General features: G+C 41.8%; 14 protein-coding genes and 2 pseudogenes across 20 annotated transcripts; 5 read left to right on the forward strand and 11 right to left on the reverse strand.

The window, feature by feature from the left end:
- Nucleotides 1-9758: 9758 nt before the first annotated feature.
- Nucleotides 9759-13834, reverse strand: ponzr2 (plac8 onzin related protein 2). Its single transcript, XM_058626894.1, has 4 exons — nt 13070-13834; nt 11952-12065; nt 11326-11480; nt 9759-10370 (listed from the first exon to the last, which is right to left on the reverse strand). Exons 2-4 carry the CDS (start codon nt 12055-12057, stop codon nt 10248-10250), a joined length of 384 nt encoding a protein of 127 aa, XP_058482877.1. The 5' UTR covers nt 12058-12065; nt 13070-13834; the 3' UTR covers nt 9759-10247.
- Nucleotides 13835-15906: 2072 nt separating this feature from the next.
- Nucleotides 15907-17634, forward strand: LOC131458133 (tripartite motif-containing protein 16-like; annotated as a pseudogene).
- Nucleotides 17635-23156: 5522 nt separating this feature from the next.
- LOC131458134 (heterogeneous nuclear ribonucleoprotein A/B-like) lies at nt 23157-30893 on the reverse strand. 2 transcript variants are annotated; one of them, XM_058626892.1, is made up of 9 exons: nt 30736-30893; nt 29065-29255; nt 27951-28119; nt 27100-27255; nt 26560-26691; nt 26139-26247; nt 25342-25497; nt 24703-24823; nt 23157-23520 (listed from the first exon to the last, which is right to left on the reverse strand). In XM_058626892.1, the coding sequence occupies exons 2-8, from the start codon at nt 29229-29231 to the stop codon at nt 24744-24746; spliced, it is 969 nt and encodes a 322-aa protein (XP_058482875.1). In that variant the 5' UTR covers nt 29232-29255; nt 30736-30893; the 3' UTR covers nt 23157-23520; nt 24703-24743. The 2 variants fall into 2 exon arrangements, with proteins under 2 accessions (XP_058482875.1, XP_058482876.1); XM_058626893.1 differs by lacking the exon at nt 23157-23520 and adding an exon at nt 24040-24363.
- A 3103-nt stretch (nt 30894-33996) lies between these two features.
- btg4 (B-cell translocation gene 4) lies at nt 33997-38352 on the reverse strand. The gene is made up of 4 exons (XM_058627337.1): nt 37856-38352; nt 36784-36921; nt 35834-36131; nt 33997-34702 (listed from the first exon to the last, which is right to left on the reverse strand). The coding sequence occupies exons 1-4, from the start codon at nt 38026-38028 to the stop codon at nt 34451-34453; spliced, it is 861 nt and encodes a 286-aa protein (XP_058483320.1). The 5' UTR covers nt 38029-38352; the 3' UTR covers nt 33997-34450.
- Nucleotides 38353-47417: 9065 nt separating this feature from the next.
- Nucleotides 47418-53510, reverse strand: slc25a14 (solute carrier family 25 member 14). Of its 3 annotated transcripts, XM_058627334.1 has the most exons (9): nt 53313-53510; nt 52616-52720; nt 51836-51974; nt 51400-51494; nt 50420-50505; nt 49637-49732; nt 49129-49253; nt 48827-49040; nt 47418-47689 (listed from the first exon to the last, which is right to left on the reverse strand). In XM_058627334.1, the coding sequence occupies exons 2-9, from the start codon at nt 52677-52679 to the stop codon at nt 47648-47650; spliced, it is 861 nt and encodes a 286-aa protein (XP_058483317.1). In that variant the 5' UTR covers nt 52680-52720; nt 53313-53510; the 3' UTR covers nt 47418-47647. The 3 variants fall into 3 exon arrangements, with proteins under 3 accessions (XP_058483317.1, XP_058483316.1, XP_058483318.1); XM_058627333.1 differs by having other exon boundaries at nt 52616-53510; XM_058627335.1 differs by lacking the exons at nt 52616-52720; nt 53313-53510 and adding an exon at nt 52281-52568.
- Nucleotides 53511-55099: 1589 nt separating this feature from the next.
- LOC131459008 (glucose-dependent insulinotropic receptor) lies at nt 55100-59775 on the forward strand. The gene is made up of 2 exons (XM_058628428.1): nt 55100-56480; nt 56985-59775. Exons 1-2 carry the CDS (start codon nt 55913-55915, stop codon nt 57662-57664), a joined length of 1248 nt encoding a protein of 415 aa, XP_058484411.1. The 5' UTR covers nt 55100-55912; the 3' UTR covers nt 57665-59775.
- An 8-nt stretch (nt 59776-59783) lies between these two features.
- On the reverse strand, nt 59784-69460 carry LOC131459007 (dual specificity protein kinase CLK2-like). Of its 2 annotated transcripts, none has more exons than XM_058628426.1 (14): nt 68318-69460; nt 64388-64475; nt 63585-63696; nt 63329-63426; nt 62990-63194; nt 62850-62916; nt 62614-62727; nt 62178-62344; nt 61960-62030; nt 61746-61866; nt 61588-61670; nt 61423-61502; nt 61095-61185; nt 59784-60990 (listed from the first exon to the last, which is right to left on the reverse strand). In XM_058628426.1, exons 1-14 carry the CDS (start codon nt 68527-68529, stop codon nt 60832-60834), a joined length of 1668 nt encoding a protein of 555 aa, XP_058484409.1. In that variant the 5' UTR covers nt 68530-69460; the 3' UTR covers nt 59784-60831. The 2 variants fall into 2 exon arrangements, with proteins under 2 accessions (XP_058484409.1, XP_058484410.1); XM_058628427.1 differs by having other exon boundaries at nt 63020-63194; nt 68318-69456.
- A 16849-nt stretch (nt 69461-86309) lies between these two features.
- Nucleotides 86310-92127, forward strand: LOC131459005 (rho GTPase-activating protein 22-like). The gene is made up of 9 exons (XM_058628423.1): nt 86310-86408; nt 86655-86768; nt 86930-87137; nt 87230-87362; nt 87463-87536; nt 87627-87748; nt 88968-89202; nt 89653-90570; nt 91101-92127. Exons 1-9 carry the CDS (start codon nt 86357-86359, stop codon nt 91330-91332), a joined length of 2088 nt encoding a protein of 695 aa, XP_058484406.1. The 5' UTR covers nt 86310-86356; the 3' UTR covers nt 91333-92127.
- A 261-nt stretch (nt 92128-92388) lies between these two features.
- LOC131459009 (putative monooxygenase p33MONOX) lies at nt 92389-98721 on the reverse strand. Of its 3 annotated transcripts, none has more exons than XM_058628430.1 (9): nt 98560-98721; nt 96822-96936; nt 96571-96638; nt 95968-96143; nt 95759-95873; nt 95425-95552; nt 95224-95327; nt 94944-95119; nt 92389-93950 (listed from the first exon to the last, which is right to left on the reverse strand). In XM_058628430.1, the coding sequence occupies exons 3-9, from the start codon at nt 96593-96595 to the stop codon at nt 93736-93738; spliced, it is 939 nt and encodes a 312-aa protein (XP_058484413.1). In that variant the 5' UTR covers nt 96596-96638; nt 96822-96936; nt 98560-98721; the 3' UTR covers nt 92389-93735. The 3 variants fall into 3 exon arrangements, with proteins under 3 accessions (XP_058484413.1, XP_058484414.1, XP_058484412.1); XM_058628431.1 differs by having other exon boundaries at nt 92389-93947; nt 96808-96936; XM_058628429.1 differs by having other exon boundaries at nt 96808-96936.
- A 105-nt stretch (nt 98722-98826) lies between these two features.
- LOC131459006 (tripartite motif-containing protein 16-like) lies at nt 98827-101200 on the reverse strand. Its single transcript, XM_058628424.1, has one exon. The coding sequence runs from the start codon at nt 100823-100825 to the stop codon at nt 99131-99133; it is 1695 nt and encodes a 564-aa protein (XP_058484407.1). The 5' UTR covers nt 100826-101200; the 3' UTR covers nt 98827-99130.
- A 198-nt stretch (nt 101201-101398) lies between these two features.
- Nucleotides 101399-103725, reverse strand: LOC131458527 (tripartite motif-containing protein 16-like; annotated as a pseudogene).
- A 235-nt stretch (nt 103726-103960) lies between these two features.
- LOC131458524 (tripartite motif-containing protein 16-like) lies at nt 103961-106198 on the reverse strand. Its single transcript, XM_058627686.1, has one exon. The coding sequence runs from the start codon at nt 106098-106100 to the stop codon at nt 104421-104423; it is 1680 nt and encodes a 559-aa protein (XP_058483669.1). The 5' UTR covers nt 106101-106198; the 3' UTR covers nt 103961-104420.
- A 1454-nt stretch (nt 106199-107652) lies between these two features.
- pof1b (POF1B actin binding protein) lies at nt 107653-132171 on the forward strand. The gene is made up of 13 exons (XM_058627687.1): nt 107653-108195; nt 112870-112941; nt 122898-123160; nt 124477-124510; nt 124781-124861; nt 125146-125238; nt 126953-127066; nt 127252-127404; nt 127511-127630; nt 127718-127870; nt 128782-128861; nt 129103-129226; nt 129547-132171. The coding sequence occupies exons 1-12, from the start codon at nt 107866-107868 to the stop codon at nt 129224-129226; spliced, it is 1617 nt and encodes a 538-aa protein (XP_058483670.1). The 5' UTR covers nt 107653-107865; the 3' UTR covers nt 129547-132171.
- A 5657-nt stretch (nt 132172-137828) lies between these two features.
- On the reverse strand, nt 137829-140267 carry LOC131458636 (piggyBac transposable element-derived protein 2-like). The gene is made up of 2 exons (XM_058627831.1): nt 140003-140267; nt 137829-139586 (listed from the first exon to the last, which is right to left on the reverse strand). The coding sequence occupies exons 1-2, from the start codon at nt 140003-140005 to the stop codon at nt 137829-137831; spliced, it is 1761 nt and encodes a 586-aa protein (XP_058483814.1). The 5' UTR covers nt 140006-140267.
- A 4115-nt stretch (nt 140268-144382) lies between these two features.
- Nucleotides 144383-157968, forward strand: LOC131458528 (protein sprouty homolog 3). The gene is made up of 2 exons (XM_058627688.1): nt 144383-145200; nt 156869-157968. Exon 2 carries the CDS (start codon nt 156955-156957, stop codon nt 157873-157875), a length of 921 nt encoding a protein of 306 aa, XP_058483671.1. The 5' UTR covers nt 144383-145200; nt 156869-156954; the 3' UTR covers nt 157876-157968.
- Nucleotides 157969-248393: 90425 nt separating this feature from the next.
- Nucleotides 248394-251401, reverse strand: pou4f4 (POU class 4 homeobox 4). The gene is made up of 2 exons (XM_058627467.1): nt 251017-251401; nt 248394-249584 (listed from the first exon to the last, which is right to left on the reverse strand). Exons 1-2 carry the CDS (start codon nt 251134-251136, stop codon nt 248652-248654), a joined length of 1053 nt encoding a protein of 350 aa, XP_058483450.1. The 5' UTR covers nt 251137-251401; the 3' UTR covers nt 248394-248651.
- Between the last annotated feature and the right edge of the window lie 36957 nt (nt 251402-288358).

Here is a 288358-nt window from a genome sequence, read left to right on the forward strand (position 1 = left end):
TGTGAAGAATGAGTATCTAGTCTGGCCAGTAGCAGGTTAGCTGCTGCTAATGTGACGTCACTGCTCCACAGCAAACACACGGACGTGTGTGTTTTAAAAAAAAAATTGACTTGGTGTCAAATATATTATTAGATTGTATGACGTCATACTGTCAACATCTGTCCATAATGTCATTCGTATAATATGTCAACAGAAAGTTAAAATATAAACTGTCAAATGTCCAAATATTGTATGTCAACAAAAAAATGTCACTAGACCATTGCAACTATTAAGAATGAGTATCTAGTCTGGCCAGCAGGGGGCAGGTTAAGTAAAAAAACTGTTCAGGAGCAGTGGTTTAGTAGAATTTCAAAATAAAAGTGTCTGTGTTGATATGGATCAATATATAGTTCACAATAATAAAAAGGTTTTCATGTGTTTTCCTCACATTTCTTCACTCATTTACTGCAGTGAGCACATTTGAACACTTTAAAGTGGACACTGCTTTGTCTCATCATGTCCTCTGACTGAAGACCTGCAAACAGCTGCCGTTAAAGGCACAGTTCATGTGTTTTCAAGTGATTCCATTCACAGTCGTCACTAAATACATCAGAATCCTCTGTTAAATATTGAGATTTTACAAATGTTTTCAGGATTTTTAAAGTCTTTGTAACTGATCTACAGCTTTGTTTGGAGCAGGGCTGAGCTGCCGGACCAGGAGCCAGGACCAGGACCAGGAGCCAGGACCAGGACCAGGACCAGGAGGAGCTGGAGGAGGACGAGGAGCAGCGGGGACAGGTGTGTGGTAGCTGCTGCTTAAAAATGATGCACACATTTCTTAGATGTTCTGTTGACGCTCTGTTCACACCTGCTGTTAACATCCGACCTGAGGGATCCGATCACAGGTGTTCAGATTACACCTGCTAATGCTAACACTAATGTGACGTCACTGCTCCACATGTAAACACACACACCTTTCATTTCATTTCTCTTCACATACAAATTATGTTGTTTTCTGTTTGTTACAGAAAGACAAAGAATCCAGGAAATGTTTATTTATTTATTTTTTATCCACAAGCCAAAAATGATTCAGTTTTAATTATTTCTTTGTTATAATAATAATAATAATAATAATAATACTAAGCTCATATATCAGAGTGCAGTCATTAGTCATATATATTATATATCCCATAATACTTTTCAAAGCCAATATCTGCCCATAACGATAATATCGTGCATCCCGACACATTTCCATGTCAGGTGTAAACTAACAACATCGTTTGTTTTTTAAAGAACAAAATCATTTTTGTGATTTGTGATTTTACAGCTTCTTAAATGGCAACATTTTCTGTTTTCAACAACACGTTTGACAACATCATCATTTCCACCCTTAAAAAACACTCATCAACATTTTAGCACATTTTCTGGAGCAAACCATCACTCTTTCACCTGTGATTTCATCCCCTCACACGGACGTTAACAGCACTTGTCAACAGAGCCTCTGTTTAATGTGTTCACATCATTTTTACATTGTTAACAGGTGAAAACTGTGGACGAGTCAAAGTGACAACATTCAATCAATAAATACACCATTAAATAATGACTCACATGTGTCTCACATTCATTCATTCACATTGGAGTTTAATACAGAAATGTCTCATTGTTAAATGTGTCATTCATTCATTCAAATACCAAATTCATTTGATGTAATAAAAACAAAAAACATAGAATTACTTAAAGACTATTTAATGAATTATTTCATGACTTACTGCAACACAGGACCATGAATTAATTCATTAAATAGTGAAGAAGTTTTGTATGTTTTTTACATCAAATGAATTTGGTATTTGAATGAATGAATGACACATTTAATAATGAGACATGTGTGTATTTAATTCCAATGTGAATGAATGAATGTGAGACACATGTGAGTCATTTTTTAATGGTGTATTTATTGATTGAATGTTGTCACTTTGACTCCACCACAGTTTTCACTTGTTCACAATGTAAAAAAGTGAACGCATTAATCACACAGAATTCTTATTCATGTGCTCATCATTTTTAAGCAGCAGTTACTGGACACCTGGACCCAACGGTGTGGTCAACAGTCCAGGGAGTGAACCCCTATCATATTTTTTTTGGTTTTTTTGTCTTTTTATGGCCTTTTTTTTGGGAATTTTTTTGGGAATTTTTTTGGGCCAAAAATGTGAAATAAAATGTTATAACCCCCTGCTGTCATCTGTGCGGGGGGCCGGGGGAGCACAGCCCAGCCCCGGCCCCAGTTTGGCCCCGGCGCCGGGGCCAAGTGTTCGGAGCATGCTGGATTTGAACCAGCCACAGCCGGACTGGCACAACCTCCTCGCGGTTGCGAACCAACCCACCACGCCACGAACCCTTTGGAGGTTTGGGACGGAGCTCCGGGCGTTTTTGACTCTTCACTTTGGCTGTGGAACCTTAAACCTTGACGTATAAAGGAATTGAACCGTCAACATCAGGACTGAAAGGCTGCTCTCTATCCAGCTGAGCTAACTGTCCACACTCTCTCTCAGGTTTTGTCACACCTATTCACTCTCTGTGTAGAATATTGGGCTTAAAAAGTTGCTTCATCTAAGATTTGAACCTCTGACCCCAGGAACTCCAGTCTTTGTCTGAACCACGTGAGCTATTTGTCCTCACACACTTCTTCTTCAACGTTGGACAACTTTCAATAACAGATGAGCACAAACATGACTTCAAAAAAACCTCCGACTGATGAAGTATTTAAGGATACATGTCCTCCATAATGGGCCAAACAGTTGGTGTAGTGGTTAGTGCTCTTGCCTTTGACACAAGAAGACCTGGGTTCGAGACCCAGTTGGAACAAGGATCTTCGTGGAGTTTTTCATGTTCTCCCCTTGTGTGTGTGGCTTTTCCCCAGGTTCTCTGGCTTCCTCCCACAGTCCATCAATCATCTACCACTTTGTCCTCCACTGGAGGGTGGAGGGGGGTCCTGTGCCAAGCTCAGTTGTCATAGGGTGATAGGCGGAGTTCATCCTGCACTGTTCGCCAGTCCATTCAAAACATGCAATTCACTGATGAGGTAAATTTCAGCCTAAACATTCACTTCATGTAAGATTCGAACCCCTGACCATAGGAACGCCAGTCCAGGTCTGAACCATGTGAGCTATTTGTCTTCGTATGCTTTTTAGCACAATTTGGAAGTCTTTCAATGATAGAACCCATGATTCCAAAAAACGTCAGACTGGTGAAATATTTAAGAACGTCAGCCCCCCAAAATGTACAACATGGTTGGCGTAGTGGTTAGTGCTCTTGACTTTGACACAAGATGACCTGGGTTCGAGACCCATTTGGAACAAGGATCTTTGTGCAGTTTTTCATGTTCTCCCTGTGTGTGCGTGGCTTTTCTCTGGGTTCTCTGGCTTCCTCCCACAGTCCATCAATCATCTACCACTTTGTCATCCACTGGAGGGTTGCGGGGGGTCCTGTGCCAAGCTCAGCTGTCATAGGGTGATAGGTGGAGCTCATCCTCGACTGTTCGCCAGTCCATTCAAAACATGCAATTCACTGATGAGGTAAATTTCAGCCTAAACATTCACTTCATGTAAGATTCGAACCCCTGACCATAGGAACGCCAGTCCAGGTCTGAACCATGTGAGCTATTTGTCTTCGTATGCTTTTTAGCACAATTTGGAAGTCTTTCAATGATAGAACCCATGATTCCAAAAAAACGTCAGACTGGTGAAATATTTAAGAATGTCAGCCCCCCAAAATGTACAACATGGTTGGCGTAGTGGTTAGTGCTCTTGACTTTGACACAAGATGACCTGGGTTCGAGACCCATTTGGAACAAGGATCTTTGTGCAGTTTTTCATGTTCTCCCTGTGTGTGCGTGGCTTTTCTCTGGGTTCTCTGGCTTCCTCCCACAGTCCAAGAACATGCAATATGGGTATTAGGTTAATTGGTCTCTCTAAATTGACCAACTGAGGCTGAGGTCTGTGAAGTCATGGGTAATCTACTAATGAAACGTATCAGAGTAAGTGTGTTGAAAGGTAGTTTGTCTCTAAAACTCCATGCACAAAGATTCTGGTTCCAAGCAGGGCTTGAACCCGGATGCTCGCGCTGCAAAGGTAAGAGCACTAACCACTACACCAACCATGTTGTACATTTTGGGGGGCTGACGTTCTTAAATATTTCACCAGTCTGACGTTTTTTTTGAAGTTATGGGTTCTATCATTGAAAGACTTCCAAATTGTGCTTAAAAAGCATACAAAGACAAATAGCTCACATGGTTCAGACCTGGACTGGCATTCCTATGGTCAGGGGTTCAAATCTTACATGAAGTGAATGTTTAGGCTGAAATTTACCTCATCAGTGAATTGCATGTTTTGAATGGACTGGCGAACAGTGCAGGATGAACTCGGCCTATCACTTGGCACAGGACCCCCCGCAACCCTCCAGTGGATGACAAAGTGGTAGATGATTGATGGACTGTGTGAGGAAGCTATAGAACCCAGAGAAAAGCCACGCACACACAGGGAGAACATGAAAAACTGCACAAAGATCCTTGTTCCAAATGGGTCTCGAACCCAGGTCTTAATGTGTCAAAGTCAAGAGCACTAACCACTACACCAACCATGTCGTACATTTCAGGGGGGCTGACGTTCTTAAATATTTCACCAGTCTGACGTTTTTTTGGAATCATGGGTTCTATCATTGAAAGACTTCCAAATTGTGCTAAAAAGCATATGGAGACAAATAGCTCACATGGTTCATACCTAGACTGGCGTTCCTATGGTCAGGGGTTCGAATCTTACATGAAGTGAATGTTTAGGCTGAAATTTACCTAATCAGTAAATTGCATGTTTTGAATGGACTGGCGAACAGTGCAGGATGAACTCCGCCTATCACCCTGTGACAACTGAGCTTGGCACAGGACCCCCCTCCACCCTCCAGTGGAGGACAAAGTGGTAGATGATTGATGGACTGTGGGAGGAAGCCAGAGAACCCAGAGAAAAGCCACGCACACACAGGGAGAACATGAAAAACTCCGCAAAGATCCTTGTTCCAAATGGGTCTCGAACCCAGGTCTTCTTGTTTCAAAGGCAAGAGCACTAACCACTACACCAACTGTTTGGCCCATTATGGAGGACATGTATCCTTAAATACTTCATCAGTCCGAGGTTTTTTTGAAGTCATGTTTGTGCTCATCTGTTATTGAAAGTTGTCCAACGTTGAAGAAGAAGTGTGTGAGGACAAATAGCTCACATGGTTCAGACAAAGACTGGAGTTCCTGGGGTCAGAGGTTCAAATCTTAGATGAAGCAACTTTTTAAGCCCAATATTCTACACAGAGACTGAATAGGTGTGACAAAACCTGAGCAAGAGTGTGGACAGTTAGCTCAGCTGGTTAGAGAGCAGCCTTTCAGTCCTGATGTTGACGGTTCAATTCCTTTATACGTCAAGGTTTAAGGTTCCACAGCCAAAGTGAAGACTCAAAAACGCCCGGAGCTCCGTCCCAAACCTCCAAAGGGTTCGTGGCGTGGTGGGTTGGTTCGCAACCGCGAGGAGGTTGTGCCAGTCCGGCTGTGGCTGGTTCAAATCCAGCATGCTCCGAACACTTGGCCCCGGCGCCGGGGCCAAACTGGGGCCGGGGCTGGGCTGTGCTCCCCCGGCCCCCCGCACAGATGACAGCAGGGGGTTATAACATTTTATTTCACTTTTTGGCCCAAAAGATTCCAAAAAAAAGACATAAAAAAATGATAGGGGTTCACTCCCTGGACTGCTGACCACACCGTTGGGTCCAGGTGTCCAGTAACTGCTGCTTAAAAATGATGAGCACATGAATAAGAATTCTGTGTGATTAATGTGTTCACTTTTTTACATTGTGAACAAGTGAAAACTGTGGACGAGTCAAAGTGACAACATTCAATCAATAAATACACCATTAAATAATGACTCACATGTGTCTCACATTCATTCATTCACATTGGAATTAAATACACACATGTCTCATTATTAAATGTGTCATTCATTCATTCAAATACCAAATTCATTTGATGTAAAAAACATACATAACTTCTTCACTATTTAATGAATTAATTCATGGTCCTGTGTTGCAGTAAGTCATGAAATAATTCATTAAATAGTCTTTAAGTAATTCTATGTTTTTTGTTTTTATTACATCAAATGAATTTGGTATTTGAATGAATGAATGACACATTTAACAATGAGACATTTCTGTATTTAATTCCAATGTGAATGAATGAATGTGAGACACATGTGAGTCATTATTTAATGGTGTATTTATTGATTGAATGTTGTCACTTTGACTCGTCCACAGTTTTCACTTGTTAACAATGTAAAAATGATGTGAACACATTAAACAGAGGCTCTGTTGACAAGTGCTGTTAACGTCCGTGTGAGGGGATGAAATCACAGGTGAAAGAGTGATGGTTTGCTCCAGAAAATGTGCTAAAATGTTGATGAGTGTTTTTTAAAGGTGGAAATGATGATGTTGTCAAACGTGTTGTTGAAAACAGAAAATGTTGCCATTTAAGAAGCTGTAAAATCACAAATCACAAAAATGATTTTGTTCTTTAAAAAACAAACGATGTTGTTAGTTTACACCTGACATGGAAATGTGTCGGGATGCACGATATAGGCTTTGAAAAGTATTATGGGATATATAATATATATGACTAATGACTGCACTCTGATATATGAGCTTAGTATTATTATTATTATTATTATTATTATAACAAAGAAATCATTAAAACTGAATCATTTTTGGCTTGTGGATAAAAAATAAATAAATAAACATTTCCTGGATTCTTTGTCTTTCTGTAACAAACAGAAAACAACATAATTTGTATGTGAAGAGAAATGAAATGAAAGGTGTGTGTGTTTACATGTGGAGCAGTGACGTCACATTAGCGTTAGCATTAGCAGGTGTAATCTGAACACCTGTGATCGGATCCCTCAGGTCGGATGTTAACAGCAGGTGTGAACAGAGCGTCAACAGAACATCTAATACATGTGCGGATCATTTTTAAGCAGCAGCTACCACACACCTGTCCCCGCTGCTCCTCGTCCTCCTCCAGCTCCTCCTGGTCCTGGTCCTGGTCCTGGCTCCTGGTCCTGGCTCCTGGTCCGGCAGCTCAGCCCTGCTCCAAACAAAGCTGTAGATCAGTTACAAAGACTTTAAAAATCCTGAAAACATTTGTAAAATCTCAATATTTAACAGAGGATTCTGATGTATTTAGTGACGACTGTGAATGGAATCACTTGAAAACACATGAACTGTGCCTTTAACGGCAGCTGTTTGCAGGTCTTCAGTCAGAGGACATGATGAGACAAAGCAGTGTCCACTTTAAAGTGTTCAAATGTGTTCACTGCAGTAAATGAGTGAGGAAATGTGAGGAAAACACATGAAAACCTTTTTATTATTGTGAACTATATATTGATCCATATCAACACAGACACTTTTATTTTGAAATTCTACTAAACCACTGCTCCTCAACAGTTTTTTTACTTAACCTGCCCCCTACTGGCCAGACTAGATACTCATTCTTAACAGTTGCAATGGTCGAGTGACATTTTTTTGTTGACATACAATATTTGGACATTTGACAGTTTATATTTTAACTTTTTGTTGACATATTATACGAATGACATTATGGACAGATGTTGACAGTATGACGTCATACAATCTAATAACATATTTGACACCAAGTCAATTTTCTTTTTAAAACACACACGTCCGTGTGTTTGCTGTGGAGCAGTGACGTCACATTAGCAGCAGCTAACCTGCTACTGGCCAGACTAGATACTCATTCTTCACAGTTTTAATGATATATTGACAGTTTTTGTTGAGGACATTCTTTGACATATGTGGACAATTTATATGTTAACGTTTTTGATGACATACTAAACTAGGAAAGTTCATCTTTGGACAGTTTTTACGACATACTATCACATGGACAACACTGTCAACAAGTGTGTTTGCTGCGGAGCAGTGACGTCACGTTAGCGGTAGCAGGTGTAATCTGTGTTCAGATCTCTCAGGTCGGGTGTGAACAGAGCGTCAACAGAGAATCGAAGTGAGCAGCATTTACCACACGACTGTCCACACGTTTGTCCACATGTTTGTCCGCGATTCTTCTCGTCCTCCTCTCGTTTCTGTCTGTGCGTAGATGAAACTCCGCCTCCGACAAAGGAAGTGGAACATTCCAAATAGATCGACTCAGAGGGGAGGAGTGGAATGTACCAAGTCACTGATTTAAAAGCCTTGCCGTGACTTAATGTACCAAGTCACGGAAAGTACACAAAGGCTTTTAAATCAGTGTGTCTTTGTGCAGGAGCAGCTCCACCTGTAATTAATCAACGTTCATGTCCTCGCTGGAAAAATAAAAGAAAAATGGCAGCTGAAATTGTTGTTATTAAAAAACATTTTTGCTAAAACAGGGAAAAAAAACCCACCACCTGTTGACAGTTTACAATTTTTGTCGACGTATTATACTAGCCTACTATAGTATGTCTTCAAAAACTGTCCAAATATAAATTGTCAAAAGTGTCCTAGTATTACTCAGACACTTTTGACAGTTTATGCTTAGACAGTTTGTCTCGACATACTATACTGGGACAATTTTATTTGACTTTTTTGACATTGTATATTTGGTCAGTTATTGACATAAGAGTACATTTTAACAGTTTATTTTTGGACATTTTTTGTCCAGGGTGTCCCCCGCCTATCGCCCTATGTCAGTTCACATTTGTCCAGTTTCTGACGAAATAGTATACTAGGGCTTTTTTTTGGACATGTTTGACAGTTTATATTTGGACAGTTTGGTTGTGTTCAAATAATTGTTACACTCATGACGTTAAGTGCAAAAAATGTCACATTGAAATCCATTCAAACTGCAATTTTTCCTTTGAAGCATAATGCATTTTATTATATCATGGATGGACGGGTGTCAGTCTGCGCTTTTACCTCAGAAGTGATCATTTTTACTACTCTCCACCAGATGGCAGTGTTTTTGGACTTATTTAGGGGAAAAACTTGCTTTTTCCACTAGATGACAGTGTCAACATACTGTACTAAGACATTTTTGACATTTTATATTTGGATAGTTTTAGTCGACGAGCGACCTGCTCCTACACTTCTTGAGGTTCTCTTAGAGCTTTTGACTGTTTACTTTGAACATTGCACCCTAACAGTTCACCATAAGACTTAAACTCACAACCTCAGACATACAAGTCTTATTCTTCCAGCACAAGCTATGTTTACTGACTTGCAGAACAACACGTTGCTGGTATTTTTAAATTCTTATTTTGGTCTTTTATTCTTATTTATCAGAGTCTTTCAAACATTTTGAAGAATCCCTTAAACGAGCAGATCGACCTCATCACAATGTGAAGTTGTGTTGTTCAAGTGCTCGAGGTGTCAGACTCAGTTCCTCAACTGTGAGGATGGTCGAGTCCAATGCCTTGCAGACTGCAGATCAGAGCACAGTCATGGAACCGAACATGCCGCCTTGTGGACTGAACCAAGCCACCACTCTGAAGCCATCCTGGTGCACTTGGGACTGTTGGTCTCTTTTCAATCTTCACTTTGGATGTTGAACTTTAAAAAGATCCTGGTCCTCACAAGAACTGAACCTACAACTTGCGAACTTCACAGCAGTTTTCTTGTCCACCACATCGGTGGCTGACTGGAGTGCACTTAAGTGTTTCTGCAAATTTCTGTGCTCGTTAGAAAACAATAACAACTCATACAACGTAAAATGTACAAACGTGGATTCAAAATGGACATATCTGTATTTTGAATGCGTGACAATAATGATAAACTCTTATGACGTCTATAGAAAAAACAGTTTTTGCCTGTGGGTTATGGTGGATTTTAGTCTCTGCTCATATTAAAAAAACATATTTGTTCCAACTTTCCAATTGCATGCTTTTTACAGTGGGGCATAAGTCATATTTCTATCTTTGACACTTGACATCAGTCATTTTTTTGTATTTTACAGCTATAAAAGAAGCAGATACAGCCATATCACATTGATTGTCTACTTCTGTAGCCCTTTACAACACCGACAATGTAGCCACAGTGTTTTTACTGAACATCGAATGATCATAAAACATACAATAAAATGAGGAAAATGTACAGAAGGAGAGTGTCACAGTGCTGCCAGGATTTTTTTTAAAAAGCCTTTCTAAATAAATGATTTTAAAAGGCGACATGTAAAATAAACGCGCGCGGTGGTCCGTTGATCATGTTCTTTTGGCGCCGACCAGAGTGACCTGGATGTTTCTTCTCCTCATCTCTCTGGACATCTGACACCAGGTGCAGGACGTGCAGAAGCTGGCGTAGATGCAGTCCGTGCAAAGGTTACCCTGCGGACGACAAGTGTTAGCAGAGTCCCATCCGGTAAAGGCCGCTCAACACAATCTAAGGGATTGTGAACTGCATATATGTGTGTATATATACTGTATATATCATTTAAAAATTTGTTTTATGTAATATTACAATATTTCATAAAAATGATGACCCTCATGTGGAGAATAAAGGAGTGGTCAATAAATGAAGAGTTGTCAGTACAGTAACATAACTTTATTTTTCAGTAAGATCAGTAAGTGTTTATAATGTTAACATTTTTTTCTGATAATTTAAGTAATTCTTTCAACATATTTGCTCACCCTCACCCTAAATAATTGCTAGAATTGTAAATAGTGGGAGACAATGAATGGTAGACAAGTAGTAGAGTGAATTAATTTGTAATTTGTGAGGTAATTTGTTTTACAACATGTTTTTCTTGTAGTACAACAGAAGTTGACATTTTTTTGGACGGGTAAAGTCGTAATTCTTTACATCTTATAACAAAGCATTTTAACGTTCTTTGGGAAAGCATGGATTTTTTGTAGCATATATGTTACAAAATTGTAGCATATTTTGTATCATTTTCTGAAATGTTTTTAGGTAAAGTACTTTTTTGACATCACTTACACACTAATATTATCAAAAGGAATTTGGGTAAAGTCATCCTTCATTACATCATTTAATTTTCTTTCTTTTTTTTACATTGTTTTGTGTCAGTTACATCAATAATTGCTTAAATATAAATAAATATATAAATAAAAATATACTTTTTTGAAGCTTTTATTCAAATGTTTTCATCCCGTAAGTCACATTTTGTGACATTTAAAAAAAAAACTGTTAAAATTAGTCAAGTTTTGTGACAGTATTTTGTGTAACTTCACTAACGTGATTACAATATTTGACAAATAATTTGTTTATACAAGTATTTCTGTCAAAGAGCGAGTGAAAAGTAAAAAAGAAAAGGGTTCTTACGGCGATGCCATAACGGTGACGCATGGCCACCCTCATGGCCAAGGTGGCAGGCGGTACCATACCGAAAATGTCCAGCAGGGGAAGGCATAGAGCTTCTCCATAGGTGTCGGTGACTTTGCAGGCAAAGCAGGGACAACACCAGAAAGCACAACAGCCTTGACATCGGAAAGGAAAACACAGTTTGAATAAAAGTAATAGAACACACACTGTAAAAGTGTTAAAACGGCAAAACAGCAAAAACAAATCTGTCTTTTCACTTAACAAACGGCCCGTTTAAATGTGAAGGATGGTCTCTTCCCCCCCCGACACCAAATCCCATAGAGAAAATTTGCGCTTTTTTTTCATCCACTGCTGCCTCCATCCACTGCTGCCTCCATCTTTGCTTCTTCACTTAAATCGCTGCTTTTCTCAGTGGACTTTGGTGTGGGAGAGTGAAATGACACGAGTTTGCAGTCGCACTGTTGGACAAAGCTCAGCAGACTTCACCTGGCACAGATTTGCCTCTTGTGAAGTGGCTGGAGTCAGTTTTTGCTGATGACCCCATGAAACAAAACTGAAAACCCTTACTCAACAATAATAATAATAGTAATGATGATAATCACAATAAACACAGAGCACACACTTACACTCTGGCACATCTTGGCAGCAGTCACATATCCCAGACCCCCACTCATCAGAGTCTTGGATCACCATCACAGGCTGAGGCTGCCTGATGATCATCGAGTTGGACATGATGGCGTCTGAAGAATATGATATTATATTAGATTTTTTATAATATTTTATCACACTTTATGATTTGATGATGATTTTGACTTGTCAGGTGCATTTATTGTATCATTACATTTTAAAACATGTTTTTGGTCAACTTTTCATCATTTTTGGTAACTTTATAACATTTTATAACACATTTTCTGCAGATCTGTGATCATCATTGCATTGTATTATTTGTAGGGTTAAATTATGCTTAAATTTGAACTGTTTCATTTCCGTGTGTACTTTATTTGCTTCTGTTGCAGATTCATTGAAATTGTCTTTGAGTCATTTTGTTCAAATTGCTGTAGAAATAAAAATGTGCTAAATTAGATACAATACAACACAGTCAGTTTAAAAAGCCTTTTAACAACAACAGCAACATATATATAACAGCAGGGGGTGATTATACTAAAAATACACACAGAGAGAACGTTGGTTTCAGGAAACCGTCCCATGAACAAAATCGTCTTTGTGTGCCAAGTGTTTCCACTGACTGTATGAATTGTGATTCACGCCCATCAGAAACAAAGGACGGATTATTACGGTAAAGAACCGTGACGTGTGGTGCTGAATCATCACCGCACCCGTTTTATTTTTATCTTTTGCTTTCTGTTTCAAAACAACACTCACAAGTTTACACAACCACCATCTCCACATCGGACTCAAAGATAAGATAAAGTCATACAAATCAGAATAAACTATTTTAATAAAGTCTTTCACATCAAGGGCTGCTCTTATCCACCCGACCATAAACCATTTATATATTTAAAAACACAAAATATATACCATTCGTATGCTTGTAATTATGTTTTTGTGAGTGAAAAGTTCTGTGTTTTGAAATAAATCAAATAAATAAATACGATGTGCAACGCAAAAAGAACCAGATTACAGCATGACAAGTGAAAACGAATATATTGGACGACTCTGTAAAGAAACCAGACGAGTCATTTTGTCGTCTTATTTCACTATTCTGATCAGTATAGCGTCTTACCTCTGTGTGATGAGGCAGCGCCGCTCAGTCCTCCGAGCTCTCACAGTCTCTCGTCTTCACTGAGACGATGTCATTTCTCAGTGTCCTCTAAAATACCTGAACACCAGAACCAGTTTGTCCAGCAACCTGGACAAACGGGTTAGTTTATTCCTCCAACAAAAAGCTTTGCCTCTTCACGAGCAGTGCTGCAAGGTGAAGGTGGGGCCATGACATACTGCATAAATATAAGAAGACATTGTCCTCCGTGAAACAAAAGGTTCTGTGGCTTTAAATGAGAAGAATTGGTGGCGAGCGTCCGCCAACCCGCTGGTCAATCTGACTCAATCTCAAAAGCTCACCTGTTGTCACCCAAAGTCGGCACCTTAGCACTGGTGTCCCCCGTCAGTCACCTGCCAAGCTTGAGGCCTGTCGAGGACATTTATGCGATTAACAGACAAACATCTCTTGTTCCGTTCTGTTACGTTGTCTTCCACTTATCCAGGTACGGGTTGCGGGGTAAGCAGCCTTAGCAAGGAAGCCCAGACTGCCCTCTCCCTAGCCACTTCTACCAGCTCCTCTGGGGGGATCCCAGATTTAATCCCTCCAGCGTGTCATTCCAGAAGGACATCCACCTCAGTTGGCTCCTCTCAACATGGAGGAGCACTGGTTCTACTCTGAGCTCCTCACCCTGGCCCTGGTATACTCACGTGTCAGGATCCTGTATTACACTTCACCATCGGGTGGCGATAAAAGTCTAGACACAGGGAGTAGGAAGCATTCTTACCAAAGAAGAAGAGAACAATGCTACAGCTGTCTGGTTCATCGGTTCACAGCTGAAAGGTCCGTCGGGCTCGGATGACTATACTTGGCGACTACTTCTTCTGCTGTTAAAATGTTTTTTCTGCTTGGTGATCCCTTTTCTGCCGCTTTATCCTCCACATGAACGTCACTGTGGGGGTGCTGTGCCAATCTCAGCTGACATAGGGCGATGGGCGGGGTCACACCCTGGACAGATCGCCAGTCCATCGCGGGGACACATATACAAACAAACAACCATCCACTCTCACACCTATGGTTAATTTAGAGTGTCCAATTTGCCTAATCCCCAAATGTGGGAGGAAACCGGAGAACCTGGAGAAAACCCACGCACACATATCGGGCATGGATCCTATCGGGCCTGGTGCTGTCCAGCTCTTCATCTTTAACACTCTTTCTTGGATGTCCGCCATTGAGATGGTTACTGTTTCTTGTTCTGGGAGGTTACTGTGGTCATTGGGCATCTGGGTTGTGTGATGCCTCTTTTTCCCATATGGCCTTCCAGTATTCTTCCACCTCAGCTCTTGGTGGGTCTGACCTGTTGTTATTTCCTCCCTGCCACTGAGAGTACACCTAGGCTGGTTCAGTGGATAACAGCTTGTTTATTCTCCTGGCCTCTGCCTCCTTGGTGTATCTCTTCAACCGGGTGGCCAATGCTGTTAGTGTCTGTTTGGCAGTTTCAAGTGCTTCAGGTATGGAGAGCTTGGTGTACTTCCCTTTATTCACCATGTTGCCTTTCTGTAGCTCTGCTAGCTGGCTAACTTCTCTCCGTGTTGCCCTAATCTTGGCCTTTAACCGTATTCTCCATGGTGGATGCTGTCTGTTATGGTTTGAGCCCATCTTGTAACCAAGCATTTCTAGGACTACTGTTGCTGTACCGTGTATCAGCTGGTCTCAGTGATGGTTCCCGTAGGGACTGATGTTAGTTCAGCATTCACATCCACTAGCAGATCTTCTGAAGGTACTTTACAAGTCAGTTTTGGTTTTCGTCGGGGGTTCCAGGTTTCTAATTGTGCCATGATCTTCCTTCTCAGGTCAGCAGCTCTTGGACTGAGGCTGTTGGTATTTGTTGGGGCTTGGTACCCAATCTCTGATTGTGGGATTGATGGTGGCATCCCCCCGCTGACCTGTGGTCCTGGCGCCCCCTTGCCGTAGCATTGTTGTTGTATCTCATCGATCTCTAGTTGTGATAGAAGTTTTTTGCGGATGTTAGCCTTGATCGTGGGTTTCGAAGTAACCATTGGTCGCACATTCGCAGCATGTATCCCTTCTCTCTGGGGTTGCTCATATAGTAGCATTCCAACAGTTCCATGTTTTCCGCCCTTGTCCATCTATGTCTCGTTCCAGTAGCCCATTTTCTCATCAGTTGCCCTGGTTCCCTGGCACCTGATGCGGACCTTACATCACCTCACTGTCACAAAGCAGTGACAGGAAGAACTGGAAGTACCTGAAAACATTGTGTTTGCTCCGCTCGACCAATCACTGCCCCGCTTATGTTTCCGCTTCACAGGCTCTCGGAGAAACAGCAGCATGAAGCACGAACCATGCAACACCACATATTTGAGGTTTTTATCACTCAAAGAGGAAACGGAACAAACTTTTCTCTTAAATGGACAAATATCTAACCCAGAGGAACCCATTTAATTATGGGTTTAAGTGTTTTAGTGTTTTTTTTATGATTATTTTTTAAATAAATGTTAATCAAATTGACTTTTTTGCAGCTGTGTAAAGTCAACCGCTAATTAATTGCATTAAAGCTGACACTGGTACAAATAAGTCATAAAAAAACACAGCAAACAAACGTGAGCCAAGTCACAATTTGCAAATTTGCGCCCTATGAGGCTTCTAATTTACAGCCACATTTGTAAATCTTTTTTTCTTTAGCAGCTGATTGATTATGGCAAATTTCCCTCCTGGTTCCCTCCTCCTCACATCTGCAGTTTGACAATGGGAGGAGGAGCCGACAGGTGGAGAAGAGCAGGAGCTGACAGGCTCTGCCCACTGCTCTGTAACGTGTTGAGTTCAGAGCTCAAACTGGTTCCATGTCTGAGGACGGGGAACTCAGACGGTCGTCGTGATTCAGAGGTGAAATGGCGCAGGCAGGAGTTCAGCTGCAGAGAGAAAACATCTCTTGTACCATCTGTTTGGATCTACTGAAGGATCCGGTGACTCTTACCTGTGGACACAGCTTCTGTATGAACTGTATTAAAGACCACTGGGACACAGAGGACGAGAAGAGGATCTACAGCTGCCCTCAGTGTAGAGAGGTCTTCACACCGAGGCCTAAACTGAAGAAAAACACCATGTTAGCAGATTTAGTGGAGGAGCTGAAGAAGACTGGACTCCAAGCTGCTCCTGCTGATCACTGCTATGCTGGAGCTGAAGATGTGGCCTGTGATGTCTGCACTGGCAGGAAACTGAAAGCTCTCAAGTCCTGTTTGGTTTGTTTGGCCTCTTACTGTGAGGAACATCTCCAGCCTCATCATCAATCACCTCCATTAAAGAAACACGAGCTGGTGGAGCCGTCCAAGAACCTCCAGGAGAACATCTGCCCTCATCACAATGAGGTGATGAAGATGTTCTGCCGCACTGATCAGCAGTGTATCTGTCATCTCTGCCCTGTGGACGAACATAAAGACCATGACACAGTCACAGCTGCAGTAGAAAGGAAGCAGAAGCAGAGAGAGCTGGATCTGAGTCGAGAAGAAATCCAGCAGACAGTCCAGGACATAGCCAGAGACGTGAAGGCGCTTCAACAGGAGAGGAAGACTCTCAGTCTCTCTGCTGACAAAGCAGTGGAGGACACTGACAAGACCTTCACTGAGATGATGCGTCTCCTGCAGAAAAGAAGCTCTGATGTGAAGCAGCAGATCAGATCCCAGGAGGAAACTGAAGTGAGTCGAGTCAAAGACGTTGAGAAGAAGCTTCAGCAGGAGCTCACTGAGCTGAAGAAGAGAGAAGCTGAACTGAAGCAGCTCTCACTCACACACGACCACAACCAGTTTCTCCTCAACTACCGCTCACTGTCAGCTCTCAGTCCATCCACACACTCGTCCACCATCAACGTCCGTCCTCTGAGACACTTTCAGGACGTGACGGCGGCTGTGGCAAAGGTCAGAGGTCAACTGCAGGACGTCCTGACCGAGACATGGACAAACATCTTGGTGGCTGTGGCTCGAGTAGATGTTTTACTGCCAGAACCAGAACCAAAGACCAGAGCTGAATTCTTCAGATATTCACAGGAAATCAAACTGGATCCAAACACAGCAAACACACAGCTGTTATTATCTGAGGGAAACAGAAAAGTGACATTAATGAAGGAAGATCTGTTTTATTCTAGTCACACAGACAGATTCACTGTGTGGTATCAGGTCCTGAGTAAAGAGAGTCTGACTGGACGTTGTTACTGGGAGGTGGAGTGGAGAGGAGGAGGAGTTTCTGTAGCAGTAACGTACAAGAACATCAGCAGATCAGGGAGTTCATATGAATGTGTTTTTGGATACAATGACAAATCTTGGGCTTTAGTTTGTAAACAAAACAGTTGTAATTTTCGTCACAATAGAATCGGGACTAAAGACTGTGATGGTTTGTCCTCAAGAGTAGGAGTTTACCTGGATCACAGAGCAGGTCTTCTGTCCTTCTACAGAGTCTCTGACACCATGACTCTGCTCCACAGAGTCCAGACCACGTTCACTCAGAATCTCTATGCTGGAGTTGAGTTTTTTCTTCCTTCACCTGGATCCACAGCTGAGTTCTGTAAACTCAAATAGACTCAAGTTCTTTCAGTTAAACTCTGTGTTTAAATCTTTAACTTCTCTGATCTCGTCGCTCTGATCACCTGTCAATCAAACCGTGTGGGCGGGTCCATGTGATCACCGATGTTTTTCTTGTCACTCAAAAACACAAAACAGAAATCTATAATCACATTTAACATGTGTCTCTTTGAATGAACTCATTGTACTCACTGTACTGTACTAATAAGAATAAAATGTGTTTATTCATATATTTATCAAGATATAATTACATTTTTACCATCACTTACTTTAATTGCTGTGTTTAATATTTATCTATCTACAATAATATTAATACAATTTATTCCAATATTTTTAACATGCAATCCCTTGTATTTGGAGGAGGAAGAATAAGAGAAAGAGGAGGAACAGGAGGAGTCTAAGATCTCAGAAAGAGGACAATAGAGCAGGAGCTTGGTCGCCACCTGGAGTCGACCTTTAGAAAAAGCTTAGTTTGATGTAACGTTCCCATGACCTTTGACCTGGATCGTTGACTTCCATGAGTCAATGCCTCACTTCTTTTCTTTTTTTTTCTTGTGAACTTAGATCCAGAGAGTTCAGCTCAGAGTGGTCACATGATCACGTGATCAGTCCTTGAATTTTGGGAATAGTTGGGGGTAAAGTGAGTTCACGCATGTGTCACACCGCAGAATTCTGAGATTTTAGACAGAATTCTGATTTCTATTTTTGACAAATCATAAATCATCATAAAACTGCCCTTTTTTGTGCTTGAATCCCACAATTCTGAGGGGGGGAAAGTCAAAATTCTGGCTTTAATCTCAGATATCTGAGTGGAAAAAAAGTCAGGCTTTGGTCTAAATATACGGAAGTCTGACTTCCCCTTCTGAACTGAAAACGCATTTTTTTGGCTTTTTTTAAAAATAATCCTGAATGTTTCGAATCCTAATCACAAAACGGAAAAAGGAAAAAAAATAACCTCTTGTGACCCACCTGCAGTACCTGTAGGGCCCGCCAGGGGGCCGTCAAATCTACACAGTTCACAGTGGGGGGATCAATTGGATCAAGTGTGCACAAATTCAGGCTGGTTTGAATAAGTGTCCACTGGTGTGTCCACTCCTGTGTCCACAGCAGATAAACCTGCTGAACTCAGCGACACAGCAAACAGACTGAGGTACAAGTTCAGCAGTGAGTCCTCAGTCCAACCTGTGCAGGGGACACTGGATGATTAAAGACACGGATTTAAAGCTGCAGTGCATCGTTTAAGTCGAGATCTTGCATCGCCCCGGCGTCATTCCCGCGCTGCACACAGGAAGTGAACTGCTTTATACCAGGACCGCAACATCGAGCGAGAGGAAAGAAAGAGTTTGACAAAGGCCGCGAGTGAGTTCTAGTGCTCAAAAAAAAAAACGGGATAAAAATGATCATTCTCGTCTCCGCCCACCCAGGCTCTGCTGCCGTATACACACAAGCGCTCCCCAAAGTTAAACAGAGAATAAATACTTGTGGCAAGTCATATGTTGGTCTTTTTTTACACTCAAGTGCAAGATATCTTAATATTAACATTGGCTGCTCACTCTCCCCCACCAAACTCCATTGAGAATATCTGCATTTTCCCCTCACACAGGAGCTGCTGGTCTACTGCTGCCTCCTGTGGCAGGTTTGTGTCACTGCGGTAAATCTGAACCACGGACCTCAAACGGCGAAGACCCCAAAAGGCACGTTTGAACCCAGTGACGGAGGCAGCAGTGGATCAAAGACTCCTGTGTGCCAGCGATGTGAAATCACTGATTTTCTTTATGGACTTTGGCAGAAGAGTCAATAAAAGTGTTGAACTGAGAACTAAGTGTAAGTTTTATGAGATCAACTTAAATTATATACGTCTTCCAGACACCGAGCGACATTTGAATCGTGCAGTCGAGACAAAAGAATCGGGATTTTCAGGTCTTACTGTACATGCGCCGTTATGTTGTATTTCATGCTGCAGCATTTTTGTGTACATAAATGTTATCATTGTAAAGGCATTATTAAGGGGTTTTTTGCCCACTGGAAACAACAGCTGCTGCTGAAGAAACTGTGGATTAACACAGAACAGCTGCTTTTCACGTGTGAGCATGTGTGTGTGTGTGTGTGTGTGTGTGTGAGGTCCTTAAAAAACATATAAACCTACCTTCTGAGGACATTTTGTCTGGGCCCCACAACTTTAAAGGGCTTTTTCAGGGTTAAGACCTGGTTTTAGGATTAGTGCTAGAATTGGGTTTAGGTCAGGTAAGGTTAAAGGTTAAAGGTTAGGCACTTAGTTGTGATGGTTAAGGTTAGGGTAAGGGGTTAGGGAATGCATTATGCCAATGGTGTGTGTCTATGTGTGCGCGTGTGAAATTTGTCATGGCAGTTTCCATGAAAGCCGTTGGCCACGTGTTTAACTGGACTGAACTTTGTCCCAGTTTTTAGCAGATGTACTGTACATGGAGGCCGGGGGGGTGTGACGCGGGTGATGGTGGGCGGGGTGGGAGTGGGTATGAATAAGAGGTCAGAGAGAAACGGGGTCACAGAGCGCAGTCAGTCATTTGTGGGATGAGGAAGAGGAGAGAAGAAAAAGAAGAGGAGAAGGACTGAAATCTGGTAGAACCTTAAACTCTGTGCTTTCTGCATGACTTTCTGGAATCTTTGTATAAACCTGAATATCCATGTGTCTCATTTTTTTATTAAAGTGGTTTAATAGATTTTTTTTCCCCACTTTTACATATAAATATGTTTGGCGTTAAAAGTGAAGATGTGATTGATTTACAATTGACAAAATCCTCGTCTGTAAATGAGTCGCTACATTGTGCACAGTCACATCATAACAGCAGAAACAGTTCCTAATCTGAGATCACAGAGGGAGTTTAATCTGCTCTGAGGTTGTGAGTTTACCAAAGTTATATCTGATTCCACAATAAAAAAAAAACACTCTTTTGACACCTCTGTGACCTCTGACCTTCTGTGACATATCGGTGATGAAGGTTTGTGAAGGTAATCTGACCTAATTCCACCTTAATCCCATTTCTCCCGTCTAATTTGCAGATGTTTGGAGCTGAATTGAGATTTGCTGAATCGAACCAGCTCTTACTGTCGGTCACAGAGGTGGAGACGTGCTGTGGACATGGAGGTCAGGTGCAGCGGTAGTCCAGGAACCGTGGCGCCGGGTCTGTGGAGGAAGTGGCTCCAAGAGGCCCCGGAGAAGCCGGCGCACAGCAACGTGGACTCTTTCCTTACTGCAGCTCGGCTGCTCCGCGGGGGAGGACGTGTGGAGGAGGAGGGGAAGACGGTGGGGTGGCAGTCGCCTCGTCGGTCAAACCAAACCCACGAGACCAGGCCGGACGGGAACCAGGGGCCGAAACACGCCATGGTGTTCCTGAAGGATCTGCGGAGCAGGCGGGTCCATCTCACAGAGAGCAGGAGAGAGGACAGAGAGCCCGGCTGCGAAAAGACAAACACGGGTGAAGTGAAAGACACGGACGAAGGGCCATTCTCGGGTCACGGACAGACAGAGAGACAGAAAGACATCGTCGTGTGCATCTGGAGGTCGGGATGTCGCGTCAAATGCAGACAGTCCAAGAGGTTCAAGGCCCCGGTTCTGCCCGCCATCGCCGAGATTTAGAGCTTCACGACAAAGACTTACAGTGTGTTGACTTTTGCGAAAAATCGCGCTGACGCAACGACGCGACAGCCAATCAGCGATATGGACACGCGCAGATCGGATCTGATCACGTGCGATGGTTGAGGAAGGAGAAAGATCAGATTCTGATGTTTAGAAATCACGATTTTGGGCCGCGGTCTCAACAAGGACTTAAACACCTGCTTCTTCTTAGTTTTCGATGAAAGCGACAGAATCTCACGCTGCGACAGAAGCTTGATTCTTTTCATCATGATACAGCAGTAATTTCATAATAAAAGCATTTGTGTTGTATGTGCGACGATACATATAGTTTACAATAAAATGTATTTGTGATGCAAAATGAATCTCAATAAAATAAGTGGCGGGCCAAAAGAAATCAATTGAGGCCCACATGTGGCCCACAGGCCGCAAGTTAAGGACCTCTGATGTATAGTGTTTGCCAACATTAAAATTCAATTCTACGTGCAAAAGGTTTCTTTTCCTATTGATTCACACACAAAAAAGGCAATACACAAAAAGTGGAGGATTTGGTGACATCTAGTGGTGAAATTGCAGATTACAACCAACAGGTTGTATTGGCAGGGAGGGCAGTATAATCTGCACTGGTGTAAAATAAAGGGACACAACATTTTCTAATTTCCAGGTGAGGACAAACATAAACATAACAAGAAAAAAAATGTATTAGTTTTTTTGGGAGTGGTTTGACGTGGACTATAATTAGAGTCAAGTTTTATACATATAAAAAGGTCGAGAGGGAAAAAACGTTATTGATTATTCTTAATTTGAGTCTAATTAGACGGGGGGAAAACAAACATTACAACAGGATTGTGGGTAGTGTAGTGTCATACTTACTTTTTTAAAATACAGACTTGATACGCTAAAAAAAAACTTTTAAAGCGAGAAAATTGTATTTTTTACAGTTTCGAACGGTTTCAAATATCAAACGGAGGTGACGCGTTTTACTTCCGGGGTCGTAGCTTGTTGGGGACATTTGAAGGGAGAGATCAAAGTTACAGCGCCACTCCAGCGTGTTGTGGTCAGAGAGAGTATTACACTCTGAGCCCCAATTTCTTTAGTCGATAGATAGTAATAGAACTATTCATTACATGACGTAATATTTCATCAACATTTCATATCCAGGTCAAACGAAAAGCACTCATAATCCTCCAAATTATTACAAATCTCAAAATATCAGCCCTCCAAATGCACCCCAAAGCAAAAGAAGCACATTTTAAAAGAACATAAAGCCCTGCTATAAATTCTTAAGAAAAAGTTATAACTTCCACACTTGTAATACTAGAAAAGTACTTCACAATTGAATGTCTTCCATTCAGATTAGAGTTTTGAATTATTATATATTACTGTAACAAAACATTGCAAACACGAAGTGTGGAAAAAGAGCCCCCTCTAGTGGTGACTGTGTCCATCTGCTGAATCCTCCTCCTGCTGGTTTGCACTTTACTTCAGGTCAGTTGTCGCCAAAGGGAAACTTTTAAGCCTTTTAATGGTAACATTAGCAAATAAAACTCGTGACATAGTTCAGATATGTTTACGTGACTTTGAGTAGTGACTCTGCCATCAGTGGCCGACAGCTCGTTTATTTTCAAATAGGAACAGAACGCTCAGAAAGTCCACTCAGGTCACCTTGAGGACGCATCTTGGTTTTGAAGAAAATCTATGTGGAGCATAAAAGTATTACTGATTCTGTTACCACAAAACGACAAAAAAACAAAACAAATAAAATCCAAGTCAAAAAGTATGTAGATATTTTAGTTTAATTCTAAACCTAGTCAACATCCTGTTGATTATCCACCAAAAAAGGTGGACGCATCAGGAGACAAAGGAAAAAAAACAAAAAAGAGAACTGGGGGAAGAAAAAAAAAAATACTGAAAACTGCTTTTATTTTGTCAAAAAAGCTTTTACAGTGCCATGATATTTCAACCTGTAAAGCCAGCAAACATGTAAAATACAACCCTTACAATACATTAGAATCAAAACAGGTACCAAAAAGTACAGTAAAAATTACACTTCCATGGTTGGAAATGTGGAAAGACGGGAGAAAAAAAAAACAAAACAAAAAAAAACACCAAAGGGAAAAGTAAAACCTAAAATTATAGGATTAAAAAAAAAAAACATGGAAAAGTTACATTTCAGATGTTTTCTGTACAAATGGTCTTCTGTCATAAAAGAGGCGGAGTTAGGCCCAGTGTGTCCGTTCAGCAGTTGGTCTCACTGGATGGTTGAAGTCCTGGGAAGTGAAACACAGAGGCTCGGTCACATGGTCTACCATCATCAACGCTTCACACACAAGAAATAAAAACATTATTCTTATCGTTTGTTTTATTTCAGAGACGATACTTTAATCAGAGCAAGGACTCAAACACTCAAAAATGTGCCGTTTTTGCACCAAACTCCATAGAGAAAATCAGCGATTCTACGTCACGGCACAAAGCAGTTGTTGATCCAGCGCTGCCTTAAAACGCCAAGTTAAAATGTCTTATTTTGTGACCTCAGTGGTTGAAATCCTTCGTTGCGACTTACCCATGTAATGCAAATGTACTAAATTAGGCAGAAAGAGACAAACAACTCCTCAGTGAGCTTAAAAAAAAAGGGCAATTTCTGTATGGACTTTGGTGTTCGGAGTGTTGACAAATTTGAGTTTCCGGTTAGAAAAGTCTGTCCAATGACATCAATATGAACCATAGCACCTACTGTTATGGATCACTGCAGGTTGTGTCTACAATGAAGGCTCCAAACTACCCAAAAATATACACAATATGACTTTATTTTCAATTTTAAGCACATAAAATGTTTCCAAAGTTTGCTGTGTATTACAATAGAGTACAAGCGAGAGCCATGGCTGGACTGAAAACTACAAACATAACATTCAAGAAACCTTTTCAAGTCGGAGACAGCGTGACAAAAGTTAACACAAGGCTCAATAACTTTCCAGGGGAGGAATCGTCAATGCAAAACTGAATATTCTCACAGCAGAGCAGTTCAGGAACACAAGGAAAAGAAAGTTGATGAGGGCTGCAACTCATCCAGTACTTGTTTAATCCAGAGAAACGTTGATCGGTGTTTACCAAATCTGGAAATAACAATTTAACATTTAAGAAGCTGAAAAATCAGAAAGCTTGCTCTATTTATATATAAAAAAAACAACAACACTCAAACTGAATCATAGATTATCAAAATAGTTGACGGTTAATTTAGCGGTCGATTAACCGCAGCCCAATGTTGATTTAAGAGAGGGATAATAAATACAAGTTTCTCATAAACTAGGATGAGACGTGTGAACGCGTTTTCTCTCCAGGTTCAGGTGAAGAACTCTGTCAGCCCCAAATCTAAAAAAACTCTGACTTTGTGCAGACGGGATTTCTGTACATGATACATGAATGGACGGTAGTTATAGCCGCGGCATGTCTACCTTGCAATACCATGTCGTTGTCAGCATCATCATCGTCATCATCAGTATGGCTTGTAGCCAGGCTGGTGAGCCCCCCGCCTGGGGGTTTTACCGTAGTTGGCACTGCCCTGGTCTGTAGCACCTAAATGTGGAAAAAAGAGGAGCTTTAAAATGTAGACAGAAGTACTTTAAACTGTAGTTGAACAACTTCTACGATGGGAAATCGTTATTGGTAATCCATCATAATGCCACACACCATTTAAAAGTAAAATGGCTTGTTTTGAAATATTGTTTACAACAAAAAGTTCATAGTACTTGTATAAACGTGTAAAAAGAAGAGAAGTCACAGAGTCATGTAGCTCTGTGTTGCACTGAAGGTCCAGCATTCACTGAATCTGACCTCTGACCTCCAATGACATGATCATACATGGAAGGAAACACCTTTGTCGTAAAATGTGAGTTTGATTTTGAGGAAGTTTTGCTCCAAATGACAGAAGAGTTGTCCGTGTTAACGGAGTTGTTGTCCTGTGCTTTGCTACACGCTCATTTAGATGGATACAGCTAATAAACAATGCATTTGCTCTTTATTAATGGAGGCGTTGTGTGCATGTGTGAACTACAATTAGGCAACGGCGGAGAAAAGTGTCAGGCTGCGCTTACTGTAATCATATCCAGGACCGTATCCATAGTAACCAGAAGAGTAGTCGTAGTTGCCGTATCCACTACCGTAGCCATAGCCTTGGTTACCGTAGCCTTGGTTCCAGTAGTTTCCGCCGTAGCCCTGGTTCCAGTTCTGGTTCCAGCCCTGGTTTGGACCTGGGACACATGAGAACAGTAACACATTTTTTTTTTAAACTACCATTTAAAAACTCAATCTAGCTTTTTATATTATATAAAAAAGGGTGTAAACTTGATAAAAACAAAACTGGCCAGTTCATTAAATCATCATATCTTTATATCTTAATATTCCCTCAAGTTTGATGACCCTTTCAGGTATTTAATAGTTATTTATGCATTTTTTTTTTATTGAAAAGACAATGTAAAATACATTGTAAGAGAGACAGATCAGTCTTGTCTAATACTTGTTTGAGGAATAATAATAATAAAAAAAGTCTTTTTTGATAACCAAAACAGAATCTTTAATTTTCCGCTTCTAAAAGGTGAATAATTTCCGGGTTATTTGCTCCATATAAAACAAAGAAATCGTTCAAACGTATTACTTTTAGTTTGTGACATGTGAGAACATCATTTTGAGGTTTGGGAAATATAAAATTCAGCTGTTAAATGTTAACTAGGTATTATTTTGTAAGATGGAGGAAAAAAGAAAATCAACTAAACGCATGGGCCAAATAAAGGGAATCACTTGTTGGCCAGTGAAAAACAGTCAACCTAACCCTTGTCGGATTAATAAAGTTACGTTAAGCTACCTTAAGGAAAATAAGTGTTTTCACGCTCACCTCCACGTCCTCTGCCCCCTCCACGTCCTCCTCCGTAACCACCTCCGCGTCCTCCTCCGTACTGCTGCTGCTGATATACCTCCTTCGGCTGGGCGATCTTCAGCTCACACTGGGGAGGAAACACCAACAGTCACTTCACATCCTAAACTTCCCTGCCAAGCACCCAAAATCCTTAGTACAGAGAGAAACTGATTCCAAAACTGAGGCCGGTCAGCTCATTTATGGCCGACTTAAGTTCAGACGACCACACAAGTTCCTCACTGAACTCCAGAGATTCTTCAGAGGAGGTTTGAGCGGGAATCACCTGCTTCCTCAAGCAAAGTTCAACACCTTGACCTGGATTCATACTTCAGAGAGCCCAAACATACTCCAGGAAAAAGTGATGGAACATACGAGGTAAAACACGTGTGTATGTACGTACCCTGCCACCCTGGATGGTGTGGTATTTCTTCTCCAGGCACTTGCGGACGCTCCCTTCTTCTTTGAAGGTGATGAAGATAAAACCTCTCCTCTTCTTCAACTTGGGGTCGACGGGAAGCTCAATGGTTTCAATCTGGGGAGGAGAGGACGTTGGAGGAAACGGTTACCATTTGGTCAGAGTGGAGGCACGTCTCTACCGTCCATTTCACTGAGCGGTGAGAATTTGTTTTAGGAGAATGTTTTTTCTAACCATGAGTTTAAAGAGGGACAATGGTGGAGAAAGCTACGTCCATCCACGTTCAAGACATAGATTTTATGACCTTTGTTCTCCATGTTGTGAATAAACAGAAATCCTGCACTTCACTTTTCACAGACATGACTGACATCGTCATGGGTACTGGAGTTTATGACAAGTATCGGAGACAGATATAACAGATACCGATACTCTAGTAAACATCAACGCCACCCATACCAAGAATACAGTGCTGTCTGAAGGTTGTGTTTTTGAGCGTTATGGTGCAATATTTCTTTAAAAACTGACCTCGCCAAAGGCCCCAAAATATTCCCTGATGGCGTCCTCCGTTGCCTCTGGGTTCAAACCGCCGACAAAGATCTTGACGGGCTCCTTCTTCATCGCCATCGCCCTCTTGGGGTCGATCTTGCGTCCGTCCAGTTTGTGTTCCCCATGCTCCAGCACCTGCAAACAACAACTCACTTAACCAGAGATGGGAGCAGAGACGTGGAAAACGTGCCTCTTTCTGTTCTCTCTGGCACACAACATGATACGACATCACGATATTTAAGACACAACACGACATTGTGTATTGCGATATACCCGCACAACAGCTCTAATGAGAACTTGGCACCATCTAGTGGACTTCAACGTCAATTGATAAAAAAAAAAAAACAAAGCTATAGCACAAAGGGTTTAATGTTTATTTGTTTGCGCAATATCGGAATATTTCCGTGCATCCGTTTTCCCTTGTACCTTATGATTATAGCACAAACTAGGGCCGGGCAATATATCAATATCATACCTATATTGTGACATAGATTGGATACCGTAACATTGTGAGAAGGTTTTAAAAGGCCTTTTCTCCTCTTGTTGAATAAATTAGTGAAATACACTAAATATGTATCGATTACAAAAACACTTAATTCCAAGCCAAATTAGGGCCGGAGCACAAATACCAGGGGCCAAAACATGGAACCTATAATTTGATCATATTTAAAGTCAATTTCGTCAATTTCTAACACACATAAATAAAAAGTAACAGCTGTATTTCAAGCATGTGATGCAGATTACAAACACGAGTCCAGAGAAACGACCTGTGTACAGCTTTACATGCGCACACACAGAGTCACCGTAGGGAAGATGCAAAGGCGGCTCACCTTGTCCACGCTGGAGGACTCTTTAAAAAGAACAAAGCCGAAGCCTCGTGATCGGCCGGACTGGGAGTCCATCTTGATGGTGCAGTCCGACACCTCGCCAAACTTACTGAAGTAATCCTTCAGGTCCTTTTTACTCGTGTCCCAGCTGAGACCGCCCACGAACATTTTACTGCAAACAGCAAAGGGGGCGACATGAAAACTCACATTTTGGTCTGTAGCAGAGGTCTCAAACACGCAGCCCCATGCATTTACAGATATTTTTTTTTTAATTAATCAATCTGCCGATTGCTTTCTTGAGTACATATATGGTAGGTGCTTATGAGACGGCAGCATTTTAAATTTGTTGTAAAAAATAACATTTCAAACATATGTATGAACATATTAGGCCTGCAACAATTATCGATTACTAAAATATTGTCAATTAATTTGAGTGGTTCTTCTAAAAAAAAATGAATTTACACTAATTCGAATGGTTTACCATTAAACTAAATTTTTTTTTTAGGATTTTAAAATTATCCTGATTAAAATAATTGCGATTACGATTTTATTGCAACGACTGAAAATGTTTTGATTGCCTTCTGCCTGCACTTGCAGTGATCAGAAATACTGCAGACAAGATACATACATTTATATAATAGTATAGTTACAATAATAGTACAACAGGTGTATAACGTTATAGGTTAAAAAAAGAAATCACAAGGATTTTATGATGTGAGCCAGACTGGATTTTCAAGTCACTTAGGTCAATTATTGATGTTTATCTCCATTCCTGACAATTGTGACGACAGAAATTCACCACGATTAACTCGTTGTACATGGTTCCTTCAATGGGTGTTAATATAATAATGCAATATGTCCCATCACTATTGTGGACAAAATAAGAAATTTGAGACCCTCATTCCCAGGTTTGGGAAAGGCAGATAAACATTTTCTTGACAGTTTGTGGACAAAACTAATATTATATTAGTCCAGAAAATAAATCGACTACAAAAGTGATTTCCTGGTGTTCACTCGTGGATCTGCAACAGACATGTTTTCATCAGCTAAACTGGGTTTTCTTACCATAAGAAAACTCGCCTGCTGATTTTGGTGCAACAGAGTAACAACCACTCACCCAGCGTCCTCCTCTCCTTTGCTGGCATCAATCTTGCCTCCGTCGGTGCCATTGTCCTGTCCCTCGTCTCCATCCATCAGCTGCTGCTCGGTCGAGTACTGGAACTCTTCTCCCTCGTTGCCGTTCTGCTCGCACGTCTCCATGAGTGGATTCTCAGTGTCTGACATTGTGACGGTGGGTTGATTCAGAAACTGACAGAAAAGAGAAAACGTCAAAAACAGAACAAATAAACAAACGAGAGCGACAAGGCAAGTGTCAAATTACAGAGCAGCACAAAGCGAAATTTAAGACTGGAAAAAAAATCAAATATTTTATTGTTTACAACAACTAAACAGTTATTTATCAATTACTAAACAATCAGAAACTACTTTGTTGATTAGTCGGAGTGAGTGTTCTTCTTGTAAACAATAAAAACAAGTTTTCAGCTGCTAAAATGTGAATATTTTTGTATTTTTTGCTCCAAATAAACAACCCATAAAAACTGAAAACACCAATAAACATGACATTTTATAGACCAAATGACTACGACTAACGATTATTTTCATGACCCATTATTTCGAATTAGTTGTTTGGTCCATAAAATGTTGACCACGTTTCCCAAACCTGGAAGTGAGGTTTCCAAACGTTTCGTATTGTTCACAAACTGAGATTGATCAGATATACACTTTGTTATAATAAATAATTTAGTTGGTTTGATCATTTAAAAAACAATTAATTTAATAACCTGCAAACACTTAAATCACTAAAATATAGCGCAATTAACCAGTTAAGAAAACATGCGGTTGCAGCCTTACAACTTTTAATTTGTGCATCTCTTAAATGTTAGCAGATAAAATGTTGGTATTGATTCTTAAAGTATAGCTCAACATTCAGTCAACGTTTACAGGAGCAAAACTGGTCCAAGCAAGACAAAAACAACACAATTAATATGCAATATTGAATAATATCGGTATATATAGGTCTAATATGCATTAAAAATAAATTAAACAAGCCTAAATCTGTTGTGTCTTTATTTTCTTGTTACCCAGTTTGATTAGCACCAAAAAAAGATTAATTTAACGTCGATTAAAACAAACAATTGTCCTCATTACGTAGAGGAGCACAATGTGCCCGTATTGTTAATATTACACACTCATTTTATACTTAGGGTTGACTTTAAGAATCATATTCGTGATTTTAAGTTTATTAACTACAAGTGTTCAGATTTTTGTTGGTGTATTTTGCTCCGTAACGGTGAAAATAAGCAGCGGCGTCAAAATCTCCATCACGTTAACCGTTCAAGCGGAGCGCGCTTTACTCCGTTACCGCTCGGGACGCAGTGCAGGCCCGGCTAATCGCTGGACAAACACTCGTGAATTACACAACAGTTAAAACGTCAATTAAAACACAATTTGACACGTAAACAACAAGTTACCGCTTCGACTGTGCTATATTCACCGGGGGAGTCTTTAGAATGCAGCCTAATAACGGCGTTTTTGTGCTATATTAGCACCGTTGCGACTACGGGTCAGCTAGCTAGTTCCAGTGCTAACAAGAGAAAACAGCGCGAGGATGGAAGAAGGCGCTGCGAGGAAGGAAAAAAAAGAGGCGGGCCGCCATTTTGTGCCGCGCGTCCTCGCTGCTCCTTTATCTCACAAATAAGTAAGAATGAGAAGAAAACGTAAAGCTTACTTTGTACGAAAACACCAGAGACGCCGACTCTCACTGTTCGAAATTGACACTCTCCGAATTCGCCGCTAACTCGTGGCAGAATATATACGACCGGATGTGACCAAGCGTCGGGACCCGCGGCAATAAGGAGCTCTGTGATTGGACGCGAGGGCCAGTTTGTCGAATGACGGCGCCGTGTCATTGGCTGACGGAGAGGAGCGAAAACAAAGCATCCATATGTCCTTCCTGCTTCCTGTCTCCCCTCTCCGCTACTCAATGGGAGTGTGTTTAACGTTATATGGCGTCGAATAATCTGTCCTTTCACGCCTTTTTTAAGTCAAGGAATATGACATTTAAAAAAAATGGCATTTTATATTGATTTATTCGTGTAAAGCATAGCTGATCTGATCACGGACATAGCCAAGTTAAAGGGATGGTTCAGGAGTTGTTTTTTTAGTTTTTGCCCTGATAAAACAGTGCCTTAGTTTAAGTCTGCAGCATCTTAGGCATATGCTTACTGCTTTATGTCACCATTGGACAACCTATTCCAGTTTGAAGCCTGGAACTGTCTTGAATAAATGTATAACTTGACAGAACTGTAATATGTCTCTCTCTCTTCTCTCTCTACCTCACCTCCTTGTCCTTTCTTTCCCCTTCCTCTCCTCTGTCCCCCATTTTTCCTCCCCTAAGAGGCTGGTGCTATTCCTAATGAAAACACAAACAATACGTACCATAACGTACCAAACCAAACTGTTCCACTTGGTGTAAACACGGCTTTAGGCATAACCAAGAGAAAGATTTCAAATGGTAAACAGAGCGATTTACAAATTGACAAAAACTTGTCAATGTTTGAGTTATAAAAGACTTCCTAATGGCAAGATAAACCAGTGAACATATCTTTACGATATCATAGACTACTGTCTGTAAAGTGGCCAAGATCTGTTTTTCAGCCATGTTTTCAGTGGGGTCAAACACCCACGTCACGGACACTGCAAAGTGTGCTGACGGGGCGTCAGTGCCTCACACAGTGAAGGAACCTGAACTGTTTGGACTAAAGATGCAAGAGAGGATGGATCGGCGGAAATGCAACATCTTGCGACAAATCTGCCCCATCTCTCGCACAAGGCTCCGCCATCAAACTCCTGCCTATCAAAGGCAAGAGTCCTTTGATGACTTTAGACAAAGAAAAGTAGTGAAACAAAGTTTGTCCATCCATTCGTCTATCCAGTTTCTACCCCTTTATCCTCCGCACGAGGTTCATGGTATGGGAGGGGGCTGGAGCCAATCACAGCCAGCAAAGGGGCGAAAGGCACAGGTCGTATGTATGTATGTAAGTATGTTTGTATGGGAGTTTAATCACTTTAAAACAAATGTTGCTTGCTTTTCCTTGCCTTAAAATTAGCCTATTACATGTATCCCATGTTATGGCAGCCCATGGCCAGCCAAGTGGAAAGGAAACCTGGCTTGTAACTGGAGGGTTGCCTGTTCCGAGTTCCGAGTCAAAAAAGGGCTGGGGTACCCCTGAGCAAGGTACCCAACCCCCATTGCTCCCCAGGCTGCTCGCTGCTGCAAAAAGCCCATGATGCTTCATTATTTAATGTTCATTTTATATAAAACCAAATATTGTGGAGCAAGAAAGAAATATAAATAAAACCTAGGGGCGTGTGTGGTGTTCTGAAATGTAAGAAAAGTGGCAAATCCTGGGATTCATTGTTGTGCTGCTTCACCCCGGCAACATTAACTATACCTGCCCGTCAGGGGCAAGTCGCACACACACACACTGAGGAAAGTGTAGCTGTGGAAACGGTTGTGTTTCGCCGTCAGCGGTCACTTGTGAACAGAGCAGAGAGAACTGCTGGTAAGAACATTTATGTACAACTTTTATCCATCATATACACAATTTACACAATATTGGATTATTATTTTAAGGCTTTAGGACATTTTATCATTTCTTAACAACCAGTCAGATTCCAGCTCCATAAGTGCCTCCCAACGCGATAAAGCTCCACAAATGGTGCCATAAAATGGGACCCGTAAAGTTGTGTAAGGAATTGGTAAGTTTTGAGCACAACAGCACCTGCCCACAGACAGGTACAATCAACGTCATGTAAGCAATATGGACAGAGGAAAACTTTTCCTGACACAAAATAGAACATATAATACATATTGACTTACCATTCACTGACAACCAAAGTTCTAACGCCTCCACTGCTTTGAGAGCATGAGAAGAAACCATCACAACTCCTGAACTCGGCTGTTTGAATAATAATATAAAAAAAGGCAGCGTGCCAGAGGAATCGGGATCTTGCAGCTGCAACAATTGAAAAAAGTGGGTTCAGATAAAAATCGCACAATACAGATGTCGCCAGCACACGGATCAAAGGCAATGAGTCCCATCATTGGCCTGTGATGTGTGTGCACATTGGAGTTTGAACTGGGAACTTTTGAAATGTGGGTAACGGTTTGGAATGGTAAAGTCAGGCGTGCAGTTTGACTGAGAACAGTAACTTTTATTTGTTAGGCGCAGTGTGGCCACGTCAGCAAGATGCGTAGCGTGACATCTACTGTGGTTCCGGAGATTCCTGGCGGTGACAGCGATCGGGGTTGCTGTGCAGGCAGTGTTGTTATGTGATTGATCTTGTACAACACAATCACTGTCGACACTACCAGTACAACCACCACCACCACCACACCAGAGCTGCTCAGGGAGCAGAATCTAACAATCTCATGTTTTCTTGTCTGGGAGGATTTAAAGAACCAGTGTGTAAGATTGCAAATTGCAACTACAGCATGTGACTATGGTGACCTTCAGTGTTGGGTAAAGCCCGCCCCACACTTGTGTGGTAATTGGCTGCATTTCAGTCCCAATCTGAACCTTCTGACAATCGTGGAGGCCTTCCAATTTGAGGCTGTGAATGTGAAGGCCGTCTCCCGATCCTGGTGGACAGTAGAGAAAGAGGACAAACTTGTGGATTCATGGGAACGAACTGTCCGCCTCCATGTCTGTTACATTCTGAAGTCACATGAGGTCATGCAAAGTTTCCGTTAGAGCCCTAATCCCCCATGAATCTCCTCCCTGACATCGTTTGATGAAAAGTGTGTGGTCCTGCGTCTTGACCGCATCCTCTCGTCTTTCTCAGGAATAAAACAATAAAAAAATTGAGCGATGAAGCTTGTGTTTTTGTGGTCCAAGTTCCTTTTTTTTTTTTTTTTTTTTTTTAAATCTATCTTTTGTAAACGTTTTATACCTTTGATTTGCACGTCAAGAGAAAGTTATTAATTCAAATGAAAAATTCAGAAAAGCTAGAGATAGTTATAGCGCTAATATTCATTTTAATACATAATACAATTAATAAGTGAATTTAAAAAAAAAAAAAAAAAATCAGTTAAAGATTCAAGATTTGTTGTGCCTTTGGGGAAAAGACACTTAACCAGCAGAGCTGACAGACACTTTTATTTCTTTTCAATGACAGTTCAATGTTACTTTATTCACACTTACTTTAATTTTAAAAACACATTTGGGAGGGGGGGGGGGGGGGTTGGTTAAAACACACAGACATGTCAACATTTAAAAACCTGCTCAAACAGCATTACTTTAAACCATTATTATTTTAAACCATGTATGAATAATTACCACTTAAACTGTCCTCACATCTTTTTTTTTTCTCCCTGAACATGCCGCTTCGAGTCGATCCTGAGCAGCAGCAACCCAGTCCTGGTTCTGTGCTGCACGGCCCTAGGATCTGGATTTGCTGACCCAGTGGTACTTGTCGACGCGTGGCCCGGCAAAGGTGAACGTGGCCCTGTACGACTTGAAGCCTTTCTGGGTGGAGAACGTCAGACCTGCAGCTGGAGGAGGGTGAGGAGGGTGAGGAGCGCGAGGAGGGTGAGGAGCGTGAGGAGGGTGAGGAGCGAACGCATCCCCAGCATAGGCATTCCGCTTCTCCCTGTGCCAGGTCTGAGGGGCACCAGGAGAAAACTCGCTGAACTGAGGAGGAGGAGGAGACGAGGAGAGGGTAAAATTAGTGGTGGGAAAAAAAGCCAGAGACTTGTCCTCAAATAAGGAACAACACATTTGACCTTACTGATGATGGAGGCAGCAGTGGATAAACAACCCCTGTGTGCCTTCATGTAAAAAAAAAAAAAAAAAAAAAAAGAAAAAGTAAAATAGACCATCAAGATTGGGAGGTTTTAGGGAGTGGCTATGGTGCAGGTGTATGTGGACAATTGCTACAACACACCAAGCGTTAATACTCGGCTACTTCTATTAAAATAAAATATAAATATTAAATAAGCCAGCTCCTTGACTTTCCGTCAGTTGTCGTTAGGGGGAAAATTGGACTTTAAAAAGGTAAAGTTAGCATTTAAAACATGCCGCAAAAAAAAAGGTTGAAAATGTTTAAATTGTCTTTTAGTAGTTTCGTACTTAGCCCTGAGGGATGCAGTATGGCATAAAATGAAAATCCCTGTGCGCAGCCTCCACTAATTTCTATAATGGGTCACTAAATACTCTGCAAACATCAAATCAAACAAACCCACAAAACTCTGCATTGCTGACTGACAGCTTAGTGTAAATAGTCGTGCTGGCTTATATCCAAACCTGACAGACTCAATAAACCTGAACCCCGGCGTGCTTTTTACAAGTTTGTTAACATTATTCCAGAGCTGCATTATCCTCACATCTTCAATAACTGTCAACCTTAACCTTCATATTTACTCCAGAGAATCAAGAGTCTGGAGGGAAACAAATAGATGCAATCTGGCTTTGTGACAAACATTCAGCTCTGGAGTCTAAACCAGCTAAAGGTAGAGTTTTTGTCACTGGAAGGGCAAGTGTCATGTTAGCGTAACGTAGTGTAAACGCCTCTTGGATGAGGCTAAACATCTACAACCCAACTCAAGCAAAGTCCAGTCGCCCACAGGTAACTACTGAAGAAGTAACCGGGCAGTGATAACGTTGCTGTGCAGACTAACTCTTGGTAAATCAGGGAATCTGACTAGATTTACCAAGAGGTCACGACAAAATCTGTAGCTTGCGCTTTCAACACCTGTCGGGTTCACCCCGACTCGTCACATGTGGTTACTTCTCTCTACCAACGTGACAGAACTTCGGACCTACCCTGTAGACGCTGTTGGGGTTGCTGACAGTTGGGATGGTCTTGGGTTCAGGGTTGGTGGTTGCGACTGGAGCTGACAAACTGCTACTTCCGCTGCAGCTGCTGCTACTGCTGCTGCTGCTGCTGCTGCTGCTGCTGCTCATGCTGTTGTCTCCACCTCCCTCCTCATCTGAGGAACTTCCAGAGAGGACGTCGAGGCTCGCCCGCTCCACTGCGTCATGTACGCGGCGGGAAAACTCCCCGTCTCGTCGGCAACCGTCCACCACAGAGATGCAGAATGGAGTGCTGCGTTCGCCGTACCTGTGGGGGGGGGGAATAAATAAATCAGGTCTGTGGATTTATGCAGCTCATGACTACACTTTTACACAAGAGAACGAGTTTAGGAGAATCCGCAAAATTTAGTATACAACCAATTTACATCTCTGGAAAATTGAATTTAGAGAGTTCTGTATGCAAAGGCTCGATGCACATGCTCCATGTCGTTTTGGGTGCATTTCTGTGGCAGCATTATAGTGCCACTTACAGGCATTTATTTCACAATGCCATGTTTACGGAAACGCTTCAAGAACGAAAAAGAACGCATAAGGAAAGTTCCATGTGGATAAGGCCTAAGACTCATGCACAATCAACAAGAGGAATGGTTTTTTTTATTAATCCTTAAATTTTACTAGGAAACCGCGTCAAAATTAATATGTACTTAATAAATGCACAAACAACCACATTTTCATGTTGTCTTCCCATCATGTTATTATTATTATTATTATTATTATTATTATTATTATTATTATTATTATTATTATTATTATATATGGACGTGGAACGGACACAGACGCATGAAGGAAACAAATACCAGAAGTCAAAAGGTCTACAGGACCAGTGAAGAGCCACAGCGTTCAGATTCACCACTCTCTGGGCTCCCGACTTGTGAGCTTGTATTATATGAAGGTCTCACCTGCAGGACACCTCTCCAGGGTCAACCCACACCGTCACCTCATGAGGAAGGCCCAGATCCGCGTACCGCACTGCGCCGCGCTCGCAGGCCTGCTGCAGCACCGGGTCCTTCACCTGCACACGGTTCATACGCAGGCACCTAAAAAAAAAAAAACCACAACACTTGTTCGGTGGTGTGCACTATATTTTGTTCCCTTGGAAACAGTATATGCTTCTTTTATCTTAAAGTGAAAGTTCAGGGTTTTGGAAGGAAACCAGAATATGCAAACCATCCAGAAAGACCCTCAGTCATACCAGGCCCAAACCCGTGTGTTTTTGCTGTAAGGCAACAGTGCCAGTCACTACTCCACTATAGTTTATTATATTTATTTGTTTTAAGGACATTGCACAAAATGCACTGACCTCGTCGAGCGTACAGATGACTTAAAACAATGCTATTGGACATTGTTTTGAGTGCGCAGAGTCACACTTAAAGTACACTACACCAGTACCTAAAGTGCATCATGTTGAAGAAAACCATCATGTGCTTAAAAAGCACCTGGTGTCAACTATCAAACTCTGAAACAAGTACTTTGTTCGTACATTACATGTGCGGTCTTAAAATTCAATTAAGTCCAACAGATATTTATAAAAAAAACTATAGGAACATGCAACATATAGGAACTTAATCTCAAGAAAGTCAGAATTATAAGATTTTAGTTCATTTTGACATCCATCGGAACATGGAGTCAGAGTTCATTTGGTAAAACATTATATAGTGGATAAAATACAAAAGCAACATGTCCACAGACAAAGACAGTCATTTTTTCCACCTCTTCAACTAAGACAAAAGTGCCCAGAATTCAGAGCAGCCATCTTGGAATGATGATGATGCTGGAATGAAGTTTGGCCATCAGGGCTTTAAATGAGTTTACTACTGAATGAGAAACTACCAAGAATAACAGTTTTTTTTTATGTATTTTGAATATAGAAACTCTTAACTAGTATCTGTTGTATGTTATGTTCATTTGTGGCATTTCCATGTGCAGCATCGGTCAAGGACAAACAGGGACAAAGATCTTGTGTTTACTGACCTGTAGGCCTGTCCTTTGGTGGGTGCACCCGGGTGCCAGTGGTTCTTGTAGTTCTCAAAAAGAACAGACGTGAGGGCGGCAGCAAATCGCTCCCTGCCGTCATTGTCCAGACAACCATATCTCTTCACCAGCCGAGCAACGAAGAACACGGCGGCGGCGATTTCTTCCTTCATGGCCACACACGAAAACAAAAACTCTAAAGTGCTAAATTTGACAAACCCAACCAGACTCAAGGATCTGGCACTGTTAAAAAAAAAAGAAAAAAAAAAAACCCTCGTCAGACAATAAAACACGCGTAGGGTGATCCTACTTGTTCAAGAAGAGCAAAAGTCCAAGGATAAAACTAACAGAGACAAACTCAAGCAAACATATTTGCTGCTGGAGCTCTGGAGAGAACTCAGCTTTGATTTCTGATGCTTCTACAGCCTCACAACATCACACACATCAGATACTAGAGGAGTCACTTCCTGCTCATGAGGTTTAATCAAACACATGATTCAGCTGTGATGAGCTCAAACACCTGAAGCTGGTTGACTTGATGACCCTGCGATGTGATGACTTTGGCTTTGGAAGTCATACACCAACGGACACACACTCTCATGCACTTCAGTGTCCAGATTACAGACTAATGTGGACCACATGAGAATATTTTTGTTTTAAAACCAAGAAATTTGGAGAGAAAAAACACTTTTGGACTTTTATTCCCTTCCCCAAGTCAGAATCTCAGAATTCTGAGAATAAATGCACTCCCTAAAAATTGCAGTTTTTAGGGAGTGTACATTTTTGGACTTAAGGTGAGGAAAGTTATGTTTTGGGCTCCATGATGGTTAATAATTGCTGCCCTTTGTGAGTTCAAGTGCATGGAGAAAAAAATAGTAGCTAAGCTGAACATGAAGAACAAACAAATAAATGATGTCACACCTACATCAAGACCCCCGACTTCGATCCAAATGACAAGCGTCTGCATTTAGGTCCTTCTAGGAACCAGTTGCTTGCCAAAGACATCTCGACAAGAGTGAACTCCAACACTCGATCTTACGAGTGTGACTGCATTATATATGAAAATCTTACTGCGATGATTGAGGTCATTTATAGCACTTTGAAGGCAGCACTGAAGCACTGAAAACAATTCTGTACTTTTAAAAAATCTCACTCTCTCAAAATCTCCCTTTGAGGAATTAAAAAAAAATCTGAATTCTCAGATTCAAGTAAATTAGCTCTCAGCATTCTTATTTTTCCCTGAAAAAAGGAGGTGCAACATTGCGCTCCTCAATTCAGAAGTTCTTAAGTACAGTTCACAGTTCAAATTTATTCTCGGCCATTGTGATTTTACTGTCATTTAAGGTTAAAAAATAAACAACACAACTTTAATTTTATATTAGTATCAATAATAGTCAAGCACCAACTAATCCAAGGTGGTGGGAGGGGGAGGGCCCCAAATCTAATTCAGGTAAGGGCCCCATAAAGGCTGAGGCCAGCCCTGTATAGATATTACAAGACGACAAAAAAAGCTTCATATAATCACATGCATTAAAGAATAGAATGTTTCATTTGTTTTAGTTTAAGCGAATGAAAACAGCCTGATAACAGTCCCAAATGTGTAAATGTAATATTTTTGAATAACACTTAAAGGTGACGCGACACAAAAAAATCCAGCAAAAAGAAAATCACTGTTGTTGGTAATTAATGACATATTCCAGACTGTTATCTCTTCATAGTAAATCAATGTGATATATTAAAAACAACAACAACAACAACATCCAAATTCAACCCATAAAATCTTTCTTTAAATTGCAGTTTTTAGGGAGTGTACATTTTTGGACTTAAGGTGAAGGAAGTTATGTTTTGGGTTACATGATGGTTAATAATTGGTGCCGTTTGTCAGTTCAAGTGCATGGAGGAAAAAATTGCTAAGCTAAGCTGGTTCTTACAAACATGAGGAACACACAAATAAATGATGTCACACTTACATCATGACCCCTTGACTTTGATCCAGATGACAAGTATCTGCCTTTAGGTCCTTCTAGGATCCTTCAAGGGTCTGCAGGATCCAGAACGAGATCCCTCGAGATTGGACACTTGTTTTTGACAGAAAACCAACCCAGAAACAACAGAAAATGGACCCATCTGAGCTTAAATTGATGGCTCAAGTGAAATTCCCACCACCGTATCCCATGGCCGTGTTCCCCCCATTCATCTACAGATCAATCCGCAATCATTCGTCAAGGGCGGTGTTTGACAAACACATGCTGATGTGTTTATTCACAACCATTATCCGTCACATCACGAGGTACATCTCTGAATGTCTACATCCTGTCGTTGCAGAGTGGGTCATCAAACTGCCGCGGATATACTTCGTTGTCGAGGGCGACCAGTGTTTCTTTGGCATTGATGAGAGCTATGTCCTGTTTAGCGTGAAGAGGATCCTTTTATGGTGTTTCTTTCAGTTGTTAAAAAGTGAATTGTTTGAGTGCGAGAGCTTCAACCAGTTGAACCAGTTGGTCGCTAAAGAGATCGCGGCAAGAGTGAACTACAACATAGCCAAACAAATGAACTCCAACACGAGGCATTTAGTTGGCAGATCTTATGAGTGTGACTGCATTATATATGAAAATCTTACCGCGATGATTGCACTAGCGAGCAAAATAACAGAATGCATATGTACTATCTGCCGGTGTGTGCCGCAACCAGTGGAAGCAAGCTGCACCGCCCCCCTACAGGACTACCGACAAAGAAAAACACCTTATCGGAGCATATGGAAGGGTCGCATTGAGGTCATTTATAGCACTTCGGAGGCAGCACTGATGGCAATCCTGTCAGAGGGCATTTATCCCCAGAACGATGATTACATGGATATGGACAGCTGTTCTGAGACCAGGGGTGAAATATACGTTGTAAACCTAAACCGAAATGCCATCATGGAAGATTTTGAAGAGAACGAAGAAGACATTGAAGAGGGTGGCGATGATCTTGAAGATTTTGAAAATGTTGATGACAGTGAAGATTTAGACGTGGGGGACAATGTTGCGGGAGACTTCGGAGCGGGTGACAATGACATCGAAGAGGGTGACGAAGTTGAGAGTTTTGAAGAAGATGACGACGGTGAAGATTTCGAGGAGGGTGATGATAATGGTGAAGAAGGTGATGATATTGTTGAAGACGTCGAAGATGACGAAGAGTATGGCGAGGAAAATGAAGGTTTCGAAGAGGATGACGTCGAGGATTTCGAAGAGGATGAAAATGACGTTGAAGATTTCGAAGACAGTTACAATGACGGTGAAGATTTCGAAGACAGTTACAATGACATTGAAGATTTCGAAGACAGTTACAATGACATTGATGATTTCGAAGAGGACGACGGCGGTGAAGAATTCGAAGAGGGTGACATTAATATTGAAGATTTTGAAGAGGATGACGAGGAGGGTTACAATGACATGGAAGATTTCGAAGAGGAGGACGGTGAAGGTTTCGGAGAAGGTGGTGATGACAGTGAAGATTTCGAAGAGTATGATGATGAGGACATTGTGGATTTTGAAGAGGAACACAATGACGCTGAAGATTTAGAAGAGGCTCACAACGAGGTTGAAGACGTAGAATATGGTGATGACATGGAAGACTTTGTGGAGATTCAGCCATACCCTGAAGCAGATTTTCAGCTCAGCATGCAACCTCCTCCTGCTGAGGATCAGCTACAGCAAAACACAGATTTTCAGCATCCTTTGCTACCCCCACATCGATGTGAAGATGCAACTCATTCTTGTGATTCAAATCATTTTGAGTCAGCAAAAATGTCAGAACATGAAGTTAGAAAGTACACACTGGTTCTCTGGGTGGTTACGGGGCTCCTAATGCATACCATGAAGAAGGCCCAAGCATCAATGTGTCAGGTGGATTTCAACAGGATTGTCCTTGATTTGTCACACAAGGTACTGCAACAGATGAAGTTCAGGGACATCACTGTGACCATGAAGGAGGGTAAAAATGTTTACAAGGCTCTGTTCAGTGAGCTTTCCCAAATATTTGACCCAGCAACAGTGCTTCTAAAAGAATTACAGCATGGTAACAATATTTTTATAGACGCCTTGAAGAGGCACCTGACAGCGCAGATTAAGAAGAAGCACACCGTCACCATGTTCATTTCAACTGTGAGCAGATATGTTTCAAAGTCATTACAATCCCTCTTCAGTCTTGGCTGCTTCTACTGATGGGTGCATTCCAAATGACTACTCTCAGGCTACATAGGATATGATTTGAGATGCGTTTCTGCAACAGTTATTTTCAAAAGTAACTTCTCAATCTTCCGTAGCCATGCCAAGACTGCTTGGTTAATGAAAGCGATAACTTCAGTATTTCTTGAGAAGAATGATACCATTCCTGATACCGTGTTGGACTTGTATAGGTCTTCCGGGCAAGAACTGTAGTCTTATTAGACCTGCAGTGAAGCAAACAGGTGAGCGAGAACTACATGGACCGACATCACATGCATACCGAATGCCGACGTGCAAAGGCATTGCCCATATCAAGACACAAGAAAAGGCGACAACCAAGACAACCTACACGTCAAGGAATATGAGAAATATGAGAAATCTCTTGGCAAATCTTCAACCCAAAAAGATTTGGGAAGATGCAAGGAAATAAAATCAACCATAACCAAAAGACTCTGAAGGTGTGAAAGAGCCCACTTTACCCAAAACATTTTGGGAGCTCAACAGATCAAAAGAAATACTGGCGAATAAACATCCAAACATGCTGGAACCAAAGTCTTTATTGTTTCCGGGAGGACATTTGGTTTGCAACGACGGTACTCCGTTCACCAGTTAATAAATAAAGCAACATAAATGCATGTACATACATACCTCAGTGTCAACAACAGTAGAACACTGAGAAGTCCATCACCTCGCATACAATCTTCACATTGCGTGGTCTAAAAATCCAACTACTGAGGGAACAAATGTCTTTTCTGTCAGAGTTAGTTAAAAGTAGTCATCATCCATGACTGTATCCTTCGCTTCTGCTGTTTGACATTTAGTTAGCGAGCTAGTTAGCCGTCTCATTGACTGACAGTAGACATCCATGATATTGCATACCTATGAATTCAACCATCCATGACTACTTAACCTAACCTTCTGTTCGTAAGATAGTTGGTCAGTTCATTAGTTGTTGAATGATAGTTACCATCCTTAATGTTGTGTAATCATCCATAAATATTTCTCCTTTTTTGTTGTTAGCTGGCTAGCTAGTTAGTTGACTTACATTAAATATCAGTTGACATCTGGACTGTTGCATTCCTATGGATTCAATCATCCTTTCTGCTCTGTTAGTTAGCTGGGTAGTTAGTTAGGTCTTGTTGAATGACAGCGATGTTGAAATCCTATTAATTCAATCTTCCACGACTACTTAATCTTCCTGTTAGTTGGTTAGTTAGTTGTTGAAAGGCAGTTATACATCCAGTATGATGCATTCCTATAGTCATTCATTCATAAATATTCTTCCTCATTTTGTCAACAGAAAATGTCAGTTGGCATCCCCATGACTACTTTCCCCTGTGTGCATGTATACACATGTATATATATATATCTGCTTATTTACTGTTAGTTAGCTAGTAAGTTGTCTTGTCAACTATCAGTCTGCATCCATGTTACTTTTCCTTCCTTTGTTGTTTGTTTACTAGTTAATTAGAATTGCATCTTCTACTACTCATTCCTTTTTGCTGTTAGTTAGTTTACGGTGTCAATGAAAGTTGGAATCCACTGCTTTCTAAATGATTTCCTTGGTTCTTAAGTCTTCACTTCTCTTGCAGTGTGGAAGATCCGTGGCGCGGCCTTAAATCTGTGGTGACGTGCAGATCAAAGTCAGATGAGATTCCATGATAACTCCCCCACAGCTCAAAGGCAGGTAAGACACAAATTCATGTCCATTTTATCGCAGAAAATGGCAGGAAAAAGGACTTGTTTTTATTTTAAAAATATACATATTGCTAGCGCATGCTACCAAAATGATCATTTGTTGACCACGTCGTCCCCATGACAACACCAGCATGCGGCTGAAAGACCAGGTCACAGAACCGAAATAAAATTGTTCAGTCTGTATTTTTGTCATGTTATCATGAATATCACTCACTCACTCATCTTCTACATGAGAGTTGCTGTGAGGCAACAATGCCAACCACTGTGAGAATCACTGTCATGACTATCACTACTGCAATTTTCCCGATATTGGATTTCTAAGCTTACAGATGTCCTGGACAAGCCACATGCCTTGATATCAGAATTGTTTTAATTATTAGCGGAAGAACAACTACAAAAAAAGCATATTTCCTGCAGACAATGCATCTGGGAATGGGGAGTACTTGCACCGTTGTAGATCTAAATTGCAGAACACGTACAAATATATTGTAAAACCATAAATCTGAACGGGCAGAACATCTTGATATAAGATTGTCCATTGTCAAAGGACAGAAGTACTTCTTTTGTACTTCTTTATGATGTTGCACTACTGCCATCTCCTGGATTTAAAAGTCAACACAACTCAGATCCGATCAAAGGCCAGTGAGTACAATCAGGAAAAGAAATACACGGATGCAGAAACAATCACAGCATTTCTTTCCTTTTTTTTAATTTGAGGGAACATTATGTTTTTTTTATAAACTCATTCTGTCAGAGAAAACAAAAGTGATCAATACCTCCACCTTAGAAATTCAAGTTACACAAGCAAAATAAAAAGGTGATTGACAGTCATGTTAAGCTGAGCAGACACAAAAGTGCAAATAATTCATGGAGGAGATAACAAAATAATCCTTCAGTAATCCACCATAAAAAGTATATATTTTTAAAAAAATCAAACACTGGATCAGCACTTTCATGATGGTGGGACACAAAAAGAAGAAAAAGCTACATGAATTTTTCAGTTTAAGTCGCTCAACTTTGGCCTTTAAACATTTAAAAAAAGAAAACAAATCAGTCTTCAGGGTTTCACTGCATTTCTCTGCCCTGATCAGGATCAATAACCTTCCACAAGTTAATACTTACGACCTGTGTTAATCACAAGCAGAGAAACACACTGAAAGGGAAAGGATGATGTTAAAGGTAGAGGTGTTTCTTTCCTTCTTTTTTTTTAACACCATTGCCTGAAACTAGACGTTGGACATCCTTTCTCAAACTGGAAACTGAAGTTTGTAAACTCCTCGCTCTCCCACACCAAAGCACATAGAGAAAATCGTCGACTCTACATCACGGCACAAAATAGCTGTTAATCAGTAAGTTCAAATGTGTCGCTTTGTGACGCTGGCGTTTGAAATTATTTGTTCTGATTTACCCAAGTGACACCAACTTGCTGAACGAGGCAGCAGTGGAGCAGAAGCTTCAGTTTCCCCGCGGGCTAAAAACCACTGTTTTTTTCAGTGGACTTCGGTGTGGGGAGAGGAAGCAGTTTAGAAACCTCTAAACAGTCAGAGACGGACGCTCAGCAAAGTCAACACTGACTTCAAAAACACACTTTCACTTTAAAAAGGGGTGAGTGTTCAAGGGTGTGAAAGTCAGAGGTAAAACAGTAGAAAAGCACCAAATAATCACCACTATAACACACACACACACACACGTGAGAATATCTTCATTTCCATCAACCGGTCTCTCTAATTAACGCAAATCACAGCACAATAGATCCATTCATAGGGAAACAAATAAGGTTCTTCCTGCTGTTGTATTAAATTAAATCTTTCAGGAAGCTTATCCACTATTTGTAATGGGGCTTATTCACAGCAACGTTCATTTATTTTTAAGTTTCATTTCATTTTATCGCAGTCGGTTCAATTGACCGTGGGAGGCTCGGTTTGATCGCGGAAAGGAAAATGAAGGGAGTGTGTCAAGAAAGCAGCATCAGCCGACGTGGATTCACTGCGACAGAAACGCAAATCGTTGACATAGAGACGTTCCAAAACCGCCTTCTTCTTCTTCATATCGTAACTTTGGACATCGGCTGATGTCATTAAAAAAGGTCCATGGTGTAACGTTGAGTTTTATCGGCGGAAAATGTAATATACGACTCGTAAAATACCTTTGTGGAAGTGTATAATCAATTTAAAGTCTTTTTATATGCCCCGACACGCGACTGCGTACAGCGAATTAACTCATTTTAACATAAACATTCACAGCCATGACAGAACAAATAAATAAATCGATGACTCAACAACAATCACTTCCTTTAAGTAGCAGTCGAAGCACAACAGCAGTTTATAAAATTGAATTGTTGACTCTCTGCTCTGGTTTATTGTCGCGCGACTGCCTTTTTTAAAAATCTGTAGAAGAGGCAACGTTATGTGGGAAACTAATAAACTTTAACCCCGTCTTTCCTATACTGTAGCAGAACATCTCTACTCTGCAGACTTTAGTTGGAATGCTGCCCCTTGCTGTACAGGCCTGATGTTTTTACATGAACAAGTGTATTTACCCAACACAAAACAGAGTTTTCAAGGCTTTTACACTAAATTCAACATTTTACCCTGTGTCTTAAAACAGAGGGACAAAATTGAAGTATGATTTTGCTGGTAACATGTTTTCAGCATGTCCAAAAAGGAAATGAAATGGACAGAAATAAACAATCGTACACAGCAGAGCATGTGACGCTTTCTCATGCAGACAATAAATAAGACAAAACTGAAAGAGGCTGTGTTTTGGTTTTCCCGCGACTCTTACTGGTAAAAACAGAACAGAAGTAAAATAGAAGTAAAAAGCTATATAAATAATAAATAAATATGCTCGCGAATGAGTATGACGGGAGAAAAAAAAGAGGCTTTGGTTCTGACGTCTGACAAAACGACAACAACAACACAGAAGCAATAAATACGGGGGGAAAAAATAACAACCGAGTGAACAATTAAAACTGCTCTGTATCGTCACAGAGGCTTTGTGACAACGCTCATATCGTGTGTTTGTAATATGAACGTGTGGAGCGCTGCTGCTGCTGCTGCTGCTGCTGCTGCTGCATGAGCACAACTGGAGCTTTTCCATAATACAATCTCGCACTTCTCAGGTTTACTCGGCTCTAAATAAAACACAGAATCATTGTTGGCCTCGATTCTTGTGTCGGACATCGCACTCACGACTCGTCCAGTGACGACACTCTCGAGTGTTGACGTCACATTTTAGTATGTTTAGTAGTAACTTCGCCAGAGCAGGTATTAAAAAAAGCACGCACTATCACTGATGGTAAACAGTAAAGTCGAGCAGAGTCGTGCTCGAACTGTATAATGGAAGAAGCTGCAAATTTCTCAACGTGAAGCAGAAAACTTCGGGTTCATACGCAAGGTTCAGTTTCAAATTTTGCGTTCTTTTCTGTCACCGCGCTCAGTGTCTTGGCCTACGAACAAGTACATTTCCAAACAATCACAATCATCATCCACAAGTCCTTTTCTTTTGTAACCGTAGGCTCCACTCACCCAATCCACAGACGTGACTTCCATCCCTCGCGTCTGCCTGAGGAGATAAACTCCTTCCAAGTCCGTCAAACTCTGAGACCTCAGCAAGAAGCAAACACTTAGCTGCCTGGGGGGGCGGGGGACGGGGGGCGGGGGGCGGGGGGCGGGGGACCAGTGACAATAAATAAAACCTTAGAAAAGCAGAAATGAAGCGTAAGGTTTAGATGAGCTCGGGCAAATGACTGATACTGTGCTGTAGGGAGTGTGTGGATCTCGCGAGGGCGAGTGTGAAAATACTGGTGTCAAGACTCCAGGTGGCGCCGTGCTCACACTCCACTTGTCCCTGACACAGTCGAGCGCAGTCCCACGTCCTGCTCGCTTTAAAACGGGAGTTTCTTCAGCTGCTCGAAGGTGATGAAGAACTGATGAAGAGGCGTGTTGAGGAAAAACGGCAGGGTTCTATTTCCAGCCACAATGTGGAATTCCTGAGATCACTTGAGGGTCGAGGTTCCCCTCACTCAGGAACACCCCTGAACTCAGATCAAAGATATTTTGATGTACTACACTATTCTTATTTAAAATATGTACTTCTATAGTAGTGCAAAGATAACATCCAGACTGGAGGGAGAGACAAATAAAAGTTAAAATAAAAGCAATTTATAGCAGACTCAAATACTAAGAACTGGTCTTAGGAAATAAATAAAATATTTTCTGTTAAGACACTGATGTTTCTGTTGTACTTTTGTTTACATCATTAAAACAATGGCACAGTTTTTAAGGGGGACATATTATGCTAAATCAACTTTTTAATCATTTTAACACTTATATTTGGGACTCTGGAGGCCCTACCAGTCGCCAAAGTGTGGAAAAAGAATACTCAGTCCTTTTTTCGTGGTCCCCCTTAGTGTAAATATAGGTGATAAAACACGCGATGTTGAATTCCCTGCGCCTTATGACGGCAGCATGCGCATTTCACCGCTAATGTTACCACCCACCAGTAAGTTTACCTCAAGAGCTCCACCTTAGCTCCACCTTATCCCTATAAAATGCCAGAGTTCAGGCGAGGGAGGAAGAGCGGTATTATGTCAACACAGAGGGACAAGTGTGCTGTTGGTGGCTGCACAGTGGAGCACAGTGTTTTACACAAACTTCCAGCCTCAAGAGGATTTTATATATGAAGCTAATGTGCCGGATAAAGTCAGCACCACTGTGTTCGCACCACTTTGCATCAGACTGCGGCCAGCGGTCGCCGTATTTAGTCAGCGACCGTATTTCACCGACGTACAAACACACACATTTTTAAGAAAAGGGTCAAATAGAGCTCATAACTGACCATTCTGACACGTCCTAATTAAAAATATTTGTTCAGTACGTCCTCCATGACGGAGCACAGACTCAGTCTGATACAGTCACATACAGCGGCAGTTTATGCAGCTCACTGATCGCCTGTCTCTAAGTCCCTAAGTAAAGTAGCTTTCTGAGCTTCACACAGATTTACCATGTGAAAGTCGGCTTAAAACGATTGGAAGAATCGGATTTGTGCAGGTTCTGAAGGATACGATGATGTTCCAGGGCCCCAGTCGCAGCCAGTTTGGCCAGAAACCCTTGTAGAGGGCAAAGAAGCCCTCGTTCCTCCACGTCTGCATCAATCCATCCAGCGTCCCTTTGTACATGGGGCCTCCAGACAGAACCCGCTGGTTCATCATGCGGGTCCGGACCACGTCGACGGGGTTGGAGGCCAGCGCCCCTGCCAGGCCGCACGTGAAACTGGAACTGTGCACACAGCGACATCAAACCAGTGCAGTTAAAAGACACCGTTTCACCACCACTGACGAGGCTTAACACTCAAATGAAAACATACATGAAATGGGTCAAGATGGTGTCGCCCATGGCGCCAGAGTGAAGCAGGTGCTTTTTGGTGATGTCATAGACGGGAAGTTCCACCCCGACCACAATGGCGGCTCGCTGTGCTGTGGGAATGACACCCTAAAGGGGAGGAGGGGGGAGAAAAGAAGTGTGACTCTTGACAGAACAGTGTTACAGTTCGAGTTCAGCCGATTGGCAGAGACTGAGACTCTCGATCAGGGTTCCCCGCACATTTTTACCATGTCAATTTCACAACCGTTTCCACAATATTTTACCCGACTTCTCTGTCTTTTGAGCCACATTTTATATTTAAAACGTACTTCCTTCCCAGGAAGGACTTCATGACTGTGGGAACCCTGCTGCTGATATAAAGCGAGTTAAGACGAGCAGAAAACTGAACTCCTCGCGCCACAAGGTGTCGCCAGATGACCGGGTTTAGCACCCGGTGAGCAGCTGCATTCATTCCTGTAAATCCACAAGTGGAGCACAGACACAGCACTCACTCTCCACAGCCCTCTGGTGCCTTCTGTCTGGTAGATGTTCATGAAGTTGGACATCATGCTGCCCTGCAGCAAACTGCCCTGTGCCTGCATTCTGATCTGAAACACACAGAGACACAGTCATAAAAGAAAGTTCAACCCCTGACTCTGTAAAAAAAGAGTCTAACGGTGACTTGACCGGCACCATGTTTATGAAACCACAAGTTCACAGTCCACTCTTAAGTGATGTGCTTGATTGTCTACTTGCGTTTTTCCACTGCACAGCTTGACTCAGCACGTTTTTTTGTATTTTCTTTTTCATTTGGGATAGTACCTGGTACCTGGTGCTTTTTTGGTACCTGCTCTGACGAGGTTCCAATACGATACTAAAATGTGACGTCAACAGGCTGCCGGCCACTGATCGGTCAGTGTCCGAACTGTAGATCAGTTATAAAGACTTTAAAAATGCTTAGACATAGCATTTCGGTGTGAAAGATTCTGTGAACAAATCTTTTTAATCAACTGCTTTACAAGTCACTAGTTTGTGTGTTTGTGTCACGTAGAAAACATCACGACACATGGAGCTGTAGTGGGAACCCACCATATGTTCCTCTCAATGGGAATCTACTAAATTAACAGTCGGTTCTTTTAAAGAAAAGCTGAAACTAGTGAAATTTCCAACTTCCAAACAGAAGACGGCTTCCCGTTAATAACACTTCTGTCGCATTTGTCCCACAGTCCTGTTTAATTCATCTCAAAACACTATATAATATAAACAATATATAGATACACATTTCTTTTCATCACCTTGAGGACGTCAGTGGGGTTGGCCAGTGAGGAGGACAGGACTCCGGACACGACACCACAGAAGACATTGATGACCATGGTCTCATCTGGCACAAAAGAAGAAGAAATGATGGTCAATGTCTGACACAAAATTTGTAAACGTCATCATTTCGAGGTTTTGGAAACGCAGATCTGCTTCCACCCGTTTAGAAAATAAAGCACATGAATCAGACAGGAAAAGTGGAGGGCAAATCAGCTCAACTACAGCTGTGGTGTGACTGTAACCAGATTCTTCTTCCTCTCTCTTCCCTTCTCCTGCGTCATCCCTTCCTCTCCTGCTGGAAGCTCTTTTCCTCTTATTTGGCTTGCAAATTAGTGGCTCTGCTTCCACACAGGTCAAAACACGCTGTGATGTCTAATTCTTGCAAATTGTTGTTTTTTTCTAGAGTGCAGCCTGCTGCAACTGCATATCTGCACTGTAAACAGAAGCAACCCACCGCAAGAGCCTTGGTTACGTATTGCACCACACACAGCTATATGGCCCTGGTGCTCTGCAGTTTATATTTATTCCAATTAAGATAAACTCCTGTAACCTGTTCATTCAATCAATTCATTGTTGCAGCCCTAATCTCTTGCAGTTCTTGCACGAGTCACCTGCCGAGTTTGCAGCCTGTGAATGAAGATGTAAAGGCGTTAAATCAAGCACGAGCAATAACAATATGGATCTTAATGAATATATATCAATCGAATCACCTGCCGTAGTTCACTGCCAAGCTCAACTGACTGCCTGTGCGAATGTGTTTTCCAGACTCGCATGTTGTCGCAGAGGTTTCAGGTGACTTTCGATGACACCAAGTAACTGAAGCCTGTAAATCAAAAGCCCCGAGTCTCCTCCGCTGCAGGCGGATGCTATATTTAAACCATTACAATGTTATGAGTTTATAAGAGAGAGAGAGTGGCAAGTGAAAGGGAGGAAGAGGCAGAAATGGCGAGCAGCAAACCTTCAGGATGAGTGACAAACAGCCTCTTCAGAGAGTTGTACGTCCCGATCTTGATCGTCCCGTACGAGGCTTGTCTCAGCAGAGCAGGGGAAATCCTGACAGGAGACAAACATCATGTTTAGTAACCCTTCACACTGTGGGTTTGACCTGAACGCACATGCAGCAGAGACAGGGTGGGCTGTTTATATTTGACTTTCCTCATGTCCAACTCTTTGTCGTTGTGTAAAGGCTGGTGACATATGGCTCTTTTAGTGATTTTTATTAGGACTGAACAATATGTATTGGAAAAAGTGCTTCCTCGTTCTAGACTCTAGAAAACAAAGGAGGCTCCTCCAACTGGCTGTGCAGTTTAACAGCTGTGTGAACACATTTTTTGTCAAAAGAAGTTGTAAACATGCTGCCCAGAGGTTCTGAAGTGACTGAAGTTGTTCCATACCCAGAATACAACGCCCGGATTCCCTCCTCTTTGCCGATCTTGAAGAGGGCGTGGAACATGCCTCTGTAGCGCACCTCGGTGTACTGGGACTGACCCTGCACCTGAAGCCGGGTCTTTGTCAAGTCAATGGGAAATGTCCCTGTGGGAATGGAAAATAATATAATGTCAGGAGAATACAAAGAAAGACAAGATGTGAACTATTATTGATTATGTCCAAACAATTTGGACACAATTTGGATATAATATATAAAATTGACATGTTTGTTAAAATTATTACACACTGGTCTTTTAATATTTCAATAGCTTCATCTGCTGAGGTTCCATCTATAATACTCTATATAGACCTGAAACGTGACTTCAGAATAATGTATAAGGAAAAAATAAAAATAAATAAAAGTAATTCCTACACCAAAGTCCATAGATAAATTTAGCATTTTTAGCTCACCTGGACCCAGGAGCTGCTGCCTCATGTGGTCAGTTTGTGTCACTGAGGGAAATCTGAGCGAAGCATTTCATACCCCGAAGTCACATAATAGGACATTTTAACATACTGACGGAGGCAGCAGAGGATCGACAACTGCTGCGTGGTGTGATGTTAAAATCGCCGATTTTCTCTATGGACTTTGGTGCGGCAGAGTGAAAACGCAAATCACGGCCGCCCAAGAGACGGATCCGTCTTTTTTTTTAATAGCCAAATATTATATCAGCAAATAAAACCCTGTCATGCGGTATAAATACACGCGATGATCCGTGTCTGCATTGCCGTGGCGCATCACGTACCGAATTCTGCGACAATCGAGGCCATGCCTCCGTAGATGAAGGGCTTCCAGTTGAGGGTAGTCATGTCCGCGGCGGCTGCTGCGGCTTCCACCTGCTGCAGCCCCGCTAGAAACAAAAGCAGTCCGCCCACACACAGGTCAACCCAGTGATGCAAGCGCACACTACACAACATGTCGACAAACATCTGAGATCTGAGTGACGGTGATGCTACAGTTCAGCGGTGCTGGTCCTCCCTAAGCAACAGCAGCATCCCCAGCAGTCTGCGCCGGAAAGAGACGCCCGCTGTGCCGCAGAGAGAGCCAGCGGAGCCGTTGCTGGCCTGCTATTGGCTGTGGGGGCTGTCAATCAAACTTGTTCAACGACTGGATAGGCTGCGGTCTTGGAAGGAGGCGGGGGGACAGAGCATGAGTGACAGTGACAGCAACACAGCGTCACGAAGGGTGGGAGTTATTCCCCTCTCTCTTAACGTAAACAGTCAATAAATAAACAAGTCACAGAATAAATACACTTTAAATAACTACTCGCCATCAGGTCCCATCAAACATACAAGTTAAATCATTTTCATGACAACAAAAAACGAGTAAGCAAACGGGTAGATAGCTCGCGCTAGGCTAGCGGATACAAGGCTAACACTTGGGTTAAGTAATAAGTACCCGCACCAGACCGGGAGGTGACCGGTTAGCAGTTGGTTAGTTACCGTTACATTCAGCGCAGACGTGGCGTGTCCGCGGTGTCGGTGTCGCGAGCTGCTGCTACTTCACTCCGGTCGTCATGACCGCACGAGTGTTCGCGGCTCGTCTTTTTAAAAGTACGAGCGGTGAACTTCTGTCGCCTCCGTTGTTAGCTTTCTGTCAGCTAATGTGACGTCAAGAGCACCACACGCAACACAAACAGGATTTCCGCTGAGACCTTCAGAATAAAATGCTCAGGTCGCGAAGAAAATTTATGTAACATCATGTTATGTAAATTTACATTTTCTTCTTACTTATATGAGAAACAATGGATTGGAAAATAATACCATAAATGTAACTTTTTAAAGAATGAAATATTCTTTGACTAAAAAAGCATTCAATAAAAAACAAATCACAGTTTTTGTCTTACTAAAATGTGATTATTATTTTTTTATCTTGTAACTGAAAGTTTGTTTCTGCCTTTGAATGGCTTAATTATATTTTTCTGTCTGAATTACCTGGAATAGCTGGGATTTTTCAATCCCAGATAAAGCCGTTGAAAAAGGCAATTAACCCCATTCTCAATTGTGAATGTGAGGCCGTGCTATACACAAAATGTTGAGGGAACAAAAAATGTGAGTCAGTGCCCTCCAAAGGTGGCAACAGTCACTACATGTGAGTTTGAGAACCTGGTGTGATGCCATATGATGTTTTCCGAGTGTGTGTGTGCGTGCAGTGAGCGAGTGTCATTAGCCAGATGTATTTGTGTGTGTGTGTGAATCCTGGTGGAAAATGGTCTCATCATGCCAGATGTCGTCTGAGTAGGAACGTCAGCCAGCAGCCGAGTTAGAGTTTAACTCAACCCACTCATGTCTGTGCAGCACACAAACACCAGCTGCAGCTTACTGTAGAGAATGGAATATCTTTTATTGTCATTTATTGCCAAATACGCATAAAAACATGTGGTTAACAAGATCACTCAGAAAGCATAGACCTGCACCAAGGCTTCAACACTTTTCACCTGCGTTTTAAATATCGGCGCCTGAAATTTTTATATTCTAGCCAGGTTTCCACTGAGTGGAATGGCTCGGTTTGGTGGAGTTCATTAGGAATAGGACCAAGATTACCAGCCTCAACCGTTCCATTCTTTTGCACCCTTCCCTTCAAGTCACTCAGTGCGTTGACATGCATGTTAAAAGTCAAATTTTACTAAGACGATAATTCAGTTTTCTTAATGTCATGTAAACATGTTAGTCCAACTAAAATCGAGCTAGTCTAGACTAACATAGCAGGATAATTCGATTCATAGTCCGATTACTCCTGCATGTGTGCGCTTAGTCGGACTGGAGTCGGACATTTCCAGAAGTAGGCGACGTATAAACTGCGGCGGTCGCGTCTTTCTTCAGACAACACAACAACCACCATCTAATTTGCATCACGATTAACATGTACAGCACGTACAAAACATACAGAACCACAACACCGTCCATCTCACCGTTCACTTTGTTTTCCTGTGACGTAAAGGTCAACAGGAATGTGGTTCAATACACACTAGCTTATAGAGAGATACAGTGCCACCTACTGAGGCGGAGTCAGACTTACTCGGCCAATAAATAGATTTTCTCCTCCGCATGCATACTCGGACTAGGCAAGTTGTCCGATTGCCTGTCTTAGTTGGACTATGACCATAGCTCGATTAAACTGTGTGTAGTGTCTTCTGAAGTCATGGAAACCAGACCAGTGTGTGTGTAAGAAAAGAAAAAACTTACAAACCTGAGGAAGTGAGGACATTTCAGATGGTCCTCACGTTCTACCACATCTAAAAAGAAGTGTATGTGGGTTAAGACCTGGTTTTAAGGTCATGGTTAGAATTAGATTGAGGTTAAAGTTCGGTTATGGGTTAGGTTTGAGTTGTGGGAAATCATAATGAGTAAAATAGCTGTACAAACATCTCTCTCTCTCTCTCTCTGTATTTGTTACCTCTTTAGGACCTGGCATAAACATTGACCTTGTCAGAACCAGTAGCCCTCATGGAGACCAAAACCTGGTCCTGAGGCAGAACCTCATTTCTGAGAAACTGGTTCAGTTTAGGGCTTGAATCGTGGTTTTGGTCAAGGTGAGGGATCAGGCTCTGTTTAGGCAATGTAGTGTTCCAAGAAGAATAGCTGTGCAAACCTGTGTGTATGTGTGAGAGAGAGAGAGAGAGAAAGAGAGAGAGAGAGAGAGAGAGAGGGGAGGGAGGGGATGAGCGAGAGCTACTGATAATGCTGAGAATTTCTTTCCTCCTGCATTTATAAAGCTGAGATTTAACTGGACGCTGTGATGAGACGAGGTGCAGGAACAAACAAAAAACCTCTCAAAATGTACTTCAGTCAGTGACGAACAATAACGAGCGTCTGGATTAACAGCACATGTATATGTTGTTTTTTTTATATACAACCTTTTTAAAACAAATGTTTATTTTTTTAAAACCTCTGTCTGTAACTGCAGGAGCGACGGTTACGATTGTTGATGGCTGCCATGGATAAAACCCTGACTCTGAACAGGCCTACCACCTTCTCCTCCTCACAACTGCAAAAAGGTGTTGTGAATCTCCAAGTGAAAAGCTTCTGTTTTTGTTAAAATCATGTCATATTTGACCGGACAAGTGAGCGCCGAGCCCTCGACGAGGATGACTCCCGACTGCATGGACGGAGAAGATTCCACGGCCCAAGATGACGTGAGGCCTCGGGTGATGGGTGTGATCCTGAGCGTCGCCGCTTGCCTCATCGTCTCCACAAACCTGCTGGTGGCGGCCGCTCTGCTGAAGCTGCTCCTGAAAAAGAGCAGCCAGAGCTGGTGTTTCGTCCTCAACTTGGCACTGGCCGACGCCCTGGTGGGTGTGGCCATCACCGGCCTGGCGACAGAAGACTTCAACATCGACGGTGTCCCTCAGAGCCAGCGCAGCCACGTCACCGCTGACCCTCCCACAAATGCCACGGTCCCTGCACACGGGAAGACCCGCTGTTTGATCCGGATGGCGTTTGTGATGTCGCCCTGCACGGCGTCCATCATGTCCATGTTCCTGATCTCACTGGACCGATACGCCGCCATCAAGATGCCACTGCGGTACTCGTTGCTGTCTGGGAAGGGGACGGCGGTCGGATCCTTGCTGACTCTGTGGATTAGCGCCTTCACTGTGGGATTTATGCCAGGTGAGATTTACAAATGGTTGATTTATTCTTCACTTACTGGATGTTGATGGTAAAAACGACGAGTTCACGGCGGAAATGTGCACGCAATTTGTCCAAACATGCAGGATTCTTGTGTGTCTGTTTCTTCAAATATTCTGACACCACCTGTGAGGCCCAAGTCATGGCGTCCTACGTACACATCTGTTTTCTGTCTATTGTTTACATTCCTGTGAGAAATTTGTGAAAACGATGCTACAGTTGATGGACAGCATCTACATTTGGGTGTTTTTCACCACAGCTAGCGGGTTCTGGCTAATCTCTATCAACAGTTATCCCTAAAAATCCCATAGACGAAAATTGGCAAGCAAATACAGCTCAAACTAGCAATGGAAACAAGAAGGATTAGGACTCTGTAGATAGCTATAGTCTAGCTTTTGCCAAACCTGTAGGCTAATAATGCCAAACAGAGCAATTGTCTGAATTAAAACTGTAGCTTTGGACTAACCAATGTTCTCTGCTTGATAGTGATGGTGTGGCAGCTGCAGTCCGAGGGCTACGACGGATTTTGTGCCTTCTTCTCTGTCATTCATGGCGAGGGCATCATCGTCTTGTTCAGCGTGTGCTTCTTCCCTGTGCTCTCTGTTTTCGTCTACATCTACCTGGACATTCTGAAAATCGCCCGCAGCCACCAGAGGCAAATCCGCCAGGCCCGGGAAGCGGGTTCCAGGACGGCTGGGCACCACGGCAATCAACATTATCAACAGCATCAGCTCCGAAGTGGTTACTGGAGTCATGTCAAGGCCCTGAGGATGGTGGCGGTGCTCGTGGGCTGCTTCTTAGTGCTCTGGTGCCCCTTCTTTTTGACGTGCATCGTGCACCTTCTGTGTAAAAGCTGCAAACTCACTCATGTGCTGGAGAATTATCTTTGGCTGCTCGGACTCTCCAACTCCCTGATCAACCCCCTGGTGTACGCCTTTTGGCAAAGGGAGGTGCGGCTGCAGTTAGCGGCCATGTTTACCTGCTGTTCAGACAGGTCGTCATCGGCTGGACCACCAGGTGTTTCAGGACGGTATGACCCTCGGACACCGGTGCAGGATCAGGATGGTGCTGGTGGGGGAGACGCCATTATCCCGGCATTGTTGCAGCCAATCACCTGCAACCATGAGACTCGCGCTGTGGCATCATCCGCCACGACCAGATCATGAAAGAAAGAGTTTCACACTGTCCTTCATCAATCAGTCTCTTCCCGATTTTATCCGTCTTTCGTCAAACTCGATTCACACGGACAGTGGGAAGAGCTTTAAGGGAAATATGATGCCACCATGCGGAACAATCACAGCTGCTGTGGTTGGTGCCAACACAGAGGCAATACCTCTGACTTTGGCTTCCCTGAAAAGCTACTTAGAGACATTGAGGGGAAGCTCTGAAGCGTCGTCCATTTTTGTGTCATAGGTTACAGACTTTAGTTCCTGAAAGAAATAACCTTGTAATAGTCAAATATATCAATATATACTAACCGAATACCATTCCTGCTGTTGCCACCTATGCGTGGCGGCGCTGCCCTCAAATCACCTACATTTTAATATCAGGTTGCCTCTTGAATTTGTCGTCAGCGAGTTGGCGTGTATGTGAAAAGTAAATAATCCTCAAGTTAAGTAAGACAAACAGCTAGGAGGAAAAGCAAAGACAGAATAACCAAAGGCCCCGTAGTCACTTCTGAGTTAGGGTAAGGGTAATTACTTGCTGCTTGCATACTTGTGAATTGGAACAGAACAGACCCAGACAGATCTTAGCCATTCGCCTCAATTGAAAAAAATCTGTTTGTCAAGTTTCAACTCACCCCCAGATTGGTAACAGTGGTTTTTCAGGAGGTAAATAAGGTAAATAACTTGGGTGTCGGGAGCACTAACTTCTGTTAATATTGTTAACACATTTTACCAGTGACTGGACAGAGTGAGAGTCATTTCTTTTCAGACGTACGTAAATTTGTCATCTGCATAGCAGTAGAACCCAAAAGAAGCAAGTACAAGAAAAAGAGGGAGAGGTCCAAGAATCGAACCCCGTGGAACCCCACAGTGGAGAGGACACAGAGTCGATAAGGCTAACACAGAAACTTCTCTTTGCCAGGTGGGACCGAAACCAGTCCAGGGCGGCTCCTTTAATGTCCACCCAGTGCTCAAGACAATATATTATCAACTGTACCAAAATCAGCGGTCAAATAAAGCAGCACAAGGATAACCTAGTTACCAGAATCAGTGACTAAAAATATGTTATTAACAGTGCGGACTCTGTGCTGTTTAGGGTCTTAAACCTATTTCTGTCTAAAAAAGACAGTAGTAGGAGATTGGCCTGTAATAAGCAAACGCAGAGGGATCAGGACCGGACGAGAGTACGCAAGTACGTACACTGAGAAATGCCTACTGACTTAAAAATGATTAAGATTCTGCATTCGACAGAGGCTAAAACCAAAAACAACATTCATGTCCCAGTGCGTGTCAGTTTTTGGCTTTTTTGACCTAACTTTTCATCCGTGCCGTGACATACAGTAATGGCAGCGAAGGTCGTGAGACGGACGGGAACTAATGAGGTTACGCACAAACCAAGCGATTGGTCCCTCAGATTGTCTTTGCCTTCTCCTGCTTTATTACGTCCGTGTGGTCGAGCAGTGTTAAGCTGATGTTTTTCAGGACACAGACGAGCTCGCCGCTTATCTGAGGCGCGCCCTTATCTGCTCATGTAATATTTTACAGCGGCGTCATTTATTCACTCATGGAAACTTCCTCGGCTGCTTGAATCTTGATAAATGTCGCCCACTTTCACGTGTCAGCGGTCTATATCAACAAAGACGTGTATAGGTGGAATTAAACGGCTAACATTTACTTTAGCACGAGAGATTAAGCGCAATTAGCTGAGCGGGAGTAAGAGGTCATTCACCTTTGGTTGTTTTGCCATGTGTTATGTGAGGTTATTGCTTTTCATACAGAAATTCATCTTTTACTTTCTTGTGTATAAAGTTTAAAAAATAAATTATAAAAGGGCTGTTGATTTATAACGTCTATGTCACAAGCTCAGTTCTGTCGTTTATGTTATTCTTTCCATTCTCCAGAAACATGGAGCCTCGGGAAACTGGCAACTCTCTTTTCCACACATGCTGCGAGTGAATCTGGCCAGAAAACCGTTTCAAATCGATCCTAAAAGTCTTTCAAATGTATGATCAGGCAGATTATGATCACCTAAATCAGAGGTGTCAAACAAATATGCTTGTAATTGTCGCAGTATTAAATGTATTACATTCAACATTAAATCACATTTATAAGCTTGGTGTTACAGTCGTCAACGTTGTTATTTATTTACTGTATTCTATAATAGATGGATTTTTGTATCACACATTTGTTTTTATTGCAAAGTTAACATCATTCCATATCTTTGGAATTCTGTTTGATATCTTTATTGCGATATTATGATTGAATAATTGTGTTATAATCTGTTAAGATTAAGATTGCCCACCTGCTTTTGAGATGCTCATTGGCCCCAACTGTGACCTAGATGATAAGATGTTTATCCTATGCCTCGCTCCTCCTCTAGTACGCGATCTATGCTGTTTTTTTGAGGGTTTTACATCCAATTTACACATTTGTCACTTAAACTTGAGGGTACTTAAGCAAAGTTATTAGAAATAATGGCTGAATGTAATAATCCAGTCACAGTATTTGGGTTGCAAATGAGAAGTAGGATTCCCCAAAATGCAAAAACATTTGTTAAGAAACTGCCAACACAACAAGAAGACGCCAGAACATGACATCACTCAGCGACGTGCAGTTTAAAATATAAACAGGAATGCTCTCCACAACTGACAGTGTGACTGTAAATGTCACCGAAAAAATATTCACAACAATAAACAACAACACTCTGAGGTAGATGCGAGATATACACAAGTAGATCCGGCTGTGTGTCACTTTGGGAGCTGCCTCCTTCAGCGGACGAGGTTCCCGACCCATGAGGCTCCTCTGACCCAGGAAAAGAAGGACCAACCACTCGCCAACGAAAATCTGTGCTTGCTGAAGCAGCAGACTTCTGGGACATGTTTTTGTCGGTAGCGATTCATTTGTTTGATTCTTTGTCCGTGTTTGGAACAAGTGGACGGGTTCGGTTTGGTTCAGTCTTGTCGAGACCAACAACTGCTGGATGCCCCTCCTCCATTGTCATCGTTCGTTGTCCCAGTACGCCGTCACACGGCGCAGCCCGCGCCCCATCTGTCGAAACACAAGCCTGACTCAGGACTTACCATTCCAAACTGGTCCGTACCATCATGGAAACACAGCGTTTGTTGTTTTGAGGAGGGAGGAACACATCCGTCAGTCGCAGTCGCTCATTAACTGAGCTTCCTCTGCTTCTGCGCGCGCACTGGGCTGAAGAACGGGTGCCACAGCGCCTCCTCCAGGGTGATGCGTCGGCACACGTCGTACTCCAACATGCAGGCGACCAGGTCCAACAGCTGCCGCTCCTCTTCGCTCTTCCTCTGCATGCACTGCTGAGAGACAGGGACATTCATCGTTAACTCCTTGCTGCTGCTGCTGCTGCTGCTGATGTCGTCGTCGCTGCCGCCCCTGTGTGCATGGCGTCGCTGCTGCGTACCGTCAGTGGTTTGCAGTGTTTCCCGATGTAGTCGTCGGACGAGCTGCTGTCGTCCCAGTTCAGGCGCTCATTGTGCACGTAATGCTGCTTTCTGCACACAACACACAAACATCAGATACCGCGACTCTATTAGTCCAGGTGCTGTGGTGGGAGGGGCCAAAGGCTGATTTGCAGGCATCACATCTCAGCGTTGAGCCTAAAAAAGAGTCTTTTTAGCTGATCATTAAAAGTGACGTTATGACCGTTCAGTGAAAATGAAAAAGGAGTGTGATAAAGTAAGAGAGTAACACCATGCTGTGTGTGTGTGTGTGTGTGTGTGTGTGGTTACCTGGTCTGTTTCAGCAGGTGGGACGGAATTGGTCCGAGGACTTTCTCCATCATGGCCAGATGTTCTTCACTGTTGTGGGTCTGAAAGGACAGGAAGTCGATCTTTATCTCTCTCTTTCTCGCTCTCTGTGTGTGAGTGTGTGTGCGTGTGTGTGTGTGTGTCTACCGGGAAGAGTGTGCGTCCCAAGTAAAACTCCATGAGAACGCAGCCCAGACTCCAAACGTCACATGACTGGTTCCAGCCGAGATCTGAGCAAAAACACGTGGTTATATATGAAAACGTGTGCGTGTGTGTGTGTGTGTGTGTGTGTGTTTGGTTCGTACCCAGTATGACCTCTGGAGCTCGGTAGTGTCGTGTCGACACCACAGATTCATGATGTTCATGGTCAAACGTGGCCGTGCCAAAATCTACCACCTTCACATCCGGACTCCTCAGCTGTATCTCCTGAGAGAGAGAGAGAGTTATCGTTTAGTTAACTAGTCAAACTAGTTAAGTTTGCCTTTTGTGTTGGCACACACTTGTTCAAAAAAGTCCTACCTTCTGGTCGTTCACAAACAGGATGTTCTCTGGCTTTAAGTCTGTGTGTGTCAGCTTGTTACGATGCAGGACTGTAAAACACAAGAAAACACACAAGTTCACAGACAGTCCATATTTGTCCTGGATCATGTGATCCATAGTCCGATTACTGACAGCCTGTGGATATTTTTGCAAAGGTGGCCAAAACAGCGGTCAGAGGTCCGGGTGGTGTGACTCACAGCAGATGGCTCTGAAGATCTGGAAGGCCATGTGACGGATCTGCTCCACGGTGTATGGCCTGAAGCGCTTCTGTCGCAGGAACTCGAAGGTGCTGAGGCCGAGCAGCTCGAACACGATGCAGACGTGACCCTCGTGGTCGAAGCGGTCCAGCATCCGCACGCAAGCGCTGCCGGGGAGACAGGAAGAGAGCCACAGACATCTGTAAATAAAACTAGCATCCGGCTGTCTCTTCATCGCATTGTTCTCTTCTTCTGCATCCAGACTTGCACTGCCACCCGATGGTGAAGTGGGATACTACAGGACCCTGACGCACGAGTATACGAGGGTACGTACTTTATATGCACTGTTAAGGTGCTCTGGCGCCTCCTACTGGTGATACATGATCACAGCGTACAGAAGGTTAAACTCCGAGGGCTCGTCCGCGGCTGAACTTACAATCTGTTGTCGTCATCCAGCGCGTTGATCTCCTCCAACACTGCGATCTCGGACCTCGCGACTTCGCGGAAACAATCGATGTTCCTCACAATCTTCACAGCGACACACTCGCCTCTGTCCAACACAAACACACAAACACACACACACACACACACACACACACACACATGCAGACTTATTCAGAAAAGGTAACAACACACAAAAGTGGCCTCTCTCGTTCACACAGCGACTCTCACGTTTCTCTGTCGATGCACTTCACTACTTTTCCAAAGGCTCCAGCTCCCAGTGGAGAAACCACCTGGTCTGGAAACAACAGACGGACAAACGTCAGCGGCGCGTGAACCCTGACGGACTGAAGTAAGTAAGTAAGACGGACTACGGTCAAGGTCAAGCAAGTGTTGAATACATCTGTCTTTCATCACGAGGCCAACGTGGTAGACCAGGTGTCCCTCTCCATCGTCCTCACAGCTCGCTGCCCTGTCGCTCCTCCCTCCTCCTCCTCCATCATCATCGTCATCATCAGCACCCACGCCGCTGTCGCCAAGAGACGCCGATTCAAGGCGGAGTGAGTTCTCCTCCTGCTGAGCGGACGGCGAGGAGACGAGGACGAGAGCAGGTGGACACATGGACGGTGAGAAAGACAGAGTGACAGAGGACGAGATGATGAGACAGAACAATAAGACGCAGTGTGAGGAGAAGAAGGAGAGCATCGTACTGAGGTCTCTGTTTCTGAGGAGGTGCAGTGTTCGCTCAGATTGAAGCTTCCTGTCTTTTCTTCAGAGTGAACGACGTCAGGTTTGGAGGCATCAGCATCTGCCAACAGAGACGGAGACAGAGACGGAGACAGAGACAGGCAGAGAGACAGAGACAGATTTTTGAGATATTATGTTCATGAGAACGAGTGAAGAACATGAACACATCACGTCTCTGGCTGCGACCAGGACTCGTCCACATCCAGAGGAAAACGTTACCTCTCCGGGAACCACGGCTGCTATCATCGACTCCCATCATGCAACTGTCCACTCTGAGCCGCGTGACCCGGATTTCGTCCCACATCTCACAGCCGCTCCTCCTCCTGTGGCTCTGACGTTTACAGAAAGAGAAAGAGAAGGAGATTAATGCTGCGTTCCATTTACATCGGAACTCGGAACTGGGAGTGGAAAGTCACAGAAAGTGATTTTCTTATGGGTGACTTTAACTTTTACCAAAGTCATTTTCAGTCATGGTATTTGTACTTTTACGTAGTACTTTATACACCTCTGGTATATACATGTACTTTATACATACATATATATATATGTATATATACATGTTATTTATATGTGCATACATACATACATACATAATATTATAATGCATAATATAATATTTACATATATGGGAAACAGCATCATATATTATGTTATTATATTACAATTTATTAAAAAGTAAATAAGGAATCACCGCTCATCACATATATATACAGTATATATATAGTCTAAATGTATGTAACATTAAGATATACTGTGTGTGTGTGTATGTATATATATATATATATATATATATATATGCTATGCTGTGTCCTATATACTGTATGCATATTATTAAATTGTAATATTGTATACTGTCAATATGTCATTTTAAGAGTCAACAGGAATTTTATTACATGTTTTTAATAAATAAATCAATTTAATTGACTAAACTATTTTATATGTATATATAGTATATGTAGGGAGAGAGAGAGAGAAAGCATTTATTGAGAATTGTTGAGATGATACAATAAAATAGAACTCACCAGATCTGCTGCTGTTTCTGCACCTGAACAAGGATCTTCTTCGTCTTCTTTTTCTTCTTCTTCCTCTTCTTCTTCTTCTTCTGTTCTTCTGAAACAAGACAGAAATATTCTATTATTTGTGAGGAAAACATCAAACATGAAGACCTCGGCTCCTCGGCTCTGTCCTCTTTCTAAAGAAGAGAGGTTTTCAGCACGGCTGAACCCTCTTCTCTGTTTTCAAAGCTGTCTGCAGGGCTTCCCCTGACCTTTACACACGAGGTTCACTCACGACCTCCTGCCGCTTCACAGCCATGAGACCAGAACACCAAACTGTGACGAGGTCATTAGATCATGTAAAGACGTGAGGAAGCAAAAGTGTCAGATTTATAATAGCTTTGATAAACTTGTTTTTTTTCTTTTTTAATTATAACCTTGAATTGAAGTATGAATGACTATAACTGAAAAGAGAAAACACATATTTACTTCTAAAACTTCTTTTTCCTGAACTATTTGTGCACTGTAAAAAAAAACCCCGTAATATACGACAACGTAAAATTGGTGGATTAATATATTTTCAATTAACTTTTGAATATTTATTGAGCCCACATAACCAATAATTATAATACATTTTAACTTGTTTTTTTTTTTACATTTTAACCATAAATTGTAACTATAACTGAAAAAATAACGCAAAAATGTACTTCTAAAATTGTGAAAATCAACTACTTTATATTTTATTTTAAAAAAGTAAGTCTTTTTTTACAATTGTACTTTTTTTAATACGAAGTATATATATCTATATATGCATATATTTAAATATATATATAATGTATTATATATATGATTAACAAGAATGTTGAAAAAATAAACACTGACATTGTTTATTGCTTTTGCCTTATTGCCGACTAATGTTCACGGGTATAAATTAAGATTCATTTTTTCGGCGCCAGCTGGCCGGTAATCTTCGGATTAGCTGAAAATAACTGCAGGGCGACCATGAAGGAATGTGCCACCACTCACTGCTGTGTTTTTATTTTATCACGTTCAGACTTTGTGCTATAAACAGATCCATGTTTGTAAAAGTCGGATTCGATTTTTGGTTTCGAGGAGAGGACAGAGATCAGATTATCAGGATTTTTTGGTTTTTGTCCTTGTCGTCGGCGCTAAATGAGATTTTCTCCACTTGTCACTAAGATGTCGACAACAGCTCGTCCACAACCTCACAGTTTGTGCTCACAGGCGTGAGGACACATTCACTGGACAGCAGCCACGACACTTGTCTTCATGACTCCGTCTCTGTCCCCCCCCGTCCCACATCCACAAATAGTCGACATGCCTGCGCTGTCACGTCTTATTTTTCATCTTTTCATCACTCTCCTGCTCCATGTCCGCTGAAACTATCTCCTGGTTTCTCTGCTCCGAAAAACAAAAGGTGTCATTGTTTTAGTTTGAGAACAACAGATGAACGGATTATGAATAAAGAATATTTAGTTTGTTTGTTTGTTTATATGGACACAATAAAAATGCTTAATGTGGACAAGGAAATTTCATTCTGATTAAAGGGGGTAGAAGTAGATTTTGGAACTTTAACTAGATTTTGGAATTATAAGTACATTTTGGAATTATAAGTAGAATTTGGAAGTTTAAGTAGATTTTAAAAGTTTAAGTAGATTTTGGAACTATAAGTAGATTTTTGGAACTTTAACTAGATTTTGGAATTATAAGTAGATTTTGGAATTATAAGTAGAATTTGGAAGTTTAAGTAGATTTTGGAGCTATAAGTAGATTTTTTCGAACCTTAACTAGATTTTGGAATTATAAGTAGATTTTGGAATTATAAGTAGAATTTGGAAGTTTAAGTAGATTTTGGAACTAAAAGTAGGATTTTTAAGTTTTTTTTAACAGATCTAAACTTTGTTCACTTTGATTCTTGTGTCAGACGTCACGCTCATGAATTTCCCACTGGTGGTACACGCACCACAGTTTGAGAACCATGGAATAGAATACTCAGGCTCTTTTCTTTCTAACTTTAAAGTATTTACATTCTTCAGTTGACTGTCTATGTTGTGCTTTTTATAGCCGACAGTGTCGTTGCGGTGCCGCTCCAGGAATAGACGTGTATCTCGATGCTGCCCGGGCTCAGCTGACCGTAAATCATCACTGACGATTGTCACTCACATAAGATCCTGCAACACTCACTGATCGCAGGCACGGCCTGTGCCAGCAGCGTCAAAATGTTTCTCTCTGCATATCAAAAGCACAACGACGTACTAACAGGGTGAGAGTGAGTGAGTGAGTGAGTGAGTCAACACAACAACATCCTGGTCTTACTCTGCCTGCACCAAATTCCATAAAGAAAATGAATGATTGAACATCACAGCACACAGGTGTTGTTGATCCACTGCTGCCTCCATCACTAAGTGCAAATGTCTTATTTTGTCACTTCGGTGTATTTACCTCAATGACACAAACTGACCACACGGGGCAGCAGTAGACCAGCAGCTCCGCATGCTAAAATCACTGATTTTCTCTCTGGAGTTTCAGTTTCCTGTTGGAAAAGTCTGTTTAAACTGTGAGATTAAGTGAAAAACTATATACATTTTTTCAAAGGTGCTCAGAGGTGAGAATATAAACATTTTACTGTCTATTTCTTGGTTTTTGCTCAAGGAAAAAGAGGCTAAATATGACAATAAACTTACCGACTCTCTTAAACCCGACTAATAATTTTACCCTTTGACCTTCATCCCACTTTGACAGTTGGATAATATGATTTAATTTGATCCGGATGGCTGAAATACATGACTGATGGCTCTAAGTGACGGGGATTATCACGGCCTCTCACTGTGGTTTAGCACTTCATCTGAGCCGGCTGAAATCTAATCTAACATTCGTCTGTAAACTGATCGTCAGTCAGACTGTAGACAACACCACGACATGCACGGAAATGAAGCTGGGATTCATTCATTCATTCATTCATTCAAATAGTCGGAAACATTATGCTACACTCACATACAGAGTCACTAACTTTATATCCCCCGAGGTCACAGGTTACCTCACGCTACACGATACCGATAATAATCACACTCTTGGGTGCAGACATATTTTATTGTTAGTAATACCGGTCAGAATTAAGAAATAAATGAATGTATATACATGGTAAACATGTATGCTGATGATAATGGATCATTTTTTTTGTTTTACTTGAGTGAACCAAAAGAATAAACTCAATTTATTTTCAATATGTTTTCAATTTATTGTCAGATTCAGATTCAGATTCAGATTTATTACCAGGTAAAGTTTACACCACACAGGGAATCTGTTCTGGTCATAATGTGCAAAAAAATAGCAAAATAACACAGAAACTAATAAATATTAGAGCAAAAATTTAAAAAGTAATACATAAAAACTGTAAAATAAAGATTTGTGTGCTTTTATATTTACATCAGAGAAATACTCAATATAAATAAAAACAAAAATCTCATTGTGAAATATGTCAAAATAGAAGAAATTGGTTGTGCATCGCAGTTTATTGTTAATAAACTAGATGATTTATTACCAATTATTATTTATTTCTCGTTTCATTAAAATGTTATTGATCCTCATTGTTTATTTAACTTGATTTTATTTTACAATTAGTTTATTTTCGTCTTTTCTATTAGTTTAATGTTTTTGTTTTGTCTTTTTGTTTGAATCTTAAAAACCTGAAATATGTAAAAATCAAAAAAATGTTTACAAGTATAAACAACAATCGGGACATCGTAGGGTTAGAGATTGTGTCAACACTTTCCCGACACCATGATCATATTTTTAACTTGACAGGTGCCAAGTCAAATTTTTGATGTTTTGAAGACACACTGACGGTAAATAACAGCAATTATTGGCACAAAAATCCAGTTTCTGTCACATTAAATTTGCGAAGTTGGCACATATCTCTTAGATTCTTCTGCTTACCTTGTCGTTGTGATGTCCTCTGGTGCTGTAATGCTTTTCTGAAACTTTGGGCTCCTGCTGCTTGGTTTAAACGGCGACGACCCGCCCCCTTCCTCCCACTCTGCCTCCCTCCCTTCCACCACAGGGAAAGGCAAACATTGGCAGCCTCTTGCTGCACTCGCTGCCAAACTGGGACAGAAAAGAAATGGTGCCCCCGCTGCGCAATAAAACATGATGTCCCACAGAAAACCAAGACGGGGACATTCCCGTGTGGTCGTCAGTGAAGAGGGACAAGGTGAAGCTGCTCTGACCCTTGGCCTGTCCCAGCACGAGCTCCTCTTTCACAGCTCGGGAGGAGGGGGAAAAAACTGGTGTTTTTACGATGTAGTAAATACGGGACAAACACGCAATGTGACACTGGGGACACGTGCGGCACACATTTGCCTCCATGTAAACACAGAGTGTGTCCAAACTCAGGGCCCACAAAACCTGCAATTGTCCAAACACAAAGAGGACGCCTGAGTGCGTTTGTCCACAGCAAGGTCAGGACACCACCTGCTGCAAATGATTTCAAACTCTGACAGTCTTTTCTGACTTGAAACGGAAGTCTGCGTCGCTTTGTTCACTCTCCCACACCAAAGCCCACAGAGACGTCACAGCACACAAGAGTTGTTGCTCCGCCGCTGCCTCCATCACGAAGTTCAACTGTCACATTTTGTGAGTTCGGCTGTTCAGATTTACCTCAGTGACACAAACTGACCACACGAGGCAGCAGTTAAAATCACTGATTTTCTCAATGGACTTTGGTGTGGGAGAGTGAGTGGTTTACAAACTTCAGTTTTCCACTCAGAGAAGTGAGACGACGTTTGACACAAAGACGCGTCCACAGAACGTTTCAGAAGTGAAGCAGAGTGATGGGATGAGGAAACACTTCCAGGCTATGCCCTGCCCCCCCCGCTCTGCTGCTGTATACACACAAACGCTCCCCTCAGTCAGGTCTGATAGTTTTGCCTGACGGAGCCTGTTCTCACGAGAGTATGTCAACAAAAACTGTCTAAGTGTCTTAGTATAGTTTGTCAACACAAACTGTCCCAGAAAAAGCCTTTTAAAATGTCTTTTAAATGCTAACAACGGTTTGTCAGGTAAAAAGAGGCCCCTCCCTCCCCAGAAGAGGAGACGCCATCGGTAATCTTGTTTTAATCCTGAAAAAAAGCTTTGAACCGATTAATCGATTATCAGAATAGTTGTCTATTAATTTAGTCATCGATTAACAATCGATTAATTGTTTCAGCTCGAATAAGAGTTCTCCTTTTAACTTTGATTTCACGAGTTTCCTAAAAAAAATGATGATGATGATGTGGAGACACATGAAGCCACGCGAGCAGAGGACACGCTGTATACAATATGATCTTCCACCTGCTCAGTGGACCTGGCAGCAGCAGCTGCAGCAGATAATGTCTGACCCCGACAGTATGTTCTGTGAATCTAATCTCATGCCGGCGTTTACATTTGACATTTGTGTCTTTTTACACTAGAGTTCAAAAAATAGATTTGAAAAGTTTTAAATCAATCCAAAACACAATTAAATATCAGGTTTTTATTCCTGAAAATCCACTCGTTTTTGTTTAATGACACACGTGAGGCGGCGGCAGGTTTGGTGCGTGGACGTAAAAACGCTTGCAGACGTTATTTTTACTGGAGGCTTTGACGACGCAGTGTCACGTTTAACAACCGGCGTATAGTTCAAATTCTGCAACGGGACAAATCCTCCCCCGTCAGCTGTTTACTTTTACTTTGCTGACGGATTTTATGACTTTATTTCGCTTCTCTTTCGCTTGTCAGTCTTAGGCCGATTGGAAATCCTGGAAGCATTGTCAGTAATTTTTCACTCCAACATGTCACATTTTTTAGATACAATACGTTGGTCAATTGTATATAAAATTAAAGCTGCAAGCCACATTATTGTTATTATTATCACACTGGCACTGTTTTCTCAATTAAAGATAATAGCATCTATTCAACCTGCCTATATAAAGTTACCTTTGTTACTTTGTTACCGCTGGTATTCCCTTTGGTCATATGTTGCGAATCCTGACAAATAATTCCATATAAAAACATTATAATTGAAAGGTTTTCTCTTTATTACCACATTACTGTCTCTCTCTTTTTTTTTTTAAATAAAATGTATAACTGCTCGCTACCTCCCCCAGTGGTCTAATAGTAGGAATAATATTCAGTTTAAAGCCAAATGCATTGGCATAATACCGAATTCAAACATGATTCACACACACGGTGACAAAGACGTCATGAATATGCAGATTTTTAAATAAAGTTTGGTGAAAAGTCAAACTGATACACTGACGGATTTCTACGGTACTACACAGCGCAAGTTGCCTGTGGCCTAGTGGAAAGGAAACTTGGCTTGTAACTGGAGGGTTGCTTGTTCAAATCCCCACCAGGTCAGAAGGACTGGGGACTTGGGGTACCCAACCCACATTGCTGCCTGGGTGCTACCAATTCTAGGATGGGTCAAATGCAGAGAAATAATTGATAAAGTATAAGATTTAGATTTAAGTTGGTATATAATAAAAGGAGTGGTTAAACACTTGAAGGGTTTGCTGTTTCTGGTTGTTTACATATGGCTGCAGGTAAAGTTGTCTTGAATTAGGTGAATTTTTAATGATATAAACATATATATATACATACACACAACACTTAATTATCTATGTTGATACTATATATACATATATATTTATATACATATATATATATATATATATATATATATATATACACATATATACACGAGGGCTAAAACTGTTACCTTTTAAAAGATGATGGGGGAAAAGTATGTCCAGCAGACTCAGCATTACCTCAAGTGCTAGGTTTTCCTCTGTTTAAGATGTTTTTAAATGACTACATTATCAGCTGCCATTTTTTTATTTGTTGAATCAGGACATTAATATTGAGTAATTACAGGTGGAGCTGCTCCTGCACAAACACACACTGATTTAAAAGCCTTTGTGTACTTTCTGTGACTTGGTACATTCCACTCCTCCCCTCTGAGTCGATCTATTTGGAATGTTCCACTTCCTTTGTCGGAGGCGGAGCTTCTTCTACGCACACAGAGTCACAGACAGAAACGGGAGGATGAGAGGAGCATCGTGGACAAACATGTGGACTAACGTATGGTGACTCCTGCTTAGAAATGAGCAACACATTTCTTAGATTCTCTGTTGACGCTCTGTTCACACCTGCTGTTCACACCCGACCTGAGCGATCTGAACACAGGTGTTCAGATTACACCTGCTACTGCTAACGTGACGTCACTGCTCCGCAGCAAACACACTTGTTGACAGTGTTGTCAATGCGATAGTATGTAGAAAAACTGTCCAAATATGAACTTTCCTAGTTTAGTATGTCATCAAAAACGTTAACATATAAATTGTCCACATATGTCAAAGAATGCCCTCAACAAAAACTGTCAATATACCGTTAAAACTGTTCAGAATGAGTATCTCGTCTGGCCAGTAGCAGGTTAGCTGCTGCTAATGTGACGTCACTGCACCGCAGCAAACACGCGTACGTGTGTGTTTTCAAAAAAATTGACTTGGTGTCAAATATATCATTATATTGTATGACGTCATACTTTCAACAACTGTCCAAAATGTCATTCGTATAATATGTCAACAAAAAGTTGAAAGTGTCCTAATATAGTATGTCAACAAAAAAACGTCACAGTATCTAGTCTGGCCAGTAGGGGGCAGGTTAAGTAAAAAAAACTGTTCAGAAGCAGTGGTTTAGTAGAATTTCAAAATAAAAGTGTCCGTGTTGATATGGATCAATATATAGTTGACAATAAAAAGGTTTTCATGTGTTTTCCTCACATTTCCTCACTCATTTACTGCAGTGAGCACATTTGAACACTTTAAAGTGGACACTGCTTTGTCTCATCATGTCCTCTGACTGAAGACCTGCGAACAGCTGCCGTTAAAGGCACAGTTCATGTGTTTTCAAGTGATTCCATTCACAATCGTCACTAAATACATTAGAATCCTCTGTTAAATATTGAGATTTTACAAATGTTTTCAGGATTTTTAAAGTCTTTGTAACTGATCTACAACTTTTTTTGGAGCAGGGCTGAGCTGCCGGACCAGGAGCCAGGACCAGGAGCCAGGACCAGGAGCCAGGACCAGGACCAGGACCAGGACCAGGAGGAGCTGGAGGAGGACGAGGAGCAGCGGGGACAGGTGTGTGGTAGCTGCTGCTTAAAAATGATGCACACATTTCTTAGATGTTCTGTTGACGCTCTGTTCACACCTGCTGTTAACATCCGACCTGAGGGATCCGATCACAGGTGTTCAGATTACACCTGCTAATGTTAATGCTAATGCTCATGCGAAGTCACTGCTCCACAGCAAACACTCAACTTTCATCTCTCTTCACCTGGAAATGATGATTCTCAAATGTCTTCTTTTTAATCCACAAACGAAAAATGATTCAGTTTGAATTCTTTCTTTGTTAAAAGGAACAAAGAAACAGGAAAATGTTCAAAATTTGTAATAAAAAACAAACAATTCATTGATTATTAAAGTATTTGACAATTAATTTAGAAATGGTTTAATAATGCAGTAATCTTTGCATCTCTACTTTTTTATATTTTTAAAAATAATCGTCAGCGACACCATGATGCGATTCTTTGCGATATTTGCGATACACTGAGATAACAGCGCTAGTGAAAGTGAGCACTTGGCACCATTAAGTGGACTGAAATGTTCATTTATTAAGTTCATTTTTAATGACGTTTATTTGTAACATCAGTTAAAAAAAAAGAATACGCCATATTTCACTGTAGTAGTTTTTCTACTAATAATTCACTCAAACAGCGTCACATCCTGTGTGCAACCATAGCAACCACAACAACATAAGCTGGAAAAGTCGCACTATTGTCTAGACGCAGTTTTGTTGACGCTTTCCCGTCAGAATAAGCAGAAAAACAAATAGCTGTAGGGGGCGCTAGCATACAAGTCAAGGAGGTCGAAGCTTTTTCAGTCGACTGTTGTCGTCATAAGTCATTATCGACAGATCTCGCCGTGTTTGCCCATATCCCATAATACTTTCGAAGCTGATATCTGCCCATAGCGATAATATCGAGCATCCTAACACGTTTCCATCTTTTGTTTTTTAGAGAAGGAAATCATTTTCCAGCTTCTTAAATGTCGGCATTTTCTGTTTTCTTTGCTCCATAAAAACAAAGAAATCATTCAAACTCAATCATTTTTTTCGTCATTTCCACGTTTAAAAAACACTCTTCAACATTTTAGCACATTTTCTGGAGCAAACCATCACTCTTTCACCTGTGATTTCATCCCCTCACACAGACGTTAACAGCACTTGTCAACAGAGCCTCTGTTTAATGTGTTCACATCATTTTTACATTGTTAACAAGTGAAAACTGTGGACGAGTCAAAGTGACAACATTCAGTCAATAAATACACCATTAAATAATGACTCACATGTGTCTCACATTCATTCATTCACATTGGAATTAAATACAGAAATGTCTTATTGTTAAATGTGTCATTCATTCATTCAAATACCAAATTCATTTGATGTAAAAAAAAAACCAAAAACATAGAATTACTTAAAGACTATTTAATGAATTATTTCATGACTTACTGCAACACAGGACCATGAAATAATTCATTAAATAGTGAAGAAGTTATGTATGTTTTTTACATCAAATGAATTTGGTATTTGAATGAATGAATGACACATTTAATAATGAGACATGTGTGTATTTAACTCCAATGTGAATGAATGAATGTGAGACACATGTGAGTCATTATTTAACGGTGTATTTATTGATTGAATGTTGTCACTTGGACTCGTCCACAGTTTTCACTTGTTCACAATGTAAAAATGACGTGAACACATTAATCACACAGAAGTCTAATTCATGTGCTCATCATTTTTAAGCAGCAGTTACTGGACACCTGGACCCAACTGTTTGGTCAACAGTCCAGGGAGTGAACCCCTATCATATTTTATTTTTTTTATGGCATTTTTAGGGATTTTTTTTGGAATCTTTTGGGCCAAAAAGTGAAATAAAATGTTATAACCCCCTGCTGTCATCTGTGCGGGGGGCCGGGGGAGCACAGCCCAGCCCCGGCCCCAGTTTGGCCCCGGCGCCGGGGCCAAGTGTTCGGAGCATGCTGGATTTGAACCAGCCACAGCCGGACTGGCGCAACCTCCTCGCGGTTGCGAACTAACCCACCACGCCACGAACCCTTTGGAGGTTTGGGATGGAGCTCCGGGCGTTTTTGAGTCTTCACTTTGGCTGTGGAACCTTAAACCTTGACGTATAAAGGAATTGAACCGTCAACATCAGGACGGAAAGGCTGCTCTCTAACCAGCTGAGCTAACTGTCCACACTCTTCCACATGTTTTGTCACACCTATCCACTCTCTGTGTAGAATATTGGGCTTAAAAAGTTGCTTCATGTAAGATTTGAACCTCTGACCCCAGGAACTCCAGTCTTTGTCTGAACCACGTGAGCTATTTGTCCTCACAGACTTCCTTTTCAACGTTGGACAACTTTCAATAACAGATGAGCACAAACATGACTTCAAAAAAACCTCCGACTGATGAAGTATTTAAGGATACATGTCCTCTATAATGGGCCAAACAGTTGGTGTAGTGGTTAGTGCTCTTGACTTTGACACAAGAAGACCTGGGTTCGAGACCCATTTGGAACAAGGATCTTCGTGGAGTTTTTCATGTTCTCCCTGTGTGTGCGTGGCTTTTCTCTGGGTTCTCTAGCTTCCTCCCACAGTCCATCAATCATCTACCACTTTGTCATCCACTGGAGGGTTGCGGGGGGTCCTGTGCCAAGCTCAGCTGTCATAGGGTGATAGGTGGAGCTCATCCTCGACTGTTCGCCAGTCCATTCAAAACATGCAATTCACTGATGAGGTAAATTTCCGCCTAAACATTCACTTCATGTAAGATTCGAACCCCTGACCATAGGAACGCCAGTCCAGGTCTGAACCATGTGAGCTATTTGTCTTCGTATGCTTTTTAGCACAATTTGGAAGTCTTTCAATGATAGAACCCATGATTCCAAAAAAACGTCAGACTGGTGAAATATTTAAGAACGTCAGCCCCCCAAAATGTACAACATGGTTGGTGTAGTGGTTAGTGCTCTTGACTTTGACACAAGATGACCTGGGTTCGAGACCCATTTGGAACAAGGATCTTTGTGCAGTTTTTCATGTTCTCCCTGTGTGTGCGTGGCTTTTCTCAGGGTTCTCTGGCTTCCTCCCACAGTCCATCAATCATCTACCACTTTGTCATCCACTGGAGGGTTGCGGGGGGTCCTGTGCCAAGCTCAGCTGTCATCGGGTGATAGGTGGAGCTCATCCTCGACTGTTCGCCAGTCCATTCAAAACATGCAATTCACTGATGAGGTAAATTTCCGCCTAAACATTCACTTCATGTAAGATTCGAACCCCTGACCATAGGAACGCCAGTCCAGGTCTGAACCATGTGAGCTATTTGTCTTCGTATGCTTTTTAGCACAATTTGGAAGTCTTTCAATGATAGAACCCATGATTCCAAAAAAACGTCAGACTGGTGAAATATTTAAGAACGTCAGCCCCCCAAAATGTACAACATGGTTGGTGTAGTGGTTAGTGCTCTTGACTTTGACACAAGATGACCTGGGTTCGAGACCCATTTGGAACAAGGATCTTTGTGCAGTTTTTCATGTTCTCCCTGTGTGTGCGTGGCTTTTCTCTGGGTTCTCTGGCTTCCTCCCACAGTCCAAGAACATGCAATATGGGGATTAGGTTAATTGGTCTCTCTAAATTGACCAACTGAGGCTGAGGTCTGTGAAGTCATGGGTAATCTACTAATGAAACGTATCAGAGTAAGTGTGTTGAAAGGTAGTTTGTCTCTAAAACTCCATGCACAAAGATTCTGGTTCCAAGCAGGGCTTGAACCCGGATGCTCACGCTGCAAAGGTAAGAGCACTAACCACTACACCAACCATGTTGTACATTTTGGGGGGCTGACGTTCTTAAATATTTCACCAGTCTGACGTTTTTTTGGAATCATGGGTTCTATCATTGAAAGACTTCCAAATTGTGCTAAAAAGCATACGAAGACAAATAGCTCACATGGTTCAGACCTGGACTGGCGTTCCTATGGTCAGGGGTTCGAATCTTACATGAAGTGAATGTTTAGGCGGAAATTTACCTCATCAGTGAATTGCATGTTTTGAATGGACTGGCGAACAGTCGAGGATGAGCTCCACCTATCACCCTATGACAGCTGAGCTTGGCACAGGACCCCCCGCAACCCTCCAGTGGATGACAAAGTGGTAGATGATTGATGGACTGTGGGAGGAAGCCAGAGAACCCAGAGAAAAGCCACGCACACACAGGGAGAACATGAAAAACTGCACAAAGATCCTTGTTCCAAATGGGTCTCGAACCCAGGTCATCTTGTGTCAAAGTCAAGAGCACTAACCACTACACCAACCATGTTGTACATTTTGGGGGGCTGACGTTCTTAAATATTTCACCAGTCTGACGTTTTTTTGGAATCATGGGTTCTATCATTGAAAGACTTCCAAATTGTGCTAAAAAGCATACGAAGACAAATAGCTCACATGGTTCAGACCTGGACTGGCGTTCCTATGGTCAGGGGTTCGAATCTTACGTGAAGTGAATGTTTAGGCGGAAATTTACCTCATCAGTGAATTGCATGTTTTGAATGGACTGGCGAACAGTCGAGGATGAGCTCCACCTATCACCCGATGACAGCTGAGCTTGGCACAGGACCCCCCGCAACCCTCCAGTGGATGACAAAGTGGTAGATGATTGATGGACTGTGGGAGGAAGCCAGAGAACCCTGAGAAAAGCCACGCACACACAGGGAGAACATGAAAAACTGCACAAAGATCCTTGTTCCAAATGGGTCTCGAACCCAGGTCATCTTGTGTCAAAGTCAAGAGCACTAACCACTACACCAACCATGTTGTACATTTTGGGGGGCTGACGTTCTTAAATATTTCACCAGTCTGACGTTTTTTTGGAATCATGGGTTCTATCATTGAAAGACTTCCAAATTGTGCTAAAAAGCATACGAAGACAAATAGCTCACATGGTTCAGACCTGGACTGGCGTTCCTATGGTCAGGGGTTCGAATCTTACATGAAGTGAATGTTTAGGCGGAAATTTACCTCATCAGTGAATTGCATGTTTTGAATGGACTGGCGAACAGTCGAGGATGAGCTCCACCTATCACCCTATGACAGCTGAGCTTGGCACAGGACCCCCCGCAACCCTCCAGTGGATGACAAAGTGGTAGATGATTGATGGACTGTGGGAGGAAGCTAGAGAACCCAGAGAAAAGCCACGCACACACAGGGAGAACATGAAAAACTCCACGAAGATCCTTGTTCCAAATGGGTCTCGAACCCAGGTCTTCTTGTGTCAAAGTCAAGAGCACTAACCACTACACCAACTGTTTGGCCCATTATAGAGGACATGTATCCTTAAATACTTCATCAGTCGGAGGTTTTTTTGAAGTCATGTTTGTGCTCATCTGTTATTGAAAGTTGTCCAACGTTGAAAAGGAAGTCTGTGAGGACAAATAGCTCACGTGGTTCAGACAAAGACTGGAGTTCCTGGGGTCAGAGGTTCAAATCTTACATGAAGCAACTTTTTAAGCCCAATATTCTACACAGAGAGTGGATAGGTGTGACAAAACATGTGGAAGAGTGTGGACAGTTAGCTCAGCTGGTTAGAGAGCAGCCTTTCCGTCCTGATGTTGACGGTTCAATTCCTTTATACGTCAAGGTTTAAGGTTCCACAGCCAAAGTGAAGACTCAAAAACGCCCGGAGCTCCATCCCAAACCTCCAAAGGGTTCGTGGCGTGGTGGGTTAGTTCGCAACCGCGAGGAGGTTGCGCCAGTCCGGCTGTGGCTGGTTCAAATCCAGCATGCTCCGAACACTTGGCCCCGGCGCCGGGGCCAAACTGGGGCCGGGGCTGGGCTGTGCTCCCCCGGCCCCCCGCACAGATGACAGCAGGGGGTTATAACATTTTATTTCACTTTTTGGCCCAAAAGATTCCAAAAAAAATCCCTAAAAATGCCATAAAAAAAATAAAATATGATAGGGGTTCACTCCCTGGACTGTTGACCAAACAGTTGGGTCCAGGTGTCCAGTAACTGCTGCTTAAAAATGATGAGCACATGAATTAGACTTCTGTGTGATTAATGTGTTCACGTCATTTTTACATTGTGAACAAGTGAAAACTGTGGACGAGTCCAAGTGACAACATTCAATCAATAAATACACCGTTAAATAATGACTCACATGTGTCTCACATTCATTCATTCACATTGGAGTTAAATACACACATGTCTCATTATTAAATGTGTCATTCATTCATTCAAATACCAAATTCATTTGATGTAAAAAACATACATAACTTCTTCACTATTTAATGAATTATTTCATGGTCCTGTGTTGCAGTAAGTCATGAAATAATTCATTAAATAGTCTTTAAGTAATTCTATGTTTTTGGTTTTTTTTTTACATCAAATGAATTTGGTATTTGAATGAATGAATGACACATTTAACAATAAGACATTTCTGTATTTAATTCCAATGTGAATGAATGAATGTGAGACACATGTGAGTCATTATTTAATGGTGTATTTATTGACTGAATGTTGTCACTTTGACTCGTCCACAGTTTTCACTTGTTAACAATGTAAAAATGATGTGAACACATTAAACAGAGGCTCTGTTGACAAGTGCTGTTAACGTCCGTGTGAGGGGATGAAATCACAGGTGAAAGAGTGATGGTTTGCTCCAGAAAATGTGCTAAAATGTTGAAGAGTGTTTTTTAAACGTGGAAATGACGAAAAAAATGATTGAGTTTGAATGATTTCTTTGTTTTTATGGAGCAAAGAAAACAGAAAATGCCGACATTTAAGAAGCTGGAAAATGATTTCCTTCTCTAAAAAACAAAAGATGGAAACGTGTTAGGATGCTCGATATTATCGCTATGGGCAGATATCAGCTTCGAAAGTATTATGGGATATGGGCAAACACGGCGAGATCTGTCGATAATGACTTATGACGACAACAGTCGACTGAAAAAGCTTCGACCTCCTTGACTTGTATGCTAGCGCCCCCTACAGCTATTTGTTTTTCTGCTTATTCTGACGGGAAAGCGTCAACAAAACTGCGTCTAGACAATAGTGCGACTTTTCCAGCTTATGTTGTTGTGGTTGCTATGGTTGCACACAGGATGTGACGCTGTTTGAGTGAATTATTAGTAGAAAAACTACTACAGTGAAATATGGCGTATTCTTTTTTTTTAACTGATGTTACAAATAAACGTCATTAAAAATGAACTTAATAAATGAACATTTCAGTCCACTTAATGGTGCCAAGTGCTCACTTTCACTAGCGCTGTTATCTCAGTGTATCGCAAATATCGCAAAGAATCGCATCATGGTGTCGCTGACGATTATTTTTAAAAATATAAAAAAGTAGAGATGCAAAGATTACTGCATTATTAAACCATTTCTAAATTAATTGTCAAATACTTTAATAATCAATGAATTGTTTGTTTTTTATTACAAATTTTGAACATTTTCCTGTTTCTTTGTTCCTTTTAACAAAGAAAGAATTCAAACTGAATCATTTTTCGTTTGTGGATTAAAAAGAAGACATTTGAGAATCATCATTTCCAGGTGAAGAGAGATGAAAGTTGAGTGTTTGCTGTGGAGCAGTGACTTCGCATGAGCATTAGCATTAACATTAGCAGGTGTAATCTGAACACCTGTGATCGGATCCCTCAGGTCGGATGTTAACAGCAGGTGTGAACAGAGCGTCAACAGAACATCTAATACATGTGTGCATCATTTTTAAGCAGCAGCTACCACACACCTGTCCCCGCTGCTCCTCGTCCTCCTGCAGCTCCTCCTGGTCCTGGTCCTGGTCCTGGCTCCTGGTCCTGGCTCCTGGTCCTGGCTCCTGGTCTGGCAGCTCAGCCCTGCTCCAAACAAAGCTGTAGATCAGTTACAAAGACTTTAAAAATCCTGAAAACATTTGTAAAATCTCAATATTTAACAGAGGATTCTGATGTATTTAGTGACGATTGTGAATGGAATCACTTGAAAACACATGAACTGTGCCTTTAACGGCAGCTGTTTGCAGGTCTTCAGTCAGAGGACATGATGAGACAAAGCAGTGTCCACTTTAAAGTGTTCAAATGTGCTCACTGCAGTAAATGAGTGAAGAAATGTGAGGAAAACACATGAAAACCTTTTTATTGTCAACTATATATTGATCCATATCAACACGGACACTTTTATTTTCAAATTCTACGAAACCACTGCTCCTGAACACTTTTTTTTTACTTAACCTGCCCCCTACTGGCCAGACTAGATACTGTGACATTTTTTTGTTGACATACTATATTAGGACACTTTTAACTTTTTGTTGACATATTATACGAATGACATTTTGTACAGTTGTTGACAGTATGACGTCATACAATATAATGATATATTTGACACCAAGTCAATTTTTTTGAAAACACACGTCCGTGTGTTTGCTGCCATGCAGTGACGTCACATTAGCAGCAGCTAACCTGCTACTGGCCAGACGAGATACTCATTCTGAACAGTTTTAACGGTATATTGACAGTTTTTGTTGAGGGCATTCTTTGACATATGTGGACAATTTATATGTTAACGTTTTTGATGACATACTAAACTAGGAAAGTTCATATTTGGACAGTTTTTCTACATACTATCGCATTGACAACACTGTCAACAAGTGTGTTTGCTGCGGAGCAGTGACGTCACGTTAGCAGTAGCAGGTGTAATCTGAACACCTGTGTTCAGATCGCTCAGGTCGGGTGTGAACAGCAGGTGTGAACAGAGCGTCAACAGAGAATCTAAGAAATGTGTTGCTCATTTCTAAGCAGGAGTCACCATACGTTAGTCCACATGTTTGTCCACGATGCTCCTCTCATCCTCCCGTTTCTGTCTGTGACTCTGTGTGCGTAGAAGAAGCTCCGCCTCCGACAAAGGAAGTGGAACATTCCAAATAGATCGACTCAGAGGGGAGGAGTGGAATGTACCAAGTCACGGAAAGTACACAAAGGCTTTTAAATCAGTGTGTGTTTGTGCAGGAGCAGCTCCACCTGTAATTAATCAACGTTCATGTCCTCGCTGGACAAATAAAAGTAAAAATGCATCTGAAATTGTTGTTACTTCAAAACATTTTTGCTAAAACAGAAAAAAAACCCACCACCTATAGGAAATGCTGCCACCTGCTGGATGTGCTTTCTCCCCCTCATCTTATAAAAGCTGCCCAAATGATCAATTTTTAGCTCTTTGGTCTTAAAGTTATCAACAATAAATGTTGACATACTATACTTGGACATTTTGCCAGTTTGTATTTAAGCAGTGTAGTTTTTGTTGACATATTATACTAGGATGTTTCTATTTGGACAGTTTTTGTTGATGTTAACATGGACATGGACGCAGAAACTTTATCTTCCATTCAGCGGATTTTTAATGCAGGTAACATCTCTCCAGTCACTGCATGCACAACATCGTATAGCACCTTCTACTGGCCATAAACTGCTACAGCACACAAACGTCATTCGATAACAAGACAGACATATCCTGACACTAATGTAAACAATAAATAAAGTGCACAGTAAAAGAAGACCTTTACTGATACTAAATAAACAATAAGAGAGGAGGAGTTCTCCGTATAAATGTAAGAATTAGCAGCAAAAAGTTGTATGTATAAGTTAGGAGTTTGCTACAGTACAAGACCGTACTCGCAGCAGGAGTTTCCTGGACAAGTCAACATTATCATCTCCCTATTTGACACTAGAACACAAAACATAACAATAACATTCATTGTTTCAGCTCTAACAAGAATTCTCCTTTTAACTTTGAAAAAAGGTCCACGTCTGCTGGGACATGATGATGATGATGATGATGATGATGATGTGGAGACACGAGAGCAGAGGACACGCTGCAGCAGGTCATGTCTGACCCCGACAGTAAGTTCTGTGAATCTTCTGGTGAAAGTGGGAAAAAATTGCCACACAATTATTGCCAGCAGGTGGCGCTACGCCCTTGACTCAGTTTTAATGTGCTGATGTTCTCTGGTCGGGTCTCTTGTCTCACATGTGAAATCTCAAGCAGATCAGTCCATGTATGGCGAGGATACAGAGCACTTTTCGATCGTCGCCGTGGCAACGCCATTTTTGAATCCGCGAGACCTTTTGATACATTTTAATCTTTGAAGTTGCCTGAGCACGTTAATTGTGACGACATGAAAAATGCGTCAATTTGTACTAAGCACATCACAGACAAATTAACCCTAAAGGGCTCGCAGACGGGCGTGGCCACGGCAACCACCGCAAAGTTTGGCGAAAGTTTTGACCATTCGCCACGAAACAGGAAGTGCCCTGTAACTTCGCCGTGCATTGACCGATCGGCTCTAAACTTTATACATGACACAAGAGACCCGGCCAGAAGACATCAGCATATTAAAAGTAAGTCAGGGCCATAGCACCACCTGCTGGAGGCTGTTTGTTATTACAAATATACTGTACATCCACTGTGAGTGACTGAAAACTGTTTATAAACAGTAAAATAAGAGGAAAATTATTTAATATTGGAAAAAAACAGGTGCTACATTATTTCTCGTTAGGATTTACAGATAAACATTGAATGAATTATCCATGTTGATACTTTTAAGATAAAAACTAAAACTGGCTCTTTTCAGCAGCTTCTAAAAGATGAAGAGGAAGAGTACGACCAGCAGATGGCAGCATTTCCTAAAGCTGGCAGGTTTCTCTTTGTTTTTAATGGTATTTTTTTTTTTTTTTAAATTACTACAATTTCAGCTGCCATGTTTTAATTTGTCCAATGAGGACATGGACGGTTAATTACAAGTGGCGCTGCTCCTGCACAAAGACTTACTGATTTGAAGGCCATGGTATACTTTCCCTGGCTTGGTACATTCCACTCCTCCCCTACTGTGCCGATCTATTTAGAATGTTCCACTCTGTGGAGACAGAAACAAGAAGAGGACGAGGATCAGTGGGGACAAACGTGGACAAACGTGGTAACTGCTGCCTAAATGATCCACACATTCATGTCCTAGCATGTCAAGAAAAAATGTCCAAATATAAAGTGTCAAAAGTGTCCTCGTGTCGTATGTTGTCAAAAACTATCCACATATAAAGTGTCAAAAGTCACAAGACTGCAGTTCTTGTAAGTGACCACTCGGAGGTGCCGTCGTGGGCCTTGTGTCTGTCGTGCGCGGGGTGAGGTCAGGTTTTCCTCCACAGAGACAGACGAACGCTGACTGCTGCTAGTTATCAACATTCCCATGCGTGTGATTTATCAAAGACATGAAGTCAGAGCGGAGAGCAGGGCGAGGGGACAGGTTTGATTTAGTGGAGAGCGCGCGCACACACACACACACACACACACACACAGCACTTTGTAATGAAGTGTACCGGTGCCAATGGTATTGACAGATGTGAAAGCTCTCAGCTGTGATTAGAGTTCAGTCAATCAGACACAAACAGTCCGACTTACTGTACTACACTCAAACCCACTGGGTTGTGACTTTGTCGCAGAGAACTCTCGTGAAAAAAGTGACAGCGCGCGACCCCAGATAACTCCATTTGATTGTTCCGTCGATTTCCTTTTTTGCCCCCTACACCCCGTGTACGGTGCCTGTGTTAGTGATTTGTCGTCAATCCGGCTTCCACATTAGACATGTGCACACATGTCGACGGCGGCAAAGGCACAATCGTAAATAACAGAGTTAATCGCGACAAAAATCCCACACATCCTCACGAATGGAGAGTATTTTCCCGGTGGGTGTGGACTTCCTGTCGAAACTGCCAGATATGGAAAGTGAAAGTTATCTCGGGGAAAAAAGGGGCAGAAAGAACTCACTCACTGAACATGTTTTTTGATGATTCTACAGCCAGGAAATCACAGGCCACAGGAAATCAACTGGAGGGCTGCATGTGGCCCACGGGCCGCAGGTTGGAGACCTCTGATTTATGTGTTTCGAGCCAGAAGCTAATGCATGATCGCTGGTATAGATAACATGGCTTTATAAGTGGAGAGAGAGAGAGAGAGAGAGAGAGAGAGAGAGAGAGGTTCATACATTAATTGAGTTCAAAAGTTGACTTGACTGACCGGCCTCTCTCACTTTTATGTCCACTTGAATCATGGTGTGTGCGTGTGCGCGTGTGTGTGTGTGTGTGTGTGTCACAGAATTTGGCACAGATAATCTCTCCCTCTCTCCCTCTCTCCCTCTCTCACCATCAGCTGTGATTACTTTGGTAAAACAGTGCTGCGTCGCAGAGAACCAATTTTCCTAATGCACAGCTGACACACACACACACACACACACTGATAGCATGGTTATTGATGAGGTAAATGGGGAGGGGGGCAACAAGAGGGCCCACACACTGCTGGGAAATGAAGAGAGAGAGAGAGAGAGTGAGGAGAGTGGGAACAGAGAGGAGGACATGCTCGATGGGGACAAAGAGATGGACAGTGTGAGAGACGAATAGAAAGAAAAGTGAAGGAGGAATAAGACGAACGGGGATGACAAAGATGCCGGCGCTCACGAGTGGAGACCGCGAAGATCTGGAGATGGAGCGGCGTCCCGTTAACGAGCTCATGAGGCAAAGGACATAGAGAAGGAGACAAGGAGAAGGAGGGGACACCCGAGGACGATGGACTGGTTGGAGACAGGACGAGAAAGCGAGTAAAATGTCTCTGAGGGACGGCTTCACTCTCCATCAGGCGCTGTTAAATATGAGGGCAGAAAAAATCCAGCTGATCCCGAACCTCAGACGGCCGCGGGACGGTCATGAAATGAGAGCAAGCACAATCAGACAACTCGCTCCCGGTGCTTTTGCAAACTGGAGACGGTCTGTCCGCACACACTGTCCTCAGTGAGGCGTCACAGGGACAAACGCAGGGACAAACAAACACAAGGTTTTAAAACCTTTGGTAGGAGAGTGCACGCTGTGATGGTTTTACTCAGAATTCGTCACCATTTCATCAGGAAATCGCCCAGTCGTGTTTTCACTGACTCTACAAAGACGAGGCTGGAGATACTTTGACCAGGATGAGTCGGCTGAAATTTTACAACAGAGAACGTTTTCCCAGAAGAGCAGGAGGGAGGGGGGTATAGTCTACGGTCTTCATGCTGAAGGGGTTTGCAACACACTATGACTTTAACTTCTCTCATACTCAACAGTCTGATCGGATGAACTTTGGAGGAACTTAAGGGTAAAGATATTCCTTTAAGGCTGAGGCCGCCTTTTAATAATCCGTCATTTGAAATCTCAAAAAGGCCTCACGTGCCAAAGAAACTAGTATTTCAGTCATGTACCAACGAGGAGACTTTTTATACAATTCTGTACAAACCTTTCTGTCCGTTTTCTAGACCGCCTCGTATTTTGGATCCCCAAGATATGAAAATGGACAATCACACTTCTGGAAGTATCTCAGTTTATGTTAAATTGTCTTCCGGGAATTCCTGAAACCTTTTTGGTTTGATGCCTCCTTTCGCATGGTGTTTAATTCACTTTACCCACAATACACCTGGAGCCTCTCCTCTCACCACAATCACCACTCCCACCTTTTTAAAGGACCTTCTATGATACACGAGGAATCACTTTTTTTCCAGAAAATAACAGGAATTTCAGGTCAAACATTCCCAATCTATGCACCAAAAAGACACTTCATTTACCGGAGTCCATCTTATCCGGGGGAATAAAGGTGAAGGTCCACGATTCAACCGTTCCGTCTTCCAACTGCGATGACAGGGGCTCGGAATTCCTCAACAATGGAATGTGATTTCGTTCCAAACCTTCAGTAGCCTGCAAGAAAAAGAGAGAAAGTGGCGTCATTGCGTTGACTGTTGCACTGAGCATCTACAACCTGTGAAGGAGTGCTGCAGCATGGGACTCAGCTGTTTCAAGTCCTGGAAAAATGACAGTACAGGCCACAAAGGTGAGACACATCAACATATTACCTGTTAATCCCTCTTGTGCTGTGTTGCCCTTGAGTTACATCTCATAAAATGCCGACTCAGGGTCTTAAGGAGCCTGTCAGAGGTGAGTGTGTGAGTGTGTGAGTGTGTGAGAGAGTCTTTGACGTCACTTTGAAGAGGACAGTCATAGTGGAGCAGAGAGGGGAAGCTGCACGTGAGTTGTCTGCACCTGTGGACACACAACTTGACGTTTTTGTGCGTTGCAGGAAACAGAGATGTGTTGGCCAGTCCGGGCTCGTATTTCTTCCTGTCCAACAGCGCCGGTCAGGGTGATGAGTGGTTGAAGAGCCTCAACAAGGGGGTGTGGATTCCTTTTACAGGTAAATGCATAAACAAAAATGACTTCATTTGGTTGCACGGAAATCAACTTAAATTTTGAGTTCTGGAGCCCTCTAGTGGCAAGAAATGGTTCATCCATCGTCTACAGCTTTATTGGAGCTTGGTCCCAGAGGAGTCTCACTTAATCCCTGCTGATTTACAGGGGTGTTTGGGCAGAGCTTGGAGGAGACGGTGCTGTATGAGCGGCGTTATGGGATGCGTTTGGTTCCTCTGGTGGTTGAGCAGTGCGTGACCTTCATCCGGGAGCGCGGCCTGCATGAAGTGGGCTTGTTTCGTCAGCCTGGACAGGCCAGTCTGGTGAAGGAGCTGCAGGAGGCTTTCGATTCAGGCGAGAGACCGTCCTTCGACAGGTGCAATCCGCTCACTTTTTCTCTGTGCTGTTTTCAGGTGACATGTTTTGTTGGAAAAAAACGTTCGCTTGCTGTGCGTTTTTTTCCTGCAGTAGCACAGATATCCACACGGTGGCTTCCCTGCTGAAGCTCTACCTCAGACAGCTGCCTGAGCCTTTGGTGCCTTACAGCTGCTACCAGGACTTCCTGCTGTGTGGACAGAGGCTGAGGAGTGACCGCGCACGGGTAAAAACTCTGACCTACGGCTGTTTAACTAGTTCGATTGCTCACTGCCATCAAAAGTGCTGAAAAACGGCATTACAAGTTCTATTGTATCCTCCCTCAGGGTTTGGAGGAGTTGAGGATTCTCCTGCATGAGTTGCCAGTCGCAAACTTCAACCTACTCAACTTTATTTGCCAGTAAGGTTTTTTTTTTACTTACTTATAAAAATAGGAATTACTGGACATAAACATAAGAAGATTCTTAAAGTGTCGTTTGTGTCTGTACAGGTTTCTGAATGAAGTGCAGAGTTATTCTGGGAGCAACAAAATGAGCGACCAAAACCTGGCCACTGTGTTTGGGCCAAACATCCTCCGAGCAAAGGCACAGGACCCGCAAAGCATCATGGGAGGTAGAGCAATAACCTGATGACTGATGAACACCAGCTTCTTTAATAACACACTATTCATTGTTCAGGATTGTGGGTTTTGGACCAAGTTTCTCAGCAAATAATAGGTTATTCCACCAAAGTACCCTTAAACCGGAAAGGTCCCCCAAATGGGCGAGTCTGCGCAACGATTCGTGAAGAAGGATCGTGAAAAAAAGTGTGCATCAAATTAAACAGCAGAATCTGTAAAACGTATTATAAATGTGACAAACGCAGCTCAAATGACAACTAAGTGAATAACTACATATCAAACTTTGTCCAAAACAAACAAACTCCCTATGGCTTAAATGAAAGCTTGTTTCCAACAGTTTACGTCAAAAGCAGTCGGATATCGAAGCCAAAGAACAAAGACAACAGAAAACAGTTTTACTGAACAACAACTGTAAAAATGCTCTTACCTGAGATCTTTATCCGTGAAAAGTTGATTATCCAGCGTAAACAAAGCGCTGCCTGTCAGACGGACTTCCTGTGTTACACTCAAAACATTCCGGGCAGCAACCAGTCCGGGCAATCTGCTGATTCTCGTCTGGGCAATCTGCTGTTTCTCATTGGCTAACAAAGCTGTCAATCACATTTTCGAGGCGACAGCGTCCTTCTATTGGCTGTAAGGAAGCCAATGAGATGTCGTCCATTCATATAGACCCACCCCTCGCTGAGATACGGGCCAGGAAAGAGAGAAACGGCTCAATGAGCCACCTGGTGTTCGTTTTTGGAATGAAAAATATATGAACTTTGATTTAACTGTTTTATTGAACACTAATCGTGAATATAAAAGTGAAAAAAAGCAGTTTAATACATGAGAAAATACAAATGACACAGATGTTTATAAAATGTGCTAAAAGTGGTTTAGTAGAATTTCAAAAAAGAGAAAGTGTCCGTGTTGACTCATATATAGTTCACAATAAAAATATCCAGGAAATGTTATAAATGTTAATGCTATTATTTTCTCCATTAATCGAGTATTTGTTTGGTCAAAGTATTCAAATAGACCTTGTGGTTGCAGAGATATACTCGTTTCATTATGAGTGTGCAGTTTTAGGCTTAGGGCTTAAAGGGATGGGCCACGTGGTCAGTGGAACCAATCCCAGCTGGAAAGGTTGCCAGGTTTTCTTACTGTAATCAAAGTTCTTGGAGATACTCTGATGCATTTCTTTATCTAAATACCGCGAACGTTGTCCTATAGGTGCAGCGCTCGTCCATGTGCTGATGCTGGAGTTGATTCGAGGTCACGAGTCTCTGTTTGCCAAAGTCTCTCCGCCCGCCTCCGACCGCCCCCCTGGAGGTCGTCGCGCGTCGCCGAGCGCTCTGCGACAGCCTCACCTTCACTCGTCACCCTGCCTTCGCCAACTGTCCATGCCGCTCATCGCAGAGCGCTCCCGAGATCCGGGACAGTCTGCTTCTGATGCGCGGACCGACAGGTACAACGATGACCAAACGTAACTATAGATGAGTTTTTCCATTCATCTCCTCTATCATTCAATACTCGTCACACGGCTCCCGTCTCTGCCTTCCTCAGGTGTTGTCTGTGGCTCAGAGTAGACTCAGGCGACTCCACACCAGCGAGGAACCCTGAGCACTGACTCTGCTCCCTCCTGGCCTTCTATACATCTGTTCCAGACATGCCTAACAACCAACCATCTCCTTTCTCATCTATTTACGCCCAATGTCGAATACTAACCTTCACCCAAATCTCATTCTGTTGCGTTGTAGTCCAGGATTTCTCAGTCCCGGTCCTGGGGACCCACATCCCTGCACGTTTTAGATGTTTCCACATCTTAAACATGTTGGTCCCCAGGATCGCGATTGAGGAATCCTGGTGTTGTCACGCTCATCTTCAAAGTCTAACCTCTTCTTCCTTGTTTTCATAGCTGCGCCTACTCTTCTGCAGCCAACTCTGACTCGTCCTGGGCCCAGAAGAGACTCCTCGGCCACCGCTACACCTCGTCCCACCCAGAGAACTGCTTCTACCCCCTGCCTTCCTTAAATCAGTCCCCTCAGAACCACGGTGACAGACTGGATTATCACCAGGGTCGTGCTGGTGAAGGATCATCTTCTTCACATGTCCAAGCGTCTTCATCTAGCCTCCAGCTGCAAGACAGCTCCACGTCCAGACTGACGGTCACAGGCTGGACAAAGGTGTGGCCGGGGCCGGCGGAGGCCGACGCTGGTTTCTGGACTTCTGCTGCGGCAGAGGAAGAAGGTGCAGAACCAGAACCAGCGAGTGGGGGCAGCAGTGATGCTCAGGAGGACAGCGCCACTTCTGCTTATGACAACCTGGACGGAGCGCCTTCACGTCAGAGGGCGGAGGATGACGATAAGGAAGACGATGAAGACAATGATTCAGTCGGCCACGTTGGAAGTGGTGAGGAAGAAGCAGAGTTAGGGGAAGCCGGGAAGACAAGAGACTCCTCTTCTTCGTGGTCTTCCTGTGAGGGTCTACCACTGGACGAGTGCATTGACGTTGTGGAGCCAGTTGGTTCACCACAAAAACCTGAAAGGTTAGCCTCAAGTCGGGAAGAGGAAGAGGAAAACAAGGGCAATCACGAACACATCATCACTGATGATGATGATGATGATGACAGCATCCATCATCCCAACTCTCCAGCCTCTGTAATCTGTGACAGCCCTCTGAGTACGGGAAGTTCAGAGGTGTTCCTCCCCTCCGGTCCCGCAGACCTCCATGGACCTGAATCTCTGCCACAGTCTGCGGAGGCTCACTCGCTCCTGGGTAAACTGCAGCAGCAGATGGCTCAGCAGAGGTCCGAGTACCAGGCCAGGATACAGAGGTGAGACAACACTGTCCACAAAAAAACTCAAATAAAATTGTCCCAGTATATGTGGACAAAAGAATTCCAAATATATAATAATAATAATAATAATAAATAAACTATCAACAGTGTCCTAGTAAATCTAGAACACGAGGAAACATATAAATTTATTCTCACAATTATTGATATTGATCATTTTAAGATAAAGAGCTAAAACGTCATTTAGCTTTTATACAAATTCATTTACATCAAATGAATTTGGTATTTGAATGAATGAATGACACATTTAATCATGAGACATTTCTGTATTTAATTCCAATGTGAATGAATGAATGTGAGACACATGTGAGTCATTATTTAATGGTGTATTTATTGATTGACTGTTGCCACTTGGACTCGTCCACAGTTTTCACTTGTTCACAATGTAAAAGTGATGTGAACACATTAATCACACAGAAGTCTAATTCATGTGCTCATCATTACTGGACACCTGGACCCAACTGTGTGGTCAACAGTCCAGGCAGTGAACCCCTGTCAATCCCCCGCAGGTTGGAGCGCTGCAACGACGTCCTGAAGCGGCAGGTGGCCGTGCTGCGGCTCAGTCTGGAGCAGCAGAGGCGCAGCCAGAGCGTCGCCGAGCTCAAGATCCGCAACATGGAGCGAGCCAAGGCCGACGCGGACCTCCACAACGACACGCTGCAGAGAGAGATGGAGATGTTCTTCCAGATGTACGGGGAGATCAAGCGGAAGGCCGGGGACGGAGCGAGAGGGAGCCTCTGAGGAAAGGTCAGAGGAGGAGGAGTTAGGTCATGAGGGTTAACTGGAGGAAGCTTGATAGAAACATGGATGGGTGAACATCCAAAGTAGACCACTGAAGGAAACAAGTTGTGTGGAGACACTGATGGATCCTCAACGAAGACTCAGTCAGGGTGTTCCAAACAATCCAAGATGGTCAGATCCTCAGATCACTAAACATTTCTGCACTCCCATCAATCACTCTCTTGGGTCTACATTTGAAGCCTTGTCACGTTGGAGCGTCCACTGCCTCCAGTTCTGGGCTGTGAAACAATCAAACGTTGGAGGTTTACCGTCTTAATATCGACGACGTCTCAAGAATAAAAGTCAGGAAGTGTCTGAAAAAGTGTTTTTTTTTGGGAAACCAAACTCAAAAGTTCCCAAAAAAGAACTTCAGTGACGTCTTCCTGATGAGTCGGAGACAGAACGACGTGGGAAAACCTTTGAATTCCACATAGAAAAAAATGAATGCGGATGCTTTGTTGACATATTTAAAACCCTCTAAAACACACAGACGTTTCATTTTGTTCCTGAAGTGTACGTGGAATCTGTTTGTACGTCAAAGATTTCTGATTGATTACAATAACCTGTACGATCGTGTCCTGTTCACGCTGCATGACCACACTTTTCCATTAAAGGTTCAATAAAACAATGGTTTCTGCACATAACGTTATCAGCAGAGTTTTTTTCTTCTTTTAAACTGTGAAAGCGATGCAGAGCACCATCTGGTGGTTGTCACCGGTAATGCAAGGGACGGTGAACACGACCAGTGTTTTGAAAGGTCGAGGTCGACTGTCCCGACGTAAACCGTGAGCAAATCTGTGCCAAATGTGGAAAATGTCTGTTTCCACTGCGAGAAAACCTTTTACTTTTATTTCGGTGTCATTAACGTGAACAGATCAGTAATTCCACTTGTTCCTATGTTTATTTTGAAGGAGTTCATGAGGTCACGAGATAAAAACTGCGATATAAAACTCATAAAGGAGAAAACGGTGGACACAGAAAACAAATCACAGCAGAAATAACCAGAGACGCTCGTACTTGCGATGAGACTGTGACATTTATTTTGAAAAACTCTAAACAGAAGGAAGCTAAATGAAATAAATGAGAGAGGCTGCGGAACACGACATAAACATAAATTCAGTCAGAGGTTTAAAGGGCGACGCACTTTCACACGACGAACCAATGTAACAAAACGTAACAGATCAGAAACACACGACATCACACGACATCGAACCGCGACAAACTTACTCACGTTAATACGCCGACAAATAAGAGGCAGTGCCTTTCTTTTTCAAGCTCTATGAACCGTCGTCTCGAGGAAACGTCGCATTTAAAAACACTGGAGTGTTCAAAGACGATTCTGAACTCATGAAACGGCTTGTTATTATTTAAACTTTCGCTTCAGTCGAGGATTTAAAGACAAAAATATTAAATACATGGAACTAATTATAGCATTGTTCTGATTTCACATGTAAGGAATTGGTTTCTGTGATTCCGTCGACTCGGCATCAGTGAAACGAACCTTTAAGAACAAAAACCAGACGCTTCTAGAGACATTTATGACATTATTATTATTATTATTATTATTATTATTATATACTTCCATGTGGACGGGCGTCTGTGGGGGATCAGCGCGAGGATAAAGTGCATTTAAAAAGGGAATGATTTCAAAACCACCAAAAGAAAAGTAAAAACGTTTGACGGCAGAGTTCAGCCAACGTGGATGTAACGGAGCAAAGCGGAATATCTATCAGCAGATAATATAAATGTATGCACATATGGGCGGGTTATTAGGGTTCTATTACTAATGGAAAACACACAAAAAAAAACAAAAATGTACAGAACTGAACTGAGCCGCTCTGCTCGGTGGAAACGCGGTCTTTTGGTGGATCAGCGAAGAGCCACAGACGCTGACGTTGAGGGGCTCCCAGATTTCCAGCGACCTGGTTGGGAGTTAAGGGGGAAACTTAAGGGGAAACATATCTTGTGTTAGTGGTTTGAAAGCAGTCCAACGCATGGTCCGCTCCTGGTCTTACTGTATTCTTAGAGAAAACATTTATTCTACCTGATAAAGTAAGGGGCGCGTTACCCTTAAGTTTCCCCTTTAATGCTGCGAGTCAGACTGCGTCACGTGACGTCTGGAGCTCTTATTGGACAAGAAAAAGTGATAGGGAGTCACTTCCTGACTCTTAACTCATGTCCACTCTCCTCCTCTGTAGTGAGTTTAAGTTTCGTTATTGTGAATAAAGTGTTTGCCGTTGTTTTTGCCGCTGAAGCAGAGCTAAGGGACGGGTTCTTCTGACACGTCGCTGAGGTAAGAATGAGTGAAATGCACGGACGCGTTGCACGAGTATACGCGGGGTGACCCGCGGCGCCGCGCCCCGCTCAGAAACCCGACGGCGTGAGGACGTTCATGTCTCTGGGTTTGAGCTTGTGCGGCCGCGCCCCCTGGCGCCGGCCCTCCACCGTGGGGATCTCCATTTTGGGAGGGGCCATCCTCTGGGCGTCGACGCCGTCGTTGAGCCGCGCGGCCTGCGACTTCATCACCTCCATCGGGGTCGGCTTCTGGGCGCCGCGGTACGCCTGCAGCGCAAAGCCTGCTGGGAGAAGAGAGGAGGGACATCACTCGTCACGCCCAATATTTAAAGCTGCGGTTGGATTTTATTTCCTGTCGTTTGATCTTCATGTAACATCACGATTACTAAATGAATAAACTGATAACCTCAGCTTCTTCAATGGGAATATTTTCTTGTTTCATATATACATATACATATATATATATATATATATATATATATATATATATATATATATATATGTATATGTATATGTATATATATACACACATATATATGTATATATATGTATATATACACACATATTAAAAAACTTAAAAACTATTGTCAGAGCAAATAAAAATGTAAGTTTTAAAGAGATAAAAGTGAATATAAAGACTAAGTACCATGAAGAATTGTTTGAAATCATAAAATAACATTTATATTTAACAATAATTTATCACTGAAGTACAAAAAAACCACAACATTCCTACGCACCGACCTAAAGTCATGAAAAGTGTGAAGTAGTTTTCCAAACAGACTGAACTGATCCACGGGTGAAAAACGCAGACGACTCAAATCCCACATCTGGAATCATGGGACAAAGAGACGAGACGAACTTCACTCGACGCTCGAGTGAAGAATCTGTGTTTACCGTCGGTCTGAAGGTCGTTTGTTTGTAACGCAGGACAAGCTCCGGACGTCATGTGACTCCGTTTGCTCACACCGCCATGTTGGCAGGAAAGTCCTCAGGAGAAATGATGGATTCAAGCTTCAAGAGTTCAACGAGCAAAAATTCATAATTGTTCCTATATCATAGTTTCGTGTATTTGCTACATTATGACAGAAATAAATGAAACTTTTAAGACCTATAAGCAGCGTTCATGTGACTTTACACATTCATAATGTTGTGAAACACATAATAATCGCGATAATCGTAATATCGTGATCGATTCTCTGACAATAATTGTACCAAGAAAATCTATAATCGCGACATCCCGAGTCGTTAAGGTTCGACCAATCACAGACGAGGTTCACCTGCACCTGTTGCGTCCGATCCCAGGTCAGAGGTCGACTTGTGGACGAGCGGCCGGGGATTGAACACGCTCCACTTCTCGACCGCGCCGGCCCCCGCGTCCGCTCCTCCCATGTCCAGGCTGCTGCTGCTGGAGGAGCTCATGCCGACGTCCGACCCCGTGCTGCTGAACCAGGTCCTGCAAAAAACACACAAACCAACACAAAAACAGTGAGAACAGGAGCAAATGTCAGTGAGAAACTGGATCACCTGGTGTGTGTGTGTGTGTGTGTGTGTGTGTACCTGCGTTGTTGTTTCGGCGAGCTGTGCGGCGTGCTGGACGGCGTGGACTGGGCGGACGAGCTCGGCCGCTCTTCTCGGGTCTCCATGCTCTGGATCTGCAGTTTCTACAGAGCAACAACAAAAACAACCGTTTTCCTTTTGTCTGTTTTTGTCTGTTTTTGTCTCCATCGACGTAAAGTGCAGCGGCGACGCCATCTTCACCTGGAGAGACTCGGGCACGCGGTGGTGGTGTCTCGTCTCCTCGGCGGTGAGGCCTTTGTGGGGCGTGTAGCTGGTGTCAGTAAGCCCCGCCCTCTGCTCAAACTTGTACACACTGTCCTGAGTTTGCTCTGAGAGAGAGAACGACATGTAGCACACACCTGAGCAACAAGTACCGACATTTAAAAAAATAATAAAAAAAAATCGGATTTAATTTGTGAAATGTATAAAAAAATGTCGCAACTAATTCACTCGTTCTTAGCGCAGTGGTTTTTTGTTTGAGGGCGGGCCTTAGGAAGCCGACCTGCTGATCGTGATGACTCGTTAAAAAACTTACTGGTGATGAGGGAATTCATGATGATGGACGAGGCTTTGGTTTTCACGACGCCCCGTGGCCTCAGGAGGGCGCTGTCCTGCGCCGCAGAGTGCCTCACTGCACCGCTCTCGTCCTCCTGTTGGAAACAACAACAACAACAACAACATCCTGAACTCCGTCGCCAGACTTTGGACAAAACGTGCGCTACGCAGAGCGCGGTCGCGCCTCACCTCAGCCAGCTGCATGAACTTCCTCTCCGGTATGACGGGTCGTCTCCACAGGTTGTTGATGCTGATGTCATGAGGGGGCGTGGACATGGGCGCCTCCAGGTTGTCGTCATAGCTGATGGCTCGCCGGGTCATCCCGATGGGAAGCTTCATCCCGCCCATCCCTGAACCCTCGATGGCTGTCGACGCAAAAGACAAAACATGGGAATTAACAGGAAAAAAAGGAAGTTTGGGACACAGTTATTAATATATTTCCCAAATTCCCAAACGAATGGTGCTTTTCCACGACACAGTTCCTGCTTTTCCATCAGTGATCGAACCAATAGTTCCTGCTGTGACGAGGTTCTAAGCAAACTGAGCCAATCCATTAATTCTAATGATTCAGTTACACCCAAAACATCTGGTTTACAAGTCGCTAGTTTGTGCGTCTGTGTCGCGTCGGAAAACCACGTCACGGCAGTTTCACGCACGCAGCCGCTGCTATGATGACTCCGCCCACGTCGAGGAGGAGCTATGAAGTCATGGAAAGCGACGCGACTGATACCCGAGCGGAGTCGAGCTGGCAACTCTGTTCCCCAGCAGCCTCAGCTGAGAGGAAATCCTCACCTGGTAAATCGCCTGAGCCGGACATGATCGCCGTAAGATAACTGAACGAGAACAACCGGGGACAGGACCTGGAACAAAATTAAAGAAACACAAGATTGAAAAAAAATAAATAAATTACAGTGGGCCCGTAAAAATCAACACAACACAGAAATGAACAAAAAGTCCTTTATTCCATCTGCAAACAGGCGCGTGTTGACAGCAGACTTTTATGGGATGGCACAAACGGGCTCCTCATACCTCACTGTACGTACGCTGTGGTAGAAGCGCTCAAGACGGAAGCGGTGGCGGCGGTTACATCAGTCTGTCCGACGCGCACGGGACCCTCTGGCAGTGCATTGTGGGTGAGCAGGAAGGCCGGCGAAGCAACTGAAGAAACACAAGAAGACAAAAAGTCAGGGCCAGGACACAGGGACGTCCACTCTGATTCTGTTCGGGACGGTCAAGTCCTGGGTCAGGGTGAGGGATCACAGCGGCGGCCCATCCCCAGAGGTCGCTAGGGCGCCGCCCCGCCAGTCTCACGGATATGAACCGTCTAAAATAATGTACAAAGACAAGGAAAACGTTTAAATAAACGAGCTGCACATTTTACAGTCCGGGAGTGTGTAATCTGTTAGTTATGTAGTGTGTAATCTGTAATAATGTAGTGTGTAATCTGTAGTAATGCAGTGTGTAATCTGCGTTCAAGTGTAGTTTAAAAACGTTCCCCTGCTCGTTTATGGCGTGTGCTGCTCAAGTGACGTATGTCCGGTTCCTTGAGGGCAGAGGTGTCAAACTGGTGGCCCCCCACCTATATCACCGCCAGCGAGGTGATATATTGTATACACACAATATAATATAATATAATATAATATGTTTGCTAGCAATGTTTTTATAACATAATACATCACATTATTAAATGTATTACATACAACATTAATTTACATATAAAAATAAGCTTGTTTGGTGTTTAATTACAGTTGTCCACATTCATATTTACGTTACTTGAAATGAAATGACTTTTTTAGATTTATTTTGCATCATAAATATGTTTTTATTGTGAAGCATTAGTCGTTCCATATCAAAACGAGCACCTTTACTTTTTAAATTCTGGGGAAAAATCATCTCGAATATCTTAATTGTGATATCATGATGCAATATTGTGTTTTAATTTTAAGCGTTTCCACACTTTTTGCTCTCTATTTTCATAATCAATTCATGTGTTGACTATTTTCTGGTTAATCGAGGATTTTTCTTAAAATAATGATGTACACAACTAAAAAAGGAGCTCAAACAAGAGGAGAAAAGGTTATTTATAACAACAATAAGTATTATAACTCATGTTACAGCCTGTGGAGGAAGGATTTTTCAAGAGGATGATTATTCTAGAGGTGATTATAGAACACAGAGCAGAGACCTCAAAATAAAAGAGAATCATAGGCCTTTTCTATTCGTGTAGACTGAAATGTTGTATATTATTATTATAATATCTGCGTCTTCTAAAGTCACACATCCTGTCCACACTGCGAAGGCCCCACCGCCATTCAAAACCCCGTTCACACATCTAGCAATTTAAGATGTATAACGGTTCGTAAAAAACCCCACAAAATGTGCATTACAGTATGATATGGTTGAGCTATGTGGTCAAAAACAGAATAATATGTGAAGAACGTGTATTTTACGCAGACTGGTTATTGTATGGCTGCTTCGATGACGACAGCAACATGGGCTCGTTATTTTGTTTAGATTTTTTGGTTTCATGTTTTGCCGAAAAAATACATTTAGTCCGGAATGCAATAACCCCGAGTTGAAGAGTGGTGGGTGGACAAACACATAATTACAGATGAACAGATTTATCATGTATATACATGGGTTGAGAAGCCTATCTACGTGAAAATCGGCAATTTTTGAATGGGGTTTGGTGGCAGCCAGGCGGGTGGTGGATGTAACGGACACCAGGATGCCACGGAGCTCGCTGTCAACGTAGTAAGCTGCGTTATTATTTCCCCTCACCTGGAAGAAGACGGCGGCTTCACAGCGAAGGCTCAGGAGTGGGGGAACCTCCGACACCGACTGGGCCGCGTAGAGAAGGACGGCGTCGTCGATTAGCTGCCATTATTGTGTCCGCTAAATAAAAGACGTTTCCTCATTCAGCGGTGGTACGCTCTCGCTGACGCTGCTGTTCTCGCGAGAATTGAGTCTGAAACGCAGGGGGCCTGCAGTGAAGTGTTCAAAATGGATGTTTTTAGCTGGATAGCAAGACAACTGTTCGTTGTTTTGTTTTGTTTTGAATTTATTTTCACCCTCAACTTCAAACATGTTAAGAATAATCTGTTTTAATGAAACAAACTCCACGGGATATAAGGAATAAAACGATGACAACATGATGATATAATACAAACATCAACAATAGATAGACACTTTGAATGACTTTGTTTCACCTCAATGTGACAGAAACGATGAAATCTCAAATCACCTCCTCATTGATGATCATCGTGATGATGATAATTTGACCAAACGTCAAAGAATCTGACATCGATACAAAAAACCCACAACAACTCACTGGTCCTGAAAGAACTCAAGTCTATTTCAGTTTAAAGAACTCAGCTGTGTCTCCAGATGAAGAAGAAGAATGAAACCTAACTCCAGCATAGAGATTCTGAGTGAACGTAGTATGGACTCTGTGGAGGAGAGTCATGGTGTCAGAGACTCTGTAGAAGGACAGAAGACCTGCTCTGTGGTCCAGGTAAACTCCTCCTCTGGAGGACAAACCATCAAAGACTTTAGTCCCGATTCTGTTGTGAACAAACTCACAACTGTTTTGTTTACAAACTAAAGCCCAAGATTTGTCATTGAATCCAAACGAACATTCATCTGAACTCCCTGATCTGCTGATGTTCTTGTACGTCACTGCTACAGAAACTCCTCCTCCTCTTCCTCTCCCTCTCCACTCCACCTCCCAGTAACAACGTCCAGTCAGACTCTCTTTACTCAGGACCTGACACCAATAAATGAATCTGTCTGTGTGACTGGAATAAGACTGATCTTCCTTCATAAATGTCACTTTTCTGTTTCCCTCAGATAATAACAGACGTGTGTTTACTGTGTTTGGATCCAGTGTGATTTCCTGTGAATATCTGAAGAATTCAGCTCTGGTCTTTGGTTCTGGTTCTGGCAGTAAAACATCTACTTCAGCCACAGCCAGTGAGAAGTTTGTCCACGTCTTGGTCAGGTCGTCCTGCAGTTGACTTCTGACCTTTGCCACAGCCGCTGTCACTTCCTCAAAGTGTCTCTGAGGACAGACGTTGATGGTGGACGAGTGTGTGGATGGACTGAGAGCTGACAGTGAGCGGAAGTTGAGGAGAAACTGGTTGTGGTCGTGTGTGAGTGAGAGCTGCTTCAGTTCAGCTTCTCTCTTCTTCAGCTCAGTGAGCTCCTGTTGAAGCTTCTTCTCAACGTCTTTGACTCGCTTCACTTCAGTTTCCTCCTGGGATCTGATCTGCTGCTTCACATCAGAGCTTCTTTTCTGCAGGAGACGCATCATCTCAGTGAAGGTCTTGTCAGTGTCGTCCACTGCTTTATCAGCAGAGAGACTGAGAGTCTTTCTCTGCTGTTGAAGCACCTTCACGTCTCTGTCTATGTCCTGGACTGTATGCTGGATTTCATTTAGACTCAGATCCAGCTCTCTCTGCTTCTGCTTCCTTTCTACTGCAGCTGAGACCGTGTCATGGTCTTCATGTTCATGCACAGGGCAGAGATAACAGATACACTGCTGATCAGTGCGGCAGAACATCTTCATCACCTCATTGTGACGAGGGCAGATGTTCTCCTGGAGGTTCTTGGACGGCTCCACCAGCTTGTGTTTCTTGAATGGAGGTGATTGATGATGAGGCTGGAGATGTTCCTCACAGTAAGAGGCCAAACAAACCAAACAGGACTTGAGAGCTTTCAGTTTCCTGCCAGTGCAGACATCACAGGCCACATCTTCAGCTCCAGCATAGCAGTGATCAGCAGGGGCAGCTTGGAGTCCAGTCTTCTTCAGCTCCTCCACTAAAACTGCTAACATGGTGCTTTTCTTCACTTCAGGCCTCGGTGTGAAGACCTCTCTACACTGAGGGCAGCTGTAGATCCTCCTGTCATCCTCTTTGTCCCAGTGGTCTTTAATACAGTTCATACAGACGCTGTGTCCACAGGAAAGAGTCACCGGATCCTTCAGAAGATCCAAACAGCAGGGACAAGAGAAGGTTTCTCTCTGCAGCTGAACTCCTGTCTGCGCCATTTCACCTCTCAGTCCCGACGACCGTCCGAGTTCCTCGTCCTCAGAAGATTTGGACGAGTTACTTTCAAAAAAGGGTAATCTGTTGTAGTTACTCCATCCAAAAGTGAGTTAGTAACTGAGTTACAGCATCATATAAGTAAAAAGTTACCAGGGAAATTAACTATTGCTTTACGGGTTATTCTAAGCATCTGTTCAGATATTTTATAATAAAACTGAACATTAAGTAAGTTTAATGAATGAAATGAACACTAAAAAGAAAACGTTGTACAGTATAATCTACGACAATGTGAGAGCGGCGAGCGATCAAAACACTTTGTTCCTCAGTATAATGTATACTACATTATTGCTAATAAAAGAATAAAAGACAATACTTTATTGCCTCTTACCCTAATGTGATGAAAGTAATGTGTTCCAGTTAAAGAAGTTACCTTTGAACTTTCTCCCCCCCGCCCACCTCTGCCTCTGATTGGCTTACCATGACGTTTTAGTCATCGTTACTTACACGTTAGTTTTTTTATTAGAGTTATTCTTGACAATAAGAAAAAGAATATTCAGGACTGAAACAAATGTTGATATTTATTTTTTATTTAGGAAGAAAAAAGAACAAACAATCACTTTGTGTCACCTCGATCTCAAACATGGAAAAACATAAAAATAATAATGATCTGGCTGATTAAAACAAACTCCACAGATATAAGGAATTAAATGATGACAACATGATGATATAATACAATCATCAACAATGGATAGATACTTTGAATCACTTTGTTTCACCTCAATGTGACAGAAAAGAAAAGAAGAAATCACCTCCTCATTGATGATCATCATGATCATGACAATTTGAGCAAACATCAAAGAATCTGACATTGACAACAACATTTCTTTCAATCTCTTTAAACACAGAGTTGAACTCACTGCTCCTGAAAGAACTCGAGTCTATTTGAGTTTACAGACTCAGCTGTGGATCCAGGTGGAGAAGAATAAAACCCAACTCCAGCATAGAGATTCTGAGTGAACGTGGTCTGGACTCTGTGGAGGAGAGTCATGGTATCAGAGACTCTGTAGAAGGACACAAGACCTGCTCTGTGATCCAGGTAGACTCCTACTGTGGAGACTGTAACATCTGCGACTCTAGTGCTGATTCTATTGTGAGAAAAATGACTACTGTTTTGGTTACAAACTAAAGCCCAAGATTTGTCATTGAATCCAAAACCACATTGATCTGAACTCCCTAATCTGCTGATGTTCTTGTACGTCACTGCTACATAAACTCCTCCTCTTCCTCTCCACTCCACCTCCCAGTAACAACGTCCAGTCAGACTCTCTTTACTCAGGAACTGATACCAACCAGTGAACCTGTCTGTGTGACTAGAATAAGACTAATCTTCCTTCATTAATGTCACTTTTCTGTTTCCCTCAGATAATAACAGACGTGTGTTTGCTGTGTTTGGATCCAGTGTGATTTCCTGTGAATATCTGAAGAATTCAGCTCTGGTCTTTGGTCCTGGTTTTGTCAGCAAAACATCTACTTCAGCCACAGCCAGTGAGATGTTTGTCCATGTCTCGGTCAGGACGTCCTGCAGTTGACCTCTGACCTTTGCCACAGCCACTGTCACATCCTCAAAGTGTCTCAGAGGATGGACGTTGATGGTGGACGAGTGTGTGGATGGACTGAGTGCTGACAGTGAGCGGAAGTTGAGGAGAAACTGGTTGTGGTCGTGTGTGAGTGAGAGCTGCTTCAGTTCAGCTTCTCTCTTCTTCAGCTTAGTGAGCTCCTGCTGAAGCTTCTTCTCAACGTCTTTGACTCGACTCACTTCAGTTTCCAGCTTGGATCTGATCTGCTGCTTCACATCAGAGCTTCTTTTCTGCAGGAGACGCATCATCTCAGTGAAGGTCTTGTCAGTGTCTTCCACTGCTTTATCAGCAGAGAGACTGAGAGTCTTTCTCTGCTGTTGAAGCACCTTAACACCGTTGTCTATGTCCTGGACTGTCTGCTGGATTTCTTCTAGACTCAGATCCAGCTCTCTCTGCTTCTGCTTCCTTTCTGCTGCAGCTGAAACTGGGCAGATGTTCTCCTGGAGGTTCTTGGACGGCTCCACCAGCTTGTGTTTCTTGGATGGAGGTGATTGATAATGAGGCTGGAGATGTTCCTCACAGTAAGAGGCCAAACAAACCAAACAGGACTTGAGAGCTTTCAGTTTCCTGCCAGTGCAGACATCACAGGCCACATCTTCAGCTCCAGCATAGCAGTGATCAGCAGGAGCAGCGTGGAGTCCAGTCTTCTTCAGCTCCTCCACTAAAACTGCTAACATGGTGTTTTTCTTCACTTCAGGCCTCGGTGTGAAGACCTCTCTACACTGAGGGCAGCTGTAGATCCTCCTGTCATCCTCTTTGTCCCAGTGGTCTTTAATACAGTTCATACAGACGCTGTGTCCACAGGAAAGAGTCACCGGATCCTTCAGAAGATCCAAACAGCAGGGACAAGAGAAGGTTTCTCTCTGCAGCTGAACTCCTGTCTGCGCCATTTCACCTCTCAGTCACGACGACCGTCTGAGTTCCTCGTCCTCAGAAGATTTGAACGAGTTACTTTCAAAAAAGAGGAAATCTGTTGTAGTTACTACATCCAAAAGTGAGTTAGTAACTGAGTTACAGCATCATATAAGTAAAAGGTTACCAGGGAAATTAACTATTGCTTTACGGGTTATTCTAAGCATTTGTTCAGATATTTATAATAAAACTGAACATTAAATATGTTTAATGAATGAAATGAAAACTAAATAGAAAACGTTGTACAGTATAATCTACGACAATGTGAGAGCGGAGAGCGATCAAAACACATTGTTCCTCAGTATAATGTATACTACATTATTGCTAATAAAAGAATAAAAGACAATACTTTATTGCCTCTTACCCTATTGTGATGAAAGTAATGTGTTCCAGTTAAAGAAGTTACCTTTGAACTTTCTCCCCCCCGCCCACCTCTGCCTCTGATTGGCTTACCATGACGTTTTAGTCATCGTTACTTTCACGTTAGTTTTTTTAATATAGTTATTCTTGACAATAAGAATAAGAATATTCAGGACTGAAACAAATGTTGATATTTATTTTTTATTTAGGAAGAAAAAAGAACAAACAATCACTTTGTTTCACCTCGATCTCAAACATGGAAAAACATAAAAAAAATAATGATCTGGCTGATTAAAACAAACTCCACAGATATAAGGAATTAAATGATGACAACATGATGATATAATACAATCATCAACAATGGATAGATACTTTGAATCACTTTGTTTCACCTCAATGTGACAGAAAAGAAAAGAAGAAATCACCTCGTCATTGATGATCATCATGATCATGACAATTTGAGCAAACATCAAAGAATCTGACATCGACAACAACATGAGTTCTTTCAAAGAGACAAATGTTAAATGTGATTATAGATTTGTGTCTTTACAAAGTGACAAGAAAAACATCTTTTAAACAAGTGGACTCGCCCACACTGTTTGATTGACAGGTGATCAGAGCGACGAGAGCAGAGAAGTGAAAGATTTAAACTCAGAGTTGAACTCACTGCTCCTGAAAGAACTCAAGTCTATTTGAGTTTACAGAACTTTGCTGTGGATCCAGGTAGAGAAAAAAGACGAACTCCAGCATAGAGAGTCTGAGTAAATGTGGTCTGGACTCTGTGGAGCAGAGTCATGGTGTCAGAGACTCTGTAGAAGGACAGAAGACCTGCTCTGTGGTCCAGGTAAACTCCTACTCTGGAGACTTTAACATCTGAGACTTTAGTGCTGATTCTATTGTGAAAAAAATTACAACTGTTTTGGTTACAAAATAAAGCCCAAGATTTGTCATTGCATCCAAATATACATTGATCTGAACTCTCTGATCTGCTGATGTTCTTGTATGTCACTGCTACATAAACTGCTAGTATTCCTGTCCACTTCACCTCCCAGTAACAACGTCCAGTCAGACTCTGTTTACTCATGACCTGACAATAACCAGTGAATCTGTCTGTGTGACTGGAATAAGACTGATCTTCCTTCATTACTGTCACTTTTCTGTTTCCCTCAGATAATAACAGACGTGTGTGAGCTGTGTTTGGATCCAGTGTGATTTCCTGTGAATATCTGAAGAATTCAGCTCTGGTCTTTGGTTCTGGTTCTGTCAGTAAAACATCTACTTCAGCCACAGCCAGTGAGATGTCTGTCCACGTCTTGGTCAGGAGGTCCTGCAGTTGACCTCTGACCTTTGTCACAGCCGCCGTCACGTCCTCAAAGTGTCTCAGAGGACGGACGTTGATGGTGGACGAGTGTGTAGATGGACTGAGTGCTGACAGTGAGCGGAAGTTGAGGAGAAACTGGTTGTGGTCGTGTGTGAGTGAGAGCTGCTTCAGTTCAGCTTCTCTCTTCTTCAGCTCAACAAGCTCCTGTTGAAGCTTCTTCTCAACGTCTTTTACTCGACTCACTTCAGTTTCCTCCTGGGATCTGATCTGCTGCTTCACATCAGAGCTTCTTTTCTGCAGGAGACGCATCATCTCAGTGAAGCTCTCGTCTGTTTCCTCCACTGCTTTATCAGCAGAGAGACTGAGAGTCTTCACCTCCTGTTGAAGCGCCTTCACGTCTCTGTCTATGTCCTGGACTGTCTGCTGGATTTCTTCTCGACTCAGATCCAGCTCTCTCTGCTTCTGCTTCCTTTCTGCTGCAGCTGAGACCGTGTCATGATCTTTATGTTCATCAACAGAGCAGAGATAACAGATACACTGCTGATCAGTGCGGCAGAACATCTTCATCACCTCATCATGATGAGGGCAGATGTTCTCCTGGAGGTTCTTGGACGGCTCCACCAGCTTGTGTTTCTTTAATGGAGGTGATTGATGATGAGGCTGGAGATGTTCCTCACAGTAAGAGGCCAAACAAATCAAACAGGACTTGAGAGCTTTCAGTTTCCTGCCAGTGCAGACATCACAGGCCACATCTTGAGCTCCAGCATAGCAGTGATCAGCAGGAGCAGCTTGGAGTCCAGTCTTCTTCAGCTCCTCCACTAAATCTGCTAACATGGTGCTTTTCTTCACTTCAGGCCTTGGTGTGAAGACCTCTCTACACTGAGGGCAGCTGTAGATCCTCCTGTCATCCTCTGTGTCCCAGTGGTCTTTAATACAGTTCATACAGAAGCTGTGTCCACAGGAAAGAGTCACCGGATCCTTCAGAAGATCCAAACAGCAGGGACAAGAGAAGGTTTCTCTCTGCAGCTGAACTCCTGTCTGCGCCATTTCACCTCTCAGTCCCGACAACCGTCTGACTTCCTCTTCCTCAGAAGTGGAACTGGTTTGAGCTCTGAAGTCAACAACATGCGACAGAGCAGTGGGCGGAGCCTGTCAGCTCCTGCTCTTCACCACCCGTTGGCTCCTCCTCCCATTGTCAAACTGCAGATGTAAGGGGGAGGGAACCAGGAAATGTGAGCTCAGTGTGGAGCAGGCTGAACCCCTCCCACCCTGACATGGAGTGAACTCTGTTCTTTGCGACACTCCCAGCTGAATGAACTCCCCTGATCACATTCACTTCAATTTCTTGTTTATTTTATGTATGTCTGTTGCAATGTGTAAGTGTTCTCTGGCATGGAATAAGAAAAACGTTCATCAGAATGTTGAAATACTGCAGCTCTGGAATAATGTCTGCTCCAGCTGTTACTCGTGAAAAACACTAGGGGGCAGCACAAGGATAATACCGTATATATTCAGTCTGTTAGGTTCACTGATATATTCCTCCATCTCTCTGGATTTAAAGTGCACAGTGAGTTCTTTAAGCTTGAAAGCAGCAGTGGTGCCGCTCATTTGTGGTCAGGAGCTTTTCCTGCCAACATGGTGGCATGAGCAAACCGAGTCACATGACTCAGCTCTGTGTCCATTTTGAAACAAGTTTTAGGGCTAAGTTTTTTTATTGTATCGTTTTATTTTTATCGACACAGAACCGGGTTTTCATTCCCAGGAATAACTACGTTTGCAAAAAAAGGTTCCAGTGTAGGGAAATCTCAAAACACTAACATCTGTATTACGCTTGGATTTGTTGATCTTTTTTTGTGGTCGTATTCCTGGCTTTCCTCAATCTGTCTCTGTATACATTGTAACGTATACTTATTCGAATAAAGCTCTATTTTTATGATGAATTATTTTTATGACCATTATTATGTGCACAATATCATGTTTTTCTGCAGCAGTGTTGCAGCACCACTTACAGGCCTGGCATATGTACTACAGCTTTAAATCAGGGCATTAAAACAATGCCCTGATTTAGGTTTAGGCCCTTCAGCGAATTGGATGAAGTTTTTTATATCTTTTTTTTTATTGATGGACAATCACAGTATTTAAGTACTTAGTGAGTTAAGTTTAATTTGTTTCAAATAAGATGTGCATTTAGGAATAATCATGTACATGTCGCAGCACAGGATTGTGCAACAATATTGATAAGATAACAATGACCTGGAAAAATGAAGGGGCCTAATTCTGCGGGCCTGAAATTGCTGCAACTACACCGCCCAGTCACTAAGGGGCGCTGTTGTGAAACAAAGAGAGGGTTAATTCTGCGGGCTTAAAACTATGGGCGGGCCTGAAACTGCTGCCTGAGGGCCTGCAGCTACATACTACTGGCGTTTGCAGAGAACTTTTTCAAATCCACCCCCATTGAAATGTGTGTATACGCCCCTGTTGTTCACACTGACCTTTACTCAGTGGTGGAGAAGCTCCGTGTCTCCTGCTCCTCCTCCCTCAGTGCCTCCTCCCCTTGATACCTCCTCCTCCTCCTCCGCCCCTGTTAACTGCAGGTCCTGGGACTCCTCTAACCGGACTTTCTTCTCCAGTTTACCCAGCAGAGGAGGAAGTTGAAGCGGGGCGGCTGAGCCTCTGTGCTGCGTCACCGCCGACTCTCAAACTTCGACAAAACCTCCATATTTCTTTTTCTCGCCTTCTTCTTTTTGTATTTTTTCTCTTTCTCTCTCGGTCCCGGGTTCAGTGTAGAAGAGTCTGAACTGACGCGCTCAACATGTCTCTCCGGACACACAAGACGACCACCACCTCCTACCGGACGGTGAGCGCGGCCGCCCCGGAGCAGGTGACCGGCTCGGTCATCTCCAACAGGTCGATGTCGCCGCTGCCTGTCGCTCAGAACGGCGCCTACGAGACGGTTCGGTACCTTGTTCCGATGCAGCAGCCGGTGCAGCAGCAGTCCTACATGCTGATGCCTCAGCCAATGATGCAGCCGATGATGCAGTGTGTTTCCCCGGTTTACCTGCAGTCTATGTCCGGACTGAGCGTCGGCAGCCAGTCCGACTCCGAGCTGCTCTACCTGCAGCAGCAGCAGGCGACCATGGAGGTGAGTGAGACCCCGAGTCCAACAAACAAACAAACAAACAAACAAACACACCTTATGATCAGCATTATTAGTTATGATAATACCTGGCCACCTTTCTAACTATCTCCCTAAACATTTACTCACCTACCTGTTACCTAACTATGTAATTACCTACCTACCTAACTACTTAATTACCTATCTGAAAACTTACCTACCAGCCCAACTATTTACCTGCCCTTTTTTTATTTTTATTTACCAAACTACCTACCTATTCATTTACATACCTAACTGCCTACTGGCTTAATTGCCTACCAGTCACCATACTCACCACCTATGTGTCTGTTTACCTACTTACACACCTATCTACCATTTATCTACTGACCTAATAACCTATGTGCATACTCACATACCTCCCTAACTATTTACCTACTTGTTGACCAAGCTACATAACCTTTGATTTACCTACCATACTGCCCACTTACTACACCTACTTAATTACCTATTTGCACACTCACATACCTACTTATTTACAAAACTACCTACTTTTTCATTTACATACCTGACTGTCTACGTACTTAAGTAATTTCCTACCCTTCTAGGTAATAACTTACCTATTAACAAACTTACCTACGTGTCTATTTACGTACAAACTTTTCTACCTACCTAACTGCCTATTTATTTAACTAATCTAAATTAACCTACCTAATTACCTCTCTACATACTCACTGATGAGTCCATTTACCAAGCTACTTAGCTACCTATCCACCATTGATCTACCCACCTACTTAACTGACTACCTACCAACAAATGACCTATTTATGTACTTTGTCACAGATGTTAGTCACTTCAGCCTGACAATCGGACAAAGTTTGATTCCTTACCTCGACAACATGAAAACCTAACGCGTACAAAACAAAATGCATTTCTCGATGTCATGCCAAGTTATGTCAAGTGAAACCAACTTAAAACACCAGAATCAAGTGAAATAAGTGCATTTATTTGCAGACGAACGAGTAAAACTGTAATTCCCTGCAGTTTTAGGCGATTTGAACACGTGGAGTCACGTTTTTGACGTCTTAGTCGCGCAGTTGCCCAGTGTGAACATGCTTGTAACTTGCCTCGTGGATTCCTAGCAGCTGGTTTTATTGGTCAGAGTGTGATGAGGTTGGAATACAGATCAGATTCTGGTGTCCACAGCTCAACAAGAGCAGCAATTGTTACTGCATGTTTGCTCGACAGGGTTTTGTCTCCAAAGGTCTTCCAGAAGCTGTTCCGTAAACACCATATTTACATGATTATGTCTACGTTACTGTTACTTTTCTGTATCGATGTTGCTGAGTCACTGAAAGTAAAGTTTTTCATCCAAACGTTGTGTGCATTGAAGAAACTTTTGACTAAAGTTGGGCATTATTTTTGTATTATTTGTTATCATTAAACTGTTATAAACTGTTATCTTTTCCCAAATGTTGGGTTACCTTTGGGTTGGGTATTCATTCAAGTACAGTGATTTCCAAAGACTGGGTTGGGACCCAAAAATTGGTCGCTGGAGAGTAATGTTTGGGGGAAATTAAAGTAAAGTTCATGTGCACATGTTTAAAATAACATGCATTCAATTTAAAAGTTTAGATTCATTTACCAGCATGACTCTGGTAAAATTCTCTTGGAAAATTTTTGTTTGCAAATTCAAAATGTCATCAGGTGTTAAAGATATAGCTGTAAGATTGTTACTACATTATGTACACATTTGCTCTTTTTGTGATTTGGGTCATGATAGTTTGCCATCCCCATTAGTGGCAGGTGGTGTATACCATACTAAAAAGCATTTTTTCAAATTAAATGTTCTTGCTGAGAGCTAAGCTGAAGAAATAAAGGTGGAAGTAAAAGCAGGTTGGACCTTGAAGGTTTGAAACTGACTTGGTAGAACACAACAAAAAAAGGTGTCTTGCTTGTTGTTTGGAAGTTTTTTGGGTTAAAAAAGTCTGACGTTGAACAAACAGTGATTTACTGCAAATCTTGGAGGCTTTGATTTTGCACAAGACACTTTGTTGTGTGCCGTTTACAAATTGGCAGCTAATCAATGAGTTTGATTGAACGTTTCTATTTTTTGATCGGCTGAATTACCAATCGTTTGCCGTCTTCAGCTCCTCAAATGTCAGAATGTTACATTTTTCTCACGTAAACCTATCGTTGGGTCTTGGACACCGCGTCGCCTTGAGCTGATGGGAAAATTATAATGTTCACCTTTAGCTTTGAATTGTTTTCTAACAATTTATGCACAGAGTGACTGATTGGGGGCAAATAAAAGGCTGATTGATTGAAGAAGACAAACTCAGTCCTCTCAGAAATTTCCTGCACAGAAAGATCCTGTTGATTTGCAAAGGTCTAGGAAATCTAGGAAATCTTTTGCATCAAAGGATCAAAATGTGCAGCAATCTTGTTTTTTTTTTTAATTCATGGAAAAAAGGGACACAAAATCAATGGATAGTTGGATTACTTTGTAGATACCGACAGAAAGGGATATGTTGTGTGCAGCAACTGTCACTTGTCCACTGACGGTATGACATGCTGACATGTGAACGCCTGCTCAGATTATTAAAGATAATCATCAGATAATTTATAGCTGAAACAGACAATTGGGAGATGGATTTTCATTCTTGTGTGAAAGTTTTAGAAACCAGTTTGTTGTGGCTTTAAATTTCCTTCTGGCACAATCTTTGTTTTTATTATTTTATTGTTATTATTTCGGTCTCAAAAATGCTGCTGATCTAATCTGCTGTGGCAGTTTGTGCAAACTAAATATAAGGGAATGTACTTTTACTGTTGCCTTGTTTGTTGGAAAAAAGCTTTTTGAGAGCAATTCTTCAGTTTTGTGTGGATGTGTAATTGTTTGTCATAGTGACACAACAAGCGACTTCACAAAGTCTGCTCCAGTTTAAGTCTGCACTGTCTTCAGAATACGTTTTCAGCTTGTATCTCACTTCTCTGACATGAAACCACAGAGAAAAATCAGTGATTTTAGCTCAGAATTAAGGGTTTCAAACACCAAATTTACAAAATAACACGTGAACTCACTGATGGCGGCAGCAGTGGATCGACACAGTTTGAAAAAGCAATATAAACTTCAGCTTCTTGTTCGAAAAGGCAGCAGATCTGGGCTGTTGTCAAAGCAGGGATCTGAGATAATGCAGTATGTGTATTAGACACAGGGATCAGTGTACAGGAATATCTACTAATCACAGGCACAGACCTGCCCCTGTTTCTGCCTTTGATCGGAGGCTTTCGCAGATATTTACATTAGACAGCGTAGAGAAACGAAACGCTGGAAAAAAAGGAAGAAACTCCTGCCACTCCTGCGTTTTACCACGCTTGGCGTTACGACGATCAATCAGAACGTCTTGTGAACCTGTCAATGTTGACCTGTTTAATCTGAGTTTACAAGGCACCAGTCTGGTCCCACACCTGCTGTAATTTCACCAGCAAATTCTTTCCTGCACTGATAACCACTTCCTGAATACATTGGCCTTTGGCCCTTGCTATGGTTTACACACAAGTTTTCCGCTGTCGACTGGGGGAAAGTGTGAGTGTGAGCGTCACTCTCATCCGTTTCCTCTATATTTGCTCAGTCAAGACAAAACAAAATCCTCTCATTGTCGGCGCCCCACCTTTGTTTTTGCTGATAATTCACCACAAGTGAACGGTGCAGGTTGAGTCAATGCAGTCAGAGATAAATGATCACGCAGGTTTTGATTCCACGCCCAGTCTGACTCCGCTGAGGTGACACACCCTTCTTTGACAAACACGTTCCTCCACCTGACTGTACCATCATCTTTGCTGAATCAGTGACCAGAGGTCACACAGTGAAGGCTTTTCCTTTTCCTTCAGCATTGTTTGTTAGTGAACCGCTAAACATTTTTACACCAAATACAGCGGTGTAAATAGGCCGAGCACGGACTGTCCCAACTATCACACTATAACGGCCTACGTTTGGCCGTTGACAATATCCCAGAATACTTTGCATGCCAGCGGTAGAGCAATAAGGGCGGAGCTGTGTCCCAATAGTCAAGGCTGCATCCTCCAACTCCACCAGTAATCGATTATTGTCAACTATTTTGATAAACGATTAATTGGTCCCCCTCTTTTTTTTTTTAAACAATAATTAAAACAAGCTTTCTGACTTTGTCTGCGCTCCAGATAACAATGCAATCATTGAAACGGACTCATGTTGGTGTGCTGACGAAACAAGACATTGGAGAACATCATCATTTCCAGGTTTGGTAAACACCGACCAAACAAGTTCTGGATTGATCGAGAAGGAACGTTTGGAGTAGAGCTGCAACTGACGATTATTTCTATAATCGATTAATCTTTGTCAAACCTGGAAATGATGACTTCCTCAAATGTCTTGTTTTTGTCCACAAACCAAAATGATCGAAAACAAACAAAATTCATCGATTATCTAAATAGTTGATGTCCTTCTTCTTCTTCTAATTGCAATGTTGCCCTCAATAGTTCTCAAAGTTCCCCACAGGCCTGACCCAGGGCTTTACCGAACTGCACCCTGATGCAGACAGAGATGTGGTTTTATTACCGTTCTGTGGAGAAGAAATCGACTGAAGTTCATTATTATTCTGTTGAATCTGACGGCTTATTCCTCTTCTCTCTCTTCTCCTCTTCTTGTCTTGTTGTCTTCTTCAGAGCTCCAGCAGGAAGTCTTCGTCTGTGTTCAGCCAGTTGTCCAGTCCTATCAAGAGTCCTGAGCTAGAGGAGGCAAGGACACACACACACACACACACACACACACACACACACACACACACACACACACACACACACTGTACAAAACCCCCCACTACAAATTCACCTCACCCTCAAGTCTTCTAATGAATACAGCCGTCTTGGCAAACGTGCAAATATGTGTTGGCACACTGGAGAGACAGCAACGGTTCTCAAACTGTGGTGCCTGCTGTGGTGCCAGCTCGCACCACACTTGCAGTCCTACTGTATACACCAGGGTATGTCATCGGAGTGACCGCAGTGTGTAGAACATGTCATCATAACTCAAATAATAATAGTTAGAGTGGCCTTATCTCTCGCTGCATCTTAATAGGTGCAAACAAGGCCATCCTCACCTGGGTTTGCACCTATTCTTTGAAAACAAACAAGCAGAAAAACACGTCAAAGCTTCCAACTGTACAAACGCAACAAACACACACACACAGATGAGTCTGAAACGTGTCGCAGCAAGTCAAAGGCGATCCATTCCCAACGTCTCTGAAGTCAGCCCTCAAGTTTTAATGAGAGAAAATGAGGAGGAATCTCGTCCCACGGCTGCAGACGGCGGTGGGAGGGCAGAGAAGGATACGAGGAGCAGAAGATGTTTGGGTCATTGAACGTGCTTGAATGTTGTGCTTAATCTCCGACATTTAGAAAAAGGAAATAGTCTGAAATCTCCTCATTCAACAGAGGAGTCTGGTGTTTTTAGTGACAGCACTGAACCTCATTCCAGCACAAGCTCGTTCGGTTGGTTGTGTGATTCTCGTCACCCCTCAGTTTCATAAAATTCCCAATTTATACAGAACATTTAGTGTTCCTTCTCTCTAAGCTGCATTTTTAGTTCTGCACTGCTCTGAACTTTTTATACTTTTTATATAAAAATAATGTATAAACTAAACATTAGGTTCAAAAAATGACAGAATTCTGAGATTTAAAATCAGAATTTTGAAGGAAAAGGTTGGAATTTCGAGATTACAGTAAGAATTCTGAGGGAAAGAGTTGGAATTATGGGATTAAATTGAGAATTCAGAGGAAATGGGTTGTAATTCCAGGATTAAAGTGAGAAGTCTGAGGGGACAAGTTTGAATTTGGGGATTAGAATGAGAATTCTGTGGGGGAGGAAATGGAATTCTGAGAAAAAAGTGAGAATTCTGAAATTAAAGCCACACTTAAATTTCATATTTATGACGGAAAAAAAATCGACGCAGGGCAAACGTGGACCCATAATCGGTCGCGGTGTTGTGGACGTTGATGTGAGATTCCGTGCAGAACGATGAGCGAGTGACGTTAAATAAAGAGAGAGCAAATGACGACGTGATTCCAAGGTCTCGGTCTCACCTCAAAACAATTAAAAAAGACCGACTTTGACCGAGGTCCGTGAATCGATACAGCGCGACTTCAAGGTGAGAATCAGGGGCAGTTTACAGGGCAGGGGAATGTGTTAGCTCACTGAGTTTTGTCGCCTGCGGGAAAAGTGAAAGCTGATCCTTCAGACAGGTAACAACACTGCAGCTGAGGTTTTGTTTTACCCGTTTTCCACCACATCTGTGTCAGGAGCTCTTTCTGTTATTCATTATCAAACACACTTTGCGAGAAGAGGAGGAGAAAATGTCAGGAATGTCACGTCTTCAAAAATATGAATAAATCCATCTGTGGCCTCTGCTACAGCAGCTCAGAGCAGCTGAAAAATGGAATAATAATAATAATAGAAATAAATGTTTGATCAATTAGGAATTTAAATGACACCCTAGGAATAGATGGACAAACTGCTCTTTTTCTTCCGTTTGTGTAGACGGGCGTGGTCGCAGTGTTTTTGTAACAACAGGCGCTTTAATCCGCGTTTTATCTACGATAAACAATCAAAGATAAGTCACCAGACTTCCTGTGTGATGTTACGAAGAGGAGTCTGTGTAACAGATGAGAGTCCGAGGACTTCTTGTTTTTAAAGCTGTACCTGATACAACGCGGAGCACATGCCAAGCGAGTCGGAGCAGAAGAGGAGCCGACGCAGAAGGAGGTGCAGTTTAATGACTTCTATCCGCTCCATTTGCACCAATTTATCCCTAAATCACCATATCTAATTGGATCTTCTTTCTGAGATTACAGATTACAGACTTTCAGGGATTGATACTGAAACAGATACATAAGCCTGTGAATAGATTTTTCCCAAACCTTTGCCATTGATTCCTAAGATGCCACCACAGAGCGGACTTAAATGGAGCAAATAATATAATTATACCCATCTTCATATGTAACATGCATGTAACATTACTTTCATTTTAAAAGTAAAAAAAAATGTTGCATAACCTCGCTCAGATACAGTTCCATTCCTGTAACCAATTCAAAGTAAAGGCAGTTTTCTTATCTTCGCAGGTTATGTCATGGGCCAGATAAAACTGGTTTACGGGCCAGATCTGGCCCCCGGGCCTTATGTTGCCCATGTAAGAACTGCAACTTAGTCTTGCTATTTTGAAATCATTTAATAGTTTCTAGTTAATTACAATGAAACAGGTTTTCGAGCGATCCTTGCGTCACCCACGACACAGAACACTCAGGTGTGCTGGAAACGCAAACCACAGCGATTCCCAGGAATTCTTTTCCCCGGGTAAATAACTTCCTGGTAGTGAAAGTTCCTGGTCATGTGTTGGTGTAAAAGGGGCTATTCATGAACTCCGGCAAAGAGTTTTGCGAGTGTGCTTTATCTGGTCATATATCAGGGACTTGGCGTTTCGTGCCAAGACAAACGACATCAAAGCTTTGAAAGTGAGAGAGATCCGCCCTGTTTTGACAACAGCCATATACATGCATGAAGCTGCAGGTTAGAATCTAAAGGAATGCACACGCCCACTGCAAAGGCCTGTGGGAAGTGGCAGGACACACCCAGAGTGGCTCGTCAGCGCTGTGACAGTTAAAAAAAGGGTTGTAACGCTAAAGCAGGGCGTAGCTGCACAGACAGAGAGACAGAGAGACCGAGACTCGTCGTGTTGAAGTTCCTTCACACTCATGTTCCCATGTTACGGTTCCCGACTGTTGATGATGATGATGATGATGATGATGATGGGTGTGTCTGCACCGAGGCGGCGCGTCACACTCTCGCCTTTCTGCTTCTCAGTCGGAAGAGAAACTCATGTGCAGAGTGAGCCTAAATCACCCCGCAGGCCTCCGTTTCAGCGAGTCAGCTTTGTCAGGCAACACGAAAACTCTTGTCTGAAGGTTTGAAAAGTCTTTACATTTGTGGACGCCTGCAGAAACCATTCACAGGGTTCCCCGCGGGTCCTTGAAATCCTTGAAAGTTTGAGAATTTGAAAGTGAAGTTGATGTTCAAGGCTCATGTCTCCCTTGTTTGTTAAGACGCCACCTGCTGTTTCATGCCCTGCATTGCTTGATGGACGTAGGTAGACTGTAGTGTTGTACTCAAGACCACTTATACTTAGATCAAGTCGAGACCAAGACCACAGTATATCGAGACCAAGACAAGACCAAGACTTTGAGGGGTCGAGACCGAGACAAGACCAAGACTTTGAGGAGTCGAGACCGAGACAAGACCAAGACCTAGGAAGTAAAAGTTGGACATGGTCCCAACCGTGTCTGTTAGCGTCGCTTTGCAGAATTTACATGTTGCGCTGTGTTTTCTTTTGGAGGTATTTATGCACAAAAAGTCTTTGTGGTTCAGGTAACCAAATTTTATTATAGATGAGTTGGCTGACATCTTCTCACGGCCTCTTCTCCTGTCACTCACATGCAGACCAAGCAAAAATGCAGTCGATTCCGAGACGAGACTGAGACCTTCAAAAAGTGGTCTCAAGACCGATCTCGAGTACTACAACACTAGTAGACGCAGAACAATGAGCGATTAACGTTAAGCAAGTTGCATGATGCCTGGCTGGGAAATGCACATTTCCAAGATCTCTGGCTCACCAAAGAAAATGACTAAAAAGTATACTAAAATTTAAGGTTTTGGATGGATATCAGAAGTTTTAAACGCTACCTTAAAAAGTCCAAGTGTCCCTGGCTGTGCACATAGTACCGTTAAATTTGTTTGTTTTTCCTGACTTCTCGACTGGCATGACGGACGCGATGTCTCTCCCAGTTCCAATTCCGCAGAACCAACTTTGCAAAATGTTGATTTGGTGATGAGTTGATGAGTATCAGTGGGACTGGGGCGGCCTGACTGGGGTATTGGACACTGGACACTCACTCATTGACTTCAGTCACATCTAGTGTACTCCTCGTGTCGGTCCCAAGCCCGGATACATATGGAGGGTTGCGTCACGAGGGGCATCCTGAGTTGAAAAACCCTCCAAATTGAATGTGTGGCTCACCCTTGACCCTGAGAGAGGGAGCGGCCGAAAGACAAAGGCGATATCAGTGGGACTAACGTGTTAAGTCCAGTTTTAGTCCGACAAACACGATAATTGTGTCTGTTTTCTTACAATCGTCGAGTAAACTACAGACTCAGTTGCTTCAAAACGTAGCTGCCAAGAATCTCAAATTGGACCTTGGCGGAGGCCTGCGCGCTCAGAGAGCTTCTGTCTTCTTACTGTGTTTGTTCTGCACCAAAAACACTTGGCACTTTGTGTGTGTGTGTGTTTGTGTGTGTGTAAAACGTTCCCAGAGAAGCCACCGTCCCGTGCTTCACGCTGTGTCATCACCCAGACAGTTCAGTGGAGGTCAAAGTCACCGCCGGACGCGTCGAGTGAAAGACGTTTCTGGAGCAGGTCGAAGGTTCAAGCGTCGCCGTGGCAGCGCTGTTGTTGACGGACGTGTTTTTTCCTGCGTGGATGAACCTCGTCGAGTTGTTCGCTTTTTCAAAACTGCAGCGTCTGCTTTAGGCTCCGATCAGCTGCTTCCACAGAGGCTTCTCTCACCACCGCGGGGAATGTGAAGCATTCACAGTTAATTACAGCAGGGACAGGGAAGGAGGGCGTCGCTCTGTGGTGACTCTGGACGGCAGGGCACGTTTACTATGTTGTTTACATTGTTGTTCACTATGAGGGATATCGATGGAGCATCTTTATGGGAGCTTTAAGGGAAATTAGACATGAAAACAGATGGGATTTCCAGGTCATCTGAGTTTGAAAGGTCTTTTTTATGTTTCTATGGTTTGGCCCTTAGACAAAAACATCATTTTAATTCGTTAAATATTACCAGCCTGAGATTGACAGGAGTTTTATGGAGCAGTTGAACCAAAGCGTGTGAACTTGGAACCAACCCAAAAGGGTGGTCTGGGACAAATTTGCAAATGACCTCTGTTTTTTAACGTTCCATGGAAGTGTCGCATTTACAGCTCCAGCCTCAGTGTTTTTATCCCCCAGTGAAGAGAACTGCTGAACCATCCTCTGGTTCTTGGACAGTTCTATGTCAAAGCCAATTTTTAGAAATCCGGGGCAGCCGATGGACGTTAACTGAGGCAGATTCTTTTCTTTCTTGACACAAACATGACTCTATGAGATGTCTGGCAGTGTGCGGTCACACCAAGAGCCTGTGTGGTAAGATGACTCTTCTCTCCCTTCAAAAACAACCTCTTGTGTTACGCGAGTCCTGAAAGCCCGAGCCTGGCTCACTGACCTAAATCACCTCACACACAAACACAGGTATGCTCTGCATCCACCTCCATTCATTTGTACAGACGAAAACTAAGTGTTATCTAAAACCACTTAATGACTAACCTCACCCTTAAACTAACCACGGCTCAAATCGGAGTCTCTAAACTCAACCAGGTCCTCAGGAATTAGATTCTGTCTCATTAGGACCCAGTTTTGGTCTCCATAAGGACTGCTGGTCCTGACACACACACACACCAGGGCCTCATGATGAGGCAATGTGATGATGTATTTGGTTACTTTAGACACATTGTGCAGAGAAGTAAACCTGCACCACATCAGTCAGATCCTGATCCTCGAGAGAAGTGTGAACACGTCTGCTCACACTCAGTGTGAAAGTGAAGCTGCTGCTTTTTTCCTCTTTTGTCTTTGGTGGGAATGAAAGAATCATCTTTCACTTTTTGTGATCAGCTCTGATTGTAAACAACCGGGTTAACTTGATGCAGAGTTCGACTTCGACGTTGCTTTCGTCCGTATGCGTTACCTCAAGTATCAAGAATCACCTTCAAAACTAACAAAAAGGTACTTTATCCTGACGTTGACCATAAACTAATCTATAGGTGGCCACACTATCTGGCAGATATTCTTTTGTTTTCCTCCTTTTTTTTACCGTTAGAAACGAGAGGAACCCAGTTCTTTCTCTCTCGTCCGTCACAGCGGTTAATAATCACAGCATCAGCGATGTCGCGAGGAACTGCCATCGGTTCACAAGTAGTCGCTCGAGACGCATTCTGGGACCAGGTGTGAGGCTGACGCACTCGGGACCGCACATTATGTTAGCGAGCGTCGGGTACGAACAAGGTGTGAAGCACTACATTACTGTGAGACAAACAACGTAGAATCTCATAGCACAGAGCAGCATGATGCTCGTCTGGAAGACGGCCAACGTCACTCCTATAGTTCCCCGACTTCCGATGTAAATAGAACGCAGCATTAACCTACTTGTAATCTGAAGTTATGGGCTTTTACTTTTGATTAATTGTTCTTATCCATTTAAGACATAACAAGGGGAGGATGTGATTGTTACAACCAGCAGCAAACTCAACACGAATACAGCATACATGAGGCAAACATCCGTTCTTTGGTCCATAAAAAGTATTATAAAATAAAATATTCAGGTTTAAGAAGCTGAAAGGATCAGAAATCTTAATAATGAAAAAACCCTCAATCCGATAAATCGATGATCAAAATAGTTGACGATTTTTCGAAAAAAATCCAAAAAGAAAGAATGTCGCACCTGGGAAATGAGATAAATATTTTACATTTGACCAATTATTCAAAATCCGGTCTATTTGACCAATTGTCTTCAAATGTGTCAGCTTGTTTGCTGAATCTAAATGTAATCGTCTCCTTCACAACTATACCAAAAACTATATCAATCCATTCACTGATTGTCCGTTTATCTTTGGTATATTTGCCCATTGAAGTCAGTGAAGACATGAGATGCCCAACTCTCAGTATACGCACACATATAAACAGTCCTCGTGCAACTCTTCACCCACTGACCTCGTCATCATGAGGCTGCTGCTGTTTTCCTCCCCCACATTCTACACGGTGGTACGAGCCCAGTGACGCCGCCGGCGGAATTTAGCATCCGTGTGCAGTTTGGCTTGGTATTAAAGTGTGGATCCGAGTCCAGAGTCTCTGCAGGCCACCCACGATCACGATCCAGACCAACTAAACCAAAACAGACGCCGTTTTCACCCACGATCACGATCCAGACCAACTAAACAAAAACAGACGCAGTTTTCACCCACGATCACGATCCAGACCAACAAAACCAAAACAGACGCCGTTTTCACCCACGATCACGATCCAGACCAACAAAACAAAAACAGACGCCGTTTTCACCCACGATCACGATCCAGACCAACAAAACCAAAACAGACGCCGTTTTCACCCACGATCACGATCCAGACCAACTAAACCAAAACAGACGCAGTTTTCCACAGGGGCAACAGAACCTCACCCTTCACTGTCTTTTTCTTTCTTGTGCTTAAAGTTTTACCCCAAAAACACGCCACAGAAATATGGAAAATGCAAGGGCGGAGTTAGGGCTGCATGACGTCACCTCGTATTAAACAGGTGCCTGAAAATATTGCACAAAATCTCCACGTAGTGATGAATTTCCCCGAAATGCCCGTTCTGCGTGGATAAAAAGCCGATTCGATATAACCTAATTTTCTCACTCAACAACATTCTTTTAAAGGTTGTTGTGTTCGGATTTAGTAAAATAGCCAAATGCGACACTGGAAACCACATAATACTAATACCAACAAGCTCAGAAGGGGGGCGTGTCGCAAAATTGATTAACTGCTGTATTCAGTGTTCGCGAATATTGGAAATATTCTAAACTGGAAACTTTACATGTCGTGTAAATCAGCTCATGGAGACTAGAAAAGCTCCATATAAATGCAACACGGTGACATGGAAACTGCTGGTGTGTGTATTCTCCGTCTCTCTCCATGTGGGCGTTCAGGTTCCCGCTCTCCCTCTCTCTGCTGGAATGACAGGCATGTTGCCGTAGCAGCCACAGCCCTGCAGCGCTGAGACACACCCACCTCTCCATGTGATAACAGGCGTCTTTATCCTGATTGACTCCACTCTGCGTCTGATTGACCAAGACAATCTGGTCAAACAGCTGCTCCCTTTACCCTTCTGATGTGAACCCTTGCGTATTTCCTGATTTTCTGCCTGAATCTGAATCTCAAACATGTTTATTGTTACGACAATGATGTCTCATGTCTCAAGGTTCTGGAGACAGAACCTTTTTTTTGTATTGTATAACCTTTAACAGTTATTCGACCAGATGGAGAGGAAAATAAGAAAATTGGCTAAATATATGGGCAAAAGAAAGCCATGGAAAAACGAGCAGAAATCAAACTACGAAGGAACTTGTCACAGTTTAAATTATTGATAAACATTGAAGGATTTTACACTTAGATTTAGTTTGTTGTCGGCCTTGTCAACGAGTAACATTCAGGACCAATATCGGCCAGAAAAGACCGGTTGACTCCTAGTTCTTTGTGTATGAGGACATTTATTTAAATGATGCTGTTTATGGAGCTTCCTGTGGTGTCGGGGTGTTTTTATACCTGAACTTGTTTGAGGTCAGTGACCCGACACTGATCCTTTCATTTCTTTTCACTTTTCGATGCCGCAGTGATTCCTGGCAGGTTTGCGATGACATAATCGCAGAGTCTCTCATTCACCGTGTCGGGCTGCGTGAGTTCTTTGGCGACAGTGAGCACAAAGAGCCTTTGGTTGTTCAGAAACACACTGAAACAACAGAGACTGGAGGACCACGCAGTGTTCTCAACGGACCAGTTTATCAGAAACGACAAAGAATCTGACAAAGCTGCAGCTAACGATTATATTCATCGAGTAACCGCTTGGTCCAGTTGATCACTGGAAATGTCTTGTTTTTGTCCACAAATGAAAATGATTCTGTTTTTAAGAATGTATTTGTTAATATGGAGCAAAGAAACCAGAGAATATTCACATCTAAGAAAATAAAACAATCAGAAATCTTGTTTTAATCATGAAGAAATAGTTGCAGAGGAGTTATGTGTGCACTCTACGTACTGTTATATTATGTCAAACGCTGACAGCGGCACCCTGCAATAAATCAGGACACGGGTTAAAGGTCAGCTTGTCATAAAAAAAGAAATTCACGACTTCAGGACCAGAAACTTGCCATCGGATGATTTGTAAAGTGCTTTTTTTTGGTTAAATAAGCAGCTTTGAAGCAAAGTGAGTCACACGAAGCTAAAACAAGCACGAGAGACGAGAGATTACAAAGAAAGTACAGATCGCGCTGGCGTTGAGAGTTTGACGGACGAGTGTTTGCAGAGAGTGAAGGTGTTTTTTTCTGTGTGAGCTCGAGCTGCTCGCTGTGACCTGAGGTTACAGGTTATGCAACAGTTTGAGTTTTTGTGTGTGTGTGTGTGTGTGTGGTGGTGTAATGAATGTTTGACTCCACTGTGTTGCTACATGTACATGTACGCGACGAGAATCTCGAGCTTCCAGTGTGGCAGCATCGTAACGAAGAGAGCGCTTCCAGTCGTAAAATTAACTGATTTATACCCCGTCACTCAGCCAAACTCAGAGTCTCCAGTCTCTTCTTATAGCCACCAGTTTACAAAATCTACTTAAAGTTCCAAAATCTACTTAAACTTCTAAAATCTACTTATAGTTCCAAAATCTACTTAAAGTTCCAAAATCTCCTTAAAGTTCCAAAATCTACTTATAGTCCAAAATCTACTTAAAGGTCCAAAATCTAACGAAATGGCCTACAAATATGGTCAAATTCTAACAACGTCTTGTTGTCCTTTGTTTCTGCACCAGGAGGAAGAGGAAGAGGAAGAGGAGGAAGACGACGAGGACGAGGATGCAGTGGAGGTGGAAGAGGTGGAGATCGTCAACGTCATTCAGCACAAGCCGTCGATCGAGAGGATCACGAGGACGGAGGTGCGGTCCGAGCTGAAGGAGACGCCACAACCGGCCAAGATGGACACGCGCTACTTTGGCGAGCTGCTGGCCGACGTCTACAGGAAGAACTGCGACATCCACTCCTGCATCGCCGAGCACGTGACCAAGATCCGCGGACCGTGAGTGTCTTTGGCAGCCGATTGACCACGCGCTGCTATTTTTAACGTCGACACTAAATCTCGGTGACACACTGTAAATGCAGTGTGCCGCAAACTTTCACTTCAACCGATCCTTTAACTCTGACTGGAATGCAGCTTTTTAACTTTAGAATCAGGTTCATCTGGTGCACGGTGCGTTATCCGTTTACAGATCCAGTGCACAAGAATTATGGAGCTTTTCCATCAGTGATAGAACCTGGTGGGTTTTTTTTTAGTTCCTGCTCTGACGAGGTCCAGCCCATACTAAAATGTCACGTCAACAGACTGACAGAGAGTGTCGTCACTGAAGAGTCATGAGCGCGACGTCCGACACAAGAATCAAAGCCAACAATGCTGAACTTCTAAATCTACTTATAGTTCCAAAATCTACTCATAGTTCCAAAATCTACTAATATTTTCAAAATCTACTTATAGTTCCAAAATCTACTTATAATTCCAAAATCTACTCATAGTTCCAAAATCTACTTATAATTCCAAAATGTACTCATAATTCCAAAGTCTACTTATAGTTCCAAAATCTACTCATAGTTCCAACATCTACTCATAATTCCAAAATCTACTCATAGTTCCAAAATCTACTTATAGTTCCAAAATCTACTTATAGTTCCAACATCTACTTATAGTTCCAACATCTACTCATAATTCCAAAATCTACTCATAGTTCCAAAATCTACTTATAGTTCCAAAATCTACTTATAATTCCAAAATCTACTCATAATTCCAAAATCTACTCATAGTTCCAAAATCTACTTATAATTCCAAAATCTACTTATAGTTCCAAAATCTACTTATAATTCCAAAATCTACTCATAGTTCCAAAATCTACTTATAGTTCCAAAATATACTTATAATTCCAAAATCTACTCATAGTTCCAAAATCTACTCATAGTTCCAAAATCTACTTATAGTTCCAAAATCTATTTATAATTCCAAAATCTATTTATAATTCCAAAATCTACTTAAAGTTCCAAAATCTAATCCCACTGATTGGTCAGAGAATGTCGTCCTCCGACACAAGAATCAAAGCCAACAATGCTGAACTGTAGATCAGTTAAAAAGACGTTAAAATCCCTGAAAACGCTAAATGTTAATCTCCAAGATTAAAGGAAATGTCTAAAATCGCCACATTTAACAGAGCAGATTAAGCAGCCATTTAAAGTTGTGAGGCCCAGCCACAATGTCCTCACAAAGACATAAGGACAAGTCAACCGCACACACACACACACACGTACACATGTTCCCGTCCTCATTGTTTGTCCTTCCTCTCTGTGTTTCAGGAAACACCAGCTGGATCAAAGCAGTGAATTCAAGGTGGGAATCAAACCTTCATCCTCAACACACACTTGTTCCTCTTTCAACCCAACATTCAAATCCAAAACTGATGATAAACAGATGAAGAACGAATAAAACCGGATCAGATTAGACATAGTCCAGATTTGTGATGTTGGAGTATTTGAGTATTGGAGCGTGTGTGCGTTTGTTCAGGCGTTCAGGCAGTCCTCCATTGTTGTCTGTTGTGTCCCGGTTTGTTTATTCTCACTGTCTGTCTGTCCATTCATGTGTGTATGTGTCTGTCTTCAGATGGAAAAAGAGGAGGTGGAGGCTTTGATTCCTAAAGGAACCACGGAACTGACCAAACAACAGATTCGATACCTGCTGCAGGTGAGCGACAACAACATAACGCCAAAATAATCGGACTTTTCCTTTTCATATGCAATTGAGAATCTAAAGAAAAACAGACGCTGACGTGACACGTTTGGTTTCACACGGCGAACACGACGTTCAGTTTTAAATCCAGATTATGCTGGTCTGAATTTTGTTTTTAACTAAAGCTGACGAGGTGCCGCTTTCACGTCCTAACTTTGTGTGGAAAACATGGTTTTTCAGTCGTATCTCAGTGCAGTATAATCTGACTGTCGTTCTCTTTCTGTCCGTGCGTCCGTCAGACTCGTCTCATCGCAGACAGGAGCATGCGTCTGCTTCTCTCCACCTTCAGCAGCCTGAGGGAGGAGCTGCTGCACATGTCCGAGGACCTGCGGGTAAGAGCTTCACCCTTCTGTTACCATCCAGGATTTGGCGTGCAGACTTCTCTTTACCGTAACTCCTCGACCGTTTGTGATATCTACATATATATATATATATGTATGTACTCAGAGATTAAGAGAAATTCCTCCCAATAAACTGAGAATTCTGGCTCAGAGATTAAGATAAAGTCTTAATTTTAAACTGAGAAGTCTGACTCAGAGATTAAGAGAAATTCCTCCCAATAAACTGAGAATTCTGGCTCAGAGATTAAGATAAAGTCTTCATTTTAAACTGAGAAGTCTGACTCAGAGATTAAGAGAAATTCCTCCCAATAAACTGAGAAGTCTGACTCAGAGATTAAGAGAAATTCCTCCCAATAAACTGAGAATTCTGATTTAGAGATTAAGATAAAGTCTTGATTTTAAACTGAGAATTCTGACTCAGAGATTAAGAGAAATTCCTCCCAATAAACTGAGAATTCTGACTCAGAGATTAAGAGAAATTCCTCCCAATAAACTAAGAATTATAACTCAGGGATTAAGCAAAAACCCTCACTTTAAACTGAGAATTCTGGCTCAGAGATTAAGCGAAAACCCTGGCTTTAAATTAAGAATTCTAACTCAGAGATTAAGCAAAAACCCTGACTTTAAACTGAGAATTCTGACTCAGAGATTAAGAGATAACCCTCACTTGAAACTAAGAATTCTATCAGAGATTAAACGAATGCCCACACCTGGACATTAAAGGGAGGACATAAGTAACAAACTAAGGCCAGTGCATGAAACACAGCCTCCAGTTTAACGCTTAAGTGTGTGAGTGACGTGGGAAATGAGATGTTTTTGTTGGTTCTCTTCAAACTTCAAGCTCTTAAAACAAAAAAAACCCGGCGCCTCCGGTTTGACAACAGCAGAAAATCAACAAACACGCAGCGGCGGCTACAAATCAACGTCGTCCATGACAGGACGAGTGACACTAAGTCCTCCAGAGAAAGACGTGACAGCACAGATAAAAAGAAAAGGAAGAGTAAATGGTTTAACCGTCTCTGCAGAATAAAGATAACCATCTGGAATGATTATGTTCAGGGTTCAAACAGAGTCTAATTCAAGCACTTTTCAAGGTCCATTTTCCAGCACCTTTCAGATGTGATAAATGACTCATTTACTCAAATATTCATGCATTCACAAGAGACTGGATTATGGTAAAATGGGGATTTGTATTATAATAACACCACCTGACTTTAAAATGAGAATTCTGACTCGGGGATTAAGCGAAAATCCTGACTTTAAAATGAGAATTCTGATTTGGAGATTAAGAGAAAACCCTGATTTAGAGATTAAGCGAGAATTCTGGGATTTTTAATTCGGCATTCTGACTCTAATCTTAATATTCTGAGAAAAGCGTCCGAACGTCTGAGATTGAAGACAAAATTCTGAAGGAAATTCTGACTTTAATCTCAGTTTTAAAGATGTGCAGAAAGGAAACTAACAAATGATTGAAGCAGGAAAAAAATCAGAGAACTTGTTTAGTTTAGTAGTCGATTCATCGTCAGTGCGTCGGGTCAAACTAAAAACATGTGCACACAGATTCAGATTATACTGATGTAAGGTGAGAACGGCACATCACAAACACGTGGTGTTGGCATTTTTAATAATCCTAAAATCCTCACAGACATTTTTATGACTTTAATCGTCTCCTTGTGTGTGTGTGTGTGTGTGTGTCGCGTCGCAGCGTCTGGAGAGTGAGAAGGAGTCTTTGGAGAGAGATCTGGCTTTCAAGGCCGACCAGGCCCTGCAGTACGACAGCCTCCTGGAGGCCGTGCGAGACAACAACAGGCAGCTCCAGGTACAGGACACCTCTGATGTGTCAAATGTTCTATTTCTTTGTTAAATGGAGCAAAAAATCCAGAGGATTATTCACATGGAGAAGGATTATCTCTTACGGCCCCTAAATTATTATCATTATTATTATTATTGTTGTTGTTGTTGTTGTTATTATTAATAATCTGTGTGCGCGCGGGGTCTCTGCAGGCGTCCCTGAAGGAAACCAGCTCCACGCAGCGCACCCTCGAGAGCAAACTGATGAGCAGCCGCAACACGGACTCCAACCGCGACTTCAAGATCAAAGAGCAGGAGGGAAGAATGCGAGCGCTGGAGAAGGAGAACGAGATGCTCCGACAGAAGGTAGAACGGAGGCGCGGGTCGTCACCTTTGCTCTGTGACAACAGCGACGATGACCATGATGATGATGATGATGATTTTTCCTTCTCTGCTCTCTCTCGTAATCCAGCTGGCAGGACAAGGCAACAGCACCACGCTGCACCTGAAGACGGAGGAGCTGTCGCGTCAGTACAGCGATCAGCTCAAGTCCATCCGAGAAGAAAAAGACCAGGAGATACAGAGGCTGAGGGTGAGTGAGGAAAAGCACACGAGAGACACGAGATTACTTCAGGGATGAAGTCGTGACACCCTTCCACGAATCTCCCGCATCCCGCAGACGCAGATCACGCGAATCCAGACCGAGGTGAGGACGGAGAGGACGTCGTCGTCCTCCTCGTCCTCCTCGTCAGAGAGGAGTCTCCAGCTGAAGATCTCAGAGCTGCTCGCCATGTTGGAGCAGCGGCAGACGACCATCTCCCGGCAGGAGGAGGTACAGCGCAACAAAACCAGTCAAATCTCATTGTGTTCTTCTCTTGGCGTCTTCTGCGCCAACAGAATGTGCGCGCGTCACATTCCGTGCAAGCGCTCAGTTGTGAGGCAGTCGTTGGTGCAACTGTCCTGTGATTGGTTTAAAGTGTCCAGTCAGAGACCAGAGTCTCTACCGAAGCAGTCTTGGCCGGAAGCAAACGGGGTGTGCAGGGTTGTGTCTAGAGGAGGAAAAGTAAGGAGAAACGTACCAATAACACCTTAAATATGAAATAATAATCATCATAAAAATGGCAACCGGGACTTTAAACAGACACCGATTTGCCGCCAGGTTTGGATCTAACGTGTAACTGTCATGTAGGACGTGCGTCATCGATCATACGGTAACAAATGTGTAATGTTCATATAAAAGCTTGGTTATGAAGTGAGGCAACATGGCAAACTTCCTAAAAAACAACTCCCAAGACCAGGTGGCTTTTGAATAAATTAAATTCCATATGCACAAAGAGAGTGTGAGTGTGAGTGTGTGTGTGTGTGTGTGTGTGTGTGTGTGTGTGTGTGTGTGTGTGTGTGTGTGTGTGTGTGTGTGAGACAAAAACATTCCTGAGGCTAAATTGGCTGACGACGCACACAAACGTGCTAGAATGCTGTCGGACCTGAAGAGTGAAAACTGTCAACACACACACACACACACACACACACACACACACACACACACACACACACACACACACACACACACACCTGTGCTGCACTTTCTCACACACACACACGGTGTTTGAGTGTTTACAGTGAAAACAGAATGGCAAAAAACTTGGGGAAAGTTCTGTTCCTGTGTGGATAAGACCCGAGTGAAGCTCCACTATAGGTTTTGTGTCCACTCGGCTGACCTTTGACCTCTTGTGCCCCCCCCAGGAGATCAAGAAGCTGATGCAGGAGAGAAACGACAGCAGCAGCAGCTCCTCCAACGTCACCAAGACCATCATCACCAAGAGGTAAAACGCCACAGCTGAGTGTCACGTGACTCTGATTGTGTGTGAGTAGCACCCTCCTGGCAGCAGGGGGTGCTGTTGCACAGTAAATGTTTCAATGCACTTTTTTATCTGTGTGTTGAATTGTTTTCCAGTTATCAGAAGCTAATAACAAAACTACAGAGATGGCAGAAATGAAAAGGTTCATAAAAGGATTTTATTACCTATAAATGATACACTTGTGTGTGTGTGTGTGTGTGTGTAGGTACAGGAACCAGTACCCTATCCTGGGTCTGCTCGGTGACGACTACCAGTACCAGGTCAACTCCCCCGTGAAAGAGGACAAGACCATCGTCATCGAGAGAAGCGGACAGACAAGCAAAATATAGGTAACAACAGGAGCGAAGGAGGCGCAGAGATGAGGAGAGAGGAAGAAGCTTCTCAGTCTTCTTCAGGAGATGTTTCACTTCTCGTTCAGGAAGCTTCTCCAGAACTGAGAGGCGAAACATCTTCAACCAAACTCAAGCAAGTCCTGTTGCCTGCAGGGAATTCCTGAAGAGGTCAGAGAGGGAGATGAACTTCAGGAATTCCCTGTAGGCACCTGGACCTTCTTGAGAAAACTCTGAGATGATCTTCATCCCTTAGCACGTCTTTCATGTGTTTTTTTGGGGTCATTACACCCTAAAGACGAGCTGCTTCTCTCCGACAGGGATGATTGGACGACGAGAAGACGCGGACGTCGCCTCCCCTCTCACATTCCCACAATCCCGTGCATGTTTGATGCCCCTCCCCTTCCTCCCTCCCTCCCTCCTCATCCTGAAGGCTTCCAGGGACGGTGGTGGTTTGCTTCAGATTTTTTGCTTTGACCGAATTGGCCTTGTTTAAGGGTGACTGTTTATTTTTGCTGTTGTTTGGGCTTTTTTATAGATAGAAAAGGGGTTAAATATAAATAATAATAATAATAATAATTCTTATTATAACAATAATAATAATAATAATTCTTATTATAAGACCAAACCAGTTGTGTGATGGATTAAGGTGACGTGACGTAGCCGATAGTGTCTAAGAAACTTGAGAAAGTCCCATTATAATTTATTACCAGTGGTTCCCAAAGACTGGGTCGGGACCCACAGATGGGGACATGGGAGACTTTTTGGTGGTCCCTGAATAAATTTGTAAAGATTTATGTGGATAAGTTTTAAAGTTGACTAAACATCTCTTGGGAATGATTTGAGGTGTTGACGAGTCGCCTCGTCATATCTGACTGATGTTGTGATTTGAGTCACAATAAAGAGAAAGTTTGGGAAACACTTCGCTTCACACTTACACTGAAAAACATAGCAAAATGGCTTCACTCATCGAACACTGGAATATTCCAAACTGGAGCAGCTCATGAGATGCATTCAATGGCTCTGGTAAATGTCTGAGAGATCGGCAGCAGCAAGTAAACTCTGAAACGTGGTCACTTCTGCAAGCTAGAGGCGTGCTGCTGCTGTCTCCTTGTGACAATAGGAGTAGAAAGATGCGTTTTTATATTTGCAATTTAATATATATACACATATATATATATATATATATATATACATGTTAAGAAAAGGCACGATAACTAATGGACGTTTTTATAATTGAGCGAATAATCAAATCCTCATGCTTGTCCCCTGAAATGATCGACTTCTTTAGCCCGGGTGAACGAGGGAGTGTTCCCTTTGCATGTAAATATTTACATACAGTACGTATAATTATATATTTTAGTGGTGAAAATAATTTTTTATTTTGTTTGGGTAGTTTTTTTTTTTTTTGCCGCGTAACTCTTTTTGTTTTTTTGTTTTTTTGTTAAACGTGTCAGTCCGACATCGGAGGTGCAGAAGAATGTGGCGTTCACACGTCGCTCTGACGTTGTTTGTGTACGACAGCCGTGATCTGGTATGTCTCGCGTCCATGAGGTGGGACTTTCAGGTGGGGGCGGGGATTAGAGGCGGGTGTTTGGAGCTATGGACCTGGATTAATGTTGGATTATTAATGGTGGAAGTTAAAGCACAATATTCCTTCAGCTGTATCGTGAGTCTTCTTTTCGATTTGACCCGATTGTTGTTCAGGCTTCGTCGCCACTGGGCGCGAGTTTGAAACTGCTGATTAGCAACGTAGCTGCAGGTCGGAGGTGAAGGGATTTGACTTTCCACTGAGGCTACACACTTCGTCTAGAGCCTAGAAAAACCTTTGACTTTGTTGAGCAGTGCAGACTTAAAATAGAAGGTGGACAACATGAAGCCAATCCATCTTGATTGCCCCCTGGTGGCTGGTTGTAGTGTATGCCATTAAACTAGCATCCTACGTGTTAGTGGACGGTATATCCGCCAATCAAAAGTCAAATCAGTGCATAGATATCGCTGTTTTCTGCAATTTTTAATTGTTCTGGAAAGTTATTTTGTTATTTCATGCTGGTACAACGCAGGTAAACCTCATATTTTCTAGAAGCAGGACCTAAACATCAAGGCGGAGGCTTATGTTCACTAAGATTTGATACAATGGACAAAATACCTGGGATTAGATACAAGATTAACGGTGTCTTTCCTGACTTTACTGCTGTGTGATGATGTAGCATTTACCGTTTTCTGATGCAGCTTCAATTTAAATGGAAATGACAGAAATGTTGGCAGCTGTGGTGTTTATCGTTCCTCCCTAATCTGCTAATCTGCTAATCTGCAGCAGTGACAGAACAGAGCCACCCTGTGGACACAAGTTGTGTTTCTGTTGGAAGAATGTCATAAAATATTGTGAATGTTAACACGCAAGTGCCTCATAGTGTTCGTCATGTTAATGTAAGGCCATAACAAAATAACATGAAAAATGGCACCAGAAGCTAAAGTTAAAAAAACTAAACTGTGCGCTAATCTGCTGAAATGTCTACGTTTATTTTCGTATGCAGAAGATTTTTCTTTCACGTTCTAGTCCGACAGGATTCGACCGATTCGGCCCGAGAAATGTTTGAGCTGTGAGATCGTCATTAAAAACCAGGGAAGTGTCTTTGTAAACTTGTTTTTTGTTTTTTTGTTACAGCACTGCACACGCAACACAACAGCAGTGTCATCATATTAAAGGTTTGATAAAAACTGACCAACAATAATCACAGCTCACATATTAAACAATTAAAATGGCTTAGAAACACACTAAAAGTCAAATGTTTGTCAAAAACAAGTTGTTTTTTTGCAATCACAGCTATAAATGGATATATGTTCTTATTACAATGTGTAATAAAAGTCATATCATCCCAAAACTACTCTCTGCCCTCACTGTTGTCTGCTTCTGTGTAAGAAATAAATCAATCTAAACCAAAGGATGAGATTTGATCTTTTCATCGTTGTGTGTGCTTTTTCCTTCCCTCTCCTTCCTCTTCCAATCCCTGTCCTTCTTTTCTTACCTTCCTTGTATTTAAAAAGAAAAATGCAAGACAAAACAACTGAACCTAAACCAATAAACAATAAACCTTGACCCCCTTTTGTTTTCTTTAACCACTGGCTGCAGGAGTCAACACTCGTGTGAATCTAATAAAAAGCATTCTGTTCTTGGTGCCATCGATCATGTGAGGCACATTACTCTGGGTCTCCAGCAGAGGGAGCCAGCCCCCCTCGGCTCCTCTCTCCCAGCTTGGGGTCATTGAGTGGAGCTGATGGAGCAGAGAGATGGAGAATGAGGTCATCGCAGCTCTGTAGGGCTTGGCTTGGCACTTGGCTGCTCTCAAACCACAAACCATCACGGCACCGTTCATCATTGCAGAGCATTAGAAACCGTCACAGGGCAGCACAAACCAACGCAGAGCGTCACCAAATCATCACAGGCCATTCCAGAGCTTCATCAAAGACATCACAGAACACCAAGTGTCGCAGAACACCAAACTTTTTGATTTATTTTCCGTCACATACTGTATTTTATTCTTTGTGGAATCTTTTGTTCTACTTTGTGATTCGTTTTTTATTTAAGTTTGTTTGAGCAGCGTCACATCAGTTCACGACGATTCCTCGCTGACACATTTTCCTCTGAATCACTTATGCAGCCCGTTTATGTCGGCGTCGTGAATTAAATATGAGGAGTGAGGACTGAAAACACAACAAAAACTGACAAACAATCAAAAACCTCATATTCATTCACACATTTTTTTTACCACCACAACCTCTACATTAAAGGTCCAGTGCCACAGATTTAGTCGAGGTTATTGTGGCATATTCTCACTTGAAGAGTTAACGTTCACACACAGTCACAATGATGATCGTACATGTGGCTCAAAGGAAGTACTGAACCATTCTGTGAACAAATCCTGTTAAATCCACTGATTCTAATGACTCATTTACACCCAAAACTACTGCTTTACAAGTCACTGAGTTTGTGGTCACGGCACTTTCATGATGACTCCGCCCACATTGAGGAGGAGCTATGAAGTCACGGAAAACCATACCAAACCGAGCCGAGTCGTGCGGGAACTGTACAGTGGAAAAGCTGATTCCACTCACTCGTCTTCTACAGCTTTAACCTCCACATGAGGGTCGTGGGGGTCGCTGGTGCCAATCCCAGCTGACATAGTGCAGAAAACAGGGTTTGGCTCCTCCCTCTCTACAATCCGGGCAATCTTAAAGATCTTCTTAAAATCCTAAAAACAGAATATTGGAATCACGTTCTGTTGATGAATCCCACCTCCCCCTGTTTTATTTTGCCAATATTAATATAATATCAGACCGCCATTGATGCCAATAATCTATATTGATCTGATTAGAGAGAGAGAGAGAGAGAGAGAGAGAGAGAGGCTGACTGGAGTGTGTAATGGGGAGGACATTGATTATGGCTGATAACTCTGGCTCTTTGATGTGGATAATGCAGTCTCTGTCTTCCTGCCTCTGCACTGCCTTTACACTCTAAAACCCCCGGGCCTCAGAGGAGATTGGGTTTACAGAGAGGGAGGGAGGGAGAGAGAGAGAGAGAGAGACAGAGAGAGAGAGAGGGAGAGAGAATCCGACATAGTTCATAACATCAAAGTGTCATAAACCACTTGATTGCAGGTGAAAACCAGCATTTGTTGGTGCTTCTCTGTGATGCAGTTCTAGCCCAACTCAGCTCAGTTTGGGCGTTACATCGTTCATAGTACCTCCTCAAGGTGGGCGGAGTCATCATAGCACGCCTGCACGCTCGTACTCTTCCAGTGATGACTTTAATCTCAGAATTCTGTCTTTAATCTCAAAATTCCGACTTTGAATCACAAAAGCCTGTGTTTAAAATATCGGAATTCTGACTTAAATCACAAAAATTCCAACTTTGAATGTCAGACGTCTGAATTAAGTCTCGGAAATCTGACTTAAATGTGAGGATTCAGAATTTAATCTTGGAAATTCTGTTAAATACTGTCATTTTAGACATTTCCTGGAGATTAACACTTAACGTATTTTCCACTGATCTACAGTTGGACGTTGTTGCCTTTGATTCTCGTGTCGGTCGTCGCGCTCGTGACTCTTCAGTGGCGACACTCCCTGACCAATCAGTGGCTGGCAGTCTGTCGACATCACATTTTAGTATCGTCGGAGCAGGAACTAAAAAACCCACCAGGTACGATCACTGATGGAAGGAGAGTCGAGTCGAGCTGGAAGTGTATAATAATCTGAAAAAAGTCAAATAAGTCTGATTTCACATCAAATACAAAGAAACCCCCTGTCCCGCCCCCCACACATCGACCCCGCCTCCCCACTAACCAGGCCCCAGGCCTGGGGTCACTGACCCACTGAGGCCCCCCGCCTGGCTGTGGGGTCAGGAAGTGTGTGTGAGTTCTTGTATTTGTTCCCTCTTTAGGACCCTTTTTCTGTCATAAACACTGACCTTTTCAGGAGCAGTAAGTCCTCCTGGAGACATAAAACCTGGTCCTAATGAGGCAGGACCTCATTGGAGCGTTTATGGTCCCGAAAAGACATTATTTATTTAAGATTTAAGAAGTGATTGAGTCGCAATTCAAATGTTCTTTAAAAAGACTCTGCTGCTGTATACACACACACACGCTCCCTCTGTCAGTTCTGATAGTTGTGCCTGACAGAGTCAAAGAGAACAAACAGAGGCAACAACAACAATCAACAAAATGTACGCACTGCAGCTTTAAATCTTTAACTTACACTTTATTTAACTGAAACTTTAAAGTTTTTATGCCATATGTGAGAGGGATTTACAGCATATTTGGAGTATTTTCCAGCAGAAATACTGTATTTAACTGTAAGTTTTCCGTAGTTATGCCATATATTGTATTTTCTGGCAGAAATACTCTATTTAACTGTATAAATACTGTGTTTTCGTGGAACATTATATTCGTTTAACCATACAGTATGTAAAGTAGTATTTTTCCTGTAAAAAATACTGTATTTAACTGCAAGTTTACAGCAGTTTTGCCATATATATTACTGTGATTTAGAATTATTTTTGCAGTAGTATAAATGTTATTTAACTGTAAAAAAAACTATAATAATAAATTCTGTAATAATCCAGGATTTTAACGCAGATTATGACACAGATGTTAAAGTGAAAGCTCGTCATGTGACTCCAGCTCTTTAGTTTCCATCATCACACAATCATTTGTTTTTGGCATTTCATTTTTTTTATTTTATTTTTTACAGTGTATCAGAGATATATGGTCTTAAAAGGAGTAGCATGAGGAGGAGGAGGAGGAGGAGGAGGAAGGAGTGTTGAACTTTAAAGGTGTTTAATGGAGTTACACTGTAAAAGGACACCGCGTAGATTTTTCAGCTTATAGAAAATCTCCTCCCTCTCTTTTAATGTCTCGTCTCTGGTTTGTCTCACTTAATTCTATCTTCTCATCTCCTCATCCATCCATCAGTCACACACACACACACACACACACACACACACACTCATCCTCTGCTTCTCACATCACGTCTCTTTGCAACTCATTTTTACTTCCATCATCCTTTTCTCTCTCTCTCTCTCTCTCCCTTGCTCTCTTGACGAGTGAGTGAGTGAGTGAGTGAGTGAATGAGTGAGTGTGTGGGCGAGTGGGCATATCCACTGATGCACTCCTGGTCATTAATAAAAGTTTTATACACAGTCAGGAAATGCATTTGAGCCCCAGTGGCTGCAGCTCCTGTCAGACACACAGGAAATGGCCGCTTGGCCGACGTCCAATCCTTCTATTTCAGGGCTTCGTCCGGAGCCAATCAAGCCGGGCCTGGTCAGTTAATGGATCAGTGGCTCTACACCTAAATATCAGCAACAATTAGACTCTCTCTCTCTCTGTGTGTGTGTGTGTGTGTGTGTGTGTGTGTGTGTGTGTGAGAGATCAGGGAGGGATATTTGAGTGAGCACGTCCTGCTGTGACACGTGTGGAATAACGACCACAGTTTAACTGGTGACAACAATTTAGCCTTTAAAAGAAAAAAAAAAAAAAAGAAAAAAAATATATGTGTATATTTATATATACATATGTTATTTTTTATGATATACTGTGCCTGGAAAATTACATTTAAATACTGCATTTATACTGCTAAACTGCAGTAATATTTGGTATATAACAAGGAAAGGGACAGTTAAATACTGTATTAAGGAAAGTACTATTAAATACTGGATTTCTACAGGGAAAAACTACTAAATCACAGTCATATTTGGCATAAAAACAATGAACATTATAGTTAAATACTGCATTTTTAAAGTAAATAAATGCTGCATTTCTACAGGGAAATATGAGTCAATTGCAGTAATATTTGTCTTAAAAACAATAAAAGTTGGTTAAATACTGCATTTTTTAAGGGAGGTACTACTTAATACTGCATTTCTACAGGCATATATGAGTAAATCACAGTAATATTTGGCAAAAATTTCTACAATGAAATACTATTGATTTGCAGTAATTTGTCATAAAAAACAATTAATTTAAGTTTAGTTACAGATAAATACTGTATTTTTAAAGGATAATGCAACTAAATCACAGTTATACTATATGGCATGATATCTGTTAGTAGTATTTCCCTGTGGAAATACTGTATTTAACTGTAACCTGAGTTTTCATGACAAATATTACTATGATTTAGTAATATCTTTGATATCAATACTTCAATGTTATAGTAGTCATGCCATATACAATAATAAAACGACTTAAGTCACTGAACAAAAGATAAATTCATTAATATCTACACTTTCATGTCTTCATCTCAGTGTTTGACAGACTTTTCCAACAGGAAAACCCACAGTTTCTAACCCACTCACTCTCTCACACCAAATCCCATAGAGAAAATCAATGATTTTAACATCACAGCACACAGGAGCTGTTGATCCACTGCTGCCTCCATCAGTAAATTCAAATGTCTTATTTTGTCACTTCGGCTTTTGAAATACTTTGCACAGATTCACCTCAGTGACACAAACTGACCACACGAGGCAGCAGTAGACCAGCAGTAGACCAGCAGCTCCTGAGTCCCTGAGAGCTAAAATCACTGATTTTCTCCATGGGGTTTGGTGTGCATGAGTGAGCAGTTTTTATCCTTCACTTTTCCTCTCAGAAAAGGTTGTTAACCCTTTATAGGGCACTCATCGAAATACTATGAAATTCAAAAAATCAACTTTAGAGGGTTGTTGGGGGCCATAACCAGAGTTTATTTCTGTTTTCAACATTTTCAAAAATTTCCATTTTCTTGCAGAAAACCAAAGTAAACGAAGTTATCGTATTTGGTTCCTTGCCCTTCAGTGGTAAATTTTTTTTTATAAGTGTATATGTAAAATATACAACAAAAACACATGTATGTTTCACATTAGAACATCACTTTTAGAACATAAGTGCTGATACAGAGTCCTTTCTAAATAAATTGCACAACATTATATGCAAATATTATAACACACGTATAAAATACGTAATACAACTTTATGTACTGTATAACAGTATAACACACAGTACAACTGTATACTGTATAGCATACTGTATAACATACACAGTACAACGTTGGACACCATTAGGACAGCTTATTCATGGTACCCAATGAAGCAGTTGCGCTCACTGTTCATGCAAAGGTGGACCTTGCAGACCCTGCAGACCACATTTGACCTCACAATGTTGCCTTTCCTGCTGCAGTACTTGCAGGTCTGGCGTTTGGCATGTACAGGGGCATGAAAGAGGGACAGGTCAAAGCGCACAGCCTCATTTGGTGTGTGGCTGCGGTGTCCCCGGACAGGCTCAGGGAAATCAACACTGGTGGTCAGGCTTTCAACAGTTGAGGACGAGCTTCTTCTGGTGCTGGATTTGGCAGACGTCTGGCCGCTGGCGCCCCTGAACACCTGGATTCTGAAATCCTTCAGAGACTGGCCATTCACTCCAAGGGCCTTACTGTCCCGTCGGTAAACAACCCAGGCATTTGTGATACTGACATCAATGACATATGCAAACAGACGCAAGTACCACCTCTTGGACTTCATGGGGATGCGGTAGAGGTGTACCAGCATGTCACTCTTATCAATGCCCCCCATGTTGGCATTATAACTCCTGATGACAGCTGGACAGCTCACAGGCTCCTTCGTCTTGGTCTCACTGCAGTACCCGATGACTGAGGACATCGGCTCAACCCCCGTGTCTGTTGACAGCAGAGTGACTGTTCTGTTGTCCTTCCATCTGACGGCCAGTATCCCATCATCACTGGTAACATAGTCATAAGTACCACGGGGTACAGCCTTCTTCTCCATCTCCTTGATGGACTTGAGTGGAGGATTTCTGATTCTATTGTCCCTTGCTGTCCCTGTGTATCTGCAATTCTGATCTCTGAGGTACCGCACTAGCTCCATGCTGGTAAAAAAGTTGTCAGCAAAGATGGCTGTGGTAGTGAGGGAGGCCCTTGCAAACAACTTAAAACCCCACTTGTCTGGCTTGTTTTTGATATACTGCCTCAGGTTGCCAGCTGTCTTCCCTTTGTAGGCAACCATCACCTCATCTACAGACTGTTTGGGGGTCTGTGGCTCACGCCTGAAGGCATTATTGAGAAAGCTGAACAGTGGCCGGACTTTGAAGAAACGGTCGCTGGTGCCTGGGATCTGAGTGTTGTCATTGAAATGGATAACCCTTTTCAGCAGCCTGAACCTCTTCGATGACATCAGGTTGGCAACTTGAGGGACCCTGGTTTCCATGGCCCAGTAACCTTCAACAGAGGGGAGCTCAACAACACCCATATAGATGAGGATGGCCAGAAAGGTCATTATTTCATTCTCATTGGTGGAGAAAGTGGTGTTGATGTCCTTCTGAGCAGCATATAAGTTTGTCTGGTATGTTATATGACTGATCATTTGGGCATCAAAGTACCTAATAAAGTACTGAAAAGGCATGTCAATGTAGTCTGGGGCAGAGTGCTGGTATTCAGGAAGGGCTGTGTTGTTCAGGTCAACTTTATGCCAGGTGGTTGGCCTGGGTGCTAACTTTCCAGATCTCCTTGGCCTCTGGGCTTGTACTGCTGGCTGCACATTATCATCACCATCATTATCGTCGTCATCCTCACTGTACTCACTGTCCTCACTGTAATTTTCATGGAGCACCTCGACCACAGGTTGGATCCGTTTCCTCTTGGCAGAGGGGTCAGTGTCACTTGTACATGAAATGTCCTGGTTGTGGCTGGGTGGGACATAATCAGGGTCTGCCACATCATCATCATCCTCCTCATCATCATCACTGATGGCAGGGTGGACAGGCACGACAACACTCTTCCTCCTCTTGGCATAAAACATCCGGGCAGACATTGCCTAAAGATTTCACACAATATAACAGTCGTTAAAAGGTCACAAGCTGACAAAAATCACACATTTTCACTATTTATAGCTTCAATATTTCTAGAAATCGGTTAAAATTATCCCTGAATCACTGCATAGTATTATAAAAACCTTTGGCAACATTAAAACATAAATTCCTTAGTTGTATTGCTTGTTTAATCAAGAAAATGCTATAAGCATGCACTGTTAGGTGCATCGGGCATATGTCCAAAAATGGACACACCTAATGAACTCCCGTTTTTAGGTGAACCGGGTGTATGATCAAATATGGTGCCCGCATTTTTCATGCTGTAATTTCACTAATTTTTACAAGTCCTCCACAAACAACACATATGTCATCACTAAGCACAACTATTCAACTATAAAATGTGTGAGTTTCATCAACTTACCATGATTAGTTTAGAAGTTTTGTACAGAAATGTAAGGTGAGCTGAGCATCTTTAGCGTCTTTTTCTGACGTCAGTGGAGAGAGAAAGTTAGATGCACTCCAGGTCTCTGCTGATTGGTCGAATGCCACAGTCATGTGATCTGTGACATAGGGTGATCTCTTCTGATTGGCTGAGTGAGGACCACATGGTTCTTGACCTCACTCAGGTATAGAACAGTGGCCATTTGCAAAGGGTGCGGAAATTACCAAAAATAGTCACTTGCCCTATAAAGGGTTAAATGGTGAAATAAAGACGTGGACATATTCTGAGGACACTGTGTAGTTTTTGTAGGATTGTTATAACATGGATGACACTTTGGATGAAGTCGTGTCGCGTCATTTCATTAAACTTGTCATCGGAGCAGTTTTAAAAACTAACCTCAGGGCAAATCAAGTGAGGAGAAATTTCCCCTTCACTTCCTGTCTGAGTCTGTCCAACCAAGCACTTCAGATAAAAGCATCCAGTCAAGAGTGTGTGTGTGTATACACTCGTATCTGGTACCTCTTTAGGACCCTTTCTTTCATAAACACTGACCCTGTCGGGACCAGTAGTCCTCATGGAGACCAAAACCTGGTCCGAAATGAACCTGGTCCCTGGTCTTTCTGAGGGATTTGTTCATTTTAGGGCTGAGATTATTTGCATTGTGTTTAAGTTAAGGGGGGATGGATAAGGCTTTTGTTAAGGCGGTCCAAATGAATGGAAGCCAATGCGGAGTCCTCAGAGGACTAGCTGTGCAAACCTGTGTGTGTGTGTGTTTCTACTTGTATTTATATCTTTATGAGGACATTTTGCACAACTTTAAAGGACTTTTTCAGAGTTAAGACCTGGTTTTAGGGTTAGCGTTAGGTTAAGGGTTAAAGTTAGGCCCTTAGTTGTGATGGTTAAGTTTAAGGGGCCTAGGAATGGAAGTTTGTGTGTGTGTGTGTTGCAGGTATTTCTCATGTTGTGGGGACCTAATAGTTATAATTTAAGGTGAATACATGTTGTATGGTTAGGATGAAGTTAAGGTTAGTATTAGTTATAGTTTAAGGTTAAAGTAATCCTCCAGGAAAGTCAATGTAGTGTCTTCTGAAGCATGGAAACCAGACTCTGTGTGTGTGTGTGTGTGTGTGTGTGCGAGAGGTCCAAAACACATACAGACCATTTTAACTTAAGACCTGGTTTTAGGGTTACAATTGGGTTAAGGTTTCCTCACTGAGATAAAAGAACAAGTGTGTGTGTGTGTGTGTGTGTCTCATGTGAGAGACACACTGTAATGTGTTGTGTAAGTTGACACCCTTGTGCTTCATGGGTGGGACGTCTCCTGTCTGTTCAGAAGGCGTGTTCAACTAACCCTTAAAACCAGATATTAACCCTTTAAAGAGCTCAGATAAAATGTCCCCACAAAGAGAGGTTTGTATGTTTTTGTTGGACCTTGCAAAGACATAAATATGAGAACACACACACACACACACACAGAGGAAGAGTGTGTTCAGAGCGCCGGCACAAATGAATGACTTTGTCAGCTGGATGTTGTTAACCAGGCCATTTGACATTGATCTCTGCCTGACCCAGAACATCTCCCCATCTCTCTCTCTCTCCATCTCCCTCTCTCTCCGACACACACACACACACACATGCAGTATTTCAGGAATTCAACATTTGCGATGTCGCAAAATCACGATTTAACATCGAAACTGCAGATAAAAACAGTTCATCGCGGGCGGACGCGGTCGCCGTTGTGGATCTGGGTTTCTCGTGGCTGCGTTCACACCAGACATGACGTGGATTTTCATTTTCATTTTCCAAAGCAATGAGATTAAAGTTTATAGAATAAACACAAATAGAACGGAACAGGAAAACGTTTTCACTTTTTAAACAAACTTTAAAAAAATATCGAGCGAAGAAGAGATCCGGTTTCACTTTCACACAGTCATTTAACTCGTGAAACACAGCCAGACTTTTATTCTGAAGGAACACAGAAAAAGGAAACGCATCAGTGAAGCTACAATGTTTTTTATGTTTTTTGTAATTTACAGCAAAAATGTAAATGCTATGCATTTAAAGACGGGTTTAATTAGGCCCGAGCACAAAGTCTTTGGGAACTTTGTATATTATATGACAATAAAAGTGGCCAAAACTGCGTTAAATGCTACATTTTTTATTGTGTCGTGCATAGTTGTTCCGATTTTAACCAAACTTGGTACACTCGTTGCTCTGATGATTCCAAGCAAATTACTAATGCACTTCCATTAGCTCCGCCCACTCAGAAGCGGCAACCTCGGTCCATTATGTTCTAGACAAGTCAATGATTAAAAGTTGTCCAAAGGATTTTCTCGACGTCAAAAAGCTTTAACGTAAACAGAACAACATGACATTTCTCACAGGTCAGGGGACTGGGAACTGCAGACCTAGTGATTATTATTATTTCTTTGGTCCAGAACCTGGAGGAAAACCTTTTTTCCGACCGGTCACTTGCTGCAAAGGCAAGAGTGCTAACCACTACGCCATCGCGTGTCCCTGTCTCACTCAAAATTAGTCGTGGTTTGCTCATCGTTTGTTGACCTCACACTTTCATCCATTCATTCAGAAGGAGAGGAAAAAAATGGGGAGGGAGGTTTTTCTTTCTTTCATTCATTCATTCATGTATTCATGTATTCATGTATTCATTTGCTCCAGAAGGACAAGTGACATCACTAACATATTGCTGCATTACTGTAATATGAACCCGCCTTCCTTTGTCTCCGTGTGTGTGTGTGTGTGTGTGTCTCTTGGTTCGTGTCCTTACTCAGCAACTTGAGGCTGCAGCACTAGTTTAGTTGGATACAAATGTGCAGCAGCACATTAAGGTGAGCGGATGGTCCCTAATGGAGCTGGTGTTTCCTGTCGAGGAGAAGAAGAAAAGAAAAAAAAAAAGAAAAAACCTGAGCTGAAACAAACTGCTTAGAGAGAGAGAGAGAGAGAGAGAATTCAATTATCTGGAATGAATCAGAACTTCTTCTTCTCCACCTTCAACTCTTTTCTTCTTCTTCTTCTAAGTGAGCGACAAATGTCAGCTCCTGAATTTGACAATAAGCAGGAAACATGAGAACACGCAGCAGTGTCCAATGAGTTCATTTGTACACATGTTTGTCATCCTTAAAGGTACAATAAGCACATATTGTATAATAACCCAATGTGAATCATGCTTCATAGCTCCTCCTCAACGTGGGCGGAGTCATCGCAGCGCGGCTGCATGAAACTGCCGACACAAACTAGTGACCTGTATTTAACTGAATCATTAGAATCAGTTCATTAAAAAAGATTTGTTCACAGAATCGTTCAGTACTTCAGTCGCTGAACGGAAATACCACTGACTTTAATCTCAAAATTCATACTTTGAATCTCAGAAGCCTGATTTAAAATCTTGGAATTCTAACTTTAATCTCAAAATTTCAGATTTTAAATGTCAGAAGTCTGAATTAAGTCTTAGCAATCTGACTTCAATTGGAGGTTTCATGACTTAATCTTGGAAATTCTCCTCTGCTAAATCTTGGAGATTAACACTTAATGTTTTCAGGGATTTTTAAGTCTTTTTAACGGATCTACAGAGTTGGACATTGTTGGCTTTGCTTCTTGTTCTTGTGTCAGACGTCGCGCTCATGACTCTTGAGAGAATGTCGTCACTGAAGAGTCATGAGTCTGTCGACGTCACATTTTAGCATCAGCTCAGCTGAACCTCGTCAGAGCAGGAACTAAAAAAACAACCATGTTCCAGGAACTATCACTGATGGAAAAGCAAAATAACCGTGCTTTTATAAATTATATTATCATGATATTTGCTCGATATTATCATGTATTATGAAATACTCCATCTAGTTGACGGAGATGTCAATCGATCCGTTTGTGCTCATCTGAGCAAAAATCCGATAAAAATATCGCCACGCAAAATAATCGCGATATTTCCCCCCCGACAATTAACGTGAACTTTTAATAAATCTAAGTCACGTGTGAGTTAGAGCTGCAGCTAAGATCACTCCACTGACTAATGGATGAGTTGTTTGGTTCATAAAGTGTCAGAAAATCTAATTTTCTTTTGTCCACAAACAAATGAACCAGTTTTAACGATTTCTTTGTTTCACGGAGAAAAATTTAGACATTTAAAAAAAATCTGTAAAAATGTGTTTTAATGAATGTAAAACCCCAAAAAAGAGCTGGCGGTGAATTCAGTGATAATGGATGATGTGAAAGACCTCGTCATGTTCATGAGTCCAGTGATGGGAGAGGGAGGGATGAGAGACAGAGGGGAGTGAGAGAGGGAGGAAGGGAGGAGGAGGGTGTGTGTGTGTGTGTGTGTGTGTGTGTGTGTGTGAGGGAGAGAAAGTGCATCCAGCTCGCAGTCATTCATCTCTCGGGGAGAGAAGAGGAAACTACAACAGGACGAGAGGAGAAGCATTTTCTTTGAGAGGAAAGAAAGAAAAAAAAAAAAGAAAAGTTCTGGAACCTTAACCTCACACACACACACACACACACACACACACACGCGCGCACACACTTCTCGTCCTCCTGTGTGGACATAATCTCACCTCTCGGTCTGTCCTGCAACCGAGGACAGTTTCCTTCCTCTTTAAACTAAAAACAGAGGACAGAAGTGTTTTTGTCGGAGGATTTTTTTTCTTTTTCTTAAAAAAGCAGAAGCATCTGTTGCAACCTGAGAGTCACGACAGTTTAGTTTTTTATTCTTCTTCTTCTTCTTCTTCATCGTCGGGAGGTGACCTCAGGAGGACGCACTGGGATCAGAGCGCTCCGGGAAGAGGAGGAAGAGGAGGAGGAGGAGGAGGAGGAGGAGGAGGGTGCGTCTCAACGAGAGACAGAGCATCCACCCAGCTTTACACACACACACACACACACACACACCCTGACACCACATTTCTACGATAATCTCACGAAATATCCGTCGCTCTGCGTCGCATTTATGTTTGGGCATTTGTTTCGAGTGCGAGTGCAAAACTCGCAAAAAGTGCATTAAAGCCGAAAAAAAAGGTGGGTTTTTTTCCTCCAAAAAGTCAATTAAAGGACGCGTTAGGATTATTTAAGTAGATTTAAAAGAAAAAAAAAACTTCTTTTAACACACAAAACACACTCATAATCCAGGAAAAAGCAAACGAGCGGCTGCACAATGGATCTCCCACCAGTCAGAGGTAAGCGTTTCAAACACATTGATGACTATTGATGATTTGTGTGTGACCTTGAAGTGATTTCATTTTTCAAACTCTTAACTCTTAACAACTGCTGACTTTTTACGGGGAAACATGTTCGTTGTTGGGATTTGATTCTGCTGAGCGAGATCTTCTCCGTGAAGACTTGCTGGTGTAGTTCGTACAGTAAGACGAGCAGGGAAGCAACAACACAGATATTTCCTCACAGATAGAAAAGATAACGAACCATGAATCACTGCAAAGTTAAAAAAAAACAGACAACAGGAACAACAAGACCAAGACCAGAATTTAACTGAAGACCGAGACTCTTTCACGGTCGAGGATTAAGTCCAAGAGACCATGCCGGGCCCACGTTATAGCTACATCCTGCCTGGGTCTTGGTCTTGGTCCTGGTCTTAATCCGTAGTAGTCTCGGTTACATTCTCGTCTTAGTCTTGACGTTGGGTAAGATGCACAGAAAGAGGTTAAGTAAGCATGAATTATCATGATTTAACAGAAACTAATCATTAACATTAACGAGTGACTACTTAATCATTACCTAATGATTAGTTAACCTTGTTAGTCTTTAAATATCTGGGCGTGTGCGCTAGTTACGAGTTACGAGTAATCACTACCTAATGATGACTTGATGATTAGTCAACCTTGTTTGCGAACTTTATACTAAACGGTTTTCTCATCAGGTCAAAGTTGAGCTGAAGTGGATTTTTAAATCCAGACTTTTTAAATCTGGTTTAATATGAACCAGAAATGTTGATCCAGATGGAAATGAAACTTGTCTTTTTTGTTTTTTTGTTCCTGTGTTGGTGAATGTTTGAATCATCGTCATCATCATCATCATCGCGAATGTGTCAAACAAATATCACTCTAACTTTATTCCCACATTTGCCAGATCTTTTCTTTCTCGTCTGCAGCACGATACGGTTTAAGAAAATCATTCTGCGATTGATTGTTTGAAACTGACAAGAATAATGTGTGGTTTTGTGACTAACTTTATCTCAATATCAGGAGCTAGTAGCTATTTGCCGCACTCGTGTTCAACACGTACTCGCTCAAATTTTGTGCTTGAGTTACGAGTTTCTTTCTTTTTAGTGTTTTTAAGTTTGCTAAAGCTGTCAGATTAGCTTTATTTTATTACTGGACATGGGCTCTGCTTACGAGTTTTGTTATTAAATATTTGGACGTGTGCGCTAATTACGAGTTTTTTCCTTGAATATCTGGACTTTTGCACACTAGTTTTTGTCTTTAAATATCTGGGCATGTACCCTACTTTCAAATTTTGTCTTTAAATATTTGGGCGTGTGCGCTAGTTCCGAGTTTTGTCTTTAAATATCTGGGCGTGTGCGCTAGTTACAAGTTTTTCCCTTGAACATCTGGACTTTTGCACACTGGTTTTTGTCTCTAAATATCTGGGCATGTACCCCACTTAGATCATTTTCCATATCTATTTACTGGAGCCGGTGGTTGGACGTAGCGATGGACATCCTTGTGAAGACATGCTAACTGTAACCACCAGTGCCCCTGGTGGACAAACCGAGTCAGTGACAGTTGACAGTTCATTTGCTGCACAGAAATGTGCAGATTGCGCAGAATTCATTTTTTTTTTACCAACTTCTGGACGGAGTCAGACGACGACCTTTATGAATCACAGAGAGGAGAAAGATGAATGATGTGTGTGTGTGTGTGTGTGTGTGTGTGACGAGGACATGTTAGGTTGGGATTGATTGTCCTCAAGGTCGGATGCAGAATGTCAATATCCATCTCCAGCGGGGTGGGACTGGAGGGGCGGGCGGACGAGCAAATGATGGGACGGACTGACGGGAGGGGAAGACAGAGAGTGAATGGATGAGAGGGAGGGAGGGAGGGAGGGGAAAGTACATGTGGAGTGGACGAATATGGCGGAAAGATGAACGGATGACTGAATGGATGGACGGGCGGAGGGAGGGAGGGAGGGAGGGGAAGAGCGGAGATGAGGGCAGCGGCTAATGCACCGACTAATGCACGACACGACCACAAAGTTGTGGAAAGACAGAGACACAATAAAACGGTTTGTAAAATGATTTAAACCGACTTCAAAGTGGCGAGAAATGAAAGATTACGTCGCGTCTGTTTTCAGAAACACACAGATTTACAGCATGGAGGTCACAATGACATCTTTAATGTCTTAAAAATATGAATAAAAGCTGAAATATGGCTTTATCTATCTATCTATCTATCTATCTATCTATCTATCTATCTATCTATCTATAAAAAATATCAATTGATGTTTCCGTCCACTAGATGGCACCAAGTGCTCATTCTGAGTTTATCGCAATCTATGATTTTGCAAACACTCAGTATTTTGAAATGTCGTGATAATATCGCGTCGATTCCCACCGCTACTAATGTGGTTAGTGCTTTAGTTCATGTGCGCCCTCTGCTGGTGACATTTGGTAACTACAGAATTCAAAAGAAATATAATTTTATTCAGGAAAAAAGAAAATGGGTTGGGTTTTTTTTCGTACGTTGTTCTTAATCTAATGTGAAACGGAAGTCGTCATCGAGTTGATTTGAATTTGCTTTTCACACGGATTTACACATCAAACTTTTGAAAGAAGAATCTGGATTTGAACTAAAACAACGTGTTTTCACTGTCAACATGATTATTAATTATGATTTATTACAATTTTGATGATTGATTAATTGTTTTTTTCCAGATTTGGGCAACATTTTTCAAACAAGTAACCAATGAATTGATTCTGAAAATAACACAGGACACGACAAGGAATCAAATCTACGTTTGTTCTCTTCACGTTTTCCTCCTCTCCCTTCATGTGGCTGCAGCAGATCCACAATCATTGTCACCGTCCCTCACTCATTCACTGCTCACCCCCTCACCCTCACCCTCACCCCCCCCCCCCCCATGCCTGGACTTGCTGGTCTGCAGTGTCTATTTCAGTCTTTCCGTTGGGGTCAGATTCGGCACATCCGGTATCTCATCCAGTTTATTGTCATTCAATCCCACTGTGCTCCCAGAGGGCATCAGGAGGAAGCCCCTGGGTCTTAGTGCCTGACGGACCGCACACGCACACACACACACACACACACACACACACACACACACACACATAGAACAGCTGGCACCACGACAGGAAAAAACAAACAAACACAAAAAAGCCTCTTTGACCTCATGAATCTGCTGTTAAATCATCACAAAGTCAAACATGGAAACATTTTTCCCTCAGAACACTCGGCTAAATTTATCTGACGTCCGTTAAAAAAATAAAACTTTGGTAATAACGACCGAGTTATGTAACAAAGTACAAATACTTTGTTCCTGTACTTAAGCACAAAAGTCACGTACCTGTACTTTACTTTGTTATTTATGTTTCTCGCAACTTTTACTCCACTGCATTTCCTCTAAAACTCTCTTTGTTACTTGTCACTACCAAATAAGATCAGAAGAAGAAAAGTTGGTATTATGGTCTGTATTTATATAGAGCTTTTCTAGTCTTGATGAGCTGCTTCACTCTACAGTTTTCACCCATTCACGTCTTTCATACGACACATACAGGCAGAGCCAATATGGTTCAGTAAATGTCTTTAAGACTTTTACTTAAGTGTAATATTATACAAAAAAGTGACTTCAACTTCTTCCAAAGTCATTTTCTGGTGAAATGTTTGTACTTTTACTCAAGTTTCACCTTTAAGGTACTTTCATTATCACTTTTCTGAGAACACAAATGTTTATCTTGAATGAATTTGCCCACAAATAAATAATAATCTGCTAATGACTCTCGTCTAGACAAAAACTAGGATTATTAACTCTCAGCAGTCCTTGTATAAAGTACCTTAAAGGTGATACTTGAGTAAAAGTACAAGTATGTTACCAGAAAAAACAAGAAGTCACTTATTTTTTATAATATATATATATATATATATCTATATATATATATATATATATATATATATAATATAATATACTTAAGTAAAATGGTTAAAGTTTATGACATTTATTGTACTTAAGTATCAAAAGTTATTTTCTGATGAAAAAAAATGAGGGCTCAGTGGTCGGGCAAGTTGTCTTTCAGGCGAAAGGTTGTGGGTTCAATCCCTGGCTCTGCTAGTCTAGATGTGTCCTTGAGCAAAGACACTTAACCCCAGGTTGCAGCGTGTGAATGGGTGAAATCATGAGCTCATCAAGACTAGAAAATCTAAATACAGACCATAATACCAACTCTTCTTCTCCTGATTTTATTTGGTAGTAACGAGTCACAAAGAGAGTTAGAGGAAATGTAGTGGAGTAAAAAGTAAAAGTTGTTGACTGGACCTTAAAAATCAATTTATAAACGTTTGTGAATTTAAAGATGCACATTTTGAATATGCACTTTTTAAATTAGAATTAAACATTTGCTTTACGATTGGATTTCTTTTTTAAAAGGCAAAACACAGAACATCTGGAAATAGAACAATTCAATTAAATCCTTTGCAATTTGCTCACTGCGTTGGTTTCAAATTGTGGTTTTCGTTCCTTCGCTGCGCTGCACTCTGCCGCCACAACCTGGTTTCATTTCAGTTCAGACGTAAAGAACAAATGGAGAAAGAAAGTGGCATAAAAAACACCAGAGAAACATTGAGAAAGATGATAATATGAGCGAGTGAAGTGAGGTGGTGAAGGTGACATGAAGGGAGGACACAGGAGAGGAGGAGGAGAAGTGAGGGCAACCCCTCCTCGCTCCGAGGCGAAGGGTCACTGCAGTGGAGTTTTAAAATAACCAGAGTCCATGATGTCATCGCCTCCGAGCATCAAACACCATCGACCATCGTCAGGTCGAGTTCAGACTCGGCGGAAATCACAGAGAAGAGATCATTTATTTTTACGTCTTCTACTTTTTTTATGCAATATCGGGAGTATTTAAAATGTACTTAAAGGAGCTCAATTGTTTACAGAACCGTGATGACGTTCTCTAATGTTTGGTTTTTTGTCGACAAACACAAAATGATTCAGTTTTAATGATTTAGTTGTTGTTTGGAGCAAAGAAACCAGAACCATATTCACATTTAAGAAGCTGGAAAAAAATCAGGATAAGAAAACTTGTGATGATGGAGTCAGCAGAGTTTGGGAATATTGATTTTTAGTCTCCAACGTTTTTTTTGTGGTATTTCTGTTCATAGAAACTCAAAAAAAAATTAAAAACATCAATTAATGACAGAATTCCAAACTTTTTCCTCAGAACTCTCACTTTAATCTCAGAAATCCAAACTTTTCCTCAGAATTCTAATTTTAAATCTCAGAATTCTGACTTTAATCTCAGAATTCCAAACTTTTCCTCAGAATTCTAACTTTAAATCTCAGAATTTTCAATTTAATCTCAGAATTCCAAACTTTTCATCAGAATCCTAACTTTAAATCTCAAAATTCTCACTTTAATCTCAGAATTCCAAACGTTTCCTCAGAATTCTAACTTTAAATCTCAGAATTCTCACTTTAATCTCAGCATTCCAAACTTTTCCTCAGAATTCTAACTTTAAATCTCAGAATTCTCACTTTAATCTCAGAATTCCAAACTTTTCCTCAGAATTCTAACTTTAAATCTCAGAATTCTCACTTTAATCTAAGAATTCCAACTTCAGCTCTCTATATAAATGATCTATAATATAAATAATAGTTTTCTTTACATTTTTAATATCACGACAGAAGACAACACTGAGTTAGTAAAGTGCGACGACTACAAAAAGGACATTCACAGAGAGTTTCCAAGAAGCCACTCGTTGTCTCCACCCGCTCCTGTTCTACTACTGTATACAAACACAAGCGCTCCCCTCAGTCAGGTGACGTCTGATAGTTTTGCCTGACAGGAAAGCGGCGAACAAATAAAAAAGTTGCACGACTGTTTCAGCTCACGAAGAACAAACAGTGGCAGAGCAACATATTTGTCGAGACCAAAACAAACCCTGTGACCCAGTTTCCTGGGAATGAACGTGGTTTGGTTCATACTCGCGTTTTAAATCTCCGCCCACAACTTAAATGAAAGAGGAAACAGAAGAAGAGTCGTCGGCCATGTTGGCAGCTGAGCCGAGATTAAAAAAACAAACGCTTACTGCAGCGAACGCGGTAATTTAAGCATTTAAGACAAATTCAGTGAACACATGAGCTAAAAAACCTGGCAGTGTCACAGGGTGTGTTTTCATGGAAGAGTGTGTGTGTGTGTGTGTGTGTGTGTGTGTGTGTGTGTGTGTGTGTGTGTGAGTGTGTGTGTGTGTGTGTGTTCCAGAGGCTGAGGCTCAGTCATTACTGATACTCCCACAGCAGCTCAGCTCCATCCTCAGGTTTCCTCTGATGGTCTCCTGAAACACCAGCTCTCTCTCTGCGACTGTTTTGCTTTCACTTGGTTTCTCTTGAACATATGAACCGTGTTTATATGAAGACTCAACGAGCTGACGTTCCAGTGATCCATTCATGTCCGTCTCCTCGTGGCTTTCTGTTGTTCCTGCAGCAGCAGCGGAGACGCCACATGGTTTATCTTGTGAATTAAAGTGCCGTCACGCTGGCGGCCGTGATTGTTTCCTCTGAACGAGCATCAGAGCACGTGTGGGATCACGAGTGATGAGGAAAACACGTGACACAAATATTAAACTTCACATTCTGTTAACTCATGTCACGACAGATGTTTTGCAGAGGATTCCACTAATCGTCGAGAAGAGGGATTTTATATAAGGAAACGACAGTAAAAATTCTGACTTTCAGAATACATTGATTTTCCCTCAAAGTCAGAATTCAGTGATTGGCGTCAGAATTCTGCCTTTTTTTCCCCTCATAAATCTGAAATTTAAGTGTGACTTTAATCTCAGAATTCCAATTCCCCCCACAGAATTCTAACTATACTCCCAGAATTCTGACTTTTTCCCTTCAAAATTCTAACTTTAAATCTCAGAATTCCAAATTTTCCCCTCAGATTTCTCAGTCTAATCCCAGAATTCCAACTCCCCCCCCACATAATTCTTACTTTAAATCTCAAAATTCCAATCTTTTCCCTAAGAATTGTCAATTTAATCCTGGAATTCCAACTTTTCTCCCCTCTGAATTCTCACTTTAATCTCGAAATTCCAACCGTTTCTTCAAAATTCTCACTTTAATCTCAGAAATCCAAGATTTTCCCTTAGAATTCTGACTTTAAATTTCAGAATTATTTAATTTTGAACCTAATCTGTAGTCTATACATTGTTTTTATATAAAAAATAAAAGTTCAGATGAGTGCAGAAATAAAAATGCAGATTAGAGAGAAGGAACCCTACATTTTCTGTATAAATTGGGAATTTGATGACATTGAGGGGCGGGCCAAACATACTCACTGCTCTGATATTGTAAAGACTTTATAGAAAAATTCATCCTGGTGGACTTCTAGTTTAAAGTTAGTTTCTAAAGTGTTTGTTTTGGACAAACTCAAAGTTAAACTTTGTGACATGACTTGCAGTATCTGTGGCACATTAGTTGGAGGATGTGGGGGGTGTAGTCGTCGTCGTCTCCACCACCAGTAAATAAAAATGAGGTCATGGAAATGGACGGCAGGCCTCGTCTTTTTAACAATTAGATGGGCTGATAGTCGGGCAGAGTAGGAGCGAGCCGCGGCCGCTGCTCTCCCTGATCACATTAGTCACCGGGACTTCTCCTCTCTCCTCCGACTAATTTGAAAATGCATCCTCATCCGACCCAACCTGGAGCTTCCTTATCTGCTGCCTCGTGAAGCTCGCAGAGAAGGACACGGACGCAACTTTTAGGCTCACATGGTTTGTCTCTACAGGACAGAGGACATATTTTTCCTTTTATTTATTTATTTATTTATTTATTTTTTGCTTGCTAATCAGCGCTCCCTCCTTTCCTGCCCATGATTGGTTGCCAGTCTTGGGTTTCATCATCCTCCTCCCCCAGCTCTTCTTCTGTTTCCTGCTCTCTTATTGCATCTTTGCTGCATTTTCCTGAGGCCGTGCACTCACTCGCCTGGATTTAAATGATTAGCTGCTCATCAACAGAAACACAATCTGAGACTTTCTTGTTTTCGGTGGTAATCTAACGTAAGACTGTTCAACTCATCGTCCGCTATTTTCATCATCGATTAATCCTTTTGAGAGTTTTCAGCATCTTCTACCCTTTAACACCTGAGCCTCAAAATGTCCGTCTGGACTTCTTTGCTTATTTTAACCAAAAAAAAATGTCCTCTAAGTGGTTTTGCCAATTTTTACAGAATAACTTTCAATATCTGGCAGTTATTTACAATTTACTGCATGTTAAAATAGTGTATAAACAATTCAATAAAAAAATCTTTAATCTCAGAATAATTCTCACTCTATATCTCATAATGACAAATACGCGTGGTAACAACGAAGAAATCATTCCATCTGAATCATTTTCAGACAATTTGAAAATGAATCTACGCATTAAACGGTGATTAAAATAATCGTTCGCAGTTGTGTGAAGAGTTGAAATCAGCATTTCCTCACGTTAAAAAGTCTAAAAAGTCGGATAATGTTCTTTTTCTGAGTTTGTGATGAACAGAGAAACAAAAACCTCCTGATCCAACATGTATGAACACTACACACACACACACACACACACACACACACGCACACACACACACACACACACACACAAAGAAACTGCAGTCTTTGCCAAGTGGCCAAGGGGGAGAGATCTCTGGCCGGCCTCTCACATGGGGCCGGTCCTCTCAGTGAGTAATGAGGCCAAATGCAAATGCATTTAAAAGCAGCTCAGATCATGAGATTAGATAAAGGAGGAAAAGTAAAGATCGCCATCCACATGACTCATTCAAAGAAAGAGTCGGCAAGTCCTCTACATGTTTGTTCTTCACGGTTAATATGAATGGTGTGAGTCAAACTCAACAAACAAACAAACAAACAAACAAACAAACAAACAAACAAACAAAAAACTGATTTTATTTGTGTTAAAAGTGCAGCTGCAGCTAACGGTTATTTTCATAATCGACAAATCCGACAAAGTCCCAAAACTGCAGGGTTATAGGAGGATAACCTCTTAATTAAGGTCTTTTAATAAAGTGACAATTAAGTCGTCCCCCGAGCATCGTGACGGCTGGTCGTAGAGCTGCACGAAAACAAGCGCTCCCACAGACCCGAGCACCTCCGTTTTTGAGTACGCTTCTGTTTTGGGACTTGCTGGTGTTTTGGGGTTTGTGTGTGTTTTCGCTCCTGCGTGTGTGTTTGTTTTCGTTTGTGTTTTTGAATCCGCAGCGTTTGTGAATATCGTGTCGGCCACCGTCTGAACCAATCAGCAATCTTGTTTTAATCATGAAATAAAGCTTCAAACGGATTAATAATCCATTCATCGAGTTATTGTTTCAGCTCGAGTTACAAGACGCCATATTTTTGTTGGTTCATTCATTCATTCCTTATTCATTCATTCGTGTTCTACCGTTTAATCCTCCACATCTCAGCTGACACAGGGCGGAGTCACACCCTGGACAGATCTCACCGTGTGTGTCCAGTTTACATAATCCCATATGGGATTAGATTTGTGTCAATATTTTCAAACAGCACTTTTTAAGAAGCAAATAAAATATCAGTTTGATCATTCAAAAATAAATAAATAAATAAAATACAACATTTTTGAATGATTAAATTGATATTTTATTTGTTTACTAATTCCATAATCCCGCTGATTATTGGTAATTGGTAAAAAAAAAAACTGTGTTGCCATTAAATGTAAACTCTCCTATTCATCAGAAAAACCCCATAAATCGACCAGTGATCAGGACTTTTTATGACAAATATTAGCATTTGCAGTAAATGAGGTTTTCCTGTATGACAGATACACATTTTATGTATATATAGTACTTTAAATTAAATGAATGTAACAACTAAATAAGAAATACATGAGAGGTCATCAAATATGAAAATTTGAAGGGGAAAAAATAAAGCTTTAGTGACTTCTGAGAGCAAAAATGCAGAATTTGACATATTTATACATCTTTTAATTCCACATACGGACATTTAGGGAAGCTACAGCCAAGAATTTGATAAAATCATCACCTATGTATGATTTTAGCATCTTAGAAACAAGTTTGTCTCAAAACCTTCCCATAAAAATGAGTGAATAATATAATGGCAGAAACGTTGAGGACTGATCTGACTCTTCATCTTCATCACTTACAAACATCTAAGAAACCTGATCTGGTCAGAAGGCGGCGGTGAACGAGCGGTGGAGGCCAAAAAAACACCGTCGTCTCTCACATCAGGATCAGTTCACCGAAGCTTTTAAGTTCTGGAAACGGGAACGTCCGATGTTTCCAATGCAGACGGATGATTTCCAAACTTTTCCAGGCAGATATTAATGACCGCCGCCTTCGCGATCGGAACCACAGACCAAAAACTCTGTGTGGCCGCACTTTATATTCATCAGCTGCGTTTGAAGGACGATGAGAGTTTTCCTGAGACTCTAATCAGCAGAGGCAGGGCCGTGCTGGTGGGCTCTCAGTCTGCAGGTGGGTTCCCCTCTGTGGCAGCTGCAGCTGTGTTCAGCAGATGCTAAATTACAGTGTGGACCTCACGGTCGCATGTGTCCCGCTCTGGCGGGCTAATGATAGCCTGAGCGGCGGAGAAAGCTCACAGTCCTGACGATGAGGCGGCGGACGGTGGTGCGGACGCGGCGCAGCACAAAGTCCGGCCAGTTTTCAATTTCAGTGCAGCTGAAATATCTGCACAATGTAAAAGGAACAATTTCTCATGAGCATTAACAACACTCAAGGAGTTCTTCTTCTTTTTATAATAATAGATTTGTGTTACCGCATCAGACCTGGTGAAAATGTACGTCTGAAATCTGCGTCAACAATTGGAAATGGCTAAAAACTTCTATGAGGTCATCTGATGTCAGGTTTAACGTACGCGGATGAAACTTGGTACACACCTTCATTAGGTTGGGGCGGTCACAAAAGTCGATGGCGGCGTTCCTGTGAACCCTACGGGAAGGTCGCCATCTCGGATTGAACGCCAAATCGGAGGCGATTTTGACGGACATTTTATGGTTTAGTTTAAAATGACAAAGTTATTCAAAATAAACTTTCTCAGCCTTATTTTTTCTCTCTCACTTCATTTTATTAGTTTCTTTAGTCATTAACTTTCAATAATTAACAAAAATTTACTGTATGTGTCGGATTATTACTATTATTGTTATTTTTTAGTTATTTAAGTAAGTAATTAGCATTGTTTCTTAGCATTGTTAATGTTTTCTTCTTCCTTTTGGTTCGTTAGGATAAGAACTGAACAGCAGGAAGTAAACGATGCTATTCTTAATGCTATTAAGAGAAACAGTAGCAAAGTCGTGTTTTCAGCAGAGGTGGAAAGAGTTACTGAAATATTCTACTCAAGTAAAAGTACCACTACTGTATTTTCATAGTAATGTACAAGTACAAGTAAAAAAGTAGCTTGTTTCAAAGTTACTCAGTTACTTTTTTGACAAGGTTTTTTTCTTCAAATCTCACAGGAACTGTTTTTAGTAAAAGGCAAAACTTGACAAAATAAAACATGGAAACACAAAATGTGTCAGTCAATGTGGGTCAAAGGTCACAAAGGTCACTCAATCCTCGTCATTCTTCAAATTTTAAAGTAAAATGAACCATCACCTCCTTCCTCTGTGTGTTTGCAGGTTTATCCGATGTGCCGTGAGCGTCGGGAGCGCCGCGCCCCAGCCCCGGCCCGCAGCCCTGGTGCCACCCGGCCTGGCTCGCCAGGATGGAACCTGCTCACTCCTTCAGGATGGAGCTGGACAGCCTGGACCTCCAGCAGGTCCCGGTGCTGTCACTCGACCAGATACGTGCCATCCGGGCCAACAATGACTATGTGGACCGGCCCGTGGCTCTGGAACCGGCGACGCAGTCCGGATTTTTTTACGCTCACGAAGACCGCTACCCTCATGGAGTATTCACCCATCACCCCGCGCCTTCCTTCCACTCTGCTCTCCCCCGAAGCCAAAGTCAGCAGCAGCACGCTCACCTGGCCCACCTGAGCCGCTCCAGCACCATAAGCTCTTCCATGTCCCGGACCAGTACCACGTCAGACCAGCGGCTACTGGCGGGTCTGACACCGTCCCACTCTGGGCTCGGATCGGTGGTGCGGTCTCAACCCAAAGGAGAACTGAAGCCCGACGCCTCCTTCGGCAAAGGCCTGACAGGTGAGGAGGCGGAGCTCGGCCCTCACCTGTTCATCTGCGAGCGGTGCGGTCGCTGCAAGTGCCAAGAGTGCTGCGCCCCGCGCCGCCTGCCGTCCTGCTGGGCCTGCGGCGAGCGCTGCCTCTGCTCGGCCGAGAGCGCGGTGGAGTACGGCACGTGCCTGTGCTGCGTCAAAGGCCTGTTCTACCACTGCTCCGCCCAGGACGACGAGGACAACTGCGCCGACCGGCCGTGCTCCTGCGCTCCGGCCCACGCCTGCGCCCGCTGGGGCACGATGGGGCTGCTGGCGCTCTGCTTGCCCTGCCTCTGCTGCTACCCCCCTGCCAGGCTGTGCCTTGCCCTGTGCCAGCGCGCCCACGACCGGGCCACGCGCCCCGGATGCAGGTGCAGCAACACCAACACCGTGTGCCGCAAGATCTCCGCCTCCAACCCCAACTCCGGTCACCCCTCGCTCCGCAGCAAAGCTCTGGAGAAGCCGTTATGACAGGCTGGGACGGGTCGCCGGGTAACTCCGCCTCTCCTCAGCCGTGGCCAAAGCAACCAATCAAGAGTGCTACGTGTGACGTCGTGACGTCGTGACCGCGACGCCGCCATGATACATACATATGACAAACGCCAACTAACCAACCGATCATGAACGTGTTTGCTCACCTAACGTAACTTGAATTTACCTGTTCTCCAGCTCAGGAGGGACCAAAGCTTTACTGTGCCTGTTCATTTGTAGACTTCACGCTGAAACAACTCGTCGTGCTTCGCTGAACTGCCCTGCAACCTTAACCCGTGACTTCCACACAGGAACAAACACAAATCAACCCTCTTTGCATCCTGTGACCGTCAGATCTATTTATTGAACGTTGAGCCCTGCAAAGACGACGCATCGAGACAAATCAGGAAGACACTCGCGGTGACCGCGTCCGCTCTATGCCAATGAAACACATCTCCGTTTTTTTCCGTGAAAGAGAGTGAATAAAAGAAGACGCCTTTGGAGATAAACGTAAATGAGGCTGAAGACAGAATGAATGAATGAACGAATGAATGAATGTGCGGCGCATGTCTGCGCTCACGCGGCCCCCGAGGCAGGAAGCGGGAACAGAGACGCTCGTGGCGCGAGAGGTCGACACCAAAAAAAAAAGGAAAAAAAAAAAAAGGGACCACGCACTGTCGAGTGAACTTCACTGCGACTCAAGCTCATTTGTAAAAGGAAAAGCACTGTGAGGTGGAGGGACAGCTGAATGGGAATTATTTCACCGGAGGGAGGGTGCATCCATTGTGACTGTGTGTGTGTGTGTGTGTGTCCTCTTTCTGTACAACAAGCTGTGTATTGTAGAGCCTGTGTGTGTGTGTGTGTGTGTGTGTGTTGTCAGCAGAAGAAGCCTCCCTTGTCTTATTTTTAGCAGAGCTGCTTCAGTGGAGCTCTGGTTGGGTTTCCTCCTGAAGTCAGTCTGTCGCCAGACTCCCCCCCCCCAGCCTCCGCCCCACCCTCCCCTCTGACCGACCTCCATCCATCCATCTCATCTCCTCCTCCTCCTCCTCCTCCTCCTCTTCCTCCATCCATCTTAAGTCCTCACCCTCATCCTGAAATCAAACATCTCCCCGTCTCGCTCTCGTTCAGACTGTGTCCTACTCGTTTACACGATCACAGCTATTTTGACCATTTTTATGCGCCGTCGTCTTTATTCTACATTCTAAAAAAAATGTCAGCCATGCACATTAGAAGCTATTAATGTCTTTAAACTCTCGACCTCGCATTGCACTTGAGTTGTAATTAGATATTTGCCCGGAATCGTTCAGCCCTTGATTTCTACAAACGCCGTCCAAAGAGCAGATTTGAAAAAAACTGTGTTGAAAAGGTCGTTCATGCAAAACTCAGCCTCACAGGATAAATAACATATAATAGCAGCATCAGTTTATGAGTTATGAGTTATGAGAATTTTGGGCTCCACAAGCTCGAAAAAGCTTGTTGTTTTTTGTGTTTTTGGAGATTTTTTTAACAAAAAATGAGAGGAAAACCACCACAGATTCAACAGATGCACGGCGACTGCGAGATTTTTGGGAGTTTAGAGGCGTATTATTCCCACACACCCATAATATCCCCTCCTGCTTCGTCTGTCTCTCCTCTTACGCTCAGTGGGGCTAAAAGCCTTCAGTTCCCGGTCCACAGAGAGTTGATCAAACAGGCAATTAGCTCCGTGATAGCTCTTAATGGGCCGCAGAAGAATGAAGGGAGCGCGGGGAGGGAGGGAGGGAGGGAGGGAAGGTGGGAGGACAGGATGAGAGGAGTTGTGGTGGTTGGCAGATGGACGGCTGATGGTGGGGAAAGAGGGATGGAGAGGCTGGATGGAGGGAAGGAAAGGGAAAAGAGAGGGCGTTGCTGTCGCTGTGGCGTCAGAGGGGAAAAAGAGCGGCACGTCAGGTGCACAGTCAGAGTTCCTGCACATGACGACGGCTTTTAATCCACACGGAAACGACATTTTTGGAGCCTTTAAAGGGGATTATTGGAAATGATTTGGTAAAGACGATGACGCTATAGCCCCGCCTCCTGTTCTTTCATTCTTCTTCTTGTGTTTGGAGTTCGCACAGAGCATACAAGTGTTTCGCGTGCACGCTCCCCAGTCCTCTTCTTTATTTGTGGCGACATCGCAGCGCCACATACAGGCCTGACATGTGCACTGCAGTGTCTGTTTCTGTGTGGAAAGGCTTAAAGGGACGGATTCAAAGCTGATAAAACATGTGTGTGTGTGTGTGTGTGTGTGTGTGGATGCACGTGGGCTTCTCGTGTGTGCATGTGTGTGTACGTGTGTGTCTGAGAATGTGCGACAAGCACAGACACAAAAACACACACACGCTGACCTGATTCGTTAAAAGTTACTTTGCTATATTTTTATATGTAAATATGGGCTATTTACTGTATAACTATTTTTATTCTGCTTTATTTTGTTCCAATGAGATTCACATCATTATTATTATTATTATTATTATTATTATTATTGTTATTATGGCTGTTTTTCTTTTCCTATTATAGTGAATTTACATTTACTGATTTACTGTCCACTTGTGACCAATTCAGGAACTTTTGGGGCAACTTTAAACGTTAAAAAAGGACAGAGTAAAACTGCCAGTTATCGGAGTCATGCTCCTTGTTTGAGGGTGAGGCTGAGATCTCTCTTAAGTACCTTTGTGTTCTGGATCGCAAACGAACGAAATTCTGATTTGTCCGACAATTCTTCTCAGGTATGCAAGTGCGATTTGTTTTCTGCGGTCGTGGAAAAACTTATTTGCCACATAAAAAAAAAATTATAATTCGTTACACTCTAAATCCGAGGTCAAACTGTAACTATGCAACGTGCTCATCACCTCACAGCATCTGGGGGAACATCTTACTGATGGTGAATTTAAGAGGTTGCGTCCCACAACTAACATACAATCATATTTCAGGTGATTTATGCTGATGTGACGGACACAGAAATTCAACCGTCAGTCCCAATTTTCAAATAAGACCTACGTCACTTTGGTATGCAGACGTATATCAGATATTTATCAGGCCACATGAGTGAGAACAGGAACAGTTAGGACTTTGAACAGTCAAATCTGACCCGTTCAACATCAGCTATAAACCATATTACAACTCATTTCTATAGCATGAAGTCATCTTTTAAAGCCAGAAATCCAGCTTTCACAACTTTTTAGTTTGGCCAATGTCAAAGAAGGGCAGCGTTAATGAGGTTTAATGAGGAATCTTTATATTCAATCATTGTTATGAACTCTTTTGCCTTCATATGAGTGATTGTGCGACAGTTGAAGGACTTAGAGAGGAGCGACAGAACTCATTAAACATTATAAAACGTTTCCATACAGAATAAATTCACACTGAATTGGCCAAGATTCGTCTCCCGGTATTAGGGGAAAAAAAACAATACAGGATATTAACTGACCAAAGTTATATGTTGCTTCTCTTTTGTTTTGTTCAGAAAGTGCAAATGTTGCCCCAAATGTTTCTGTGTCCATCACTGGTTTCACTCTTGTTGTTGATGTGTTGACAAAATGTGCCGGAAACGCTCGACTAAAATGTGTTTTTTTTGTGTTTTCCTTTTACTGTTACCTTTGACTTAATGATGATAATAATAATAACAATTATTATTACCAGTATTGGCAATCAAAAATGATAATCTCTGTAATTGACAAAAATCACCCAGGCTGTCCACGATAACGCTGATAAATGTGAAAACCTTTTCCTCCACACTTCAATCTTCAAACACCTTAAAATAGAAGATTTTTTTATTGAAAATTTAACGCCAGTCTGGAGAAATAGAGCTTTTTTAAAGAAAATGCTATGTATGCCTGTCATTTATAATAAGTCGCTGGCACATTCTATCTCGCATGCACGCTCTGTGAATGACAAACAACGCTTCAGAAACGGCAGAAAAAAACCCAGGTGGCGGCCGATGATCTGCAGTGAAAGAAGAACTTTAAGGTGTTTGAAAACAACAGCGTGGACAGAAAACTGGAAGGAAATGTTTTCATATTCAACGTCGTTACTGTGGGCTCGACCTCACACACACACACACACACACACACGTCTGCTCTTCAGTGATTGGACGGCTCGAGTCACATCTCGGTGCTTGTGGAGACGAACGTGACGATCGTTCACGTTTCAGGAGGAAACTGTTGCACATTTTCTAAAAAAAAATGCGATTTTTGGAGTAAATAATAAATTATTCGGAGTTGCAGTCCTGTTATAAACACTTGTTTAAACGCTTGCGATGTTTTATACGTACAGATACGCACAGAGTGAGTTAAACCAGTGAGAAAAAACGTTAAAATACACACATTTACTTCACACACTGGTGTCGTGACATTAGATTGAGATGGAGTGACAGATAAGGTGATTATTAATTAATTTGTTATACATTTCTTACGTTATTTGTTTCATTTTCTTGCTCCAAGGTGATCACATACCCTGGTTTATACAGTAGACCACCGTTTCTGGTTTTCAATTCAGCATCTGTGCAGAATCTGCCTAGACAGGTTGTGGTGAAAGGAAAAATAGCGTACGGAGGAGAGGTCGGGGGAAAGAAAGGGGGAGATTTTCCCCAAGTAAGATCAGAGGAATCTCACGTATCACTGGTACCACAGTTTGAGAACCATGGATTTGAACAATGCAGTGGAGGGCTTAAGATTCGGTTCGACCTTTGCGGGTCACGGTTATCTCCTCATATGTTTGTCGCAATGCAAGTTTTTTAAAATTGCCAAAAACACGACTTTAAAGAAATAAAAGGTTGTAAACCTTTCATCCGAGTTGAAAATGGGGCTCAATAGCTGGATCAGCTGTAAAAAATAGCATTTGGCATCAATACATTTGAAGATTCAGCAGGATCCATGAAAAGAAATTGAACTAAGTATTAAAAATGCAGTCCTTTAAGGAAAATATCATATTATCTTCACAAGATTTAAAGGAAAATTACAAGATTAGTAATACTAGGCTTGTTTACCACAGCTCCCCTCTGCTAGCTAGGCTATGCGTATCTGTGCGTACAAATAAAGCAATATGATAAATTCCACAAATTCCCAAAATTCCAGAATGTCTCCAACATTCCATCCTCAGGACCAGAGCTCACGCCAGGACCCGGGTCTGCCACCGTAACCAGTAACACGTCTCCTCTCAGTGTCTTAGCAAACATCGCTTTTTTTGGTACAAATTGGCATCTTTGTCTGTTGTAAAAGAATTTAAGGAGAGTTATATGGAACAAATATATATAGAGAAAAAAAAAAGAAGAAAGAAGAAGAATATCTAAAAATGAATATATTATATATAGAACAATATGCATTTCACACTTTTCCGTTTCATCGCTAACGTTGCTTCGTCGGTATTTATTTAAAAACGGTCGCGACAACAGCGGCAGCAGTTATCACGGGGGGAGGGAGGATGTTGATGAGTGAAGTATTTATTTTGCAGTGGTCGGATGGAGTGAAGAGCACCAACGTTGCTGTTGTTGTTGTTTGTCTTTTTGATTTTGTTCATTTGTTCCTCTCAGTGTGGCGTGGCTGCTGCTGCCCCCTCCTGGCTAAAGATGAACCAATAAAAAGGAATTTCCAAACTGAACAAATCTGCGATTTCTGACCTTTATTCAAGATTCACTTCACTTTTTTTTTACTTAACTCTCTATCAAACATTTGAGGAGAAGACTTTGACAACAAACTGTCATTGTATGCAGATGATACTGTATTAAACCTTTTTGGCCAATTTTGGGCCCACATTGGAATAAGAATTATTTATAATTATTATTCTTATTAATATTGTTAAGAGTTTAAATCGTCCACAATCTTCTGTTTATTTAACTCATTTAGCTTAAAAATGCTAAACCTAGCAAGCTAATTATATGAAACAACTTAAACAAGGAAGTGGATTGTTTTAAAACAATGTTCTTCAACGAGTCTGCCGCAAAGAATGCAAAGAAATCACAGCAATATCAACTCTATAGGGCTGCACACCCACAGAAATCATCATCCACCAGTCCATTGGTGGTGAAGAACAAAATCAGATGTTTATATCAACTCTAAATGGCCTGAAATGCTTTTTTCTCAGGTTTATACTCAATGTTGTCAACAGATCTACCAAAAAACAAGTCATTCAGTAAATAAGGCGACACCCAAGTTGGTCGACTTTACATTTCTCTTTCAAAAGAAACCACACATCACAATTACATCTCGAAAATGTCAAGAAGTCCATCCATCATCTACTGCTTTATCCTCCACATGAAGGTAATTGGGGAGCTTGAGCCAATCCCAGCTGACACAAGGTAAAAGGTGGGGTCACACCCTGGACATGTCACCCGTCCATCACAGGACCAACATTCATTTAAAGAATGGACCGTGGGAGGAAACTGGAGAAAACCCATGGAGATCATGAAAACTCCCGGGGCAATCCTTTTACAGTAGGTACCAACAATAAAAGCAACACTCTTTTGAAAGCAGTGCTATTTGTTTTGTATTCTGCACACCATGAAGTGGAAAAATGTGTTGCGAGTTCCCCAGATTCTGTTGAGGAATAGTTATTTTACTATTAATGTATTTTTTTTTTATGTGCCTTACATACATTTCTGCTGGTTTTAAGCAACTAAATGTCTCTTTTGAAAGTTTGAAAGTGAATAACCACGGTTTAGTAGCTTTTAATTTTTAATTTAAAAAAATTATACATTTTATCAACTCATCTTGTGGGTTTCTGGAAACAATCTTTGGAAACCTTTACTTGTTGACGGATTGTGATCAGCTGTAAACAAAAATCTGTGTCAACACTTACTTTCAGTTTCACCTCATCGTCGATCAAATCGAAGAAATCCTTGCTCCAACTTTTCCCCATCGTAGTTTCTCGTCAGTAGTTCTTTCTGCAGCAACAACAAAACAAGAGCAGCAGAGGAGACAATCAGCTTCCCGCTGTCACAATGGTCACATGACGTGTGTTTAAAAATGTTAAATGTTTTCATGATATTGTTGTTGTTACACGGAGCAAAGACACCAGAAATAAACACATTTAAGAAGCTGAAAAGTCTGATCACTTTCCAAATAGTTGACGATTAATTGATTAGTAATTGATGAATAATCGTTGCAGCTCGAGCAAAGGCATGAACGCATAAAAGGAACCTGGAGCATCTGATAATAAAAAATCTGACTTAAAACATCAAGAAATGGTCAAACTGTTATTACAGTATATGCAGACGACAGTGTGTTAAACCTCTATTACTGACAAACTGTGCAAATGCTCATGACATATTTAAAAAAAACAACAACCCTTTGACGACTAATTACTTAACATTTAATGTATTTTTACATTAGTAAAATAAAGCACTCTTCCACAAACCACATTATTATCTTCTGTTTATTGAACAATGTACAAAAAAAAAAGCTTATTGCTTGCAAACAATGTTTGGAAAATGTTGAATGAACGTTGCTCGGTGTTTGGATATAATGAGATTCCGTCCCTCCCTCCCTCCCTTCCTTCCATTTTTCTTTTCCCTGACAATGTTAGGGATGATAACATCACCTGTGCAGAGATCTGGGTGAAGTCAAACAACAGTTTTATAATTGAGGCCCCCTGGTACTCCTGCTACTCCACTCCCTTCACTTTACACTGCCGATAAATAAGTAATGGAGGCAGGGTCACACTAATGGCTTCCCAGAGCAGTGAATACAGATGTGTTGTGTCTGTGTGAGATTAGCAGATGAAGAAGAAAACTTAAGTGTGTGTGTGTGTGCGTTTTACGTGCACATGCAGCCTTGGAGGAGACAAAAAAAGATCTGGTCATCATTTCAAATCAAAGTGCATTAAAGCAGAGCTCTTAGCAGCGCACACACACACACACACACACACACACACACACACTCACACACAGCATGTGTCATCTGTGACACACCAACACTAACAGTGTGTCCATATGTGCGTGTTAAAAGTGTGATAGATATAAAAATTAATAATACATGAATGTTTCCTTTTCTGAGCTTTTAACAATAAACACAGTAGTCACCAGATCTAGACTCTGATAATGTTTGTATTTGACCCTGAAGTACTACTACTATGATTATTACTACTACTAGTAATAATAACAACTTCAATTTCTATAACCCAAGGTTGCTGTGCAAGGAACAGTAGAAGAAGTAGAAAATGAAAAACTAAAGAAAGCACTACTGTTTTTATAAATCGATAAATTGGTTTGCGTTTGTCTTTTAAAATTAAAAAGAAAAAGTGAAGGAGAAAAAGTACTTATTACTGAGTTGAGATTAAGGCTGCCAGATTATGAAAAAACAATAATCACGATTATTTGGGTCAAAATTGAAATCACAATTATGTCAAATGATTACTCATTCACTTGTAATTGAAACAATTTAATGCGTGTAAAAAAGGGCTTTGAACATGAAAGTTTGAATGAACCTTTTGAAATTGACCTTAAAATAACTATTGTATTGTATGTTGAAATATTGCATAAAAGAATAAATACAAAATAAATAAATACACTAATGTAGTGAACTTCCAGTCTCTTGAAAACAAGCATGAAACTCAATTGAATTTCTACATTGTTAGCTTGCTAAGATTTTAGCATTTGTTGTTTTCAAGTTCAACATCTTTAAAAAAAAGAAGAAAGAGGGGGGTCGGGGAAAAATATTGCAATATTTTGAATGGCAACATATCGCTTTTGAGAAACCAAGTATTGATATTAAGTGCTCAATCTCACCAGAGTCCGTAGTCTGACTATATCGCAATTTATGTTTTTTTAAATATCGTATCTTGAACAGAATAAACACAAAATTACGATGTGGTTTGTGGGAGATTTATTTTGAAAAAGCACAATTTAGTGATTGAAAAATAATCGATTACTTGAATAATCGCTGTAGTGCTATATGAGCACATTTGAGTCATGTAGTTTTTTAATATTGTATGTCATGAGCATTTGCACATTGTCCCATTTTTTAGCATGAACACTATTTTGTTACTGAGGCCGACATGCTCAAGCTGCAACGATTTTTAATCAATTATTATTATTTTCAATTCTTTTTCAGCTTCTTTAATGTAAATATGTTCTGTTTTCTTTGCTCTACATGACGACGAAAGATCATTAAAACTGAATTATTTTGGTTTGTGGACAAAAACAAGACGTTCGAGAATACTAATCAATGTTTTTCTTGTTTTCAAATTGGTGTCACGTTGCAAACGTTGGCTGAAATCTTCTCAAATTAAACCCAAAACTACACATTCATTCTGTTTGCAGCCTCCGGGACACAGTGGAGTCGAGGTCTACCAATAAAATATCAGAAAACATGTGAATTCATAATATTTCCAGGAGGACACATTATGTGCGAGGATTTCCCGTTTGAAATCTCTGCCTCTTTTTGAATTCTAGGAACAGGAAGTTCTGAAATGTTGGGGGAGTTATGAGTTACCCTGGTCAAACTGAACACGAGCGCTCTTAAAAACAACCGCAATGTTCTGTTTCCCTGTACTTCCAAGAACTGAAGGTCAGAGGCAAACCAGGAAAACTGTCAACTGAGGAAGAAGTTTACCATTTAGAAGATTTATCTACAGCAAACATCCGAGAGCACAGAGCCAACTCCGCCAAGGATTAAACACTTTTGTCAGCTGTGTTTTACAAACTTTATCTGCTTATATCCATTACCCTCTCACATAAACATGACAACATTCATCCTGATCTGTTCTAATCTGGATCAGATCCAAATGACAGATTACAGTCTTAGATTTTGTTCATATAGTGATAAGGTATCTGTGATGACTTTTCTTGGTTTTAAAAGCTGTTGCATTCATAATATATTCATTATATTGAACAAAATTATTAAAATGCACTATATATTATAGATTAAATATTATGTAATTGATTAAAAAAGTAATTTTAAGCCTAATTATTCGCGTTACAGCATAATTTGACCACATTTAATAGATTCTAGCCAAAGAAATAAATACACCAGGTATTATATGAAATGAAAGTGTATTTTAAGCATGTAATAGAGATCATAAACAGTCATTTTAGAGTGTGTTTACAGTGTTTTTACAGTGTAAACGTCTAAAAAGACAAATGTTGATAATTATTTGTGTTGTAGCAGAATTTGACAATTATGTCATAGTTTATAACAGTAAATATCCTTAATTTGATGCTTAAAAGCCAAATAAATAAATAAACCAGGTATTCTATGAAATTAGTGTATTTTAAGCGTGTAATAGAGTATTTTACAGTGTTTTCACAGTGTAAACATCTAAAAAGAGTCAAGAAAAGGTCCTGATATATCTCGTATATTGGGATAAAGCCTAAAAATATCCAGATATTCATAGACTTTCAAAACCCACACCAATGAAAACACAACACGGAGGCAAAGAAGGATTAAATATCATTCGTGTGGATGATGCAGGGAATCAAACAAGTGCTTTTTCCACCAACTAAACAAACTCACTTTCTTCCCTCCGGTGATGAGTGCTACCACTTCCAGCCGTGACCTCTGACCCCTCTCTTAAAGCCGTGGGTGTACAGAGGTGAGGAGCCGGGCCCGACCCCGTACCCTCGCCGACTTGTTGCATCTTCACTGTGGCCCTCGTTGTCTCTCCACAGAGGCCGTCGCGGTGCACGCTGGGAGTCAGTCTCGCGGCCACTCGGGAACAAAACCACCCGTCCGTCAAGCGGCCATGCAGCTGTCAATCACTCCCGGGTGCCATTCTTGTGTTTACAGGAGCGGCACTGACACGCACACACACGTCGCTGTGGTTTACGGCTGTCAGTGGGCGAGAGAAAAAAACAACAACACAAAGTGATGAAAATGAAAGAAGGTCAAAAGCTCAGCGTCGGCGACAGAGCAGCAGCACAGGAGGAGGCACGGAGGTGAGCGGCTGGTGACACGTTTCTGCCTCCAAAACAAGTTTACGATGACAGTCATCGCGCATTCCAGGCGCCTTGAAAGTCACTGACGTCGCACTCGAGACATATTACACCACAAAAAAACAGAACTATCCCTTTAAGGAAAACGACTATGATATCTTGAGAATATGTCATTTGCTTTATCTCACACTTGTTGAGGTTTTTCCCAAAAGAAAACTGAAGTTTGTGTTGCTCTGTGAGCCGATCAACTCCCCAAACGCTGATTTTCTGAAGGGACTTTGGTGCACAAGAGTGAGCGGTTTACAAAGCGTAGACTGATTTGATTCAGCGTTTGTTTTAAATGACTAGAAGTGGTTCTCTTTGCTCATAAGTTTAAGTTAATGAGGTGGCATGGGAAGAAGGGGAAATGCTAACAGCAGCTACTGTCAGGAACTTAGCCAAAAGTTTAAAACGGGAACTTTAAAGTTTAACAGTTAATTAGCTTCCTTGTTTGGCTAAATTTCAAGACATTTACTGTAATTTATCACCAACTATTAGCCACAATAAAAAGAAAACTATTTTAATCTAAATTATACATTTATAAACCCTCATTCAAACTCCTATTGCAGGTTCAAAATTCAAAATGGCCGTACCTAGCATCAACAGACTTGAAAGCCATTGATTTGACAGCTATTTTAGCACTTTGTGTGTGTGTATTTATGTCTAATTTAATGTTCATAGAGTGTTTTTTTATGTATGAAATACACAGCAATGTTGATCAGGTTGACTGGCTGAGTGATACTTTGCTAAAATGCTAACATTAGCCACCAAATATGGAGGAAAACTCACTTTGGGGCATTTGTAACCCTCAACTACATTTGATTAAAAAACAAAAAACAAAACAAAGAACAATGTTAATATGGGCTGTGAAAATGTTTCACTTACATACCCATCCAAAAAACTCTTAATTAATCCTTAAAAACTGCAGACAGGAAGTTGCAAACACATTTTAAGGCCGTACACAGTCATGTCCTGTCTGTGGACATGTTTCTAGTGTATTTTTATGTACATGAAAACACAATAACAGGCTGCATAAAATCACTTTAGGGCATGTCATACTCAAGCTTATGTTTAAAAAACAAAAAACAAAAATATAAATATGGTTCATGGAAATATTTAAATTCTGCAACGACGGGAGCCAAGACACAAAATGGATTCAGAGGGCTAAGGTGCTGGCAGGGTGTTTGGAAAAGAGAAGAGGTCATAGCTCTCTCTGTGTGTGTGTGTGTGTGTGTGTGTGAGAGAGAGAGAAAAAGCCCCAATAGGAAGTTTGGGATTTGCGTGGGTGGAAGGGAGGAGTGGATGAAGACAGGAGGAGAAGATAAGAGATGATGTATTTGTCCAAGTGAATATTTCCATGCACAGTTTTACACAAATATATCAGGAATCCAGGAGAAAATCCCACAAACATGAAAACTCGTTTCTGTCCTCTGCACGAGCTTCTGTTTCTCTATGACGCTGCTGAAACTGCGTGGACCATTTCTGAAACCACTGATCCCTACTGTATGCCCGAAATGTCATTTAAAGTATATTCAGCCGTGTTTGCCTTTTAAAAGCGGATGTTAGCGTAACTACGTGATGTTGGAGACGATATTACCGCAACAATTATAACAAAAAGAAAAAAGAAACATGTTTTAAATAAATTTACCCTTAAATTTACAGCATGAAACCGATTAAATAATGACATTGTCAACCGTGCTTTGCAACTTTGCAACAAATACTGAGCAGATACCTGCCACAAATTCGTAAAAAATTGGATGAATGCGTTGAGGGTTCAGACAGACAATTCATACCGGTGTGTCGGGCGGCGTCGGATTCGGGCTTAAAGACCCGGGTAAACCTGAATTAAGGGATTTCAAACCCAGAAGTCCCAAACACAACACATTTGCACTGACACACGAAGGCAGCAGTGGATCAACAAGTCCTGTGACCTGCTGGCGTGTCAATCAGTGCACCTTTCATACGAGACACAACAGCCTCGGCCACTTTTCCCACATGTTTTAAACCCAAAACACATTTGAATGGCGTCATTTTGGTGAATCAGCTGAGAAAAGATAAGAATAGCTGATCGGTGGAGTTTGGGATTTGAGGAAACATGTAGGAGAGAGAGAGAGAGAGAGAGGGGGAGGGCTTCACACAGCTGCAGGGACGGAGGAGGGTGGGAATGTTATCTGCCGGGGTCAAGAGGTCAGGAGAGAGGTTTTAACTCACTTCCTGTTTCTGCTGCTGGGATGACAAAACTCCCGCTCCCTGCCCTCTGGAATTCACATCCATCCCCTCCCTCCCACTCTCATTCTTTCGTCCCCTGTCCTGTCTTCAGCCCTTTCTCACCCGGGCAGCCCATAATAGCCGCATTCCTGCGCGGGTATTTTATGATGTGCGGAAAAAAGAAGAGCTGAAAGGAAACAGAAACATTTGCCTGAAAACTTAGATAAATCAAGACTTTTCAAGCGTCCGATTAAAGGTTGTATCAGGTTCGTATCACACATACGAAAGTGTCCCCGCCTCCACCGGTGGTTTAGCGGATGTTTGTCGCTGACCCGGTGTCAGCAGAACAGTTCCCGCCCACTTTTATAAAAAGGATCATCTGAGACTTTTGTGTTTGTTTTATTTGGTCGAGACGGGGAAATGCCAGAATATGGCGTGGTTTATTACGAAACAACAACAACCCTGAAAACACAAGGGATTATGGGTAGGAGGCAACAGATGTTGACGGAATTTCGAGGCTCTCGTCTCGCTGGGCTCCTAAATGAATCCATTAGTGAATGAGTGCATGAATAAGGTTTATCCAAGTCTTTACTTTCAACAATATCCGCCGACAAACAATCTAAAGAGTTAGCTTTTTAGATGGTTTGTTTTATCAATCTTCAGTGATGGATATTAATAAACTCTGCTTTTTATTGGGTTGCAACAAACAGTTATTTTCGATATTTTCTCGATTCATCGAGGACTTGTTGGGTCCAGACAGTTTCCCAAAATTCAAAATAACGATGTCTTGTTTTGTCCACAAACCAAAATGATTCACTTTAATGAGTTTTTTCTGAAATGGAGCAAAGAAACCAGGAAAAGTTTTCACAAGCCAAATATTGACAAATCACTCAAAACATTGAATCGATTAGCAGCCATAGATTTGAAATATATTCATATGGTATGGTTAATTTACATGTAAAGATCTTTAAAACTTATGCTATTATATTCCATGAGAGCAGAACTAAAGTCCCACACGTAAATATGGCGACTGTCTCAGCGTGAAACTGTGAAACAAACAAAAGCTTGTTTTTTAGGAAAATAACTCAGGAAAAGTCAAGAGGAAGTCAGTTACGAGTGTTTTCCCGTCTCATGACGTCATAGAAGCCTCGGCTGAAAACAGCGACGTGTCGTCTGTCAGCAGAATTTATGACACTCACAATCTTGGCGGACAAAAACGTCCCAGAATAATTCACACCTAACCGTAAAACTACTCATTTATTCTATACTTAAGTGCAATTATGTGATTTTTTGTAACTATGTAGGATGTTTAAGAATCTCTAAAACAATAAAAGTGTCAAATCATTTTATTTAAAGTTATTAAAAAATGGCATGGAAGCTATGGACTTTTCACAGGAGGCACATTTATTATGAATTAATCGCGTTTTGAGTATTTTCCCAGAACTCACACATTTTTGTGACCGCATCAGTCCTGGTGAAAACTTCTGTCTGAGAGTGGTTTGGTTGAATATGTGTTGAAAACTTGGTGAGGTCACTGTGGACACGTTGAGGATCTTTATTATTTAATCACATACCCTGGTATAAACAGTATTTATGAAGTACCATCAGAGGAAGCTTGCGAACCACTGGTGGCACAGGTATCACAGTTTGAGAACCATGGTATGAGGCTATAGACAATATATGTGATACTTTAGTGATGAAAAATGTGATTTTCTTTCTGCACCTGTTAACATTTTACAAATGAGAGGTTAAATTATCGGTATTTTAGTGTAAAATTCTTTAAAATTGTGTAAAAAAAAGAGAACCTGATGTAGGTCATGACCAAGGTTTTAACACAAACACACACCCACGCACACCCTTTCTGTGATTTTCAACAGACTGTGTGCATCCTGTCGAGAACGCAGAGGAAGTGATTGAATAATTCAGCATATTTCCTGAACAGTAATGGCCTGATGCTGCTGCCGCCGCCGCTGCTGCTGCTGCTGCTGCTGCTGATGGTGATGGTGGTCGTGTGGTATTCAGCAATGGGGTTAAGTGCTGCGTCTACTCAGCCAGCCATGCAACCAACCAACCAACCATTCATTCATCCATCCATCCATCCGGGCTGGGTTTGGTCTTTCTTTATGCAGCAAAACGTAAAAAATGGGACATTACATCACCAAATAAAACCTGTGGCATACATAAACACAAGCATCCGGTGTCTTTACCTTGTAAAAACACATGCCTGTTCACTTCTACAGTATGTTAGGATCCTTTCTTGCCGTTACTAAGGTTTTTTCTGGCCAGAAACTTAAGTTAGTCGTCCATTCATTCTCCCTCCCTGCACCAAACTCCATAGAGAAAACCAGCAATTTTACATCACAGCACACAGAATCTGTTGATCCACTGCTGCCTCCGTGATCAAGTTCAAATGTGTTATTTTGTGAATTCCATGTGTGAGAAATTCTTCGTCCACATTTACCTCAGTGACACAAAGTGACCACACGAGGCAGCAGTAGACCAGCAGCTTGTGTCCCTGTCAGCTTAAATCACTGATTTACTCAATGGACTTTGGCGTGGGAGAGAAAAACCTCAGTTTCCACCCAGAAAAGTCTGTGTCATGGCAGATAATCCAGTAAACATATGTTTTTGATACCGAGGTTCACAACTGGTGTAGATTTGATTTTATTAAGTGGCTAAAATCTATGCCATGCAGCCAACTATCCCTTTAAGTGCTAATTTAACGCTTCACACAAAATATGTCTATCGCCACTATTGCAAAATGTGGAAAAAAGGTGATTTCAGGTGAACGTGATGGCCCAAATCGTCTTATATTTAATGAAAAAGACAAATTATTCCCATTAAAAGTAAACGTGCAGCTTAACGGTAAATAAACTCAGAGGAAACAAATGTCTGGACACTCATCAACGCCTGATGTCAGCGCAGTATTTTGGGACGGAGCGGGAAGTCCACGGCTCTGGGCGGATTATATTTAGTCCTCTGGTGCAGGAAGTCGGATGAGAAAGCGGGCGGTCGTTGGACGCTCGCCGGTCTTGTGAGACAAACCCGGGGTTCCCACTTTCCCACAGTCTAAGCTGGAAAATGTTGGACAGCTGCACGGCCCCCGCTAAGCATCCTGGGTAACGGTAACTGCCCGCTCTGCCTTCGCAGGAAGGGGAGGTCACAGTGCAAACACACACGCACACACTCTCAAGCATGAGTTTGCCTTGAAATACCTGGGATTTTCCACATTTGTTCGACAACAAATATCACTCAAGCAACTTTACACAAATATCCCAGTCATATCATTCAATTCTCATATATTATACAATATTAGAACATTCCTGATTTTGTCGAGGAGAACATTTCTCAAATATATGTCATTTATAGAACTTTATAGAAGTTTATTTAATTATTACATCACCATTTCCAGGTTTGACAAACACTGATTAACATTTTCTCGACCACAAAAGTACTCGATTCAGTGAGAAAGTCATCGACAGATTAATCGCTGATGAAAATAATGAATATTTTTCAGAAATCTACGGGTCATTAAAGGTCAGTTCATGTCAACACTGACAGGAAATAATTAAAAGAATGAAACTTTGACAATCACTTACTTAGTTCAAATAATTACTTACTTTGACTTATTTCAAACCTCTAAATGCATATTAAGGTGTACTTCCTGGCTTATGGCTAGTAACTAGTAACTTGTAAGTAACTAGGGTTGCTAAATATTCCGGGACATTTTAAAATTGGAAATTTGGTTTTATTAAGAATGTATAGGAATAATCTGGACATTTTCAAAACTGAAGGTTGCAAACTTAAAAATATAGGCTTTGGCTAAAAACTGTCACATTTTGATGTAAATACAGTTAAAAATCAATGTTTTTCCTCAATCACACACACATAGAGTAGCCCACTGAGGCCACACCCCCTACATGCACTGTCTCATGACTTCACAGATGATTTCTAGAAACCTGAACTCTTAAAACCAAACACAACAAATCATTTATTCCCAGAAATAAATCTGCATGTGTTTAAATTTGTAAATGACACTTTCTTTTCTTTTAATTATCCAAAATTTCCAGTTTCCAATTTGGAATATTCCCACATTTCCCAAAGTAATGTTCTCGTGGAACATTTCTGGAAATTTATCGGGAACTTTCCACTCCTTTGCATCACTTTTGAGTCAAACATTAAACATAAAACAAGAATAATGAAATAAATTAAATAAGAATCTCACACATGATCTGATCAGAATCTGATTAAATACAATTTGAATATATTTGAATATTTGAGTTGGACGTTTTGGAGGGAGTGTGATTTTTGTGTCTGTTAAATTTGCTGCTGTAGTTAAAATGAGAGGAAAAGAGTATGTAGCTTCAGTGGCGCTGTGGCTCCCTCTTGTGGCCATGTGGGGACAGGACATGCATTAATGAAAACATTTAGGATGAATTGGATGAATTTGCTGCTCACAATTACTGTTGACACGATTCAGGATTCCCTGATTTTTCAGCTTCTCAAATTGGAATATTATTAGAGTTATTGGCTGCATGTGATAAATACATCATTGTCATCATCATTGTGGACAAAAGAAGACATTTTAGATTATGTTTATGTCGAGTTTTGAGAAACATTTTACTACATTTTTTGGCCCAAACATTATATTTTACAGCAATTCATCGACACAAGAGTTGAGAGCTTATGGAAATAATAGTATCCATTATTCAATTTTATAACTATTTTGATCATCAATCAGTTTGTGTGTGTTTATTATTATTATTGTATTATTATTATTATTATCATCATTATCAATAATGGTCACAGGTTTCTGTGATTTTCCAGCTTCTTATTTTTTCTGGTTTCTTTGCTCCAGATAACAAAAAAATAACCATTGAAATAAATATTAAATATATTAAATATTTTTGGTTTGTGGACAAAAACAAGACATTTGTAATTCATCCAGATGAGTTAGTTATGGAAATAGTACATAGTTAATCGATTACTATACTAAACAATTGTTCAGTTTGAATTTTAAAGCTTTTTAAAGTTTAATATTGGTTTTTTTTTGCTCTTTATAACAAAGAAATCCTTAAAACAACACATTTGAGAACATCTTCATTCCGAGGTTTGGCAAAACACCACCGACATTTTTCAACATTTTCTGACATTTTACGGACAAAACAATAGTTTGAACTCAATTAATCCAGAAATGAATTGACAGATTAATCGATTCTCGTTATAGCTGCAGCTCTCATCAACAGTAAAACACGTGACGTGACGTGAATTTGGTTCACTTTACGTCACCGTTTCTTACCTGTGGTGCAGGTTCCTCTGTCAGCGTGTCCTCGGGACAAAAAACCCAGCACGTGGCACTCAGCAGTGAAAAAAACAACGTTAAAGTCACGTGACACGTGGTTTAAAAGTCCAACAATGAGTGCTTTTCTCTTTAAATAATCCAACAACGAAGTTTCTGCAGTTTTCTAACGTCAGTCGCTTCAGCAGCAGCAGCAGGTGCGGCGACGATGATGATGCTGCTGAGGCTCCGCCCACTTACACACACGCCTGTGCACAACTGACCAATCACTCTGTTGTCTGTTATTGTAAAGGCTGTGATGTGACGTGAGCTTAAATCCTCAGATTTTAATAGATTTTACAAAGTATTTTTGCAATAAATATAGATTTTGATTTACACTTAAGAAGAAAAATGTTTAACGTGATGGAGTTGTCTTCAAATCTGTGGGTTAATTAAAAATAAAACGTGTTGTTTTTTTAAAGCACTGCAATATATATATATACATAAGAAAAGTTACTATTTTGAAGCCGTTTGTTAAAAAAGTTTGAATAAATATTGTATATAAAGATATTTTTGACTTTATATACAATGTAAAAAAGAAGACTTCGGTGTTACCAATTTAAGTCATATTTTTAGGTGATTTAAATTCACTCAAACAAAATTTACCAAGTTATTTGAAGACAACTTGTTTGTTTTACTTATTTAAATCAAAGTAATTAACTTAATTCATTTAGGTGTTGACAGTTTTTTTAAGCTTGTGGACCATTTTATTTATTCAGTGTATACATTTTTTGAATATGAATAAACACTGTATGAATTATTTCACACTACAAAATAAAAGAAAATACAAACGACTTGTTGTATTTGTTTAATGTTGAAGCTGTTTGTAATAACTAAATGAATGAAGTTCATGAAGACAACTAATTTAATTTACTTCAGATTAATTTAATTTCTTTCAGATTAACTTCATTAATTTTTCATTAATTCTATTTACTACTGCCAGTTTTTTGTTGTTTTTTGAAACCTAAGGTATTTTTCCAAACACCTAAATTAATTGAGTAAATTCAAACTAAAATAAGAAGGTTGTTTTCAAATAACTTGCTAAATGTAGTTTAAATGAACTTGATTCACTTCAGCGTTATTGATATAAATAATATTGGTGGTTGACAAACTTACTGAAAAATATGAATTAAGTTCATTTAAACTACATTTACCAATTATTTGAAAACAACCTTCTTAATTTAGTTGTAATGAACCTGATTTATTCAGGTGTCGACAGTTAAAGTAACATTTTTAAGTCTGTTCAGCTCATTTTGACAGTTTGATCAGAAAAGAAAGTGGAGGACAGCAGGTGTGATCACTGGGGCCTGCAGTGCCGTTTGCGACCACATGATGTCAGTATTGGATCAGTGTTTCTGGAGGAGTCGCTGCGTCTCCTGCTGCTGCTGCTGCTGCTGCTGCTGCTGCTGGAAAAGCCTCAGATCACCTTCTACAAACCTTCAGCCTCCAGGGAACCGAGGCTGCAACAGCAGGTCTGAGATGAATCCACCTGAGCAGACTGTGTATGTTTGGACAATGTCTCCTCTCCAGTTTCTTTTCCAGCTCTGTCTTGTTCCACTATGTAAGACACTTTAACACCCGGGAGCCTCTCAGCAGCCTGTGATCTTCAGGCTCTGTGGTCTTCAGGCACTGCGGTCTTCAGGCACTGCGGTCTTCAGGCTCTGTGGTCTTCAGGCTCTGCGGTCTTCAGGCTCTTCAGGCTCTGCGGTCTTCAGGCTCTTCAGGCTCTTCAGCTTTGTGGTCTTTAGGCGCTGTGGTCTTCAGGCGCTGTGGTCTTCAGGCGCTTCAGGCTCTTCAGGCTCTGTGGTCTTCAGGCTCTTCAGGCTCTGTGGTCTTCAGGCGCTTCAGGCTCTTCAGGCTCTGTGGTCTTCAGGCTCTTCAGGCTCTGTGGTCTTCAGGCTCTTCAGGCGCTGTGGTCTTCAGGCGCTGTGGTCTTCAGGCTCTTCAGGCGCTGTGGTCTTCAGGCTCTTCAGGCTCTTCAGGCTCTGTGGTCTTCAGGCGCTGTGGTCTTCAGGCTCTTCAGGTGCTGTGGTCTTCAGGCGCTGTAGTCTTCAGGCTCTTCAGGTGCTGTGGTCTTCAGGCTCTTCAGGCTCTGTGGTCTTCAGGTGCTGTGGTCTTCAGGCTCTGTGGTCTTCAGGTGCTGTGGTCTCCAGGCTCTGTGGTCTCCAGGCTCTGTGGTCTTCAACGACTGTACGACTCAGGTTTAGTAAAACAACGAAAGTTAAAGACACAAATGCAGGAAAAATCTGTAAGGATTTGTTTTTTTAATGTTTCACAACTTTATGGATAAACTTACCATTAAGAAAAAGTTACAGTGTACAAATGAGACAAAAGCCAGAATTCAGAGAAAACATGGTGGTTCAAAATGGCCGCCTTTTTACATTATACTTGTCTCTTTACCCCAAAAACATAAACTTTTATCTGCACTTGTGCAAAGTGCAGCTGCTTCCTGTTACTGCTCGTGTATTATTATTACAACAGTTGAAACTTTTTACTTTATGGCCAATAAAGCGTCACGGCCAAATGTTTGCACAGGAAAGAGTAAAAAGCCAAAGTTAGTATAGCTCTTATTTTGAAAGCCAGGTTGAAAGGAAGTATATGTATAAAGAATAGGCAAAAAAAACAAAATGTAAAACTCAAAACTGATGTTTATTTCACACACTACACAAGACCTTTTCTTCTGTTTTACAGTTTTTTTTTTGGTTAGTGGTAAAGATCCTGACGAAGCTACAAAGACACGATGATGGACTTCTTCTTCTCTCTTGGAAATAAGAAAAAAAAATCATTCAAATAACCATGAGAAAAAGAATGACAGGGTGAAGAAGACGACCCGTGTTTTTGTTTTTCCGTGATGAGAGTGAGCTGAAGTCAGTCTGCTGCACACGCTCGGCAACATGGAGTTCATATCAGGGTCACTGACACGTGGGCTCAGAAGCTTCCCCTCCTCTCTCTCTCTCTATCACACACACACACACATACATACATGTCACAGAGTGTGTGTGTGTGTGTGTGTGTGTCCTGGTCTGATCAATAAGTAGCACTGTGGGAGCTTCTTTGTCACTCATGCAGCGTCTGACATGTAGAAGATTCTGATCCTGTGATTCCATCACTGACTGTGTGATGATATGTCTGTTTATCTGTGTGTGTGTGTGTGTGTGTGAGTCACTGACTGAAGTTGATTTGGGTTGAATCTATGTTTATATTTACATAGTTACTTGCTTTATCTAAACATTTATGATCCAGAAATAAGACTATAAATGGGATAACCCATTGTCTGCAAAGCAGGTGAGTATATATCTATATATACACAGTATATACATTGATTAACTAATGTATTAATCCACCACCCAAAGCCAAATGTACGGTTTTACAACAAAAATAGTAAAACACGTTATTTTGATTATTATTTCTCGATTACGATGCCAAATTTGAGTTTTTTTTACTTGCATTCCTGAACAGAAAAATGAGTTTAAGTTGTTGAATGTTATGCATGATTAATGTCTAAATAATTTCTGTATATATAAATATGAAAAGTGGGTACAACAAGATGAATTTAGTTTGTTATTTGACAAAAAACCCACAAAATTTTACCGACTTTATTAAAGAATTCAAACTTTTTGCCTCTAAAAACTATCACATCTGACCGAGGGGGCATTTGTGTGTATGCAGCGGCAGAGCAGGAGTGGGCGGAGACAAGAAGCATTGATTTTGTGTGTGAACATTTCTCGCGTTTACAGAAAGAGTCCCAGCTTCTGTGGACGTGGTGATTGTACGGAAACGTTGTGTAACACCAGCTCTGAGTGAAGGCTCGAGGTGACTGAAGTTATACAGTATATATGCAGTTTGTCTATACACTGAAGAGAGAGCCAGAGAAAGTGGGTCAGAGCGCGTCGAGCATCTGCAGGCGGCTGTAACACGCTGTGCATTTATTTATGCTTACGCTGACAAATGCACTGTAGCGCGCGTATATGTGTGTACGGCACATGTGTGTGCACGTGAGGGTAAAAACACACAGCAGTTAAGGGTAGACATGAGGGAAACTTAACTCACAACGATCGGGCCTCGAACTTTGTCACATGAAAGTTTTTTTTTATAAATGTAAACGTGCGTCTTGAAAATGTCGTACGACTTTACACACATGCACTTTAACATCAATAAACCATGACAATCATTGTTAGTTTGTGTTTCCTTAAGTTTACCCTGAACAGATTTACCTCAGTGACATAAACTTGCTCCCAACCGAATGAACGCACGTACCAAATTCGCGTCTGTTTTTAGCCCCTCCCACTTCCAATTTAACACCCTTTTTCACCAAATGACTATCTTCAGGTCCTCAAAAATGTGATCTGGAGGAAAAACAATAACTCATCACATTTCGATTGGGTCCGACGCACCTTATGGACCCTAACAGCGATAATAATCCTCATTAGCATTAGCATCACACATTAAAGCATGCGTGACTCACATGAGCTGAGTCTCTGGGAGTGATGAACTTTGTCTGTGGGACAGTGCGGTCCACGTCTGCCTCTGTAAGCGTTACATCAGAGCTGCAAGACTCTTTTTTTACTTAGCAATGTGGATTTTTAAAGAAGTGTCTCACCACCTGGGGGACGCTCCGACTGGACTCCACTCGCCTCCGTCTCCACATCCAGCAGAAAAGTTCCAGAGGAAATAAGAGATGATCTTCATGAGGTTCATGTCGTCTTCTGAGGTCACCATCTGTAAAATGTCAAGTCAAACATGTCAGTTTGGAGCATCTGCAGCCGTTTTTGAAGCATAAACTGTAAATAAACGACACATGAATTGTTTCCATTGCAATTCAGAGTCTCAATAAACATCCAAACTGTTTACGTTGGTTCAGTAGTTATCACCTGAGGACATTCAGCAGGGGTTTCTGCCCTATCCTCCACATGAGGGTTTCCAGGGGCTGCTGCCAATTTCACCAGTCCATCACAGGGAGACAAAGAGACAGACAACAATCCAAACTTACAGCTACAGTTAATTTCAAGTGTCCAATTCACCTAATCACCAAATCTGCATGTTTTTGGACTGTGGGAGGAAGCTGGAGAACCTGGAGGAAACCCACGCACACACGGAGAACACAAACTTCTCGCTGCAAAGGCAAAGAGTGCTAACCATGTCAAACAGTTTGGAAAGAATGTTTTCATTTGCACAAGATACTAAGATACTTCTTGGTCCACTTTTACCCCGGGTCTTTCTTGAAGAGATGAAAGTTTGACCACGGACGACAAAGTAGAAGAATTTGAGAGAGTTTCAGGTTCACTCTGGTTGTTTCTGTCAGAGTGAGAGCGTCACACGTCGACGCGAGGACACGTTCTGCTCCAGGCTGCCAGACAATATCGACTCTTTACTATTAGATTAATGAAAAAACACTTCATAGCTGCGGGTGTATTAAAGGCCATGCGTGTGTGTGTGTGTGTGTGTGCTCCTCCTCACTCAGACCTTGAGGCGCGATTATTTATAGAAAAAGAAAAGTGGAATAAAAGAAGTGGGTGGATGAGGGATGGAGTAATGTTTCTGCACAGAGGAAGAAAAAAACCAGCAAACGCCACAGAGGCATGATGTGGAGAAAGAGTGAGTTTGTGGGATAAAGAGGTGTCTGAAAGCTAATATCACAAAGATTTATTTATCCTGCAGCGAGGGGAGTTTTCAGTATCGAGGTACAAGAGCGGCGAGATTTCAAGGCCCGAGAATTTCGAGAACACAAAAGCAGACGGGGGGAAAAAAGAAGGTCTCTTTATACATTTTTTTTATTATTATTAGTCCTCAAAAACAAATTATTATTTTCAACAGATTCAGAAGTGGGGGGTAGAGGGAGGGAGAGTTGATTTTTCTTTTTTCTCTGTTTTTCCTCCCCTCTCTTCTCTTTTCTCCTTATTTTCCAACAGATGTAAAAATGATTGAACTCCCAGCAGGCCTCATTACCGCCGCCCTCCAGAGAGCCAGAGAAAGGGCTTAAGGTCTTCAAGTAACGATTGAAACATGATTTGTATTAAAGCCAACGATCTTCCTCGCCAGAGCATCAAATTAGCGGCGAGCGCGCTGAAGAAAGGAAGAGATATCGCCAAAGTGTAATTGTCTGTGACGCCCGGAGCTACGGATAACGTGATGAGCGGAGACGCCGCGGAGAGACCTCGAGGAAGGTTGTCTCGCACGTCAGCGACGCTGCGCACATCGTGGACCTCAACCAAGCACAAAAACTTCACACCGCAGCGTAATCCCGCTGATAATCCTCAGATTATTGTCTTTCACAAGACTTTTCTTCTCTGTAAAGTTATAAATCACACAGCCTGTCTGTAAAGTCAGTGTTTGTCCCTTTATTGCAACATTGGCAGCGTTTTGTGTTGACTGGAAATGGAAGTTTGTAAAGCTGCACCAAAGCCCATAGAGAAAATCAGCGATTTTAGCTCACGGGGACACAGGAGCTGCTGGTCCACTGCTGCCCCGTGTGGTCAGTTTGCGTCACTTCTTTTAATCCAAACGAAGGATTTCACTCACGGAAATCATGTCGTAAGACATCTGAAGTCGCCGATGGAGGCAGCAGTGGATCAACCACTCCTGTGTGCTGTGATGGAAATTTGAGCATTTTCTATATGGACTTTGGTGCAGAGGAGAGCGCAGGTCACAAAGCGACGCACATTTCCCTTTTCCAAGCCTGAAATACGCCTTTAAGAACGTCCACTGTCGGAGGATGAGCAGAGTGATGATGGAGCCTTTGATGCCTGGGCTCACAGTCCCAGAGGAGACGTCGCTGCCGCGTCTATGTTTGAATAATCCCGGCTTTATTTTGGCTGTTTGTTAATGGGAAAGGTTTAACCTTACAAACACCGGCAGCTTTACTTCTTTGCGCTCAGCGTTATTTCCCCCACAGCCTCGTCTGAACACACAGACAGGGACAGGAAGACCATTCAGTCTGGAAACGTCGAAAATAACAATCACGTTAGGCAGCAAATGAGCAGAAACTGACAATGTTTGTGCGCTGAAATATACAAACTTCAAGCACAATCAAGAAAACAATGAAAAGTCTCTGGTTTGTTGCACTTGTAACCCACAGATGCAAATAAATGTGCATAATTTCCACAAACGTTAAGCTGATATTCATGTTGTAGTTTTAATGAATTCACCAAAGATTCCTTGAATTCCAAATGTACGATGGAAATGTTGAATGATAACGAGATCATCAGTTTAAGATGCCAAACATAACAGTTTCCCCTAAAAAACAGTGTGTAATTAGCATCATATTTCATTTACAATACCAACATTTTTGAAGCCCATATTTGTTTTTTGCCAGTCAGATATCGTGAATAGCCACCAGGGGGTGACTGACTGGAAGTCTGTTGTTATAGTTTTGTGTCGTCTTTAAATCACAGACGTTGTCGACATTTTGATAAAGTACAAACACATGAGTTGACACCAATGTGAACATGAGCCTGGGTTTTGAAAAGCGAGGGCGGATTCTTTTGGGTGACATCACGACCGGTTTGCCACTAGTTTCACTAGAGGCTGGGGGGGGGGGGGGGGGGAGGGGTGGAGGAAGATGAAGATGAAGAGGCCTAATTGATTTAATAACCTCGAGGTGGAATCTATTGAGTGGAGACAACAGGAGTGTGAACCCTCGCTGAGAGCAAACCTCCCGTCTGTCTGCGTGTGTTTACCCTCCTCACGTCCTCGGGCCTGTTTCCCATCACATGGAATCACCGTCTTGTCTCTCACACTTTGAGTCGACGATCCCACTGAAAACTGTCTGTCTGTCTGTCTGTCTGTCTCCTCGGCAGTCCTCATCACAACACCTTCATCTCCCAGCCTCCTGCATCTCAGTGAGACATCGAACCGGGTGATAAAATGTCATCGAATGTGAAATCTAAGCGCTGACGAAGCGGCGGCGGTTTCTTCTCTCGTTGAATGAAGATTTGACCAAAACAAACTTGATTTGGTGAAAAGGAAAAAGGCCGGAATTAAAGGGGAATATTATCACTCACATTTTAAATATATCTGAATGTCCGCCACCACTTTTAACAACAATTTCTACTTCTGCTTCTCCGGAGAGCCCCTCAGCCAGCAAGTTATGGCAGTGTGTTTTAAATCTCTGCAATTAAAGGTTGCTCCTTCATCGTTTTCCTGACTGATTGGACTATTGACTCTATACTGCCCCCCACGATTTACGGTGGTATTGCTCCGTTGCGTCCGTCATCGTAAGCTCCTCTGCTTGACGCACAATGACGGATGTCTCAAGATGTTTTTTTGTCTGCTGACTGAAAAACAAACGTGTCATTTTTGGTTGGTTATGACACACGCGCACACACACACACACACACACTGTATTTTATTTTCCTCTGTCTGGACTTTTCTCGTCTCCCACAATCCTTCTCGCTGTCTTCTTCTCCCTCTTCTCTCACTTTGACTCCGAGGCTGGACAATGAGTCCAGAGAGAATATAATCTGAGGAAGGTTGAGGGATGAGAAAAGAAACAGACAGAAAGAAGACAGAAAGTCACTCACTCTCCTCCTCCTCCTCCTCCTCCTCCTCCTTCCCCTGCTCCTCACGTCTCCTTCTCTCCCTGTTTGTCTGCGAGAATGAAAAGCTTTGAAGAGGAGAAAAGGCGTCGGTATCGATTGGCCCTCTGAAACATGCAGCTCCAGCAGCAAGACCCCCGCCGCATTGTGAACGCACCTCCCACCTCTATCACACCACACAGATCGATAGCTCCCGGCTCGGAGCGAATTCGGAGCGAGGAAGAAGGCGAGGGAAGGAGGAGGAGGAGGAGGAGGAAGAGGAGAGGGTGAGGAAGGTTTCCACATCAGCTCTGCTCAGGAAGGAGAAGTGATGAGTGGAATCACTGAGAGTGTTTGACAGCCTGAGACGATCTGACATGATTAAAATGGTCTGGAAGTTTTGACACTTTAGGTTTTAAGAGCACTGAAAAAACTTTGTTTTTTTTTACAAATAATCATTGAAATGCTATTGATATTATAGATAATTGAGGATGATGGAAAAGTAAGGTAGAAGCTTTGAGACATTTTTAAAATCTGTCCTGAAACGTTAAAAAGTGTAGATGTTCTCGAATGTCCCGTTTCGTCCACAAACCAAAATTGATCCGTTTCAATGATTTCTTTGTTTTATGGAGCAAAGAAACCAGGAAATATTCACATTTAAGAAGGTGAAAAATCAGTATTATCAGAGTCCGGACTCATCGAGCAAGAACTCTGGTCGTTGGCCTCGGAGACTCCATCGTGACCATGTCCACCAGTGTTCTTCAGCGCTGGTGGTCCTGTGACAGCTCTTCTGTGTCCTCCAGCAAGTGAGGCTTGGGCGGGATGTTCTCGCACCAGCAGATGTAAACGTGGAGCTTCGTCTTCCAGGAGACCGAACCATCTCCAGGGTCAGGTCTCCTCTGATGATTCATTTGGTAATAGATTAATATGCAGACCTAATAAAGCGGTAGCCTGACTAACGTGTAGTCACCTCCCACGTCCAAGAGGCGTGACCAACGGATCAAAATGACAAAATGATTGGATTGACCAACAACCAACGAGACCAAGGATCTGGATGAGGTTTCCGTGGAGAGAGTCACTTAAAATAGAAGCGAAAGCCAAATTCAAAGACATGTTTGACATAAACAAAAGCTGATGTGATAATACCATGTGATAGTTTGGTAGGAAAAAATATGTTGGTCATGTTTCCTTGAATGATTGATTTAAAGTTTGTTTAGGTGAACGCGCGTCGATCGTCGACGAACATTTTCAGTCATCAAACAGTGTTTCCTGGATGCCTTGATTGACATGTAGTGCCGTTTTCTTGGTGAGCTGCTGCCACCTAGTGTCAGACATTGAAAAAGTACTAAACACACACACACACACACACACACACACACATAGCTGTTCATAAAGTGTCGCTCCATTGTGCCATCATTTCACACAATGTTTTTGAACCAGGTGTTTTCAGTTCCCGTAAAATAAACACAAACATGTTCCAAGTGAAGACGGAGATGACATCACTCACGTTACACTGTATGTGGTTCACAAACTTTCACCATCAGGCTGTTTCAAAGGAAACTGCTTTCATCGCGGCTCTGGTGAAAGAAAAAAGAAAAAAAAAAAAAGCTCATTATCATTTAACAAGTGCAACATCTCGGAGTCAACTCGTTACATGTGAATTTGAGGCACTGAGAGAGCGAGAGAGAAGGCAGCCGAGCGCTGAGGCAGAAAACAGAGCCAGCCTGACCCCACAGGTCGGTGGATTATGACTTTATCCAGTGCTAATGAGAGCGGCTCATCCCTGAATCTCTTCCCCAAAATCAATAAAGAGAGCTAATAAGTGTTGGGCCGTTAGCGGCTTATCCAGAGATCACAGCGGGCGGAGGCAGGGAGGGAGGCAGGGAGGGAGGGCGCGCTTTTCAGGACAAGAGGCCCAGGCTGGTGGACATTAGCTGGGATAAGAGAGCGAGGGCCTCCTGTGGAGGAGGGTATCAAACACATGATTATGTTGGCCAGCGCAATCCCAAAAATAATAGGATCAGACACGTTGGAAATCTAAAATTGAAGAGTGCAACACCTTTATTATTATTACGCAAAGGCCTAGTCATCCTATTTCTGAAGTTCAGTTATTCAAATCTGGACCTGCTTGAAGTCTACGATGTCGCAGTAACTCGTTAACCACGTAATCTCGCCATCAAATGGAAGTTTGCTGTCCCGCACCAAAGCCCATACAGAAACGCAGGGATTTTAGCTCAGTGGAAAACAGGAGCGGCTGCTCCACTGCTGCCTTGTTAGGTCAGTCTGTGCCACTAAGGTGATTCCAAACAAAGGATTTAAAAGACAGAATTCATAAAAGTCAGCCGTTAAGACTCACTGACGGAGGCGGCAGCGGACGGACGACTCCTGCGCGCCACAGTGTAAAAACGAGGATTTTTTCCATGGGCTTTGGTGCACGAGAGAAAATCTTGTCTCGTGCCAGTGACACAGAGCAAACATTTCCTATTTCTTTGTTGTCCGTGCATTAAAAAAAAAAATCTGCTTCCATCCCAAGGGAGGTGGGAGTGATGGTGTGTGTGTGTGTGTGTGTGTGTGTGTCAATGGCGCCTTGATCAAGCCTTAATCCAGGCAGTTACACCCCCTCCATCCAACACACTCCGGCCTGATCTATGCAAACACCATCTCTGCATGGTAAACAGCCTCCTCCCCTCGCATGACAGAGAGGCATGAGCAGACAGCGAGGGACGACACACACACACACACACACACACACGCGCGCGCGCGCGCAAACAGAGAGAATATGGAAAAGAGCAAATTAGTTAACAGAGCAGACGACGAGATTTCATCAGTTCCAGATCCTTTTTTAATTCATTATCAAAAGTGCTCATCTGGTCCAAATCTGAGAGTGACTCATTATTCCACCGTCCTCAAATGACCTGAGTTAGCTTTATAAATGTCAAAAAGCGTGATATTAGACTGATTTGAGTTACTTTATCATCTATCATTTCATATTGTTAGTAATCTGATTCTGTATCTTCTTACTTTTTTGGGTGAAAATGGATGAAATTTGGCACACAAATCACAACTGGTGAAACATTTTATAAGGAGAGTGGTGCAATGGCTCAGTAGCGCCCCCCCAAAGGTGAAACCCGGTAGGAGAAAGCCAAAACTGAGTTGCACCAAATTTCACAAAACCTGGTGGGAAGATGTTAATGCGTTAATCTGCGTTAAATGTGTAAAATGTGGGTTAGGGTTTGTGTTGCATAGAAAACAACGTCATTTATTTTTATATATTTGACATCTTAAACATCTTATATACTCCTATTTAGTATTTTTTACATTTATTCTATTTCTATTCCTACTATTTTGGACGTTGTCAACTTCGGACCTTCTTTTGCTGCTGCTAGATTAGTGAATCTAATCTAAATCTAACTTTGAAGGCACCCTTTAAAACCTATTTAAACCAGCCTGCACCAGAAAACCTGCCGTTTTAAAAGGTTTATGAACAGCAACATGTTCTATTCAACGCAACAAATGAGGTATAAGTGAGAAAAAAGTAGGAGGAGATAATGTTCACTGATGGATTTGAAGATGTGGGGATTTTTCCACTACATTACCGTCCTGAGATCTGTGTATGAATGGATTATTTACATCATAAACACCGATATATACATATGTATATATACATATATATACATATGTATATATATGTATATATACATATATACATATATACTATATATACATATATATACGTATATGTATATATATATATATATGTGTGTATAATAGAAAAACTGAAAATCTGGGATTGAAGGAGGATTGGAAGAAAATGGGGCACTGGATTAAAAGAGAGAGAGAGAGAGAGAGCGACAGAGAGCCGGCCAGGTGCGGGGTTAAAATTCTTTCAGATCAGGTACACATAATAGGCCTCATCAATATTCATTGTTTCCTCAGGTACAGCGAAGGTTAAATTTGACTTACTTTTCAACTCTCATTACTAATACATGGCGGCAATAAGAATATTCAAAGCGGACGGGTGACCAAAGGTTGATGAGAACCGTACCTTTCCTCTGACATTTAAACACATTACCATTTCTCGGCCCCTTCCTCTCCATCGCGCCCGCTCGCCAGAATAAATTGCCGGCTAATCACGACTCGCCCCCGCGCGCACGCCCGTCCTGAATGATGATGATCACCGGCTGCCCTCCTCCATTTTCACCCAACTCTCAGTAAAAATATCTATTTAGGTCAAAACTATGCATTTCAGCCTGGACCACAACATAAATCAGTTCTCTCTCACACACACAAGTTTTTAATCTTTAGTCAAGTTACATTTTTGAAGACTTTTTTCGCGTAATATTGCATTTTTTTTCCCCATAAAATTACGACTTTTTTAATCTAGCACTCCGTCGTACTTTTTACAATATCCGGCTGCCACAATAAAGTAAAACCTGAGCTGCAGAACTCAAGTCTACAAGGTGACCTCTGACCTCCTGTCCTCTGCAGCTGTGGTGCACAGCGCCACCACCTGACCCAGTAATGGCACAAACACAGAGATAGATGCCAGATTTAAAGGGAATTTCTATTTTTGGAAACAGGACACATGCCTGTTTTCAATTGGCAACCGCATTTATATGACACTTTTTATTCTCCACATCTCAGTCTTAGTCGGACTAACAAACCTGGATTATGTCATTCATAGTCTGATTACTCATGCATGTATATGCTTAGTCGGACTAAGTTACCTGGAAAATGTGATTCATAGTCCGATTACTCCTGCATGTATATGCTTAGTCGGACTAACATACCTGGATAATGTGATTCATAGTCCGATTCCTCCTGCATGTATATGCTTAGTCGGACTAACATACCTGGATAATGTGATTCATAGTCCGATTCCTCCTGCATGTATATGCTTAGTCAGACTAACATACCTGGAAAATGTGATTCATAAAATGACATACAACATTTCTGAACATATGACACATGAAAAAGGACGAGACATTGGAAGATATAAACACGTCCCAGCACGATTATCCTGAGAAGTAATTGTGATTCCCGATATTTGGATTCTTAAAATCAAACTGTGCCTTCTGTCTGCACCTACGATGGTCGGAATCATATTTCTGAGGAGAAACAGTTCATTTAAGAAGATCATTTGTTGAGTTTGACAGGATTTTCACAGTAATAGAGATTCACTCACTCACTGTAAGCGCTTTTATCAACGACAGCATTTAGAAAACATTAAAATGACATCAATGAAGGTTAAAAATGTGCCACATATTAAATATTCCCAGTGAACGTGCCAGAGAGTGTCAACGTTGTGTGTTTGTCTGTGTGTGTGTGTGTGTGTGTGTGTGTGTGTGTGTGTGTGTGTGTGAGAGAGACACTTGTCTTCCCAGGTGATGGTGTGACATGCTGAGGCTTTAAGGTGAACAAACAGGGACAAAGCTCTCTCCATCAGCACCGATCAGCATCACAGGCGCCCGACATGACATGGAAGTGTCTGTCGCCCCGAGGCAGTCGGCGTCACAGCGGGGGAAGATGACAGCAGAGGACGACGAGAGGACGAGAGGAAGAGGGGGGAAAGAAGAGAGGAGACAGGTGACAGGAAAACCGCACACCTGCCAACCGACACGGCCGCACGCCGTCGTTGCTGCTGCTGAGAACAGGATCGACTGCGCGGAGAGGAGAATAAAAAGAGCTTCACAGAGCTCCAGCAGCTGACGGCGCGCAACAAAAACACACACACACACACACACACAAAAACATACACACATACAACAGCAGCAAATATTCCTTAAACAGAGGAGGTGTTTTCAGACACCAAATGTCAGCGAGCATGTTTACATGCACACTTTTATCGAACTAAGGCCATAGTCAGACTAAGATAGGCAATAGGACAACTTGCCAAATCGATTTATTGGCCACGTACGTCTGACCCCGCCTCCGTAGCTGGCCCCGTATCTCTCTATGAGCGAGTGCGTGTTGAATCAGTTTCCTGTTGACCTTTACGTGACAGAGAAACAAACAGTGCACGGTGAAGATGGACGGTGCTGTGGTTCTGTGTGTGTTGTCTTGTTCCGAAGGAAGACGCTGCCGTCGCAGTCTATACGTCGTCTCCTTCCACTTCCGGGGTCAAAGAGCGGGGACGACATTTCGGTGCGTGCGCAGAATGCCGAGTCCAACTCCGGTCCCACTAAGCGTACACATGCAGGAGTAATCAAACTATGAATGACATTATCCAGGTATGTTAGTCCGACTAAGCATATACATGCAGGAGTAATCGGACTATGAATGACATTATCCAGGTATGTTAGTCCGACTAAGCATGTACATGCAGGAGTAATCGGACTATGAATCACATTATCCAGGTATGTTAGTCTGACTAAGCATGTACATGCAGGAGTAATCGGACTATGAATCACATTATCCAGGTATGTTAGTCTGACTAAGCATGTACATGCAGGAGTAATCGGACTATGAATCACATTTTCCAGGTATGTTAGTCCGACTAAGCATATACATGCATGAGTAATCAGACTATGAATGACATAATCCAGATATGTTAGTCCGACTAAGACTGAGATGTGGAGAATAAAATGTGAAAAAATGCTCTTAAAGTATATTTTCGCCTTTTGAATGGTTAAGAACTATTGTGCATCCTTTGATTCAATTTGGAGAATGACATATTTGAGCCTAACATTATGCTAATAGTTATTTTACCAACATTTACTCTCTGAACTTTGTCATCCACGTCAACAGCAGTGTTTTAGTTTACTTTGACTCGTCTTTCAGGCCACATTTTTTTTCAGAATAAAAGCTCTGAATTCTGGAAGAAATTGCTGGTTTTATGAAGATCATTGATAAAAAATCTGATTTTTAAATAATCATTTGCTGGCCCACAGAACACCGTACCACTGATGTCGAGCATCTGAAGTGATGTGACAGTGACAGAACATGAAAGTCGTCTGCTGCCTTTTTTCAAATTTGATTTGAAAACTTGCCTCACACACACAAACACAAACACACACAGAGATGTTGTGTGTTGTGACGATGTGTGCGATGTCTGGCAGACACATCTAACAGCAGACACAACAGTCTCCGCTTCCTCTGGAGGAGTCGCAGCTTGAAGACAACTGCGAGGCCAAGTGGCACAACTTCACAAATCAAGATGGCGTCCCCACAGCACCCCCCCCACTCATCCTACTTAATTATGATGCCAGCAATCATATCAAGAGAAAAGAGAAAGACAGAAAAACACACTGATTTTAACCACCATGAATAAAGGCCAAGACAAACCAGGTCCCAGAACCAGAACCACTGTCCACACAAACGTTTATGTGCAGAAATAAAATATCCTCACAAAGTATCTGGATTAAAAACTTCCATAAAATCCACACCAAATTATAACTCTTGAGATTTTGCCTTGTTTTCTTTGTCGTCTTTGGTACTTTTCATGTTCCTCAGACGTGGGATTTTGTCATAGAGATGCCAACGACAACAGGAACAACAATCCGGTAAAAGCCTCGAACTGACCTGACGGTCACAGAAGTACACTATTAAAAAAAAGGGGGTTTAATTTGGGTGATACCAAGTTCTGATAATACAAAAGAGCGTGTGATTGGGATTTTCTAAATGTAATATGTGCACAAATACATTTTTAATGAACCTCACAACCTCGGGGCAGACGGCTCGGACCTCAGGTTGGGAGACGAGGACATACATTAGGCAACAGAATGGGATTATTTGTAGTGTTTTGTTCCCATTTTTATTTATGTGATTGATTTTAAAGCTGCGTTCAGGAACGTGTCACCCCACAGGGAAAAGTCACTCCAGACACTGTCGTCTTTAAACGCCTCAGATTAAGGATCTTGTTAGTATGGCTTGCATATTTACTTTATCATATCTCTTTTATTTTACTCTCCTTAATTACTTTGTAGCTTTGATAATTCTGTCGTGAGTTTTATATCTGAAATTGTTTTTGTCTCTATAACTATGTGTAGTATTTATACTGCTGTGTTGACCAGGACTCCCTGGAAGAGGGGATCTAGTACCTGAATGGGAACTTCCTGGCCAAATAAAGGATAAAAACACTTTATCCTCCACATGAGGGTCGCGTGGGGCGCTGGGCCAATCTCAGCGGACATAGGGAGGGAAACTCGTCAAACAACCGTCATGACGGTCAATTTAGAGAGTCCAATTGGCCTAATCCTCAAACCTGCAAAAAGTCGCTCAGTGTCAAGTGTGAAAATCAGGTTTTAAATCATGACACGGTGGGGGCGTGGCCACGCCTCCTTGATTCTCTTGCAGTTCAACGACTGTTTTATCAGCGTTAAAACAAATCAACGACTAAAGATTCAAAACTTGGAGACAAAAAGGTTTGATGGCCACAACTTGGAGGGTTTTCCTCGTGATTGACGTGTGTTTTCTGCCTTTTTGATCCGTGATTATCCCGGATTAATTATTCAAAGTGCTGAAAAGTTAATAAAGACTCCAGAAAGAGGAGAGATTTGATGGACAGGGGTGCGTTTGTGAGTGTGGACGGACGGACGGACGGATGGACGGGGGGGTTGTAGTTGGGGAATTCAGCGTGGAAGAGAGAGCAGGGAGGAGGAGAGGAAGAGGAGAGGTGTGTCAGAACAGGCCGAGGGGAACCCGCCCCTCTAATTGGTACTTAAACACCCGCGCCAAGCAGAACTGTTGCTATCATAAGAAATTGATGAATTAACTCAGTGAGAGAGAGACTGTGGGACGGCAGATAGAGAGAGAGGGTTCTGAATCTTTTAAGAGGATAACTTACTTGGGCAAAACAGCTGTTTATGCATTATTTGTGCGGCGAGCCATTTACCAGCGTTTAGGATGAAAAAGCCGCGGTTCCCGGGGCTGCAGGAGTCGCCCGCGGGGGACACGCGCGCAGAGTTTTGGGAGGGGACCATCAGTCACTGATAAGAAAGGATAAAAAATTAATTTGCTGGTAGTTCCGTTTTAGAGACGCGGATCTCGGCCTGTCAGTCTGCGAGCGCAGGCTTCGGTGACAAACAGGCGAGCGGGGACTCGGGCGAGAGGAGGAGGAGGAGGAGGAGGAGGAGGAGGAAACACGGGGAGGTGGGTGATTACGGGAAGTTTGTTTGGACAAGAGAGGCCGGACCCTCATTAACTGGTCCTCTTTTCATGGTATATGGAACCTTTCTGTGGAATTATGCGCGTGGACTTCTCACAAACTTCCCACTCACTGTCAAACAACTTCCTGGTTCTCTTCAGTGAAGCTCGTATCGTCAGCTTCCTCTGAACTGCCCACAGCGAGGCTGTGACTGTGGACGCCAACTTCAGCGTCGCGATGAACCAAGGGTTGTCTATACTAACTGAATCCATCGTCTGTGGTTCCCATCACTCTGTAGCCTCAGGCCACCCTGACCCTTACACTTAACATTACCCTTACACTTTCTAAGATTACCACTTAAATCAAAAGATCTTTGACAAACATTTGTCAAATAAAAATCACTTCTAAAGCAAGAAAATGTAAATAAAAATGTCTTGTCCAGTTGCTACAGACTCGATGTATTTTGGTTTAAAACGTGTGTTTTATTTAAATCTGTAATGACGCAGTATTTGAGTTTTTAAATGAGGTTATAGTTCAATATTTCCTCACAACAGAGCGTTGGAATTAAAGAAAAACACCAAACATGTTTTAATTTGAAAAGTAAAGCCGCTGAAATCCACGTTCCCACCAATCACCTCCTCGTCTCCTCTTCCTCACTCTGACAGAGTCGACCTTCACTTTCCGCCTCCTTTTCATCATTTTGTCAAATATTTACAAATCTAACGTCGTCACCGAGTGCCGGCACGTGTTTCTTTTTTTCCTTTTTTTTGTCGTCTGGCTCCATTTTTAAAAGAGAGAGAGATTTTTTTTTTAAAGAGACATCCCGCGAGTTTTCCTTCAGGCGCAGCGTCAGAGAGTAAAAACCCACATCATTGAAAGTGCGTGTCCACAGTTTCCACATTCATTTACTTTCCCCTTCTCATGTGAGGACTCGGGTTTCATCGCGGGCAATTAGCAGCGCCGTGTCGTGGCCAATTATTCCATTAAATTAACGACTCTTCCAAGATAATAATTGATTTCCATCCCCTTGTTCTGCAGCTCCAGTGTGTCCTCGCACCTCGTTTTCCACCATCTTGCCCTCATTAGCCGTTCAGTGAAGAGTGTGTGTGTGTGTGTGTCTGACAAGTGCTTCATCTCATTACCCACACACACACACACACACACACACACTCGGCAAATCAACATCAGAGCTGTGTAAAGTAATTTGTCAAACACTGCTCTTAATGGGAGACATGGAGGGAATGTGTGTCACAAATGGGCGTTTGTTCCTTCCTTTGTTGTTCCCTCCGTTCCCTTGTTCATGCCCTCCACCCGCCGCCGCCGCCGTGCCACTGCACCACCGCGCCGCCGAAAGCGCCCCACCCACCCCGCCACTCGTCCACTTTCTCCTCTTTTATTCAAATAAGTTCCTACTTTTGCTGAAACAGGAGAACTGAGGGAGAATAAAGTGTGGGGGAGGCGGGGGGAAGACGGGTGGCTGGGTGGCTGGGTGAAGAGGCGAGGAGGAGTTGGGTGGTGTTGGAGGTGGTGGAGGGGTTAAATGAATCATTCATTAGGTCCACAGAGAGAGAGAGAGGGAGAGAGAAGCAAGGAGGAGGAGGAGGAGATTGTTCAAAGGGGAGCATGGTTGATTTTTCTGGCCCATCCACAGAAGCAGGAGGTCGGTCGTGAGGAGCCCATGGGAACCCGCGTTGTCTCCAGCGTAGAGACGCGGGGGGTTCGGTTTGGCGTAGACCCCCACACCCACCCCCTCCCTCATGCCCTCAGGCTGATCGGGTCGGCCTCCAGATCTCTAATGAAGCCCCTGGCCTCTTCACCGCAGGCCGAGCTGGAAATGCTGCACAAAAATGTCAAGCAGTGACATTTTTGTGCAGCATTTTTCTGAATCGCCGAGTTCCAACACAAAGTCCAGGTCTGAACGTGTCACGAAATATCACAACATACATTATCTCAAGGCTCTAATGGCAAAAACCTTTTCAACAGAGGTCTAACACTCGCGGCCCGCCAATCAATTTCAAATATCGTTGTAAAATATTATATTATTTCGACGTTTGACCGGCCCCCATCTCACCAAACCGGACCCTCAGTGGCCCCCAGGTCATTTGAGTTTGAGACCCCTGCTTTACAATATTATAGAGAGAAGAGAAACCAAACGATTCACACAATGAGCAAACACAAAAAACTGTGCGGCCAGCTGCTTAGACAGGTTGTGGTGAAAGGAAAAATGGGGGACAGAGGAGAGGCGGAGGAGAGAATGTGAAAGAGACTGGATCTGAATCTGAAAACTGATGGCATGTTTATCAAAATTCAGAGCTTTTATTCTGAAAAAAATAAATAAATACAGCAACAGTATACTGTAATACGCCTGATTGACTGCAATTCATTTGTTTCCATACGACTCAACGATAGGTGCATTTCTCCATGTGAGCCAAATACAATATTGACTGAACCGGACCTGAAAACAATATGCAATCTGTATTTTAGAATCAACTGAAGCATAAACCCCGCCTCTAAACACAGTCACTTATCAGTAAACTATTAAAAACATCTTCAAATTCACTTCATTTTTGGCTAGACGACCTTGAAATGTGAGTTCACGTGAGCGGACCCGAGTTAAGAACACGGACGACCATTTCTGGATTTTGTTTTCGTTCGCGCTCCGACTCTAACCCTGAGACGTCGGCGGCGCTAATGATGAGCTGCAGCGGCGATAATTAGCCTCATCAAGGGGACTTTCAAATGTTTAAATTAGCCTAATGAGCTTTGTGCACGCACACATGTGAGCAAACACAGATTCACAGAGTCAATACACACGTACAGTAACACACACGGCGTCACACTCTTGTGCTTGTGGCGGCAGAGAGTTCATGAAAAGATGCCAGTTTTAAAAGTTAAACGCCACAGTGTAACATTTACTTCCAGGGGGAATAATCAACTTTTAATTTAGCTGCTAATCTAATTAGTCGCTCCGGTGCTCGACCGCGTCCCCAAAGTGATTTAAAGACAGGAAAAAAAAAACCCTGCTAAAGATATTTCTTGAAAGAAAGACAGACGCTGTGAGAGTTTGTGTCCGGGGGATTTTTCTCGACTTGTGTGGAATCATAATCAGGGAGGAAGAAAATGAGAGAAAAGTGGATTTTGCCTGCAGATGGACGTCTCCACACGTCTCCAGACGTCTCCACACGTCTCCCCGCTCCACATTAACTACAGCTCAGTTTGATGCAATAGCATAATGAACTTGATCGACGCCAGCGTCCATTAAAACGACGACAGCCTGCAATACGGAGCGAAGAGGAGCAAGATTCTGCGCCAGGAACTGAACTTGAATTCTTTATATCGTAAAACATGTGAACCTGAACTGATCAGTTTGAAGAACTGCTTTTAAAATAATGTAACACACACACACACACACACACACACACAGGGAGGCGGATAACTCACACACAGGACAGGCAAGGTGAGGCCTTCATGGGGCCTGAAGCAAAATTAGATTTTGGGGCCTTTTATCAACGCCAACAATAAAGTATAAATGACATGAAATTGAGGTGTGAAAACGACCTCAGAAGCAAGTGAACCAACGTTTAAGCTCAGTTCTACACAGATATGGATATCAAGCATATTTAGAGACATTTATCATATTACTCATACTTCAGGAACGATCACTGTAAACTTGCCTGCTAACAGAATACTTAAATGAAACATACCATTATCTGCTTTCTTCCTCTCTCTCTTTATTCCATGGCAGCGCATCATCTACTCTTTTTTAACAATAACATGCCAAAAACAATGTGGAGACCTGTGAATGCTGGACTATATTCACACAGGTTGACCAGGTGATAACAACAGGGACAGGAAATGGGTGTGGCCAGCTAAATGGTTGGGAAAACGAGACAAAGACCAGGAACAGGAAGTTGTTTTGTGTGTACAGCACTTTGGTCGTCTGAGGCTGTTTTTAAATGTGCTACACAAATAAACTTTACTTTCATACTGACTTCTTTCCATCTGTGTTCCATTGGTTTTGCCTTAACATCAGGACCTGGATGTGTGTGTGTGTGTGTGTGGCACAAACAGAACCACACTTTCAAACCAATACATTGAATTTCATGTGGTGTTACACTATGTCTCAGTTGTCCCTCAAAAATGTCCCAAATGATCATGGCTTGGTCAATTTTCCATTTTTTGGGGCGTAGAAAAAGCAGTCCGAGCGTCTCATTGAACCCTCATCTGATGTGATACCGCCTCGCTCGCTCCCTTCCATTTTGCTGTGTGTTTAAATGTGATGTGTGCATGTACAGTAGAGTGCACTGAGTGGACACCGGGCCGGCCAGAGGCAGAAAAACAAGGGGGCCCTCCATTCATAATTCACTAGGTGAAAGAGTGTATACTGTAAGAGTGTTGGTGCAAGAGAGAAAACGAGGCAGGCAGCTGCATTAATGGAGTAATCTCGTCCGGAGACGTGGGGGAGTAAAAACATCTTACCTTCACTTTTCATGGGGTTTTGTTCATGTTTTTCAAAATGGCTGAAAGTTTGTGTGGTCGCTCAGGGGGTCGGCATCGAGCACTAAGACCTTGTATCCTCTAAAAACCTGTAAACACGCGCCGTGCAACTCCCGGAATGCAAGCTGGTCAGAGAGAAGAATCACCCACCGTGTTTTTTTATTGCTTGCTGAGATGATTTGTTTGCCTTAAGTGGTCAAATTTCACATTTTTACCGACTCTGAAGCTGCTTTCACAGATGCACTAAAGTCTGGACACGTTCACGTTCTAAATGTCCGTCATTCCCGATGTTTTCCAGAACTCAGTTGTAGATTCTCTCTTGATCACCCGTTTCCTTGGGGTACCAGAGTAAAATGGCACGGTGTTCGGACATGTGGGCGACAGATTAGTGTCCATGAGGACGACAGGTCCTGACAAGGTCAATGTTTATGCCAGAAAACACTCCTGAACAATCCTTAATCCTTAACCTGAACCTAACCTAAACCCTAAGACAGTGTATAACCCGGAATATAACATCAAACTACCGTGTTTTTATTGGTTACTGAGATTATTAGATTGACTAAGTGATCATTTTCGGAATCATGAGGAAAAAATATATTATTTCACAGACTCTAAAGCCAACACATCAACCTTTGGGGTCCAGGAACAGAGCTGGACCCCACAGAGACCTCACAATGCAGCAGCGCGGGCAGCATGGCCACGGTCTCCTTCTCTGCTGTAGTTCAGCTGATGTTGTTTTTTAAAAACTTACCGGTGAAAGTGAAGAGTCAGGATGACACGCAGGTCATTCTCAGCACTCTGCAGCAGCAGAGCACCGGCACCTGAGGCACTGGCATCCCCCTCGTGTTGAAGGAGGTCTAGAGAAGTCAGGGTCCAGCCAAGACAGGAGGAGGGACACTGACACTCATTATCACAGAGGGGCTACGCGACTTCCTCAGGGGTGCAACCACGAAAACCACACTGGTGACGCCTGATCGCAGGAGCCTTGGCATTCACTGGATCAAAATTATGTTACCATAGCTTCTCCAAAATCACATTTGACAAGGTTAAAATGAGTCAATGAGTGAGTTCTTCCGCCCCTTTTTCCCCAATTTACCCATCTGGTGAATCTTGCCTGTGATTGGACGGTCGTTCCACAGAATCCTGAGGTTCTACCGCAACGACATGCTAATGCTAATGACAAAGGGGCGAAGGTGAAGGTGGAGTCACACCCTGGACAGATCGCCAGTCCATAGTTTTGGAATTTTCTAGATATCTCAAGCGGTCAAGGAGTTACGGTAATGAGACGTACGCATGCCAAATCTTGTCGGCAACGACGGGATGGCAACAGAAGGGTTAATAAGTGTCTAACCCTAAATCCTGAACCTAACCGAAAACCCTCAAACCAGCTCAAAAAGCCCTTTAAATTTGTGAGGACCAGACAAAACGTGCTTAATCTACCCGTTTTTTTCTTTAGTCCTCACAGAGATACACATACAAGTACACACACACACACACACACACACACACACACACACACAGTAGCTCTCAGTCTCACAGACACAGGGAGTCACAGCCTCCTCATTGATTCTTGCTCACTGTCTGTCCCACCGGCCTTGTCCTTTAAAACACAACTGTTAGGAAATTCACTGATGTGTGTGTGTGTGTGTGTGTGTGTGTGTGTGTGAGCTCCTCACATCATCTGCATGGCTGGACTGAGGACTGGGAGCCAGGATTTGTGTTACCGCTGCAGCTCTGCAGGGGGAGAGGGAGAGTGATTTTTCCCTGCATTTGCTCAGGGGTCAGGGGTCAGGGGTCGGGAGTGAGGGACTGAAGCATCTCAACAGTTTTCCCAGCTCCTACTGAATGAAAGAGTAATAATTATTAGTTGTGTTGATAGAGGTTACATTTGAGACATTAAAGCTGTCAAACAGTAGGGGGCAGTGGAGGCAGCCAACAACACATTTAACCGTCAGTCTGAAACTGTTAAATGAGGGTAAAACTCGTGCATGTTTTAGCTGAGTATGTGGTCGGATCAGATCTTACATGTGATTTTGCATCAGTCTTATCGTTATATTATTAAAGAGCAACACCTGAGCTGCCTTCATCAGCCATGTGACCTTTGCCTTCAGCGTTGCAGCGTTTCCTCAGGAGCTCCTTTCTTTTCTCGTCCTCGTCTTCTCCTCCGTCTCCGCTCTCTCTCTCTCTCTCTCTCTCTCGGCTCTTCTCCTCCACCTGGAACACCCAGGAGGATGTTTCATGCCGGCCATGCTGGTTTTTTTACGTGCCATTGGCTTTGCCATGTTACAGTTCTGTCTGCCGCCTCCTGCATCATTTAACAGTAACTTCCCACAGCGGCGCAGCAGACAGGTAGGAGAAGAAGATGATGATGAAGAGGAGGAGGAGAAGATGAAGGAGTACAAAGGCAAATATAAACAGGAGAGATGATAGATGAGTATTTAACAACACAATTTCACAATAAAAGTCCTCTGATCTCAGACCTTTCACTTCACTTGACTCTTTGATGAAGGAGAGTCTCGCTCTCTCTGCCACCCACAGCAACATCAAGAATTACCCATAATACCTTGTGAGGAATCTGAGTGGAATCTAAATGACGGGCACTCACACGTGTATCATCTATATTTAAATGTGGTTTCTGCCTCACTGTTGTTTGCTGATGACGTGTGAAGATGATTTTTCCTTTTTTCTTCTTCTTCTTCTTCTTCTTCTTTTTTTATTTGGTGCCAGCTCATGTTTTTTTCTCCAAAAAAGAGAAAACCTATCCCCATTAATAACTGGAAACAGGAAGTCACCTTCCCCATTTCTTATAATGGACAAAAGAGTAAGAAAAAAGACAGATATCCCTGTCAAAACCCATTGAATTTGTACCAAATGTGGTCTGTGCATGCGGGATCAGACACTGAGTTTAATGTGGTTCTGGTCCAGATTTAGCAGCGATTTACATCTAACATGGTTCAGATGTGTACATCTCAGCGGCATCTTAACAGATCAGGATTAAGTCTGTCATGTTTCTGTAAGACGGCGATAGCTTTAGGAGAGCTGGAACTATATCATGGAAAAATAAATAAGTGTTGAAGCCTTGGTGGAGGACTCTTCGTTTTATTGGTTACTTCCTCCTGTAGATTCCATGTGTCACAAACCAGTTTATCGTCACGTCACGCTCTTTGCTGCTCGTCACTTAAATCTTTCAGGGAAATGACGCGGCACCGTTTATTAATTCATTCAGGTTTTTAAGCTTTCAGGGAGGTTTCCTCACTTCCCCGACTCCCCACCAGGGTCTCGGTGTGTGTGTGTGTGTGTGTTTTCTGGTTGTGATGCAGTCTGGCATGAGCAGATCTTTATTTCTTATATTATGTATCTTGCTCACACCTCCACTGCCCAGAGGAGGGTAAGTTATCCAGGCAGCCGGCCTTTAAGTATTTATCCAGCCTCCCTCAACATCACTCAGTCTGCAGGATGAACATAATTTCAGAAGAGAAGCTGCTGGATCAGAGGACAGATGAAGTCAGAGAGAGGTAAAGAGAAGCAGCACATCCATATACATAGAATTATTAAATTTGCATGCCGAGTATGCTTTCATAAATGTTATATCTGTGTCTCACCACACTCCAATTCCTGTCTTTCTTTCTTTTTTTTTAGAAAAGGATGAGGATATGTCTAAGTATTTGGTGCCAAATGCCTCTGATACCAAATAAAACACATAGATCAGAATTACATCAATAAAACACACCATATTTAAGAGGACAGCTGGGTTAAAATGTTCAGTTTGGCCTGGTCTCACAGAAAAAAACGGAGCTTCTTCAAGAAATTATAGATATATGAACATCAAGTTGTCTTACCCATGTCATTTTTGTGACTGGGGACACGAGAAGTGTAAGAAGTCAATAAAAGATTCAGTAAAATTCAATGTAAGTGGGATGAAGATAATATAAACCTGGTCATTTCTGTCCACAACACCAAAAGTGTGACTCAAGTGAATTAACCATTCAAAAGTCAATAAAATTGACAGTGTGAGAAAGATAATCTAAACTGACCTATTCATTTCATATGATGGACATTTTTGACCACAACACCTTCAGTGTGACTAAACTATTCAAAATTCAATAAAAGTGGCATTCAGCAAATGTGTTTGTTCAGAAGCTCAGTGAGGAGAACATCATGAGGTTTTGTTGACGATAAAATAAGATGAAAAACTCTTTCGTTAAAAGTTAAAATGGGTGAAAATAAAGCAAAAACTGGATGAAGGCTAAATAAACCTTTGTCAGGTAAAACAGAAGGAGCCAGAAAGAGAGAGTCAGAGCGACAGTGGGCGGGCGATAAAAGAGGTTTATGCCACACCTGGCAAAGGGTCAGCAAAGCACTCTGCACTCATAACCAGGTTAATGGGTGGGGCAGCGGCGGTGGCGACGGTGGGCGAGTGGGAGAGAGATGGAGTTGATGGGAGAGGCGGAGAAGAGAGGGTGGGGAAGGTTGTTTTTGAGTGAAGTAAAGAGAAGGAGGAGGCGGAGGAGGAAAGGAGGGGTAAATGGAAGGAAGGAGGAGACGAGAAGAAAGGAAATGTCTATTTTCTTCTGGTTTCCTCTCTCCTCCACCTCCTCCTTGCCTGTTTTAATCTGACTAAATAGGATAACCTGCTCTTCATAAAAAATGGATGCCACTTCATTTGGCGGGGACCCACCGGCAGGAACCCTAGAGGCCTCGACCAGCCGAGAGCGGGGGGCCCCGGTCACGACTGACCGACGGTGGGGGGGGGGGGGGGCTCCAAGAATCACTGGGCGTAATTAATTACCCACTCACACACCTCACACTCACCCTCTCACCATCCCTCAGCATCTGCACACCGCGACCAAACACCAATCACTCGCACACCCTGGAATCAAATTTGGTTAAAAATCAAAACAGCGAGAGGAGGGTGAGTCGGCAAACACAGAGAGGATGAGCGAGCCTGGAGGAAAGAAAGAAATGGAAAGAGGGAGAGAGAGAGTGAGGAGGGGGAAGAAAGGGGGGGATGCTATGGGGGGGAAAGTGGGGCTGATGCTTGCTAGGCAATGCAAGCGGCTTTTTACCCAATCACGTGGGAGAGTTTGTCAAGCAGGAGATTGCAGTCTGAAATATTAATGTGGACGTCCTCCTCCTCCTCCTCCCCCCTCCTTTCTCCTCCCCCGTCCTCAGACCAAGTGAGCCAGCTCCTGGAAGGGACACTCGTCCGTCAATATTTCATGAGCCGGGCCCCGGCCCAGACACAGGCAGGCGCTGCTGGGCCGCCTGCCCCTTTAACGCTACACGCATCAGCCATCGCTGCCTTTAATGTAGCCAGCGGAGGTGGAGGTGGTGCTGGTGGAGGTGGGTGGGCGGGCGATAGAAAGTGTGGGTGAGAGGAGTGGGAGAAGAGGGGGCATAATCTCGGTGGTCCCGGGGCCAGAATGGCCACCGAGAAACGAGGAGGAGGAGGAGGAGGAAAGTTAAAGACACGATGAAGATGAGAGGAAGTCTCACGGTGGATTAACTCCCTTAAAGCATGTCAGAGTCTGACGAGGAGGGGTGAGGAGGGGGGGGTTAGATGGGGGGATGAGGGTGAGGAGAGTCTAGTAAATCTTAGTGATCTTGTCTCGGGGTATCAAGTCCTCAAAAACTCCTCCGAGCTGAGCAGTCGCTGAAAGAAGAAGTTGTTTCAGCCGAGGTTTCTTCGACATGAGCACGTGGAACTGCTGATGCTGCAGAAACCCAGAAAACTGCAAGACTTTTAACAATTCTAACAGACGCTTCAGAGAAAAACTACATCATCAATCCCAGCCCATAATCTGTGCTTTTTTCCTGAGTACGGGTGACGGGGAAATTTGGCTTCAGAAAAGACAATCCGGTCACCGGGAGCCGACAGTGATCTACAGATGTGTTCTGACAGCAATGAGGACTATGATTTTTTTATAGGTTTAGGCACAAAAAAGCATCTGGTTCAGGCTTGAAAAAGATGCTGCATCACAACGTCATCTGCATAGAAACACACCCAATTGTCCTCATAACACCGGAAGAAGAAGAACCTGCAACGTTCTGTGTCTTCCGAGGTCTGGTGCTCAAACTTTAAGATAACAGATATAATACGTAAGACGCTTCACGTCTACAACAGAGAAAAATATCAACTCTTGAGAAAAAGAAATATGAAGTATGGACATTGAGTTATGTATTGGTCTGTTGAAAGATCTGTAATACATGTTCATGTAACATGTTGGAGAGGAATTTATAGATATTGATTTTTGGAGTCCAAGTTTTGGATACGTCAGGTTGGTTTTAGTTGTGAGGAGAACAACAATTTTACTTATATAAAAAAAAAATGAAATGTGTTCTTGGTTAGATCCAATTTCAAATAAGCATGTTTTTAGTGTTTTTTTCCCCACTGGAATACTAGATCTAATCCAATATAATCAAGTTTAAGCACATTTTAAAAACCACGAGAGAAACAAAAACACAGCTCAAACCGACACTGAGTCGAATGCCAAAGAGTAAACATGTGTTTTTAAGACAGACTTGAAAACAGGAAGTGATGAGGACTGTGTATGCAGCAAACCAGTCCATAATTCTGGAGCTGCTACTGCGAAGGCCCAGTCCCGCCTGAGCTTCTTTTTTGGGACGTCCAAGACCAGTTTAAAGTCAAACTTCAGTAGTGGTCACTTAAACGGTTTAAATTCAGAGTATTTTCAGAGTAAAACTGTTTTAAATTTGATCTTTCTTCAAGGTGGTGTGAAAAATGTCAAATGTGCCTTTAAAAAGACTTTCTATCATTTGACCTCCAGTGTGTTTAGGTTCTTTGGGAACGTGTGTGTCTGTGTATATATATATATATATATATATATATATATAGGGACAATGAGGCCTCTGAAAGCCCATCAGAGTCCCGCTCTCCTGACCTTTGACCCTCCCCGGAGCTCTCACTGTGTCCTGACGCTTCTATAATTGATGTGAGGGAAAAGGGGACGTCCCGTCTTGGGAACGAGTCTCTCACCTGCACACTCACACGGATAGTCTCACCTCCCCCGCGTCCCCCAACACTTACACACACACACTCACACGCTCCTCACGACACGTTCACACACACGCAGCCTTATTGATTTTGTTAACTGAGCCAATGCTGCGGACACGCCGGCTGACTGAGTGGCAGGGTTTAGGAGAAGGAGAAGTAAACACATCCTCTCACATCTTTAACCGCCTGTCAGTCATCCCTTCATCCCTCTTTCCTCCGTTTCGGCTTTAAGGCCCACACTTCATATTCACTGTGTCACACACACACACTCACTCACCTCAGTACAACCACAGCTGAGCGGCTCCGCACAGTACCATTTTTCTCTGGTGCTCCAAGGGAAGGGTGCCAAAGAATGGAACAGTTGGGGCCAGTTATTCTGGAAAAATAGTACTTATACTTTACTGTACCAAACCAAACCAAACCATTACACTTGGTGGAATAAAAGGCTTTAGTGCAGTTAAATCAGACTTTGGTGCTTTTACCCCCTTAGTACGGTTATTTTGGGTCGCCGTGAACCGAGTGTGAGACCTCTGATGTGGATCAAACAACCAAAGGAGTCGCCAACAGAGCAGCAGGACAGATGAACCTTATCCTACTGATTTTGTCTTTATACCGACTGATGTACCTGACCAAGAATTTAGTTTGACGTCACAAAAGTGATCAAATGGGCAAAAACAGTACTCACTGTGAGTAGATTCAAACTGACTCAAAGTGAGAATATTTTCAAGAAATCTCATCGGATTTTAAATTTAAATGTGGTCAAAGTTCCATCCAGATTTGATCCAGATTACAGATTGGTAATCAGACGTGTATATCTGAGTGACATCTGAACAGATCGTGATGTATTTTGACTAAAGTACTGCACAGATCCAGGTTCTTCTGGATCCAGTGATCCACTCTCTGAGTGATCTTGTATTTCATTTATTTTCCAATGAAAATGACCACCGAGTGCAAGTTCTGTGCACACTTATCCTTGCCCTCTTGCAGTGAGTACACAGCGTATACCTGCGAATCCCACGTATACACCACTAAAAACACACAAACACTTACAAATACACACATGTACAGTTTGACAGATGAATAAACAGACTCTCTGTGTGTCTCTGTGGCTCCTCGCTGCCCTGTCTCTCAGCCCCAGGTGTCCTCTGCTCTGGTCTTCGCTGTCTTTTGTCCGTTAAGTACCAGTTTACAATATTGATGAGGCCTGGAGGTCGGACCAGCAGCAGGACACACAGTCTGGGGGCTTTTCGTACACAGTAAGTGTGTTAGAGTGGTTTGTGTATTTAAAGAGTGAACGTGTCGGGGGTTATGATGTGTGTGTCTGTGTGTGTGTGTGTGTGTGTGTCCTCTGACACACTGAGGCTGAAACAGATGAACAAGTGTCATAGTTTTTCATTCTTCTTTATTTCATCGTCTTTTTTTTCAAATATCGTTCTTGAAACTAATGCCTGAGCACATTAGCGTCACGTTTCCGATTATTGTGACCATTGGACATTTAAAAATAATACAATTTTACAATCTAAAGTGCAGTGATTTGTATTTTGTAACTAAAAGAGTTCATTAATTTGGAAACATCAATGAGGTTTTCTTTTTACAGTACACTCAGAATTATATAAAAGTGTCTTCTGGGTGATTATTAGACCTGTTGCTCAGTTTTTCTTTGTCATAATTTATAATAATAATAATTTTCCCTGGTCAAGTAACAGCTTAACAATATAAATGAATCAGAAATATGAATTTGTGGGTATATTTAGCCCCGCAAGCCTAAATTAACAAATTAAATTTTTAATGCTAACATATTATTATTAAATTAAAGTTATTTCCTGAACATTAATAAGTTTTAGTGGTTGAATGTTATGTTTGATTCATTTCTGACTTTGCAGACCCAAATTTTGGTATAAAAACATGAATTTTGCTGAAAAAATAACAATTGTTGTTTTTTAACAGGTGGTCTAATAAATCTGTTCAGCACTGTATGTATTTGTCTTAGATTGTTCAGGTTGTGAAGCTGGAACTAAAGCAATTTTCCCCCCAGGGATCAATAAAGCATCCCTGATTCTGATTCTGGAGTAACGGCAGCTCGTGAGGGTCATCACCACTAATCCTCCTCCTCTTCCTCCACGTGCGCTCTCTCCCCCGCTTCGCTGTCACTTTAAATTCACCGCCGTATCACGAGATCAGACGATTCCTATCAGCGACGCTAAACCTCTTGACGCGAGCCGCCGTACGCGGTCTTTGCTTTCACCGCCTCGGGGTCAAACTCACACGATTCATGACGAGCACGGACGCCGGATTAAAGGCCTCAATTACAGTTACATACACGTGAAATCTTCATTGATTTTATTTTTTATGATCACTGAGAAATAAGTTGGGTTTAGCTTCAGAGTCAAATTCCTTCAGTCGATGATTTTTTTTAAAGCATTTAAACCAAAGATTTGGCTCAGGTGTTTTATCTCCACCAACGATTGTGCGTTCACTAATGAGAAAAGCTGTGCACTGGTGAGTGACATCCGTGTGTGTGGATACAGGGACAGTTATTTTATGACAGGTGAAGTGTGAAATTGAAATGTTTGCGCGCACGCGCGTGTGTGTGTGTGTGTCTCTGACCTTGTCTCCATGTGTGAGCGCTGCCAAACATCAACATTCAAATTTATATTCAAACATGTGAATATCGTAATGACACGTGTCCCAGAGACATGAGAGGACAAAATGTCAAGACTTTTTGAGGTTGTGGGTTTGATTCCCAGCTCCACTTGTCTAGATGCCCATGTGCCATACTTCCCTCAAACGACGATATCTCACAAAATTTCAAATAAAAAAAAAAAATTAAATGTTTGTTATCATATGGAACATTGCACAATATTTTCACAGTAAACAATTGAAATCAAAAATGAAATAATAACATATGGACAACTGTAAAATCCCACTAAACATATAAATATATATAATTTAAAGTGTGATTCATATAGTGGGGGGCAACTACATAGCTGATGTCATGCAATCCCATCATGCAACACTCCAAAACAACACCATTTTGGCAGGAAGCCATACTTTTATATTCTAATCTGTATACTTTATACCATGCGAGGCCACTTTTCTGGTTTTTGCTTTGGGGCCCACATAAAGGCGAGGAGCGGCCCTGTGGTGAACACAGCAGATGATCAGAATGAAGGAGAATTTTCTTCAGATTTGACAAAAGTGCTGGCAGGAGATTTTCTGGAGAGACTTTTCCTCACACACGATAATCTCTGGAGAATCTCCAGACTTCACTTCAGACTTTACTCACACAGAACTTTTCCTGGCATCGTTGTCATCATTTACTGGATCACATTATAGATTTTAGTCTGGAGACAAACAGTCAGTTTATGACTTTTTTAAAGTCCATAATCTGACGGTGGAATTTTATTTGTTTTTTTTTCAAATATTGTTCCCATTTTCTCATTCATTTCCAGTCACATCTTCAAAAGTCTAATATCTGATATATGATATAAAACGGCATCAGGTATCGTTTTATAGATCCATGCAGACGTACAGTAAATGTATCCGTGTAGCCTTTTATGTCTGTATATTAAGTGCGTGGTTCTCAGAAAGTTACTGTAAGTGATGAATATTCAAACTACCTGAAACTCAACCAGACAGTCGAGCGTAGACGCAGCAGATCAATTAGGACTCACAGTCGTAAATCAGACAGGGGCGCACCAACAAGTCAGACAGACCTGGTAAAAGCTTGGGGCCCTAAAGAAATGTGGCCCCCTCCATCTGTAGTTTACAGATGACTAAATATGGTTGTTAGCTATTGTCATGAACAGTAAGTAAATATTTTTGATACCCTCGGGTATCAGCTTAATTTACTACCCTCTTAAGTAATTAGGGACAAAAATGTCCACTTCCAAGCAAACGTACAAATGAATGGGTGTTTTTCAGCTTTTTTCAGCATAAATCTCTCAAACAACTTTTAACAAGGAGTTGCCTGTGTGATTCCTTGATGACAATGTCGTATTATTACAAATGTTAGTTGTCAGTCTTTGATATATCAAAGATGCATTATTATGTTTCTGTATGTTCAGATTTAAAATGCACCCTCTTATGTCATTAAGGACAACAACGTCCACTCCCAAAAAACTGTTATAACAACCTGACAAATTAAAGACATAACCAGGACTGATTTTGATTTTTGAATTTAATAATTTCCCACATCGTTATAACCAGACTGGAAACTCATTGGCCCCTCAGGTCGTTTGAGTTTGAGACCCCTGGCTTAGGGTGTACAGGTGATGAGGGTGGCAAGGGATTGTGAAGGGCCCCATTTAGCTTCCGTTGCCTGGGGGGGCCCCAGAGCCTATGATTACATCTGATTGTAAGCTTCGATGAATTACAGTGAGTCAGGCTCAAAACATCCGACACTGTACATGAAAGAGAGGAGGTGGAGGAGGAGGAGGAGGAGGAGGAGGATGTGCCGCCATTTTAGCTCTGCTGTTGTGCTTTTAGCGGGAAGTCTGACTGAAGGCTGCGGCGGTGAGTTGTAGTGTTGCATGTGTGTGTGTGTGTGTTAATGCAGCCTCTTGCACGCATGCATTTCTTTTCTTTGTGTCATGCACTTCCATGTGTGTGTGTGTGTGCGTGTGTGTTTTTTTTGCCTTAAATTACGGCTGCTGTTTGTTGAGTGGTCCACTGGAGCGCACTGTGACAGATGATGTAAATTATTAATTGCAGTCTTTCCTGTAGCTGAGTGTGTTGGGCCTTGTCCTCCTTCTTCTTCTCTCTCTCTCTCTCTCTCTCTCTTTGTCTCTGCCATTTCTGTCGTCATCTCTTTCTTTGGATCACCACGTTCTCCCTCTCTCTCTCAAACGTCGGCCTCTTTCTCCATTTAAGGCTTGCCCCACATTTTCAAATCTCCCTTGATTTTTAAAAACGAACACAAGACAACAAATAGATTTCACAGATGTTTTAATCCTGAGAAACAAACTAGACGAGACGATCCAGTCAAGACACAGAAAATCAAATGACTTTGGGAAGGAGATCCCAGGAATTTGACGGTGAGGGAAGTGGGTCAGGAGATGAAGAGCAGGGGTCACAACACTTCCTCTACCCTGCCTGTTGAGGGCAGTAGAGAGTAGACCCTCTACTGCTGCCCTCCCACTTCCTGGGTCAAATTCCGAGCGACAGGATTGATGAAAAGATACATTTTTGATTTGAGACGATGAAAAATACATCATGAAAACACATGATAGCACTACAGAGTGTCACTTTAAAAACCCAGCCCACGGCTGATGGTTTAAGATCTTGAAATCATTTTTTCATAATTAAGATATCCTCGTTCCTAGAATCACAGTATTTAAGGAATGACATAATTCAGCACAGTGATACCATGGGAGGCAAAGATGAGCAGTATATCTCAAAACTTGACAGACTTAATACACATGATTCTTTTAATGCTTTTTGCAGGTTTAAAAACAGGTTTAAATGGACAAATCTTCAACTTCATCTTACTAAAGTTGAGTCACTGAAAGTTCACAAGAGGAAAACAAATGAATGCAATAATTCAACTCTGGAGTCTACTGGCTAAAGATAGCCTTGGTGTCACTGAAGAGGTAAGGGTAAATCTAGTCCGAGTCCATGATTTACCAAGAGTTAACCACGAAATCTGTGGAGATCCGCTAAAATGTTCTCCCGTGAGCCTGTTAGCCTGTCTCTGATTGTTTTATCCACCATCTTCACCTTTGTGACGAAAACAGTCGGAGAAGAGACAAGTTGTGACACGAATAATCAAGCTGGACACAGCTGGGACAAACAGAACCTCACTTAAATCTTAAAAGTAAAATGTAAACGTTTACATCACATCATGCTTTGAGTGAATAGTGAATTTCACGTTGCCTTTTTCTAAGTTTTTTTTTCTAAAACCATATTTCATGTAAGTTGCAAGTTGCTTGTTATGTATTAGAGCAAGGATTTTAGAATCATTATATCAGAGACATTGCAGTGTCGTGTCAGTGCTGCCGACAGACATTTTAAATCAAGTCTCTTCATGAAGCAACAAAGTTTGAGTCAAGACGTTGAAAGTCCGACATCGCTGGACTCTGATGCCTGAATGTAAAAGCAGAAAAACACATAAAGATAAACTGTCATCCTTTAAATGTTCAGTGGACTCTCTTCATCACCCGCTCACATGCAGATGTATTCATCCAGTCGGTTCCCTCCTCATTTCTCCTTCCTCCTCTGCGTCTCCTTTGCATACGGCGTGTGTCGCAAGAGTGAGGCCGAGCCCGGCAGCTGAGCGGCAGCTCGGGGGTTCAGGACCTCAGCCCAGTCTCCCGCATGCAGAGTGGGGACGAACAGGCACTTCTACTGACGCCTAATTGAGGGCCCCTTTAAAATTCCCACAGAGGACCAATCATTGCTTTCATGTGGGGCGAAGCGGGGCCAGCGGGGCCTCGCGAATAGAGCAAAGTGAGGGGAAGATGTGGAGAAGCCTCAAGACCTGGGGCATAAATCTGCACATAAAGAGACTGGTATTTAAACACACACCTGTCTTTCCAGCTTAATGAAGACTTAGTTTGCTCTGCTGCCGTTCAGTCCATTTTGAATTCACTTTATTAGAAACTGTGTGACCAGGAAGTGGTTAATTACTGCCGTGCTTAACCCTTTAAAGTTAACGTTTCTATGACATTTTTCGGATGAAAACTTCAGCCAAAGTCGAGATTTTTAAAAACTCCAGGTTCATTGTTTATGTGTGAATGAGGAAACCTGGGTTTTTGCCACGTGTGACCTCAACTTCCTCCACGCAGACGCACAATCACCTGGCGCTGGCTCGGGATAATTCTGTGGATGAGTCATTTTTCACATCTCTTCTGTCACTGTTTGGCTCATACAGCACTTGACTGGGTTTCCATGACAACGTGTGGACGAGGCATGCATGTTCTGGGAATAAAGAACGACGGAGAAAATAACTGGTGAACAACGTTGTTGTTTTTAAACGGTAACTAAACCTCCAATTTTCTGACGCTATAACTGCCGTTCAGTGCCTGATTTTGGAAAATACCAACAAGTGGGCTGAGAGCGGAGTCGCTGTGCGAGCCTCACAATCGCTCAAACGATTTGCATCTTGTTCGGTCCCACAACTAATGCGTGATCGGCCAGAAATTCAAAGTGGACGTAGTTATTGAGGAAATTACTTTCCGAGAGTTCTGCTGGCCAGAACTGACTTTGTTCTTGATCTTGTCACCTGGAGATGCCCTTGTCACCTGACACTTCCAAGAGGCGTGGCCAACAGACACAATTGGAGGGACCTACAATGAATCAGACCAATGATCCGGATGCAGAGGGACAGAAAACGGTTCCACAAAAGTGGCTGTTGTAGTTTTCTAGAAGATGGATTTCTAGTGTTGGCGTCTGACAACTTTTACCAAGAGGAGCTCCAAGGAGAAAGTTGCTTATGGTCAAATTTGATCAAATCTAGTTAATTTTTCATATATATATGTATATATATAGGTATATATGTGGAGACGCGACAGCATTCACACGGGCTAACTCAAATCCACGATCCACATCCCGTGGAAAAAAAGTTACATTAGCGGGTGAGGGAGGTGGGTGGGTGTGTGTTTTTTTTTTCCGTGCGTGCGTGTGTTTCTTGCTAGAGGATGAGTAGGGGGAGGAGGAAGGGGAGAAAGGGAGAGTGGAGGGTGTTTCCCCAGCGGGACGCATTAACAAGCCCATCCAGTTAAATGTAGCCCCTGCATTACCTAATGTACCGGCCCTTCTCCAGCAGTGTAGGAGACAGCAGCATCCATTATTGATCAGATGGAGCTTCGCCTCTGAAGCTGGAAGCCTCATGGTGGAGGGAGAGAGAGAGAGAGGGAGAGAGAGAGGGAGGGAGATGGAGGGAGAGAAAGAGAGGAGAGATTTGTTAGGGAGAGAAGTTGGAGAGATGATTATTAGGACTCTGCTGTCGTCTCGCTCTGTTCTTCCACATCCTCACCCTCGGCTGTCGTCCTCACTCACTCACTCATCTAACTTCCTGTCTCTCTCTCTCTCTCTCTCTGTTTATGTCTCACCATCTTCTTCCTCTCGTCTTTCATAGATGATTTGTAAGCATCGATCGCACTCGGTGTCGCCTCCGTCCCTGCTGACAGAACCTCGCCTTAGATCATCATCATCAACATCCACCATCATGTTTATTTTTTCTCCCCCCCCCTCTCTCTCTCTCTCTCTTTAATCCCCCTTATCGCCCAATCATTCACTCATCCTTCGCTCCATCATCCATCCCTCGTTCCCTCCCTGGTGAGACTGGCTGCGGGGAGAATTTGAATTTCACAGAGAGTCATTGGAGATTTGGTTTTTGCTTAGTTTGCGGAGAGAGAGAGAGAGAGAGAGAGAGGGGGGGGGGGGTATTTCTCATTTCTCTCTTCAGTGTTTGTATTTCACTCTTCTGATTTCTCTCCCTCTCTCTCTGTGCAGGTCATTAAGCACACGCTGCCATTCACGCCACAAGCTGAACATCAGCAGCATGTCTGGCCTTGCCATTGGCCGCTCCATTATTCTGGGTAGATTTCAATTATTACTTCTGGCCATATTTGAACTTCTCTCTGTCTCCACAGCGTCTCCAGCTCCACTGATCTCTTTTTTTTTGTTTTTACCTGGAAGGCTGCATTAAAGTTAAATATATACATACACATGTTTGTTCTTGGCTGCTCCAGAGGCAGAGACCAGCAGCCGTCATGTGACTGATTCAGCCTCTGATTGGAGTTGTTGATGATTTTTCCCTTGTCTGTCCTTTAGTGTCTGAAGTTGTTGTGTTTGTGTGTGTGCGTGTGAACTGCAGTCGAACCGGGGGGGTGTGGGGTGTGGGGTGTGGGGTGTGTGTGTGGGGGGGGGGAGATCTTAATTATTGATGCAGTTTCAGCACAGAATAGTGTGACAGCTAGCTTTAATTTCTCCATTTAGCTGCAACAGGGAGAGACGACACTGTGCTAACGAATCAATACGACACAGTTTAGACACAACACACATTAATAATGAGGTAATGGCACACGCACACACACACACACACACACACACATTGAGATGAGGAGTCCTGCTGAAGCGCACGTGACGTGCACGTGAAACACAGACACAGATGTTTCCTCTGGAAAGTGAAGTCACACAATCGTCAAACTGCACGTTTACTACTTAATACTACTACAAAAAACACAATAACTCCTTTTAACCCACTGCACTTTGTGTTACTGTATTCATTTTTTTTACATCTTAGGTTTTTATTTTAATTTTCACATTTTATTTCATTCTGTTTAAATGCACCAAAACACCAATTCAAATGGGTTAGGGATAGATGACGATTGATCACGACGCTCTACATTATTAATTACTTAGTAATTAGTATTTTACAAACACAAACTATGTCGTAAAGGGGTTGAAAATTAAACAGTAGACTCATTCACTGGGAAACAAATAGAGTAAAAGAAGCCGTGTTGGGATGTTGTCAGCCGTCTTGGAATCCCATTTCAGGGAAGGTGAGGTTGACCGAGTTGGAAATCCAAATTCAGGATGTTTTCCCATGAACGGAACCTCCTGTGACCTTGGAAAATTCCGAGTTCCGACTTCAAAATGGAACACACCATTCGTCATCATCGGTGTAAGAAGACGTGGCTGCTTTCTCCTTTGTTATGTTCTTATTTAGATAAAACTGGTCGTAATAAGAAGATGCTGTCTTGCCTGTTTTCTCCACAAGCCAAACAGGATAGAATAATATACTGAATAACCACTAGGGGGCAACTTCACATCTTATTCTGACATCTAATGGTGAGACTGCAGATTGCAACAAAAGGAGGAGTCCTGAAAAGTGTCGGAGAACTATGGTGGCCTGCACATACCACAGAGGATGTGATTTACACCAAATCATTTTTACTTTATCTACAAGCAAAAATACACTTATACAAAACATATGGGTTGGTTTTTTTAACCTTTATTTAACCAGGTAAAGATCTCTTTTGATACAAACACCATCATAAATACAAGTTTACATGGACAGATTACAATCAATAAATTAAAAAAGACAATAATTGAGTAATCCCAAAGAGTTTTTTATTGAAATGTAAATAAAACAGTGCATATTTGACTTTTTAGACATTTTAGAGGACACTCTAAAACAATCCACACTGACAAGAACATACTTCCTAAAGTCTGTTGGTTCTTTACAGCAAACTTATAAACCAGTGTCATCCAGTTGCAGACGTGAAAATAAAAAAAATGGCGTGCAGTAAATAAAACAAATAAATACAGTCTTACACTGTAGTGGGCGATAGAAACATGAGGTAAAGGATCAGAGGCTTTGTTTCAGCCCGAGGTTACTTTCAGGACACACACACACACACACACACACACACACACACAGCTCTGACCTGAATGTAAAACAGTGTTTTATTTTCCCGGCCTCGCGTCTCTCCTCCGTCATCGATCTCCACCTGAAGAACAATTAATTGTGCATGTGATCGATGTTCATCCAGGAATCAATAGACACGGCGTTTCTTCTCTCTGCGAGCCTCAGTGTTTGTGTGTGAGCTCATGAACTCCAGCGTCATGTAGAGTGTTCACACTTCACTCGTTAGTACGTGTGGTTTTTAGGAGTGAGTGTGAACTTGTGCGTCAAAGCCTGGTCGACGCGCGCTCTGTCGCGTTCAGTCGTGTTCACTGTCGATTTCTCCAAGACAGCAAGTGAAGCTCAGCTTCCTCGAAAATGTCAAAGTCAGTATTTACATTTCTGACCATGGGCGGGGCTTAGGGAGCTGTCTGCTGATTGGCTACTGCGTTTTTGGGGCTTTTGATGATATTGACACAAATCTAATTCTATACAGTTGTAAGTTGTTATGACTTAACCACAGGTTGGTGTTGGACATTTAGAGGTGATGTTCACTGCCATGAAACACAACAACAACAACAACAACAACAACAACAACAACAACAACAACAAATAACCAGATCATCAAACTTTACTCTGCCTGAGTTTGAGATGAAAATGAGGAAAAAACGATTGGACAGAAGTGAAGGAAGAACGACGATGAGAGGTGGGTGAGGAGGCTTTAAGATGGTCTCCCCCCTCCTCCGTTTTCATTTGGTAGTTAATGGTAGTTGAGAGGAGGAGGAGGAGAGGTGAGGGGTGAGGAGGAGGCGGCAGGTGTGACTGTCATAACCAATATCTGACACACACACAGTCAGTGGCTCCCTCACCTTTACTCTGCCCCCTCCTCCTCCTCCTCCTCCTCTTCTTTCTGTCCTTACTTCCACTCTCTCACCCCATCCTCTCCTCCTAGCCTCTCCACCCTCACCTCCTCTTTCATCTCTAAGCCCCCCCTCCCTCCTCTCCTCTCCTGTAACCTCCCTCCATCCTCTATCCCGGTCCTCGCCTCCTTCTTTTCATCCTCTCCTCCTCCCTCCGTCCTCTTTCCTCCCCTCCCTCTGTTGCTCTTTCACCCGCTCCACACTTGTCGTCCCGATTATGCAGATGAGTGTTTGTGGCGAGGCCCTAAAAAGCAGATTAGGGCCGAGGAGCCGCTTGATTGTGACATGGCTATTCCACAGAGGCCGGCAGGGGGGCGGCATTAGTGTGTGTGTGTGTGTGTGTGATTCATTGCTTCATCCCTTGTGTTTTCCCTCATTCCTAACATGGTGCTGAGGTTGTGTGTGTGTGTGTGTGTGTGTGTGTGTGTGTGAGGGCCTGAGACGGTGAGTGCAAGATGGCGAGCCACTTAGTGAAGGCCCATATGTGTGTGAATGAGACATGGCACATGCAGTAGACCACTCCCTGTCACCTTAATGGAATACACTTAAGCTGCTTTTTTAGAATGACAAGTTGGACGGGTTAGTTCAGGGTTTTTTTTTTTTGTTGTTGCTGTTTTGGGGAGGTGTCACTGTACAGTATGGCCTTGTTTATCAGAGCGCATGTAGCTTGATTTTTGTGGCAGTCTGGACCAAGGTTATTTAAAATAATGATAACTAACTGAAACTGAATTGTGTGTTTATTTTTTCCTCCGCCGGCAAATTTGTTGTATTTTCATTCATAATAAAATGTTTACAAAGTGGGACAGAGAACTGTTTGTGAGGGTTCTTTAGTATTATTTATGTTGTTATGTAACTGCATCCAACCTCAGCACTTTCTTGCATACATTTTATTTTTATCAAAGGCAAGTTTTGTTGGGTCTTTATGACACACGATACTTATTATGACCTTTTTGCATCTTGCACCTGGCAAATACCAACAAATAACACTAAAATTAATAAAACTAAACATTAAAAATAAAAAAAAATAAAAACGAGCAAACCCGCTCTTAAAACTTGTTACGACCAGGCCTAGGGCAAAATCTGATCACAACAAGATTAAGGAGACTCCCTCTTCCCAAAGTAAAGTAAATCATTTTAAAGGTTTATTAAAACCAAGCACAGAAAATGTCTGCTGGCAATTTTGCAAATAAACAACTAGAACAAGGAAACACACTAATCGTGTAAAACTGAAAATGCTATAATGCTGTTTTTAACTTACAGTGTACAAATGACATATGGCAAATAACACACAAAGAGCGTCCCAGAGAAGTTGAGCTTCCCTGGAAGTGATGCTTTCAACGAGTTAAGGATTGAAATATAAATTCAACACAGATCATATTTGACTTTGACATTTCAGAAGAAGCTGAGCTTCACTTCCTGTCTTAGAGGAAAAATCAACACTTCCTCTGTGTGCTTTTACTGTGAAAATTACCAATAAATGTGCTTGTTGGACTGCTGTTAAATCGTTTTTTTTTGCGTGTTTTATTTGTTCATGCTGGCCTTTGCCTGAGTTGTAATAAGAAATGTGTGCATCATCATTTAAAACCACCCTCAGAAAACTTATGACAATAATGCTCTCAGACAGACGTGGTAAAGGAAAAAGAAAATATTCAAAGGAACTGAGGCTTTTAGATGTCAGTCTGTTAAATATGGAGCAAATGTGAAAACAAACAAAGTTAATTTAATTACTTGCATCCACACACAAATAAACACACTTGATTGTGTATCGTGCTCAGGAGCAGTGACTTCCTGTTTCTTTCCCTGGTTCTCTGACGCGACCGGTCGGAGGGTTGAGGGTTAGCAAACAACGCTGGAGTCTGCTTTTGCTTAAAATGCGGAGATATTTATCTGTTATCATGATTTAAATATTGATATACAGTATTTGTTTGCTGGTCTTTCTGTCTGGAAGCCAGGGCTTCTGTTTGTTTTCCAGCCTCTCTCTCTCTCTCTCTCTCTCTCTCTCTCTCTCTCTGATGTTTTTCAGCCTCGCTCCACCAGCTGCGGCGCTGCCCTACTTTCAAACGTCTGCCGTCTCTGCATTTGACAGCATGTTTAAAGAAAATTAATATTTCAGCTGGCAAAAGAAACCGAAGGCTTCCATCCTCCGTGTGTTTGTCTCTGCTCGTCTGACGGACGGCGTGTGTTTGCACAAATACAGACAAATACAGGCGCACCTTCATTCTCAATTTCTCAAGGACTTCATCTTGGTTTTTTTTTTTGTTCTTTTTTAAAAAAATGACTAAATCACAAGTCAAGAGAGCAAAGTAAAACAAAAACACATTTGTCCATGAAAGAATGTGTGAACAATGACACAGCAGGACTAACCTTTAATTACAAAAACTTGTTTGTACAACAAGTTGGGAGATTTCTTTGATGGTCCCTGAACCAATTTGCACAATTTTCCCAACCTTCTAGTCAAGATTTATGCATATTTTGATTGATTTGTTCATTTAAACCCATCAGGAAGATATAAAGATGACCATGTGGCAATATGCAAATTCACAATAATTCAAAATGACAGTTCTCCAGGAAGAAAAGTCCATTTCTAAGAACCTCAATTCAGTTCCTTTCAATTTTAATGTGTATAGTGCCAACATACATTATTTGTATAAACCAGACTCAAAGATGTGCGGCATCTGCCTAGACAGGTTGTGGTGAAAGGAAAAATGGAAGTAGCAGAGATTGTTGAGTAAAAACAGTGGGTGTGGCCTGTCAAAGTTGAGACTTCAGGGTGTGGCACAAGGAACAGAATTGAAAGGATTTGAAGTGTTTGTCACATGCACAGAAAAATGAGGTTAAATATAAAGTGACGTGTGGCGTTTGCTTCATGTCTCTGTGGTCACGTTCCCATGGAACCAAGAACAAAAACAGTAGAATCAGGTTAAACAATCATAAATAAAATACAAACAAACAAAGACATTGGTTCAGGTTGTTCTGCTGCCACACACATGAGTCAAACTGACTGACACAGCTGAGGGAGTTAAATAGCACTCAGACCAAGAATGACAGCCAATCAGGAGCGAGGTGGGAGGCGGCAGGTGTTTCTCATCAATTCATCAAGTTCGGATGATTGAACACAGGAAAAAAAAAAACACTTTTTTGTTCCCCACCATATTTGAATGAACCTCAGGAACTTTTGTCATTTGTTATTTACAGAAAAAAGAAGTTTGCAAAGCAAGTCTCAGTTCTGCAGAATTTAAATATATTTGTAAAATAGGGTGAATTTAAATGACTTTTTTATTGCTTAATTAAAAATACAAAAAATTGATATATAATGTGTAAAAATAAGTGACAATAAGTAGAAACTCATATTATTGATGCAGCAGGTTTGTTCTCTTATCTTATCTTATCTCAGGTCACCACAGGTCAAGACACTCTGGTTTAACATATCTGGATGTAAATACCTGGAAATAAAAGCTGAAATACTGATGTTTTACAGCAGAAATAACAGAAAAACACTCTTTCTGTACCGGCTGAGTTTGAACTTCATTTTAAATTCAGCGACAGTGTTTCTTTACTGGACGACTCGTGTGTCTTCAGGTTGGCTGTGTTTGTGTCCTTTGAGTTTTGTCTCCACGTGGTTTACAAATGGTTTTGTCTTCTGAAAACAACGTACGTGACATTCCACCATATGTTGTCTCGTCTCTTTCTTCCTCAATTTGGCTTGATAATCTGTTCAAATCAGCCTAAAATCGGAAGGCAACTGGCCAATTATCCTCTAGTGTGTTGGGGCGGGGCTTTACAGGGACTTTAAGTCTAAAAAATCAACTCGTATCCGAGATGTCAGAGAAGGTCAGGTATAAGTAGTCTTTACTGTATGAGTATAGTAGTGTAATATTGAGTGGTAACAACATTAAAGGAGACCGTGTGGCCTCACAAACCACAACCTCCCGACCCTAATTAAATTCTATTAACCCTCTCCGCCTCCTCCCTCACCTCCGTCCTCCCTCTGCCTCGTCCGCGTGTTCAGCCTTTTGCTGAGACGAGCCTGCGCTGTCGTCGGCGACGTGTGCCGCGAATAGCGATGTGTTGCCACCCGCCTCCCTGTCCCGCTTTAATTAACCGGTGTCCGATGGTGAGGTGAGGAGAGGAGGAGGAGGAGAATCTTAAATTCTGAGTGAACACGGTGGAGGGGAAAAAAAAGGTAGATGAGGAGAGGTGAGTGAGTGAAAGAGTGAGAGAGAGCAGATCAGGGTCGTCCTCTCTGCTAATTTGCTGACATGGGGGCATCGGGGAGGGCTGGCCTCCTAATAAGATTGTTTCTTGAAGGAGCAGAGCGAGCTGTGAAGGGAACAAAAGTAACTGTGCCCCGCGAATCCTGTAGCCAATTAGTCCGTATCAATAATTAAAAGGCATTGTCTGCACAGGGGCAGGGGCAGCAGATTGAGTTTCCCTCCACTAGGCTAGATTGTTATGACAAGCAGTGCCTACATAATGATATTAGCCATTAATAATTCACTGGCGGGCCCGCGCTGCTGCAGGTGACAGGAGGCCTGCGCCGCGCGCTCAGGCAGCCAACATTCAGACGGCTCGCCAATTATCAGAGGTCAGGAATCAGAAATGGAAATTGAAAATTGCTCTGGTCGGAACAGGTATGTGTTTCCCGCGGCGTGCGCTGCATGTGAAATGTGAGCGCATGGAGATGTGCGTGGGGCGATCAGGAATATTCACGGTGCGTCAGAGGTGAGGAGGTAATAAGAGGCTTTGTTGTTTCACTGAGCTCCTCCTGATTTACCACAGACCACCATTTTTAATAGATTGTTTTTAGCGTTCGGCTAAATAATTATGGGTGTTTAAAAGAGACACAAACTATGAGGAAAGTACCTGTTTCTTTAATGACTTTTTGCTGCTGGTGCATCCAACCAATCCATAGTTAGGAAAGTTTTCTGATTCCGCTTTAAACTTGTCATTAAGTGGCTAAAGTCGCTGTTATTGTTAAACATGCTCCAGAGTCTGGCTACCGCTAACATCCTACGCTTATGCCGTGGTTTATAGCTACATTTGGAGCTAATGCCAAACATGCTACAGTATCCAGCTGCTGCTAACATCAAGCCATGCTTTCGAGCTACAGCCGCTGCTAATATCAAACAGTGCCTGGCTAAAGTAGCTGCTAATGTCTGACACCTCTGCTGCAGTGTCTGGCTACCGCTAACATCAAACACTTGTGTTGTGGTTTATAGCTAAAGTGGCTTCTAATATCAAACAGTGCCTGGCTAAAGTAGCTGCTAAAGTCAAACACCTAAGCAACAGCATGTGGTTAAAGTAGCATTACAGTAGCTGGGGTCTATAGCTAAAGTGGCTGCTAATGTCAAACATGTGACAGTGCCTCGCTACCGCAAACATCATGTCATGCTTTCTAGCGACAACTGCTGCTGATATCAAACAGTGTCAACAAACAGCTAAAGTTGCTGCTAATGTCAAGCATGCTACAGTGTCTGGCTACAGCTAACATCAAACACGTACACCCTGGTTTATAGCTACAGTCGCTGCTAATGTCAAACACCTATGCTACACCGTTTAGCCACAGGTAGCTACAGCTAAAATGTACAGCTAGCTAACACCTAACTACAGCTAACATCAAACATGCCATGGTTTATAGCTACAGCCGCTGCTAATGTCAAACACCTATGTTCCAGCATGTGGCTAAAGTAGCACGTAGCAACGACAGTAGCATCACTTTTGTTTGTTTGTTTGTTTTTCCAGATTAATCGTCATAAATGCCAAAACAAATAGAGAAATCAAACCTTTACTTTAATCCTGAGAGATTATGCAACGAAACAGAAACAATTGTATGTAAATATGAGATTAAAGCATTTGAGAACAACTCTTACTGTGGATATTTGTCTCAAAATGTGGGTTGAGATGATTGACAGGGAGGTCGAAGCTTCACTGGCTCCTCAACAACTGCAACATCTGTGATGGTGAAGACGAGGGCGCAACAAAGACCAGAGATGATGACTGCTTCAGTGTTTGTGTGTGTGTGTGTCCATGTGTGTCCATGTGTGTCAAACCACCACACACACACACACCACATGCCTGTCTCCATCTCAGCGTCCCAGCAGACCTCGCTGTGGACGCTGCTTGCTGATCAGGTCTGTCTGCTGGGCCCCATGGGCGAGCTGCACGTCCAGGCCCCAGTCACTGCGTCAGACACTCAGATGACGGGGTCCCTAAGGTCCTCCTGGTGGAGCTCCACATCTGGACCCTGCTGCTGATGATGATGTTTTTCTTCTGCCATGTGTCATGTCTTTTCCTTTTAAGTTAAGATGCATTACTGTTCACCAAGCAAGGTTTTAATAAACATCCATGTTTATTTTCTAGTCTGTTTATAAAAATACAGGACATGCAAAAGTTTGATTTAAGATTTAAATGATTTAGATTTAGAATGTGTGTTAAGATTTAAGATAAAACATTTAACTAAATTCAAAAATTTGGATTTAACATTTAGAATAAAAAAATTGATCATACAAGATTCAAAAATGTTGATGTACAATTTAAATTTAACATTTAGATTAAAAATGTAGATTTAACGAGATAAAACATGTATTATAAAAGATAAAAAGAAAATGTCAATTTAACATAAAAAAATCCCAAACTTTGACTGAACATAAAGATTTAACAAAATTCCAAAAAATTGTAACATTTAAATTTAACACAATTCAAAAGAAAAACTTGGATTTAACATGAATTTAAGTTGATTCACATTTTGATTTAGATTCTATTTTTAATGTATTTTAAAATTTTGTGGCTAAAAGTGATTTAAATAGAGTCAGACCCACAAAGAGAAACTTTACAAACGTCTTCCCATATTCACCTTTTTCTTCTTCTTCATCACTCTTCATCAAAACTTTCTAAAAAACCCTGAGTTCCAGTCGACAGCGCAAATCAACCCTCCAAAGGAAAACGGCAACCAGGCGACAGTCGACAGGGCGGCCACAGCTGCCGACATCAAATGCTCCTCCCTTCTTTTCTTATTCACTTTAAAGTCGCCTGATCGCCAACGATCGCAGCATCCGTTTTAAAAGCGGACCAAACACGACTTAGCATAACAGTTAATAATACATCGCGTCATCAGAGGGGGGAATTGTATTCTTTCCGCCGGCCGCAGGAATGAATAACTCCGAGTGAAGTGTGACTCAGATCATCTGATTGACATTTAACCCTGTCGTCTTGAGGCGCCGCCGGCTGATCAATAAATTAGTGACACAGCATCAGATCTGTGTGATTTAATTGCCGCCGCCGTGCATTATTTATCCGTGTGAAGTCGACGAGCGGCGAGCGAGCGCACGCCCGGCGTTGATTACCGAGCTAAAGGCTGATCACAGTGAATGAAAGAAGACTGATAAATCTGTGTGTGTGTGAGTGTTTCAGGTATTAGTCGTGCTGGGGCGACAGAAATCTGTTCATGTCTGATAATTTCAAACACCAACGCTACGGCGTCTGTACGTGAATCCGCTAAAGTTCTGTCTACGCGGAAACGACTGTGTTTTATGCTTTGTTCCTTGCTTTTCTACCTAAAAATAAAGTTATTATCAAAGCCACACCTCAGCTGTAACTGCACCTTTAAAGTTTTTATTCTTTTGCCTCCGTATTTTAATGTTTTTACTGTGTTGTATTGTGCATTTTATACCTTTTATGCTGATGTATTTCTCTTTGTTTTCATTGTAAAACAACAATCCTACAGCGTTCAGAGTAGAGTTTTTTTAAGGCGTTTCAAGAGAATGACGACATTTCCTGCAACAATGCCGTGTTTTACGGAGAACTTTTTCAAAACGACAAAGTTTACATTTTGTTCCATTTCCGTGTGAATTGAATGCAAGTCAAAGAAAAAGTTGTGGTGAAAGGGAAGTATGTTTATCAGGTGTATTAAGTTCTGTCAGGATATTTATATTTATTATAATAAAAAAAAAAGATATTTAATACAATGTATCATTAAAGATTCTATACTAGTAATATTTATAGCCTTCCAGCTGCATCTCATGTTCATACTGTTCATGTAATTATCACATGTACATATATAATAGGAGCACTGGGGTGTTTTGGTGTTGGGGGTGGAGGGGGGCATATTGGAGGAAAAAAGGCTGTTTATACCAAAGTGGTCATCAATTAAAAATCCTAAATATTATATAAATAAAGTAGATACCAACTTGCTGTTAAAAAAGAAATTACAGCATGTGCCACGGCCGGTTGTGGTGAAAGGAAAGTACGTTTATCAGGTGTATTAAGTTCTGTCAGGATATTCATAAATTTGGAAATATAAGTCGATTTTGGAACTATTTTGAAGTCTTTTTATCTGATCTACAGTTGGACATTGTTGGCTTTGATTCTTGTGTCTGACGTCGTGCTTGTGACTTGTCTCAGCTGAACCTCGACAGAGCAGGAACTCAAAAACAAAACACCAGGTAAAAACAGGGTAGAGTCGAGTTGTGCTGGATCTTTGTAGCGGAAAAGCCTCATTATTCTGTTTGATTATCAACTGCATGACATTTACCTAAGTTTTCCTCTGTGGAGAGTCGCGTCGGTCCATCGCTGCAGTGATGCTGGTGGAGGTGCAGCCTGGCAAAGCGATGCAAACAGGCTTTAACTTGTTTAAAGAGCCTTCTGGGTATAAAGTATAAATAATGTAACTTAGAGAGAGATGGAGGGATGGAGAGAGATGGGTTATTTTGCACCATTCTCTCACCGTTCTCACTGAACCACAACACTCGCACACACACACACACACACACACACTCCCCGTGTCAGGCCGAGGCCTCTGTAAGCCCCGCCCACCGCCTCTCCCTCTCCCCCCGCCGCTGCCATGTTTGCACGAGTTTATAGTATATTTGTTTTTGGCCGTGATTTGCTGGCCCATTAAAAAAGAATAAGAGCTTATGACATATTCAAAGAGGGCATGTCTGGAGTATAAAGTCTGGGGAGGCTATGATTCATTAATGGAGCCATGAATAGATAAAGTGGCTGTTGTGTATGATATCATATTCACGCTGCCGCTCACGTTATTTCCTGCCCAGACAAGAATCTGGATACAATTACAAACTGTATATAATCGGATTATACAAGGATTTTAAACAATTCATAAGCACACAGTGAAGCTCGCGCTGTTTCCATGTGTGACTGTTATTCTGTTTCATGTCAACTTGCTTTTATTTTCTACTGCTGAATGAAGGGTTCCTGTCAGTCACTCTTAAATAGGTGTCATTTTTAAGCCTTTTAATGAATTATATTATCATGATAAAAACGGTCAGAATTAATAATATGAGTTAATCTGTGTAAATGTGCAAATGTATATATTAAGTATATATATATATATATATATATATACATATATGTATTCAAATAGGATCATGACTTAAATATACATAAATGTGTGTTAAATTCAAACATGCTAAGCCTATCAGCTCTGCACGACTCTTTCTTTGTTTCCTCACTAAAGCAGTGTTGTTTTGGTGTCTGTGGAGACACAGAGTGACGCGTCATGCATCGTGACTGACGAAAGAACAGGTGGAAGCACAACAGCGGAATTTAGGTTAAGGAATTATAAATAAGTTGAAATTAATGTTGGAAGACAACTTCGGGTTAAGCCGCTAAAGGAGTTACGTACTACAGCTTTAACTTCATGTGTTTGTGTTTAATCAAAACTTCAGTCAAAATCACAAATCAGGCCCGTATTTTTTTCCTCTGCTGTGTTTGAAAATAACTCGTCTCCTCTCGTCTCGTCTCCTCTTCTTCTCTGGACGTTGCGTAAGCTTTGTTGTGTAACCAGGCGAGCGGCGTCGACTTCAAGCTCATCAGAGGAAAAAGAAAACAACCGCACAAAGAAAGAAAAGAGGAGAGCTTCTTCATCTTTATCACACGGATGACAGTTGTTGTTGTTGTTGTTTTGTGTGTGAATCGTCTCTGTTGTGCTTTAATAAGTCCAGCTTTTTTTTCTGCTTCTGTTCTGTTTCTGCTTCTGCCCGCACACACAGTCAGCAGCTGGAGCGTCCTGTGTCCTGTGTCCTGTGTCCTATGTCCTGTGTCCTGTGTCCTGTGCTCGCTGAACCCCGAGCGGCACCACAGTCTCAACTAATTGCCGTGGACTCTCTGCTCAGCACCACCTCGCCTCCCTCCATCTTTAAGGGGGGGAAAAAAAGAGAAAACACTGTGTTTGTAGCTGCCTGTTCAGCTTTTATCTATATTTTAAGCCACACACAAGGTATAGAGTCGGCCTGGAGCTTGTTACAGGGGCTCACGGCTGCATAATTCATGAACAGGAGCCGCTCACTGCTGCTGCGGCTAAATAAAAGATCTGCCAGCAAGTGGACAGCAGCAGCAGGTAACAGTGTACTGCTGCTGCTGCTGCTGATGATGATGCTGCCACCCGTGTGTGTGTTTGAGAGAGTGAGTGTGTTTTTCTGCTGTGAGCCTCACAAGCCCTGAGGTGAGATCAATACAGGTGTGTACAACACACACAGTGCAGGTGATCTGTCTATTAAAGCTGCTGCTGCTGCTGCTGCTGCTGCTGCTGCTGCTGAACACGGAGGACACGGCGTCCTCACGCAAGAACGGGACGAGATGTCGTCATGTGACCGCCCCGTCCTCTGACGCCGGGATAATTACATTAAATTGCAAGACATTCATCGGTCGGAGGTCGTGTGTGACTTCCATGTTTGACAAGACAAATGGAAAAGGAATAAAAACACACGATCCAGCATGAGAATTCATATACAACACATCTCTTTACGAGACTTGTTTCTGTAACAAAATCCTTAAAAGACCTACATATTCAAAATGAAGTAGATACTGACTCAATTTCATGTTAAGAAAAAGTTCAATTAGTGCTGATCTGGCACGTTTTACATTTACATTTAGTTTTATCTGCATTAAAAACAAGTTGCAGATGACAAAGTTGTTGTGATCTATCGAATGTGAGTTGAACATAAACAGCAGGAGGAACACCATGTGTGACAGAACCAGACTCACAACAAGTATTCTGATTTTTACAAACTCGTTTCTGTAATAAAATCCTTAAAAGACAAGTGATCAATTAATAAATATTCTAAATAAAGTAGATACTAAGTCAATTTGTGGTTAAAAAAAAAAAAAGAGGAGAAATTGCAGCATGTGCCACGGCCGGTTGTGGTGAAAGGAAAGTATGTTCATCAACTTCTGTCAGGATATTTACAAAGACAGATGGATGGATGGATGGATGGATGGATGGGGGAGGGCGGGATGTTGGACGGCACGTGGAGGCGCGTGCAGCAGGAGCGCTGTGGGAGAAGCCTGGACACGGTCAGGGTGAGAGGAGGCGATGAAGAGGAGCAGGTGGACGCGTTGATCTTCTTAAAAGACCGGGCTGATTTTCAGCAGCTCCACATTTATTACCAGTGTGGGAGGAACAAGGCCTGTGCTCGCGGGTGAGCCACCCAGGAGAGAGAGCCTTGCCCCGGGGCCATTTTCAGAAGAAAGTAACACGGGAGAATAATGGGAGGAGGAGGAGGATGAGGAGGAAGGAGGGTCGAGGCTTTTTGGAGCTGGTGTTGGGAAAAGTTAAGAGGGGATTGTTTACACTCGTCTGTTTTCCCATCTTGCTGAACGCCGGGCTCCTCGGCTCTGCTCTCATTATCCGAGGCCTTTCATGCTTTCCACCGCGCTCTCCTCCACTCAGGCATCTCTCTCTCTCTCTCTCTCTCTCTCTCTCTCTCTCTCTCTCTCTCTCTCTCTCCTTCTATCAATCCTCCCGTGTTCAGCTCTGCTTCTTCGACCTCCTTCAGGCGTCTTTTTCATTCCCCTTACCCTCTTTCTCTCTCTCTCTCTCTATCTATTTATTCATGATTGATTGAGCTCTACAGGCCAGGTTTACAGGTTTTCAGGTCTTCAGGTCTTCAGGTCTTCAGGTTTACTGGTTGACTCGTCTTAAGGTCTCTGTTTGAGTCTCTTTCTCGCTCCATCTCTGTCTCTGATCTGCCACGAGTTTCAAGTTTAATTCTCTGTGTGTTTTTTTCAAACTTTTCTTTTCTTTTCTCCTCATCACATGTCGACACCTGAGCGTTTCACCTGCTGCGTGTGCCTGGAATTACGGCTCATGAGTCTGCCGCTGCTGCCGCTGCTGCCGCTGCCGCTGCTGCTGCTGCTGCTGCTGCTGCAAGAACCTCCTCATTTCTGGGAAGGACAAAGGCTGGAAGACACGAAGACGAGAGAGTCCCACATTTTGCTATTCAAGTTTAACCCTGAGAACACAGAGAATTTAGGCTGTTTTTTCCATAAGAATATACTATGTGCAATATAGAGTGACTTAAATGCTTTTTTTCAGCACAACCTACAGGCAATCTGGTAAAATGATGTATTTTCTTTTCATTTTCACCAACTATATAAACACACCTGAGCAAAAAAAGTACTCAAAATCCAATTGAATTGGTGAAATTTGGAAATACGTCACAGTTCAAAGTTCCCTTGGCTCATTAAAATGAAGAGAAGCGGCCTATTTTGTGACGTCTCCACAATTAGAGCTACTGTGGTTTTTAAAGCCTGAACATGTGACCTATAAACACACACCCACAGGATTGTCCACGCTGTACAAGGCGCTAACATCTAACGTTGACACAGACGATCCTCGTATGGAGAACGCAAGTGAGAAGCCACAACTTCCTCAGTTTGGATCATGTGGCTCATGGAATATGGACATAAATATGTATCTTGACCATTTAAAAGGCAGTATTTAGTGTTTCCTCTCTTTTAGGGTCGACGTTCTCGTCATCTTGCAAAATTATTTTTATTTCATTACATAAAGGCAGACACGTGCAAACGCCACATGGATTCAAACAGACCCTGTTGCTGTGGTGCAACAGTGCTAGCCACTACGCCACCATGTGGCCCCACAAAACCACTTTTATAACAACTTCATTTGCACCATCAGTGGAACTGGTGGCTTTTACTCTCGTACTGATGGGGAGTCCACGGACCGCGGCGCTCGCTCTCTGACTGTGATGCGTTCTGACACGTCAGGCGGGAAGGCAGTGCAGCGTTGCCCGTGGCAACCGGGAGAAACATGCTAATAGCGAGGTGCATTAGTGCACTCACGGGCGGCGGCGCTAATCAGAGAGGACGTGTGGCTCACTCTGAGTGTGCAGCGGAGGAGAGATCACTCTCACACACACACACACACATACCTCAGCCACCCATCTTCAGGCCTGTTTGTCTAAGAACAACAAAAATGATGATGTAAAAAAAGATCAGTTTTCATTATAATATCAAAAAATATTGAAAACTTTTACATTTGTTCACTTTTATGAATTCTCACCACCTGCCTGTAGTACCGTCATGGACCACTAAGGGGTCAAATCAGGGATGCACTAGTTTACAAGTTACCAGAAATCAAACCTTGTGACGTCAGTGTTTGACACAGTTTGTGCAGATTTGCCTCAGTGACACAAAGTGACCACACGAGGCAGCAGTGGACCAGCAGTGCCCTAAAGACGATGATTTTCTCTGTGGACTTTGGTGTAGGAGAGTGAGTGGCTTTTAAAAACCTCAGTTTCCAGCCAGAAAAGGCTGTCCAACACTGAGATGAAGTGGTGAACGCATTCTTAAGATGTCTTAGACTTAAAGGTGCTTAGATTTTATTCAGTGAACTGGTTATTATGAACTCTTAAACTTATTGTTTTTAAGCTATTTCACCATATAAGTGGTTAAAAAAAATAAAACATGAATGTGTATGAATCACAAATAAAAATGCACGGTCAGCACATTTTGTTTTCCAAGTACACTGCAAAAAGAAAGATGTAATTAATTGCACATTCAGGATTTTAGCTGTATTTTTTAAGGGGTGCGTATGAAATAAATTGCTCCTTTTCACTGAAAATCCTCTAATGTCTTAATATTTCATCGTGAGTCCGTGGAACGAGCAGAAACTCCTGCCACTCACTGTGAAATCGGCCTTTCAAGTGGACGGTGTGAGGCCCCACTCACTCCATTCCATTAGGTGACCGTCATGAATATGCTAACATGGATTAAGCCAAGAAAAAGCTATTAATATTAAATCTGCGATAATATACATTTACTCTTCATGCTTGATGTGAATCCTCTGCCTGTCAGGGAGGGAAATGAAACGAGGATGTGATTTATTGACGTTGTAAATGTAAAAATGTAAAACATTTTAATTTCAGTGTGTTTTAGGGTGATTAAAAAAGCTGTGTTTAGAGTCGTCCAACCTGATGAATTTGTCACAGGTTATCAGAGATAAAGACGCACATATAAGTCATGTGGAGAGAAACTTGTCATTCATAACTTACTTGATAAAGACGTTCAAAAACAAACTCAGAAATAAGAAAGCAGGTGGAAATTTAAGGGGAAACAACACAAAGTGAGACGAGATGATCAGAAAAACACAAACAAGTACAGTTAAGACTCAGACCCAATACTAACCTTAAAACCAGGTCTCCACCATCAAAAAAAAAACTTTAAAGTTGTGGGGACCAGACAAAATTGGTCCTCACAGACATGGACACACAAACCTAAAGCTCTTTACCCTTAAAAAGCCATTAAAAGTTGAGAGGACTTTGCACACACAGTCACCTTTAATGAAGACACTAATGGACATTCTGTATACCTATGCCCTTAACATTAATGTGAACCCAATTCTAACCTTAAAACCACGTATTTACCCTTAAAAAAACCTTAAAAGTTGTGAGTACCAGATTCTAACCCAATTCTAACTAAAATCAAGTCTTACCCTCAAAAAACAATGATTTTGACATGTACAGACAGACTCATTGATGTAAATCACCTTAAATGAGGACACTCGTGGACATACTGCATACCCATGCCCTTAACCTTAAAGGTAAACCCAATTCTGACCCTAAAATCAAGTCTTAACCCTTTAAAAAATACACTTTAAAGTTGTGAGGAGCAGGCGAAATGTCCTCACAAAGACGGGTGTCCTCACAGACATGGACAGACATGTACATGTAAGTACACACACACACACACACTGGTTTGCTGTTGAGGACATAAATCAAAGACTCGTGATTCTATTTGATTTCGTCAAATCAGCCATGAGGACATTATTGAGCGCTATCAAAGAGCCTCAATTGAAACCTTTTTGCTCCGCGAGGAACGAGTCCCCACTTCTCCACCATCCGTTCACTGCTGCTTATGGGAATTACTATTAAAAAAGAGAGAGAGAGGAGGAATTTGATTAAAAACAGAGAGAGAGAGAGAGATGGGTGAGGGGGGGGAGGGATATTATTAAGAGCGAGCAGAGCTGATTAAAGTTTAATGTGGAGCCAACAGTCCTGGAGCTGTGGCCTCAACAGGTCTTAATCTCCAGTGTCTGACCAAACAAATGTGTCGAGGACGATGAGGAGGAAGATTTTTCACGTGTTTTCGTCTCCGTCTTGACGACGATGACGTGACGATGTTTCTTTGCGCCGCGTGGAACGGTTCGGTTTGTTTCCGTACATATTTAGATGTGTTTCCATGACGAGGAGCATCAAAATAACCGCCCACAACCGTTCCATTTTTGGGATTTTTACAGTGTGGGTGGAGCTTAAGCCACGACAGTCAGCTGATTGGGCGTCACAAACACCGGACGGCGCTCTGTGTTGTCAGTGTGCTTTATTTGATAAGAATAACAGCGGTGAGCTTTATTCAGGAGGAAGAGGGAAAAGCCTGCAGTCTGTGGCTTTTATTTTGAAAGCCAGGTTGAAAGGAAGTGGTGGTCTTTTCATTTGAAGAGAGACAAAGCGACTGTTGTGTATGAACATACAGTAATATGTGCTCAGTTACAGCAAAAACAAAAGATAAGAAGAAAAGAATAACTAATAAAGTGAAAGATATCATAAAAACCTCTCACTCATCCTCCGTCCTCTGCTTGTCTCCTTCCTCCACTCCCTATTCCATCCTTTCCTGTTTGTTCTCCTTTATTTTTCTCTCTACTTTTTCCACATTTCGTTCCCATTTTTCCTCCTCATTTCTTTACCTTCTTTTTCTATCTTCTCTCATCTTCCTCACGCTTCCTTTTTGGGAAATTCCAAGTTCCGACTCCAAATGGAACGCACCGCTTGTCATCACCCCTTCTTCATTTCCTGTTCCTCTTTCTCCTACACTTTCCCTCCTTCATTCCCCCTCTCCTCCCCCCACCTCTCGCTCATCCTCTTCTTCCTCACTCTTCCTTCTTTCCTTCCTCCCTCTTTTATTTATTTATTTTTCTCCGCCCCCTTGACCTTGGAAATTCCAAGTTCCGACTTCAAATGGAACGCACCGCTTGTCATCACTTTTGTGCTTTTTCCTCCATTATTTGTCCGCCAATTTCTTCCTCTCCTCCACCCCCCCAAACCTCCCTCTCGTCCTCTTCCTCCTCACTCCTCCTCACTCCTCCTTCCTCCGTGCACGAGCGTTGAACCCGCACACGGAAACTGGAGAACGAGCAGAATTTGAATCCATTGAGGGATTTCTGGGCTGCGAGGCTTGTACGGTAATTCTGTTAACAAAAGGTATCCTTAGATGGAATTAAATATTTATCTGCTCTATGAATAACAATTGGTGAGGGAACGGAGAGGCAGTGTTTACTTTTTTCTCGGGTTCGGCGGCGAGGAGGAGGAGGAGGAGTGATTGTGCTCCAGCGGTGGGGGAGGAGGAGGGTGAGGGTGTGACAGGATGACACGAGGCTGCAGGGAGTCATTACATGTGTGGTACGGAGCCATGTTCTGGCTCTAATCCTCACCCCCCCCCTCAGGCCGGGGGGGGAGACAAGGAAGCGGAGCTGCTCGGGACTCAGCGGGGAATCCGCTTGACGTCCGACCTGACATTCAGGTTCCCGCTGCTTGTTTGTGAAGCAGGAGCCGCGTGTGAGGGGGGAGAGCGGCGGGGACATGACCTCACTCCTCTCCCCCCGTAATGGCGACTGTTTGATCCACATGTTGAGTCAACAGGAGGGAGGAGACTCCACGTTGTGTGTTTTTATAGTCGATAAAGGCTCAAAGTTTCCTTTTACCTGAACGAGAATAAAAGAGAAGTCATGGTGTCTGGAGACAGTGATGGAGTGGACGTGGCTGCACTGAGCTCCAAGAGAGTCAGAGAGTTCGTTTCCTCAGATCGTCCGCGTCGTTTAGACCAAACACGCGGACCCTGGTCCGCCTGAAAGGCAAACGCGGTCTCGGTTTGACTTATTTACTCGAGGGAAAAGAATTCCCCGGTAAACCGGTGTTTGCTTCACTGTGTTTGTTTCTCAAAAGCAGTTCCATCTTCTTATCTGCAGCAGCTGAGACAGACGTAGTCACACTTTTGTCCGATCTGCTGTGCAAAGACCTTCAGAGCGACACGTGCTTTCACGTCAGTGTCTCCAAAAGTCTCCAATTAAACCAGAAAAAGGTGCAAAAGTTGTGGTGCCTTTTTGAAAAAGAGTCACTCGAGGGGTCTGAGTACTCGCTAAGTTTGAAACAGCTGCGAGAAGGTGCAGTAGAGGGATGAGAAGGTGTCTGTGACTGTACTTGTATACGACCATGAACTAAACTAACTCATCTCGAGCGCTGAGAGTTGACGCAGAATTTGTGACCTCTTCACCGACCGCAGCTTCTTCGTCTTCCTCTTCCTCCATGTCTTCCAGATATGGATCTGTTCTTTAATTAACCAAAGGCCAGCGTGTGGCTCGCGGCTCTGAACTCACTGAGTGGAGCTGGCAGAGGCTGGAAACACTGGTTAAGCAAATTGGTATTTAACTGGAAACTTGCTGGCCTCCGAGCGCTGCATTATTCATCGCCGAGACAAGAAAGTAGCGCTTGGTACATCCCTTCAGCAGCAGCAGCAGCAGCAGCAGAGAGGGAGAGACTGAATGTAGGGCAGAGAAAGAAAGCAACGCAGTCCATACGGAGTCAATCCCCAACCGACTGCACACACACACACACACACACACACACACACCAATTATCGGTTCCCGTGTCCGTTTGTTGTATTTGAAAGAGACAAGTTTGCTTTAAAACTTCCAAGTTTCTCCTCCAAAACCTCTTCTGCATTTGGTTTCCCTCCTCAGTTTACTGCAGTTTGTTGCAGGAAGGATTTGAAGAGAAAACTACTCAGCATGTATGTTTTCTGCGCGCGTATCACACCAGGATGTTTACATTTGGAGTTATCGAGCGCTCTGTAATGTGCCACGTAAGCAAACGGCCTCGCAGTTTGCTCGCTGCACATGAAACCTGCGCTCCACGTGCGCTCTCCGCGTCGTCCGGCGGCCGTCGATAACGCTGTGAAAAATGCACGGACGCCTCGTTAGCTGCATTTTTTAATGTTTACTCCTGAGGAAAATAACAAAATAATCAATCTCATTTGTTTAACTCACCCCCAAATACCACGTATACTCTGTATATGTACCTGTAAAGACATTTACAATCATTTCCTTTTGAAAAATCCAGCATTTTTTACAGGTTGTAACTTTTATTTTAAACTGTAATGTTGTATGTGTGTGTTTTATTGTGACACAACTGTGACGTTACAGTTAAAACACAGCATTTATACAGGGAAATATCACAGAAGTACAGTAAATATGTGGTTAAAATGCAGTATTTGAGAAATACTGCAAAATTATAGTATATAAAATGAGTATTTTTGGGAGGTACTGCAAAATGGAGTAAAATGCACTGGAAAATATTACAAAATCATAGTAATATTTTGTAAAAAAAAAATACAGCATTTATACTGAAAATCCACAGTAATATGTAGTAAAATACCATATTTATCCAGGTGCAACATGTCCAAAAAACACAGTATTTATTTATAAAACTGCATAGTCACAGTAATATAGTAAAATACTGCATGTATACAGGGATTTATTGCAAAATTCTAGTAATTATGTCCAAAAATACAGTATTCGTACACGTTAAAACTTCATAATCACATTACAGGATTAAAATTGTTCCGTAAACTAAGTTCTGAGGCCTGGGGCAACAGCAGGGGGCGCTGCTGTGTTCCCCGTCACTGATTGATGATTCCATTATTGATGAGTCATCATTAGAGAAGCTCGTCTGTCTTTTCCCTGGATTAAGTGAGAAATTCATAATTTCATCAGCAGCTGGATTATTTCTGAAGGTTTGTCCAAATCAAGAAAAAGAAAGTTTAAATGAGTTTTTTTTTAGTTATTTATATTATATATTATATATATATTATTTATTTATTTTTAATTCTGGTTGAAATTAAAGGCTGAATGACAGGAGTTTGCTCTCCTGCAGCGATGTTTCCGGTGGACCGGTCAGACGGAGTCTGCCCCGCGGGCTCCATAATTATCCTTCACTGCTGATGATTCTGATTCTGTGAATCGACGCCGTGATGATGATGAGGAGGATGAGGAGGATGATGAGGATGATGATGGGCGACCGACAGCAGCAGCAGCCGTGGGATGAATAATGCAGCTCTGTGTGCGTGAACGAGCATTTCAAAATAAAAGACATTCTAATTCTAATTTATTGTTTTTTTATACATTAGTGATTTATATCTATCGATATCGATATACATGCATGCCATTAAATATGAGAATTTAGACAGGAATATATCACAGAAGTACACTAAAATGTAGTTAAAATACAGGAAGTACCTTGAAATTGTAAATGTTTTTTTGGAAATATTGCTAATCCACAGTGATATGTGGCAAAATACAGTGTTTATAAAGGAAAGCATACTGTGAAATGACAGTAATATGTCATAAAATACAATATTTACACCTGGAAATATTACAGTCATAGTAATATTTGGTAAAATACAGGATTTATACTGCTAATTCTCAGTAATATGTGGTCAAATACAGTGTTTATAATGGGAAACACACATATGTAGTGAAATATTGTATTTATCCAGGTACATACTGCAAAATTGCAGTAATATGTCCTGAAGGTGTAGTATTTACAAGTGTTTATACACGTTAAAGCTGCATAATCATAGTAATATACAGTAAAATACAGTGAAAGGAGTAAGTGCAGCATGTAGGACACAAATGTTTGCTGTAAAAATTTTAATTTTTTATACTTTCATGTCGAAAATAAGAAGTCTGTGGGAATGAAAGGCGGAAGTTTATTTCTGTGGATGTACGTCTCAGTTTAATTGAAGTTGTTGGTGATATTCAATGTAAATTTGATTTAACTTTAAGGGTTTGTATCGTATTGTGTGCAGAAACAACAGCAGGTCACAAACAACCACGTTTATCCTTTATTTTAACCTGTTTTCTGTCTTTCTTAGTGATGATGTTGTAACTTAACACAGCAAATGTGTGTGTGTTTAAACGTTGAATGAATATTTAAATGGCGGCTTTGTGTGTGTGTGTGTGCGTGCGCTTCACATTATTTAACGTGAAGCTCGACACAAACCAAAGACAGAGAGAAAGATGATGACACGTCAGCACTCGCACCTTATAGAGGGAACGTCTTGGATTAAGTTTTCGGTTCATGTGACCAAACGCAACAGAAACGGCATGAACGATGGTTTCATTGATGTTCATCTGCAACAACATTAAACTTAACAAGCTTTTATAAAAGGTGTCAAAAACACCTGCGTTCAGCAGCACGAGCACGAGCACGAACACGAGGATGAGCATGAGGACGAGGAAGAGGAGGGTTTTTCCCAGGATCTGGGATTCCACGTGTAAATATTGATATCACTGCTCCACGATATTGTTATGGCTTTCATAATTCATGCCATTGCATTTTTCATTCTGTCTGGATTTTATTCACTACGTCAAAACGTCCAGGGCAGCTGGTAAAACTGTGCTATGACTTTTCTTAGCATTTTGAGTAACCACGGCAACAAGGAATCGTGAAAAACTGGGACAATACAAGAAAACCCAGCAGCCTCACCATGCCGTCATAATTTAATGTCTCTTTACACATTCACGGTTATGGAAATAATCACAAATATCTTTCAAATGACCCTTTTTTTCATGCCCAGAATAATGAAAGAATGATGAACTCATGTTTCAGCTGTTTTTAAGCATTTTGAGTAACCACGGCAACAAAATGGCAGATTCAAACTGCAATTATTAAAAAAGTTAAAAAAGGAAAATGGTCAGAAATGATCAGAAGTGCAGCAGCCTCACGGTGTCGTCATACTTTACAGTTGTTTACACATTCACGGTTATGAAATAATCACAAACATCTTTCAAATTACACAATTAGATGTGGTTTCAACTTCAAACGAGTCTCAAGACTTAGGACTATTTTCATTTAAATGGACGTTTCGATAACCACAACAGTTTTTTACGGATTTGCAGTTTTCTTTATTTACCTTTTCAGATTTTATAATTGAGTGTGTATTGCGCGGAATAATGACATAACCTATTTGTTCTGGTTGTTTTTCTCCTTCTCTCTCATGTATTTGTGCCTCAGTAATACAACAATACTCAGTAATGACGGTGATGATGATGATGATGATGATGCTGATGAAGCTGAATGGACGATGGGACGGAGACTCTCCGCCCATTAAGCCTCATAACTGCGGTGTTTGATCAGTCGCTCGCCCGCCCCGCTGCTCATTAGGCCTGATTAGTTATACAATGTTCCTAATTACGACCGCCATGTTTTAATTAGCGCCTCATGTGCATAATGTCGTCATCCGGCACACACACACACACACACACACACACACACACACACTTCCACCACAGCCTCACATCCAAGTCTTTGCTCTGGATTTCTGTCGAAATCTGAAATTCTGTCTTGTTTTTTCAGCAGGAATTTGACCCTAAAGCGGTCTGACCTTTGACCTCTCACACATGGAGGCACATCAACTTTAAAAAAAGGTTTTTATTGTATTTTATTTGCATGGGTTGTAAATTAAATATCCTCCTTTAATTTCAACCTATTTCTTTTTCAGTCCCTGATGTGAATGAAGGATTATTATTCCTTGTTCTAAAATAATAAATAAATAAAACCATTTGTTGCGATTTAATAAATGGTCACTGGTTTGACTGGCTCTATGATCCAGAAGATCGACTTCATACACGTGGTCTTTGTTAGAGACGAGGCTTTTTTCACAGGAGCGGAAATCAATGCAGTGTCTTAACAAGATGAGCTGCACAAACCTGAGTGTGTGAGTGTATCTGTTCATGTATTTGTTGCCTCTTTAGGACCTTTTTCCAACACCGACCTTGTGAGGACCGGTAGCCCTCATGAAGACCAAAACCTGATCCTACAGTGAGGACGTGGAAGTCAGTGCAGTGCACAAACAAGAATAGCTGTGTGTGTGTTTGTGTCTGTGCTTGTATTTATGTCTTTGTGAGGTCCAAAGACAAAAACTGTGTGTGTGTGTGTGTGTGTTGCCTCCCCAAATAAAGAAGGAACACCCCTTTCAGAAAAAAGCTGAAAAAAAGGAGGAGATTTATCTACGAACGTTGCTGATAAATATTGCATCGACAGAATTGAACACTTCCACCGCGCGTGTGCGTGTGTGAGTGAATGTTCTTGACTGCCGGTGTGAACTTCTTTTTTTTAAATTTCCATAACAGAATGCTAATGGAGGTCAATCACCCTCAAGATATAATAAAACACACACACACACGCACACACACACACACACACACCCTCCCCTCCGTCTGGTCCCGTTCCAGTCGTCCTGTCAATCGGCGACCGCCTGCCCCATGCACCACTGCAACATGGCTGCTCTATGTGTGTGTGTGTGTGTGTGTGTGTGTGTGTGTGTTGGGGGGGGGGTTATGTTTGCATTAGTGTGTGTGTGTGTGTGTGTGTTAGAGAGAGAGAGAGAGAGGGAGAGCCACAGTAATGTAACACAGTGCTGATTCTCCAAGGCCCAGCTCTGCACTCAAGACTCGCAGCTTCATTAAAATTTCATCTGTGCTGCCGCTCGGCCAAGGTCTATTTATGAAAATGTGCTTCCTTTGCTTCATGGAAAACACCAGCGTGGTGAGGAGTGGATGGAGTAATCTGAAAAGGAGAGAGAGAGAGAGAGAGAGCGAGAGAGTGGAATTAACGGCATCCAGCGCTTATTCTAAGTATACAGACTCTGCTGCTGCCACTTCCTCCTCCTCCTCCTCCTCCTCTTCCTCACAGGGTCGACCACGTGCTGCTGAGGGAACACAAACTCCACACAGAACACTTTCCAGTCCACTTGATGTTCATGTGTGTCTTCAGTCTCGCGGTGCCGAGGCTTGTTTTCACAACAGAACAGAGGAGGAGGAGGAGGAGGAGGAGGAGGAGGGTGAAGATGAAGATGGCAGAGATAAGGCTGTCGGTGACGGGACGATTTACGATATCGTCACACGTCACGATAAAAACACTCACACTCACTTAAATGTGGTGATTTTCCATCATCCATGATTTTTTTTGTCTATATTTCACATAAGCATCTTGGAAATGGTTAGGGTTAGGGTTCGCCCACATACAGTGTTAGTGATTTATCTTCAAGGTGCCACAAGGGGGAGCCAGCATCTACTACTAACACTGACCTCATGATTTATAATCAAATCTCATTTATTTCATTTTCTTGTTTTTTTCGAGTATTTTCGAGTATTTTTACATAACCTTTTTAGATAAAAGTGTTTTGTATATATCATTTTTATATTATATATATATATATATATATTGTTTTTATTTGTTTGTAATTTTAAAATTGTAACATTTAGCAACACAGAGCAAAATTTCATAAAAAAAATAGTTCAGGTTAAAAAACCTTTAAGTAAATGTTGCTCATGTTTTTGTAACATTACACTTTTTAAAACTTGTAGATTATAGTCGTTTTTTGTTTTTTTTTAATTAAAACATTTCATAAAAAAAATCAAGAAAATGGAGGTAATGATTTTGTAACATAAAATTCATAAAATTGTAGATATCACAAAACATTTAGAAAATGTCAGTGTTGTAACATCAAAACATTTTGGATAACTTTAACGTCACGTTTTGACAGAATTAGCGACGTGTTTTTGCAACTGTACAACATTCTGTAACACAAGTAATAATTTAGTAACATTAAAACTTTATTTGATTTTCTTTGTTAATTACGTCAATAATGGGGCTTTTCTTTTCTTGCACGACTTCCTGTGTTTCCTCTGAACTTAAATGAAAGTAGATTCATCAGAGCCGGAAATGTTGATCTCAGCTCACGCTGAGTGACATGAAGGGCCGACGAGATGAAGAAGATGAAGACGACTGAACCTGTGTGAACGGAGTTCTGCTGCCTCATATATGGACAGACCAGACACCGGAGGGGGGAAAGAACTGAAATGGAAAAAGCTTAATGAACTCCACGTCGGAGCAGCAGCAGCAAAAAAATGCTTCATACGGAGAAAAACTGGAATCTTAAATGAATCGCTCATCTCTTTCTTTGAGGAGACACGATTTGTGCCGAATTCATTTTCCTCTTCTTCCCGTAGTTGAAGACGAGGTCAGGGCCGACGGTTGGACACTCAAAGCAGGGACTGTTCTTGAGAACTCGTGGTCTTCTGGTTCTGGGTAAGTTAGTGGGCAGTTTGATGTGATCCATCCCGGTACGGTACAGTTTGGAATGGTAAAACCTTGGGTCGGGGATTTGTTGTCTAATCAGCTGACTGTCGTGGGTGGAGCCGGTTTAGCTCCTCCCTCACCGTACCATACCATTTTACTCTGGTACCCCAAAGGAAGGGTGCCAAAGAATGGAATGGTTATTTTGGTACAACTCGTAAACCATACAGGACTGTACCAACTGTTCCACTCTGAAAACACAGCTTTAGTTTATCCTGTACAAGCCTGTAGGGGGCAGTGTTCTGATATCAGGTTGCTTCACTTGGTCAGATTCAGGTTCAGCAAACTTGGGTCAGGTGACGACCCACATGTACCGAATGGCCAGGTTTTTTGTGTTTAATCCAAGGATTCATTAAGATTAACTTGTGACAGTTTGGTTCAAGGAGCTTGACTTTTTTTCCCTATAAAGTCCAGATCTGAACCACGTTGAGATCTTTGAGATGAGCTGGTCCAACTCCATCACAAAGACAAGATTCTGGTGTCGACAAAGAAACAATGCAAATGTGGATTTAAATAATTAAGCTTTAGACGAGGTAAATCTGAGCATATGTACCAGTCCACAACAAGAACGAGGAACATGTTTATGATGCTCAAAAACTGGTGAAGTCAAAGCCACAACACCACAAGAGGACAACAATCAGTTCAACTGTTTTATTGGGGTCTTAGTTCAGTGTTGATAGAGGGGGAGAAGACAGAGACCGCCTTGTCTCATGTGATGCATGTGAAGGTGATGTCTTGAGTCAAGTCTGACAGAGAAGATCAAAAACCCAGAGGAACAAATCCCATTAACCCCTCAATCAAACCCCAACAAAAATCCCCAAATAAAAGACATTCTCAGCTGAAGCACAGTCACTGTTGGAGTTTAGACCACAATGTGGCAGGAAGTTGGTGGTGGAGCTGCTTTAAATAGCAGCCTTGATTGGCAGTGATGAACTGCACCTGCTGGCTCCGCCCCCCCGGCTCACCTGCAGCCACTTTGACAGAATAAGATATGAAGGTTCAGTTCAGTGGACGGGGACTAGTTGGAATCACCAATCGCCCCCTCCCACCACCTCAGAGTAACTGGCATAAATGTAACAACTCCAAAATACAACCAAATAACTCAAGATTTAAACACTATTTAAAATTCTAATTCTAATTCTTTAAGTAGCTGCATAAAGTTGAGTTTTGAGTTTTATATGAGCAGGAAAATGGCTTTGCACCTGTGTGTGTGTGTGTGTGTGTGTGTGTCTGTGTGTGTGTGTGTGTGTCAGCACAGGAGAATGAGGCCTCTTGTATCTTAATTATTTAAATCAAACAATTAACTCCGGCTGTCCTGGGAGCAGCTTCTATTTTCTCTGCTCCAACCAACAAAAAAACAACAGCAGCAGAAAAAGCAGCAGAAATGTGGGCGGAGTCTTGTGGATGAACACCTGATCACCTGAAAACACCAAGCAAAAGTTCAAAATCAACGGTTTGACAAATAAACTGAGTTTGTGACCGACTTCAATTCAAAAGTAACAAAGTTATTTCATGCACTGTAAAAAAGAGAATGGTTGACAAATGTACAAATAATATTTTCAATTGATAACCCTAAATTTACCAAGTTACATGAAGACAGTGTGATTAATTTAGATGCTAATAGTAATACATGATATTTTTAAGTTTCTATTTTTACAACTTTTCAACTTTAGGTTTTTAGGAAGTTAATTTAACAAGTTATGTCTATGTTTGTCCAAAAATTATTCAATTTCGTCACACAATTGTCTACTAAATCACAGACTTTTACTGTTTCAGCAAGTTTTCTTAACCTAATTTTTACAGAAAAAAACCCACAAAAAGTTAGTTCTCCAGACAAATTAATTAAAAAACAACGTTATTCTCACAGGAAACCTTGTCACAGAGCGTATTTTCTTTTTAAAGACGTCGACATGAGACACGGCGTTGGGGAAATTGGGTCAATTCCAAGAAACGGCAATTATGTGGAGAGAAACATTTCATCGGCCTTGAAAAGTCTTTATTGTTGTTTTTAATTCAGCGTAGAAATTTGCATTTGCGTCACTTTGTCTGAGGGGAAACTTGATCCACTGTTCACATTGATTACACGGTCAATTATATATAATTTATAGGGCTGAACTGTGGAGAGCCGCGCCGCCATTAAACTTTGATGAAGCCATGTACTACATTCTTTGTTATGGACCGACCGGCGCTCACAGAATATCTGTCAATATTGACAAAATGCACGTTTTTCATTCCTTTGCTTCGTCTGAACTTAAATCACCAGAACGACGGCGTCAGAACGAGTTAAAAAGGAGAATACTGGGTTTTTACCGTGTCACACTTTGATATTTCAATCAAAAACTATACATTTGTTTTAGTGTAGAAGAAAGAAAATGGATGATTTAACTTCCTGTTTTAGATATTTTCCTATATGTTCTTCAACTTAAACAACATTTATTCCTGTTAACACCAGAATAAATGATGTTGTTTTCTGATTTGAATGAACTTAATATTTACAAATCATTTCTTTAAGTTTGTCAAACCTTTTTTAATTTTTTTATAGTGTATGTTTATTATGTTTATTAATATTCAATGAGATAAGAAATCACGTCCATGTCCTTTACTTTTATCCTCATTCATTTTGTCTTAATTGAAGAATTTTATAAAGAATAAAATTGGCAGTCACGTGCATAACCTGCACCTATTGACATTATTTATACATTTTAGTTATAATACAATTTGAAAGATGATAAATTTACATTTTATAGCACGATTAAATGTTAATTTATGTCCAGAACAATAAAGTTGTTGCATTATAACCTTTTTTTAAATGTTTTAATTCATCTTTTTTGTACATTTATTTATTTTCACAACAGTGGGAAGATGAAATTTGGTACAAATGTGGATTGAAATGCAGATTGAGGACATTTTAATGATATATTTATGACAAATTATTCTTGATTTTCTACTTAACGCCTTTTTAAAGGAGCTGCATTCCATTTTAATTCACCTTAAATATAAACTCCCCCCCATAAACCATTAAAATTATGAACAAAATGTGTAATTCTTGCCCATTCGCTCACGTTTCAAACGTGTCAAACTGGTCAGAGTCTCGTCATTTCTCCCACTGAGCCTCCTCTCTCCGTCCTGGGCCCCATCGTTTAAAAAAGGCCTTTATTGTGTTTCCTCCGAGGGGAGCGAGGCCCGAGCCGCTGTTGTACGACAGAGAAAAGCAGCTTCTTAACAAACACGGGCGAAAATCAATAGTATCATAACAGGCGGATATTTATTATTCATTAATAACGAGTTTATGGCGCTCAAACCACCTGCTGAGCTGAGGAGGAAGAGAAATAATCAGTGAAAAAAAACACAAAATACTGGACACTGTAAATGTAAAAAAAGATTATTGTTAAGAACAAACCTATTTTTGATTATTTTATGTATGTATGTATAATTCATTCTCCACATGTATTGTGTTTACATGTATTGATTAAAAAAGTAGTCAAATAAGAAGCATAAAGTGTTATTTTTTTATTCTTGTTGATACTTTAGGTCAGTGATGTTTCCACTGAGCTGAAAGTTGAATAAATAAGCAAAATTGACAACTGCTGTAAATATGTAGTGTAACAAAAGCACGTTCACACCCATAAGTGACCGTTTTCTCGTCAAATAACTCAAATTAAAGTCAAATGACTGTGAACATGGAGCGAAATGTTCATTTCTGTGAAGTTTTTTAAACAAAAAATCCACAATTATTCATATCAGCAAATGGAAACGTGTAATAAAAGCTGGTTTGATAACTGCTCCATTTAAAATTTGAATTACTTTTTAGACCAAAAACAAACAAAAATGAGAAAAAGCGATAAAACCACGACTACGAAGGTTAGTTTGTTTTAAAACGTTTACACTAGTTTTTATTTATGTTATTTATTAAAAAAAAAAAATTAAAACTGACTACAGAGAATTCTTAATTATTTATTAATTAAAGTGGGTGGAGGGAATTTTCTGGTGCACCGGGGCCCGTGATGACCAGGGGAGTTTAAATTCTTAGCTGTGGCCCTGTGAGGGATTTTCTTCTCTTGTTTAAAGTCTGGGAAATTAAAATAAAACACATATAAAAGTATATTAAACTTGGTTTAGTTTCCTCAGGGACAGAAGACGCTGATGTAACCAGTGTCCACCTCATAAAAGTGTCTTTTTGTCGCAAATTGGCTTCGAAAGTCCAAGTTTTTCCTCCTCTGTAACTTCTTCTAAAAAGTGTCATCACGCAGGCTCCGCCCCAGACACGTGACGCGGCAGCGCAGCGCAGTGTTCACGCGCTTCATTCCAAAACCAAGTTGATCAATATTGAGTCACTCAAGTATCAAATCCTATTCATCAGCGCCGAGGAGCAGCTTTCAGGCGGGACCTCCTTCACCTCCAGGCTTCTCCTGTTTCAGAGCGGCAGCTGCGCTCATCTCCTCCTCTTCCTCCTCCTCCTGCTCTTCATCCTCCCTGTGCACAAACAGCGACTGTTTCCAGGAGACGTGGGACACACACGAGCTGCAGCTCTCAGCTCACATTGCACTTGTCCATTTCATCTGTGTCTCCTCTGAATCCTGACCATTAACATTAACACCTTCATCTGCTCTTAATAGCTCGATATCATCACATTTAATTGCACATTTTCATGCACAAAGTCGCTTGAAAAGGGAGTTGACGCTCGTCTCTCTACGTCAAATATCATCCAAACCGTCAACTCCTCTTTAAAACGTGCACTTTATTGTTGTGTTTATGAAAGTTTACCTAAATCCTTCAACAACTACTTATATAAACCTGATATAATCGGTTTAAAGTCAGGTTTTTGTTTGGTTTCACATGCAAAATGTGCCTTTACGCATTGATTGTACGCACACCTTCCCTTACTGTACCGTTTAAACCTCCATCTGCTGAAATAAACCTGATATAATCGTTTTAAATGTACGTGAGTTTCTGTTTTTATGCAGTGAATATGTTTTAATAATGGATTTTTACCAAATCTGTGAAAGACCACGAACACCTTCATCTCCTAATGCAAACCTGATATAATCATCTTAAATTCACCCTTTTTTGTCGTTTGTACGCGCAAAACCTTGTTTTTACGCAATCATTTTACGCACATCTTCCCTTCCAATACCGTCCAAACCTGCATCTCCTGATATATTATTATTATTACTCAAGAATTTCACACACACCTATGATATAAATGTGATATCATTGCATTGTTTTGTTTGGTTTTATATGCAAAAATGTGCCTTTACGCATGGGTTTTACGCAGATGTAAAAGACCATTAGCACAGTCAACAGTTAATAATGTCATTCCAGATGCATATTTGTGTTGTTTTTATGCGCAAAACATCTTTTAACGCATGTCTTTTACTCAGTGTATCATAAAAAAGACCTTTAACATTTTGATTGCCGATGTCAATGTGATATAAGCGTTTTACATTCAACAAAAACGTTTTTACGCATCCTTTTTATGACACTTAACACCTTAATCTGGGGGTTAAATCATTTTAAATTGTTAACTTGTTGTTTTTTATGGAAGGAGAACAATAACAACTTCATTTGCTTTTCTACAGCTGTTCTAAAATTGACAGTTTAGTCAAAATTCGATTTCTTTTACGCATTAATTTAAAAGAAGACTGCGTGTAATTGCAAAGAAAGGCTGTGAGAGGATGAAGTAAAACGTGCACGGTTTATTTCAGCTTCTGTCGCTTTTACACAGACACATTGAAAGCACACTTTTCACAAATGAAATATGATTTTTTTTCTTTTTCTGCTTCAAAATAAGTTAAGTTTAAATAAATACGAGCAAAAAATAAATAAGATAAATAAAAACAGAGGGAAACAAATACATATATGAGCATAAAACATAACAAAAGTTAAAATATTCTCATAAGAGGTGAAAAAATATGTATAAATAAGGCCGACGATTTTTCCCTTCATCAGATTATCTACAAAGTGCGCTCCACAGAGGTGATTATTATTATCATCATCATAATAACAATAATGAGCAAAAATAAACGTTTTCGTGAGGACAGAAAAAGGGCAGAACAACTTATAATAATAATAATAATAATTTGATTGTCAAAGCATCATTGCAGTGAACAGACAACAGGTTTTACACGTTCTCTAAAGGCCTAATTCACCAACAAACCAGTGGAAAACAAACAAATAAATACATTTAAAGGAAAATAAAAACAAGATTCTACTGCTCTCTCTTTTTCCTAACGTGTTTTCAGTGTTTTTGTGTTTCCAAAAAAAAGAAGAATCACCATGAACGTGCCAACACTTGCGTAATGAGGTAGACACACGGCAGCGTGGTACCGCGTGGATGTGTGTGTGTGTGTGTGTGTGTGTTCGTGCGCGTGCTCGTGCCTCCCCTTATTGCAATGCCTTCACTTCACACAGTAAAAAAAAACAAAAAACCTCTTCCTTTTTCTTTTTACGCATAAACCATGCAGTGTTTTTTAACCACGAACCCTTAATTTCAGTGCTGTGTGTGCGTGTGTGTGTGTGTGGTCCCCACAAAACCGTAAAATCAAACGATTAAATAAATAAATGAATAAATAAACAAACACCTGGGAGGGAAACGAACAAACAAAAATAGGAAAAAAAAATAAAGGGGAAAAAAATGGAAAAAATCATACATTTCAATGAGTTGTTGTTGTTTTTTTTACCCACACACTGAGGTGCAACATATTCACAAATATGTACAATGATAAATATAAAAACGCTATTCCAACTAAGGAGGATAATGATAACAATTACCCTTCGATTCTCCTTCATCATCATCATCATCATTATTATTATTATTATTCTTAATTTATTTTGTACAATAATTGCCATGTGGTTGAAAAAAGGACGTTCCCTCTTTTTTCTTTTTCTTCTTCGTCACGTGTCTCAGGTGGAAGAAAGTGTCGCGTGCAGCCAGGAAGCTCGTGTGAGTTCTGTTTCCCATTCCTTGATGCACGCGCCAACGACGCTCCACTGTCAGAATTCTTCATCTTTTTTTTTCTTTTTAAAATCATATAAAAAAAACAAAGGTACACCGTTGAATCCTGATGTTGAATCTTCCAGGAAAATAAGAAAAAAATAAAATTAAAAAAGTTCCTGTGAGGATGTTTAGTCAAAAAAAAACTGTTTATATATATATATATATATATATATATATAAAAAATCAAAGGTGACGATAAAAAATGTAAAACAATCTTGTGGTTTGTGTTGAATACTTTGTTTCCTCTTCAGACTCTGGAGCCAAAGAAAATACCTCAAAAATGTCATTTCAGAGAAAAGACATTTTACGTCAGAAAATGATGAAATGAGTAAAAAGGCACAACGGTGTACCTTGTTTTTGTGTTTTTCTGACAGTGATGCAGCAGCTGTTTGTCTCTGATTTGTCTTTGTGTTTGTTTTCTCTCAGTGCGTGGCGGAAAACTTCATCCGTTTCTGCTTTTGCCTCTGATTACAAAACCAAACCCGAACCACGTTCTTTTTCAGGTCCAATTTCTCCGCGATGGCGGCGATCTTCTCCGACGAGGGCCGCGGCTGCACGGCGAAGTACGCCTCCAGCGAGCGCTTCTCCGGCGCCGCGATGGACGTGCGTTTCCTCTTCTTGTCGCCGCCGTTGAAGATCTCTGGCTTGGCCATCTTCTCCCGCTGCGCGCGCTCCGCCTCCTCCAGCCAGGCCTCGAGGATCGGCTTGAGCGCCACCATGTTGTTGTGCGACAGCGTCAGGGACTCGAACCTGCAGATGGTGCTCTGGCTCAGGCACCCGACCCCGGGGATCTTGAGGTTGGCGAGCGCCGAGCCCACGTCCGCCTGCGTCACCCCGAGTTTGATCCGCCGCTGTTTGAATCTCTCAGCGAACGACTCCAGCTCCCGCGGGTCCGGCTCCGCGTCCACGCCGGAGCCGCCCAACGAGCCGTGGGAGCCCAGTCCGTGCGGGTGCATGTTCATGGACTGCGAGTGGTGGTGGTGGTGCTGCATGTGGTTGATGGCCGACATGTGCGCGGCGTGGCTGTGCGAGGCCGAGGAGCAGACGTCCGAGCCCGACATGCCTCCAAGGGAGATGCCGGGTGTGAGGTGGTCCAGCAGGTCGCCCTCCAGGCCCTGCGACGGCTGGTGGTGCACCGGGTGGTGGTGGTGGTGGGAGGTGAGCACGGAGGGGTGGTGCAGGTGCGCGGAGGACGAGGTCGGCGTGCAGGTCATACTGGTCATGGTGGTCATGGTGTGGTAGGTGGCGTCTGGTTTGAACGGGTGACTCTTCTGCGCCACGATGTCCACCGCGGCCAGAGCCTCGGCTCTCTGCAGCAGCGTCTCATCGAAGCCCGCGAAGATGTTGCCCTGCAGCTGCGGGGACGAGAGGCGAGGAGTCAGTGAGACAGATGACTTTAACCCGATTAACGTTCATCCAATTTAAACCATCTCCTTTCATCATGATACGTCTGACTTTTACGCAGGGATTTCAAGCAGAATTGTTGTGATAAATTTGACGTTTACGCACGAAACACGATATAATTTTAAATAAAACGCCAATGTTCTTAAAGAAAACATTGATCTAATCATTCATTGTCAGGTTTGAATGATTTGATTTTCATAATAAACACATTTTTACGCAGGAAACAAGTGAAACTTTCATTTTCCAAGGAACACAATCAATTATCAATTATCCAATTAAAAAGAAACCGTTCATTTTCACAATTACAGCTGGTTTGAACCCATTAATACACGTACAGATCTAATCATTATTATTTAATATCTACTTTCATTCTCGGTAAATCTGACTCAAACACAGGAACCATAAATACACATTTATTCTATTGTCGTGCACAAAAATAAACAATAAACGAAAAAAATCGACATGTTTTGATTCAAAGCTCATTTGAGAATAACTCGAAATAATCTCGTTGATTTTAAATGATTGAATACAATTTCAGGTTTTCTTCACGTTTGTCAAACTTCACAAACTGGATTATAAACCAGGAGAATACATATTTTAGTTTAATTCAATTTAAAAGTGCAGTTTTTCACAGCGTCAATGATTAATTTTACTAAAAAGAATCCGTTGGAAAAAGAATCCATTGCTGTGTTTGTATTCATTTCATTTGATTTCCTCCGGCGCGTGACGTGAGGAAAGTGTGTCAGCGTGTTTGGATATTCATCTAAAATTAATATTTACGATCTCCTGAATAATTTCTGTGGACAATGAAATGAGACTGAGACCGGGCTGAGTTCGAATATGAATGTGGAGGAAAAATATGAGAAAACAGGCGCTCAGAGTTTCTCCCTCTCAAACTCACGTGAATACAGACGCTTTCAGTGCGTTTTTACGCACGAAGTTTGTGCGTAAAGACTGTGATCCACAGCCCATACAGTTATTTTTGTATGATTGTTATTATCACACGTTACAATTTCAGAATTTTCAAGTTATCTTTTTTTCTGCTGATTCAGGATTCTATTTTTTTTTTTACTTTAAAAGTCAAACATTTGAACTTTTGAATATCGTTCAAATTAGTTGCATGTTCGTTCTGTGTAATTACTTGGAAACGACATTTTGACGGAAATGAGTCATGACACAATTTAAAGTCAGACTTTCCTGCAGTTTTTAGATTTTAATCTCACATTTACGCAATTTAATATAGAAAAAAGAAAGTCGGTTGTTTTTTTTAACAAGTTATGTGTCTTTTATTTTTGCATTTTCTTAATGAAGTTTAGTTTGTAAAGGTGAGGATCTGAGGATCTGAGGATCTGAGGATTTGGAGTTTGGAGTTTGGTGACTCACCGACGGCGTGGGCAGACACGCTCTGCGGATGGCCTCCGAGCTGGAGTGCAGCGGCGTGTACTTGGGCTCGTGCAGGATCGGGTGCATACTGAAAGGCTGCTTGCTGTTCATCGACATCATGATTGCGGAGGTGAAGGAGGGTCGCTGTGCGTCGTCCTCGTTCGTCTCAGTGTTGGTGGATTTCTACGATGAAAGCGCCTCAGAGAGAGGGAAAAACAAGGGGGAAAACACCTGCAAACACGCGCACAGCAGAGTTTTCCGAGGAGAAGAAGAATTTCGTGGAAACAGTTTCCGAGTGGAGGGGGAAAAAAGGAAGAGAGGTAAAACTCCTGAGGATCTCCTGCCTCCTTCACCTCCTGCAAATGACTCCTGTGATAATAAAGATGCTCCTCTTCGCCTCCAGCTCTTATTATTGGAGCGCGTGCGCGCACGCTCCTCCTCATTGGCGGAGCCTCCCTCCGTCCGTCAGGACGCCGCAGCCAATCACGCAACTGACCACGCCCCCTCAGCGCTCTGCGAAGGAGCTGCACTGTTTGGAAAAAATAAAACATCCACAAGAAGAAACACCTGCAGGAGAAGAAAATAACTCCAGATGTGAAAATAACTGAAATAAAAGCTGTGTGTGTGTGTGTGCGCGCGTGTGCGTGTGTGATCATCACCACCAATCATTTACACGAACATGCGCACAACTGCGCCGTTTTCCTGCCTGTGTGAAAAAATGCTAATTCCAGGCGATGATCGCGCGGAGAAATGATTGATTTTTTGGTTTGATAAATTATTCAAAGCTGCAGTTAAATGGATATTTGAGGCTGTGTTGGGTTTTTGTTTGTTTTGTTTTTGTTCTCTAACTTTTCACCTCTGCATCATCATCATCATCATGTCACACGTGTGTGTGTGTGTGTGTGTGTGTTATAGGCTGCATGTACAGTATGTACAGGGTTTAAAGCACATAAACAAACTTGTACAGTTTTAAATGTAAACAGCAAAAAAAGGAGCAGAAACAGAATCAGAGTCATAATTAGAGTTAGATAAAAAAGACTTTGTCAGAATCAGAAGTGAGCACAGAATATGAAAAATAGAGTTAGATATGAAATATATACATATATAATATCGAAATCATAAACATAAATAATTATAAAAAATAATCAGAAAACAATTAGATAATAATAATCGGATTTAGAATCAGAACCAGACACATATTCAGAATAAGAAATAGAATCCAAATCACTATCAGAACCATAAAAAGAATCAGAATCGAGATAAAAACAAACAGCTTTCAAAATAAGATATAAGTTATATGTTCATCTTTAGTTCATGTTGCGAGGACGACAAAAACAGAACATTTCATTGGACAAAGACAAGGAAGTGATCGGTGATTGGTTGATACACAGACTGATTAAGTGTTTCCTTAAGTGTGTGTGTGATGTGAACAGTAGCTCCTGAAATTCATTTGCTCAATAATGCAACAAATTACAAGTGCTTTGATTATGTGAACATACACACACACACACACACACACAGGGATTATTAATTGATGGATGCAGCAGGAATTCCTTCACTCATTCATTCATTCATTCACTCCCTTTGCAATTAATACATTAATTAATCATATGCTTCATTTACTTTGCCACACACACACACACACACACACACACACAGGCTATGGTGAAATGATGGAATAATTATCGTGCTAATCACCTTAAGGTGTTCCCAGAGGGGGCGGGGTCAAGGTCAAAGGGGGAGGGTCTCCAGGTTAGACACAGATAATCCCTTGCTTTTGTTGCTTTATATGATTTATATGATTCTTATTATTATTTGAGATGTAAAATATGAATTATTATCAATAAAAAATGATCCAAATATTTAAATACTGTTCACTGAATCACTCTGCAACAAAAATCAGGTAAGTAATGGAATAATTATAATATTTTTAAAGTCAGTATCTAAGCTTCTCCAGGTGGAATTTGGAAATTGAATTTTTTCGTTTTTCTTATCACAGGATTTGTTTATCTTGACTAAAATATGAAAAAAAAACCCACACAGCTTCAACGTGTTTTGCAGAGCTCCAACTTTTAAAATAATAACAATAAAGAGTTTATATAAGGTATTTTAAATATATATGTGAATATATAAAACACTTAAATCACCTTTCTTCAAGTTCTTGTAAATGAAGAAAAATGAAAAATCAATAACAAATAGTAAAAGTAACATAAACAAATAATATAAAAGAGCGATAAAGAAAGTTAATCTATAATATTTGTGATAATAATCACCACGTGGATGTTGTCTTACTGTTTAATTCTGTGCTTGATAATTAGATTTCCAGTCACTTTGGTGTTAAATACACAATTAAGTTCAAAACATGTGGATCCAACTTTTCCTTTTTTTAACAAAAATGACAAATTATTGCTCTCAACTCGACAAAGACAGAACTTTTATGTGTCGTTTCGCTGCCGTTGCGGGTTATTTTGAACTGGTTAGTCACACATTTCCAAGACATATGACTCATCACATGCAGCCTCACATGGTTCCCAAACACTGGGTCGGGATCACGGGAGATTTTCTTTTGTGGTCCCCAAACAAATTTGCAAAATTTCTCCAAAAACTTTTACTTCAAATGTATGTGTTTGTTTGTTTTTTTTAAAAAAAACAACAACATTACATACACATTTGCTCTCAACATCTTCAAAAAATAAAAGTCTGGGGAAAAATTTGACCCATCTTTGTGGGAATAACTTAACAAATCAATATAATACATATATTTAATGGCTTTCTGACATGTTATAGGTATAGTTTATTAGTTATATACAGTTTTTGGAACTGGATTCCCACCTTTGGAGCACTAATCTCAGTTTATTTTATTTAAAAATGTTAATCTCTGATAACCTCCACACAGAGTGAATCCAAATAAACGTCAACCTTCAATAAGACAGCTGTTTTATGTTCTTTACTGACAGTAAAACCTGGAAAAAGTGCATCAGAGTGAGCGTGTAACTCCAGCCTTGACTCCAGAACTTCAGCAACAACAATAACCAAACAAAAAAAAAAAAGAGCAGCAGCGTCCAGCAGCAGGAAACCTGAGCGAGGACCATTGTCCCGCTGTGGCCCTGCTCCTCCAGAGGCTCCCCCAGCACCGCCTCATCAAATATACATCACCCCTCTCCCTCCACTGGGACGCTGCCAAGCAGGACGCTCCTCTGGGAAGACGACACCGAGAGGGAGTGGAGCTGCATGAAAGGATGGAGGAAGAGCTCAGGAAAGAGTGATTAGAGAGAAATAATGAAAAGAGCAGTCGTGAGGGGGAAAAAGGAAGTGCATTTGACAGAAGTTTGAACTTTAAATTTGGATTAAAGGTCCAGTGTGTAACATCTCACAGAGTGTAGTTGCACGAATTGAATATACAACACCTGGATACGTTAGTTTAAGTTTATAAATGCTGTGAAATAAAAAGAACTTATATTTATTGCCTTTTAAGTATTTTATATGTACTTTGGGTAACATTCTGGCCTGTTTCTACAGAAGCCTAAATGGACAAACCAGGAGCAGAAGCAATCAAAAAATAAAACTGACAAACAAATGTTTATTTATGGGAATCCTCTTATCAGACAACAGCATCCTTTTTGGAAAGTGCAGGCCACCAAAGACGGGGTCGCAACCCTCAGATGTGTCGGGAGAGATATTTTTTTGGGTCCCCGAAAAAAAATTATTGAGTTTTGATACTGCTCCCCTCACTGACCAGATTAAATGTCCAGTGGCCGCCCGGTTATTTGAGTTTAAGACCCCTGAAACTGAGGAAGCCAAATCAATCTCAGCTTTCATTATTTTTGATAACGTGTGTCTGTGGTTTTTTGACATTAGCTGAGGGCCGTAACGTTGTCAAAATGGCTGCTGTGCAAATGAACCGTTGAAGACACTTTGTAACCACTGCCCATCTCCTTTTTTGACCAACAATGGCAAGGTTCCATGTTTGGCCTTCTTGTTGTCATTGTCACCCAAACTTGTCTCCATTACCGCTGCCTGGTGGCCTGGAGTGGAACAGCTTGTTAAAGTTCAGTTGTCTAGTTTAGAGTTAGCTAACAACATCTAATTTGCGTCTGCAGTCCCTGGGCAAGCAAGCAAACAACAGTCAGGACGGAATAAGAACAAAGTACATGAAAATACAAGGTCTACAGGCCTTCAGGTTCCTCAGGTCTTTTATTAACATGGTAAGAACACAACCTTCCTTTGGAAATGTTCTTCAGTCGTTGGTTGTCCAGTCGCCTACAACCAAATACTGAAGAACACTGTGACCTGGATGACTGAGAACCTCCGCCGACACTCTCTTTTGAAGAGTTTCTACGAAACTCGGCTAAGTTTGTCTGATGAAATAGACTCAGAACTCTTCAAAAACCCTTGGATGAACAACTTTATACGAGTTAGTAAATGCGTCACACGAGTGACATATCATTTCTAGGCCCTGTCACTGTGACGCTGATACTATATTTAGCTCAGTTTGGACCTAAAATCCAGATGTTTTTGTTTTGTTTTGCAACCTTGTGTGTGTGTGTAGGTGATGTCCAGTAATGGTGTCTGTGCGATGGACTCTGAGGAATCAAACGTCCGGTGAAGCTTTCAGCGAGCACAACATGGCCGCCACACTGTGCGTTTATGCCGCATTTAGCAAATGGACACTGAAGTGCAGGCTTTTCCTTCCACCTCCACCACAGTCTGAAAAACACACACACTCTCACACACACACCTCTCCTCGCGTCGCACCGTTCTCCTGCCCTCGCCTTCGCCTGTTTCCCGGTTCACCCGTGTCCTCCTTTCCCTCGTCCTCTCTGCCTCTTCCAGCTCTGAATTATTGATAGTGAGTAAAATCTGACGTTGTAAACTTTGCGACAATTCACCAAATCGGCCTCAGCTTCTCACCGAGGGGGCCTCGCCGAGGGTAGGCAGTGTCTAACCGCACTCTTTTAATGTAACTGCCTGTAGGGTTTCCTTGTAAATATTTCATTGTCTGCCAGTACAAATTAAAGACGCGAGGCTGGAAAGAAAAAGGTTAGTTGGTTTTGCTCGTGGGAGAGCGATCGTGTACAGTTTACCTGCACCTGAAGGTTCGGAGACAGCATTTTGACTCTTGTCCCTCAGAGGAAACAGAGGGACAGACAGTGGTCGACTCTTCTTCTGCTTCATTTAACTTGACAATATGGTCACTAACGTCATCCATGTATCACCAAAGGACTTTCATGTTGTGTTGAATGTTAGCAGACGACTTGTGTGACCTAAAAAGAACCAAAACAACTGCAGTATGATCTTGCTGCTCATATTTGTTAGCTCTCGTGTGTTAGCGTGTCTCCGGGAGACGTAATGTATGTTTATTATGTGGTAACGTCGTACATTCAAAGTAAAGCAAATGTATTTTTTCAGACTTTTCTCATTAATAATTTGCTCAGAGAGTCGACCGACAGCACAGCATTTTTATTTAGCACAGCTACTTTACTCTACAAGAGCTAGGAGGAGGAGGCTAGTTAGCTCAGAGAGTTAGCAGACAACGTTTTTAGACAACTACTTTACTCTTCAAGAGCTAGGAGGAGGCTATCTTGCAGGATAGCTGGTTAGCTCAGAGAGTTGACAGATAGTGGAGCACTTTTTTAGCATAGAGCGAGGAGGATGACACTAGTTAGCTGGATATTGGGTTTGCTCAAAGAGTTAGCAGACAGTAGAGTGTGTTTTTGCACAAGTATTTAACTCTAGAAGAGCTAGGAGGAGGAAGCTAGCTTGAAGTATAGCTGGTTAGCTCAGAGAGTTAAAAGATAGCGGAGCATTTTTGTGGCAAAGAAGTCTACAAGAGCCAAGAGGAGGCTAGTTAGCTGAATATCTAGTCCTGTCCTGCATGTTTTAGATGCTTTCCTGCTCCAACACAGCTGATTGAGTTCATCAGCTTACTGTCGTTAATACTTTTTTAGTTATTATCGTAGATGCAGGAGAATAGGTCTAGAGTTAGGGTTTCTATGACGTAGCTGGATTTCTGCTGATTGGCTGGGTGAAATCCAGTTTTGATCTAGTGGTAACGCACGGTAACGCAGTTTTGGATGTCTGTGGAAGTTAAGGGTTCATAGCATGGATTACCACACCCATTTCTGTGGGAAAAACATCTTGACCTTATGAAAGAAAATAGTTTTTTTACATGATAGGGTCTTTAATTGCACAGGTTGAAGTGTGACATCAGTTGAGTTTCCCGGACAAACGGTATGCAGGTGTTACGTCAGAGTTTGCACCTGCAGGATCTAAGGGTTCATCAATGCACCGTGGGACTTCTTTACAGGAGGATGTCATCACGCTTTGGGCTCTATATGGAGGATAAAGAGAGAAAAGTAAAATATGCATGAAGGCGCGACTGTAAAGTGAGCAACCAGGACAGGATGTTACAGTATTGGTGGAGCTGCAGCAGAGTGGCCATGTTGTAAAATAGCTGTGGAGCACTGAGGGGTTTTTTGAGGATGGGTCTCAGTGGAATATGAGTGTGTTCCATCCATTATCTCACAAGTCTTCCTCTCAGAGAGAGGAGTGGAGAGGAAAGAACAGCGGAATCTGTCATTGTGATTATATTTCCATTGTTATTGAGCGTTGTAGCCGAGTGAAAACATTTTCTGAAAACTGTCACTGGGATCCAGAGATAAGTGGTGCGGAAAAGCATTTTGGAATAAAGTAAATCTGACTTGTGGGGACTGAAATTGATTTGGTTTCTGTGGACGTTCAGAGGACCAGTGAACAGAAATACTTATTTTTTGCAGTACTCTGTTAATTTTCAGTACGCAAGAGTCCCCATGAGACGTAATGTGGATCAATATGTGTGTGTCCCATGAATAATAATTACACTCTGAGTTTAAAACGCTTGCAGCACTGAAACAAAGAAAGAAAATGGTTGGGCAAACTTAAAAAAGGTTGTACGTAGTTTGATAGTTCTCCATGAACTAAACCTAAACGGTGCCACAGTTTATTCGTTAACCTCAACAACCTAAGCGAGCAAACACCTTGGAAAATTCTAGAAAGGAGGAGGCTCAGAAGGAAGAATGAATCATGGTCAGTTTGATCCTTGGATCTGTCAGTCTGCATTTTCAGGCCTCCATTTCCACTGAGCATTTTAGGTCAAATATGGGTTTAACAGCACATTTGTAGACTATCACTTGTTCAAAATGTGTTCTTACAAGTTAATGCGATCCAAGTTAAGACTAAACTAGCTGAGACTTGTCCAGAACCAAGTCTAGTTTCCCTGCAATCGACATTTCCTTGACAGTTATTTAGAGGCAATTGTCTCCAATCTGTGGTTTACTTTTTATCACATGACCTTCAAGGTTAAGGTTCAGGCTATAACCATAATGTTTTGGAACAAAAGTCTTAACTTCTGTTATTAACTAATGAGTTAGTGTGATTAAGATAATGGGTATAACGGTGTATCATCAGCATATGATTGAGATGGTGTGTTTGCTGAATGATATTTCCTTGGGGGTAACATATACATTAAGAATAGAAGTGGGCCCAGAATTGATCCTTGGGGCACTCCACAGATGATGTTCACGTTCTAGAGACACATTAGGTTTGTACAGGATGATTTTTGGATGTTAAATGCTGTTAGAAATGTCTTCAGTGTATTGGTATGGTATGTTTGACCCTTTAAAAAATGCCAAAAACCTTCAGTACATGTGTATTTTAAAAGGTCTATAGTGAGTATCTTGGAGTAATGTTGGATGTTGATGATGTAAAGTGGATGGAAACAAAACTGCCCTGCTTTCCAGGCAGGAGGAAAACCATGACCGTTTACTTTTCTCATAGACATAAACAAACCAGTGGAGTCGCCACCTGATGGCAATTCAGAATATGACAGGTTTCAGAAAGTTCCGTTATTGCCAAACCTGGACTCGACATCCATTATTATATTAAGTCGACTGTTTAGCTTCACCACACACTCGGTTTTATTTCAGTTATCTGATATTATTTACCTCTAACCTGTAGCTGAAAGGTTTGCTAATGCCGTCTGTGGTTGTGCCGTGTGACTTTTGAACTGCATCGGTTTTAGATTATAAGCACTGGGTTTAAATCATCCAAGTGGATTACAGTTTTTCTTCCTCTGCCCTTTTCATTTTCTCTCACAGGGTTATTTCTTATTCAGGGTTGCTGCATTTTTCATGGTTACACCTTTCATTATCTCCACCTCGTCATGTACGTCTCCCTCTCGCTCTCATCCCTTCTTCTTCTTCTTCTAATCCACAGTTGTGTCTGCTCGTGTGCTGTAATTGGCCCGCTGATGGAAGGACGAGCAGGGGAAGCGAAAACATGGAGGGAAGAGGCAGCGAGGAAGAAGTAAAGGCAGAGGCTATGAGAGAATGAGAGACAGTAAATGAGACAGAGAAAGAGAGAAGACATATTTTGGATCAATAGATTAACTGAGTGCTCATGTATTATGCATCTGAGCCCTGCAGCACTTGCACATAAAGGGAATGTTGGGCAGGATTGGCGTGTAAAAGCTTTATAACCGCGGGCCTGTTTACTCTGAGGGTACGAGGGGACCGCTGTCATGCCAGAACCGAACCAAGCAGAGAAGACGAGATGAGACGGAGTCGGTCTGGAAATAATCCTGAATGTGAACCTCTGAGTTTATGATGTTCTACTTCAGTGCAAACACGGAGCGCGGAGTGGGCTCGTGCTCACTAAGAGTTCCGGCTTGTAACATCCATCCAATTCTCACTTGCTATTTGCTGCAATTTCTAAAAAAAACACCATGTAACTCCTAAACTACTCATAATGTTATGCATGAATTTCTTCGCTGAACACACAAGTATTATAAAAGTGCTCCAATAGCATATATCTATGCCAACACTTTCCTCAAAGATAAAGAAACCAAAAACGTCCACTCTCTTAATTGGATCCACTCCAAAAATGTAATGGGTTCTTCCTTGGGTCGCGTCCCAACTTTTCACTAAATGTCAGGGAAATCGCTTCAGCAGTTTTTGAGTCATCCAGGAAAACAGCTATAAAACCATGTTTGAGATATTTGCACGCAGTATGACATGACACACCACAAACACCTCCACAACAAATGCATGGACACATAAGTTTGGATTCTTTAGTTCTAAGAAATATGTTGTTGTGTTTCCTCAACCTTTCTGTGTATAGTGACCCAGTTTTTAAAGAAGACAAACTATCGTAACCCAAATCACAATAAAAATGTATAATGTTATAATGTATGTTGGTTGGTTTTTGGACCCAAAATGATTCAGTGAATTGTATCACAAAAATGACTCCCAACAAATCTAATCAAAGTGCCTGAAACAGTTTGTTTTCTCACTGGTTTTGTTTCCATGTTGTTTCCCAGACTCTGCTGCTCAGTTTATATCATGCCCTCCATGTAATCAACTCATTCCCTTCACCTGGTGCTTCTCCGCTCCTTCCACTCACCTGCAGCTCGTTCTGATTAGATCTGAAATCAGGAAAAGCAGCAACAAAAAGGAAGCTGGAGAAGTCAGAAATAAGGGGAAGAACGGACATAAAAAAAACAACAACTAACTAAATAACTGGGGAATGCAATTTGTGTCAGGAAAGGGAAAGAGTGGAGAATTTTATTTGCAAATGTACCGAGTATGAGAATGAAAGAGTGTTACAGGAATGCAGAAAAGACGAGTGCAGACACAGAGGAGGGGAGGAAATAAGAACTAGACTCAAGTGACTCATATGAACAAAAAAGTTCAAAAATACTTAAAAAATCCCTGAAAACATACGCTAATCTCCAACATTTAGTTAAGGAAATGTCTAAAATGTCAACATTTAACATGGAGTCTGGTGTATTTAGCGACAGGAAGTACTGAATGATTCTGTGAACAAATCTTTTTGATCGACTGATTCTCATGATTCAGTTACACCCAAAACAACTGCTGTACAAGTTACTAGTTTGTGTGTTTGTGTCGCATATAAAACCACGTCAAGACAGTTTCAGACAGCTGTTGCTATGACGACTCCACCCACGTTGAAGAGGTACTAAAACGATACCAAACTGAGTGAAATTGAGTCAAGTAGAGCCAAGTAGTTCTAGAACTCGGCTGAATTATTGTCATTCTCGAAATGTGGGACCCACCTCTTGTCCATGGCTTTTACTTGAGGATAAAAATAGTCAACCCAATCATTTCTACCTAGATGTTGACCATAGTAATATAAATTATAGTAGAAATCAAGCGAACTTGACTTGGAAAAGCATCAATAGCAACTGGACCTGGATCCTGCAGCCCAGGAGTCACAGGTACAACTCTGTGCCAAACCACAAGTTATTCTCTTCTTTATCCAGACACAGTGAACTTTGACTTTGCTTTTTTTTCCTCCCGGGTTTAAACACTTCTCGACAACGTCGCCACGGAGGACCAGGCATCAAACAGTCGAGCCCTCAGAGTGAGGGACGTGTTTTTTCCCCGGGAGTCATTTCCATTCAAACAAACTCCTCAGCTCTTCCCTCCTCTGTATTACAAGAATAGAGAGCAGTCGAACAAAGGGGGAGAGCAAGTAAACAAACAAAATGATGTATGACTGTCACTGCGATAAAGTGGTGGGAACAGAAAGGATTAGAGTGAATGAATGTAAATTTAAATTAATTCCCCCTTTTATTTAGAGTCTCTGGTGTTCGGGGCTGGAGGGAGAAGCAGCAGAAGAGAGACACGTGTCAAAGTTATTTGAAGAAGCTGCGTGAAGATGTCGCTCCCCAATGGAGCCGCGAAGTGACACGACGAGTAAATAACCTTCAGACGAGAAAGCAGATAATGAGTTTGACTTAAGAATCCAACATTTTCCCATAATGCAACAACTTCCTTACTGTTAAATGCAGTAATTACACCCTTTTATATACATTGTTGTACGCTGATGACGCACATGTATATATATACAGTCAGCAAATATGGGGAAAACTAACAAATACAATAAAATATAACAAATACAATGAATGAATGAATGAATGAACTGTACCAGTGTGTTATAGGATGAGGTAATGAGGTATTTCTAAGGACTCCAGCTGGTGTGGGGTTGTTGGGGGTCTTTGTGCCCCACATATACACCCAAACACCCCCCCACCATCAGCACCACCTCACCCCCTCGTCCCCATTGACTCCCCCGTCACCCGCTAACAGGATTAAGGGAAGCAAGGTGCTCGCTCGACAGACCTCAGGACGTATATGTGCGGGAGACAGCGAGCTATAGAGGTGGTCTGTGTGTGTGTGTGTGTGTGTGTGAGGATTAGTGGGAAAGTGTATGGAGCTCCGAGGGAACCCAGAAGCTTTGAGACAGTGGCCTCAAGGGACGAGAGTCACAACTGGGGGTCTGTGTGGTTTTGTGTTTGACCATGTGTCGAAGCACGCACTCCCTCTGTGTGTGTGTGTGTGTGTGTGTGTGGGTACTTGTATGTGTATCTTCATGAGGACCAAACAACTAATAAACCATAGGATGTGGCAGATACAGTTCCCATCTTCTCTTTGACCTCTGGGAGTTTGGCCTTTAATTTTTTATTTTACTAGTTGATATAATTCTATATATAACATGTGTTGTTGTTGTTGTTGTTTTTTATCCGTGTGTTTGTTTTTAGACAAAGTTCCACCTTTGTGCACAATCAAGCTCTGTTTTACTCTATTTTAGGAAAGTGAGGAAATTTTTTATAACGTTAAAGGGCTTTGTTCCCAGGATAAAGACTTTATAGGTTTATAAGGTTTATATTAGAATTAAGTTAAGGCTTAGGTTTAGGTATTCAGTTGTGATGGTTAAGGTAAGGGTAATGTGCTAGGGTTAGGGTCAAGTTAAGGGTTAGAGTAAGCCATTTAGTTGTTAAGGTAAGGGTAATGTTGTAAGGTTAAGGTCAAGTTAAGGTTTAGGGTTAGGCGTTTAGTTATGATGGTTAAGGTAAGAGTAAGGTGGTAGGGTCAGGGTCAAGTTAAGGGTTAGGCATTTAGTTATGATGGTTAAGGTAAGGGTAATGTTGTAAGGTTAAGGTCAAGTTAAGGTTTAGGGTTAGGCGTTTAGTTATGATGGTTAAGGTAAGAGTAAGGTGGTAGGGTCAGGGTCAAGTTAAGGGTTAGGCATTTAGTTATGATGGTTAAGGTAAGGGTAATGTTGTAAGGTTAAGGTCAAGTTAAGGTTTAGGGTTAGGCGTTTAGTTATGATGGTTAAGGTAAGAGTAAGGTGGTAGGGTCAGGGTCAAGTTAAGGGTTAGGCATTTAGTTATGATGGTTAAGGTAAGGGTAATGTTGTAAGGTTAAGGTCAAGTTAAGGTTTAGGGTTAGGCGTTTAGTTATGATGGTTAAGGTAAGAGTAAGGTGGTAGGGTCAGGGTCAAGTTAAGGGTTAGGCATTTAGTTATGATGGTTAAGGTAAGGGTAATGTTGTAAGGTTAAGGTCAAGTTAAGGTTTAGGGTTAGGCGTTTAGTTATGATGGTTAAGGTAAGAGTAAGGTGGTAGGGTCAGGGTCAAGTTAAGGGTTAGGCATTTAGTTATGATGGTTAAGGTAAGGGTAATGTTGTAAGGTTAAGGTCAAGTTAAGGTTTAGGGTTAGGCGTTTAGTTATGATGGTTAAGGTAAGAGTAAGGTGGTAGGGTCAGGGTCAAGTTAAGGGTTAGGCATTTAGTTATGATGGTTAAGGTAAGGGTAATGTTGTAAGGTTAAGGTCAAGTTAAGGTTTAGGGTTAGGCGTTTAGTTATGATGGTTAAGGTAAGAGTAAGGTGGTAGGGTCAGGGTCAAGTTAAGGGTTAGGCATTTAGTTATGATGGTTAAGGTAAGGGTAATGTTGTAAGGTTAAGGTCAAGTTAAGGTTTAGGGTTAGGCGTTTAGTTATGATGGTTAAGGTAAGAGTAAGGTGGTAGGGTCAGGGTCAAGTTAAGGGTTAGGCATTTAGTTATGATGGTTAAGGTAAGGGTAATGTTGTAAGGTTAAGGTCAAGTTAAGGTTTAGGGTTAGGCGTTTAGTTATGATGGTTAAGGTAAGAGTAAGGTGGTAGGGTCAGGGTCAAGTTAAGGGTTAGGCATTTAGTTATGATGGTTAAGGTAAGGGTAATGTTGTAAGGTTAAGGTCAAGTTAAGGTTTAGGGTTAGGCGTTTAGTTATGATGGTTAAGGTAAGAGTAAGGTGGTAGGGTCAGGGTCAAGTTAAGGGTTAGGCATTTAGTTATGATGGTTAAGGTAAGGGTAATGTTGTAAGGTTAAGGTCAAGTTAAGGTTTAGGGTTAGGCGTTTAGTTATGATGGTTAAGGTAAGAGTAAGGTGGTAGGGTCAGGGTCAAGTTAAGGGTTAGGCATTTAGTTATGATGGTTAAGGTAAGGGTAATGTGCTAGGGCTGGGGTCAAGTTAGGGGTTAGTGTAAGGCATTTCGTTGTTATGGTTAAATTAAGTGTCAAGTGGTCAGGATTGGGTCAAGTTAAGGGTAAGTGTTAGGCGTTTAGTTGTGATGCTTAAGGTCAGGGTAAAGCTATGGTTAGGGTAAGTTGATAAACTGGAAGTTGTTTCTGTATTTCAGAATATTTGTCCACTTTGCTCGTGCAGTGTTTTGAGTCGGGAACACATTTGTAAATGCTAATGTCTGCACATATTTAACATAAACATCACCTTTAAATGAAAACAGAGAGGTTTCTGGGTGCAGCCGTCTGCTGGCCTTCACCTCCGGGTCCCGGTGTTTGTGCACGGGACCTTTTTACCTGTCTGCTGGCGCGTGGAGCATCAGGAGGCTTCAGCGCTCTCATTACAGCTTCAATGAAATAATTATGAATGGCGCGCCGAGACCTCATCACAGCAATATCTATTGTATTATTTATTCAGCCGGTCCCCTGGTTCAGGGGGAGAGAACACATATAAACCTGCAGCCTCGTTCCTCTCCTCCTCACTCCGGCTCCTCAACGCACAAGTACCTGCTCACTCGCTCTCTTCTTTCTTTCTTTCTCTCATTTATTCTCCTCCATAATTTTTCTTTGTTGTTTCGTCTTCCCAAGATGCGGCACAGGGAGAATCCAGCACAGCCCCGAGGCCCCAGCACAGTCCTGCACTTGCCCTCATCTTTTTTCATTTTTTCTTGTTTTTATGCCCTTTTTGTTGTTGTTGTTGTTGTTGTTGCTTTCTACTCAATTTCCACCAAAGGACTGCAAAGAAGAAATAAGTGGGATTTTTATGGGATCCAGTGTCAGCGTTCACACTTCTTCTTCGGTCAAGAGTTGGGTGTTTTCCGAGCTTAAACGGTATGTTCCTGATAACAGGGAAGGAAAAAAGGACGCAGGATCATTTCGCGTGGACTTTTAAGGAGAAACTTTCCTCGAGGACGCCGCTGCAGGTGGGACGCTGCACAATAGGCCTCATTCAGAGGCAGCGTTGGACGTGAAAGGTGGAGCGAGGCACAACAATGAAGGATAAAGAGAGAGGGAGAGAGGAGTGTAGTAGCTGGGATGGATGACAGCTGCATCATAGGGACCCGTGGCGGGGAGGGGGGGGGGGGGGGGCAGGGGAAGAATGGCCTGGGGCACAACAGGTGAGTGACTCTGCTGCCCGGCGGACTGTCCGGCTGCTCGCCTGGAAGCGGCGAGGGATGGCTAATCGTCAGCGATAGGCCTGCGCTCACAAAGACGTGCTATTAAAACCCGTAATCACCCGTTTTATCACTAAAATGTTGGTTTGCAGCGTTTATCTTTTCTACTAAACGGTGCTTTCTGACAGGAAACTGACGTTTGTGTCACTTTATAATCTCCTGCACCAAAACACATTGAACAAGTAGGCGATTTTACATCACAGCGCACAGGAGCTGTTGATCCACTGCTGCCTCAGTCAATAAGATCAAATGTCTTATTTTCTAACTGGGGTTTGAAATGCTTTCTTCTGATTAACCTCAGTGACGTTACCTGGCCACACGGGGCAGCACTACACTGTCAACTCTTGTGTTACCCTCCATAAGCTAAAAATGGTGATTTTCTCTATGGACTTTGGTGTCGGAGAGAAATACAACGCCAAGATAATTTATCTTGGCGTTCTATTAGGTAGTGTTTATTTTAACAAAACTTTATTGTCACCATCAATTGCGACAATAAAGTTTCATCTAAAGGTGATATTGCAGGACTTCTCTGTCGTTGTTTTCTGTTTGTGTGGCAAACATCTGCATGAAAAGTGATTTTACACTTCTAGAAATCCACTTAAAGGTCAGTTTGGGTTTGTTGTCTGCACGATTTCTAACAGTGATGTCTTGGCAGGTTGGTTTGTCAGTTTCCTGCTGCTGCTGCTGCTGGTGCTGCTGCAGCATCACGGTGTCATGTTCAAACAGATCCGGTTTCACCTCACACTGTGAGAGTCAGAAACACCGTATTTGTTGAAATCCTCTTCGTGTCCTGATAACCATCTGTAGCCATTGCTGTACTGTAATAACTGTGTAATTCATTAACCTAAAGTTCTCTTGGCATTTCTTTCACCTCACTTGTGTTTCAGAGAATGAGGGTGAATCCCTTAACCTAAAGCTCTCTGTTAATATTAATTTAACTTCACTCACGTAGCAGAGAACCGCAGGCTATTCCTTTATTCCTTCTGCCTTCCCTCCATCAGTTATAATGTATCACTCTGTGTCTCCACAGACACCAACAAAACAACCCACTCCTACACTAAAAACAGCTTTAAGTCACAATTCATTTCAATTTCAGCGTCACATCATCATCATCGTTTCTCTGCACCAAACAGCAGAAGACTTGTTGTGAACTACGAGGACATGACATTGTATATTTATAAAGACAATTTGGACAAAATGTCCAAAAGCCACTGTCTGTTCCTCGTCCTACACTTGGGCCTCTTTGTGCTGCAAAGCTACACCACATTCAGAACCAGGCCACGTTGACCGTCAGCTTCATTTCAGCCAAAAAAAGCAGCACAGGTGTTTAAAAGACGACGGTGTTAACGTGACGTCTGCAGGTATCTAATTAGGTGAAGCCATTTTGGCTCGGAAACGTGAGCTCACGCGTATCAGTGGTTTGTAACAGACACACACAGAGGCCACATGTGATCCCGGAGACCGGGTTTGATCACTGATACTGTGGCCTAAAATCAACCCCGCTGAGCTGAGCTGCCCGTTAACAAGGTGTCACACTGAAAGTTAACATGGTGCCTTCCATTTCTATTTGGAACTTGGATTTTCCGAGGTCGGGGGTGGGGCGGTGTCTTTTGAAGGAAAATTAAAGCATTGCTAATCGACTGCTTATGCTAACAGTGGCTAGCCCGAGATGCGTTTACATCCGTGTTCTTTCCAAGTTCAACCCAGTGAAGTCGGGTGTTACGCTACTCCCAGTTCCGAGTTGCGATGTAAATGGAATACAGCATTGGTAATACATACTTATGCTGTTAATTCAGGTTTTATATGCACATTTTTTAATTACTGGCACATAATTCTACCCTGACTTTCTTATTATTTTAATATAAGAATAATTATAAAAACTGATGAGCTGATGCTACTTCTGACATGATCTTTTATCATTGGGACTCTTGATCGTATTGGTGTTTTATGTTGTTATGTTTATTAATGTCTTGTGCATTAGGGACAAATAATGTCAGATTATTCTTCCTTTTTCGGCTCCTTTTTATGCTCATATTCACTCATGTTGTGTGTGTGTGTGTGAAAAAAAAAGACACCGACTGTACAAATGTCAATAAAACATGTAACATAGTCATGTTTTGGGCGGTTTATTTCTACTTCAAAGGGGTAAATGCATCAGTACTAATGTGTTGTTAACAGTAACATAGTTTAAAAGGTGTAAAACTGACATATAAACTGATGTATTTATGTAATCACACCATTTTTGGACATATTTACTTATTAAGGCTGAAGATACTTAAGATAATTTGACTTGTTTCAAGAAAACTAAAAAATTGCAGATAACTTTGCTTTTCCCCTTATAATGGTTATATTTTCTTGTTTTTTTGCAGTTATTGTATCAGACTGTATCAGACTGTTTTTGGTAGATACTTGATATCAATATTGTTATTTTTTCTTTATATACCAAACAAGAAAGAATACATGTACAATATAATAATCGTAATACAAGTGTAAAATATATAAAACCATTAATAAAAAGACAAGGTCACAAGAATGCAAATGTATAAAAATGGGGTTTAAGAAGTGATTTCACAGACGGATCACGGATTCCAGTTTAAGTTAAGACAAACCTTATCCCTTATCCCTTATTGTCTCTATTATTCCCCGTCAAGAATAACCACTTCAGTATCAGAAACACAAACTCAAACCCTGATGAGAATCGACATGTTCGGTCAGCTGACGCCTGAATCTTTGCAGAAACATTAGATGTAATATTTACTGCTGATTTTCCCTCTCTCCCTCTCTCTCTCTCTCTCTCTCTCTCTCTCTCTGTGATAAGAAAGCAGAGCTGCTCGCTGAGCTCTGCTGGGACAAGTTTGGCTGCTGCTTGGTGGGACGTTGTGAGCGCGCCCCATCAATAATGCAGAATGTTTCCGTGGTAACTGCCTGGCAACCAGCTCTCGCATCCTGTATGTGTGTGTCTGTGTATCTGTGTGTGTGTGTGTGTGTGTGTGTGAGAGAGAAAGAGAGGATGAATGAGAGAGGTAATAAAAACAAATAGATATGGAGGAAGGAGGAGCATCAGGAAAAAGTGCATAGTTTCCTATAGATATTATGTACAAACTCCAATGAAGTAAAATGTAAATAAAAACAAATGTGTTCATCAACTTTAGTGGTTTTATTTGTAAATATTCACACTTCCGCAGATATCTGGAACTGTTCGCGTGTTACTGCTCCTGCCTCATTTTGCGACTGTCGTGTTTGAAATCCTCTGTTTCACCAAAGTGCCACAGGAGGCAGCAGCGCGTCACATGACCACACTTTAAAGTAAAAGAAAAAGTTGAACTGTCCCTTAGCTGAGTTTTAAAACTGGACTGACTTCTTGCGGGGGCTTTTTTTTATCGGCGTGCCGTTGCTCGTGTTGTGGGGACCTCAATCTGACCATGCACTGACGCTGTGGGGACCTGTCTTTTAATGGGGACGCCTTCATGTGTGTGTGTGTGTGTGTGTGTGTGTGTGTGTGCAGCAGGTGAGGCAAAGATTCCCTCTCTGTCTTTAAAACATTCATCGCTCCCCTTCTCCCCTCATTTGTAGCAGTGAATTATTAAACGCTCACCTATTTTTCAATTATTCAAAACGTTTTGTGCTTTTTCTTTCTTTCTTTCTTTCTTTCTTTCTTTCTTTCTCTTAGATTTCCAGGCTTTTCCCTCAGCTTAATTGATTTGGTCAAGGGTCTCTAACTCCTTAAATATTTAAATCACCACTAAAGTTTGGAGGTTTCTATTCTTTAGAGGGGGGGTAATGTATAAGCTGCACATTTGTGCTAATGGGTGTGTCTGGTTTGGACCGGGACTCGTCCGGCTCCTCTGGTTTGGTCTCTGGTCTACAGTTGGATGAGGATCCTTCGTCGCTCTCCCTCTCTGAAACACGATTAATACTTGATGCTGTGATGATAGCTATCCTTTGTAGCGTAGCAATGGGGTGGATGTTTAAGACAATGGGGAGATGTCACCCGTGCATGAGTGTGTGTGTGTGTGTGTGTGTGTGCAGGGGTTTCATACAACTGTGTCCATGTGATTAAGGCCACATGTTATTGATTGGCAGACCACTTGAAGTGCAACATCGTCATAAATAATTCTCCAGCCGTTGCAGAATAAACTATCGCCCTTTGCCGCGCTGACAGACTCCCATTGAAGAGCAAATGCATTTTTTATGTTTTTGCTTGACCTTAATTTAAGTCGTACAAGAGCGATTTCTTATTTAACAGGTCTGGACAGAGATCAACAGATGTGAGGGACCGTTTAGTAGAGGCTCGCCGTTAAAGGTGCAGCGCGAAGGATTTGGTCACGAAACGCCAGAGTTCCACGCGTTACACGACTGACTGTGTTTGTACGGTGGCAACAAACTTATCCTAACTCAGGTTAGGTGAGTTTCCAAGTTCAGGGATTACAAACTACAAATGGAACCCACCATTAATTATGAATTGAGGGTTCAGTTGAGTGGTTCGGACATAAAGTAATCGATTTAAGGCATACGTGCTCCAGATTATGAGGAACCGCTGTAGTTTGTACCAATTTTATTATAGACATGAAATATAATGATGGTCGTGAAGATACTGTATCATCTTTTGTAAATTGGCTCAAAGTAAAATGAGCAAGTTTCCTTCATTTAACTTTGTTAAGTCTTAGTTAGTCTTTTTTTCAGCGTCTCTGTCATTGTTGGATTTCCAAAATGGCCGATGGAACGCGCATCACGTCTCTTTATGTCACTTGAAAGACAAACACACACTTGTATTTTCAAAGGGAAACAAACGCGTACAAACTGCACACAAAGGATGTGATGTATGAAGAAAGCAGGGGGGAGGCGGCGGGTGAGGCGGGGTCTCTGAGCATTTTTCTGCATGTGAAGTCACTCCCTCGTCTTCCTGTGATGCTGCGCCGTCTGTTTGATGCCTTTTCCAGACGACCTCATTCATATTACATATACTACATCGTCTTTACCATGAGCTGTGATCGCTCCTCACAGAGACATGAAGGGGAGCAGGGAGGGGAAGTGAGGGAGGAGGGGGAGGAGAGAAACATAGGAAAAGGTCTGCTATCGAGAAGGAGGAGAAGGGAGGCAAGGAAGGAAGAGAGGATGGATGAGAAGGAGGAAGGAAAAATTGCATTGGGATAAAAAAGAAGAGGAGATGCTTTTATGCCAAATGACACACACACACACTCTCGACTCCCATCAACCTCCTGTCCCTCTGCATTAGCAGCTGCCCGGGGGCATGCGAGGCAGAGAGACACTGAGAGAGCAGGAGAGTGGTGTCTGTGTGTGTGTGTGTGTGTGTTGGGGGGGGGGGGGTCGACCTGTTAAGAGCTGTCATTTAAATAAAAGTTAGCAGAGGGAGTGAATTAGAGCAGTCTGGGTGAAAGATGGAGCGCGGACATGTTTCATATGTTGTATCATATACTGTTCTAATTTTATGAAGTGTTTTTGTGCAGAAAGTTTTACAGTTGTTTTTAAAAAAGGTTTAACCATCGTTGTCCTGGTTACGGATGAGTTTTATTCGTACTTTAACAAGAGTTTTTAAATAAACTTAAGTCATTATTGTAATCATTGATGTGGGCTAAGTTTATCTTCAAGACAGTTTTACATGGGGGTCTACGGAAGCAGATTAGGGACATGTGTGAACCTTTTTTGGAAACAAAATTTAATAGAATTGGGAGGGAAAAGAATTTTCTATATCTATCTATATAAATTCAGATGTTGTTTTTTCTTCCAACTAATATACATTTCAATCAGTTTTAACCAAATGCCAACAGGTCGTGATGTCACCAGTAAGATTCCCAACTCAATGCCATGTTGGCATTTTGCAATCGGAAGTTCACAGACATCATCGCTTCAATTAACCTCAACGGTTTCCTCCATATTGTTTCATCCTGTGAGTATGTAATAAATCCATAAAACACAGGCTGCAAAATACAGAAGACAAAGATGTTTGCGTGCATAAAATATTGTGATTCAGTTAAAAGTCGTGTTATAATGAAAATTTGCCAGATTCAACACATATAGCCTACAACAGAAGTTAATTATTAGTTATTATTAACACAGCATGTTATAGACCACAAAGAAAACTATTGACATGTCTTTATACGACCACCATAAAGCTGTGGATGCTAACTCCAGCGCTGTTACAGACTCCAACGCTAAGTAACTTAAATATTATGTTTATTTTACATGTTTTATTGTGACTGTGTAAGTGTTCTCAACTCTTACAATAGTAGTTGTTGTATTGAATTGAAGTTGTTGTCATAGTAGTAGTAGTATTTGAATCAGAGTTTAAAAGTAGTAATAGTAGTTGTATTAGTAGTAATAGTAGTAGATAGTAAATACCGTAGTAGATAATAAAAACAAATGTGGAACTTTAAAAAGCTAAACACGTACATACAGTAAGTGTTGGTGTGAGTGTGTGAGAGAGGGGTGGCGGGGGAGTGAAGGGGTGAGACAGCAGAATAGTAGTAGTGGTGGTTTAGGAGGAGGAGAAGGGGGAGGAGGTGCAGCGAGGATAATGGGAGCAATGGGAGCAGCCCAGGCAGCATATGGTCAGGCTGGGATGCCTGCTGGTGCACCAGCTGTGGAACTGGTGGGCGAGATCACAGAGCCACTAAAGAACCCATCATCCCTCCCTCCCTCATCCTTCCCTCCCTCCTTCTTTCTCTCAGTCTCTCTTGTGAGTTCATTTCACTTTATGAATACATCGTAACTAATAGAGTGCGTCCACAGCTAAAAATAAAAACATAAATAATGGTAAATATAAAATGTGATTGTTTTAATTGCATGTGTGCACGTGATTTTTGGTGGTTTAAGTTTCCCAAACTTTTCTTACGGGGGATTCTTTTTAAAGATGTCACGACCCAAATGACACCAATTATGACAATAGAACAATATCGTGCATATGAAAATGTGTGCTACATATGTATGTGTGTATATGTTTACACATACCATATGTCATATGTATATATATATATGTATATCGTCCCTTTTCGTATTTTATGTAAGTGATCAGTAGCCTATTTTGTTTCACAGTAAATCATTCGTAAACATTGAACTTTTAACCGTAGACATGTTGCTACGCTGTTTGTGTGCGCAAAAGTACCATGCAGAGCCTTGTTATCGACTGGTTTTGCTAACAATGGCTAGCCCCAGGATAAGTTTGCGTTTCCGACTTCTCAACTGGAACGTGGTGAACTCGGGGGGGGGTGACGTGACTCACAGTTCGGACTTCCAATTTAAATGGAACGCAAGATCAGTCAATAAATTGGGAACAGACAGTCGCTGATCGTCTGCATATAGAATGATCGTGTTTATCTCCTGTAAGTATCAGTTGTTGCGTCTCATGACCTCCTTCTTTATCTCAGGGTGGTTGGAAGGCAACGTTGAGGTGAGGGACTGTTTTCTTTATCTTCCCACACACTGTAGCTTTAAATGTGGAAGAAAAAAAAAAATCCACTCGGGACAAATATTTTCAGTCGTCGTCTCATTTTCACCTCAAGCCTTTTTCAGTCGCCCCGCTGTGTCCCTTCTCCCTCCCTCTCAGCATTTACCCCCGGGGCATCCCCCAGCTCCCACCCCCACACCTTCCCCATGTCTCCACCATGAACATCACCCTCCGCCCTCGTTCCCTCCCTCCCTCCCTCTCTCGCTCTCTCAGCCTGTGTGGCCCCCTTCAGCGGTTCAGGGTCAGCTACAGTTTCACAATTCCTGCTCTCACTGCTGTCACCTACCTACTTATCTCTGACCCCCCCGACCACCACCACCACCACCCCCACCACCACAACACTCACTTTAAACCTCTTCTCTGTTCTCACCCCTTTTGTTTTCCCTGTAGCAATTAAATGTTCATTAAAAACAATAATACTTATTGTTCTGAAACTGAAATCAAACGGATGGAAAATCTGAATATTTCGAGATGCAAATCAACAAACTAACAAAAAGACGTCATCGGAACCATTGATCAATGATATCAATTGATATCGAACTTGATATCAAACTTGCACATTTATGCTGTCAATTTACAGAAAATAACTGTTGCGTCGCATTAGAAGAACAACAAAAAAGTAAATATGGAGTCATTATCGTCACTAACCTCCTTTAGTCATTGTTTTCATCAGCTTGAGTTTGTCCTCCTTTGGCCAACTTCCTGTTGAATGAATCAGATGAATTTATCAGTGATCATCCAAATATGTCCGTCATTGAATTTAGTCACAAAATATAATCTAAAGTAATAAGGTTTTCAAGACATCACTATCTATTACAATGGTCACAACTGTAACAACAAAAAAAGAAGTATCTATACACATCCACAGTGTATTTTCCCCTCCCCCCACAGAGCATATACTGAAGTTTACATATCCTACAAAGGGTAATATACACTTATACACATATATTGGTATTCTACTCAGTTTGTTGTTGACATACTGATGCACAGAAGAAAAGGTGGATTTCTTTTTGTTCATCTCTAGTTTATTTGAACCTCTGGAGTTGGAGGAGCTGTAATTAAACTCAGTTGGAACCCAAAATATAACATGGTTCAAGTTCACATGTGTTTATCTGTGCCATCTTCACAGATCAGGATTAAATGTGTCATGTTTATATACAATGATGATATAAACAAGATCCAGAAAATGTACAAATGTGAGCATTGGCAGAGGTCTGCGCTCACTGACTGGTCTTGATTGTGAATAGAAATATAGATAAACACATATTTTCCCCTCCCCCACGTGTCCAAAAAGTAGTGGTATACACTTATACACATACATTGTTTGTAAATGTTTCTATTATTATCTTTTCGTTAATCTCTAGTTGCAGGAGCTGTAATTAAACCCTGAGGATTTATCCAAGTATTTCTAATTCTTGCTAATCTCATCAACACAATATCTATAACATACATTATACATTATGATTCCTACGACTTTGTCGTGACGACACTGAGCGCTGTTTAAAAGGACAGTTACTTTGTGTCGTGTCTTCAGTGAAGTCGGGTGTAACTGGATGAGCGGACGAACGGTTAGTCCTCATTACATATTGATTCGGAGAAACACACTCAGTAAAGTGTGTATTAAGTATTAAGCACTTTAAATTTTTCCCCACTCTCCACATTTGTGAGCCAAATTTGTGAGTCTTTAATGTTTTATTTACTCGGAGCTGGTGAGCGACGCTATGCTAATTTTACTGCCTCTGCTGCTGCTGCTGCTGCTGTGGGGTTTCTGGTGTCACACACTAACACACACACACAACGGGGTGACACCAGTGTAGTGTTGCAGCGCGCACACACACACACACACATTCAGAGGCACATAAACAAGAGGAAAATACATAAACATGGATTCAGACCCAAATAAAATCAACATGAATTCACTGTACAGTCTGTTGTTGTTGTTGTTGTTGAGTCTGTTTTAAACTTATTTTTTTTTTAAATTACTAAGTGACACGAGAAAGAAAGAAAGAAAGAGGACGTTTCCTTGTGCGTGAATAAACAATTAATAAATGACATATAAATCAATGAAATGCCAAAAATAAGAGTTTAGGAATCTGTGTGAAAACAATCACTTCTGCACTAAAGAATCATGGGAAACGCACACTAATAATGTATGTGTGAGGCTGCAGGCTGTGGTTTGTGTGTCAGGCTTCCTGCTCCTTATCTTTGCCCTCGTCTTCGTCCTCCTCCTCCTCCTCGGACAGCAGTGGACACAGCAGTGGTCAGTGTTTGTTTGTTTGGTTAAAACAGCATCAGCAGCAACGACAACGACGACAATGAGGTTGAGTTTCACAGAGAAGAAGAAGAAGAAGCAAATATGACACCTCAGCTCAACCTCCCTGAGAAACTACCACACACACACACACACACACACACACACACACACACCTTTGTTTACTAAACTTTCCGCCTTTGAAATATTTATAAGATTTGGGACTCTGTGTGTGAGTGTGTGTGTGTGTATGTGTGTTGCCCCTGAGATGACTCACTATCAGGGGAACAGGTGATTAGTGTGTGTAAGAGAGAGAGATACTTGTGTGTGTGTGTGTGTGTGTGTCTGTAAATGAGCATCAGTTCACAAGTAACTCTGTTCCTGCATTTGTGGCTTTGTGAGGACCGCATACCATACAAACTGGTCCCCACAACCTTTAAAGGGCTCTTTCCCGGTGAAGATCTGGTTTTGAGGGTTAGAAGAGGGGTTTCCCATCATAGAATGTCCTATGTCCTCAGTCATACACATATTATCAAGTGTAGACATGTCGCTGTGCTGTTTGTGTAACAAATTATGTCTAGCTTTGTTATAAACTGGTATTTCTAACTGCACATGGATTACAGCATGACCTCATCAGGACCAGTAGTCCTCATGGAGACCAAAACCTGGTCCCTTTTAAAGGTGGAACCTCATTTTGGAGGAACTGCTTCCGGAAGTTTGGGGCAACTATTTGAATTAAAATAGTCGATTTACCCTCGGAAATGATTAATGAATGAAGTCAAAATGTTATTAAATGTTACAAATATGGCTACAAATAAATCTGTACTTAATGTAACAATGTATAACATACAGTTGAACCCTAACCCATGTGATTTGGGTCAGTTGATAGTTTGCTGTCTTTAAAACACTGTATCTGTATCTGTTATTGCTGTTATGTTTTATTTGACTTATTTATAAGGGATCATCAACCTGTACCAGTCTATTAATATCTCAGATAATACAAATATAATACATTTTAAAAATACTCGTATGTTTCCCTGTTCTGTCCCCGGCCTCATGTTCTCCTCAGACTCAAAAAAAGCCCAAGGTTACGCTGATGTCACAGGTCAAAGGTCGCCGCGGGATGTAACCAGAGACGAGAGGTGAGGAGGTCAAAGGTCGGAGCGTGAGCAGACAGCGTCACGGGTGCGACCTTGTCATCTTTGCCTCGTTTCTTCTCGCTCTCACACTGAAGACGTTTGGTTTAAAGGAACTTTTCCTTTGACCTCGAAAACACACTCTGGTTTGCCTCTCATCACATTCGCTCGCATTGTTTTAATTTGCCTCCTCCGTTTCCCTCCTCTCTCCGGATTCTCATTGGACAATGGAATCGGGAGTAAAGTGGGACTGCTGCTCATAAATCATTAAGCGAGGTTTGTTTTGCCTTCGCCACTGTAATTAATACATAATTAATATTTAAACATCGACTCGTTTATCAAATTTAATTTCTCTCCACCACAACAACGGATACAGTGGGAAGGAGGAAAACAAACAAACAAACAGACGCGGGATCTTTTGTTTTTTTTGGGAGAGAGAGAAAGAGAGGGAAAAGAGAAACAAAGAAAAGAGGGAGGAGAGGAGAAACGAGCGCTAACGAGGCAGCGATGAGGCGGCGTCTTAATTAGCAGACAGGTAACAGATTAGTCCCCGAGGAAGAGGAAGTTCACTGCAGCAGCAGCAGCAGCAGCAGCAGCAGCAGGTCTGACTTCACTCCCACAGCAGCGTTCATTTCACAAATGATAGCGTAATTACACCTTTATTTGACAACACACACACACACACACACTGAGCTAAGATGCTAATCTAAACTATGTTCTATATTTCTGGGCGGTACAGTAGATACAGACGATCTACTTCATTACTTATTATTATTAAATGGTTCAAATCTGGTTTTAAATAAAGACTTTTCTAGACGTTAAAATCAAGAAGTTATTGTTATTTTTTTTATTTACAGATATTGAACAGTTTTCCAAAGGTACCATTCATCTAATTTTTTAAAAGTATCACAGCTTCGTAAAGTTAATTTATTCTCAATCTCTGAGTCTGCAGCCTGATTTCTTCTCTCTCTCTCTCTCTCTCTCTCTCTCTCTCTCTCTCTCTCTCTCTCTCTCTCTCTCTCTGTCTCTCCTCTGCTCGCTCGTCCTCGCTCGTCCTCGCTCGTCCTCGCCTCTGGAGACTGAGTCTTGAGAGCGAGACGCTCAGCTCCGTTAAGTGGCTCCACTTTACTCTGTCAATACAGTCAATGGATCACTATTGACCTGAGCTGTGAGAGCGAGCAACCAGGAAGGAGGCAAGCAAGGAGGCAAGGGGAGGAGGCGAGCAAGGAGGGACAATTATGTAAAAACACTAATTGAATAAAAAAGGGGGAAAAAGATAAATATCCACATTTACATTACATTACATTATTTATTTATTCAGGTTTAGGTGAAATCTGATGAAAACAGAGAACACGAGTGTTTGAAATCATCAAATAATAGGTTAGTAAATGATACGTTCTTGTGCATGAAACTGATTTGATTATCTTTTCATTCGGCTTTCATCAGCTACACATTAAATAATAATATTAACAATAATAATAATAATAAAAACTGTCCAAATAAATGTAAAAATAAATGTAAAAGGACCAAAGAGAGAGGCTGCAAATGACACATGAGCTCAGCTTTGTGTTAGTGCACATGTTGTTTGCATGTCTGCACACACACACACACACACACACACACACACACTTCCTGGGGGCTGCAGCTCTGATGAAAGCGGTTCTCGGCTAATGGGTTAATTTCATTCCGCTGCTCTCTGCCATGTTGAGGACAATTAGCTCGGAATGGAGCTGTGAATATTTAATGACATCCACTGTAGGTAGAGAGAGACAGGGAGAGAGAGACAGAGAGAGAGAGAGAGACAGACAGAGAGAGGATAACCCCGGGTGGACGAGTGCAGAGTTTAGTGCTGGGGTCAAACTGACATAACATGATGACATGACTGAGTTTTACGACGCGTGTGATGTCATCGGATAATCGCCACATACTCGAAAAGTACATAAACAAACAGACTCTGTGTGTGTGTGTGTGTGTGTTTGTAAGATACTCACTCATGCTCAGGGGGAACAAAAGACCGAAAAACTTTTCCTCTGTTTCCCGGTTACTATGGTTACGCTCACACGACATTAATAGATTGTTTACTTATTGTTCATCCGGGGTTTCTCAGACTCACTGACCTGCATGTTCCAGAAGTTTCCCTGCTCCAGCACACCTGATTCAGATGAAGGCTCGTTATCAGGCTGATCAGCTGATGAGAATCAGGTGTGTGGTGTCACTCTCTGCTGTGGGAAGAAACACCACATGTTTTTACCACATGTTGTTGTGGTTATGAAAACCTAGTTTTATAACTTTATTAATTTAGAGGCTCCACATTATTTCCGCCTTGTGTTTTTTTGTTTTGTTTTTTTGACCTTTTGTCAAAAATAAATGGATTTATGGTTTCTTTGAACTCCACAGTCTTGTTTTTAGCACCAGTAAAAGTCCAGGACTTGAAGGATAATTCCTTTAAATTCAAGCACAAACTGACTGCAAACAAAAATAAGTGTCAAGGAAAGAAATCTAAAAGGAGGGAAATATGCTGCATTATATCCCTGATGCCAATTCTGTCTTTTGTCATATAATCATGCTGCCAATACTTAAAAAATTCCTATTGGAAGTGACTTTAAAATTTCATTTAAGTTCTGTGAGGACAATTTCCCAATTTCTTTAAATTAAGTGAACTTAATTATTTTGAAATATTAACAGTTAAAGTGATTACTTTAAGTTTCTCAACCTTTTTTCTTTTTAGTTTCTCCCAATAAACCCTCGAAAATGTCACACACTGGACCTTTGATGCAAAACTTTGCCATGTTTTTTACCCTGAGGTGATAAAAGTTTGGGCAGAAGAACCCGTGGACTTTCCCACTCAGGGATTCACACCTGAAGTATTTGACACAGACTTCAACGCACTTGGAAAGAGAATGAAGAAATTGTTGTCCACTTGTTAGCCGTCCACTGTATTTTGCGACTCTTGAATTGACCATTGATTTGAAATCCACAATTACAGTGAATGTGAGATGGCGGCCGGACGCTGGCGCTGTCTCCTCTGATCATCTCCACCTCTGGATTTGTTGCCCTGAGGTGACAAGTGCAGCGACGATGATGATGATGATGATGATGACAGCTGCAGCTTCTCTGCGGCGTGTCAGTCAAACTCAGCAAACGGGACCAAAACCAAAACCCAAAAGTGAGACCCCTAATTAGTTAATTGATCCTCAGCTGCCAATCAAATGTTTGAATTATTAAGTCACAGTGAAGATGGCGTTGAGGAGGAGATCTGTGGAGGCAGAGGGATTGATTGGAGGAGGAGGTCAGCTGCTGATGGGTTGTTATGGTGATGAGGGTTGTTATGGCGTTAATGGAAGGCTCATTATTGAACAGTGGAAGGTATTGATTGTTGTTGTTTGACAGCTTTACTGCCTCTCACTGTCTCGTGGTAAAGGATTATATCCAACGTTGGGGTTCAGTCTGAGAGTCTGTACTCAGTCTGTACTCTGTAGTCTGTGCCGTAATCCAGTTCATAGTTTGGGTGCTTTTTGTTGACCTCTGCAGTTAAAATAGGTGAATAATTGTTTTAGGGTGGTGCGAGGACCTATTGAAATGTTTTTCTTCCAAAAGGATCGTATTTTTGAGGTACAAAACGTTAAATGGATAAAAAACATTGGCAAGATAATCACAACCGGATGAAATACTTAATATCAAAAAAAATAAAGGATAATACGCAGAAGTGGTGCAAAATGGCTCACAGGTGAAAACCTGGTAGGACAAGTTGCACCAAATTACTTACACTTGGTAGAAACATGTCACAGCCCAAGACAAACATAAAAGTCTATTGTGACCATGGCCTCAACTCAACAGGAAGTTGTCTATTTTTACTCGTATTTGTAATTCATATATTTTTGTCAATCATGCTTAATTTTAAATACTGAACAAATGCCATTACTGTACAACTGCATTAAAGAAGATTTAGTTTTTAAAAAATAAATTAATAATAAAATATTGGCAGCATAATTACATGACAAAAGACAGAATTGGCATCAGTGATGTTACGCAGCAGCGTTTTAGATTTCTTTCCCTTGACCTTTTGTTTGCTGTCAGTTTTGTGCTTGAATTTAAAGGAAGTCCTGGACTTTAACTGGTGCCAAAAACAACACTGTGGAGTCCAAAGAAACCATAAAGTTTTCATAAACACAACATGTGGTTAAAAAAAGGAGAATACAGCACAAAATATAAGGGAAGGAAAAGTCATGTGTTTCTTCCCTGGTGTCACAGCAGAGAGTGACACCACACACCTGATTCTCATCAGCTGATCATCAGACTCATCTGAATCAGGTGTGTTGGAGCAGGGAAACTTCTGGAACATGCAGGTCAGTGAGTCTGAGAAACCCCGCATGAACAATAAGTAAACAATCTATTAATGTCATTTTCACTTAAAAAATGTATGGTTGTAATGATTAAGTGATTTTGTAAAAAAAACAAAAAACAAACAATAAAAACTACAGCTAAGATGTGTAAACATTTACCACCAGGTCTATAATAATCTCTCTCTCTCTACATATATATATATATATATATATATATAATTGTGCTTAATTTGTAGATAGTAAACTGTAATTTCTCCAGATTTGGAAAGTTTTAATGAAGAAAGAAAACCAGCACCACTTAACAACAACAACAACAACAACCTGACCTGGAAACATGAATAAATAATTAAATACACTGCTTTTCAAAGGTCAAAGTGTCAACCTGTCCTCACATTTTTAACAATCGCTCGACCCTGGTTCTCTTAAACCTGGAGCTGACCCCTCATTAATGTCACTTTAATGTGTCTGTTCTACTATTATCTGAATAAGTTTATTCAGGACATGCACGATTATTACATACACAAACTATAACCCAAATGTCAACGATCACAGAATTTGACATAAAAACACTTTTACACTGTATATAATATAAATAAAATCAGCTGAAACACTGAAAGACGAATCCCCAGGCATTTAACCTGGTGTCAAAACACATCCGGGCTAAATATCGTGCTGAATTTACAGATGAAAAATGGTACTTTCTCCAGATTTAGAAACCTTAAGTGAAGAATTTTAATCCCGTGTGTCCTCATGGGCTGAAAATAAAAAACCTGCATCACATACAACAACAGTCTGTGCTGGTTAAGCTTTACCTGGAGCCATGGGGGAAGCATATGGCACATGGGCCAAAAGGATCAGCTATGCAAAGTAGTGCAGAGAACTATCCTGTTACTGTGTGGAGACACAGGAACAGGCGCCGTCACCGACAGCTGCTGCATGAGCGCGGACGCTGCACTTGTGCCAGACTCCGCTCTGAAGCCAGGACAGCGTGTACGCGTTGAATTAAAGATCGCGGAAACGTGGCGAGCTCGACGGAGCAGGTACGACTTAGTGGATAAGTGACATGAGGAAAGCCCTCAGAGAGCACAAAAGGAGCAATCCTGAATCCCTTTCCAGATCACCACGATAATCGAATCACTCCATGATTGGGCCATGATATCTCTTGTATTTCTTATCGACACAGCGACAAAGTCCGCACTATGCACACTGGTGTCCTTAATTAGACACCTGACAAGTTTGAGGCCTGTCAATCGAACCATTTGACAGATTAATCGAGAGATGCATGGAATATCCAGTGGTGGACACTGTAATCTGTCAGCTGCTAAATTTAGGTGTAATATTGTTGAAATTGCAATTATTTTTCTCATGATATTTCAGGTTGTTCCTGATATGCTTTGTAAAAAAGGTTTGTCATCAAATGTAGAACAAAGGGACACATTTGGAGCTCTTTTTTGGAGGTTATTACGCTGTTATTGGACTGGTCCGGCCCACGTGAGTTCATGGTCTAGTCTGTGTTTTCTCAGGATTAAAAAAACATTGAAAATCCTCTGGTGTGGGGCAGGCCCAACATTCACCTCACATCCTCATCCTCACATCTGCTCTGTTCTCCAAATGAACGATTTTCTTTTTCCTCCTTTCTTTTTGCTCGTATTCCCCGGTGTGTTGGGTTGAAATGAAGTGCACGGGGCATAATGCACTGTATTGATATCTGCACATGTCAAAACACAACAAATTACAGTCCTGCCGTCCTGGTGAGAGACTCCCTCAGATTTGATCCATACATCATCCGCCCTCGGCACTCATCAAGCTGTCTCACTCACGGCAGCAGCATTAATGCGTTCTGTTGGCCTCAGCATTTTAGACGCCATTAAGAGGAGTGCACGGCGTTCGGAGGAGAAACTGACAGAAAAGAGAGCGGAGAAAGTTACAGACCTCCAGTACCTGAGGGCGAGGCGTTCAGGCTTTGATGGACAGTGGTTTGCATTAAAGGATAGAGTCAGTTCTTTTATATATATAATGACACGAGGTTAATGGAGCACTCCATGTTTGGAAACTGCAGCTAAAATCACATGCGGAAAACAATAAACACAAAAATCCACCGTCTGCAGCACATTCCATGCAACACGACATGTATGTCGTTGTTTAATTGAAGTGTTAAAGTGTTTATTTTTAATTAAATGATTGCAAATTCGACACTTGAGTTGCCAAATACACTCTGAAATATTGAAACTTAAGTGATGTTAAATTGAGTCTTTTATTGTTACATTACGTTTAATGTAACGTAAATGTGTCGGTTAAAAATGACACAGTATCTGGATTTGGTGTTTGAAGTGTCTGCATTGTCTTGAGTGGCCACCAGGGGACAAATCCACTTTAATTCTGATTGGACATGTACACTATTTGGACAAAAGTATTGGGACGCTTGACCATTACTCCAGTAGGGACTGTAATGACATATTCCAATACAATACTTTTTTAATACTTTTGCAGCTAAAACAGCTTCCACTCATCTTGGTAGACTTTGTATTCCAAGATTTTTGAAGCGTTTCATAATGTGAATGTGTGCCCATTCATTCTGTAGAGCATTCATTACAGTTTATTATACTTTTGTCTGTTGTTTATTGTTTTTTAATGTAATTATGCTGCTGCCCTCTTGGCTAGGTCTCCGTATGCAAAAGAGATATTACATTGTTATGGGATTAACCTGGTTAAATAATGAAAAATCGTTGTGGTCAACCCCGAAATACGACCCATAGGTAAGTTTTAAATCAGGTAAGCACAAGTGACAGTGTTAGGCAGTAAGTTATTAGTCAGCAAACCAGTGGAAACCTTGTCCAAGCTACTTGATAATGACACACCTCAGGCACCAGATTGCTGTTATTTTTACTACCCCTAGAACCTGCTTTAAAATCCTACCAATGGGTCCTAATTCCTGCACATGACTCATAGTTAGGTTCCGTTGGACGACAGACTCCCTGGCTCACAATCTCTGTTCCAGTTCATCCCAAAGGAGCTCGATGTGGGTTGAGGTCAGGGCTCTGTGCGGGTGAGTCAAGTCCTTCCAATACCAAAGGTATAAAGGTACCAAACACAAATGTCTTTATAGTCCTTGCTTTGTGCACAGGGGCTCATATTGGAATAGAAAAGGGCCTTCCTCAAACTGTTGACACAAAGATGGAAGCATAGCACCGACCAAAATGCCTCTTCAATGGAGATAAGGGACCTAGAGCCCAAATCCTGATTGAAACACCCAATACCTTTGTCCATATAGTGTATGTATAATTAATTAATGTGTAAATAAAAAATACTTAGAGTCATAACTCATTATAACTTGTTATTAAGTGGTGGGTTGCATGAAATCGATTTGGGGGCCCGCGAGTGCCCCATGAGCCGCGGGTTTGGGACCTCTACAGGTGCAGATACACACACTCACGCACACGCACAGACAGTGGATCGCAGGCATGTTTACAGACAGACAGACAGAGCAGACGGATAAATAAATGATGTGCGTGATCTATAATGAATGCCTCTTGTTCATTACACATTCTCACATTCAACAGGCCGATTCCACAGGCCACAGCACTGTCCTCACTGTCTGCACCCGAACATGTGGCACAGCTCAGACTTACTTAAACAAAGGCCTCTCATTGGTTATTCATTAATGTGTAGTGAAGTGGGTGAGGGCCCAGGAAAAGAGTTGTCACCCAATAATCACACACACACAAGTGTAAAACGTCATGAATTTGAGACGTTTGTAAGATTTTGGCGGGTTCGGGTTGATACAGAACAGTATGGTTTGGAATGGTACAGCCCTGAGTCAGGCGGTGGACATGAATCCTGGGATAGGAAGGACCCTTCATTAACTGAGGATGGAAGGACACACTTTAAGGACCCTTCAAAATTTGAGACAGCCTTGAGATTTGTGATTTTGGGGCAGGATGTCACCTGCAAAGTTTTCCAGTCAGCTGACTGTTGTGGGTGGAGCCTGTCTTGCTCCACCCTGACAATACCCTACCATTTAAGCAAAGAATGGAATAGTAGGGGCTGGTTATTTTGGTATTATTCCTAATGGAAACGCAAAACAAATTTGAACCGTGAAAAACATGTTTTCTTTTGTTTGTTTTAATTCCGTAACAAACCCTTGTCTGTTTGTAAAAGTGTTATAATTGCATAAATGTTTTATTGTAAATGTAAAGTCGTATTTGCTGATCCCACAAAGAAGAAGTTTGTAGTTCTTTTTATGTTGCCAGCCCCAAAAACTTGGTAGTCCCCAAAAACTTGGTAGGCTCCAAAAACAAGAAGCTACTTGGTAGATGGGGTGTGTGCTGTACCCGATGGCCATGACACGTCGTTGTGGACGTCTCTTTCCAGAGATCCTGGGATAGGTTTGCATTTGAAGGCTTCTTCAATGAGGACTGAGGATGGAAGGACACATTTCAAGGATCCTTCAAATTTGGGACAGTCTCACTGTCCTGTTGCGCTCAAGTAGCAACTCGCAGCAAAGTTTTGTGAAAGGACATCTCCTGCAAAGAGCTCCTAGCTGTCAATCAGATTGACCACTTATATATGGCTATTCAGTATCTGATAGAGCAAACGACTTCTACTGTTTGGTTTTTGTCTGTTGTCTTTGGTTGTGCTCACAGAGCTTGGACTAGGACACACCTACTGTCGCTCTTGGTGGATCCATTTCGGATCAGAGACAATTTCCGGCACTTTGATTGCCAGCGGTCGTTATGACTGGGCAGCAGCCTGAGGATTAAACAGAGGCGAGATGAAGCTCAGAGATCAGAGTGAGGATTAAGAGAGAGAGGGGAAGAGGACGGAGGACGGGTGGGGCAGGGGGGTTGCGGAGCCTCCTGAGGGTGTGGGGGAGGAGGGGGAGGGTATAACAGGGCGGGGTGATGATGACGTTGTGGTGTTTTATAGATGCTGTCATATAATTCCTCTGTTTTTCACTTCCGACCCCCTCAGTTCTTCCTCCAGGCAAGAAATGAGGACAAGGGAATGTGTTTTTTTGTGTGTTTGTGTGAGTGAGTGAGAGAGAGAGATTAGTATTTCCATTTAGTTTTTACTTATAGATGTAAATGTATTCAATTTGAAAACTGTTTGAAAATTTAAATCAGTAATAAATCTGTTTTTAATTGCATCAAAGATCATTTTTTGAAACTAATGAACATGTGTGACTGTTGTAATATAATAATTTATGATAATATAATCAGGATATCTTTAATATTAAGTAGTTTGAGGTTTTTCCAGTAAAAACAAAAAAGTTATCTATAAGTTTTTTATCTTAAATGTAGCTATTTTAAGTTTTATTATTCTTTTTCAATATGTTCTTATCTTCATAACTTCATATTTAACTTAATATTTGTTTTGTTTTGGACAAAGCAAGACTCAGTTGATTGAGTGTTGACAAACACTGAAAACTAAATGTTTTATGGACCAAACAACTAATCAATTGCTCAGCAAAATGAGTGACAGATCAATTGAACGATCAATAAATTGATTTAAATGTCTAATTTTCTTAATTCTTTTAGTTTTATTCACATTTTGGACTTTCCAATAGAAATGATTTCAATCATCGTGACAAACTGACGTTAAAGTATTTCCGTGTGTCGTCTGCATATACTGTAATTCTAACATACAGTAAAATTGTATTTTCCTTTTTAATAAACTCTGCATTTTCTTCAGGAAAACACAAATGAAAGCAATCGAGTATTAAATTGTTTTACCCGTTTTGGACGCCTGCTGTTACTGTTTTGACACAGTGACTTTATAACTTCCACATTAACATTATTTTTATATTCAATACAAGCAACTGAATATTAGTTTCTTCATTGAGAAATTATAAAAAAAAAATAATAATAATTAGGCGGCAAAATAAAAATAACAACAACATTTTCTAAGCTAAACAATGAAATAATAACTTTTAAGATTGTTTCCAGTTTGACAAAGAAAACATAGCTTGATTTAATTACATTTATCGCTCATATTCTGACATGGAAGTCTTGTCAGGTCAGCCGACGTGGGGGGGGGATGAGTTGTTTTTTAATTGGGGGTCATTTGGAAAACAAGGTCCTCATTTTCAAAAGAGCATATCAACCTTTGACCTCTGCAGCCCGGTCCCCACTGAGGCTGAGTGGAGCAGAACAATAGGACCTGAAGGAGCAGCGCAGCTCTACAAGTGTTACAGTGGCAGAGGTCAGACATGTTACCATACGCTGCTGTCTGGAGCTCTTAGAGGCGGCTTCACTGCACACACACACACACACACACACACAGCCCGGCTTCATGGGAACCATCTTTTTGTAAAATAAGGACATGGAAACAAACAAAAGGTTCTTGATATCTTAAATAATGGGATGTTTATCACTGCTGTTGTACCTGATAATGATCTGTCCAGTCAGGAGGCTGGAGGAGGAGCCTCTTTCAAGCTAAAGTTAGCAGGAAATGCTAAGGCTTTTGAGCTTAAGTGAACCTGTTTTTGCACCATTTTTATTTTAAGTAGGTTTTTTTTCTGCGTCTCACAAATTTGAAATATGACGTCAAGAACACGCTGCTATTTTGTATCTTTTACTACAAGTGAACAACTTGAGTTGTCAGCACAACCACTCTTGCGGTGTGGTGCTTTACACTGATGGTTCCCAACCTGGGGTCCAATCCTTCTTCAGGAGGGCGCCAGAGATGACGTGGAGGGTGCAGAGCTTTGTCTACTTACATATTAAATTTAGAAAAATACCAATTTAACACTCACCAAAATTTGGTCCATATTTAAATGTATTAAGCTATTTATTACCAACACCTCTGTGACCTCTGACCCTCCATGACCTCTGACCTTCTGTGACCATAGCAACATGATCAAATCGCATCAGGTCAGTTAGTGGCTTTAGTGTCACTCGCAATTTGGTCGGCGCCATGCTGAGGTTTGAAAACCGAAAGTTCTGGGGCGTCGCCTGCAACGGGCCTCCTATTGGACGATACCGGCTGTCAATCACACTGGCGTCCATTTATACACATACAGATATTTGACCTGGTAAAAGAAAAACGTAGTTTCAGTCTTTGACACATTTTCAGTTAAGATTTGTGGTAACTTCAGATTTTTTCCGTTAACCTTTCGTCGTCCATCTGTAACTTTACGGTTAAATCACTTTGTCTCTTTGAACTTGAACAAAAGGATTCTCTTGCAGGCGTGGGCGGATTCTTCTTTTCCTAAGAAAGACAAAGACTAAATCTTTGTTCCTCTTGTTTGCCTTTTGTTTTTTTGCGATAATGGCCTCTCAAAGCGACACACTCCTCTGATATCCTGCTCAGCTTTGTGCGGCGCGTGGCGATACAAAGCTTTTGTTTCTGAGCGTGTGTGTGTGTGTGTGTCACCTCAGGTGTCAGGATCAGGTGACCTGAGTGTGTCGAGGTGGCGGGAGATTTAAACTGTCGAGATTATGTTTCTGAGAAGCTTTTCATAACATGCATCTATAAATGTATATGCTTCAAAGTTAGCGGGTGACTTCATGAGGTCACTGACAGAGAGAATTACATATATTACATTCACCTGAACTGAAAAATAACAATTGCTTCTG

The sequence above is a fragment of the Solea solea genome, chromosome 4 (genome assembly GCF_958295425.1).
Source record: "Solea solea chromosome 4, fSolSol10.1, whole genome shotgun sequence".
Classification (NCBI taxonomy): Eukaryota; Metazoa; Chordata; class Actinopteri; order Pleuronectiformes; family Soleidae; genus Solea; species Solea solea.

Bases quoted from the DNA above. Each gene is read 5' to 3' on its own strand.
- LOC131458524 (XM_058627686.1), bottom strand. From the start codon at position 106,100: ATGGCGCAGACAGGAGTTCAGCTGCAGAGAGAAACCTTCTCTTGTCCC.
- pou4f4 (XM_058627467.1), bottom strand. From the start codon at position 251,136: ATGATGTCGATGAACAGCAAGCAGCCTTTCAGTATGCACCCGATCCTG. The intron at 249,585-251,016 runs GTGAGTCACCAA...TCGTCCCCGCAG, and splicing joins CGTGTCTGCCCACGCCGTCG to CTGCAGGGCAACATCTTCGC.
- slc25a14 (XM_058627333.1), bottom strand. From the start codon at position 52,799: ATGTTTGTCGACATGTTGTGTAGTGTGCGCTTGCATCACTGGGTTGAC. The intron at 49,733-50,419 runs GTGATGAAAAGA...TGTGTGTTTCAG, and splicing joins ACCCCACTGACGTCCTCAAG to ATCAGAATGCAGGCACAGGG. The intron at 49,254-49,636 runs GTGAGTGCTGTG...CCTCCCCTTTAG, and splicing joins GCACCAGAGGGCTGTGGAGA to GGTGTCATTCCCACAGCACA.
- LOC131459007 (XM_058628426.1), bottom strand. From the start codon at position 68,529: ATGTTTTATTGCGCAGCGGGGGCACCATTTCTTTTCTGTCCCAGTTTG. The intron at 63,697-64,387 runs GTGAGTTCTATT...TGTAAACGTCAG, and splicing joins CAGAAACAGCAGCAGATCTG to AGCCACAGGAGGAGGAGCGG. The intron at 62,917-62,989 runs GTCCGTCTTACT...TGTTGTTTCCAG, and splicing joins CTTGCTTGACCTTGACCGTA to ACCAGGTGGTTTCTCCACTG.
- LOC131459006 (XM_058628424.1), bottom strand. From the start codon at position 100,825: ATGGCGCAGACAGGAGTTCAGCTGCAGAGAGAAACCTTCTCTTGTCCC.
- LOC131458134 (XM_058626892.1), bottom strand. From the start codon at position 29,231: ATGTCAGACACTGAGAATCCACTCATGGAGACGTGCGAGCAGAACGGC. The intron at 28,120-29,064 runs GTGAGTGGTTGT...TGCTGTTTGCAG, and splicing joins AAAGGAGAGGAGGACGCTGG to TAAAATGTTCGTGGGCGGTC. The intron at 27,256-27,950 runs GTGAGCCGCCTT...TGTTGTTTGCAG, and splicing joins AGTCCTCCAGCGTGGACAAG to GTGCTGGAGCATGGGGAACA.
- LOC131459009 (XM_058628430.1), bottom strand. From the start codon at position 96,595: ATGTCCGGCTCAGGCGATTTACCAG. The intron at 96,144-96,570 runs GTGAGGATTTCC...TTGCGTCGACAG, and splicing joins CGGCTCAGGCGATTTACCAG to CCATCGAGGGTTCAGGGATG. The intron at 95,874-95,967 runs GTGAGGCGCGAC...TGTTTCCAACAG, and splicing joins AGTTCATGCAGCTGGCTGAG to GAGGACGAGAGCGGTGCAGT.
- LOC131458528 (XM_058627688.1), top strand. From the start codon at position 156,955: ATGGAACCTGCTCACTCCTTCAGGATGGAGCTGGACAGCCTGGACCTC.
- LOC131459005 (XM_058628423.1), top strand. From the start codon at position 86,357: ATGGGACTCAGCTGTTTCAAGTCCTGGAAAAATGACAGTACAGGCCAC. The intron at 87,138-87,229 runs GTGCAATCCGCT...TTTTTCCTGCAG, and splicing joins GAGAGACCGTCCTTCGACAG to TAGCACAGATATCCACACGG. The intron at 90,571-91,100 runs GTGAGACAACAC...AATCCCCCGCAG, and splicing joins TACCAGGCCAGGATACAGAG to GTTGGAGCGCTGCAACGACG.
- ponzr2 (XM_058626894.1), bottom strand. From the start codon at position 12,057: ATGTCCAACTCGATGATCATCAGGCAGCCTCAGCCTGTGATGGTGATC. The intron at 11,481-11,951 runs GTAAGTGTGTGC...TCCGATGTCAAG, and splicing joins CTGCCAAGATGTGCCAGAGT to GCTGTTGTGCTTTCTGGTGT. The intron at 10,371-11,325 runs GTAAGAACCCTT...TGTCGTCCGCAG, and splicing joins GTCACCGTTATGGCATCGCC to GGTAACCTTTGCACGGACTG.
- LOC131459008 (XM_058628428.1), top strand. From the start codon at position 55,913: ATGTCATATTTGACCGGACAAGTGAGCGCCGAGCCCTCGACGAGGATG. The intron at 56,481-56,984 runs GTGAGATTTACA...TCTGCTTGATAG, and splicing joins CACTGTGGGATTTATGCCAG to TGATGGTGTGGCAGCTGCAG.
- btg4 (XM_058627337.1), bottom strand. From the start codon at position 38,028: ATGAAGGAAGAAATCGCCGCCGCCGTGTTCTTCGTTGCTCGGCTGGTG. The intron at 36,922-37,855 runs GTCAGTAAACAC...TTTTTTTTTTAG, and splicing joins ACCAAAGGACAGGCCTACAG to GTGCCTGCGTATGAACCGTG. The intron at 34,703-35,833 runs GTAGGTCCGAAG...CCTCCTCCTCAG, and splicing joins ACCCCAACAGCGTCTACAGG to TTCAGCGAGTTTTCTCCTGG.
- pof1b (XM_058627687.1), top strand. From the start codon at position 107,866: ATGTCTCTCCGGACACACAAGACGACCACCACCTCCTACCGGACGGTG. The intron at 125,239-126,952 runs GTAAGAGCTTCA...GTCGCGTCGCAG, and splicing joins ACATGTCCGAGGACCTGCGG to CGTCTGGAGAGTGAGAAGGA. The intron at 127,405-127,510 runs GTAGAACGGAGG...CTCGTAATCCAG, and splicing joins ACGAGATGCTCCGACAGAAG to CTGGCAGGACAAGGCAACAG.